Source organism: Natator depressus, chromosome 1 (genome assembly GCF_965152275.1).
Source record: "Natator depressus isolate rNatDep1 chromosome 1, rNatDep2.hap1, whole genome shotgun sequence".
Taxonomy (NCBI): Eukaryota; Metazoa; Chordata; order Testudines; family Cheloniidae; genus Natator; species Natator depressus.
In genome coordinates, this window is record NC_134234.1 from 118,690,556 (window position 1) to 118,963,973 (window position 273,418).

Genomic DNA, 273,418 nt, shown 5'->3' on the forward strand with positions numbered 1-273,418 from the left:
ACTAAAAATGAGCCCCAGGAGGTTACGGGATGGGTTGCAGAGGATTGCAAGAGACAATAGGAATCGAGAGGACTTGCAGCCAGAGGGAACAGGGGATAGACTGGAGAATCACACCATCACCAGGAAAAGGCAGGTCTACATGATTGGGGATTCCTTACTGAGAAGAATAGACAGGCCTGTAACAAGAGCTGATCCAGAGAACAGAAGGGTGTGCTGTCTGCCGGGTGCTAAGATATGGGATGTGGAGGCTGAAGAGGATCCTAATGGGAGCAGGAAAGAATCCACTGATTGCTCTTCATGTGGGAACAAATGATATGGCTAGATTCTCGCTGAAACGTATCAAGGGAGACTATGCAAGGCTGGGGAAGATGATTAAGGAAATTGAGGCTCAGGTGATCTTCAGTGGGATTCTGACAAGATTATGATGCTGAACAGATGGCTCAGGCACTGGTGCTATAAGGAGGGCTTTGGGATGTATGGCCACTGGGAAGCATTCATGGACAGAGGACTGTTCTCTCGGGGTGGACTTCACCTGAGTAGGGAGGGAAATAGACTTCTAGGATGGAGGCTGGCACAACTGATCAAGAGAGCTTTAAACTAGGAATTTGGGGGAGCTGGTTGGGAGATGTCCAGGTAATCTCCACACCAGATTTTAACATTGAGAGGGAAGAAAATGAAGTAAGAAAGGATACACCCGTGGGTAGGAGCAGGGCCGGCTCCAAGCACCAGCGTTCCAAGCAGGTGCTTGGGGCAGCAGTTAGAAAGGGGCAGCAGCGTTTCCGCTGCGGCGGCAAATCGGCGGCAGCTTCTTCCTTTTGCTGTCTGTGGCGGCAGTTTTTTTTCATTGCTTGGGGCGGCAAAAACTGTAGAGCCGGCCCTGGGTAGGAGAATGGACATAAGGAGGAAGGGCAGTGTGGATACCAGTCTGATAGGTGATACTGGCGGTAGAACGTCTGGGCCTAATCGAGTGAAGAATGTGAGCGAGGCCAAACAGCAAAAATTAAGATGTTTGTAGACCAATGCGAGGAGCCTAGGTAACAAAATGGAGGAACTAGAGCTACTGGTGCAGGAAGTGAAACCAGATATTACAGGGATAACAGAAACATGGTGGAATAGTAGTCATGACTGGACTACAGGTATTGAAGGGCATGTGCTGTTTAGGAAAGACCAAAATAAAGGCAATGGTGGTGGAGTAGCATTGTATATCAATGATGAGGTAGACTGTAAAGAAATAAGAAGTGATGGAATGGATTAGACAGAGTCTGTCTGGGCAAAAATCACACTGGGGAAGAAAGCTACTAGAGCCTCCCCTGGGATAGTGCTTGGAGTGTGCTACAGACCGCTGGGATCCGATATGGATAGAGACCTCTTTAATGTTTTTAATGAAGTAAATATTAATGGAAATTGTGTGATCATGGGAGACTTTAACTTCCCAGATATAGACTGGAGGCCAAGTGCTAGTAATAATAATAGGACTCAGATTTTCCTGGATGCGATAGCTGATGGATTCCTTCACGAAGTAGTTGCTGAATCAACAAGAGGCCATTTTAGATTTGGTTTTGGTGAGTAGTGAGGACCTCATAGAAGAAATAGTTGTAGGGGACAACCTTGGTTCGAGTGATCCTGAGCTAATTCAGTTCAAATTAAATGGAAGGATAAACAAAAATAGATCTGTGAGTAGGTTTTTTATTTCAAAAGGGCTAACTTTAAAAAAAATTAAGGAAATTAGTTAGTGAAGTGGATTGGACTGAAGAACTTGTGGGATTTAAAGGCGGAGAAGGCCTGGAATTACTTCAAGTCAAGGTTGCAGAAACTGTCAGAAACCTGCATCCCAAGAAAGGGGAAAAAAACCTCATAGGCAGGAGTTGTAGACAAAGCTGGATGAGCAAGCATCTCAGAGGTGATTAAGAAAAAGCAGAAAGCCTACAAGGAGTGGAAGATGGGAGGGATCAGCAAGGAAAGCTACCTTATTGAGGTCAGAACATGTAGGGATGAAGTGAGAAAGGCCAAAAACCATATAGAGTTGGACCTTGCAAAGGGAATTAAAACCAATAGTAAAAGGTTCTATTCAGTGATGAGCTGCCAAAATCTTAACAACCAGTTCCCTCCTCACCCCAGGAGGGGGTGGTGCCCCACCCCCGCCCCAGGGACTCCTGCCCCATCTAACCCCCTGCGTTCCTTGATGCCCCCCTCCCGGGACCCCTGCCCCATCCAGCCCCCTCCCCTGTCCCCTGATTACCCCCAGAAACGTGAAGGAGGGTTTCGTGGGCCACTATAGTGGGTACCCACCCCGCCCTGCCCCTAAGAGCCAGAGGGACCTGCTGGGGGGCGAGGTGGAGAGTCCCAGTGGTGCTTACCTGGGGCAGCTCCCAGGAAGCATCCAGCAGGTCCCTCTGGCTCCTAGGGGTGGGGTAGCGTAGCTGGGGGGGGAGCAGCCGCTCCCCCACTGATCACATCAAAAGTGGCGCCTTAGGCACTGACTCAGTGGGTGCTCCGGGGCTGGAGCACCCAAGGGGAGAATTTGGTGGGTGCAGAGCCCCCACCGGCAGCTCCCTGCCCCGCGCCAGGCCCCAGATCACCTCCACTCCGCCTCTGCCGCCTCTCCTGAACGCGCCACCCCGCTCTGCTTCTCCGCCCCCCCGCCCCGGTTTCCCGCAAATCAGCTGTTCGCGTGGGAAGCCTGGGAGGGCTGAGTAGCAGGCGGCAGCTTCGCACTCAGGCCCAGGGAGGCGGAGGTGAGCTGGGGCGGGGAGCGGTTCCCCTGCACGCTCCCCCCCAGGTTACCTGCTGTGGTGTGGGCGGCCCTCCTTGCACGCCCCCCCCTCCCGCCCCAGCTCACCTGTGCCTCCCTGGGCCTGAGCACGAAGTCGGCGTTTGCTTCTCAGCCCTCCAAATTCTCCCCGTGGGTGCTCCAGCTCCAGAGCACCCATGGAGTTGGTGCCTAAGGTGCCACTTTTGGCCGGTTGTTAAATTTAGAAGCCCTTTTAGAACCGGTTGTCCCTCAGGACAACCGGTTCTAAAAGGGCTTCTAAATTTAACAACCAGTTCCAGCTCACCACTGGTTCTATAGCCATATAAATAAGAAGAAAACAAAGAAAGAAGAAGCGGGACCGCTTAACACTGAGGATGGAGTGGAGGTTAAGGATAATCTAGGCATGGTCCGATATCTAAACACATACTTTGCCTCGGTCTTTAACGAGGCTAATGAGGGGATTAGGGATAATGGTAGGACGACAAATGGGAATGAGGATATGGAGGCAGATATTACCACATCTGAGGTAGAAGCCAAACTCGAACAGCTTAATGGGACTAAACCGCGGGGCCCAGATAATCTTCATCCAAGAATATTAAAGGAACTGGCACATGAAATTGCAAGCTCATTAGCAAAAAATTTTAATGAATCTGTAAGTTCAGGGGTTGTACCATATGACTGGAGAATTGCTAACATAGTTCCTATTTTTAAGAAGGGGGGGGGAGAGAAAGTGATCCAGGTAACTACAGGCCTGTTAGTTTGACATCTGTAGTATGCAAGGTCTTGGAAAAAATTTTGAAGGAGAAAGTAGTTAAGGAAATTGAGGTCAATGGTAATTGGGACAAAACACAACATGGTTTTACAAAAGGTAGATCATGTCAAACTAACCTGATCTCCTTCTTTGAGAAGCTATCAGATTTTTTAGACAAAGGAAACGCAGTGGATCTAATTTACATCGTCTTCAGTAAGGCATTTGATACTGTTCCACATGAGGAATTATTAGCTAAATTGGAAAAGATGGGGATCAATATGAAAACTGAAAGGTGGATAAGGAACTGGTTAAAGGGGAGACTACAAAAAGTCACACTGAAAGGTGAACTGTCAGGCTGGAAGGAGGTTACTAGTGGAGTTCCTCAGGGATTGGTTTTGGGACCAGTCTTATTTAATCTTTTTATTACTGACCTTGGCACAAAAAGCGGGAATGTGCTAATACAGAGAAGGACCGGGATATTGTTCAGGAAGATCTGGATGACCTTGTAAACTGGAGTAATAGTAGTAGGATGAAACTTAATAGTGAAAAGTGCAAGGTCATGCATTTAGGGATTAATAACAGGAATTTTTGTTATAAACTGGGGACGCATCACTTGGAAGTAACAGAGGAGGAGAAGGACCTTGGAGTATTGGTTGATCACAGGATGACTATGAGCCTCCAATGTGATATGGCCATGAAAAAAGCTAATGCAGTCTTGGGATGCATCAGGCGAGGTATTTCTAGGAGGTGTTAGTACCATTATACGAGGCACTGGTGAGACCTCAGGCAAGGTTAGTACCATTATACAAGGCACTGGTGAGACCTCATCTGGCATAGTGTGTGCAGTTCTGGTCTCCCATGTTTAAGAAGGATGAATTCAAACTGGAACAGGTACAGAGAATGGCTACTAGGATGATCCGAGGAATAGAAAAACTGTCTTATGAAAGGAGACTCAAAGAGCTTGGCTTGTTTAGCCTAACCAAAAGAAGGCTGACAGGAGACATGATTGCTCTCTATAAATACCATGGAGGGAGAAGAATTATTTAAACTCAGTACCACTGTGGACACAAGAACAAATGGATATAAATTAGCCATCAGGAAGTTTAGACTTGAAATTAGACGAAGGTTTCTAACCATCAGAGGAGTGAAGTTCTGGAATAGCCTTCCAAGGGAAGCAGTGGGGGCAAAAGACATATCTGGCTTCAAGACTAAGCTTGATAAGTTTATGGAAGGGATGATATGATGGGATAGCCTAATTTTGGCAATTAATTGATCTTCAACTATTAGTGGTAGATACGCCCAATGCCCTGTGATGGGATATTAGATGGGGTGGGATATGAGTTACTACAGAGAATTCTTTCCTGGGTGTCTGGCTGGTGAGTCTTGCCCACACGCTCAGGGTTTAGCTGATTGCCATATTTGGGGTTGGGAAGGAATTTTCCTCCTGGGCAGATTGGCAGAGGCCCTGGGGATTTTTCGCCTTCCTCTGCAGTGTGGGGTACGGGTCGCTTGCTGGAGGATTCTCTGCACCTTGAAGTCCTTAAACCACAATTTGAGGACTTAAATAGCTCAGACATAGGTAAGGGGTTTGTTACAGGAGTGGGTAGGTGAGATTCTCTGGTCTGCGTTGTGCAGGAGGTCAGACTAGACTATCATAATGGTCCCTTCTGACCTTAAAGTCTATGATTCTATGATTTTACTCTAATCCTTTGGACTATATATGGGTAAATTGCTCCAGTTTAATTTAAATCATTTTAAAGATTATCTCATTAAATTAAAAAGAAAAGGAGTACTTGTGGCACCTTAGAGACTAACCAATTTATTTGAGCATAAGCTTTCGTGAGCTACAGCTCACTTCATCTGATGAAGTGAGCTGTAGCTCACGAAAGCTTATGCTCAGATAAATTGGTTAGTCTCTAAGGTGCCACAAGTACTCCTTTTCTTTTTGCGAATACAGACTAACACGGCTGTTACTCTGAAACCTCTCATTAAATTGTGCAAATCCCTGTGTGGATGCTGTTATTTTGGTCTAAGAGCTGATTATTTCAGTTTAATAAACCTGTTCCCAATCATCTTAAGCTATACAGTACTGTAAAAGGCTGTTCTTATTATTAGGAATAAGAGTGTCCACAGAGGGATTTGCACTTGTTTAACGCTATGAGTTTAAAGTCGCACCTCAGGGTATGCTGGTGTTATTTTCCAGTGTGGACAAGGCAGAGATTGTCTTTAGTTTGTGTATTGTATAGTGCTGAATATATTTTTAGTCTTGGAGAAATAATACATACATGAAGTTATGTAACAACGTGCAAAAAATCGATCTAGTGTATATATACAGAGAGAGAGAGAGGGAGAGATCCCATGCTTCAGTATAATTTTCTATCATAGAAAAGTTCCTCTGTGGTCTACTACACAATATTATAGAGAATTTGTATTATTCACCCTTATCAGTCAGTAGTCTACTCTCCAGCATCCACTACTCACACAGAATCAGTTACCACAACCTGGGTTTTTAGTTTAAATATAATTATAAAAATAAATCAAAGATGGCAGAAAAATATGTAACACAAAGGTAAATACTTGAGAAAATAAAATGTAATGATATAATTCCTCATGGCTGGAAAAGGCATTTAATCTACATGTGAATAACAATATTATGGCCTGGCTAAGGTATAATGGAAATGCAGAGTAGCTCCAAGTGTTTAAAAATCATGGAAATGTAGGGCTCGAAGAGGTAATCTTAGCACAGTGGGCTGGACAATAGCTGTTTGTCTAAAGTGTACTTGAAAACTTCCAATGATGGGGATTCCACAAGTTCCCTTAGAAGCCTGTTCCAGTGCTTAACTATCCTACTGTCTAACCTAAATCTCCTTTGCTGCAGACTAAGCTGATTACTTCTTGTCCTACCTTCAGTGGACATGGAGAACAATTCATCACTGTCCTCCGTATAACAGCCCTTAATGAAATCTTTTTCATGTGCCCCCTCAGTCGTCTTTTCTCAAGACTAAACATACCTAGTTTTTTTCACTTTTCTTCAGGTCGGTTTTTTTTAAACTGCCTATCATTTTTGTTGCCCTCCTCTGGACTGTCTCCAGTTTCTCCACATCTTTCTTAAAGTGTGGTGCCCAGAACCAATAGGCCTCTGCTGAAGTATTGTGTCCAGTTCTGAATAGAGCAGAACAATTACCTCCCATGTCTTAGATACAACACTCCTGTTAATACACCCCAGAATGATACTTTCTCACAACTTTCAGAGTAGCAGCCGTGTTAGTCTGTATTCGCAAAAAGAAAAGGAGGACTTGTGGCACCTTAGAGACTAACAAATTTATTTGAGCATAAGCTTTCATGAGCTACAGCTCACTTCATCGGATGCATTCAGTGGAAAATACAGTGGGGAGATTTATATACACAGAGAACATGAAACAATGGGTGTTTACCATACACACTGTAACAAGAGAGTGATCACTTAAGGTGAGCTATTACCAGCAGGAGAGCGGGGGTGTGGGAAGGGAGAAAACCTTTTGTAGTGATAATCAAGGTGGGCCATTTCCAGCAGTTGACAAGAACGTCTGATGAACAGTGGGAGGTGGAGGGGGGGAATAAACATAGGGAAATAGTTTTACTCTTTGTAATGACCCATCCACTCCCAGTCTTTATTTAAGCCTAAGTTAATTGTATCCAGTTTGCAAATTAATTCCAATTCAGCAGTCTCTCGTTGGAGTCTGTTTCTGAAGTTTTATTGTTGAAGAATTGCAACTTTTAGGTCTGTAATTGAGTGACCAAAGAGATTGAAGTGTTCTGCAACTGGTTTTTGAATGTTATAATTCTTGACGTCTGATTTGTGTCCATTTATTCTTTTACGTAGAGACTGTCCAGTTTGACCAATGTACATGGCAGAGGGGCATTGCTGGCACATGATGGCATATATCACATTGGTAGATGTGCAGGTGAACAAGCCTCTGATAGTGTGGCTGATGTGACTAGGCCCTATGATGGTGTCCCCTGAATAGATATGTGGACACAGTTGGCAACGGGCTTTGTTGCAAGGATAGGTTCCTGAGTTAGTGGTTCTGTTGTGTGGTGTGTGGTTGCTGGTGAGTATTTGCTTCAGGTTGGGGGGCTGTCTGTAAGCAAGGACTGGCCTATCTCCCAAGATCTGTGAGAGTGATGGGTCGTCCTTCAGGATAGGCTGTAGATCCTTGATGATGCGTTGGAGAGGTTTTAGTTGGGGGCTGAAGGTGACGGCTAGTGGCGTTCTGTTATTTTCTTTGTTGGGCCTGTCCTGTAGTAGTTGACTTCTGGGTACTCTTCTGGCTCTATCAATCTGTTTCTTCACTTCAGCAGGTGGGTACTGTAGTTGTAAGAATGCTTGATAGAGATCTTGTAGGTGTTTGTCTCTGTCTGAGGGGCTGGAGCAAATGCAGTTGTATCGTAGAGCTTGGCTGTAGACAATGGATCGTGTAGTGTGGTCTGGATGAAAGCTGGAGGCATGTAGGTAGGAATAGCGGTTAGTAGGTTTCTGGTAGAGGGTGGTGTTTATGTGACCGTCGCTTATTAGCACCATAGTGTCCAGGAAGTGGATCTCTTGTGTGGACTGGTCCAGGCTGAGGTTGATGGTGGGATGGAAATTGTTGAAATCACGGTAGAATTCCTCAAGGTCTTCTTTTCCATGGGTCCAGAGGATGAAGATGTCATCAATGTAGCGCAAGTAGAGTAGGGGCATTAGGGGACGAGAGCTGAGGAAGCGTTGTTCTAAGTCAGCCATAAAAATGTTGGCATTCTGTGGGGCCATGCGGGTACCCATAGCAGTGCCGCTGATTTGAAGGTATACATTGTCCCCAAATGTGAAATAGTTATGGGTGAGGACAAAGTCACAAAGTTCAGTCACCAGGTTTCCTGTGACATTATCGGGGATACTGTTCCTGGCGGCTTGTAGTCCATCTTTGTGTGGAATGTTGGTGTAGAGGGCTTCTACATCCATAGTGGCCAGGATAGTGTTTTCAGGAAGATCACCGATGGATTGTAGTTTCCTCAGGAAGTCAGTGGTGTCTCGAAGATAGCTGGGAGTGCTGGTAGCATAGGGCCTGAGGAGGGAGTCTACATAGCCAGACAATCCTGCTGTCAGGGTGCCAATGCCTGAGATGATGTACCAGCAATGTCCCTCAGCCATGTACATTGGTCAAACTGGACAGTCTCTACGTAAAAGAATAAATGGATACAAATCAGACGTCAAGAATTATAACATTCAAAAACCAGTTGCAGAACACTTCAATCTCTTTGGTCACTCGATTACAGACCTAAAAGTTGCAATTCTTCAACAAAAAAAACTTCAAAAACAGACTCCAACGAGAGACTGCTGACTTGGAATTAATTTGCAAACTGGATACAATTAACTTAGGCTTGAATAGGGACTGGGAGTGGATGGGTCATTACACAAAGTAAAACTATTTCCCCATGTTTATTCCCCCCCTCCACCTCCCACTGTTCCTCAGACTTTCTTGTCAACTGCTGGAAATGGCCCACCTTGATTATCACTACAAAAGGTTCCCCCCCCCCCCACTCTTCTGCTGGTAATAGCTCACCTTAAGTGATCACTCTCTTGTTACAGTGTGTATGGTAAACACCCATTGTTTCATGTTCTCTGTGTATATGAATCTCCCCACTGTATTTTCCACTGAATGCATCCGATGAAGTGAGCTGTAGCTCACGAAAGCTTATGCTCAAATAAATTTGTTAGTCTCTAAGGTGCCACAAGTCCTCCTTTTCTTTCTCACAACTGTATCACATTGTTGACTCATATTCAGTTTGTGATCCACTATAAAGCCCAGATCCTTTTCTTCAATAGTACTGACTAGCTAGTCATTTCCCATTTTTTGTAGTTGTGCGTTTGATTTTTTCATTCTTAAGAGTAGTTCTTTGAACTTGTCTTTCCTGAATTTCATATTGTTGAATTCAGACATTTCTCCAATTAGTCAAGCTTATTTTGAATTCTAATCTAGCAACCCCTCCCATCTTAGTGTCATCCATGAATTTCATAAACTTGCTCTCCACTCTATTATCCTAGTCATTAATGAAAATATTGAATAGTACTGGACCCATGACAGACCACTGCAGGACCCCACGCTAGATACAACCCCCCAGTTTGACAGCAAACCATTAATAACTGCTCTTTGAGTCTGGTCTTTCAATCAGTTTTGCACCCATTTTATCGTAATTTCATCTAGACCACATTTCCCTAGTTCGCTTATGAGAATGTCATGCGGGACTGTGTCAAAAGCCATACTAAAATCAAGATCTATCACATCTACAGCTACAGGAAATTAGGTTGGTTTAACCTATTCTTTCCCTATTTTGGTTTGCATTCCTTGCCCCTTGTTGTCAATATTAATTGTGTTAAGCATCTGGTTACAAATCAGCATTTTAGTGAAGACTGAAGTAAAATAGGGATTAAACACCTCAGCCTTCTCAATGTTCACTGTTATTAGCTCTTCTTCCCCCCTAAGTAGTGGACCTACACTTTCTTTCATGTATCAGAGGGGTAGCCGTGTTAGTCTGGATCTCTAAAAGCGGCAAAGAGTCCTGTGGCATCTGACGAAGTGGGTATTCACTCATGAAAGCTTATGCTCCAATATGTCTATTAGTCTATAAGGTGCCACAGGACTCTGCCACTTTCCTTCGTCTGTCTCTTGCGCCTAATGTATGTATAGAACCTTTCTTATTGCCTTTTAAGTTTTAAATAAAACAACCTGATTGCTAATCTCCCATAAAGGCTTCTTTCATTACCAATGAATGTCTTTTGGATGAGATTCTGCCTCTAGTTGTTTTCAGAAATTTATCACCTCCATCCTGGCTGGCATGCCAGGAGCACTGGCATATTTTGATGACATTGTCATACACAGCTTCTCTGTATCCATTTACAAGCAATGCTGCCAGTGTGTATTTCAATGTGCTTGACAACACTGTCTCAACCTGCAGAATTGTAGCTTTATTGGTTCCCCAAAATGAATCAGTTCACTTCCATGTTTCAGATTGTGGACTACAGCTCTTGTTTCCCAGTGCCTAGGATGTTCTGAATCTTTGCATCCCAGAGAACACAGTTCAATTCCTTTGTTTCCTTGGAATGATGAAACATTAACTTTATTTTATTCTGTTTTACTATCTGTTAACATACCCAGTAACTTGTGACCATCACTGAAGCACATTCTTTAAGTCTCGGGCCCTTTCTGACACACAAACAATCCAAACCCTTCGAACTGTCACTACCTATTATCATTTATGCCATGGATACCCCTACTTGAATCCAATGTTCCATCTATTTATTTGCGTATGGGTGTGGAATGAGTGACCGTCAGAGCTTAACATTTAAAACTTACTAAATATGCTCAATTTATCTCACTCCCATTCTCTCCCCCTCATTTTCTACTCCCATTGTAATTCATCTACATGCTCCTTCCTTCCTTCCCTCTCCCTCCTTCCTCTCCATTGACTAAGTCTCCTTCCTCATTTGTTCTATATCTCGCATTCATTATGGTCTCATCTTCATCACTTGCTCTCTCTTTCACTGTCTCATTACCTTTCCCTCCATCGCTCACCCCCCATTCTAGTACTATTGATTTGCTTATGGTAGTACCTACAATGTGCTAAGCATCTTCTAGACCTTCAAGCAGGGACATTCCTTGCTCTGGGTTGCTCCCAGCCTAAGGGCAGATAGATAGGTAGACACAGGCTAGGGGAAGGGGAAAAACAAGTAGGGAATTTTTATAACAGTCAACTAGGCTCACCCTGTGTGTGAGATACAGAGATAGACAGAATAGACACAAGGGGAGAGAGAGAGATGATAATGAGAGAGATGACTCATTACTTTGACTCTCCTCAGTGAAGGGATGGGGAGCCCAATGCCTCTTCCCTCCTTCCCCAGTTGAGAACCAAAAGCACCAGGAGTGGTTGGGGGAAGGAAGAGTCCAAGAGACCTCCCATCCACTCCAAGAACTGGTTGTGGCTGGAGTGATTAAGTGAAGGGGAGAGGCGGAAGAACATAATGTTGGACCCCCTTCTCTGTTTGATCAGGTGGCCAGGAAGAGTCTCTATACACCTCTCAACTCAGATGTCTCCTGCTGAGTGATGGGACTGTCTCCAATGCAGCCAGCCTTTATCTGTGTGTGATGTCCACCAGCAAGGTGCATGGTTGTGCAAGCATGTAGCTTAGAAGGAACAGTGCCTGGCTCATCTGCAATATATTCTTCCTGAGTAGAGCTGAACTAATACTTGCTTGTTAAGTTTGTGCCAAAACAAAATATCTGAAGAAAAAAAATTGGGTTCAATTTGAACTGATATCATTTTTATTTTTTTTGTTGAACTAAAAATTTGAAAAATATTAATTTTGAATTGACCGAAATGTTTTGGGTTGATTCAAAACAATTTTTTTCAAACTTTTCATTTTGTTCCAGCCCTTTTTGGGTGCTTTTCACCCTTTTTGAGAGGTTTTTTTAAAATTTGCCAAATTTGAAAACAAAATACATTTTTGAAATGAAAAAGTGTAAATGAAATGTTTCAAAGTGGAAAAGTTGAAACAAAATGTTTTTAAAAAGTAAAGAAACATTTTGAGTTAAAAAGCCAGGGTTATATTTGGCCCAAACTCTTTGTCAAGTTTGACCCAAATTTGTGAATAGTTTCTTGAGTTTTGAAAAATTGTATTTTTCAGCAAAAAACTCTGTTTTCTGAAATAATTGAATAATTTTGCCCAGCTCTAGTTCTGAGGCCAATCACATCATGGGAAAATGGGGAAAAAATATTCAGAAAGTAGAAGAAAATGGCACATCTATTATAGCACAGGGGTTCTCAAACTGGGGGTCAGGACCCCTGAGGAGGTCCCGAGGTTATTACATGGGGGGTCGTGAGCTGTCAGCCTCCATACCAAACCCTGTTTTGCCTCCAGCATTTATAATGGTGTTAAATATATTAAAAAGTGTTTTTAATTTATAAGGGGGGGTCGCACTCAGAGGCTTGCTATGTGAAAGGGGTCACCAGTACAAAAGTTTGAGAACCACTGTATATGGCAGACCCTTTCATAATAGGGGGAGATGGATCTCTGCCTGCCATTTTCCTTGTGGTACCATGTATGTTACAACAGAACACTTCCCAATAAAGGGTAGTATAGTATCATTATGTATATGTTAATGCCTGGAAATTTAGAACTCTTTTTTTTCAGGAAGTTCTTGATGAGAGAGGACTGTCTATGTGAGGAAGGAATAAAGCCTGACTACTGCATTCTTTTGGTTCTCTCTTGATGCTCACACACTGAAAAATGTATTATTTTGGTGCTAAGACAGGCGTTAGGATGGTATTTTTAAACTATCACTAGAAATAACTTATAAAGTAAACACAGAATGGATGCTGCTGTAATGTAACCTGGCTTCTTTCTCAGTCTTACTGAATGCAATCTGTTCTTGTGAGTGTATGTGTCTGAGTCAACAGGAAGTGTGACACTGGACAGTGCCTTGCAGGATGTGTCAACATTAAACTTCCTGTTGAAACTCACCTCTTCATAGCATACTAATTAGTAGACAGTGTCTGAAGTTTTATTATACAAAAATCTGTATCTTTAATTCATCAAATAGTAATGGCCTGATATTTGTGCCATGTGCCATGCTTGGCATACATAAAGCACTATACTATATGCTAAGTCCTGTTTTCTTTACTTGAAATATTGGCAGAGAAATTGCTAAAGAACAAAACAAGAAATTTTTGAAATTTTGGGAGCAGGGAAGAAAGTGGAGTGTCCTTTCACTGTGGTTAAAAAATGTTCTTCCCTAAAAAAGAAAAAAGCAAACAGCTACAGGAAAAAAGCAGTCTATGACCAGCTTTAGCTACACAGAAATATGCTAAAAAATTTGGGTTGCAAAGTAAAACATTCAAAAATCAGGACAAACTAAAGTTATGGTTGCTATTGCAGCCTTAACTCTGCCCCTTAGGTGAATGCATTATAATATATTTTTGAATTATAAGATAAATGATTTTGCCATTGATATTATAAACTCTTTTTCTACAGGACTCCTGCCTTGTTCAGTGCACAGGTCGGATGAGTCAGTTGTTCAATATTTATTTTTATTCTCTGTTCAATGAGTAAACCCCTGTTTCACTCACTGCCCACCATTTTGAGCTTTGCTTCATTCACTAGACAGCATCTGGGGAACCTTTTCCTTGAGAGGAGACTGGAAGAGCTTGGCTTGTTTAGTCTCCCAAATGGAGGCTGAGAGGGGATATTGATTGCTTTCTATAAATGCATTGTGGGGTAAATACCAGGGATGGTGAAGAGTTATTTAAGCTAAAGGACAATGTTGGCACAAGAACAAATGGATATAAACTAACCAGGAACAAAGTCAGGCTGCTGGATGTTAGATTTCTAACCATCAGAGGGGTGAGGTTCTGGAACAGTCTCCCACTAAGAGTTGTGGAGGCAAATACTTAATTAGTGTCAAGAGAGAGCTGGACAAATTTATGACAATTATATGACAGGGTTGCTTGTGATAGTAGGGGGAAAGGCCCAGCAACCCTGGGGCTTACTTCCAGTTTATGTTTTATGTTCCTAAACACTTATGCTTCAGGGTTGCAGCTGGCCACCTGCAGGGGTGAGGAAGGGATTTTTTTTATCTCCTTCCTCTGAAGCATCAGGTATGGCCACAGCTGGAGATGGGACATTGGATGGGGAGACCCAGGGCTCTGAGGTGGCCCCGAGCATTCTTTCTTTCAGGTGCTGAACTGACTGGCTGAACTAACTGATTGCCGTTTGTAGGGTCAAAAAGGAATTTCTCCCCAAGTCAGATTGCAAGTGACCTTTGTTTTTTCACCTTCTTCTGCAGTGTTTGGGTATGGGTCATTTGCCAGGATTATCTGGGTATATCTCACATCATCATGTTGCTGCCTCTGTGGAGTCCTCAGGCATTAGTGCACCTCAGTCCTTCCTGTTTTCTGCCTCTGACATATAATAGTTTCGTCTCCTGTGGCTGTAATACTTTGGTCTAATTTTGGTTGTTGGTTTAGTGTGTGAGTGCTGGATGGTGTTAGTGGCCTGTAATATACAGGAGGTTGCGAGATGATTTGGTGATACCTTCTGGCCTTAGATTTTATGACACTATGACTCATTCTCTGCACAAGTTCAATGGTGTACTGTGAATGAAGCAGGGATGTATAGTGAAGTAGGACATGTTCATGTTTGCCTGGTGTGCAGTAGGGTGACCAGATGTCCTGATTTTATAGGGACAGTCCCGATATTTGGGGCTTTTTCTTATATAGGCTCCTATTACCCCCCACCCCCCTCCCAATTTTTCACATTTGCTGTCTGGTCACCCTAGTGTGCAGTGAATGTCTTATTTGCTGGTCTTAGAGAGTTTTACCTAGGAATTGACAGCCAGAATCTCCCAGTTGATCTTAACTGTCGCCACAGAACATAGGGTGAGCTCAAGTTAGCATCTCACCAGGAGGTACCCCAGTCCTCTTTCACTGAATTGGAAAAGTCTTGCAAGTTCAAGGTAGGTGAGGTAATATCTTTTATTCAACCAACTTCTGTAGGTGGAGAGTACAAACTTCCACCAAGAGAAGGTGGTCCAATGAAAGGGATTACCTCACCTACCTTTTCTCTCTCATACCCTGACTACAACAACAGTGCAAACTCAAATCATGCTAAGAAATATTTTCTTTTTTGTTTAGTGTAGCCATGTCCAAAATTTAGGGGTTTTGACAGTCTACAAGTATGGAAAATTAAAGCACATTTAAATGCTTACTTAAACTTTTTTCTATCCTGCAATCACTGTATGTATAGCTATGTAGGTGTAACCCACAACCTCCTGGGTGTGGTGTTCTGTCCCATCTAATGGCACTGAGACCACTTAGAGAGAGAGATGAATGAGTCTGCTCCACAACCTTAGCTGGGGGAGGGATAGCTCAGTGGTTTAAGCATTGGCCTGCTAAACCCAGGATTGTGAGTTCAATCCTTGAGGGGGCCATTTAGGGATCTGGGGCAAAAATTGGGGATTGGTCCTGCTTTGAGCAGGGGATTGGACTAGGTGACCTCCTGAGGTCCCTTCCAACCCTGATATTCTATGATTCTAACAGCCAGTTGGCTTTTAGCTCATGCACTAAGCTCCAAAGGCCCCAGGTTTGACCCTGCCAGCAGACGACTGGGGTTTGTCAGCCTTTCCGGGGGGGCTCATCCAGGATATCAACTGTGAAGTCTCTGACGCTCTGGGTGCGTTTCCTCAGCTAGGGAAAGTATGCAATCCCCACACCTCCTTGGTGTGGTGTTCTGTCCCATCTAGTGGCACAGAGACTGCTTAGAGAGAGAGATTAATGAGTCTGCTCTACAGCCTTAGCTAATAGCCATATGGTTTTTAGCTCATACAGTAGAAGCTCATGTCTTTAGCTCCAGAGATCAAAGGTTTGATCCCGCCAGCTGATGACTGGGGTGTCTCGGAGTTACATAGGTATGATTGTAGTTTTGACTACTTTTTGGTACAGTGCAGAGAAAATGACCTCAATAAACTTTCATTTTAGATCTTTGAAGAGAGACTTCCATTACTGAAGGCTGCAAAAGCAAAGCAGAAGAATGGGCAGAATGTGTTTTTGAGCCTCTAGATCAGCGGTGGGCAACCTGCGGCCCGCATGCGGCCCATCAGGGTAATCTGTTTGCCGGCCACGAGACATTTTGTTGACATTGACCATCCACAGGCACGGACCCCCACAGCTCCCAGTGGCTGTGGTTTGCGGTTCCAGCATGTCCCTGCAGCCCGCCACTTCCCACAGCTCCCACTGGCCGGGAACAGCAAACCGTGGCCACTGGGAGCTGCGGGAGGCCGTGCCTGCAGATGGTCAATGTCAGCAAAATGTCTTGTGGCCTGCAATCAGATTACCCTGCTGGGCCCCAGGTTGCCCACCACTGCTCTAGATCACAGGTTGCACTTTCAAGAATGATAAAGAATGGCTGAAACAGAAACAACATTTTTTCCCACTGAAAAACCTTATACTGTGGTAATCCCAGTATCTAAAATAATCCACAGAACATTCAGTACTTATTTCTTTTATTGACATAATAGGAAACTTTTTCACGGCTGAGCACCTTTTCTGCCCCCCAGGGAACAGCTGTGTCATCACGAATGACTTAGCATGTTCAGTCTAGTCTTTAAACTCTCAATTCCAAATATATGAAGAAAAATATAAACATAGTTTCCAACTAAGAGACTGGTAGTGTACATATTTGAACTGTACACTTTATAAGGAGATTCTCTTTTCCATCTTTGTTTACTAAGCAACCATGACCAGGGGTAACAAAAGCTACTGTGACTTTGTTGGCTTTTATATTTATATCTATTAAAGTGTCTGTGCTTGTGGCCCTTTTGTTCCCTTTGATGTGTTACTAAGTAAATAAATGCGTTCTAATACTAGCAAGACAAAGTGGGTAAGGTAATATCTTTTATTGGACCTACTTCTGTTGGTGAGAGAGACAAACTTTTGAGCCACACAGAGCTCTTGTTCCTTTCTACGGCTCAAAAGCTTTTCTCTCTCACCAACTGAAGTTGGTCTAATAAAAGATAATATTCACCCACCTTCAGGGATGGCGAGTTATATGGGTCCGTCGTGCCTGGGCTCCACCAAATACAGGACTCAGGGGGCCTGGCTCCACCAATGTTCAGGGCCGAGTCTCTTCCCCCAGCCCCGCCTGCTGCCCCCACACGCCTTCCCTGAACGTCCCTGCCTGTCCTGGGCAGCGGGAGGCTGCCCACTGCAGCTCTGTGCTGTGCTCCCTTGCCATCTGCTGCTGGCTATGAGGGAGGGGTGCCAGGGGCTGGGTGAGGCAGCTGCTGTGCCTGCAGAGGGGAGGAGAAGCATGGCAGCACCCCCTGACAGGCGACTCCGAGGCAGGGGGCTTATCCTGGCTGGACCGCCTAAGCAGCAGCCTGGGGAGAGTGCTTGGATGAGTGTTGTGCTGGGGGGGCAGAGGAGGGGCCCACCATCCATGGACCTCACTGCTGCCGGTGGGAAAGGGCTAGGCAAAGTCCTCCTCTCTGGACCCCCACCCCAGCACAGCCTGCCTGCTGCACCCCAAACTCCTCATCCCTGGCCCAGCCCCACACCCTGTCCCACACCCCAACCCCCTGTCCCAGCCCAGAGCCCGCACCAGCACCCAAACTCCCTCCCAGAGCCTTAAGCAGGTGTGTGGGGGGTGGGACAGGACTTGGACTCATTCTAGGCACCACAAAAAAATTATACCAACCTTCTGCCCCTGCCCACCTTGTCTCTCTAATATCCTGAGACCGACACTAATACAATCAGTGATGATGACTTGTGCCGGGAGCGTGGAAGGAGGGGTGGGAAGCAAATTCAGTTTAATCTGGAACCCCAATAAAAGAAAGTTCTTCCCAGTTCGGGTGTTAAAGTCCCTGGTGCTTTTCGAACCGTCTAACCAAGAACCACTTGTCTCGCCGGCGACCCGTGAACAAAGAAATAGATCAAACGCGGTGCGTCCTGTAAATTGCCAGCGCTCGTTGGAAGTCGGCTTGAGCAAGCAAAATACATCAGGGCACCCAGCTGGCCATGTAAACGGGCCCCCAGGAGTACACCCGGCCCCACTGCACGGAGAGCGGGTTACACATAGGCACGTTCCGACTGGGTTACCCCGCTACCCGGGCGAGGGGCTGGTCGGTGCCGGGCGCGTGGCGCTAGCCGGGGCCTGCGCAGGCATCAGCCCCGCCCCCGCTCCCCTTGGCCCCGCCTTAGCAACCCAGCTGTCTCCAGCGTCAACACTGGGGCGGCCGCGTCTTAGAACCCGCCGCGTTCGTCACAATGGGATGGAAGCGGCGGCGGAGCGGCCGCAGCCAGGTGAGGGGAGCCTGCAGGGGCCGAGCCAGCGGGGCGCCAGCAGGGGGCGCCGCCGTGGCCGGGATGGAATGTCACGTTTCCACGTGGTGAGCGGAGCGGCCGGGCCAGCGAGCCCTGAGGGGTTAAACCCACATCTCCTTCCCCCCACCCACCCTGCCTGCAGCTGGAGCCCTCTCCCTGACCCCAGGACAGGGGTGCAGCTCCCAGGGGCCCCAGCGAGTTAAATGTTTATTGTCATTATTTTCCCCACCAATACCACTAAAGCCCCAGGCCCCTGAGCGCCATTGCTGGGCAACCCTTAAAACACCCAGGTTCCCGTGGAAGGAGAGAGGTGAGGGTAGGGTAGTGTAGCCCCAGTCATGCCTGGTTTGCAATGGGAGCAGTGGTCGTGGGTGCTCAGAAAATCAAGCCTTGGAACCATAAATTCCCCTACTCCCGAGGGCATGTGTTTTCCTTCCCTCCTGCATTATCTTTGGCTGTATTTCATGATACACTGGTTAGTTCAGTTTTGTGGCTTTCACACTTCTGCATGGCTCTTGACTTCTAAAAATCCCCAAAGTAATTTGCTGTAGATAGGTTTCAGAGTAGCAGCCGTGTTAGTCTGTATTCGCAAAAAGAAAAGGAGTACTTGGCCCACCTTGATAATCACTTCAAAAGGTTTTCTCTCCCCCCATCCCACTCTCCTGCTGTAATAGCTCATCTTAAGTGATCACTCTCCTTACAATGTGTATGGTAAACATCTATTTTTGCATGGTCTGTGTGTATATAAATCTCCTCACTGTATTTTCCACTGAATGCATCCGATGAAGTGAGCTGTAGCTCACGAAAGCTTATGCTCAAATAAATTTGTTAGTCTCTAAGGTGCCACAAGTACTCCTGTTCTTTTTGCTGTAGATAACTCCCCATGGCATGGGTAGGTGTCAAATCTTTGACAACCCTTTCTGTGTTCTCCCTCTCCTCATAATCCTCTGACCCAGAGGTGGGCAAACTATGGCCCGCGGGCTACATCCAGCCTGCGGGACTGTCCTGCCCGGCCCTTGAGCTCCCAGCTGGGGAGGCTAGCCCCTGGCCCCTTTCCTGCTGTTCCCCTTCCCCCGCAGCCTCAGCGCGCCATGCTGCCAGTGCTCTGGGTGGCGGGACTGCGCAGCGGCGTGGCTGGCTCTGGCCGGGCGGCGCAGCTGCCCGTCTTGCTGCTCTGAGCGGCGTGGTAAGGGGGCGGGGAGCGGGTTGGATGGGGGGCGGACAGGGGGTGGTTGGATAGGACGTGGGAGTCCCGGGGGGGCCTGTCAGGGAGCGGGGTGTGGATAGGGATAGGGGCAGTCAGGGGACAGGGAGCGGGGGGTGGGGTCCGGGGGGATGGTTAGGGGCGGGGGTCCCGGCAGGGAGAAGTCAGGGGACAAGGAGCGGGGGGGTGGTTGGATGAGTTGGGGGTTCTGAGGGGGGCAGTCGGGGCAGGAAGTGGGAGGGGTCAGATAGAGGGCAGGGCCAGGCTGTTCGGGGCGGTACAGCCTTTCCTACCGGCCCTCCATACAGTTTTGAAACCCCGATGTGGTCCTCGGGCCAAAAAGTTTGCTCACCCCTGCTCCAAGCCCTTCCAGTCTCTCATCCTCCCCTAACTCCTCCCTCCACATGAAACAGCCTTCTATCTTAGCTCTCTGAATACATGTTCCTTGCCAAGGTTTCACAATTTGTTGGGCTCTCATCAGTTCTATTCCAATCTTGAAATTCCCCAGGCTTTCCCGTGCTGTTCTTGTATTTATCAAATCGTCTAGTTTTCCCGGCGCAGATTAAAAACTCAAGATGCACAGTAAGTGAAGGTGCAGAAAACCTTTCTGTATTGGGCAGAGTGAAAGGATAAAGGTGAACTTTTACTGAATTTATAAAAATCTGTTTTGGTTCAGAATTTGAGCTCAGGGTTAGCTGATTGCCTTTCCTTATATTTGAGGTTAATTTGATATTTATGTTGAAGCTGTTTCATATTCTTGTCAAGGAATGAATATGAGGCCCCCAAATCAAGGAGTCCAGAATGATCAGAAATCTGTGTAAAAGAGTTGCCTGGAGTGACCGTGAGTATCTTAAGAAGTAGACATATTTTGCATGTATTCTTGGATGATTTACAATAGAAAGCTTCTGATGTGCATGTTATGATTGCCTATTATTTCTCCCAGTATTTGGAGTGAAGTCTCTTGTGAGTTCAAAGGGTTGCTTTCTGGCAGACTGGATGTAGCCTTCCCAACGCTTGGGTTTCAAAACAAAGAGCAATTTTTGGTAATAAACCCAATTTACCGAAGTGAATGTGCATGGAGGAGGGAGAGGGACATGATAGCTGGTAAACATATGGAATTGAAGGTGACTTTCCATAGTTAAGCACACTTTTCAGTAGAATGAGAAAAAGGTAGAGAGATAAATATAAAATATGCCTTGCAAAAGGAATGGTGAGACAAGTGATGGTGGGAGGGAATAAACAATTTTTGGTAAGTGTAAACACTCATGTTTTTTTCTCTTTATAGAGGTTACCTTTGATATGAAACACAAAAGAGAGCAAGAAAAGTCAGATTCCGTCATTGCCCACAAGGCGAAGTCAAAAGAGAAGGAAAGGAGACTGAAAAGCACTTTGTGGGACTTGGATGTACAGCCTCTCATCTCATCCTCTCAATGGCTTCAGTGTCATGGACTCAAGAGAAACAAACTGTCCCTCTCTCAGATTTTATCACAAATTGGATTTCAGCACAGGGAAGGTAGGAGGGTAGCCAATGGTAAAAGCTAAAAGTTGAGTTGGAATAGTTCAGAGCTCCATGCTCTTTTTTAGCAGCACAGTATATGGGGTGGAGCCTTTAAAATTGTTTCTTTTTTTTTGGTGCTATCTTAGAAAAGAGAAAGAGAAGTTACATTCTGCATCTTCACTTTAGCTTGGGAATATATCCCACATGGCTTCTCATCTCTCGAGGAGAGGGAGAGAGAGAGAGAGAGACTATTCTTTTTAATCTGCACCATCATGTTCCTCACTTTAATTGTGATCTCAGTCTAGCTACATTTGTGAAATAACTTTAGATACTGAATGTTCCAGAATCCATACGTGCAAACCTTTCCCCTGGAGCCCGAAAATGTAACTGCCACAAGAACCCTGTCCTTCGTGGACTGAAAACACAAAGATCCTCCTGAACTCCATGCCATAAATTATTACTGTATTGTGCTTCCAGTTGAACATTTTGGTAATTTTTAGACAGGTAATTAATATCAGATTTAAACTTGGACTGTTTTTCTTGCAAAATCAAGCTCTGCAATATCAAAGACAAATTTGTAATTCGCAGTTGTGTAGCAGTTGGAGGAGAGAGTTTGTGAGAAATAATAATTATAAACCATTTACATAATAAGGCTTTACAAAGTGCAGTAAGGCATTCCGTGACATGAAGAACTTACAGTTTAAGAAGTAGTAGTTGTAATGTATTAATAATTGTTTTATGCTGTTTAATTTAAGAATGCAGCTGGCTTGGACCCGTGGGTACTTGAGAGTCTAGCACTGCACATCCAGCTATACTGTATTCTCCTCTGCCAGGAGCCTTGCTTTCATTACTAGAAGGCTAGATAGAGGTTGCATACTCACTCCTCTCTGGATTAAGGAGGTAGATGATGCTGAGAGGAGTGAATACTTCTTATAGCACGGTTTTACCAGCAAAAAGCCAGTGGGTAAGCAGAGGAACATGCTGCATAGAATAGCTGCTCCATGGCTCTTAAATATTCCCATGCCCTATGTTTTCCTGTCAGTGGAGTCCCAGCTATGCAGAGCTACTGCCAAGAAACTTTTGTTGTCATCAAGGGAGCAGAGAACATGCTTTTCCTTCTTCAGGGTATGTCTATGCCGCAACTGAAGATGCGATTGGCAGCTCGGGTAGGCATACCTGTGCTAGCTTTAATCTAGCTAGCATGACAAAAACAGCAGCATAAATAGAGTGGCACCAGCCTCACACAGGAAGTACAAGCCCCTCTAGGGACGTACTCGCATTGCTAGCACATGCTGAAGTTTCTGCTGCCGCATCTTTGTTGTTGTTTTTAGTGCACTAGTTAGATAAAAGCTAGTGCTGCAGTTATGTTACCTGTACTGCAAATTGCATATCTTCAGTGGCAGTGTAGACATGCCTTCAGCTAGCTGCATTCACTTTTGCTCCTTTCCATATATGTCACGGGAGGGCATCATCCATCCACAATTTGTTTCTCTTTTGACTGACAAATATTTGCACTTACTTTTAAGATGTAAATGGAAAATACAAAAGTTAAATTGCAGAAATCTAAAGTCCCAAGAAGTTTTCTACCAGTAACCTAGATGGTAGGTTTTTTTTATTCCCCATTAGATATAACTAGACATGGTTCTAGGAGATGAGAGTAATTTCTACAACTCAACATAAAGAGAACCTTTTTAAAGCTCACTAACATCACATGAATAGAACAAATCCTCCCTCCCAGCTGCATGAACCTAAAGTCGGATAGTAACTTTTTTTAGGATCTATCCTGCATCATGTATCACTTGTTGGAAAAATTTCCCCTTTTATCCAAAGAACCTTACTGTCTCCTCCCTAGAGGATTATTGAATTGGGTTTGTAGGTTGCTGTAAAAATGTTATTTGGCTGACCAAAAGAAAAGAGTTTAATGACAGTGCCATTTATCCTCTCTTCTGTTGTATATGATTAGAAAAACAGTTCATAACGAAAATAATCCGTATAACTGGCAACCGTTTATAATTTTGAATGTAGATTATGTGTCCAGCTTGGGGAAATTTGTGGCTTCTCGGTATGCAGATGGTCTGTTTCCTCAATACTTGAAAGCACAAGACGGCAGAGTATATAATGTAAGTGCAACTGACTTGTGGTTCAACAGAGTAATAACTTTCCCCCTATTTAAAAGATAATATCAGTGTAACAAAATGTGACTGAAATGTCTCCTCTTCTAAAGAAATGCTGCAAGGAAACTGTATTTCCAAAATGGGAACTTTATCTTTTGATGATTTTATTTCTGTAGCGCCAAATGATTAATGATCTAGAAGTTGGGTTTCTTTTCTGAGGGCTAGTGATACTCCAAGCTTCATATGGGCTAGTGTAAAGCTTTCAAGAGAAGGCTGAAATTTCTAAGTAACAGATTTACCCTATAATGTAAGGGAGAAGGCTTAAAAAGGAATAGGACTAAACTGAGTTTAATAGAGTGGTTACCAGTAAAACAAATGGCGGTACTCAAATGAAGAGATATAATTTAGTACCAACAGGACACAAAGGATTTAGTATAGTCTGTGAATAGCTTGATGGAACTCTGCCCAGACTTGTGCTCTAAGGAGCATGTTAGTAGTAGCTGCTGTCTGTCCCATTATTTGAAAAGATGGATTCTGATTGAAGAGATCTCTGCATCAGCGAATAAGAAAAAAGCTTATTCATAAGAGTAAAGACTTCAAAAAACAAATAGCATATCATCTGATATCCAGACTCCCTCCCCAGTTCCCAGGCATCCAGAACAGGCATCAGGTTAAACCTGGAGAAAAATACAATTTCAGGGAGTCTTATTCCATCATCTTTTCTGCAATCAGTTCAGTTTCTAACATCTAATCCTGTGTTAGCCCATCTGGCTGCTGTATGTTCCTGAGAAATGGTTTTCAGAACTACTGAGGCAAATCAGATAACATCAATAGATCGTGTAAGATCGGAACCAGACAAAGAAGGTTTGCAGAATGACACTCTAAGGGAGAGCTGAAAGTTTCTACTTCTGATGGAATTTTATTTGGAAAACTTCTAGTCTCCAAGCCTGTATGTTCACTATTGGAGAACTTGTGGGAGATGGGGGAGTAGCATGCAAATGACTGCATAAATTAGCATAGAGTCAAATATAGTAAAAATCTTAAATGAATCAATCTGTAGCACAGAATCTCCCTGGATAGAAATTCCATGCTTGAATAATGAGTAGGAATATACTACCGACCCCCTGACCAGGATGGTGATGGTGACTGTGAAATGCTCAGGGAATTTAGAGAGGCTACAAACACAGAAAATCCAGTAATAATGGGGGATTTCAACTGTCTCCATATTGCCCGGGTACATGTCATCTCAGGATGGGATGCAGAGATAAAATTTTTTAGACCCCATTAAAGACTGCTTCTTGGAGCAGCTAGTCTTGGAACTCATAAGGGGAGAGGCAATTCTTGATTTAGTCTTAAATAGTGCACAGGATCTGGTCCAATAAATCTAGCTGAACTGCTCAGTAATAGCGAGCATAATGTAATCAAATGTAACATCCTTATAGTGGGAAAAATACCAAAGAAACCCATCACAGTAGCATTTAACTTCCAAAAGGGGAACTACACAAAAATGAGGAAGCTAGTTAAATGGAGATTAAAAGGAACAGTCACAAGAGTGAAATGCCTGTAAGCCACATGGAAACTATTTAAAAACACCATAATAGACGCTCAAACTAAATGTATACCCCAAATAAAATAAAAACAGTAAGAGGACCAAAAAAAAAATGCCACTATGGCTAAACAGTAGAGTAAAAAAGGTGATTAGAAACAAAAAGTCATCTTTCAAAAATTGGAAGTCATTTCCTAGTGAGGAAAATAAAAAGGCACATAAACTCTGGCAAGCAAAGTGTAGAATTAGGCAGCCAAAAAAGAATGTGAAAAGCAGCTAGGAAAAGACTCAAAAAAATAAGAGCAAAAATTTTTTTTTAAGTACATCAGAAGCAGGAAGCCTGCCAAACAGTCAGTGGGGACACTGGACAATTGAGATGCCAAAGGAGTACACGAGGAAGGCAAGACCATTGCACAGAAGATGAACAAATTCTTTGCATTGGACTTCTCTGCATAGGATGTGTGGGAGATTCCCAAACCCAAGCCATTCTTTTTTGGTGACAAATCTGAGGAAATGCCCCAGACTGAGGTGTCAATAGAGGAGGTTTTTGGAACAAAGTGATAAATTTAAAGAGAAATAAGCCACCAGGACTAGATGGTATTAACCCCGAAATTCTGAAGGACCTCAAATATGAAATTGCTGAACTCCTAATGTGGTGTGTAACCTATTGCTTAAATTAGCTTCTGTACCAGATGACTGGAGGATAGCTAATGTGATGCCAGTTTTTAAAAGAAGGCTCTAGAGGTGATCCTGGCAATTACAGGCTGGTAAGCCTAACTTCAGTATTAGGCAGATTGGTTGAAAATATAGTAAAGAACAGAATTATCAGACACATAGATGAACATGGTTTTTTGGGGAAGCGTCAACATGGTTTTTTAACGGGAAATTATATCTCACCAATCTGTTGTCCCTCAAAGAATTCTAGTAAATATGTATCCAGTGGATATAGTGAACTTGGATTTTCAGAAAGCCTTTGACGAAGTCCCTCACCAAAGGCTCTTAAGCAGAGTAAGTAGTCATGGGCTAAGAGGGAAGGTCTTCTCATGGATCAGTAATTGGTTAAAAGACATCAAATAAAGGGTAAGAATAAACGGTCAGTTTTAACAATAGAAAGAGGTAAATAGTGGGGTCCACCAAGGATCTGTACTGGAACCAGTGCTGTTCAACATATTCATAAATGATCTGGAAAAGGGGGTAAACAGTTATGTGGGAAAGTTTTGTAGATGATACAAAATTACTCAAGATAGTTAAGTCCAAAGCTGACCGAGAGGAGTTACAAGGGGATCTCACAAAACTGAGTGTCTGGGCAAGAAAATTGGCAGATAAAATTCAATGTGGATTCAAAGTAATGCACATTGAAAAATATAATCCCGACTATACTTACAAAATGATGGGGTCTAAATTAGCTGTTACCACCCAAGAAAGAGATCTTGGAGTAATTGTGGATAGTTCTCTCACAACATCTGCTCTTTATTTACCCCTTCACGTAACACAGGATCCAGGGTAACCCAACTAAATTAAATAGACAGCAGGTTTAAAACAAATAAAAGGAAGTACTTCTTTGCACGATGCACAGTCAACTTGTGGAACTTGTTGCCAGGGGATGTTATGAAGACCAAAAGTGTAACTGGGTTCAAAAAAGAATTAGATAAGTTCATGGAGGATAGGTCCATCAATGGCTATTAGCCAAGATGGTCAGGGATGCCCCATGGTCTGTATATCCCTAAACCTTTGACTGCCAGAAGCTGGGATTTGATGACAGGGGGTGGATCACTTGCTGATTGCCCTGTTCTGTTCATTCCCTCTGAAGCATCTGGCACTGACTGTTGTCGGTAAACAAGGTATTGGGCTAGATGGACCATTGGTCGATACCGTGTGGCCGTTCTTATGTACATGAGTCAGGGTAATGCCTATAACTTTGCCTAGAACCCTGGGGTGAATGTTATACGGTCTAGAGAAGGTCTTAGGTATATTTCTCTTTTGTTTTATAATTATTTTTCTTTCCGGGGGTAGGCCTTGGCTTTGCTTAATTTACTGATGGGGCTGGGGCTTATGGGAAGTTAGGTTTTGTTTTTAATTTGCATTTGTGCCTAACATTTGTACCAAATACCTAAATACAACTATTTAGGCCCAATAGATACTGAATGTTGGGCATCCTGAACAGAAATACAAAGAAACATTTTTAATTTCCTTTCAGCTGCTGCTTAAGGACAAGATTGAGATTACACTGCCCCAGGAAAGAACCGTACATCCCCTTATTGCCTGCACAGCATTTTAAGAGCAAGTCACAATCTTGTTCTAACTTAATAACTAGTTTCCAAGTGCCCCCAATTTATCCATCCATCTGCTCTGCAGTCCTTTCCCACCCCCAACACCCCCATTTCTTTTAAGTCGCTTACATTGCTCTGATCTTGTCACAAGCAAGTCATGCAAACTAGTTGGCACTGCCCTATGCTTGTTTAAATATTGCGGAATGCAATTAGGATAAAGTGCAGTGGCTTTTCCATTATATGTGAGAGACTCAGAGGCATTTGTCAAGTATTTGCTGCTGAAATAGTGGAAGAAAAATGGGTTGTTTCCATTGCTACCTTGGCTGGCATATCTGGCACACGGATCAGTCATTGCAGCTTTGCTGGACTTGGGACTGCTTTGAGTTATTTGTTTCGATCTTCATTTTCATTCTCTCTTGTATTTAAATAAAGCTGACAGCCAAAAAAGAGCTAATTCTTCATTTTGTGGACTGTCTAACTGGAGCTATTGAGCTGTACAAGCAGAGAATGGAATGGGTAACCAGTGAAAGTCGGCAGATATTTGGAGTGATTCTGGAATCGTGCATCACCATTGTTCTGGACTTTGGCACTGTGTGTAGAACTGAATTTGACCTGTGCCGTGATGCGCTTTCTATGGTCCTCTCACAGCAAGTGGCCCAGCTTGCCAAGTTTAACCTCATTCGGTAAGGGAAATGGTGTTTATTTTCTACTTTTTGTTAATGAGATGAAGAGAAGTACTGTAGAGTATAGATCTGTATTCTGATGATATGCTTACTGCAGTAGCAATGGTCATTTTTATTATTTGTATTATGGTAGTGCCTAAAGGCTCCCACCAAGTTCAGTGCCTCATTATGTTAGGCACCGTACGTCCGTACTGTTCCTACCACAAAACAGTACAGATTGGGAGAAAAGAAGTATTGCTAGCTGCATTTTACAGGCGGGCCTCTCATTTTACAGAGAAATAACCTGATTTCCGCAGTGTCACACAGTAAATCACACAGTAGCAGAGGTGGGAAATGAAACCAGATGTCTCGAGTCCCAGTCCAGTGTCTTAACAAAGAGGCTGTATTCCTTTCCGAATATGAGTAAATTAATTCATACTCAGTGACAAATAGGCCCAGGTTTTCAAATTCATGTGCATGTGCAAAGCTTTATTTATCCAAGCATATAGATATTCGCACACATAAATCAGGATTTACATTTACGTAAGGATGGGAGTTTGTGTGCATGCAAGTCATGTGTACGCAAAGGTTTGTGAGCAATTTAATGCATACTGTTTTGAAAACTGGCTTCAGAAAGTCTACTAAAAATTAGAATGTGACTCCTAAAGTCATTTTGCCCATGATTTATGCCACAGATCTGATTCTAGTGCCCTGAAGTGCTTAATTCCCCACCTCCCAATACACTTGAGGTTTGAAGATCAGAAGTGAGCTTACATGACCTTTGAAAAACACACACAACACTTTTTTAAAGGTTTCAGAGTAGCAGCCGTGTTAGTCTGTATTCGCAAAAAGAAAAGGAGTACTTGTGGCACCTTAGAGACTAACAAATTTATTTGAGCATAAGCTTTCGTGAGCTACAGCTCACTTCATCCGATGAAGTGCGCTGTAGCTCACGAAAGCTTAAGCTCAAATAAATTTGTTAGTCTCTAAGGTGCCACAAGTACTCCTTTTCTTTTTACTTTTTTAAAGGTGATCTGCAAAGTTATATCAAAATTGAGGCACAATAAAGTTAAGTATTTGCTGAATTTATCAGGCTGTGGTGGGGGATTTAGCACAAAAATACATTTTATCTTTTTTTAAAATTTGTGTGACAGTACAGTACTACTCTCCCAGATTTGCTAGAAATTCTCCAGAATGATGCTTTCTGGAATGACACAGAGACTAGAGCCACCTGTGTTTTTTTTCTTTTCTTCTTTCTTTGTATACATGCACATGCGCACATGCTTTGCACTTCTGTAATGCCTTCAAGACAAAAACTTCAAAGCTTTTAAAATACTGATGAACTCCACATCCCAACTTTCTGGTTTGGTAGGTAGGTAAGTATTAATCCTATTTTACAGATGACACAGTGGCTAAAAATCACTCATTAGTCACAAAGATGACACAGCAAGTCAGGGGTAAAGGGAGAAATAAAATCTAGGTTTTATGACACTCAGTCATGTGCTTTAAGTACTAGACCATTCTGTCCCCCCAGTTTTTAGAGAACATGGTCATTTGTTTTCGCTTGGCAACAGTGCTAAAATTATTTATTTCTTACTCTTGGAATATTTCTGTTTCCTCCCCACCACATCCCACCAGCCTGTATAGTCAGCTACTTCTAAGATAGGTCTTTTATATTGCTTCTTGCATGTTTAAGGGCAAATATGCTCTAGAAATTGTTCTTAAAGCAGCTATATTGCTTTAGTTATCTTAATTCTGTTTTGGAAACAACTGCCTTAGAAACTAATTTTCAAACTTGTGGTGCCTTCTGAGGGTTTTATTTTACCTCTTTATCTTATTGCTAGTCTGGTTTTAGAAATGTGTATTTCAACTACTGTCCTATTAATGGAATACTACAACCTCAAGAGTTGGTGGTTTATTATTGTTAAAGGTCTAATACAGTAGAAATATTTTGAGCTCTGCTGTAGTGTGTTGCCAGTGGCTCCTCATTACTCGTGAATAATCACTGATATTATTTTCAGCACTGCACGAGATCTTGTGAAGTGGCAACAGAAAGCCGTTCCTGTGTCTGAATATTCTGTAGAGTCTGCTGTTAAATGGCTCTGGAAGTTGGACCATATGCCAGCCATCAGCCACACCAGCTCCACTGAGGCTCTGTTGGAAGCCATACGTGATGAGACAGTAAGTTTATACATCTCTTCCGAAGTCTCCAGTAAACCCAAGAATATCCAGTGGGAGAATTGGATTGCAAGTTTTATCCTAATGAACTGTGGAGGGCTAAAGAGAGAACTTGTGGCTATCTAGAAGGTATTTCTTTCCAGTAGAGTTACAGCCCATATTTACCAATACCATATGTAAATGTATCAGGTTCTGAAAGCAGAAGCTTGTTTTTGTTTTTCCGTGGAGCATGAAAGGTAAATGTGTTCTGAAGTCATGATGGGTAAGATAAATATTTTCCCTCCAGTGTCTTCACCAGATATACTTTTCAAAATAATTTTTAATGCAAATGTTAATATTAAATATTACTCTAGAAAAGGACATAATTTTTATTCTGTATTGCTGATTGAAATATGCAAGAAAATAAAAAAATATATGTGAAGACTGTTTTAACTTAGCACTAGCTGACTCCAGGAATTCTTTAAAGTCTCCCGTGACATCCAAATTGTAGCCTCACCAAGTGATTGAGCAACTCTCTTACAGTAGGAGTGCCCAAAGCATACCAAGTATTTTTGCAGTTAAATTCTGTTTATTTTTAATAGGGCCATATTACTTTACTCATTAAAGGAAAGGCAAGGATATAAAAATATATACCATAATTTTAGCCAGCCACTCCATTCCTGTGGCAGAAAAGACACATTGGGCCAAAGTTATTGCTGGAGAAAATTGGTACAACTCATTTAAAGCTAAATTCAATAGTAAATTTGGCCCTCTGTGTTTGGACTGAGTTATCCATTTACACAGGAGATGTGCAGAGGGCCAGTGCAAGGTTCTACTTAATCCTTTCTTTGAGAAGTTATTTTAAGTGGGTTGTGAGGTGGTGCTTTGGCCTCGTGGTTCTCTACCCAGGGTGGATGTCACCCTGGATGAGTCTTGACTCCTGTGTAATTTGATATTAAAATTAAACTGGGTGAGGAGTTAATTTGTCCAAGGGTGACATTTTCTTATGTGTGATTTTTTAGCAATGTGACAGTCACTGCTTTTTGGGGAAAACATTACCAATTTGCAGTATGGTCTGACTGAAAAAAATCAGGCTTATCAGGCCTTGTAGGTCTGGGTCTGAAGAAAATGTTAAACAATCCAGCCAACTGGTAGAGAGCCTCACACATAAGCCTTATTATTATTTTTGAAGACACTGGTGGGATAGTGCACCATCCAGGAGAGTCCTTCTGGCTGTTGGCCATCATGGAACAGAGTTTAATTACAACCATTACCTTATCAATGAAAATTCATTTAGTGTGTGTTCAGGGACGTGTAGTGTAGCGTAAGCTGGTGGAGTCTCCACGTGGCTCCAGGCAAAAGCCACACCTTCATTGTAGAGTCATAAAGTGACTCACTCCTGGAGGCTGGCTTCGTTAATAAAAAAAAATAATTCCTCATTAAACTTACAGTAGCTAAACTGTTTCCCCAGACTTGGCTGCTCCTGTGATTTCTTTACTTAGCCTAAACCTTCATCAGGGCTGGATTAACCTTTTGTGGGCCCAGCACCAAACATATTTATGGGCCCTCATGGCGGGGTTGGTCCCCAGAGTAGGGCTGCCAACTTTCTAATGGCACAAAACTGAACACCCCTACCCTGCCCCTTCCCGGAGGCCCTGTCCCCTCTCGCTCATCCCCCCCTCTGTCGCTCACTCTCCCCCACCCTTATTCACTTTCACCGGGCTGGAGCAGGGGTTGGAGTGCGGGAGGAGGATGAGGGCTCTGGGGTGGGGGTGTTGGCTCTGGGTGGGGCCAGAAATGAGGGGTTCAACATGTGGGAGAGGGTTCCGGGCTGGGGGTGTGGGCTCTGGGATGGGGCCAGGGATGAGGGGTTTGGGGTGCAGGAGGGGGCTCACGGCTGGAGCAGCTTGCAGCTCCCAATGGTCACAGTTCCCGGCCAATGGGAGCTGCAGAGCCAGCACTGGGGTGGGGGCAGTGTGTGGAGCCTCCCTGGCTGCCCATGCGTCTAGGGGCTGCAGGGACCTGGTGGTCGCTTCTGGGAACCATGTGCAGATTGGGCAGGCAGGGAGCCCCAGACTTTGAATGTGCCGGTTGGCAGTGCCTACTGGAGTTGCCAGGGTACCTTTTTGACTGGGCATTCTCATCGAAAACTGGATGCCTGGCAACCCTACCCCAGAGCGAGGCAGGGGCCAGGGGCAAGAGCATAGCTGGGTGGGGTGGCGTGTTGGTCCCCGAGCGAGGCAGAGGTCAGAGGCAAGGGCACAGTGGGGTGAGGTGAAGGGTTGGTCCCTGGACTGAGGCAGGGGCCAGGGGCAAGCACACCAGGGCAGAGGGGAGGGGCGGGAGTGGACAGGATCCCCCCTTGGGTGGCATGGAGCCGGTACCTACCTCTCTCCGCTAGAGCTGGGTCCTTGGGAGCCAGGTCTCTTTCTCTCCAGCTGAGCTGCAGCTCCTCCAGGCAGCAGCAGCTGCTTTTCCTGTCCTCCTGATGGGGAGGCTGATTGCAGTTACTCCTGCAACCAGACTGCTGACCAGACACTGCCAGGTGTGCTTTTCGACTGGACTTTCCGGTCAAAAACCGAACAGCAGGCAACAGGGGCCCCATAACTTTTAAAAGTGGGAGGGCATAGCCTTTTTTCCTGCCTTAAGAGCGAGTGATGGGGAGGAGGGGGCGGAGAGAAGTGAGTGGCAGGCGGGGCCTGGGGGAAGAGGCTGAGTGGGGCAGGGCCGTGGGGCAGAGCGCAGGTGGGACTAAGGTGGGAGGGGCGGAGTGCAGGCAAGGCCACGGGGTGGGGGGGGGCATGGTCCAGGCACCAGTGCCCCCCCCCTCCTGATTTCCAGGTTGTTTCCAGCGCTCCTGCTTGGCAACCATAATTGGCACCTTCTGCATGTGGGCCCGGAGCAATGGCGCCATTGTAAACCTGGTACGTCCTTCATCTCAGGCATAGTTACTCCCTAACGCTCCTTTCCTCAGGACCTACCTGTCTCAAATCCTAGGTCACTCTCCCAGAGGGCTATTCCTCCCTCCCCTACACTCAGGGTGGAATCTAATGAATCACACCTACCCCAATGGGTCAGCAGTATTTAATCTGCAGTTCCCAACACATACTAACTGCGTGGGGTAGCTGGAGAATCCTGCCTCCTCTGTGCATGCAGTAAAAGTTGGAGTAAAAATGCGCATGTGTTAGTCTATTAGCTCATCTGGGATTCAGGGCACTGAGATGAAGACCCGTTAAGATTGTGTCTATACTTTGAGCTGTAGCTGTAATTCCTAGTTCAAAGAGACAGAGCTGTGCTAACTCTGATTGAGCTAGCGTGCTAAAAGTAGTGTAACGGTGGCAGTGCAACTGGTGGGACAGGCTTGCCACCGAAGTTCAAATAGCGGTCCAAGATGCTAGATATCTACTCAGGGTGGCTAGCCTCCCGTTGCTTTGCTGCTGAGACTACACTCTATTTTTAGTATGCTAGCTCAACCAGAGCTAGCACAGGTATGTCTCCTTGAACTGGGAATTACAGCCCCCCACTCAAAGTGTACCCATACGCTTTAGAAGGCAAAAATTGAAATACTCACTGGGTCTAATGGAGGACTGAATCTGCTTTACTGTAGGACTGTACCTCACAGCAGCATGAAGGCACGGACGTGGTTCCTTAATACCTTCTCAGGCTCAACCAGTTTTATCTTCTCTTATTTTCCTTAGTGGGTGCTCCAGAGCTCCCTACTGTGTACGTGGAGAGTGGCTTCTTTTAAAAGTGATCATTTACCAATACTTACAGTGCCTAAGGTACTGCAGTTATTGCCATATTCTGTCTCAGATACTAGGCTGTGATAGCTGTGGGACTGATTCTCTTATCACTTCAACCAGTTTTATGCTAGTGTAACTCCACTGACTCCAGTGGAATTACCTCTGATTTACATCAGTATAAGTGAGAAGGAGAACCCAGCCTCTATTAGCCTTGTGACCCTTGTAATGAGTCAACTCTACTGGTTTTTCTCTCCTCATGTCAGCACAGTGCATTGCTAGGGTAAATCCAAAGCAGCTACATGCAAAATAAGTCTTCCTATTGTTGTTTTTTGTTTAATAATATGCATAATGTATCTACCATAGGTTGAAGCTGTTTATTACTTTACTGTGGGTGATTTTCCAGAGGACATGAAGCAGCTACTCTTGCAGAAGGTTTCTAACAGCCCATACCCAATCCACACAGTATCTTTTAATGCAAAGGAGGAAGAAACCATTCTTTTCCTAAAGGAGACGAGCCAGCTGACCTCTGGAAGGTATGGGGAATACTACTAGTTCTACTCCCTGATTTCAGTGCTTTTGAAGGACTGTAGAGATAGAAACATGTGAACCCTTGCAACATGCCTGGGAGAGAAGTGAGTATTCCCATTTTACTGATGGTAAACCTGAGACAAAGAGGTTAAGTAATTTTCTCAAGATCACAGAGGAAATCGTTGTAAGAGCTGGGGTTAAAACTCAGGAGTTCCTGTGCTCAGACCAAACCTCCCTCCACAGCCGTGCTCACAGTCTCTCTTTAAGTCAGCTCACTATCTAAATGAGAAAAAAATCTGTCAGCTCCTCCGATTCTTGGCTCTGCAGAAAAAAAAACAGGAGGGAAAAGAGATGGATACAAAAATATGCTGAAACAGATGATTGATTGATTATACTGTCTTGCAGTAACACCTGTGGGAAACAATAGGGAATTCAGAACCCTGTTGTATTAGGTATTGTACAAACGCATAGTAAAAAGACAGCCTCTGTCCCAGATAATTCACAGTTAAAGTTGTGACAAGACACAGCAGGTGGATGAAACAATGAAATGGGTGGAGTGGGGTTGGAGGAAGAGGTAACCATAAAGCAAACATCTTACTAACTTAATTACAATTCATAGCTTTATGCAGAGGCTGCAATGGTCATAGTTAGCAGTTGTGCTAGAGATGTGTCGAAAAATTAATACGGCAAAATACAAAATGTCCAATAAGTTCTTGGAATGTACCAGTGACAATTTCTTGTTTCACAAGGTGGAGGAAGTAACCAGGAGGACAGCCATTGTAAACTTGATTCCAACTAAAAGGGAGGAATTGGTTGCTAATCTGAAGGTTAAAGGCAATTTGGGTGAAAGCGATCATGAAATGATTGATTTCATGATTCTAAGGAAAGGAAGGAGTGAGAGCAGCAGAATAAGGACAATAGACTTTTTTTAAAAAGCAGACTTTAACAAACTCTGGGAATTGGTAGGTAAGGTCCTATGGGAAGAAAATCTAAGGGAAAAAACCATTCAGGAGAGCTCACAGCAATGCTTAAATTACAGGAGAAAAGTTGTGTGTCCCTGAATGTCAAGTGGCTTGCTTTCATTTAAACAGTAGTGAGAAGTAAGGGGCTGTAAGACAGAAGTGAGGTAGCCCCTAAAAGTAGTAAGGGGTCCCATTCTCCCAGGCTACCCTGTAATTCAAGCCTTGGCTGGCAGTTTCTCAAAGAGACAATATTAAATGTGCAACAGCAAACTATCCTGTTGCGAAAGAAAGATAGGAAAAATAGTAAGATGCCAGAATCGCTCCCTGAGGAGCTTTTGAATAACCTGAAAATCAAAAAGGAATCCTCAAAAAGTGGAAAGGTGGACAAATAGCTGAGTACAAAATAATAGCACAGGCATGTAGGGACAAAATCAGAAAGGCTAAAGCGCAAAATGAGCAGAACATTGGCCAGTTGTAATAACATGTTTGTGTCCCATACTGAAAATGTCCAAACCACGAGGTTATACAATATTTGCCTTCTCCAGCCTTTGCAACCTTGGCTTGACCGTGTCCCCATTGCCTCATCTGTAATGTATTATTTTGGATTTCTTCATCCAAGGTGAACCCACATGCTGTACATCACAACAACATAAATAGGTACCATGCCTCTTGGAACAACATGAGGTATCCGGGGCTTTCCAGACTTTCCCACCCTTCCTTACCAGTATCTGAGGATGAGTGACATGTTCCTTTAAGATATAACCTGCCAGGGTAGGTTCCAACAAACCTATGAACTGGATGCTATACACTGTTAATGCTTTACTTAGTCCTGTGGCCACTGGTACTGCTAGTACTATAGGAAGGATCCATGTGCACTTTTTCTCAGCATAATAGATCCTTGAATAGCACCTTATTTGTTATCAACCCAGGCACTTCCCCACCTTGAATTTTCTTTAGTCCTACCTGTAGCTCCTTTGTGAGAAAGCTGCCATACCACAAACAGGTAATCACCTTTGATACATTAGGATGGTTCATGATTTTTTGCATTTCATTGATTGCTGCTTCCACTTCCCTAAACAACTGTCCTGTTATTCTAGCATCCTGAAACTCTTTAAATCCTCCCCTATATCCTCATTCTATTGTTTATTTAACTTTTTAACAGACTTTGTAATTGAGCTCATTTTCTGATTTTCTTCCCACAATACTCTGATATGCATATGATTCCATGCTGATGTTCCCAATGCCTCAACTCCTTGTACTATTCCTGTATCTCTTTTATCTCTTTCCCTCTTCAGGCCACCAAATTTCCTCCAATTCCATCCCATCCATTGATTGTCTGAAATTTTGCACTACGTTTACTACCCTTTGCATATAGAAGCATGCAGATTTTTCATGACAGAGCTGCTGTGGGAATGTACAATTGTTTAAATTCAATACTACAGGTATCGTTTGGTACTGTACATTATTATACATAATCTGATATTCACAACTTATCATTAGTCCATTGTCAGGTCCTGCTTTCATTTCTGGGCATGGTTCATCTTGCTTCAATTCTGGAATAGGAAGCATTGTTACACCAGTATGTTCAGAAGCAGTGGTGGTTCTCTCCCCATTCTTAGTCACATTCAGAGAGAACGTCAAAGCCTCAGTCACTTTCCTGGCATGGTAGGTGGACTCATGGGCAGTAGTTCGTTGGATGATCTGCTAGAGTAACTGTAATATTTCCTGCATGTGTTAACTGCATGTTATAACTGGTTAGGTTAGCCATTACCATCCCATTTAAACACATGGCCCCCTTTGGGTCCCCCAGTCCAAGTCCCTGCTCCTGAGAGTTGCTTGTGCTGCAGGATCTTCCACCTTGGCTTCAGTTCTGTCTGTACCAGAGCTTTGTAGGCTTTCCTTCATGATTACCTGGAAACCATAAGGCTAGGGTGGCTTTCTCCCCCTTGTGCACTGTCACCACCTTGTTCCTCTGCTCTATCACAAATACTACGGACCCCAATGCAGTGCACAATATACCTCCCATCGTGATCAACACCTGAAAGAGAAAGAAATTATTGTCGCTTCCTCTTTTTATATCAATAGATTCCTTCTGTTCTTCCCTCTGTATGGTTTCAGCTGCATAGCATACAACCATTGTTTCACCACCCCTTTTCATCCTTTTCCCTGACCAGGTATATGGATGGACTAGCCTTGTTCATTACATAGCAGGGACTCTCCCAACTGGTTTTTGGAAAGGGCCTTTTATTTGAGACATACTGCACAAGGAACTGATCTCCCACTTCATATGCCTTGCCAGAGACTTGGTCGTCAATTATCGTTTCATTTTTTTGTTGGGCCTCTCTCAGGCTTCTTGCCACCATCTTGTGTACCTCTTGTATGTGCCATACCAATTCCTTAACCTACTGCTCTGTTATACTGTATTATGTCCATCCCTGGGGTAATGAATATCTCATCTCCCTCCTAGTCATAGTCTCAAAGGGGTAACCTTCATAGCCTTCGCCATGCTTTTCCTTATGACCTTTAAAACAAGGTGTAGTTTAACATCCCAGTCTTTCCCTGAGCCGCTTACCACCTCTTCAGCATTGTTTTTATCAGTCTAGTTGGCTCGTTCCACAGTTCCAGACTCTGTGGGTGGCATGGTATATGGAATTTCTGATCACGTTGTAGTATCTCACAAACCTTCCTAGTCACCTTTCCTGTGAATGCTGGACCATTATCACTATCCATAGCCTTAGGAAGACCCCACCTAGAGAATACCTGCTCTGTTAGCACCTGAGCTGTGGTGATGGCTGTACAGTGTTGAGTCAGAAGAGCTTCTGTACACCTAGTAAAAGCATCTACAGTTATTCCCTCTAGCAGTTGTAGATGATTCTCCTGTATAGTCCACCTGTATTCTTTCCAATAGGCCGGCCAGAACTTAGAGCTTTAACAGTCTCCTCCTTTTCCTCCCCACCGGGTTACTTCTGGCACAGGTTAGACATGCTGCCACATACGCCTCTATATCTTTTCCCGCTGTGGGCCTCCATTGCACAGTAAACACTCGCTCTTTAGTGCTAAGTTAATTTAAATGTCCACCTGCTGTGCGTCTATTCTCATGAACTCCTCACTTAATCCAACCGGGACCTCCCCTGAATTTCGAGCCACAAGTAGTCCATCCCTGTGGTTTTAGTTTCCATTCATATAATATACCAGTTCCCCCACCTAATGATTTTAAGGTGTCTTGTATTTCCTCATTTTCCTTTTGTAGAGCCTGTAGATCAAAATCTTTTTTCTGTCTCTGTTTCATGGCTCTAGTTGTCACTGCCTCTGCCACAGTAGTGGCTGTCTTTCCTGGCCATATAACTCCACTTTTGAGTGCTTCCTTTACTGCCCTATCTGCTTCATCATTCCATCTTTTAATTTTTCCACTCTTGGCTTGTGCCTTACCCTTCATTACCCAGACCTCCATCAATCCCTTGTCTTGTGTCACCTGATCCAACCACTTTCACAAGCCTACATGCTTAATGCTCCTGCCATCACTCTTCTTCCACTCATTTTTTTTGCTCTCAAATGGAAGAAAAGCAGTAAGTGCATTACACACAGAACTCAAATCAGAGCATATAATTCCCTGGACACCAGCACTCCCCATCTTCAGGCCTCTTATAACCTAATCCAGTGCAGCAACATCAGCATATTGTGCTGAGGGAGTTTGTCTTGAAAAGAGGTCATGTTGGTCCTCTCCTGCATAAATCAAGGCTAAACCAGTAACTGGCTTTCCTACCACATAGTAGGAGGATGTAAATGGGGAGTAATCCCCAATGTCATCAGGACCCAAAGCAGCAGCAGTCTTTGCTAGAAAAATCCCAGTCAGATTGTTTCCTGTTTCAGGGCTTGGCACACATTCATCACACTCCCTTGTGATTGTAAGCCTTTCTTTGAGCGCGGAGGGGGGGGTGCCTGGATTATGCAGTTGGACTTCCTCTGTGCTGTCCCCCAAGAGGTGGGGACATTCTAGTGCTGGACATTCCTGTCCTTAATCTTTCCTTTTGCTAAAAATACTAGAGGGGCATTAACTGAACACACACTAACCTTGCTTCCAACCATAATATAACAAAATTTCTGGAGAGGCCAACAATAATTCATAGCCAATATGGATTTTTCAAGAATAAATTTTACCAAACCAACCTAATTTCCTTCTTTGATAGGGTTACTGGCCTAGTGGATATGGGGGAAGCAGTAGACATGATATATCTTGATTTTAGGAAGGCTTTTGACTCAGTTGCACCTGGCATTCTCATAAGCAAACTAGGGAAATGTGTTCTGATGAAATTACTATAAAGTGGGTGAAAAACTGGTTGGAAGACCAGACTCAAAGAGTAGCTATCAGTGGTTGGCTGTCAAACTGGGAGGAAATATCTAGAGGGGTGCCAAAGGGGTCTGTCATGAGTCCGGTACTGTTCAGTATTTTAATTAGTGATTTGGATAATGGAGAGGAGAGTATGCTTACAAATTTTTTGGAAGACACCAGGCTGGAAGGGGTTTTTAGCACCTTGGAAGACAGGATTAGAATTCAAAACGACCTTGATAAAGTGGAGAAATGGTCTGAAATCAACAAGATAAAATCCATTAAAGACAAATGCAAAGTACTGCACTTAAAAAGGAAAAATCAAATGCGGAACTACAAAATGGGGAATAATTGGCTAGGTAGTAGTACTGCAGAAAAGGATCTGGGGATTATAGTGGATCACAAATTGCATATGAGCCAACAATATGATGCAGTGGCAAAAAAGGCTGATATTCTGGGTTTTATTAACAGGAGTGTCATATGTAAGATACGGGAGGGAGGTAATTGTCCCACTCTGTTCAGCACAGGTGAGGCCTCAGCTCGAATACTGTGTCTGGTTCTGGGCATTGCACTTCAAGAAAGATGTGGACAAACTGGAGAGAGTCCAGAGGAGATTAACAAAAATGATAAAAGGTTTAGAAAACCTGACTTGTGAGAAAAGGTTGAAAAAATGGGCATGTTTAGTCTTGAGGAAAGAAGACTGAGGAGGGACCTGATAATGGTCTTCAAATACGTTAAGGGCTGTTTAAAACAGGACAGTGATCAATTGTTCTCCATGTCCCTTGAAGGTAGGGCAAGAAGTAATCTGCTTAATCAGCAGCAAAGGAGATTGAGGTTAGATACTAGGAAAAACTTTCTAACTGTAAAGATAGTCAAGTATTGGATTAGGCTTCCGAAGAACGTTGTGGAGTCCCCATCACTGGACATTTTTAAGAACACGTTGGACAAACACCTGTCAGGGATAGTCTAGGTATACGTGGTCCTGCCTCAGTGCAGAGGGCTGGCTAGATGGCTTGTAACACACAAAAGGAAGTGTCAGAACTGTTGCAATGTTACCTAATTTAAGGCAGGTCTTGGGACAACAAGAAGCAGAGGTGATGTTGTCCATCAGCTCTTATAGAGGGGAGCTTCTGCACTGTACCATGCCTCCCCAGAGTCTGCTTTGCCCCTGCTGGACATATGGGAGTGGGGCAACCTGCCCCATCCTTCTGGGGAGCAGTTAGGTGACCAGCTCCACACGGAGAAGAGGCAGGTATCAGCCTTCAGATACTGGGCAGGGTTTTTCCCCCAGCTGACTGAGGTTGAATGTATTCCCTTGGGGTGGAGAGGGTGGAAAGAGGGCCCATTGGGTGGGGAGTGGCAGTGACATGCAGATTGGCTGTGTCCTGAACAGTGGCTGTAGGGTTGGATCAGCATGCAGCATCAGTTAAGAGCTAGTAGTATGCTTGATGCATTGAAATAGGTAACGAAATGATTCAGAACATTTCTGCTAGTGTCTTCATATTGAAGAATGGTATGCCCTCTTCTGAAGTACCCCAATTTCTGGCCTCTTCACCGTATGGATATACAGTAACAGAAATCAATGAGTTCTACAGAAGGGCAACAAATATGCTCAGAGGTACATAATGAAGGGATAAACTAGGGATGTATTTACATAATTTACTTAGCGATGAAAACCCTTTTTATATTACAGATTCCATGCATTTGCTGAGAGAACTGACCACATAGATATCATTGGACCTATACCAAAGAGTGAAGAGGATGGAGAAAGTCTAGCCACCCAGAATTCAAGAAAATTGAAGGGAAAGGTGCCTTTAGGTAAAAATAATAAAAGGATGTTCTTTCTTAAAACCTTCAGAATAACGTTGTAATTAAGGAAATATAGCCAAGTGTTAATAAAAATAAGCATGAGCAGTGCTCCCACTTCACCATCTGGGAGAGGGGGCAGTTCAAATGGCTGGCCTCTGGGTGGGAAAGGGTGGATACCATGTACGTGGTCAGAGGGGGAAGGAAGAAGGGAGAAATGGACAGAGCTTTGTGTGTATGAGAGAGATACAGAGAAAAGAACAAAATTGTTTTGTTTGGAAAGAGGGAAGGGTGTTTCTGTATGTATGCTCGGGGTGTGGTGGGAGCATTTCAGTAGATGTTGCATATCTGAAATTACTTCTATGCTACTGTTTCTAAAGATGAATGATGAGTAGCTTTAATCACCCAAAAGTGCAGTAATCTCTTTGAAATGCATTGTGTGGTATGTCTTATTGCTATTATGGACTAGAATTTACAAGTTAAAAAGGAAGGCAATTAGCCTTATGCAATTACTAAGCATTATAGCCATGGTTATGACATCACTGACAACCAATCAGAAAACTCCAGTTGTGTTTAGATTCTAAATCCTTTCAGAGCAGAAAATATATTGCTGTGATTACTCTTTTCTTCCATGTCTGATGTCTCTTGTTTCATGGTGCCTTCTTGAGTGATGCAGAGGGCAATAATAATAAAAATGCTGATTAGCCTCTAATGTGTTTTGAAAGTGTTTCTTGCATATGTGGAATAAACTACAAAAGCAAATAATTGGAAACTGAGGCCATGTCTACACCAGCGAGCTTACAGTGGCACAGCTGTACTGATGCAGCTGCACTGCTGTAAGATAGCTTGAGTAGCTGCTCTGTGTCGATGGGAGCGAGCTCTCCTGTTGACATAACAAAACCACCTCCACGTACGGCAGTAGCTATATTGATAGGAGAAGCTGTCCCACCTGGCCATGCCTCCGCCTAGGAGCCAGAGGGGCATGTCGCCACTCCTCCGACACCCTAACTGCCTCCCGGAGCCCGCACCCCAACCCCCTGCCTTAGCCCTGAGTCCCCTCCCACACCCAAACTCCCTCCCAGAGCCGCACCCCCTCCTGCGCCCCAACCCCCAGTCCTGAGCCCCCTCCTGCACTCCAAACCAACTGACCCCAGCCTGGAGCCCCCTCCTGCACCCCAAACCCCTCATCCTCAGCTCCACCCCAGAGCCTGCACCCCCAGCCAGAGCCCTCACCCCCTCGCACACCCTAACCCCCACCTCAGTTTGAAGCCCCCTCCTGCACCCTGAACTCCTCATTTCTGGCCCCACCCTGGAGCCCACACCCCCAGCCAGAGCCCATACCCCCTCCCACAGCGCAACCCCCTGTCTCAGCTTGGAGCCCCCTCCCACACCCTGAACCCCTCATTTCTGGCCCCACCCTGGAGCCTGCACCCCCAGCCAGAGCCCTCACCTCTTTCCCCACTCCAGGCCCCTGGCCCAGCCCAGTGAAAGTGAGTGAGTGAGGGTGCGGGAGAGCGAGCGACGGGGGGGGGGGTGGAGTGAGTAGGGGCGGGGCCTCAGAGAAGGGACAGGGCCGGGATGGGGCCTTGGGGAAGGGGTGGGGCAGGGAGTGGGGAAAGGGTGTTCAGTTTTGTGCGATTAGAAAGTTGGAAACCCTGTCCAAACCCCACTTCCTATGCTATGGAGAGAACCCCCATGGAGCCCTGCTCCATGGTAGCGGCATCAGCTGCAGAATTCACCTGCATAGCATCCCACTGGCCTTCCCCCCCAGTGGAAAGGAGATCAGGGTTTGCTTCTCTGTTATCTAACGTTCCAGGTATGTAGGCAAAGGCATCTCCAGTACTACCCTGTGTACCAGGTTAATTTTTGAAGGGCTGCCTTTAAACAGCAGCACTTTAAAGAATGCTACTGTGTTCTTCTGCCACACAGTGGCGGAGGCAGGGATCTGCAGGAAGAAGTTAAATTCCCCATCTTGGCTTGTATGCAAAATAAGTTTGAGCAACTTAAAATGCCTAATTTTCTTGCATTTGTCTATTCTCCCTTTGTAAAGTCTGATCTGAGTCAAGTGATCACAGAATTAATTACTATTCCAGTCTCTTCTGTGACTTAATTTTCTTTCTTGGACTTTTAGAAATGTTGGTGCTGGTTTGCCAGTTTTTTGTTTTTGTTTAGTTTTGCTGGTGGTTGTAAGCTAGTTTGGTATCTTGGTTGTGAAATCAGGTGGGTTTGGAGTAGCTTTTGAAACAGGCTACAGGATGGGTGTAGCTGCTGGGAGGTAAGACTGGAACAGAATGATTTTTTTTTTTGAGTGTGTGTGAGGATGTTCAGCGACTGGGAGGTGGAAAGGGGTGCTTGTTGCGGTGTTGTATGTTAGTTGTAGTTTGGTTATATGTGTAACACACACACACACGGTTTGATTCTGTACAGCAAAGTGGGTATGCATTCTACCAAGTTAAAATGCTCCATTCGCAATTTAAATTTTTAGTTTTTATTTCTTGCTCTTTTTCAGACTTTTAGCTATTACTACTTCAGATTGTAAGCCCTCTGGGCAGGAAATCCATCTTTATTTGTATTATGAAGTACATATCTGGTACTATAATAGGTAGTACATAATTAGTAACAGGTTTTAAATGTCTGGAACCCAATTCTAAAATTCTGTTAATAATTTTGAAACATTACTTATTGTAAGGGTTTGAACACAGTTAAATAACTATTTTACCCTTCTAACATTGAGTCAGTCATACAATTTTAAATGTTAGCTAGGCACAAAATAGAAGCTTATTGTGTAAAGGAAATAAGGGGTTTGATTTACCGCTGTGTTACTTTTCCTTAATGCTGGTGTAATTCTGCTGAAATCAGTGGAGTTACATAGGCACAAAATTAGTGCAACACAGTGCTGAATCAGGCAGAAGAAAACAAACTTTAAGCTCAACTTTCATTCTTGCTGCTAGTGGAGAGTAAATATAAAAGCTGTAAGCATATTTATCCAGCATGTTGCCTGTTTCCATTGTAACCCCATGGACGTCACTGAGTTCTTTTCCCTTTATGAAATGGAACTGTTGAGTTCTTCAGGTAGATCCAAGGAGACAGTTAAACTGACAAGCAGTTCAGCTGGAGTGGGTCAGTGCTTGATTTCCCCCCAAGTAGATATACTACTTCCATGCTTGAAAATTGGGTAATTGCAATAAAAGTAGGCACCAGCAGCAGTGCTGTTGAGGGCTGTTAATATTTAGTGGAAAAACGAATATTAAGACGAGGTCAACAGGAGAGCCGGCATCGGAGAGGAGGGCAGGAGAAAGGAAGGATGAGGAAAAGGACAGTATGATTTGAGATCACTTGGGACACTGTACATATAAAGGATATTGATGTTTATTTTATTATATTTGTGTGTGTGCGCGTGTCGGGGGGAAGAGGGAGAGGGAGAAGGGATTCTCTGGAGCCTCAAGGAGCAGTTTTTCTCTCCTGTGGCTTCTCAGGTGGAGGAAGATGACTGTGGGTGTGAGGATGTACCAGATGTGGTGGGTGGGGCAGAAAAAAGGGAGAGATGATCCTGTCAGTTGGAGAAAAAGGGGTTGCTGTGGATGATGCTGGAGCAATCTCTGGAGAGGTTGGGCTGCTGTGGGGGACTAGACCCGGGTAGGACCTCCTTTGACATCTTGGTTTTGTAAATCTGGGTTGTTGCCTGGGTAAAAAAATATTGTGTTGCTTGACTGTGGTAAAATGCATTTATCATCTAAAGGATTTGTCACCAAATCCATCGGCTATCAAACAGGTATGTGATTTGGTTTCACAATGCTGTGGCGTAAATGAAAGTGAAACACGTCAATAAATGTTTTATTGTGTAATATTGAATTCAATACATGTCCCATACTGGATACATTTTCAGTACATACAGTAAGTTTTCAAAACATTTAAATTAGAAAGACCTGGAGAAACCAGCAGAACATTTAAAATGCTTCTATTTTTCAACTTTTCAGCAGAAACATTTAAAACCTTCACAAAATTAAACCTGGATCCCTTTTAGTAGGAGATGATGATTTGGGAAGGAAATATTTTTTTCTGAATTGCATTTGTCAGCACAACCTTTTGTTCAATACCTCGATAACACATATATGATTGATTTATATTTGGTGGTTTTACTTCCACATCACTGTAGCTGGTACATGTTTAATGGCATGGTAGTTGTAGTTGATTGCAAATTTATAGTGCATTTATGTTCTTATGTAACTCTGCTACAGTTTTGCCAACTGTCGTGTTTTAAGTGTGGTGTTTTTTAAAAAATAAAATAAAACTGAATCAAGTGTTTTGGTCAGAATATTTTTCTTGATCTTCTAAGGTCAATGAGAAACTTTTGACTTTATTCTTCCTTTTCAGTTTTATGCTGTGGAATGTGCCATTTTGCTTGAACTTTTTATGATTTTGGAGAGATTGATTTTCATATTAACTTGTAAAAAGAAAAGGAGTACTTGTGGCACCTTAGAGACTAACCAATTTATTTGAGCATAAGCTTTCGTGAGCTACAGCTCGCTTCATCGGATTGGCTAAAACAGAGCTCTTGAAATACAAGAGGATACCAGGAGATGGCAGTGTACAGTAACACATTATAAAAGATTATGTGGAAAATTAACTGCATTTCACATTTAAAACTGTGTTGCTGTATTTACAAAATATATATGTATTGTTCATTTAAGGCAATTCTACAATGTTTATTGAACAGGCAAAATGAGCGGGTTTTGTTTGGTGTAGGTTAACTGATGGTTTATTTTAGTAGAGATGGGCTTGAGTATATTATCAAGTATGGCATATCCTGTAATTGCTTTGGGTACATACACTGTATTGGATCAGCAGATGTTAAGATATAGTTGGACTAATTCAGTGTTGTAATATGTAATTCAGCATTAGGCTACTAATCTGGTTTTACAGAAAGGAGCACTTATGATTCAATCCTTTTACATCTTATTATTCTAGTATGCCATTCTTCCAGCTGATCCATATTACAGTATTAAGTTCTCAGAGACTACGCTACCTAATTTATTCACAGCATTGTGTAGACTTTTTAAAACAGAAGTACATGCTGTCTCCATTTTCCATCTTTGAACTTGCAGCTTTTGTATACTTTAATTCTATTAAAGACCAATTTTAAACTTTTAATCAAGGGCAGAGTATCTCTTGAATTTTTTAAATGGTCTTAGATATACTCTAACTTTGGGGTTTGTACTGAATAATCTATTTCATTGACACCTGTCTCCCTAATTGAAACCAATTTTACAAATTACTTAGGTGTCATTAGTGTCCTCTTAATTAAGGTTTTGGTTAGTTATAGCGGGAACGCAAATGTATATTGCTAAAATCACATCACTTACTCTTAGGGGACTGTTAAAGTTGTAAGTACATCTGCTCAGTAGTTTTAGGAATTTGAAGCAACTGAAAATGTCAGCTTTTCTACATTTCGGGCTTGGGCTTTCTCATGCAAAGGCTGGTTTTAATTAAAAAAAAAAAGAAAAGAAAAAGAAAGAACAGATGGCTGGATTTCCCCCTTCTGCATTAAAATCCATAGGGGAATTCTATGAGAATTTCCTTGTGGAGTTTCCCCATGCTGGGAAGGAGGATTTGCCCCTCACCATGGGATAGGCTATAACCAAAACCCACCACCCCAAACCCAGAAGGCTGTGTACCTCTGTTTTAGGGCCCAGAGGCCTAACCCCAGGCAGCGCATCTCAAGTGAAGCTTTGTCGCTGGTGCCTCTCTGCTCATGTATATTCCTTGAACCCCTTTTAAAGAGAGGAGTTCCCACTGCAAAGGGACCCTATTTACAAGGTAATAAAATGGTACCTACACAGGCAACCCCATTGACTTTAGGATTGTTGAGCAGGTGTAGCGGTGAAAGAAGAATTTGTCTGAAAGCATTAAGGTCTGTGCATTATTCCTCCCACAGTAGCTGGTGTCAGAGAAGATGTCTTCATGATCTGGAAGGAGTCAGAGGAGGCCAGAAATGCGCTGATACAACTTCAGAATATTTTATCCGAGTCTCACCAGCCTATATCTGGCAAAGGTATTGTTTATAGTTCTTTCTAGAAAGATATCATTGTGCTCATGCTTAATTTGTTTCATTTGTGGGCAATTTTGATAAACTGCCAATTTAGGGATGATGTTTCTTTTTAAGACCATTTATTATATGCAGAGCCATAATCTATCATTACGGTTGCATACGCTTATCTTTATAAGCCTCTATTTACAGTTGCTTTTAATTTCATTAAACTTTAACAGTTCTGGGTGAATTTTTCCATGCTTGCTTTTTGCCTTTTGGAAAGTTTCAGCAAAAACTATTCAGTTGTCTCTGAGAACAAGACTAGCAAAAACAGGTAGTTTTACTAATGTTAATTTTTTCAGCTGTTTTTCTGAGGAGCTCAATCAGCTCTACAGCTTGAGGGTGGGACTTGAAACTTGGCAGGGGATAACTGTGCAGTTCAGATGCCCCACAAAAATTCATCCACATTTGACCAAATTATAAACCTCTGAAAATTGTAATTTGCTTAGGCCTTGTCTTCACTGCAGAATTAACTTGAGTTGTAACTCGAGAGATGCTCCTTACTCAGGCCTCATCCACACACTAAAACCCTTCCCTGGAATGTGGTTGTGACCCAGGAACCTCTTAGTGTCAATTGGCAAAGGACATAGTGTGTGTGGGGGGGAGAGGGGCACAGGACTCGCCTGAGTCTGGTCTGTACACTGTACTTCACCAAGGAATGTCATGTGCGGTCTCAAATAAAAGCCAATGTCAGACTGGAAATCAATATTGTTGTGAAATATGTATGCAGATACTGTGTAAAGAGTTCTGAATATATATACTGAAAACATGTTCTTAGTCTGTGTCGCTAGCAAAAGTGAAAAACAGGCTTTCTGTCTGACATATGAAGAAACATCTCTTATCTGTTTACATGTAAGTTGAGTATTGTCTTGTTCATAGTGGGTCTGCTATCACCAGTCTGAACTGAATGAAAATGAAGGAGTGTGGGAACTAAGAGGAAGAGAAAAACAGCAGGTTTTGGTGGTGGGGAAGAACCTTATCCTGAGGTGCACTTCAAAAGTTAGCTCCATTATATATGGAGGGGTACGGGCTGGTTAAACAAGACCCCTTGGCACCCTTCACTGAGAAGGTAAGCAAACAGTGAGTTTGCTTTATTTTAAAAAGGAGGTTTCAACCAGGCTTGGTTAAAAACGCCAGAGAGAACTTTGGGTGAGAAGAGCTTCTTTAGCAAAGAGAGTAACTTGTTAGTTAACGTTTTGTCCCTAGAAAGTGTGTATGATTTTGTTTTATATGTAACCATTCATTTCCAGTATTCTGACTCGCTATCACTTGAATCTCTAGTCTTTGATAATAAATGTATTCGTGTTTTCACTATGAATATATCTAAGTGCTGTGGTGTTAAGCAAAGTGGTGATTCTGAGGTGAATCTTACCAGCGGGTGTGCACTGTTCCTTTGGGAACAGTGGGTCTGATAATCCGATGAGTGTTCAGTGGATCGGGGGCTGGACACAGCAGGGAATGCTCAGAGGATTCAGGGGTTGGTGTGTGCCTATTACTACCTGCACAGAGAGGGAGTGAGGCCTGGAATGTAGTGCTTGTGTTGCCAAAGACTGTTGGTTTCAGGGAGCTGATCTGCAACAGGCACAGACAAGACTGTTTCAACCTAAGGAGCATCACAGCAGTGGTGATTTTAACTCAAGTTGGCTGGCCCATCGGAGGTATAGGCTATAGCTCAAGTTAGCACAACGTGTCAGCTGCTAACACAGTCACTCTGTGCTGCTCATAAAATCACTCTGTGTAAGTCGAGTGTTAGCAGTGTGGCCATAGTCAGGTGAGCTAGGGTAACTTGAGTGGAGTTAACTCAAATTAACTCTGCAGTGAAGACAAAGCCTTGGGGCTTGTCTACGCTACAGATGTGCTGCTGTAGCACTATTGTGTAGACACTTGCTACAGTGGTGCAAGCGGGTTTCAGTCACTGTAGTTAACCCACCCCTTCTGAGAGATTGATGGAAGAATTCTTCCATCGACCTAGTGGTGCCTACACTGGGGTGTAGGTTGGCTTAACTATGTCTTTCAGGAGTGTGAATTTTTCACACCCCTGGGTGACATAGCTAGGTCAACCTACATTTTAGGTGTAGAGGTTTGTTGTTAAAATCTCTGAATATTCTGTCTGCCCTGATCATGATTCCAGGCCTGATTGGGCTTCTGCATGGCAACCACACATTCCCTGGCTTCCCTACTTGACTCTGTAGGGGAGTTAGGCAAAGAAACAGCTGCAAAGCATGTTTTGACTTAGGGGAAAGTGTTCTGGGTTGTAAGCCAAGAGTTCTGATCTCAGCTGTTCAACTATTGAGGTGTTAATCCTGAGCACTTCATAGTTATTACTTCTGGACAAGGCCTCCGACCCTAGATTCACCCCTCTCCTGCCCCCATTTCTACAGAAGGGGTAACTAAGAGGTCATACAAGATTGCTTCTGACAGAGCTGTGCAGAGAACCCAGGCCTCCAATATGGAAGACCCTAGTCTGATCTACTTAGCCACTCTGCCTTTAAGAATAGTTGTGCCATATCTATATGCTTGGCTGTGCTGTTTGTAACCATTGGATTACACTACCTTCTAGAGCCAGGAATAGAACCCAGAATTCTTAGTTCCCAACATTTCACTGCTCTCTTACAAATACTGTAGTGTGTAAGCCACTGGCAAAGTAAGTGTCACCTTCCCCATCTCGTGGCTGGACCTTATAGAGAGAATAGCCTACTACTGCTACCAGTTAATACTTTAGCTCAAGTTGCAGATCTGTACAGTGGATTTAAAAGTCCTAAATTCAAACCCTGCTGATGATCCATGGGAGGGGGGTGGGTCAGTATTATTCCATTATTTTTTCAATTTTCTTGTTTAAAAATAACTAGGAAATCACATTAATACAGGTTAAAAATATTAAGGTTGCAAAATTAAGCATTCAGAATTAAGAAATGCCAGAAATAAGGCTTCCTGTGCAACCTTAATTTGATTCCCTTGTGTGTAACCATTATGGTACAGTCTATAATTACACAATCACATACTATTTGTTCTACAGAACTTCTGCTTCATTCAGTACACAGGTTGGGCAATGAATGAGACAGAGGGATGCAGGGAGAGAAAGAACATTCTCTGGAGTAGTACTGGAGAACTGAGTTCCATTCCTGGGTTTGCCACATACTTCCTATATGATGTTGGGCAAGACTTTCATAATAAATATGTCCAGACGGCCTGAATTAAGGTTACATGGGCAACTTTAATTCTGACATTTCCTAATTTATAAGTGCTTGACTTTGCAACCTTAGTGTTGTGTTAATGTATTTTTTCATATATAATCACTGTATAAAATGTTAAAATATTCTGATCATACACTAGATTGAGTTAAAGAAAACATTAAATTCCAGTGTGATTTATAGCTGAACTCAGGCAGCCCACCTATTTTGTCTCTCAGTGATTCAGATAACTGGAGTTGTCCTGTCTGTCTATATTTCTTTCTTTGTCTTCCCGATCTCTTTAAAACTCTTGTATCCTAAAATGTACTCTGTGCTGTTCTAGTGAAATGAAAAAGAGGCTGTCTACTTTCCATTTCAGATAATACATTATGTATACACACTAAGCCATGGCCTTTATATAAAGTATATGCAAAGGAGAAAAGTGCAAACACGTTTGTTTTAAAAATATGCAAACTGACTTGTTCTAAAACATGATTTAGCAGAGTTTGTGAAAGGCCTCTGATCAGAAGTCAAAAGGCAATTCCTTTCATATGATAAGGCCCTGTTCTTGCAACTTCATGCATGCAGTCAGATCCCTATAGCTATAATTACTCAGTGATTCCACTCAGAATTCTGGTCAGCATTCTCAAAAATAGTTGCCTACAGTTAGCCTCCTAAATCCATACTTAGGCAATGAAATTGCTGGCCTCATTTGTAAAGTGCTGGGCATCCCGCAGCTCCAGCTGGCTTTAGTAGGGTTTGTTGGATGGTCTACACTTTTGAAAATCAGACTCTTTTATTTAGGTATCTAAATGGGGAGTTAGGAGTCCGAGGTTGGCCTTAGGTTTGTAAATTTTGGCCCACCTATCCTTCTATCAGTCTTCTTTTGTAATAGCTTACAGAAACTCTTTGGTGAATTATGTTAAGTACAACTAGTTATGTATATTTTCAAATCAGCAACCAAAACTGATCCTCCAGTGCCTGAGCCAAAACCTGACGATTATATAAATTCTAAGGAGTGGTTGCAGAAGAATGGCTTGAAAGCTCAGAAGCTGACGTTGTATGAAGCACTTGCTGACTGTACTTTTCGGCACGCTGACGGGGTGGTTGACATAAAAGCCAAGCCAGAGGATGAATCTTTACAAACTGATGCTGTAAGTACTGCTAAGATTCCCTCGAATGCTGTGTCCTTTTCAGCTTCTTTCTGCTTTTCAGACTTACAATGAAACTTTATAGATGAGCCTTTTATACAGCATGTGGTCTGTTTGTAACCCCATTCTTATTTGGAGGATTATAATAAAAGCTTGTTAATGGAACAGGATGAAGAGGTTCATAAGTGAAATGGAGTGGAAGTGACCCTCTCTTTGCCCTGAAAGGACAGCTTTGCCTATCCTCCCCATTCATCATGTAATCTGCTGCGAAGGATGGAGGGATGGTTTCAGCAACAACTTGTTTTTCCTCATCTTTCTGACTCCGTGGAATGGGCCAAAGGAATGTTTGTCAGTTTCTTCTCTGTTCCACATGGTCTAGGAGATGTAGAGGCCCCAGGTGCTCTAATAGTACTGGGTTTTAAAGCAAAGTGTGAAGGGTTGGATTATTCTGTGTTTTGCTTGCTCTTCCCAAGCTCCACTAGAGCACTTTTCTCTATACTTCTTCTCCTGTTCTTTCTAGCTAAGAGCAGGCCAAGGAGGACAGGGAAACAGTTTCTACTGATTTCATATAAGGAGCTAATGTCCTCAGCAGGTTTATAAACTGCAGCTATGCAGTTGCAGCAGGCGTAGATCCCTGCCTTTTAAGTGTATTTTCCAAATGTTGTTACAGCATATTGCAAAGATCACATTTTAAAACATATCATTCATAATTCCTTGCTCCTGTAGGAGACGAATAAGAAAATAATCCATGCAAAATACTGTGATAAATTTGTGCACACTTACTGGAAAGATGGGTCTGTGGTTCATGTGTATGTCTCTACTGAGAAGTACAGGCAGTATGAAGAGAGAATGAAGAATGCTCTTGGACTAATGGAAAGAAGGTTAGTTTGGTTTCAAATGAAATCTGTTCAGATCTGTGCTCTAATGCAGAAATGTTTAAAGTTTACAGCCATGGGAGACAGAAGCAGCTGGTAAACACGCAATAAAAATTATAAAGAAGTTGGACCTTTATGGGTAGGACCTCTTAGTATTCATTTACTAGGAAAGACTGATGGACGGAGTGAATACAGTTTTGTAACCTTGCATTCTTCTGTTCGAGTGGAAGGAAAAATAGTCCATTTTCTGCAACCAGGAGTATATGAATGCCTGATATTGATCACTGAGGAGCATTGATGTAGGAAGTTGAAAAATTGCCTTTTAGTAAAAGGTACCAAGGTACTTTTAGAATTTACAATGAAACTAGATAGGCATTTACTCCATTTATCTATGACCTGGAAGTTTCTTGTTCAAATCAGATGCTACAATAATAAATATTAAGTAAGATAGATCATAATTCAAATTGTTTGCACATGTATAGCACCTTCCATCTGAGAATGACAAGTATCTCCTTGTAGAGGAGCCAGCAACAGTTGCAATCCCTGTGCACTTCCGAGCACAGATTGCTCCCAGTTAGTACCCACCCCAAAAAAGGGTAGAGAGGGGGTTAGGCTATGGCCCTCTGGGACATTTTGGGAATCACTTAATTAGTAATGGATTCTGTCCAACACCTGCCCTGTAATCTTGAATGCCTTAATAGTATGCAGCTATGACTCAGAGCCTGGTTATTCTTTGCAGCGTGCCCCCAACAGTGCGTCTAGTCCCAACTGTCCCCAAATCCATCTCCCTGAGTTCTTAACTACCAGACACTTGGACTTTTCCCCTCTGGTATGTCACCCCTGAAGGAGTGAAAACTGACCCCTGTTATCAGTTCACTTTGACACACACACTCCAGGCAGTTTGCACAACAGAGACCTGCTTGGAGTAGAATGAAACAGAAGGTTTATTTAATAGAAAAATCAGAGATTCAAAGACAAAATTGTGAAGAAAAGCAAACACATACAAGTCACACAGAAAATAAACATAAAGGTCAATCTCAGGCTTTCTACTTCTATATTAGCTAAATTCCCTTTTCTAGTATAAGTTACCTACTGACTCTGAACAGTTTCACAGTGTGCCCCTGTCATAGAGAGGGATCCAGTGTTCCATGGACAGCACCCTGCGTAGATGCTGGCTCTCAGTTTTTGGATGTCCTTCACTTCAAACCCCCTCTCTTTTGAGGATTTGCAGATTTTTTTTTTCTTTCTCTCAGACTCTGGTGATACATGATGGACGAAATTCCCTTCTCTCTTAGTTTTCCAAGACTGGGGTTTTCATTTCAATTTCAAGTTGTTTCAATGTTTCCCAATTAATTCCACTATTTTCTTTTGCTGGCTGGGCAATGCAAGGGTACTTGAAGTTAGTTTTGTGTGAACAACTAGTATGGACAGCGTCCTTCCTGCCTGATTGCTTCATCCCTCTGTTGTGATATGTTCATAGAATCATAGAATATCAGGGTTGGAAGGGACCTCAGGAGGTCATCTAGTCCAACCCCCTGCTCAAAGCAAGACCAATCCCCAACTAAATCATCCCAGCCAGGGCTTTGTTGTGTTGCTGTGGTTGTACCACAGTTACAATGTTCTAAACATATATACGTACTTATATTCATAGCCATAACTTGTAAACACCTCTCCTAATGACCATCAGTGTCAGAACACTACAAGCTTTCATAAAAGACCTTTTTTTGACATATATTTATACTTATACACAATATTTATTTATACACAATACACAATATTTATTTATACTTTATACACAACAACATTGTATACAACCATTTGATTCAATTGCTTATTATTTGGTGTTCAGATCCTTTATACCCCCATTGGGGTGTCTGGACCCTGATTGTCACACCCTCCTCTCCACCCTAACTAGATCTGCTGGCTGGCCATCGAGAGGAGAACATGGTGCTCAATCCTAGGGATGGCTCAGCAGTGGAGCTCCCCAGGAGCTCCAAGAGGCCTTCCCAGAGCGTCTGCTGATGCAGTGCGGCTCTGCCCCACCCAGAGCTCAGGCATGCAATTAATAGGCATAACCTGGCTCTTATAATATTTGTCTGTTAGGAACGGCTCTCATTGTAACAGAAACAATTATGTTCAAGCATTTCTCTTTATAGTTTTTTATGTTTCTTCCCACCAACGGTATCAGTGCCTGAATATATTTAGCAACATCCAGGGTTTTGTTATTTTTCCTTGGTTTATCCTATCTTCTTCTTCTTCTGGTTTAAATTCACATGCCAGTGAAAGCAGGAAAGATTTGAGAGTCCAGGATTTTATATTTCAAATCCGAGAACATCAGCATAAATTTTCTATTTTAAATGGCTTGTCCATTTGTCGTGAAACCTTGGTAGAGTACATCACATGCTTTTGTGAAATACTTCATGAGAAAATGTCATTCAGCTGCAAATGTGACATGATTCTTTTATTTTTTTATGGCATCATTCTCTTTTAACTTGTATAGAGGTGAGTAATCTTTATCGCAGAGCCACTGCACTGTTCGTTAATATCCCACACTGCAATATGTGCAGGTAGTTACAGCTCTTCAGAGGAACCTAAAGTGAAGCTGGTTAGAGGTGAGCTGTAGCTCACAAAAGCTTATGCTCAAATAAATTGGTTAGTCTCTAAGGTGCCACTAGTACTCCTTTTTCTTTTTGCGAATACAGATTAAAACGGCTGCTACTCTGAAACCTGAATCAGGACAATAATTCTGTTCAGGAAAGCACTCAAGCACACATTTAACTTTTAAGCCTGTGCTTAAATCCAGTTAATTAAAAATTAAGCATGTGGTTAAGGCTCCTTTTCAGTAAGGAATTTAAACATGAGCCTAACATTAAAGTTGTTTTAAGCGCTTAGGTTTCTTACTAAATCAGGGCCCTAAGTGTTTCCCTGAATGGGGATGGATTTTATCACGTGTTTAAGTGCTTTCCTGAATTGGGTCTGGAGTAAAGTCACTGAGCAGTAGGAACAGCTTGGTCGCTCACAGGGACAGATGGTTCAATCTAGCAGATTATTTAGGCTTTAATGTTACCATATTGCTTTTTGCTGCCTGCCTGTCTCCAAAAGATTATTGAAATGTTGCCTTTCACACCATGTCCAGGTGACTTTTTTTTCCCCCCCCCAGGGTTAAATGGCTCCAGCGAGGGAGCAGAGGACTCTTTGGGAATGTGCTTGAAGATCACATCTATATTCTCATTGATACATCTCAGTCTATGAGGGACAAACTTCCACTTGTGAAGGAGAAAATATTTCAGCTCATTCAGGTTAGATAAAATGGGGATTCCCGAAACTTGATATGTGTAGCAGTACTAGCATTTAGAGCTGGTTGAAGCTTTTTTTCCCTCCATATTGTTTTCAGTTAAAATTAGTAGCCATTTTTAAAGAAATGGAACATTTTGCAAAAACATGTGATTTTCCTAAAAATGCTGTCAGTTCAGGTGCCCAATCTCGGTCAGCAGCAGCAGAGAGTAGCAGTTGTAGAGAAGTCCTGCTTAGCCCTAGGCTGGAGCATGCCCTCTGCGGATGGAATCTTTGGAGATTTTAGCAAGGCTCTAGCAACTCTCTACTGAGCATGTGTGAATTGTGATTTTTCCAAAGGCTTGTAACTAGAGCTGGGTGACATTTTTGGGACAAATAATTTATTCACCAAAAAATGCATTTTTGGGTTAACCAGAGTAGTTTGTGAATTTGTGTTGAGTTCACTGAATAGTTTTGACCGAACTGAAAGAAAAAAACATTTTGGTAATGTTGAAATGAAACATTTCATTTAAACCTGTAAAATTTCTTTTGGACTTTCAAGGCATTTTGACAAAAGCAAAATTTTTTAGTAAAAGTCACAAGCAGGACGTGGGCAATAAACAATAAATCGCAGAAGTCTGAGCCCCATGGTGTGAGGCTGCAGTTGTGGAGGTCACGTAAAATCACGGAATCCATGACTGACTTGTCATTTCACTTTACCCATGTTTAATTCCCCCCTATGCCTGATGAGAAAAGGGATTAGAACTTGGGTCTCCCACACCCTAGGTAAATGCCCTAAATACCAGACTATAGAGTCATTCTCACTCTCTTTCCCTGGCCCAGTGGCTATTTATTGTCATTCAAAGTGGCAATTCATAGTCATTCATGACAAAATTATAAGCACCTGAAGGATCTTATAATGGGAAATGTCAGGGAAACTTAATAATAGGTGATGCTACTATCTCCCACCTAACATATATGTATAAAGAATACTTGTCATTATTTATTGGGATTATACTACCAATTATACATGAATGAAAACTACTCTTGTTGATGTTTCTCTCCCAACGTAACATGGGTTAGTCTTTTTTTTTCTTTTTTTTTAATATTGAGAAAAATGCAACTGACTATCTCTTACAGGAACAACTGAGACACAAAAGCAGATTTAACTTTGTGAAATTTGATGCTCAAGCAGTAGCTTGGCAAGAGAAACTTGCTGAAGTTAATGAAGAGAATTTGCAAGATGCTTGGCTTTGGATAAAAGAACTGGAGGTAAAATAGAGAGAAACATATCAAGAAGCATGTATGAGCTAAGTTACATTTACATCCCCTATTTGTATAATATTATTCAGTTAATTGAGTTAATTTAACTAGTAATGTGGCAAGTGTGACCATGAGGAGTTCTAGAAGGCACTCATATTCAGTAGTTATATTGAGTTTGTATTTGATTTTAGTGGAGCTGAGAGACAGAGTGTTGGAGCCTGCGATCAGGGATAGTCTTTTAACAGTGTTTTATATTGGTTATTTATTATATAACAGGAAAAGCATGTGTTTATGATACTAAAATTCTTTATATCTCCTAGTCCAGTGATTTATTTGTGGAGTTCCTGGGAGTGAGGGGTGGGCAAGGTGAAGAAGCCACATAAGGATTTTGAAGCTGTGAACTAATATAAAGAGAATGTCTTAATATATTTTGTAAATGGCAAGAAATCACAGAATAATATAGAGGGGAGGGGGAACATTGCTAAGCTCTGGGTAGGGAGTTACTGAATGTTTAGAATCAGGGAACAGATAGTTTAATGAGTATGAAATCGAATTTTCTGGGCTTCCTCCAGTCCCTGCAAATAAAGCATTGCTTTACTTAAGCCAGGTATGCAATACAATATCATGCAAGACCGGGAATACCTTGAAAAGGCATCCATTTGGTATAATTTCAGCCAGTCAATGAGGAACATCCATTTTCTTTGTTATTCAGTAGGGCTGGCTAAGTGGGTGTCTTTATGAATTTCCTGTCATGCACTCAGCTCTAGATCTTTTTGTTCTTGTGCAATTCCCTGTGCTTTTCAAACTACTGCCAAGCATGACATCTGTTGCTGACCTGCAGTATATTTAAAAGAGCATGTGTGTAAGTCTTAAGATCAGAAGGTGGCTTTAAGAAGAAAGTTAAAGAGAACAGCAAATCACTAGGAATATTAATCAAAACAAATTCTTTGATATCATGTAATGCACTTGGATACCCTTGAGGGGGTGTTTAAAAGGAGACAGGCCTGTAAAACAGTAACAGTTCTTGGAAAATTCCCTTACAAGTGGCAACACTTATATCATATGGGATGATAACGGTATCATATACGAGGTATGTCAAATTTGCTAAAACTAACAGATAAAAATATCAGTGATGTGTTGAATACAGTACTGCTTCAGAGTTCTTGAGATGATGGAAAACTAGATGGGACAACTTCAAGTGTTTTCTTCACATCACTTGGATTACCAAGCAAATCTGTTTTTCCATGATGTGCTAGAGCATATTTTGTTTGTTTCAAATTAGGTCAAAAACAAAAGAACCAAAAGATGAACAATTTAAACATGATGTATTTAGGATTGACATGCCCCTAATATTAGTGGCTATGTATACTGCTCCCAAAAAAACTACGTATACATATACTGGAGCACTACATATACTCCAGTGGGAGCTGCGGCAAGTGGTGAGCTGCAGGGACACGGTGGGTGCTGCTTCCCGCAGCTCCCACTGGCTGGGAACGGCGAACCGCGGCCACTGGGAGCTGCGGGGAGCTGTGCCTGCAGATGGTCAACGTCAGCAAAATGTCTCGCTGCCCGCAATCAGATTACCCTGATGGGCTGCATGCGGCCCGCAGGCCACAGGTTGGCCACCACTGACCTGCGCGTTGGTGGGATCCTCTGGTTCCGCAGGTACTGCGAAAGCCAAAGACCCTAAGTGGGCCATTTCTGAGAGGAGTGGCAATGGGGTACCGACTGAGCCAGTTAAACATCCTGCACTGAGCAGCTCAGCACATAGCACAGCCACATCGGTACCGGCAACTACAGCGGCACCACCAAAAACGTCCTCTTCGGTACCGATGCTCACAGTCTCGCAAGAATTCCTTTTCCATAAAGACTTGATAGTCTTTGCAACACCGACATCTCCCCTTCTAGGTACCGATGTTATTCCGGCATATTCGGTACTGTGTCAGTTTTCACCACCATCCAGATTGGTCCCACCCTTTTCCAGTGAGGAGGGTGATGATGAGGAAGGGGACATTTACTCCTCACACCACTCTTCACCCATTTTGGCAACCACAAGACCCGGTCCACCAGAACAACCCGGATATCATCCTGATGCAATGGCCTTATTGGGATCCACGGGCTGTGTACCGGCAACAATGTTCTAGGTCTCCTAGCACTCACAGGGAGAGACTGAGATGCTCCCCATCAGCCTTGGTAGGTGGTCCCTCTGAGCCTTTGGAGAAGACTTTTGAAGAGCATGAGGAGACTTTGGATTAGGAAGTTGTTGGGCTGGTGCCAAATTATGTTGAATTGCTGTGACTGATACGAATGAATGTGGCAAGCATGAGTGGTATGGCTTGGTATGTCTCAACTTGCTAGAGGATTCTGGGAGCAGGATTCTCTTAGCATTAGATAAATGATGTAAAATCACTGAAGGTGCTGGAACTGCACTGAAATGGTTAATAATGGCTCAATCTGTATGTATATTTCTACACCGAACTTTGGAATAGCAGCAGAGACAAGCTCACAAAGTAAAGAAAACGTAATATCCTGTGATCAGTGGGCTTGGCACAAGCTGACCTGGGTCAAAGTGACTACTTTTGATGGCATCACTCTGAGAGCTTAAGTGAACGATTGATGAGAAGGTAAATAATGATTGAGCTTTGGTCTGTGTTGGTGTCTGCTTCACAGTCCTTTCCAAAATATTAATTAGAGTATACCAGTAATAAACGCTCACAAGGCATATTTCTGGGACGTGTGACTCTTTTGAGAGCAAAAGATATAAATGCTAAGCAAAGTAAATTAATTAGATTAGTTCCCCAATTAATATCTGAAGAGGTTCGAGACTGTGAGACAAAGTCCCCAGGGTAACCTAGACTCCACTTTGAGGGACCTTTGCGGAATTCTAGAACCAGAAGGGCTCAGGGTGACCTAGGCCCTGCTTTGGGAAGTTTGACAGACCAAGTACCTGAGAGGGAAAAGAAGAGAAGAGAAGAAGTCTCCATCTAGAATTGGTAGATATATCTGCTTTGTTTGACAATTAGGATACCGTGCAGAGATAATATAGTTACTGAGGATGTATGCGTGGGGAGCTGAGGCTTATAGGAAAAGATGTGTACTGTGTAACCTTAACTGCTTGTGTGATTCTTCCTCAAATAAATTACTGTGCATGAAGCATATTGGTTTCCGAATTCTCACTGGTACCGGTAACATTCGCCCAGCCATGGGCAATTAAAAGATGTGTTTCAACAGAAGTCACCCCACCAACCAATATCTCTTCATCTTCTCCAGACAAAGCCATCATGCCTCCACTACCTACAACAGCTAATAACTTTAAACCATTCTAGGAGCTATTTAAAAGGATTGCTGACTCGCTCAGGACACCCTTGGAAGAAGTTGCAGAGTCTCAACACAAGCTGTTGGACACTTTGCAAACATCAACCTCATCAAAGATTGCGCTCCCCATAAATGAGGCACTCACAGATCCAGCAAAAACCATCTGGCAGACTACCCAACGATACCGCCCATTTATAAGAGAGCGGAGAAGAATTACTAAGTTCCCTCTAATGATCTGGATTTTTTGTTTTCACATGCCTCAATGAATTTCTTTGTGGTAGAGGCCATGAATGAATGGCGCAGACAACACCACTCCAGAACCACCCCGTATGATTAATACTGGAAGTGGTTAGACCTCTTTGGGCACAAGGCCTATTCGTCAGTGACTCTGCAATTCAGAATCGCCAGTTACGATGCACTAATGGCCAAATACAATCACACAAATTATTTTAAGATGTCTGAGTTTATTGATTGCATCCTTGATGACAAAAAAAAAAAAAACCAAAACAATTCAAAGCAGTCATCTTGGAGGGTCACCTTCTTGCATGGATAGCCTTTCAAGCTTTGTTGCATGCATCAGACACAGTGGCATGATCCATTGCTATAGCCAGAGTAATGCAACAGGCTTCTTGTCTCCACCTCTCTGGGTTTCTGAAAAGTATAATCTACGGTTGATCTTCCCTTTGAGGGCTTGAAATTGTTCGCAGCCGAGACTGATGAATCCCTCCACACCCTAAAAAATACTAGGAGAACTCTTCGTCTTTAGGCATTCACACATCTGCACCAAGAAGGAAGCCAGGGAAATACCACTCAGCACAACGAACAGGGCCTGCACCATACGTCCAACCACAGAGACAATATGACCCACAAAAATGCAGATTGGGGTAGGCAAACTTTTTGGCCCGAGGGCCATATCTGGGTAGGGAAATTGCATGCAGGGCCATGAATGTAGGGCTGGGGAAGGGAGTTGGGGTGTGGGAGGGAGTGCAGGGTGTGGGAGGGGGTGGGATGGGCAAACGTTTTGGCCCGAGGGCAGGGGGTTAGGGTGCAGGAGGGGTGCTGGGTGCAGGGAGGCTCGGAGAGGTGCGGGGTGCAGGAGGGGGCTCAGGGCAGGTGGTTGGGGTGCAGGAGGGGTGCTGCAGGGAGTTGGGGTGCAGGGTGCAGAAGGGGTGCGGGGTGCGGCAGGGGGTTGGGGTGCGGGCCCACGGGACATAGTTTGCCCACCCCTGATGTAGACAGAGGCCTACATAGACGCAGACCACACCCAACTCAGCCATCAACATCCCAACAACCCTCCTGGAAACTGCAATTTTGAGTGTTTGGTCGAGGGCCTGAGATGCCTCCCCCATTTCCAAGTGCTGAAACCATCAACAACCGTCCATCCTTTCAGTGGCCGTCAGTCCCCATTCCACCCAGTATGACAGACCATCACCTCGGACAAATTGGGTATTAGAAATTTTCAACACTGGTTACTCAATTCAGTTTACCTCCTTCCCTCCTCACTGCTCTCCCTCCCTGTTCCTCAGGGACCCTTCTCACGAGCACCTTCTACAACAGGAAATAGAATCAGTATCGACACAATATAAAGGGAAGGGCTTTTATTCCCATTACTTCTTAACCCAGAAAAAGACTTGGGGATGGAGGCCCATTCTCGACCTAAGGAAACTCAACAAGTTCGTGAAGGTTCAGTGGTTCAGGATGGTCATGCTAGCAGTGATAATCCCAGAACTGTAACAGGAGGACTGGTTCTCAGCCCTTGACCTCCTAGATGTATATTTTCATATCACCATACACCCAGCACACAGGAGATTCCTCGTATTTGTTCTGGGACAAGATCACTACCAGTACAAAGTACTGCCTTTTGGCATCTCTACAGCTCCCTGGGTGTTCTCCAAGGTTCTCGTATTGGTGGCAGCCCACCTCTGCAAGCAAGAGGTCACGATATTCCCCTTCTTGGACGACTGTCTACTCAAAGTCCTCTCCTGGGAAGACACCTTTGAAACTACTCAAAAGATGATGGCTCTCTTCTCACAGCTAGAACTACAAATAAACATGCAAAAATCAATGTTGGCACCTGAACAAAAACTAGAATTCATTGGGGCCCACCTTGATGCACTGAAGCCCAAAGCCTCATTACCACTACACAGATTTGTCACCCAAGTTAATCTGTTTGTCACGTACAAAACAGCCTACAGATATCAGCCAGGACTTGCCTGCAATTATTAGATCATATGGCAGCAACCACGTTTGTTGTAAGGTGTGTCAGGCTACATATGCATTGTCAGTGCTGGCTCAGGACGGTATACGTTCTGCACAGACATAGCCTGAACAAGTGTCTTACGATGTCACTCACAGTCAAAAACTCTACACTGGTGGACTCAACCCCACAACGAGTTCCCTTCACACAACCCCCTCCGTCAATGATACTTACAACAGATGCTTCTCTGTTAGTTTGGGTAGCACACTTGCACAACCACATAATCCCGGGCCGGTGGTCCCCCTTGGAGTAAACATTACGCATCACCCTACAGGAACTACAAGCAGTCTGCAATGCATGCTCACGCTTTTTACCGCTGATCAGGAACAAGACCATAAAGGTACTGATGGACAACATTGCTTGCATGTTTTATATAAACCTTCAAGAGGAAGCAAAATCACCAAAGCACTGAGATTATGGAGCTGGTGCATCCATCACAATATCCACATATCAGCTACTTATCTACTAGGATGTCAGAACACCAGAATGGATACGCTAAGCAGAAAATTCTCTCAGGACCATGAGTGGGAAATAAACACCACGGTCCGACAAAATATATTCAGACACTGGGGTTTCCTGACTATAGACCTTTTTGTGACAGCCCAGAATGCCAAGTGTCCACAATTTTGCTCAAGAACAGGATTGGGGCCCTGATCTTGGGGCAGTGCTTTCCTCATCAAAAAGGATGTGCCTCTGCTGTATGTGTTTTCCCTTAGCTCCCCCTATCCAGGGTGATATACAAGATAAAGACAGAACAATCCAGAATCATCTTGATAGCTCCCATGTGGCCCAGACAAACTTGGTTCCCTTACCAGATGAAGATGGTGGTATGCCCACCACTCACTGTTTGCCCTCTTTCACGTCTTCTATCTCAGGATGCAGGTCAGGTTCACCACCCAAACTTGGAGATCCTCCACCTGAAGGCATGGCTCTTCGATGGTTCCAGGACAATGAAATGACCTGTTCGGAAGATGTAAGGGACATACAATTAAACAGGAGAAGGTAGACTACACATTATACTTACCTGCACAAATGGAAGAGATTCCACATATGGTGTCAGAACAAGCAAACCATGGATATTACCTTCCCCTTACCATTGGTACTAGATTACATACTGGAGCTAAAGAAATCAGGTCTATCCTCGAGCTCACTAGAGTACACCTTGCAGCCATCATGGCTTTCTGTCATGAAGTTGACAGGTACTCAGTCTTCATCCATCCTATTACTAAATGATTCCTCAGGAGTATTCGGAACCTCTATCCTGAAATATAAGCCCCCACCCAACCCTGGGACCTTAACCTAGTACTACGCTGTCTTACTGGTCCCCCGTTTGAACCCTTGGTGACATGTTCTCTTGTGCACCTATCGATGAAGGTGGCCTTTCTTGTCGCCATCACAACCTTCCGACGAGTAGGAGAACTAGGGGCTCTCATGGCATACCCCCCATATACAATCCTTTTCAAAGACAAGGTTACTTTAAGACCACATCCTAAATTTCTACCTAAAATGCTTTCCTCATTCCACTTGAACCAACCTGTCTACCGTCCATCATTCTTCCCTAAACCTCATGAGAACAAACTAGGCAATGGTCCATACTCTAGATGTTAGACGGGCATCAGCATTCTATCTTGAAAGGACAAAACCCTTCAGAAAGTCACCAGAGCTATTCCTTTCCATTATGGAAAGACTGAAGGACCTGCCATTTCCAAGCAGAGGCTCTCAAAATGGATTTTTGGGTGCATTCACCTTTGCTACTGCCAACATGATCTGCAACCCACCCACCCCCCAGGCAATCGCACACTCCACCAGATCGCTCTCCAATTCAATAGCCTTCCTAAACAATGTACCCATCATAGACATCTGTAAAGCAGCCACTAGGGCGTCAGCCCACACATTCATGGAGCACTACCCAACTGAACAAGTTGACCTCGAATGCTCTGTTAGGACTCTGTCTTATCCTCTTTTGCAAAGCTACTTCCTTCCACCAAGGGACACTGCTGTATAGTCACTAAAGTGGAGCATCCACAGGGATAGCACTCGAAGAAGAAGAAGAGACGGTTACTCACCTTGTGCAGTAACTGAGATTCTTCAAGATGGGTGTCCCTGTGGGTGATCCACTACTTACCCTCCTCCCCTCTACTTTGGAGTTCAGAGATGAACTCTATGGCGGAGAAGAAACTGAGGGCGGTTTGGTTGCACAGTGCTATGTAGCTGCCAGGAGTGGCTTAAGACTGGGAGAGAGCATGTGCGGCCCAAACGGGCATTGCTACTGAAAGTCTCTGATCGCAGGCATAGGGACGCAGATTCACCTAAAGTGGAGCACCCATAGGGACACCCGTTTTGAAGAACCTCAGTTACTGCACAAGGTAAGAAACCCTCTCTTCCAGTCCCTTGATATCTAAGTTATACTTATTTGCACAGCCATTGAATACTGAATTAGTGCAAATTTTACTATTACCACTTCCATCAAATTTCTGATCAGCTGACACTCAACATGTAATTTACACCGTGTCACTGCTTTATCATGAATTTGCTCCTGTAATTGCTAGAAAAGAGCTGATGGTCTATTTTTAGCAGTGTAACAGTATTTTGTGTATGCCCCCCCCCTCTTATTTGGGTTTTTAGGTTGGCAGTTCCACAAATACGCTCAAAGCACTTCAAATTGCGCTTGCTGATAGTGACATTCAAGCCATTTATCTTCTGACTGATGGGAGACCTGACCAGGTATTTGTGAAACAAGAAAACAGAGATGGGGTAGTGTGATGATTCGGTGGTAGTGGTAGGATGCCGAAGCACAGCTTTAGGGATGAATAAAATATCCAGGAGGCTCAAGCTTGTGAGGTTGTGTGTTGCAAAATTGATACAATTAATCTCTAAACTAGTGGTAGTGGGGTTTATATCCTTTACTCTCTTACGGCAACCCTGTTTTATCTGATTTATGGCATCTAATTTAATTCTATAGGAAACTTTTTTAATCAGCTGGTGGTTGGCTAAAAGGCTGAAGAGATAGCTTAAAATCTAAGATTAAATAGTAAAACTTGTATATAAGGTAATATTAAGAGAAAAATTCTCATGAATTAAAAAAATGCAGAAAAATTGCAAATCCAACAGTATATTTGGATTTAAAGATTCCCCTTCAGTATTACAGCTGAAACATTGCAGTCTTGTGCGCTGCATGAGAACCAGAAAGTGAAAGACTAATAAGAAGATAAAGAGATGGCCCTCCAACTACAATACTTCTTTCCACCCCCAAATAACACATACAAGTTATTCTGGGGGAGCAGGTGCAAAAAAGTAGGCATGTAGATCCTCTCCCATCCATTTGCTGGAAGTACATAAGGGCTATCCCATCTCTGGCAAATTGATGTTGTGTTAAATATTGTAGGCAGAAAATTAGCTGTTGACTTAAATTTATCATAGATTTTTTTTCAAGTATCTCTTCTATTGTAAACTGCTGTTTGTATAATGTAAAACATCTCGTATTGATAACATTGGGTCAGATTCTCATTTCACAAGGTATAGTTCTGGAATAACTTCAAACTCTTGGTTTATATAAGTGGAAGTAAGATCAAAATTTGTGCCAATATGTTCATGGCAGATGAAGTTGTGTTATTTTAGCACAAAATGGCTTGAGGTTTGAGAAGATATAATGCAGCAAACAAAAACTGAAAGGAAAGCATCTCTAGTTCAGCTACAAGTGCTATAAAAGAGACAAAAATGAAAATTTAAGTTATAGTTCATGGTGAAAACTGGCCAATATGCTGATAGGGGCATTTTAAAAATAATTCATTTACCGGGGAAAATTCAGCTCAGTTGCAACATCTGGCATTCAGCAAAGTCTAGATATTACTTAGATTAAAAGCTGAGTTGAATGATACCTGAAGTGTATTGCTCAAGCTCACATGATAAATCAGTGATTCAGGTAGTGTTATAAACCAGGATCCTCTTGGATCTTTAGGGAAAAGTGCAAATATTTTTCTTTTTCTTTGTGCCTTGAACAGAAGGGATTGGTCCTACAAGCAATGCCATGGCTAGTGAAATTCTGTACAGTGTTTGTTAAATAGTTGTTTATCTGCAGCATATTTAACACTATTTATTATATTTTATTTTTTTATTTTTGCAGCCACCAAAAACAATACTGACCCAAATCCTACTTCATCATAAAGTTCCTATTCATACCATATCTTTCAACTGTGATGATACAGAGGCCAATAAATTTTTGCATGAACTGTCAACTGAAACAGGAGGACGATTTCATTACTATAATATTTATACGACGGATCCTGAAGCTCCAGAGCCTATTCTGGTGACTATTTCAAACTAAATATGAGAGTATAAATCTTCATGGCATGTTACGGCACAACAGAGCTTACATATATGCAATTTGATAAGTATGTGACTTAGGAAAGAGGCTAATCACTTAATCACAGTCAGGCTGAAGTGATCTTAAAGCTCCAGGCCTGCCATTGCTCATAGGCCGTAACAAACCTAAATCACAAATATCATTTAATGTATATGTGATGTTCCCCTCTGGTGTTTTCTGGACCGGTGATCTGCTAGACTCCCTAATCCTTGACTCTGGGAGCCAGTCTTACCCTGCTCTGCTGTGAGAGCCCCCACTCCTGGGCTGTTCACGCACAGCCTCTGGCATGTAAGCTGCTCTCAGCTACCTGCAAGCGAATGACACTAGCCAATATCTCTGGTCCCAGACACAACCCTAGGAACCTCCGTCTTGCAGTGTCCAGTAATGCCTGCTGGATGCTGCAAGTTTATATAAGTTAGTCAATTTAACAAAGAAATTGATATGTACCAGGCTTGTTCTCCCAAGGGGAGTCTCTGCAAAGCAAACACACTGCTTCAGGTAGAATAAACAAACAGATTTATTAAATATAAAGATAGATTTTAAGTGATTATAAGTCAAAGCATAACAAGTCAGAGTGGTTACCAAAATAAAATAAAATATAAGTACGCAGTCTGAACTCTCAACCCTGTTAGACTGGGCAGCAACTAGATTAAGCAGTTTTTCTCACCCCACTGAATAGTGCAGCCCTTAATCTACAGGTTTGTTCCTTAAACCTGGGCCAGTCTCCTCTGTTGGAGTCTTGTCTTCTCAGTGTCCTGGTTGTTTGCAGCATAGGTGGGGCAGGAGAAGGGCCCAGTATGTGTCCACTCTGCCTGTTTTATACTCTCAGTCCATGTGCTTGTAGAACACAAGTCCAGGCATGTCTGTGTGGCATTGCTGAGTCTCTTCAGGCAAGGTTGAGCAATTGCCCTGTTGGGGCCTTCTGCAGGTGAGTCATTGCATTGTAGCTCCCATGCTGGACAATGGCTGTTGATGGGTTATTTGACACCCTTCCCGGGCGTTGGTTTCTTTCCTTGCTGTTGCCTCTGGGGAGCTAATATCTGGCTGATTCCCCAATTTACAGCATGCTTTAGTGACCACCATACAACACAGTTCTCATAACTTCATATGCATTAATGATACACATATATGGATAGAGAAATGTTTTTCAGCAGATCATAATCTTTCCCCTGATACCTTACAAGGCATGCTTTATATGAGAGATCACGATTATATGAAAATGAAGAATATGGGGCTTACAATATGTTCCCCCAAGGTACAGAATGTTACAGTATATTTATATGGGTATTGTTAGTTTAAAAACACATGGAGGTCAAATTCTGCCTGGAAAAAGCAGGTATGATTCCTGGTGTCGCAAATGGGAGTTATGCTTACACCTGAACTGAAATTGATCTATGATTTTTACTTCAACAATAAATGTCCTGTTAATTAATGCAAGCATATATAGCTAAAGAGAGTTTCATGCCTAACGTTATGACATACAGTTGCCACTGGAGGGAGAGGGTACAGGAGGGAATAAAACCATATCCATAAGCACTAAATTTACAAAAACAGCACAGACCTACCAAGTGTAATTAATAAGCTCAATCTAAAAATCCCCAGTAGTAAATTTCTTCATGGACTTCCAGAAATAATCATGTTTTTTTTTAAATATTCTTGTTTTGAATTAAAGCATACAACCAATTAATTAGTTCCCCAAACACAAGGAAAAGTGGAATAAGAACTAGCATAATTAGGAACAAGAGAGTAGTATGAAATTTTGAACATCACAAACCATAATTCAGAGAAGCAAGACTAGAAATAATGCAGTTTAAAATATTCCATAGGCTGTACTAGATGCCCTTATAGCTCAGCTGGTGTGGATTATGTGAATCCAGAATGTGTTGGAAAGGTTGGAAGGATGAAGCTTGTATCATTCGCATGCTGTGCTCTTGCACTAGTGGGGCAATATTGGAGCCATCTTTGGAATTCACTCTGTATCCCATCTCTGGTCCAAAAGAGCCCAAATCTATTCACCTTACAGGCATGCTTTGAGGTGCAGCTCTTTATCCCAAGTTTTGGAGATGCAGGGACATGATAAAGATGGGATTTTGGGTGCGGTGGGTATAGGGTGACCAGACAGCAAGTGTGAAAAATCGGGACAGGGGATGGGGGGTAATAGGAGCCTATATAAGAAAAAGCCCCAAATATTGGGACTGTCCCTATAAAATCGGGACATCTGATCAGCCTAGGTGGGTATTACTTCGGTTTCATTTTAATCTCCTGTAGGTTATTTACTTATTTTCTTTGTCTTAAAGTTGAGGAAAACTGCTGGTTTTGTCTCTTATATTACTGTACTTGTAATTAAATCAAAGGCACCTTAAGATCAGTATGAGTGCTTTTCCCCCCATGTACATTAGTTATAAACATAAACAATAATAATATTAAGGACCGTCTAATAATACTAATGACTGGTTAAGAGAATATATGCATAGTACAACCAATTTTTTTTTAAAGGCTGTCAATAGAGCTGATGCAAAATGTTTCTGAAGAAATGGAACAATGTACTATTGCCATCAGTAAATAATGGGCATATGACTATAGCAGCACTTTTCTCCAGTGATCATTTAGGGTAGATTCTCCACTGCTTTGTACCTGTTGTAGTTACTTACCCCTGTGTAAAGTCGGTGTAAAATGCTACCATTCTGCACTGGTAATGTTTTACATCCAGTTTCCACTTACTCTGCACAGGTGAGATTACTACAATAGGCACAACACATTGTGGAATTAGGCCCTTAATATGTTAGGGTATTTGGGGCATTTAAAAATATCGTCAGACATGAACCTGATGTTTAGATGCAGGTGCAAAGTGTCAGGATGGGCATGAACGAGGTCAATAAAGTACAGGTTTTCTACTTTTCCCTGTACCTCTTTTTGTTATCTTGTGGGTGCAGTATATGGTTTTCCTGACATGTTTAATGCTGATACAATCTCTTCATTTAAGTTCAAAGCCTTATTTATACTGAAAAAAGAAAAGGAGGACTTGTGGCACCTTAGAGACTAACAGATTTATTTGGGCATAAGCTTTCGTGAGCTACAGCTCACTTCATTGGATTTATACTGCTAGTCCTTACTCTCAGTCGTAGGTGTAACGCTGGCGTGAGATCAGAATCAGGCCTGTTTGATTGATATGCTGCTGTAATTGTTTGAAAAATAAAAAAATGTATCTTTAATGTGTAACAGTAAAAGGGAAACCATGTCAGTTACTGGAGCTTAGCTGTAATATAATACCACCACTAAACATGGACAAGGGAAGCAAAAGGTATGTAACTAAAAACTTGGAGCAACAGGGCTATTCATGTCTTTTTTTGGAGTACGTAAAATTTTTCAAAGAGATAACTGGTTTGTTAGGTAATTGCAGTCATCTTCTTAAGAAAATTACAAAGCTTACATTGTCTTGCCAAATACACTTTAGTGCTATTTTTTGCCATCAGCGTGCTTCTCCTTTGCTAAAGGATATTTCTCTGTGGGAACATGAAATTACTGCCATCATCATTTCCCTCCCTTTTAATTTTATGCTAATAGTCAATCTATGTCTGGTGTGGGACCAAAGCAAACTTTGTTTTAGAAATGAGGGAAACTCTGAGGAAAAAATCCAAATAATCCAAAATGTTATTCCCTTTTTCTACACCAAAAACTTATTTATTGAATTGTTTCTGTAAATGAACGAAGCATGTTTTAAGTGTAATTATAGTAACACATTTGATTTTCATTTTGGCAGAGTGAAGATATATACCTTTTAAAAAGAGAAATTGAACGGGGGGAAAGAGATCTTGAGAAAGTGCAAACCTTTCACACTGAATGTCTGATGATGAACTGGTATAATGGAGAAAAAGATTGTGAAAATAAGTATGTTCTCAAACTGCCTTTATGTCTCAGAGTGCTCTATAGGTTACTCAAGCTACCCGATAAATTTCTTGTCTTGTCTTCATTTTGCATTTTTCACCTCTGACATTCTCCTTAAGATATTTTCCTTTTGCAAAGAAAGGTTGAAAAATCTTTAATTAATACTATTGTAAGAATCTTTATGAAAAAAAGAAGTCTGGAAGAAAAAGATGTTAAAATGTATTGCTTGGAATTGGAACAAAATGGTGTGTGAGCCAAGGTGGCAGCAGTAACACGGACTAGTTCAGGTAGTGTGCGTATTCTTCTGCCTCCTCCAGACAGTACATGCTTGAAAAAAGCAGTTTGTCCCTTCAGTTTGTGATCCCACAGAACAAGTTTGTACATTCATTCCATATTGATCCTTATGGTCTCAGTCCAGTTCCCACCCCTCTACCCCCCGCAAAAATACCACCACATTCAGCACCAATTAACAAGCTCATTGGAAGTCTAATTGGACAAAGAGCAAATGTGCATGAAGAATGAATGTCCCTAGAGATGTCCTTTAGGTCATGGTGGATGGAGGCAGATTCCTAGGGCACTGGGGGAAAGTTTTTTCACTGCTACTAATTACACAGTTTCCATTTTATAGAAATTCAGAGGCCTTAGATCTCCAGGTATATCAAACCTTATATGAGCACTAAATAAAAAAAAGGAGGAAGTTATTTCACCTAATGCCTACTTCATTTGTGTACAAGAAATAAAAAAACAAAAAAAAATACATCTCAAAAAAGGATTTAAACAATTAATGAAAACAATCTCCTGCCTTCAAAAAATGATCTGAATTCAAGCAAAAGTTCATGATTTATTGTTATAGAGGATGTGCAGAATGATTTAAGACGCATGGTAGGAGCATGGTAGGTCAGCAGCTCGGTATAAAAAATATGTAAAGTGTTTATTTCAGGGCTTGTTGTTGTTGTTGTTAACATTAGTAGAGACATTTATATCACTTATTATTTATAGGGTGGCTCACTCTCCTCCCTCCACCCTTGAGAATTCAAAGCAGCTATACTAGAATAGTCTGGTCTCAGTAAAGGATAGAGTATTTACATGTGTATCAGGGTTTTTTACATGAACCTGTGAAAGTAAAACTAACAATTTTTAACCTATTTGTGAAATCAAGACCGTGGTAAAATAATGTGAATCATTTTGCAGTCTTGCAGAGCATTTGAAATCGGTATTTAAGTGCCACATGCATTTAAACTTAACGTTTGAAAAGTGGTTCCTTACGAATGCATTTATACTCTTGAAGGTTATTCACTTGCTTGTTTCTTGTCTTTATCACTCATAAACAGGCATCACAAGCAGACTCTTACTGCATCCTCTGTAACCACACACATTCAGGAGCTGAACACCTCTCCTACCAGTAGGCCATACTGTGCCTCAGAAGAACCATTGCTGACTTCACACCAGCGTACAGTAGATGTATGGCAAACTCGTTGTGACAGTCCAGTCAGAAGGAAGTCAGCACTGTATGCAGGTAACTATCTAAAATGAAGTGTGGATATTATTCAACAGAATTTATTCATCCACTGTGAAGTGATTCTGTCAATGATAAAATAAAAATTCCTCATCTCTGTTGCAAATAAAACATTTGATTATTTAAACAAAACATTATATTAAAACTCTAATTTATCTTCCATCGTTTTTGCATTTTGTTCATCTTGGACATTTACCCTAGACAGGTCAATGTCCAGTCATTTGCACTTTCTGGTACAGTGCTTTGACGGTTGGCTTACATACCCTGCAGGGGAATGCCTAATTTAAACTATTTTGATTTAAATTTTAAAAATACAGTGTAAGCAGTTCAGTTGATAGTAGGCATTTAACCCCTCTCTCTTCTTCATGCAAATAAGTGAATCATGGTTTGTGGTTATTGTGAAGAGCTCATCTGTGTGTTTTATTAGCTACAGCATTAATTTTAAAAAAACCAAACCCTTGGGAAAGTACAGAGAAACAATTAGTGCTGAAGTATTGTTAGCTGTGAAGGCTTGTCTAAGACGGTTTGTTTAAGAACATGGGATGAAAACCAAAGAAGTGTTTTCAAGAATTGCAGGCAGCCATTTGATTTGTAGATTAGTTGTCCTTTTCTCTCTGTCTGAATACCTGCAGAGCAAACAAAGACTAGTCTGCTCAGGACCCTGGGTCATCGAGTGAGGTCCTATGAAGAAAGACCAGACGAGAGGCTGTCTCCTGAAAGAAAGGGTTGTTTGCTCAGAAATAGCCTTAAATCTGCCACTATTTTTAAAGGCAAGTTATCACAACTGGGGGAATTGCAGTCACTTATTCTAATTTGTTTAGATCTGGTGGTACCACATTTGAGACAGAGCTGAATTGTTGATGAGCTTGTAAACTGCAGTAAAAAGAATTCTGACTGGGTTTCACTGACCTGGTCAAGGAAGCATTTTCAGCAGGATGGTAAATTTGAGATATTAAAATATGATGGATACTGATTGAAAAATTGAATAAAATTTCACACATCTGTAAATAGCATTCAGTTTAGCATCATCTGCAAGGGAAAGAATGGTCTGTTTTTTTGGACGGACCTCAAGATCCTTGCACGCTGTCGATATGCTGTCTCTTTGGCAGGGTCATTTTCCGTGAAGGTGGTGCAGAATACTTTCATTGAAGACTGCTGAAGGCACATCTGAATCACAGATCTGAACAGGGTGCACATCTAAGATATGCTCACTGTAATCAAAGAAACATGAAAATTGTATATTAGCTTAATGAGATGCCAGTGACACTAAGTTATTTTACTTGCGGCCTGAGTTGAGGAATAAGCTTGGTGAATCTTCCTTCTTGGGTTAAAGGCTATAAATCTAAACAAAGGTTAAAATAATTTTGAAATGATAAAATTAGGGTTTGTCTACATTGGCACTTTTGTAGCTAAAACTTGTTGCTTGAGGGTGTGAAACACCCCGTGAATGACAAAAGTTGTAGCGACGAAAAGCGCTGGTGTGGACAGCGCTTCATTGGTGGGAGCTGTGCTCCCGGCGATGAAGCTACTGGCCCCTCGTTGGAGGTGATTTTATTTTGCCACCGGGAGAAATAGTGGCCACACAGTGCACCTTACAATGGCGTGGCTGCAGTGACACAGCCGTGCCCTTGTAAGGTGCACAGTGTAGACACCTGGCACAGTGTAGACATAGCCCTAGTGCTTATCTACCTTTACATTTTTTGTTTTTATTAGTTCTTGTGAAGTGTGAGTGGTCAAGCACCACGACTGAAACACAAGAGAGATTAATTCTCATGAATAAATTTAGTAGCTGGAATAAGCATTATTATACAGCCTTAGTAGCACTTCTAATAGGCTCAGATAGAGCTTATGCTAATTACTTCATGGGGTGTGTGTGTGTTTGTGCAAAACCATTACATGATGCCTTTGTAAGTTTGTAAATGTTTTTCCACAGAGCTGAATACACAAAAGGTGGCAAAAAGAACATCTAAAGAGTACGTACATGGGTCACACACAAGTGGTAGTGGTTTATATTTATTTTCCGTAACTGCTATATTACCAAATATGTTTCTGTCTGATATTACCTCTCACAATCTCTTATTTTTAGTTCTCTAGATACGTCTTCAGCTCATTGGCTAAAGACTCATGGTTTGGTTGCTAGACGACTCACCATAATGGATGCCTTAGCCCCTACAGCTGTTCCTCACAGTACTAAATACATCCCGGTTTTAGACAAACATGTTGTTTCTAAAGTATTTGATGAGGTAAAACTCTTATGCTGTTTCAGGGGAAGCTTAAAATTTACCATTGTTTTTATTTTTTTATTTATTATTCATCTAGATAAATATTGAATAATTATGTCCTCAAGTGTCCACGGCAGAGTGTGGGTTATTCACAGTAAATGTACTGTATACATTTGGAAATATTTATTAACAACAGATATTGATAAAATAAAATTATTAATTCTGTTTCCTGCAGGGTGACAAGATAATAGAGCTTAATGCTATTTGCATTTGCATTTCTTGCCTATATACCAGTTGGTGACAGTGTGCAGCCACCAGGGGTTCAAAAATTGTTCATAGGCCATAGTCATTAATGATATTTGTTAAATCACTGGAGTTCTGAATTTTGGGCTCAGTTAGTCAGCTAGTAAACTGGTGAAGCTTTCCTGGATCACTGAGTTCTCAGAGCTACACATGTTCTCTAGAGTGCTTTTATAAAAGAACAGAATGAAATGACCTAGGGTCCCATCTTGAGAGGTGCTGAGTCCCTCTTGTGAGGTTCTGAGGGTTAACAATTCCCACTGAATTATTTGTCATGAAATATGAACCTGTGCCCTCCTCAAAGGGCAATCCATGTTGCGGAAGATTACCCCTGGAGGAATTCTTGTATTGGTATATTCTCTATACATGCTGAGAATTTGTGCAGATCATTCTAAATAACATGTTTTTCAAAAATAACACAGCAGTGGAAAAGCTGGAGAGCATGAGTAATGAATAATGATTAATGAATAATGAAGAGGTAAAGGCTTTGTGAATGGGATATGATGTAGACCTGAGTGAGATATTCATAACAAAATGTGAACCTGCACACAATTTCAGAGTTTTTTTAAATTTCAGTTTTAAATTCCCACTTGGGTGCATTTTTAAAATAATTTTTGCTGTGATATTCAGATTTTTAAAGCAAAAATAGGCTCACTATTTTAGTGAAAATAGCCAAAAATATCAAGCTTGTTTCTGATAGTAAAAAAAAAAAGGGGGGGAAGGGACAGTTTTTTAAAAGAAAGATGTCTTTTTGCATGAAAACCTTGCATAAATGTACACATTTTCATATTTCATACGTGAAAATAGCCTGTTTGCCAAAACCGAATAAAGAAAAACTTGTGTGAACCTGCACAAAACAGTGAATTTGGGTATGAAATGTCACATAACAGAAACTGTGAATTTACACAATTCTAATGGGCTATTTCCTGGCAATTGTCACTACTCCCTATGCCCTTTTCTGGAGAGCCCTACCAGCTGTTCTCTTCAGGTCTCCCCATGGAGAGTCTCCGAAGCACTCCCTTCATCTTTCCAGGATAGTCTTGAAAATTTGTTGTAACTACTGCTTGCAAGAAGCACCTTGTAAAAACTAAAAGTCTTCTAGAATAGTTTGAGCCACCTCTCTGCAAATGCTATTTTAGAGAAGTATTTTATCTAGATATTATTGGGCCAAATTAATCCATAGGGATGAATTTAAGCCATTTAGGCCATTATATTTGAAATGAATATAGTGGTATAGCTGTTAGCAAGCAATGCAATATTTTGTAGGCATTTTTGGGTTCAAGGACATAATTACAGATAGAGCTGGGCAAATTTGTTTCTTATGAGAAAAAAATAGTTTATTTGCTGAAAAATGCATTTTTGGTCAACACAAAACTATTCGAGAATCTGACCTGACAGTTTTGTTTGGGGGAAGGTTTTTCAGGGTCAGTTTGAGGGAAGTAAGAGTGAGTTTGTTCCACTTTGTATATATACTTAAATATTTACTGAGCCAAAGTGAGAGTGACTCTATAGCTGGTGATTAAAGTACTCACTTGGGGAAACAGGGGTATGAGATGTGGATTCAAATTCCTCCTTTTAGTCAGGTAAAGGGAAGATTTGAATCCACATCTCCTAGGTCAGTGCCTTAATCACCAGACTATAGAGTCACTCTCACTTTGGCCCACTGAATATTTAAAGTAGTAAAATAAAGTGGAACAGCTTCAACAGGAGAGATTGAGAGCAACCTACCCAGAGTAAAAAGAAAAGGAGTACTTGTGGCACCTTAGAGACTAACCAATTTATTTGAGCATAAGCTTTCGTGAGCTACAGCTCACTTCATCGGCTGCATACTGTGGAAAGTTTAGAAGATCTTATTATATACACACAAAGCATGAAAAAATACCTCCTCCCACCCCACTCTCCTGCTGGTAATAGCTTATCTAAAGTGATCACTCTCCTTACAATGTGTATGATAATCAAGTTGGGCCATTTCCAGCACAAATCCAGGTTTTAGGAGAGTGAGTTTGTGTGTGTGTGTGTGGGGAGGGGGGTGAGAAAACCTGGATTTGTGCTGGAAATGGCCCAACTTGATTATCATACACATTGTAAGGAGAGTGATCACTTTAGATAAGCTATTACCAGCAGGAGAGTGGGGTGGGAGGAAGTATTTTTTCATACTTTGTGTGTATATAATAAGATCTTCTAAACTTTCCACAGTATGCAGCCGATGAAGTGAGCTGTAGCTCACGAAAGCTTATGCTCAAATAAATTGGTTAGTCTCTAAGGTGCCACAAGTACTCCTTTTCTTTTTGCAAATACAGACTAACACTGCTGTTACTCTGAAACCTACCCAGAGTAGTCTATAGCCTGGAAGTAGATGCTTACCTGGAAGGCTGTGATTTGAATTCAAGTCCCTGCTCCAGATTTGGGATTTGAAACTGGCTCTCCCACATACCATTTTCCTAACCACCGTACTAAAGGTTATAAAGGGAAACATATATACCCGACCTGAAACAGGCTTTTCCAATTTGTTGACAAATTCCAAACCTTTTTGGAAATGAACTGATTTTCCCTGATCTTTCAGTTTGCTGGCAGAACCAAAAATATGCATTATTTGCCCAGCTCTAGTTAGAAGCAGTTATAAATTAACACTCCTGTCCTGCCAACTATTTTTACAGAGAACTTCCCCACTGATTTCATTAAGACATCCAATGAATAGCTCAATGGTAGGTTATGGCCTGAAATGCTGGAACCTGCGTTATTGCAGGTCACAAATATGCTGTATGTAAAGGAAGGAAAGGAATTGGAACTACTAATAAGTGGAGTCAACAGAATTACCTTTATCAGCCCTGGAACCCATTCTCCTTTGGAACCCATGCTAACACTTGAAGGAAAAGCTGAGAATAGGGTGTGACTTTAATTATAAATAGGGTCCTACCAAATTCACAGCCTTGAAAAATGCATCATGGACCATAAAATCTGATCTCCCCATGAAATCTGGCTATTGTAGGGGAGAGTGAGCTCCAGCTGCTAGTCCCAGCTGGGCTGGGGAGGGGCAAGACTTCCTATTCCCCTGCAGGGGCCGCTCCCAGGGCCAGGTCAGACTCACAGCTGGGAACCTCCCCTGGCTGGAGGAAGCTGTGAGGCTGCTAGCTTGGGAGCCCAGCTCTGAAGGCAGTGCTGAGGTAAGGGTGGCAATCCCGCGACCCTCCACTGCTCTTTTCGGTCGGGACTCCATGGTTACAACATTGTCAAATTTCAGATGTAAACATCTGAAACCATTAAATTGACTATTTAAAAAATCCTATAATTGTGATGTTGACCCAAATGGACCATGAATTTGGTAGGGCCCTAATTATAAAGCTTGAGCAGGAATTGTGAGGTTGCGTTAAGAATCTTTGTTGCTCCTATACTTTGAAAGGCTCCATTCAGAATCATAAATATGTACACAATTGTTGGTATTCTGTCTCCTCAGATCTTGGTTTTGTTGGGGTAGAATGCTCCTTTGGTTTCTTAGAGGACAACATTATTTTTATTTTCATCCTCTACAAACATTAATGCACTAACATCAGATTTATTGTTTTGGAAATAGAGAAACAAGCAAAAAGGTTACCATGGCAATTCTTCATTAACATCATGCTCATGTGCTCTTTCATTTTTGTGTGCCCTGGCAGTTTCACCTGAGCTATTTCAAAGAGATTAATTCATTACACAATCCATCAGTTTCATATCCAGAATAAAAGGTGTTCTGGCTGTTTAGCATAATGTACAGTCCCCCTCTAGTAGTTCTGGAGGAATACTTCTCTGTAGATTCTTTTGTGTATCTGCTCTGAAGATTGTGGTGTCTTTAAGAACTTTAATGCCATAATAATGTATGTATTTTTGCCTATCCTTTGAGTGCCACTCAGACTATTATACCCATTCTTTGAGAAGTTATATTGAATTTTAATGTATTGTACTGTTGGGATAAAGGGTGGTGCTGGGGGGACGCATTTCATTGAAAAGGGAGCCTATGTGGAGAAAATCCTGCCAGCCTCTTACCCCTTTTATGTAAAGGGGACTGCAGCTTGAGCAAAACTGCTGATCTCAACTATGGCAGTATGGGATTGGAAAACAGGTGATGTCTCAAGTAAGCAGGTCCCAGGTTGTTTAGGGCTTGAACTCCATCTGGAAATCCAGAGGCAGGCATTGCTCGTTGAGTATTTCCCCCTGTGCAAAGACTGATCTCATCTGTTTGGACAAAATACTCCATTTATGAACAACTGAGTGCCACTTTCTCACTAGCTTTATCTTCTGAATGGATTTAAGGTGTACTCCATTGTGAAGTGCTTTGCTGTAGTCTATTAATGAGGTGACACAAATACATAAATCTTAGTGGAGAGGTCGTTCTCAGAAAGAAAAGGTTGGAACCTTGCAACCAGCCGCAGATGGAGAAAAAGCCACCTGACTACTGCTCAAAGATGATCATCAACAATAACTGGGAATCCAGCCAGACTCCCATGATACAGACACAAGTAACACATGGCAGAGACATACTTTCAGTTAGAGGCACTTTTTTTTTAATTGCATCTTCTGATCATTTTCTCTAACCCATCAACAGTACGTCAGTTTCATCAGGATTGAACTTCGGCCAGCTCTCTGTCATCCATGCTCCAAACTCAGCCGGACATTGGGAAAGTGATTTAAATGCACCATTTGAGACAAAAGACGTTTTGCAGAATCTGTGTTGGTACATTGAACACAGTAGTACCTTCCTCCTGTACCCCATGTTTCCTTGTGGTACTGTGCACTGGAGTTTTTCCAGAATTACCCTGGAATAGTTTAGTTGTTTGAAGGGTTGTGGGAAGATGGGTTGGGTAATGTTTTTGTTTGGGGGTTGGGAAGTTGTGGGAGGTCTCACTCCCTTCTTTTCTTTAATATCCCTTATTAGGGTGTCTGGCTGTGCTGTTTTTGTAATGAAATGTGCTTCTGTAGATCCTGTCATACACCTAGAGCCAAATTTTCAAAGATATTTAGACACCTAAAAATGTAGATAGACACCTTGTGCAATTTTCAAAAGTGCATATGCAGGTGAGGCGCCTAGCTCCCATTGAAATCAATGACATTGGTTTCAGTGGGGGGTTAAGCATCTAACCTACTTTGATTTTTTGAAATCACAATGGGTACCTATCTGCATCTTTAGGAAGCTAACTATTTTGGGGAATCTGCCCCTAGAGTATAAGATATGACATTTAAAATGTTTAAATAAGTAAATTCCCTATTTGCATGTTATGTGTAGAAATAGATGGCAATAAGCTGGTGTTGTATACAGACGTATAATACAATGATGTATTAAAACAATACAATATATAATATGTTCATGTTGTAGATCCTGTTTGCATCCTTTCTGTGCTACCCTTTATCTATTAGATTAAGACTAGAGAGAGTGCTGCTCATTCCATTTAGAAGTTAAATAGCGAGTTAGCTAGCTTAATTTCCCTTGCCTCATAAGAATTCATTTGTAGGGTTCCAACATTTATTTAAAGGGGTCACAGTAGCTATAAGATTTGTGTACACATAGTACAAGAAAATGATATCTTAATTCAGAAACAAATGTTATGTTTCAACCTCATTATCTTTGATCAGTATCAGTCTCGTGGGTCTCCAAACACTTGGTCACTCACATGAAGTGCTTGGCTTTTTCTTTATGAAATCCTTTGAGATTTGCCTTGTATACATAAGGTTGGGGTATTCCAATATTCTGGTTGATAAAGAATAACACAATAAATGAAGTCTTTGCCCTTTTTTGTGTTGTAGGTGTTACCCCTGGCCCATGTTAGCAATGACAAGAAGCGGATCACACTAATTAATCCTCAGGCAGTGAATCTTGATGCCTATAAAGAGAAACTGGAACAAGCAATTAAATCCTATGAAAGGCAAGTCTGCTCTTCAGATTTTCTCCATGCTGACAGACTAATTCCATTTTTTCATATGATGAATTGGGTTCATTTTACATCTCTGACTGCCTTACCTATGCTTTGCTCACTAATCCATCTCCTCAAAGATGTATTTTAACATTCTGTACAACTGAGCATTTTCAAACAACCACCATTGTCTAAAAATGTATCCTGCCAGAGAAATGTTTTCTTCTTTTCAAAAGTGAGGCATTAAAAGTAAATGAGCAGTCAGGGACACCATAAATATTACACTGCACACATAATACATTATTCTTTTTAAGTAACAAAACTTCATTTTAATCTCAGCTATATTCTCAAAATGTTAAATGTAAAACAAAATGCTTTCTGAAATAGAAACAACATACAAATATAGCCAAGGTAATAAACAACAGGTGCCTAACATTAAGCTCCTAGATCCATATTTAGGTGCCTAAATAATTGTCCTGAGTTTTGCTATTGACTGCTTGGCACTTTTGAAAATCAGACCACTTATTTAGGCTGACTATGGGTTTAGGAGCATAACTTTAGGCATTTGTGTTATAAGATATTGGCCCTTATTTTATGGGGTTTTTTCCCCCCAGAAGAGTTGTGTTATGCTTATTGTTTTCAGGATCAGATAGGAAGTAAACATTGAAAGGATATTATAAATCTTAACTATTTCTTTCTTGGCTTTTAAGTTTGTGGTTTTTGAAAATTATGTGATGATTAGTAATCTTAGCAGGGTTTTATGGACAAAAATCTTTAATAAACTATATGTCTAGTCAAATTTTATTCTAATAAAATGTACAGATTTAATGACTAATACATTTATAACAGCTGAGTCTTCCTTTCTTGACTAATTGCTGTGTTGGCTTCCCAAGTTTTAGGACTTGTCTACGCTACAGAGTTTTGCCAACAATAGGCAGCTTTTGTCGACAAAATAGTAGATGCTTGTACACTACGATGTGACTCTTGGCAGCAAAAATGCCCTGCTTTGGCAACACAATAAAACCACCCTGACAAGAGGCATAAGGCTTTTTGAGCAAAAGTTTTGTCGATAAAGTGCCAGTGTTGACACCACGCTAGATTTTATTGCTTTAATGGCCTCCAGGAGGTGTCCCACAATGTCCATCCTGACTGCTGTGGTAAGCAGTTTGAACTCCGCTGACCTGCAGCCAGGTAAACAACCATCTGCCCCTCCCCCTTTAAAGCCCCAGGAATTTTTGCAATTCCATTTCCTGTTCGTTCGGCGTGGAGAGGTCTCATTGCATCTTATCAGGTGACCATGGCAGCAAACGTTCTCCCACTTGGACCACTGCGGAGCTGTTGGATCTGCTCAGTATTTGGGGAGAGGAGGCTGTGCAGTCCCAGCTGTACTTCAGCTGTAGGAATTTTGATATCTATGGGTAGATTTCTGAGGCTTGTGTGAAAAGGTCTATGATCGGGACATGGTGCAATGCAGAGAGAAGATAAAGGAGCTGAGGCAGGTGTACCATAAGGCGAGGGAGGCAAAATGTCACTCTGGTGCTGCACCCAAGACCTGCCGGTTCTATAAGGAGCTGGATGCTATCCTTGGCGGCGACCCTACCTCCACTGCCAAGAGCCCCATGAATACTTCGGCGGGCCTGGAGGCAGCAGAAAGAAGACCTAACCCAGAGGATGAAGTTATTGATGAAGAGGTGGAGTTAGACGATGATGAGGAGCTCCCGGCAGGGTCGCCTGGTGGGGCAGGCAGCCAGGAACTGTTTACCACTCCAGAGGTTTCTAGCCAGTCTAAGCAGTTGCTCTCCAGTGAGCAAGAAGCAGGAGAGGAGACGCCTGGTAAGTGGATGTCGTTTGTGTAATGCAGAGGTGGGTTCAGGGTATAGAAATGCATAAGGCTTGCTGTGTTTCTGTGTGCTAGACATTTCCCTTGTAATATAGTGGAACAGGGTGTTGATGCACGCGGAGATCTCATGGGAATCCTCCAGAGAGATCTCTAGGAGTTACTCGGCAATCCTCTGCTAAAGGTTTCTTGGCAGAGCAGTTTTGTTCCTTCCCCCATTGTAGGAAACTTTCCTGCTCCATTCAGCAATCACTTGTGCAGGTACCAAAGTGGCACATGGGCGAGCAGCATAGGGACCAGGGTAGAATCCACAAGTGTGTAGTAGATGTGCCCTCGCTTCCCTGTTTACCCTGGTACCTCCTTTCCCACCATGCATATTGTGTGTGTGTGCATGCATGTGTGCTGTTTTTTCTGAAATAATCTTTATTTGTGTCCTACAAATTGAGATAGCAGGCACTATCAAGCCACACATAGGTAGTTTAATCATTTGCTTACTGGAATTTAAGGCCCAAATTTCACAATTGCTTCCTCTGAAAACTAGATGTAATGTAACGTTGCAGTATCAATCACAGAGATGTACATTACTGGTTTTCATTTTCAAAGTGTTGCCTCAAAGCCTCCCTGATTTGACTGGCCCCCCTACCCGGGCCCCTCTGATAACCCTGGTATCTGGCTGCTCAAAATCAGCAGTGAGGTGGTCTGCCTCAGCACGACACCCCTGAGCAAACCTTTCACCGTTAGCTACACAAATATTATGCAACGTACAACACGGGGCAATGATCATTGGTATAATACCCTCACTGACGTCTAACCTGCCATAAAGGCCTTGCCAGCGCGCCTTTAGTCTGCCAAAGGCACATTCCACGGTCATCCGGCACCTACTCAGCCTGTTGTTGCACCGCTTCTTACTGCTATCCAGGTCTCCTGAGTGAGGTTTCATGAGCCGTGGTTGTAAGGAGTGTGCTGGGTCTCCCAGGATCACTATGGGCATTTAAACATCCCCCATTGTAATCTTCTGGTCTGGAAAGGAAGTCCCCGCTTGCAGCTTTCTGTACAGGCCGGTGTTCCTGACGATGTGTGTGTCATGCACTTTCCTGGACCACTCTGCACTGATGTCAGTGAAACACCAATAGTCATCCACAAGCACCTGCAACACCATGGAGGAGTATCCCTTCCTATTGATGTACTCCGTCGCAAGGTGGTCTGGTGCCAAAATCGGAATGTGTGTGCCATCTATCGCCCCTCCAGTTAGGGAAACCCATTTCTGCAAAGCCATCCACTATTTCACACGCATTTCCCAGAGTCATGGTCCTTCGTAGCAGGATGCAATTAATTGCCCTGCACACTTGCATTAACACAGCCCCAGTGGTCGATTTTCCAACTCGAGTCTGATTCGCGACCCATCAATAGCAGTCTGGAGTTGCAAGCTTCCACACTGCGATTGACACATGCTTCTCTACCGATAGGGCAGCTCTTATTCTGGTATCCTTGCGCCGCAGTGCTGGGGCGAGCGCCGCACACAGTTCCAGGAAGGTGGCTTTCTGCATCTGCAAGTTCCGTAGCCACTGCTCATCATCCCAGACCTGCATGACAATACAATCCCACCATTCAGTGCTTCTTTCCCAAGACCAAAAACAACAGTCCACCTTGTGCAGCTGTTCTGTGAATGTCAAAATAAATTTAAAGTTCCTCCTATCCATATCACACAGCACGTCAGGCAACTGGGAGTCTTGTTCAGTTAGGAACTTCGTGGTTAACAACACTGCCCTCCACGGTGTGTTAATGACAGTTATCAGAGCATAGGAGAGCAGTCCAGGATCAATCCCTTCACTCGAAGATGCTGGGATGCACAGCAAACAAGGGCCGTTGAAAAATGCCACAAAAGATGAAGTGAGCTGTAGCTCACGAAAGCTTGTGCTCAAATAAATTGGTTAGTCTCTAAGGTGCCTTTTCTTTTTGCGAATACAGACCTACACGGCTGCTACTCTGAAAGAAAGCTGGAAGCCCATGGAATGCTGGGATGGAAAACAATGCATCATGGGACACTGAGCTTCTCCTGGCAGCACAGCTACCGCCTCTCAGGGAGGTGGACTTATTAAGCTGACGGGAGAGCTCTCTTTCGTTGGTTTAAAGTGTCTTCACCAGACGCGCTACAGTGGCGCAGCTGCATCAGTGCAGCTGCATCGATGTAAATTTGTAGGGTAGACCTGCCCTGTCTTTCATGGTCTTAAAATAAAAACTGATTTGGAAACTGTTTAACTTGTATAATATTTATGGAAATCAATTAAGATATATTTGTTTTTATTTTGCACTCACTAGATTGAATGTTAATAGGTCTAGGGGGCCTGATCCAATGTTCATTGAAGTCAATGGGAATTTTGTCCTTGTTTTTTAATGATGGAAAAACTATTTCCATCTTGTTCAGTACTGTGGAATGTTGTTGGAAAATAACCCTGGTTGATTTTAGTGGAGTTCTAAGGGGGAGAAAAATGTCTTCTGATAAAATATTGTGTGTTTTACTGAAGAGCTAGAACACAGGACTGACTTTTAAAGTTCTATGCCTGGTCCCTATGAAACTTATTGACATACGTGATCTTTACTGATGCTAGTCCCATTGACTGAAGTGAGTCAGGATTACTAGCATCAATAAGGGCTTGTAGGGCTGGGTCCAATGTTTTTACAAATATGTGTAAAAAATAAAACCGCTTGAAGGCATTAGTTGTTATGAGCATTAATTCTAATGAAAATTTCAAAATGAACGTTTTAGCTGTTTTTCCTTTAGAAGCGAGTGAAAAATTATTCAAAAACCAAACATATTGTTTCTTCTGAGTTCATGAGACAAACTAACATGGCTACCACTCTGAAACCTTTGAACAAAACATTATGGTTGTTCTTTCAAAAGTTTACGGCTGAACATTGATTTAATATAGCTTTGAAACTTTACTATGCAGAAGAAAAATACTGCTTTCCTTTTTTTTTTTTTTTTTTTTTAGTACTTTATGTTTAACACAGTATGGTACTCTATTTACTTTTTTTGGGGGGGGGGGGGGGTGTCTCTGCTGCCTGATTGCATACTTCCAGTTCCAAATGAGATGTGTGGTTGGTCAGTTCATAACTCTGGTGTTCGTAACTCTGAGGTTCTACTGAATATGCCTTTCCATGGTGAACTCCATGGTGCAAAATTCCATAAGCAATTTTGTAGATCCTTTATGATGTGCTGGAGAGGTTTTAGTTGGGGGTTGTAGGTGATGGCTAGTAGCGTTCTGTTACTTTCTTTGTTGGGCCTGTCCTGTAGTAGGGGACAAGAGCTGAGGAAGTGTTGTTCTAAGTCAGCCATAAAAATGTTGGCATACTGTGGGGCCACGTGGGTACCCCTAGCACCCCTACTCTTCTTGAGCTACATTGATGACCTCTTCATTGTCTGGACCCAGGGGAAGGAGGCCCTTGAGGAATTCCACCAAGATTTCAACAATTTCCGCCCCCACCATCAACCTCAGCCTGGACCAGTCCACACAAGAGATCCATTTCCTGGACACTACAGTGCAAATAAGTGATGGTCACATAAACACCACTCTATACTGGAAGCCTACTGACCGCTATACTTACCAACATGCCTCCAGCTTTCATCCAGACCACACCACACGATCCATTGTCTACAGCCAAGCTCTAAGATACAACCACATTTGCTCCAATTCCTCAGTCAGAGACAAACACCTACAGGATCTCTAGCAAGCATTCTTAAAACTACAATACCCACATGTTGAAGTGAAGAAACAGATTGACAGAGCCAGAAGGGTACCCAGAAGTCACCTACTACAGGACAGGCCCAACAAAGAAAGTAGCAGAATGCCACTAGCTGTCACCTACAGCCCCCAACTAAAACCTCTCCAACGCATCATCAAGGATCTACAACCTATCTTGAAGGGTGACCCCTCACTCTCACAGACCTTGGGAGACAGGCCAGTCCTCAATTACAGACAGCCCCCCAACCTGAAGCAAATACTCACCAGCAACTACACACAACATAATAAAAACACTAACCCAGGAAGCAATCCTGCAACAAACCCTGGTGCCAACTCTGTCCGCATATCTATTCAAGGGACACCATCATAGGACCACATTAGCCACGCCATGAGGGGCTCGTTCACCTGCACATCTACCAATGTGATATATGCCATCATGTGCCAGCAATGCCCCTCTGCCATGTACATTGGCCAAACCGGACAGTCTCTACGTAAAAGAACAAATGGATACAAATCAGATGTTAAGAACTGTAACATTCAAAAACCAGTAGGAGAGCACTTAAATCTCCCTGGACACTCAATAACAGACTTAAAAGTGGCAATTCTTCAACAAAAAAACTTCAAAAATAGACTTCAATGAGAAACTGCAGAACTGGAATTAATTTGAAAACTGGACACCATCAAATTAGGCCTGAATAAAGACTAGGGGTGACTGGGTCACTACAAAAAGTAATTTTCCCTCTGCTGATACTCACACCTTCTTGTCAACTGTTGGAAATGGCCGACGTCCACCTTGATTGCATTAGTCTCGTTAGCACTGAAAAAGAAATTTTCCCTCTCTTGATATTCACCCCTTCTTGTCAACTGTTGAGAATAGGTCACTTCCACCTTAATTGAATTGGTTTCATTAGCACTGACCCCTCACTTGGTAAGGCAACTCCCATCTTTTCATGTGCTGTATATATATATACTGCTTACTGTATTTTTCATTGCATGCATCTGATGAAGTGGGTTTTAGCCTATGAAAGCTTATGCCCAAATAAATTTGTTAGTCTCTAAGGTGCTGTAGCCAGACAGCCAAGCCCCCCCCCCCTCAGACCAGCATGGCTGGGAACACAGGGGAGCCAAAACAACAGGGCACTTAACATAAATTCCAGCACAGCCTTTGAAGCTGTGAGAAGCACAGGTGTGCTGCTACAATGTGCCTCTGGGAACATATACAACGATTAGGCTCACAGCAGACAGAGAAGCTGTGACAGACCTGGCTCTTAGCCCCTACTAAATAGCGTGATGCACACACCCCAGCATCCTAGGTGGGAAAATATTTACCCTAATAAAAGGAATGTCCAGTAGTCGAAACTTATTGTTTCTCTCCCTTGCAAGTGTAAACTACTCTTGCGAGAGCTGGCGTCGCCCAGACAGACCAGCCCCAATTTGGCATAAGAAAGGAGAAAGGGAATAAAGGAGTACAGAGGTATAAGCAAGGGACCTACAGCACCATGATTTTTGAGTGCTTTTCACTATCTATCTGCTGGTCAGATAAGTGACAGCCTCCCAAGGCTTCTGCAGCTAAGAGGGTCCCTAAGCCTTGTCCCTTATTCGTCTTTCCGCGGAATTGAGTGACCGATCCTGGCTTGGCACCGCTGGAATCGAGAGATGCAAGGAGGGTAAGAAGCACCCACACCTGATCTCCTATCTTTAGTGTACACATATTTTGAAATAGAGCTCTATACTTTGTTTTCTTTCTTTGAGATTGTGGCTTCAGTTTTGTAACTTGTTTGTGTGTGTAACATCTCTACATTTAAATAAGTAGGCACTAGCAATTTTGTAACCACATGATTAGAATCTAGTTTAATAAATTTTGGTAACCATTTGTGCATAAGCCTGACTTGTTTCTCTGGTTTACTGTAAAGCAGCCAACACAATTAAAGAACCTCAGCCGTTTTGGCTATAAAGCCTGGCCATGAGGTGAGAGTACTAAGAGCCTAGCGTTGAGTTGTGCCGCCTCCACGGGGCAAACTCTTGGGGCGCCTTTCAGTCAATCCTGACTGCCCGCTGCGAAGGAGCTCTGAGCTCTAGCAGTTAAAGTCACGGGTGTTTAGGACCTTGGGGCATCTGTCAGCCTAGCCCGGGCTGCCCGCCGCGAAGGGACAGTGCGTCCTAGCAGTTAAAGTCACGGATGGTATAAAACGGGCATAGCTGGCACCTCACCAAACATCCTTGGCCATCGGCTAACAGGTGCCACAGGGACTCCTCGTTGCTTTGTTCAAAGTTACTAGAGTTACAAAGATTTCAGAGTTATGAACAATCTCCATTCCCGAGGTGTTCGTAACTCAGAGGTTCTACTGTATGTACCAATTTTTAGTAAAAGCAGTTTTCTAAACTCCCAAATTCTCAAACTATAAGTCCTTGAAACTAAGATTATAAAATAGAAACACTGGTATAATTAAACTATAGCGTTGCAGTTGCAAGGCTGCAATGAAGATTTTAACAGTTTCAGCAAATGTCATTGAGAATGGGGGTGGGGTATGTGTGAAAGGTGAAATCATTCCTTGCCTAGATGCCAAGTTTCGACCTGTAGTGGATGTAAGTGACAAATTATAACTCCACATTTCCATCTGAAACACCAATTTAACCATGTCTTTTTTGCTATGAATACAGTATTACATTTCTGATAATTGAATCTGCAAGGTTTGCTAGGGTTCAGCTTACTGAATAGTCGCAAATTTGTTTTGATATCTATAAATTAGACAATATGTTAGTACATGCCAGTTTCAAGAATAGAAGAAACCATGACAATAACCTCACCATACATAGATTTACTATTAGCATAAAATTGAGAGGTAGGAAAGTGATGGCAATAATTTAATGTTCCCACAGAGAAATATACTTCAGCAAAGGAGAAAAAAGCTGGGATCTACAAAGCATGTGTGGTCTTGAATAGTTACAAACATTTGCAAATTAGCTAGTTATGAATGTGCAGCGTTTAGAAGTGTGAAATAGACAGCTGAGCATGCCAAGAATGCAGAATATGAATGTACTAGTAATTTACATTCTGAAGGAGCTGGTTCTTGTTTTCCTTGGCAGATGAAACTGAATCAGTCGGAAACCCATGTTCAGAATCTAATTTTGTATAGGCTGTTGGGGATTTTTTTAAGTGCAACAGTTAATTCACCAAGATTGGAAAAGGACACGTGTTTGGAAAGGTTTGAGTCGTCTCTGGAATGAACTGATGCCAGCTCAGACATTTGTAAACAATAATATAGCAGAGTTCACTTTTCTATATGATGGCACCTAGGACCCCCCAGAGATTTGCTTCTGCATTGTGAAATAAAAGAGAGAGTTATGTGATGCCTTACTTGTTGGGATGTTGACATTTAGGGATAAAATTGGCTAGTAGAAACTTGTAATCTATGTCTTTAAAAAAAAAAAAAGAAAGAAAGAAAGACAAATCATCTGCAACAAAGGAAAAAAACCTGTAGTGTTTTTAAAATGACAGCACTTGAGTGCTTTTGGGTAGGCAGTTCTGTTTTCACCACAGCAGCTTTCCTTAATGGGCAGAGTGGAATGAAGTAGAAATTTAAATGGTGTGATTGCCTTTGATTTTTAAGTGGGGAAAAAAAATCATTAACATTGCTTCTCAAGTGCCTTCATGCTGAAGCTGTTAACTTGTCGGGGGCAACTCTTGGCTGACATTAAATCAGCACTATTGCTTAGTTTAGATTACTGGGTGCTGGACAGAACTCTCCACTGAAATTCCTGCAGGAAACAGTAGTGATTGCCACTAATTTCTCAGTGACCCTGAAATAATCATGTTGCTACCAGATGGAAGATGCTGTTTTCTTATATCCTTTTGCAGATGATAAATTCATAGTGGAATGATAAGAACACTGTTTGTGCTTTCAGAATACAAATCATGGTAGATATCTTTTAGAACTGTGTGTTCTGGTTTATTTATTGATATTGTGATAATCAGACACACACTGACCGCATTCCCTCAGGAATTGTTTTCTTTTATTTAATAGGCGCCTAAATCTAATTGTGTGGAGAGCACTATCTCAAGAGGAAAGAGACAAGTAAGTTTTCACCTTCTTCCTGTCTCAATAATTTAATTTTTGAAACATTTATTAATGGAATGGGAGCTACAGTGCTCAGCACCTTTTGAGAATCAGGTCATAAATATTTTACACACTTTTTTGGCTGCTCTTGTCATGGCCAGTTTATTTTATTTTCAAGTATTTTCTGTCTACACCTTACTGGTAAATAATTTTATGTGTGACACAGGGTAACATGTAAGCCTCAGGTTTTGGTTTGCCACCCACTGAGTTACAAAGTGAGAGGATTCCTTTCCCCCCTTGCTGTTCACTTTTGTAAAAGAGAATAGGCACTTCCCCTTAACAGTGTTACTCTATGCTCAGTGTGAGTGGCATGGGTTTGGGAGGGCTGGGACATCATCTTCTTTGGCATCAGCATAAACCCTTCTCTACTTAGCCAGTGAGTAGCAGTCCAAGGATTGGTTTGTGAGGGAATAAGCTATACTAATTATGAGTACCTTTACACTGGTATGACTGCACCTACAATGGGGTTTGTAGCACTTCAATCAGATCGGGTTTTAAACTGATATAGTTAGAATGGTACAAAAATTGTATGTAGAACAGCACTAAGAGCAGTGAAGTTAGCACCTATTTACTTCACAGGGGCAGTGTGCTCCTTAATTACTTAACATCTGTAAAGTGAAAATGAAAAACATTACAACATATAATTGTAAATGGTTGTAATTTTTTTAAAGGTTTGAGCAGGAGGAGCCAGTCTCGTACATGGAACACAAAGAAGCTTTGCTACAGGCCTTAGAAAATCTGGGTTGGCCTGTTTCTTATGATGATGTGACACTTTTGGAAGATGAGATTCTGGCAGGGTTAACATACATTCAACAAGCCTCTGATCTTCAGGAAGCTGCCAAAAAGGAAATTCAGAGAACCTCTGTATCACACATCAACCACAGTAAAATGGTAGGTTGTACTAGCAGGGCAATCAAACATTTTCTTTCAAATATTCTTCAGTGTGTGCTCCTAGGATAATTTCACCTGTCACTTAGCTACGTGATAGGTTGGCACTAACCATAACTCTGTACAAACTGGGGAAGAACATGCAGACTGAGTTGCTAATCATGCTTCTGAAAAGAGATGAAGCTGTAGTGATCTCCTGCTATTTTGTAGAAAAGTTTGTTTCCCTATTGTAACTAGATCAGTAAGGGGTTGTGTCACCGCCTGCCCTGCAACTCCGGGATCTTAAATGCTATGCTGCTTTGGCTCACAGTCCAGACACCAACAGCCAACAGACAAGCATACAGGCTACACCCTGGCTTCCACTGCCCAATTACTTTTTGCAGAGTGACCCCAATCCCTCCCCAGTCCCGAATTTTCCCCAAACTGTCTGCCCTGTAGTGCCCAACCCTCTTGCTGAACATTCACAGAAGTTAAGTTCGCTGCTCCTTAAAGAGACAGTACCCAGCAGTTTACTAGCTTAACTTGGGTTAAGGTGATCACTCTATTTGAATCAAAGCACTAAATTGGTTTATAGTAAAAGTAAAAAAGTTTATTAACCAAAAAGGTTTAAGTGATACCAAGTATAAGAAATAAAGTTAGAAAGGATTACACGCTACAAACTTGAAAATACACTTTTAAGACTAAAACCTGATATAACAGACTAGTCTCTCTTGTTCAAAGAAGTGTTTCTCATCAAGTCTCTTTTCCAGCATGGCTGACCAGGCATTCTGGCCAGGACCTTTCACAGAGCTCAGAATGCTTGTTTCCGTTGTCTCTTCAGGTGAAGGATAACTTAAGGTTTTTCTTCCTCTCTCTTTATATTCCATTAAATCTTTGAAATGTATACTTTGAAGGATATCCCCAGATAAAGTTCCTTTGCCCTGCTGGGTGTAGATGGTAGGCTGGGTGTAGACTCCATGCTGGTTCCTTCCCCACTGGTGATTTTGACAAAGCAAATGATCTCTTCCTGCAACCTCCAATACAATAGACTAGTCTGTTGAATTTGTCCACACCTGGTTTGAGGTGTTGGCCTCTTTCCTTTGTCTAGAGCCGGCGTGGGCAAACTTTTTGGCCCGAGGGCCACATCGGGGTATGGAAATTGTATGGTGGCCCATGAATGCTCACGAAATTGGGGGTAGGGGTGCAGGAGGGGGTGCGGGCTCCGGCTGGGGGTGCGGGCTCTGGGGTGGGGCCAGAAATGGAGAGTTCAGGGTGTGTGAGGGGGCTCTGCGTTGGGATGCGGGGGCGGGGGTGAGGGCTCTGGGGTGGGGCTGGGGATGAGGAGTTTGGGGTGTAGGAGGCTGCTCTGGGCTGGGACCAAGGGGTTCAGAGGGCAGGAGGGGGATCAGGGCTGGGGTCATGGGGAGGGGCTCAGGGGTGCAGGCTCCAGGCGTGCTTACCGCAAATGGCTTCCAGGAGCCGTGTGGTGCGGTCCCCAACCCTGCTCCCTGGCTGCAGCTCTCCAGCGGGAGCTTGAGGGCCGGCTTAAAACAGCCTGTGGGACGGATCTGGCCTGAGGGCCATAGTTTGCCCACTCGTGGTCTAGAGAAAACCCATTTGTCAACTCCACCGACACGCTTGATCTAAACACATTTTAGTCACATATTTCCAGCACACCTGTAAAGTTCTTTGTGGGTTAAACATACATATATCACATGAAAATTTTAATGATCATTGAGTTATTAGTTTTCCAGTGATATATTACATGCTACCTTTTGGGTAAATATAATAACTGTGTGCCATCTGGCATTGGGGAGCTCTTAGAGTCATATCTATACATGCAAATATATGCAAACACACATACCTCATGTTTCTTTTAATTAACAAAAGGTAGATTTGTTTCCTCTGAAAAAGAATACTTAAATGTAATCATTTAGTGTGAAATTCATGTCCCTGCATCATACTAAGCCTGAGTAGTTAGATTTTGTGCAAGGAACTCCATAGGGGTTGGACTGGATAGACTCCACCACCAGCCCAATCTGTTGGCTATCTGCCACCGTTATTCCAATCTATGAGGCTGCAATAGTGGCCATTGCACCTCCACATTTCCATTCGGGGTGCTTTTGGGCTAACACGTCCATTCTGCACTACACAGTCCTTCTGGCTCAGGCCTGCACCTTGCACTGCGTCCACATTGTAAAATGAAAGGGATTGGACCTGAGTCTCAGAGTGATTTAGGCCCTGACCCATCTCCCTAGCAGGGCTGTAGGACCTGGTCCTGAGTGCTTGCTGACCTGAGTGAGACTGCTTTGTGAGTAAATGGAAGCAGGGCTTCGGCTTAAACCTGAGTCAGAGCCTAGGCTTAGTATTCAGTGTAAACATATCCTCTTTGTCCCCTGGCAGTTTCTCTGCCTGTGATCCTCCTAAACACAAGGCTAATAGAGAGCTTAAGTGGTTAAGTGGGCTTTGTGCAGGCCCTCCAGTCTTTGGTGAGTTTCATTATTGCATACTAATGAGATTCCTGTAGGACATTTCTATATCTGTATGTACATATAACATATTCTTTACATGTTTTTTCGGTAAGCTAAAACTTCCATTGCTTTGTAGATTGTTGCCATTGCAATAACTTTATGGTCACCACTTCTCTATTCCAGCTCTTTAGAGGGCAGTTTGTAGAAGGCAAGTTCTGGGCTTGCAACTATTCTGAAGAGTTGAGTGTGTGTGGGGGGCATGGTTTTGGTGTGGTATGCAGGTGAAATACTAGCTGGCAAACTTGGTATATCACTTCCTTATAAGTACCTGTGGGTGGCTGCAGCTCCAGTATAGAATACAAGTATCCAAACTTGTGCTGTAGGAAGAGTCCAACCTTAAGGTTCATGATTTTACTCTTTCACTATCCCAACCCATGCTGAGGCACAGCGCCAGCCCTCACAAAAGAGGCACAGTGTCAAGCCTTCAGCTCTCCAACAGTTTTACAGTGGTAGAGGGAAGTAGATTTGGACTCCAAATCAATACTCCCTCCCTGTACAAATTAATCAGTCCCAAATGCAGGTCACATACATACAAAAGTTTACCATAAATCAATGAACATTTATTTCCAAGAAACAGCAATTATGAGTAACTTGCCAACAGATTCCATTTTGGTTTGACAATATTATTAACAGATAATATTTGCCACTTAACAGTATCCCTAAAAAAGAATGCTGAAATTGAGATAACAAAAGTACAAAACTACCTATGGGTCAGAGTTAAGGACGTAGTGGCATGTTACATTTCTTTAGGCTTAACAAGAACAGTTTGTTTATTTGTTTGAGTGTAATATTTATGATATGCTTACATATTCTCTTTCTTGTTTTTGTTTTGTAAGTTATGTGATAGGTAAATACATTTTTGGCCTTAGTCTTAAATATTCGTTGTTGGGGGGTTTTGTTTGTTTCTTTGTTTTGTTTTTGGAATATGGAAATGTTTTTTTAGTATTTTCTTACAAAATGTCTTGAAGTAAATATGTGCATGTGTGTGTGTCTGTGTGTATGGTGGGTTTTCTTTTTGTTTTTTGTTTTGTTTTAATTTAGAATTTCTTTACAAATATAAATATTTTTTAATTTTTATAAAAATGCATAAACAGCTTTTTAAAATAATTGTCAAGGCTAAACTGATTATCATTCTGAGTACTTCTTGGAAAAGAATTTTCCTTCTCTAATTAAGATTTTTAAATGGATTACAATTTTAATTGATCTAATGCTTTAGATTCAAAATAACTTGTGTGATGAAATATTTATTGATCCAAGACAGCTACTTAATTTAGCAACAATTACATAGTATGAAATCTAAGGATAAACTTAAGGATGTGGCTGAACATCGAGAGACACTAGTGATCACAATTTTTAGAATGGCTACAGAAAACATTTTCCTAAGTTTCTCTCATTTTCATAGTAACTACAGTGCAAGGGCTTGGTGCTGCAAGGTGCTTAGTCCCAGATTGGAAATTAGGAACCTAAATACCTTTGAAGATCTGGTCCTTAGTGTTTTCACTTCCCTTTGGATTCAGTGCTCAACACCTCACAGTATCAGTATAAATCAGTATAATTCTACCGCTGCATAGTTTGGTTTCTAACATAACCAATATGTGGTTCACATTAGTATTCTGTTAATAAAGAAGCAGCACTATTTCCTGTGCTGGAGAGCTGATAGTTTTCAGATATGCAAATCCGGACAGTTGGGTTGTACAGTTTCACCCAGCAGCACATCAAGAATCTCATCTAGAATCTTAGGAACAGGTATTGCCCAATCTCTCTCTGTCTCTAGCAGATAAAACAGTTCAGCTTTTCACCTCCAAAAGTTTTCTGAATGCAGTTATGAGGGAGATTTTCAAAGATATGAAGGTAGTTAAGCACCTATTTCCTATTGAAAGTCCATGGGAGTTGGACACCTAACTGCAATTTGTGGCTTCAAAAATCAAATTGCTTTTAGCAAGTGGAGGATGACAAGGGAGAAGAAGTTTGTATTTGTTGGGTTTGTCGTGGCTCCCACTTCCAAAGAAAATGGTGATTTTTTTTTTTACTTTATTTTCCTGTCCAAAGATATAAGGAATAGCTGATGAGGCAAATTCTGCCCTTGGATGTGCACATGTGGTTCTCTTTGATTTCAGTGGGAGCCATGTTGGTGTATCCACAGGTACAGTATGACTTCTTTAAATACTGCTTTTTAAATAAAAAACTCAGAGATTGACTTTAGCCTCACTGGTTGTGATGTTTCTGCTCTCTTTGACAATCACAATGCCTGTTGAAAGTGGCAGGTGAAAGATATTGAGATGAATGACAATCTTGATTGCCTGACAGAGAATGCTCAGTGTGTCAAATGCTGTTTGAAACTTGACAGCTCAAAGATTCGATGTGTTGCCAGTGCTGTGAGCAACCCATTCAGAAAGAAACATAAAGTGCACTGAAATATCTCTAAATGACTCAGTCCTCTGCAAAGGTTCATGCTTACCTCAGATTTCCACTTCAAAAGGATCCTTGTGCAGTGCATTCGAACACAATTAAAGGTATAACAACAAGGTGCACGACATGTCAGCCTCAGAATAGAATTTTGCTCTCTCCCAGTAGGAACATAAATATACTTACTACCATTAGTGCCAGCATGAATACAAAAAAGTCCTCAAAGAGCAATAACTTGTCCTTAATGAGAGGTTGTAATCGGGATTCTCAAGCCGCATCTTCTTACAGTGTGCTTCTGTGTTCGTAGCTTTTGACAGTCCAAGAGCATTTACTTACTTACCTTTTCAGTGTATTGAAATTCATTTATCAAAAACTCTTCATGTTTTTCTTAAAACCACACACATAAAAACATAACTAAATTTGATAGAATTTTGATTAAAAGAAAATGCCCCAAGCCGAAGAAGAAAGACAGATCAATCTACCTTCTTGGGCAAGAGCCTGAAGGTGAAATTCACTCATGTGCAGAGGGCCCACAAAAGGCCCTGTACACCACTTAAACTCTTAACACAGGACTTCAGTGGAGCTTAAGTAATGAATAGGACATTGGATGTGCCTTATGCATTGGGGTACATTTTATCCTAAATTAATAGATAGACCTTGTAATGTGCCTGCATGGAGCTGTTGCTGGCATGCAGGATGGCATGGGTACCTCTAGCCCTTCCCCAGGACCTAGTAGAGATGTTAGAAACCCTGGTTCTGGCCTCCGGGCGTGTGTTGAGTCTGGTGCCAATGAGAGAGTTGCCGGTGCTGACTCTTTCCACTTTGGTGGCATACCAGGCAGCGACAGACCTCCTTTGCCTTTCGGTCCCAATCTCTCCCTTGGCCCAGGACTTTGCCCAGGCTGCGTCAACTATAGCCCCTTTGACTGATTGAGCCATGGAACTCTCGGGTCTGTTGGCACTGCACCCCATTGTTTTCTTCCACAGATTGTGGAAGTGGGATTGGTACTGGGATCAGTACAGGGGACTTTGGTACCAGGAACCTCCTCGGCACGACTGCAGTTGGCACCACAAATGCTTCTTGTGGCAGCTTTCACCGCCCTTGACATTGGTACCATCAGACACTCTGGTACCGCTGGTCACTTCAGGACTGATACCTTTTCCAACACCAGCATACTTTGCACCAATGGTACTGCTTCCATCAGCAATGTCGTTTCCGACCTCATTCTGGGCAACGGACAAGTCAGACTGCCTGCTTGCTGCCTCTGGTCTCGCTCTGCCCTTGTCTCCAGGATCCAAAGGCTTCTCTGCATCTGAGTCAGTGTCATCCTCCTGCTCTCCATCGCCTGACCAGCGTCAAGGGCCATTGATGGACCATTATGGGTACCAGGATTGGTGCACATCTCATGATTGCAACAGAGGTCCCTGGCCTGGTGCCTCCTGGCTGCCAATGCCTAATCTGTATCGTGGAGGTCTCACTCAAAGGCAAGATCACCAGCCAAGTCTGTGATAGTGACGGTCCATTTGCTGCAGGCCCAGGCACCGGTGGTCCTTCTCCCTGCAGAGCCTCCAGAGTCATCCTGCCTGGGTCTGTCAGCCATGGAACAGGATCTGGCTTCGAATCAGTTAAGGGCCTTGTCTTCATCCCCGAACAATGCTGTGCTTGACTGGCTTATCCTCCCCTTTCTTACTGGAGGATTTTAAGGCGTATCTAGACTTTTTGTGGCATGTAGCTGCTTCCCTTGGAACCAAAGCAGAGTTCTTGCAAGAGAACACCCACAAATTTATGGATATTTTAGAGCCATCTACTGCCCCTGGGAGAGTCACCCTCCCTATAAAATATGCACGCCTTGAACTGGCTAAAGCCCTCAGGAGCATGGCAGCTTCAGTACTGCCTGTAGCTAAGAACTTGGAAAAGTGCTCTTTCATTCCCATGTAGGGATTTGCGGGGTTTTACTTCCATCCATCCCCAAATTCCCTAGTCATAACTGTGGTGAGCAACTGAGTCAGGCAGGGCAGGTTTAAGTCCACCCCCAAGGATAGGGACTTCAAATGATTGGACCCCAGGGATGGGAAGGTTTATATCTCCTCTTCCTTACAGATGTGAATTGCTAACTAGCAAATCTTGATGTCCATGTATAACTTTAACTGGACAGCTGTGTCAAGGTTTGCAGACCAGCTGACCAAGGCCTCGCGGGAGGAATTTTGAGTGTTTGTTATTGAGGGCTGCTTGGTGGCTACAGTGTCCTTAAAGTCCACACTCAATGTCACAGACACGGTGATGGCTTCTGTGGTCACTACTAGAAGGGGTTCCTGGCTGCAGAATACAGGTATTGCTTCTGATGTCCAGCAAGCCATTGAGGATTTGCCCTTCAACGGCCACACACTGTTCTCCGACAAAACTGATGAGACACTGCACCCCTTCAAGGACCCAAGGGCTACCCTTGGAGGTGTACATGCTGCCAGTGGAGAGGCGCCACTCTGCTGTCTAACAGCATCAGCAGTACCCACAGCACATATTTGGCCAGCCTTTCCCTCCTCTGATGCAACGAGACTACCCCAGAAAGAGGGACAGGTCCCACAGGAGAAAGCAGTTGGGCTCAGGGTTCGGCCAGCCTACGTTCCCTCCTGCAACGCCTTCCAAGCGCCTGTTTGACTCCTTGGTCCAGAGCACTGTTCCAGGCATTGCGCCTCACTTGTCATCCCCCACTTTGGGGACAGGCTGGCCTGCTTTCACAATGCTTGAGGCTCAATCACTACCGACAACTGGGTCCTAAGCACCATCAGATCAGGTTATGCCATCCAGTTCCTCTCCAGGCCTCCTTCTTACCGTCCCTCCCTGTCCCTCTTCAGGGACCCCTCTCACGAGACACTGCTTCTTGAACAGGTCTGCTCTTTTCTGGCTTTGGGAATAGTGGAGAAGGTTCTGCAGGAACATTAGGGTCACAGTTTCTAATCCTGGTACTTCCTGGTACCCAGATCCAAGGGAGGGATAAGACCCATCCTCAACCTTTGCGACCTCAACAAATATATCGGGTACATGAGGTTCCAAATGGTCACTCTATACACTGTCCTCACCACGTTGTCTCAGAATAATTGGTTTGCTGCTGTGGACCTACAGGAAGCCTACTTTCATGTGGCGATTTTACTGAGCCACAGAAAGTTACTGTCATGGCTGAATGCCAGTGTCAGTACACGGTGCTTTCATTCAGCCTCTCTTCTGCCTCTGGGGTTTTTACCAAATGCATGTTTCGGAAATTTACTAAGGTTGAAAGTACTGAAGTGTGGTAAACGTTGATTTTTTTTAAGCACACCTATACTGTTGGTGTATGTTGACACATCAAGGGGAAATTGATAAAGATACCTGACTTTTGTACATAGCTAGGCAATTGTTAACCAATGAGACTAATTCAGTTTCCATAGCAGACTCAGGTTTAAAATCAGACTGAGGGGGATAAAGGAAATCTGATGACTTTAGGTGAAGTCAGAATAGACTCTCACTATAACCTTCCTGGTAACCTTCCTTCTACAAGGAAGGATATAGACTGGTTGACAATTGATGAAACTCTTGCTGTCAAGAGATAGTTTCTTGATTATGGGTCGAATGGTCTCTCTCATTTAAAGGATGCAAGAACTATATACTTTGAGACATTGTGATGCAGGGGTAGAACCAAATGAACATTGAAGTGTAAGACTTTAAAACGTGTTTACGGAGTAAGACATCTACAAGTTTCAGAATCGCATAAGCTTTAGTTCAGTCTTGTTTAGTTCTGCTTTTCTTGTATTTACTTTGATTCCCCCCCTCTATTTTCTGTATTTAAATAAGCCTTCTTTTGTTTATGCAAATTGGAATTGTGGACTGCTGCGTGTTCTCAGAGGAAGGAAATCCATTTCTGCTCTCAGAAGAGGCAGATGGGAGTCTGAGGTACCAGACTGAGTGCTCTAGCAAGGGCACTGGCACTAATCGGTGGTGGTGGAAGAGGGGTATGCCAGAGAGATTTGGAGAAGCCACTAGCTATGAGTATAGAAACAGCCTAAAGACCAGGGGTAGTGTTGCATGCCAGGGATGTTGACACAATATGATTCACTTTAAATGGTTGTAGGCTGGAATGAATCTAAAGCTGTTGTGTATTCTATTTTTTTTTTATGTTCAGCAGTACATTCAATTAGCAGTATCTTTGCATACACCCCTGAAAACAGGGTCTGGTTTGTTGACAGTGGAGACTAAGGATAAAATTTGAAGTTAAAAATGCTCTAGTGCAGTAATGCACAAACTTTTCCAGTCATGCCCCCCTTTATCATTCACGGAACTTGTCCCTCCCTTACTTTTGTGCTGCTTCAGGTGGTGGCGCTGCTTTCAGAGCTGGGCAGCTGGAGAGCGGTAGCTACTGGCTGGGATGTTCATGTTGTTTGCGGGGCAAGAGGACTATTTTTTTTAATCCTGCTCCCATCCCGCCCCGCAATACCCATTCTATTTTTATCCTGCCTCTGCTATTATGGCAGCGGGTCCTGTGGGACCCAGGTTTTTTGCACTCCTTGAGTACCTCTTGTGCGTCCCCCAGTTTGTGCACCACTGCTCTAGTGCAATAGTCTTGAGAGGCATCATGCTATGTTGTCAACATTTTTTTGTTTATACCTCAAGTTCCTCAAAGCTTTATTTGTGCTCATAAACTCGCAGAGCTTTGCTAAGACAACTTGCAGCATTATGAGCCAGATTGTCCACTCATGTAAAATTACACAATTTTATTGACCTCAGTGAAGCTATGCTGATTTACACCATCTTAAAATCTGGCCCTATGATTTTAACCTTAATGGTAAGCTGTCAGTAAGACAAAGAAATATCTCATGAGAATATAGAAAGTTACAGCTTTCTGAAATGTCATTGAACGTACAAATACAGTGTACATACCAGCTTTAGATTCACTGCAGTGTAACAGACATCTTCACTGAATCATAACATACCTCCTGTATGTAGAACTCTAGAGATACAGGAGCTCTGTGAATGGGCATAGGATGATTGCCACTTGGGAGCAGAAACTGAATGCTTGTGCAGCTGTAAGAAAAATTCTCACTGGGAGTCTGCTGAGAATCACTTCACTGGTCTCTATGACCTTCTAAAATAAGCAGCATATATATGCTTTTAGTATCTTGATCAATCATAATCAGCATATGCTGGCATGTTTTTGGGAAGATTTGGATTGACAGCCAGTATAAACTATTTGCCAAGCCACACTGGGTAGTTCTACACAGAGGTAAGAGAGTCCAAGCCCCACCAGCCTGAGTAATCTGACCCAAGCCAGTTGCAGGTTTTTTATCCCTATGAAGATGAACCCATTATGACATTGTTCTTTTATAATGTGGATAATTTGTAATGGCTGTATTGTTCATGTTCTTAAATTTGCATGGATTAATTAAGCATTCTCTTAGAGTAAGCAAAGAGCTTTTGACTCTGACTACCCACACAAACCCCTCTTCCTAGTGCGTACCTCCAAGGGGGGACAGGGCTGGGTCTGTGCCTTCCTCCTCCCACAGGTCCCCTGTAGTGACAGCTCCCATTCCCTGCCTTCTTTCCTTCTTGACTCCAGGCCTGACTCTCCTGCTCCATATTCCCTCTCCACTCCTAGCTCACTGGATCCCTGATTTCCCCATCTCCCCAACTTGCCCAGCCTTCTACCTGCCCCCATCTCTTCCTTGCCACCAATCCCCTTTGCTGTCTCTCTCTCTAGCGTATTGTTGGGGCCTGCTGCTGGGCTCAGCACTTCACATGCAGATGCCAGGCTCCAATGCCCCAATCTGGAGAAACCCCTTCATTCCCAGTGGGAAGTGAGAGGAGCTGCCCAGTGCACTGGCCAGCTGCTTGGTGGAGATCCGCTCAAGCCTGCCACATCCCATTGCAACCAGCCCTCCTCCAGCAGTGGGCTGGGGAGAGAGATGGGAAAGGGGGTTGAGGATCGGGGAGCTGGCGGTGAAAGAGGGGTCAGGGATTGAGGGAGCCAGGGAGAGGGGGTCGTGGATCTAGTGAGTTGGGAGTAGAGTGGGGTGGGTATGTATGTTGAGGACTGGGGGACCTACAACACAGACAAAAGGTAGAGAATGAGCGCTGTCACCCCTGGGGACTTGGGGCATGAGAGTTGCAAAGATCCAGACCTGCCACTTTTAGGAGCTCTGCACTGGGGAGAGAGGTCTGTGGGGTGGGGTCAGAGTGGAAGTGGGGACAAATGGGGGCAAGGGCAGGCTCCCACAAGCCCCCCGGCGCAGATTAACAGTTAGTTGGCTTTGTTCTAATCCCAGTGCAAAGAGGACTACACAAAGTGAACTAACGAATTAATATTGCGTGGCAGGAGGGTCCACAAGGTTGCTGAAATTACCAGTCTTCTACCATGACTGTGCTGTGAATTATACCTAATCTTACTATGACAAAATCACATTCCCTGCTGACAGCTTAGTCTATGAGAATGGTGCGTCTGAAACAGGCAAAGCCCATTAGGTGAAATTCACAGTGCAGGGGGTTCTTATAAGGCTCTATTGGTATATCCACACAGAAATAAAAGCCCTGCAGCCTGGCCATGTCTGGCCCAGGTCAGATGACTCAGATTTGCAGAGCTTAGGCTGCAGGACTAGAAATTGCTGTGTAGACATTTGAGATCAGGCTGGAGCCCGAGGTCTGGGACCCTCCACCCTCGCAGGATTTCAGATCTCGGGCTCCAGCTCAAGCCTGAATGTCTGCACCATGATATTTCATCCCTGGAGCCCAAGCCCTGCAATCCTGAGTCAGCTGACCTGGGCGAGTCACAGGTTTTTTATCCCTGTGTAGACATACTCTATGAACCATTTAGGTTCTTTAACATAGGTTTCAGTAGAGCATAGGACATTATGCAGGCCTCACAGTAGAGTACTTGAGAGATTTCCTAGAGAGATCAAGAATGTTTTTTAAAAGTGCTTTAATATTTTTCCTATGAAAGATGTTTCCATGCTCATTGCTGAGGTTAGAACCGCTGTTTTAAAATTCAAAATGAGAACTTTTTAAAATGCAAACAATTTCTCCTACGTGAGTTATCTACTTTTTCCTGTAAAATCCACATCAGCTTCAAAAAGTGCTTTACTATTTGATGGAGCTGCTGACATTGGAAGATCAGCAGCAGACTTCTAAATTTTAATAGCTCCTTAAATTCTTTAGGCTGAGCTGTACTGTTAATATTCGATTAAATTCAACTGTAAATGAATAGGAAATCCTGACTGAGAGCCTTTAGGCACAACAAGAATAAATGCTTAAAAAAAAAGAGGAGAAATCATCTTCAAGTTCATACTTTTATTTTTCTGCTTTTTCATTGCTTTATTTTTATGAGTGAGGGAAGTTTACGTTTTAAATGAAACATTGATATAATGTGATTGGGCTGGATGCAGGAGTCACTGGAAGAGGTCCTGTTGCCTGAGTTATACAGGAGGTCAGGCTTGATGATCATAATGGTCCCTTCCGGTTTTAGTAATCTATATGATGAAGTAACCTGGTTCCAACCAATGTGGGTGTTGTGAGGGTACCTGCACAGCTGTGAATTATCGGCATTTTCATAGTTGAAATGTCTTTTCCTTGTAAAGTATTTCAGGTAGTAGCACACTCTTCCTGATGCATAGTGAATGTATGAATAATGCCATTTTCTTGGTTAAAACTACAGGTTTACATTAACAAATAGCCCTCTGTTCAGAGATATATGGAACATAAGCCTCCTTCTCCCATTGAAGTCAGTGGGAGTTTTGCCTTTGACTTCAGTAGGAGCAGCAGCTGGCATATTATCACTATTCTGTGGAGATTAGAAAATACAGTACAAGGTAATCCCCATATGTTTCATGTTGAGTTGTTGGCTTTTTTCACAGTATGACTTTAAGATACAAAGAGCTCTTTGTATTAATTATGTTTAAATTGAATTGGCTATATATAATAACATAGGCCAATAACTTAATGAAAGAATGGTGCAGTATGAATCTCAAAGCTATTTCAGAGAGCAGTTTTTCCATAATTCAGAATTAATTTGGTAAAATGTATTGTGTCCTCATTTGTCTCTCACTCTTCATTTTTGCCTTGGATGATAATCCTGGCATAGGAGAGATTTATGATTTGTAAAATAGCTATCAAAATTGTTATAATTTTTTAATGGACTGCCCAGAAGTAGGCTAGAGCTTTTTCTTGAAACAAGTTGTTTTGGCCTCACTCATTGGGGGCACATCAGCTCAAGGCACTGAGATTTTAAAATGTGATAGATTATTGTGTTTTATAGAACATTTCTATGCTGTATGAGCTCCCAAAATCCTGTTCCACCATACATAACGCTTAGCTTAAAAACTGAGCTGGACTTGATGGGGGCAGTTTCTTCTTTGGGTATTCTGAAGGCCTGGTCAGGAGTGTGGATGTGATTTCCTCAGGATGTTACAAAAGAACTGTTAATAGCAATAGCACTGTCAGCAGCATGCAAATGTGTAGCGGCAATAAGCTGCAATAATACATGCCTCACTTCATATTTTCACATTTGTGTTAAGTGTTTGGGAGGTTAGGAACAAGAAGTTTCTACCTTACCTCTTTTGCGTTAGTGCTCATGATGATAGTGACACTTGGGTTTGAACAGATATTTATATCTCAGAAGACATAAGCTTGGCTTTAAGGAATAAGGAATATATATTACTCTAATAGGAGGATCACAATCCGTTTCCTACAAATGTTGTTTTGAGAATGTAACATAGTTATCAGACTCTTGGATCTTGTTTTAAAAAACTTTCAGATCTTCAAAAACAGACTTAGATTTATGTATTTTATTTTTATCTGGAAATATTAAACTGATAACGTAGCTGTTTGGATTATTATTTCATCTCCTTCCACATGAATGCATAGTTGACCAGTAGCAGAAACATGTTCATGTTTCATTTGCTCATTCTGAGTAATGTTTCTGCTGTTTTGAAGTATCAGTGTACGTTGCTAACCATGATATGATTAACATTGTGCAATCACTTATCCTGAGTCAACCTGCTTTAGGGGCCTAATGAGAGCACCATCTTCAGTAATTGCTAATCTGCAACTGAAAAGCTTTACGAGTGAGCGGCAGAAATGCAGATGTAATCAGAATTCCATTTATGCAATGCAAAGAAGTATAAAGCCTCTAGTCTTTAAACTGTTCAAAGGGTTGCTGTTTTTTTCCTAATTGTGACTTCAGTCCACTAAATGGATGTAAATAATTTTAACTGCCAGTTGAAATATATGATGGTAACTATCAACAGTTCTTAAATAGCTTGTGTAGTACAGAATGAAAATTGCCATAGTAGGAAGTACTGAGAATGATGGACAATCAAAACATTCTTTAAAGTCTGTTCAGCAAATAGACAAATAGTCTGATGCTTTCTTGCTAAAATTTAAAATAAAAACCTTTATTTTTAAGCATGGCTAAGTACCTTGACAGCTACTTAAAAGTAGTAAAAAGAAAAGGAATACTTGTGGCACCTTAGAGACTAACCAATTTATTTGAGCATGAGCTTTCGTGAGCTACAGCTCACTTCATCGGATGTAGTAGTAATCCTTTTTGGATGTCCTTGGTACAGCAGCTTTCTGTGTAAGCCTGCAACTGAATTAATGGTGTGGGTTTTCCCCACTCTATGCTTTGACCTTCTGTTGGTGTTGTATTCATGCTGCTGCTGTGTTGGTATCTGTGAAAGTATGCCTTATTTAAAGGGGATGAATTAGACGTCTGCATAGAACTATAGGAATATTGAAAACCTCTAGCTATGTCGGCTGTAGGTCATTTGGGGAAATGAGCAGACACATTTTATTACTTTAGTTTACAAGGCAAAAATGAATAAACCGTACTAAAGAAGATTACAGAGTACGAGCTCTATTGCAAGTTAGGTGAATTGTAGGGCTGGTGGCCATTTTTTGGGCCAAATGCATTGAAAAGAAAGTTGATCCGTTTAAATTTATCTTGGTTACATGGTGTAACGATTTGGGGGAATCTGTCTATGTACAATTTACTAAGTCTGTTTGAGATGATGAACCCCCTGTATGCGCCACGGGTGGGACTTGGGCAGTCAGACCTAGTGGTTGGAGCAGGAGTTAGGGTTGGGAGTCGAGTCAGGGTCAGAGCCAAAATCAGGAGTCAGGAGTTGAGCTGGTAGTGAGAGCTGAAATTGGGTCAGAGCTAAAGTCAGAGTTGAAGGCTATATGCTAGAGCCAAGGGTTGGAGCCAGAGTTGGAGACCAGGCGCAGGGATCATGAACGAGGCAGGAACCAGCAGCAGGTGAGATCACATAGTGGAGGCAGGGTCTGTAGCAGCATCAAGCCAGGGTCCACCTTGTTGTACAGACAACTTCCTGTGTCTTTCTGGTTTAATTAGTGTACCCAGCCTAATCAGGGACTCCGGAGCGCCACTAATCGTGTCCTTGTGGGCGGTACCTTTACTGGAGCGTAAGGCCTTAAGGTTCCCAATTCTCCAGTTACCAGTAGAGCTGTTGGATGGTGTTTGCGGATGCTGCAGTGGCCTTTGAGCCCATGGGCCTGGTTCAGGACCAGCAAATCCTTACAGTATGCTTAAACCATTATGTTTATTTGTAGTGTGCTCTTGCCTTACACTATTTGTGCTAAGGAGACAGGGAAATGGCCCTTTCATGACTGTCTATGAATAGGTTAATTGTTAGAGTATTGGCACCTGAATAAATTTAAAACACACAAGTAACTGCATCCTAGATTAAAAAAAAGTTTTTTCCAACTTCTCTGTGTGTGGGTGGGTGGGGGCGGGGAGGTGCTGAGATTTGAGAGAATGGAATTTTTCCAGAAGCAGGAGGAAGAAACTATATAAAAACTAGCATATAAAAACTCAGAGGGACTCAGAGAGGCAAAGGAAACTTGGGAGCAGGAGAGGGGAACAAAGAGACATACTTTCTGGAGGAGATAAAGAGCAGACTCCATGTTCCAGAGGAGAAGCCATGAGGAGAAGGGTGCAGAAGAGGAGACTTGGAATCTTGGAAGGACACTAACCCAAATCCTGAAGAAGACTTGAGTGGTGAAAAAGCAGACAGAGAATGGCATATAGGTATTTAGTGAGGGGGCGTGGCCTCCCTCCAGGCCTGAGAGGGAGGAACTAACACCCCTCCCAGTGCATGGAGCCTGGCCAGCCACACTGCCCCATTGGAAGCAGAGGGGCAGGACAGGAAGTATAACAGGCAACTCCTGTGGCTCAATTGGCTGGAGCTGGCGAAGGAGATAGATGCCTCCTACCCGTGGGGGACCTCTGCAGCACTGAGGACCTGAAGGGACTGCCAGAGCTGCCAAGGACACCAAAGAGCTGCTGGGACTGCTGCTAACTGGGTACCCCGGGGAGACACAGGACACCCACGAAGTGAAGGTATCCAATGAGAGGATCATAGGAACTAGCCCAGTGCTGTGGCCAGAATACTGGTCGATGTGTTGCGGTGGGATCCCTGCCAACCCAGTGATGGAGCCCTCTGCCACTGTTAGGGCCCTGGGCTGAGACCCAATGGAGTAGGGTGGGCCTGGGTCTCCCTACTCCCTGCTGCCAACTGCACCACCGGGGTGGCAGACTCCTCACCTTAGGCCAAGAGGCCTGCGTTGTCGGCTGTCTGCCTGAGTTAGGACATCAGGCGAAAGATTTTTTGGTGCTCCGCCTCCCTGAGGGCCTGAGCCCCTAGACTGGTTGGTGTTAGGCCCTGCCTAGAGGGCTAGGGCCTCTGAGGCTGTTAATTCTCCTTTTAGCCAGTCTTTGCAGAGACGCAACAGCAAGGGGGCATGGCCTCCCTCCGGCCCTGATGGGGAGGGATGGACATGACCTTCTACAATGTGTTTTATCATTTTGTCTAGATCTGTTTATTTCTAGTGATGTCTAAAGTAAAGACTGATTGGTTTTTGGAACTTTCTGCAAAGTCTATTATGTACTTCAACTATTGCATGTCCCTGGAGAGAGAAACTGTGAAGCAGAGAGCCCACTAGGTTGAAGCTCTGGGAAAAGGTTGTATTTAAGCTACTGGGGAGTTTGGAGGAGCCAACACAAGTCTCAGGGCCCAGGCAGTTGGACAGCAGAGTCTCAGCTCTCGCAAGGGGCTGCTAGACAGAGAATATGCACCCTCAGTGTGTGCCTGGAAACCCAGAGACAGTGCCCTGTTAGTCTCCTCAAACTCAAGAAGCGTAAAGCACATGGGTCCAGCATGTTGGTGAGTGTCTAGAAGGTGGCACTAACACATGAAACATGGAAAACAAAGGTTTCAGAGTAGCAGCCATGTTAGTCTGTATCTGCAAAAAGAAAAGGAGGACTTGTGGGCACCTTAGAGACTAACAAATTTATTTGAGCATAAGCTTTTGTGAGCTACAGCTCACTTCATCGGATGCATTCCGATGAAGTGAGCTGTAGCTCACGAAAGCTTATGCTCAAATAAATTTGTTAGTCTCTAGGGTGCCACAAGTCCTCCTTTTCTTTTTATGGAAAACAAAGTGTTAGCACAGGTGCTAGCTCATCAATACAGCAAACATATTTTACTTAGTGGTAAAAATCTTGCTCTCATCTAATGTTATGCATGCAAGAATGAATATGAAAAAACAACACAAGCATTGTAGAGACAAAATGAGAAAGGCCAAGGCACAAAACAGGATCAAACTAACAAGAGATATAAAGGGTAATAAGAAAACATTTTGCAAATACCTTAGAAGCAAGAGGAAGACCACGGACAGGGTAGGCTCATTACTCAATGAGGAGCTAAAGACACTAACAGAAGTTGCAACAGTGGCCAAAGTATTAAATGCCTCATTTAATTTTTCACCAAAAACATTAGCAGTGATTGGATGACTAACATAGTGAACATCAGTGTAAATTCGGTAGGATCTGAGGCTGAAATAGGGAAACAACAAGTTAAGAATTACTTAGACGAGTTAGATGTCTTCAAGTTGGCAGGATCTGACGAAATACATCCTAGAATACTTAAGGAACTAGCTGAATAGATCACTGAGCCATTCACGATCACCTCTCTGAGAGCTCTTTGAGGACAGGTGAGATCCTAGAGGAAAAAGGCAGATATAGTACTGAACTGTAAAAAGGGGAATAAGGACAACCCAGGGAATTATAGTCCGTCATCTTAATTTCAGTATCTGGAAAGATAGTGGAGCAAATAATCAAACAATCGATTTGTAAGCACCTAGATGATAATAAGGTGATAAGTAACATGGATTTGTCAAGAACAAATCATGTCAAACCAACCAAATATCGCTCTGTGATAACAAGGTAACAAGCCTTGTGGATGGGGGGAAGTAGTAGATGTGATATATCTTGGCTTTTGATACTATCTCACATGATATTCTCATAAACAAACTAGGGATATATAGCTTAGATGATACAGGGCATATCAAGTGGGGTCCTACAGGCAGGGCTGTCCTTAGGCATACGGAGCATAGGCGGCTGCGTAGGTAACCTGAAAATTTGGGGCACCCGTGGGTCTTAGTGTCCACCCTCCCGCCTCTTCCTCTTCCTGTTCTGACCCTTCCTGCAGGCTCCCACCACAGCTGGCTGCTGCAGCCTGGTGAGTCTTCCTCCAGAGGGGATCTAGTATTTAAAAGTGAAAAAGCCTTCCAGCCTGCCAGACCTATTAGCACAACACTGAAACTGGTAAAGAGCCATTCAAGTGGTAATGAAACCATTTAACAGGCATTTACCAACCCCCAGGTATATACTGACAGTTTCTGAATTTTCTGACAAAAATAGTTGTGCATTACTGTAATATTTACTCAGAACATGTTAGTCTACAGGCCCTTAGTTTAAAATTTGCTTTAAAAATATTTCATTAGTGTGTTGCTGAAGATTATAAAATCACATCTCTAAAAAGTCCATGCATAGATTTTTAGATGCACAATATGAGTATTCATCTTTAGCCTTAAATGCTTGGATCATCAGACATATAGTTTTTTAAATAAATCCTTCAAAAGACCACCTTTATCTAAAATACACCTGTGAGCCCGGGCAACCATCAGGCATAGGGGCACCAGTTTAATAATGCTGCATAGGGCCCCATAAATCCTAAGAACGGCCCTGTCCACAGGGATCTGTCCTGGGTCCAGTTCTGTTCAATGTCTTCATAAATGATTTGGATAATGGCATAGGGGGTACACTTATAAAGTCTGGGAGGTGTTGGAAGCGCTTTAGAGGACTGGATTAGAACTCAAAATGATCTTGAGAAACTGGAGAAATAGTGTAAAATAAATAGGATGAAATTCAGTAACGACAAATCCAAAGTATTATACTTAGGAAGGAATAATCAATTGCACAAATACAAAATGAGAAGTGACCACTTAGGAAGGAGTACTACAGAAAATGATCCAGGGATTATAGTGGATCACAACTTTAAATAATCAACAATGTACTACTGGTGCAAAAAAAAAAAAAAAAAAAAAAGTGAACATCATTCTGGGATGTATTAGCAGGAATGTTGTAAGTAAGGTGACCAGATAGAAAGTGTGAAAAATTGGGAGTGATAACCCCTCTCCTCTGTCTTCTAAACTAGCCTTTGTTATCGTATTTTGCAGGCAGACAATTAAGGTAAGTTCTTTTGTGGTAGACTATATCTGAAAAATAAAAATGTTTATAAAGCTCATTTTGTATTGTGTTTCTGACTGCTCTCTAGTAACAGGGTAAAATTAGAAAGCAGGCTTTTAATGAAAAGCGTGCCTGTTTGGTTTTTTTTCAGCATTACTTTATGAAAGAATTGAGTGGGGAAGTGTTAATAACAATTACAGGAAAACCCTCAGCTAGCAATTCAACAAAAAATCATGCCTGTCTTCTGCACCACCACTGTTTTCCAGGGCACTGTTGGCATTAATGCCAAATGTACTGCTATAAGGGGAGGGACGGAAACTAATCAGGTCATGCGATGGAGGAGGAAGCTAATGGTCTCCCTTCTCAGCAGTATTTTGTAGAAATGTGTGTATTATATTTCTGTGCATAAATACAGTGTATAAAAACAGTGTAAATCTGTGGGAACCTACATAGAAGCATGCTGATTTCAAACAGTATATTTTTGTGACTTTTGAAAAGGGAACTTGCATATTATTATTTGCCAGATATGCTGATGAATAAGTGCTTTAAGAATTATTAGGCAGGAGAGATTTTGATTTATATTTTATAATCTCTCACTTCCTCATGATTAGTGTTCAGATGCATTAGCTTTAGAAGTATGGAGAGAAGTATACAGTGCAATTCAAGAGAGACTTCCCTAGTGTAGTAAATGTAGATGAATTTTTATTGCCAATTATTAAAATTTACCTGTAAAATAATTGATTTGGATTACATGATTTCCAATATCCGAGAGAACTGTTTTTTTCTGTTGCCTGTAAATATTGTTTTCCTAACTTCTTTAGGAGACAAAAAACTGAATGCTTGATTTGAATGCTAGCAGATAGGAGAACACTAGTGATCCCTCATGGCAGTAGTGGGGATATGCAGGAGCAAACAGACCGATTGCTGAGCCTGCGGGAAAGGGAGAACTGCTCCAGGCAGATGGTGAGGTTTTGGGGTGACTGGATCAAGCATTGACACTCCCAAAGTCCTTAAGAACAAGGACCAGAGATCCCCAGGTTTTTTCATAGATGCCATTCCTCGTAACATCTTTCCCCCAAATCTGTCTGTCTTGGGGGAGAGAGACCTTGGTGTGAGGAAACTGAGAAACTAACTCCCCATCTTCTCTCCAGGAAACAGCTGCCTTAAAGGGGGTGACTCCTAAACCTCACAAAATGATCTATAATTGCATAAAAACCCTAATCTCAAAAGAAGATTAATATTGTAAAATTGAGAACTCAGAATTCAGGAAATGCCATCTTAGCGAGAGTTTGATCAATAATTCTTTTTATCCTCCTCATTCAGTGTAGGGCCCGAGACCTTATTTACAGTACACCATTCAAACCCTGCACTGCATCCAGAATAATTTCATTCCCTATGAGCTTTTTATGGTGCTGCTCATCATAGCCTATTAGTGCTTCACAAGCATATTCACAATCCCTGTGACATAAGATGATGGTATTAGCCTCATTTTACAAATAGGGAACTGAGGCACAAATTGATTGAGAACAAAATTGTTAAGTGTCCACTAATTTTGGGAGCCAAATTTGAGATGCCAAAGGTCTTTAATTTTTCAGAGTACTTTGCATTTTATAGATGTTTATATATTCAAAGCACAGCTCCCATTGAATTCAATTGCAGCTGCATTTATCAGACAGAAATTTATCAGACAGAAATTTCTGTGTTCCCATTAATTTGTTCCTAACACCGCCTAAAGTAAAACAGTTAAGTTACCACTGTTTTGGGTTCTGAAAACCCCGGGTAACAGATTTGGTGAGCCATTGCCAGGAGTGGTAGAGAGGAAGGGAATGATTAATACAAGTGGTTGGTTTGTTTGTTTTACAATGGGGGTGGGGGGACAGTGGAACAGGGTCGCAGCCTGTGAGTTGATTTATGGTCACATTCTGTTATTGATTTAGGGTTCAGGCTGAAATGTCTGGTTGTGTAAAAGGATATGTCAGAAAGACAGGGAACATCTGGAAAGAAATAAAAGCTGGAAATGGATTTGGATAACAGCTTGGCAGATTTCATGCAGGAGCATGATAATGTTTTTTTTGGAAGCCTGGGAGCTCTACCAGTCCTGGAGTGTTCTTGCAGTTCTGTAATCAGATGGAAGTGATAAAGCAATTAAAGGCAGAAATAAAAAGTTAAAAAAATAAAATTAAGAAAGACAAAGAAATATCCAGCCTGAGGGCAGCTTAGATAGTGGCACTGCAGAAGCAGTGAGCGAGAGGGTAACAGGCTGGAGCAGAAAGCATCTGGATTAAAACAACAAAAAATTGAGAGTGAATCTGCTGTTTGAGCCTTACTAAAGGATTCCCAGGATAAGACCCAGGCAGATCATGGGGAAAGTAAGAGACAAAGTTGTGCTCTCAGAGCCATGTTGAGAGAACAGAAAGGAATAGTGGTTGTGATTCGTGGGAGTCATCGCCTAAGAAGGAGGGGTGAGCCAGAGGTGGATCTCTGCTTGTATCCCTCTCATTATGAGGATGAGAAGGATGGTACCTGTGAGCTTCCTTTTCCCTTGGACTCTTCTGGGCAGTCCCCGTATGGTCCCTTGCTTGAAACACTAGAAGAGCTGCAGGTGCCCATAGCCCCCACGGTAAGGAAGATTGATCCCCAAGAGGGTAACCAAGGAGGAGAAGAATGGGTAGAGGTTAGGCCCTTCACCCCTGAGCTGGGTAGAGTGGCAGGAAAATTGGTTGGTCTGTTAACCCAGAGCACAGCCTTGGGATGGCCGGCAAGTAATCCACTGAACTTGTGTATGTGTGTGTGCAGATCTTAATATTAAAAATATACAATCTGCAAGGAGGGGAGTGTTGCCCCTGAATTTGACATTTCTGCATGTACCCCAGAACTTGACAGTACTGCAGTCAGCCATTTTGTATGTGCAGCCATTGCTAGATAAAAACCAAACATCACATAGCTAGAAATAAACTTCAGCCTTCTTAAAACAAGGTCAAATAGCTGCATATTTGCAGTTTATTAAAATCAAAAATATATATATATAAAAAATCTTAATTTTAAACATCCCGAATGTATTATAACTAAAAGTACTGAAAATATTTTAAAATAATAATTTATAAAAATAATAACCGAATAAAATTATTATATTGACCCACTAAATCACTATAAATTATATATTTTATTAAAATTAACTATAAAAATTAAATAAAAATAAATATCTCAAAGCAGTCCACAAAACCTTTTCTTAAAAAAACACCTATCATCTAAACTCCCCATTGGCTAAACAAACAAAAGCCCCTAAAAATCCAGCTAGCAATTACTCAAAACCATCTTAAACTAAGTAACTATATCTAAAATATCTTAAACCTATACATACTTAATATCTAATAAATTATAGTTTTAAATAAAAGCACGCTTATTTGTATTAATCATTTATCAAACAAAAATTGCTGTATTCCTATTAATTTGTTCCTAACACCTCCTAAATAAAACGGTTAAATTACCACTGTTTTGGGTTCTAAAAACCCCAGGTAAAAGGCTCATCTCAACCTCGGTTACAGGGGAATAACCGTCATTTTTCCCTAACTTTATTCTTGGAAATAAATGAACTGTTTTTTGTTGAGATTTGCCAGAATACTTCATCTGGAGGCAGACAAGCAGCATGGAAAGTTTCAGCTGGATAATTAAAGATAAGCAGTATTGTGAGCAGCTGAAAACAGAATCTTACAATACAAAGTGCTAGTTAGGCTTAATGATGGGCATTGTTGCCAGCTCTTTCTGTCATATAGTTCACCATATTCACTGAAGCCTCCCAGTAGTTACAATCATCCAGTTTATTGTTGATTAGCAACAGTATTAATACTGTACATCTATTCCATAGCATGAAATTACATGAATGCTTAATTCATTCAAAACGATAGACCTATGCTGATTGGGTTATCATTATCTTCCCAATTACAGAAACTTACAGAAGAGAATGTAAAGGCACAGTCTAAGAAAAGACAGAAAGGAAAAGTGTTTGAGACTCTCAAAGGTCAAAAGGTGATTGCAAGATCTGACATCACAGGATTTTATTTTCCAGGTAAGTTGTTTTTGTGTGTATTTCAAATGTTTTTTTTAAATCTTTAGAAAGATTGCTGAATAAAGAGTAAAATTTACCTAATCTTTTTCACCTGGTTTAGTTTTAATTTGTTTTACTGTATATATTGTTGGATTTTTCATCTTTTCTCACCATAATGCTTCTAGTAAGGTACAGAAAACTCTGCAGGCATCCTACTGATAGGTCTGTTTATTTAAGAAGAAAGTGGTGGGAAATGTTTTGGAATAAAATGGTGTATTTTTTTAATTGGAAGACAGTGTCAATCTATTCCTTTTTCTTTCTAGGCTGGCTTATTTCCATTTAGGATTTAGCAAAGGCTGAGCCATTCGCTATATTCAGAATATTCACTAGATGTTTCTGTTGTTTTGTTGAGTTCAAAGTCAGAATATTTGTAGTATGAATTTGTATCCAATGATATGGTATAGGGGGAAAAAAATCCAACTAATCCACATGCCTTTTTTGTATGATTAACAAAGTATTCTAGGACAAAAAGAAGAGGAGTACTTGTGGCACCGTAGAGACTAACACATTTATTTGAGCATGAGCTTTCGTGAGCTACAGCTCACTTCATCAGATGCATAGAATAGAACATATAGTAAGAAGATATATATATATACAGAGAACATGAAAAGGTGGAAGTTGCCATACCAACTCTGAGGCTAATTAATTAAGATGAGCTATTATCAGCAGGAAGAAAAAAAACTTTTGTAGTGATAATCAAGATGGTCCATTTCAGACAGTTGACAAGAAGGTGTGAGGTTACTTAATATGGGGAAATAGATTCAATTTGTGTTATGACCCAGCCACTCCCAGTCTCTATTCAAGCCCAAGTTAATGGTATCTAGTTTGCAAATTAATTCCAGTTCAGCAGTTTCTTGTTGGAGTCTGTTTTTGAAGCTTTTCTGTTGCAAAATTGCCACCTTTAAGTGACCAGAGAGGTTGAAGTGTTCTCCTACTGGTTTTTGAATGTTATGATTCCTGATGTCAGATTTGTGTCCATTTATTCTTTTGCGTAGAGACTGGCCGGTTTGGTCAATGTACATGGCAGAGGGGCATTGCTGGCACATGATGGCATATATCACATTGGTAGATTTGCAGGTGAACGAATCCCTGATGGTGTGGCTGATGTGATTAGGTCCTATGATGGTGTCACTTGAATAGATGTGTGGACAGAGTTGGCATCGGGCTCTGTTGCAAGGATAGGTTCATGGGTTAGCGTTTTTGGTGTGTGGTTGCTGGTGAGTATTTGCTCCAGGTTATGGGGCTGTCTGAAAGTGAGGACTGGTCTTCCTCTCAAGGTCTGTGAGAGTGAGGGATCATCTTTCAGGATAGGTTGTAGATCTTTGATGATGTGCTGGAGAGGTTTTAGTTGGGGGCTGAAGGTGTTTCTGACATCAGAGAACATCTCACAGGTAATTTGACATCATTGGCAGTCTGCTCTCAGGAGAGGCATGAGAACTGAACAGCTGGGGTGTTGAGGATCGAAGTGCATTGGCAAAACCTTTTGGGGACGTTTGCTCTGTGCCTCTTTACACTACATCTGGCTTGTCAGCCAGTGCTGTTAGTTCCTCACATTCATGAACACTGAATCAATTAAAACTAAAACAAATTAAGGATATTCCCACAAAGACACTTATTGTTAGGACTGTTTCATGTACAGATAAAATATGGAGAAAAGTTCATTGCTTCTGTTAGCTTGGCTTATTTTTTCTGTACTTTGATTGCCTGATAAGTTTTCAATTTAACAATCACAGGCTGAATTCTTTAATTTTACAGTTGGATCAGAAAATCATTTTGCGATTTATCTAGCTTTGTAACGTTAGTCAGTGTTGAGAATGGTCTGATGCTGCTGTGTATTCTTTGTCTAGTCACATAGTTGAAAGTTTCTCTGTCCTATACCCAAATGCTAATTCAGTAAAACATCAAATGAGTGAAAGATAAGTGGCCTAAAAGGGGGAGAGAATTTTTTCCTACCCTAACATGAATAAGACTGTACAGTATAAATTTACTGAGATATTCATTTACTTTTTTTTCTCAGAGTGCTATAATTCAAAACGTAGGATAGATATTGCAGTTCGTACAGTAATAACAGTGTACTGAATCTCTTTAGAATTTGGTATGCTACTTTTCACATATTGGACCAGATTTTCAGGGACGAGTACAATGGATGTGTTTGCAAAAGTGTTCTTAGAAAATCCTGCCATAGCTTGAACCACACAGCTGTTGTGCGCACAGTTTGGGTAACTGCCTGCCTAGCTGCTCATTGCACACTCTTTTGAATATTTGACCCTTTCATTAAATGAAATAATAAATGCATGAGGGTCTCTTGCATCATGTGCCAGACCCCAAATGACAGACGCTATACCCAGTGAGAAGACTGTTGCATCATTTTACCCACATGCAGATAATTTATAATAGTTATAGGATCTCAAAGTGGGTATTATAATCACCATTTTATAAGTGAGCCTTTCTGTGTTTATTTCCTAAGTGTTGCTGTCAAGGTCACATGGGAAGTCAGCACCTTTATGAGTAGAACTTAGTTCTAACTTCCAGTCACCTATTCTAATCTTTAGGCAATTCTGCTTCTCTAAAAATAATTATATTTACCTTTTCAGTAAAATTAATAATAATTTTAGTATCTCTGAACCAGCCACACAAAAAGGCAAACTTTATTTGTAATGGGAATGAACTATTTGCACATTCATCAAGGCTCCGATTCAGCAAGGTATTTAAGCATGCACCTAACTTTAAGCATGTGAGTAGTCCCATTGAAATCATTTGTGCTTCTCACGGTGTTGATGTTAGGCTTATAGTTAAGTATTTTGCTGAATCAGAGTCCAAAATAAAAGGGTTCTTATGGCTTCTACTAAGTTTAGAATCTTTCTTTTCTTAGTAGTTATTCTGTACTTGCATTGTTTTAAAATAGTAATAATGTTGTTGTTGTTTTTTAAATGCATCTTCTAAGCTTTTCCTTTCTGTGGGTCACCCAGTGTATGTTGTCTTCTCTATTTCTGCCTCTGACCCTTGTCCTCCAAACACCAGTCTGTAGGGAGCTTTCTTCTGATGATGAGTTTTGTGAGATTGGGGGTTTGTTTGAAGTCCAGAAGAGGGGGTTTGTGAAAGATTTCTTTAAGGATGTGGTCCCCATTGAGTATGGGTTGTAACTGTTGCATGATATCCTGTACGGATTCCAGTGTGGGGTGGTAAGTGTCAACAAGGAGTATGTGGTTAGAGGTTGTTTTTTTTGTATTGAAGCTGGTGGAGTGTCCTTGTTTGGTGAAGGTGGTTTTAAGTGTGTTAAGTGTGTATCCAAGACGTTTTCCTTGGCGCATATTCTGTGATATTTGAGGGCCTGACTATAGATAACAGATCTTTTGGTGTGTTTGGGGTGGTTATTGGACCTGTGAAGGTAGGTATGGCGATCCATGGGTTTCTTGTATATAGTAGTCTGTAGGGTTCTGTTGTTGAAGGTGATCATGGTGTCCATGAAGTTGATGCTGGTACGGGAGTGTTCTAGAGAGAGATTGATGGGTGGGTGGTAGTTGTTGAAGTTGTGATGGAAATCTGTGAGGAAGTTTAGGTCGTCTGTCCAGAAGATGAAAATATCATAGATGTGTATCAGATAGATCATTGATTTAGTGGTGCATTTGTTCAGAAACTCTTCATCAAGGTGTCCTGTGAAGATGTTGGAATATTGGGGAACTATCCTAATACCCATGGCTGTACCAATGGTTTGGACAAAGTGTTTGTTGCTGAATGTAAAATTGCTATGGCTGAGGAGGATGAAATAGATGAGTGTAGCAATGTGTTTGGGATGGATATCTGAGTGTTGTCCATTATCTTGTAAATATTTGAGGCAGGCATCAGTGCCATCATTGTGAAGGATGTTGGTGTATAGGGAGGTGACATCTAAGGTGGCAAGGGTGGTGTTCTGAGGGAGGTGGTTAATGTTACAGAGTTTCTGGAGGAAGTTGTTGTGTCCTGGAGGAAGCTGGCACTTTGTGGGTGAGTCATTTGAGGATGGTTTCTATGAGTCCTGATATTCCTTCAGTAAGAGTGCTATGGCCTGATATGATAGGTCTGCCCGGGTTCACTTGTTTGTATGTTTTGGGAAGCAGGTAGAAGGTCCTGAAGTGGCGGGAAGAGGAGTTGTGGGGGATGAGGTTGTAGAGTTTCTTTTGGAGTTATTTGGGCAAAGATTTGATGATATCCTTAATTCCTAGGTGAATTGAGGTGTGGGATCTTCTTTGAGTTATTTATAGTAAGTGGTGTCGGTTGGTTTTGTTGATGTAGTCATCACAGTTGAGAACTACAGTGACACCACTCTGTCTGCTGGTTTGATCCCTATCTGGTGGTTGGATTTCAGGGACTGTACAGCTGTCATCTTGGTGGTGGAGCGACTGTAGTGGATTTCAGAGTCAGTTTTTTTTCCCCAAAGCAATCAATGTAATGATCAAGTGTGTTGTTTCGTCTATTGTGGGGTGTCCAGTCAGATTATTCTTTTTTCTTATGACTTGGTGGGGAGGCGGTGGTTGTGGGTGGTGGAGTCAGTGAAAGAATTCTTTAAGTTCTCCATGTGTTAGTATTGTATCAGATTCTGTGGTGGGGCAGAAGTTTAGTTCCTTGGAGAGTAGAGATAATTCAGCTCTGGTAAAAGGTACTCTGGATATATTGATGATGTTGGGGTGTCATGGTTTATCCTGGAGTTTAAGTTCAGTGGGTTGTGAAGTTGTTGTAGCTGGTTCCACTTTTTCTTTTTGTGTTGAATGGCTGTCAAAGGTTTTGATAGTTGCTTTGTGTTTCTTACATGACCTCCAGGTCGTTTTCCTGATTTTTTTTCTTTTTTGCATAATTATTTTGCAGAACTCAAGCTTTATATTATAAATTCTTTGAGGGCAGTGACTTTCTTTTTGTTGTATCTTGTAAGGTACAATGTACACTGTCAGTGCCTAGTGCAAATATTATAGATTCTGCTGCAGAAAATATGGGGACATGTTACAGCCTACAGGATTTTTAGCATTCTTGCATATTGGCAAACATACTAAATATAATTTTAATATTGTATTTTTCATGTTTTTATCTTAGGAACTGTGATAAAGAGTATCAGTTCCTCCGAGGCTCTTGTTGACTTCAGCCATGGAGAGACACAGATTGTACCAATAAAGTTCATTATACCTGTTGGGGGTGCTATACCTTGTCCATCACTGCAGGTGAAAAACTATTACTTTTGAAGGCAGCATATGTGCATCACTAACTTTGTTCTGCAGTTCACATATGAGCACGATGATAAGTTATAGTTTGGTCATTTCTGTATTTTGGATAAATTTGTAAATGTTAAAGAAGATTCTGCATTCATAGTGAAATTTCCTTTGGTTCCATGCTATTTCCAGTATTTCTTATGTTTGTCACTTGTTATTACATGATATGTGATAAGAGTTTAGAATCTTTGCTCTTTCCCTCTAAAATAGTATTTTTTGGCAGTTCACTCTGCATAAGTGGTCTTACTGTTTCCCAACAATACACATAATTAATTTAAACGCACAGCATAGGAACCTAACAGAGCCTTTTACTCACACTATAACATACAGCAGGCTCTAGCCATTCATTTTTCATAGTATGTGCTTAATCCAACAAAAAAACCACAACCTTTTACCACCCCCCAAAGAACAATAATGAAAAAAAAATCATATTCCATTTCTGTATTTGTTAGCTAGCTAATTGTCTATTATCACAATTCTTCTTTCAAATCGGGCTTATTTTAGCAGAGACAGGGATGATGGGTACAAAAGCAATGGTCTGCCTTGCCTTGGTTACAATTAAAACCAGGGACTTGAATCTTTCCTGTATAATGTAAGGAACTACTGCTGATATTAACAGTATGTCCCTGTCTTCTGTGTGGAGAGTCCAATTCTGGAAGTGTCCTGTAAGATTTAATAGAAAATTATAATCTTTCTATAGGGTTTAAAAAATCAATTATATATTATAATTAAATTAATATCCCTGTTATAGAATTCCATATGGTGTTTCAAAAATGTAAACAAAATATAATTCTCTATTAAATTCTAAGGAATAAAAGGTTGGAATAATTTCTTTAGCAGCCTGTTAACTTGATCCCTCTGAAATTCTGTAGGACATTTCCATAGGATGCTGATGTGAGGTGCTAATCCAGTGGGAGTTGAGGGTAGTCAGCACATGGCATGATTGGTACCTTTATATTTTCCTCTAGAGTTCCATTTTAAGCCATTGGAATGGATTAGCATGTTGTTTTGTACAGTAAAACCATCATTTAAAACTGGTGTGCTATGAAGCTCTTGCAACCTAACTCTTTTCTGGTGCACAGGTTGGAGACTATGTATTCGCCAGAACTGGGACACACACAGGAAATGGTTATTATATGCCTGCTGTTGTCATAGCAACACCAAAAAGAGTTGAAGCAGATGATAAACTCTACACAGTTTTGAAGTACAACAATAGGAAAGTAAGTATCCTGTGAAAAGATATGAAGTTTGCCATGGCATTATTATTATTCTGTTTTTGATGAGGCAGAAATAACTGGCCTGGCTAAAGAGCACATTGTTCCATTCACCCTCCCAGCTGACCAAAATCAAATCAAATTTTAGAGCCAGGTAATGGGCCAACATAATGGACAAACTGATAAAGCATGTAGAATAATTAATCCTTAAATCAAACATTACTCTACTCTCCATAATCTATTTATTGGCTTTCACAAGCTCCTTACTGCAAATGTGGAGAATAAGGATTGTTTTTGATGGGATAAAATAAAACTATTTTTAGTGTGTTTTGTTACCTTTGTTTGTTGGAGATTATTATGGTAATTTTATCTTTTTTCTCATTGTGTATTATAAAGAAATTGTACTTACCATTAGGAAATTGTCATCTTGGTTTTTCAGATGCTGCTTATGGTTGCACCAAAATGTCTGTTTTCTGTATGTGTTCCTTTATTCTTAACTGCTGCTTCTGAGGTTTAGAAGTCACTGATCTAAGCTGGATGAATTTGATTGTGTTATTGCAGACACACTGTATACGAAGTGGGCTTATTAAAATCAGCCAAACAAAGTATGTCTGTTCCTGCCGTTATATAAGAATGGCCCATATGGTGGATTGCCTGCTGTGAGTATGCTTGAGCTGATATATGTAAACTTTTGGTTATGTGCATTCTAAAATATAGGGGGGCAGAGAAGCATATTTTGTATTCACTATTGCTTTAGATTTTCCATATCTAGTACAATTACAAGTAGCTTTTAAAACTAGATCAGGGTTCATTCAGGTCAGGTGGTCCTGGACACATCACCAAGTGTGTCTGAGCCACTAAGTGTTTGGATGTGAAAGTTGTTAACTGTCTACTTCATGCTTTTGTTCACTGGCATGGAGCTACACTGTATCAGTCTTGGAAGGACTGGTGGGAGGTGCTAGTTTGGTTCTTTTTAACAGGAAGTTCTAAGCGAGGAAATGCTGGAAGTTGGATTGGAGATAGTGCTAGTGATGGGGCTGATTTTTATTTTAAGATGTGTTTTGTGATATAAACTTGTGCTTCAAATTATGAAATGTATTTAGAGTACTCAGTGTCTTACTGGACTTAAGTCTGGGGAATGGCTTGGAGAGGGTGAACTTATGTAGACCTCGACTGATGTTTGCTGGTTTGAAAAGAACATGAACTTATATTGGTTTCCAGGTAAATCCGATGAAGTGAGCTGTAGCTCATGAAAGCTTATGCTCAAATAAATTTGTTAGTCTCTAAGGTGCCACAAGTACTCCTTTTCTTTTAGGTAAATTTGGGTTTCTGTTTGGCCTTTACATAGCTTGAGCCATGAACCCATTTGAAGTATCCCTGAGAAGTGATAGATTTCAGAGTTCATTAGCAGCCTGTGTGTTGTGTGGTAGAAACCCTGTTCTGGGCTTTAAGCATTGAGCAGTGGCTCCTACTCTCCCCTCTCCAAAGAAGAGGGAACATGAAATCCCTATGGAATATAATAAACCTGATCAATGAAGCAGGAGAGATTCATTCTTTTTTATGGTTTCAGATATGTTTGGGGGAAAGTGGTGACCCCCAACAAAATCCAGCCAGAGAAAGAGGAGAAACCAGATAAATCAAAGCGTTAATACTTCCCACCCAAAACCAGAACAGACTTTGTCATCCCCCTTCGTTTCTCCTTTGAAGAAGTTATTTAGGGTGGAGTGGGAAACACCCAAAGAAAAGACTCACTTAGCAATCCCTCATATTATATAGGGTTCTAGAACCCAAAGATTCCATCTTTATCTCCTCTCTGGTCAAAGCCACTGTGACGTTGCTGATAAAGAACATGGTACAGTAAAAGCTGTGTTTTCTAGCACTGTATAAACCGGAAAACCCTAGAAACCGGCATTTCGTGGTGCCGAATCTGAGCGGTGCTCACCTTGGTGGCTCCCCACAAGAAGCGACATATTCCTGCTGCTCCTAGGCTGAGGCATGGCTAGGTGGCTCTGCACACTGCCTCCGCCCACAGGCGCTGCCCCTGCAGCTCCCATTGGCCACAGTCAATGGTTATAGTAATCAATAACACTTAACTCTTGTATAGCATTTTTCATTCATAGATGTCAAAGCACTTTACAGAAGAGGTTAATATAATTATCCCCATTTACAGATGGGGAAACTGGTACAGAAAGGTGAAGTGACTTTCTAAAAGTCATCCAGCTGGCCAATGACAGAGCCAAGAATAGAATCTAGGTCTTCTGAGTTCCAGTCCAATGTCCTAACTACTAAGCCACACTGCCTCCCTTAAGGCTGGTTGTTTGTCATGGATAAAATGAAGAAGATCATGGATTCCACTCAAGATTCTTATGGAATTCTGTTTTGTCTTTCCCCATAAACACCATTAATTCCATCCTTCTCTCCTTCACATCCACTCAGTCATTCACTCTGAGTTGGCTGGTCTCAGTCATCAAGCCAGCCAGCCACAACCACTCTTAAGCACCTCCATATTTTTGCTACTCACCACTCCTGTTTGCTTTGCTGTATTGAATTTTGCTTTTTAGATGAGGATGGGAAGAGAAGAGAAAATTATGTGCTGGCAATAATATTTGTTGTAGTCTTTCCTCTTCTTTCATGCTACCCATCTGTCCATCCCTCCTAAATAATCTATATTTTTATATACATATTCATAATTCTGCTGCATTTTTAGTCTGTTTTATGAACAGGTTGGAGCCTGGCTAGATCTGTCTCTTGTGGTTGTGTTTTTTCCTCCTTTTTCTTGGTAATGTAATACCTAGCTCTTAATACAGCGCTTTTCATCAGTAGATCTCAAAGAGATTTACAAAAGAGAGCAGTATCATAATCCCAATTTTACAGATGTGGAAAATGAGGCATATAGCAGTGAGGAAACTTGTCCAGGTCACCCAGCAGATGAATAGCAGAACAGGGCATTGAACCCAGGTTTTCTGAGCCCTAGTCCCTAGTGCTCTATCCACTAGGAAACACTGCCTCTTTGATAGCTGGAGCTTGACATCTCCATAGAATTGTGTTTTCTAGGATGGGAGACGGTGGCCTCAGAAGAACACAGTTATTAGTGCAGAATTTTCCCCTTTTGTGAGTAACACTCTCAGCTACAGTATTTTATTGTTTTCCATTAAGATATTTGTAAATGGAATAATGTTCTCATGGACGTGTAACAGTTTCTCCCATCTTATTTAACACTTTACTTTTATGTCATGTAGATATGCATCCTGTCCTCTGCCAGGCATTGACTAACTTGATTCAATGATTGAATCATAAAGATTCAACACTGTCCATGACATTACTTTATGTTCATCGCTTTTTGTAGTCTAGCACACAGTATCTAATGAGTGTTTTCCTCTTTTATGAAAAACTGAGCATTAAAAATCATTAGACAGTTGTGTTTCATTATCTGCACATTAATCAGTACTAATGCTGGCTGTGCCATTTTCACTGCTTGAATAAAGATTGTGTCAGCGTTTCTATTATAGCCCCTGGCATCAAGGTGGACAATGCAGTGCATGTGTTCAACGGCCATTCAAGTATTGTATTGTATCATTTGTATCATCATCTTAGATTTTGGGCTGTCTGGGGCAGGGACTGTCTTTGTGTTGTTTGCTTGTACAGCATATAGTACACTGAGGTCCTCATCAATGTATAATCTATTCAGGTACTTATCTGACCCTCATCCTTGTAGTATCTGAACACTAGTATCCGATTCCTGTTTGAACTCCTTAGGCACTATCACAATGGAAATACATAATAAAATAATTGTGATAAGACAATCCTACCCAAAGTGTAATTATCCATATCAAAACTAAAGCGCCGGGAGCACTGAGTTTAGTTAAAGGAGTTTTTTCCTTTATATTGCTTGATTGCGTTGGCCAACTTTAGGAGCCTCTTTGATAGGTTGTAAAGAGAGTATCTACAGCATGATGTGAATTCCTGGTGGAAATTTTTTAGAATTGAGATTCTCAGAGACCAGAGGATCTTTCTTGGAAGAATACTCTCATATGATAGGCATGTGACAGCTACTGTACGGCATAGTTGCAAAATCTATAGGAAGCTTCCATGGCTCTGGTGTGGGCTGGCCTTTATTAATTCTTTTGTTACTTCTGATAAGTTAGGTTGAGTCAGAAAACATTTGAACTCTGGCCACTTCATAAGACTACTGTCAGCACAATGAGTCTTTTTCTTATCAACACTGTGACAGGTAGGAGGTGGGGAAAGATGACGTACAAAGTGTTAAAATAAAGATGAATGTTTTGAAATAGCATGATATACCACATTTACACACACAGATGTATATCAGTGAATCTTCTCTTCTGATTTCTAGCCCAAATGTACAGGCTGAGAAATCCATCCAGAACTCATCTCCAGAAGAAGAAGAAGAAAAGGGGAAAAAATTGAAAGAAGATGGGGGAAAAAAGAAAAAAAAAGGGAAAGTAGAGAGCAAAACGCATCCCAGGGAGAAGACTTCAGACTCTGATGATCTTTTATTTACCTCCAGGAAGGAAGTAAAAAACAAAGAAAAGAATTCACTGCCTAGTGACAAAGAGGAAATTGAAGGTAAAGAAGTGGGGAACAAATTATTTGATTCAAGTCATAAAATCATAAAGATTAGAGATGGATCTGACCTGTTGGGTCATTTAGTCCATTCCCCTGCCACTACAGAAAGGTCCCTGCAGTATATTTTCTGGAGGTTTGTCCAGTCTAGTTTCAAATGTTGCAATGTTCCACCATTTTCATTGGGAGACTATTCCACAAACTAGCTAATCTCAGCATCAGGATGAGATTGTTTTCTTGATTTTTATCTATTTATACTAGTTATGTCCCTTGATATCAGTCTTAAGCAAATTTCTCTACATCCTGGGTGTTTGCTTAGACCCTCCCGATATTTATTATGTTTACTCCTCAGTCATCATTAAGTCAAGCTATTTGTATGTTGCTCTTCTAATCTTTTCTCATAAATCAGTACTCATCTTTTGTTGCTCTTGTGTCAATTCCATCCAGTTTGTCTACATCTGGCTGGTACTGAAGTAGCATGATACTGCAGTACTGCCCAGGTTTCTCAACATCCTTGTAGAAGCACAGCTCCTTCAGAAGCCACGTCATGATTGGCTCCCTGCCGTTATATGTCTCTGAACTCCCCAGTATTCCAATTTGCAGAGGGTAAATGAACATGAGATCCCATTAGCCTCTTCTGTTACTAATTCCCTGCAGGTTGAAAGAAGGATGAATCTGAGGAGAGTGGCTATCACCTTGGCCCGTCCTGGCCATGCCTTACCCAGATCTGCAGAGCTTTGGCCACCTGAGTCCCACAAAGGAGATTCTTCTAGGTGGCATGAGGTGGAACATGCTGCAGAGTCCCCTTTTTATGGCACCATTGGCTTTACCATTTATTTATTTTTTGCAAACCTCTTTGTGTCTCAGAATGGATGGAAGCGTAGGAGAACCTCTGATATTCATACAGTTAATAAAGATGTTATATAAAACTGGTCCTTACACTGATACCTACAGGATTTCTTTGGGTGCATTCCCACAACTTGACACATCGTTGAGTATTGTTACTCTTTGTTTGCAGGTGTTCAGTCAGTTTTCAGTGTATATGATAGTGCTTATCATAGCCAAGAAAATTTGAATTAATTTTGCAAATAAAAATTTGTGAGCCAGTGTCAAATATGTTACTAAATGCCAGACATACTGCATGTAGTTTATTCCATACATCCTCTATTTATTTTAACTCTATTTAAATAATTAAATAAATAATAAAAACCCAAGTTTGCCGGTTATCATTGTTTTTCTCATGGGCCAGATCCTTGTCTGGTGTAATCTGGCATTTTACAGTAGTTGATAGTCTGGTGCTATATGTGCTGCTTATTCAGATCTCATCTTTGCAACCCTCACTCATACTGATGAGCACTTAGACAAATGCTCCTGTTTAAACCAGTGGGATTACTTGCATGAGTAAGTACTCATCAACAGGAGTGAGGATTGCAGAGCTGTGTCCTATGAATGCATTGTTCCATTAATCTCTAGAGACTAGATTTTAAAGGCCTAAGCTCCTGTTGATTTCCTAGGCACCTAGTGGGATTTTTAAAAGTGCTTATCTGCATCTTTAGGTGCCTGTATACCTTTGAAAATCTGGCCCTAGATATTTACATTTTTTCCTAACCCTTTCATTCTGGAATTGTTTGCTACCTCATGAAGAATGGATCACATGTGTCTCTTATGTGTTAGGGGGTTAATATTTGTTCCATTATTTTACTAATGTTTGAAGTTAGACTTACCTAATACTAGTTCCCAGGATTACTCTGTTTTCCTTTTTTGAAGTTCAGTACCACGTTTGCTTTATTAGTTAGGCACCCAGTCTGCTTAGGTACTTTTGAACATCCCACTAGGTGCCTATCTATATCTTTAGACACATAAATGTCTTTTTAAATCTGGCCCTTAGCACCTTAAAATGGTGGTCATAAAAGCCTTTGATTTATGTGTTCAAACTTTCCAAGCGTGCTCTTCATTGCTCTTCACCATTATTTTTCAAAGTCTTCAGTACTTCTTAATTGTTCTTGTTCAAGGCAGATTTTAAAAGACGTTCAACATCTCAGCAACTCAAAAGAAATTTTTTGAATAGTTGTAAATTCCATTAATAGTTAAAAACAGACGAATAACTTATAATAGCCTGAATACATCCTACTGTAATGAGGTTACACTTACTGCTTGATTGCTTGATTTCTGAAGGCGGTCTGTTGAATTGGTTTATTTAAAAGGTTTATAGTCCTCCCACATAGTTTCTAATACCTGAGTGCTTTGAATGTCTTTTCATTTGCATAAAAACAAATTACTCGATACTCCTGATTGTTTGCCTGTAGTATGAGAACTTCCTGTTCATAATTGTGCAGCGTATTTTCTCTAGCCCATTCACGTTTGTGTAATACGGGAGAAATATGTAACACCATGAAAAAGTGCCTCCTTTTAAAAACCATGCCAGCCTCATCATCACTGGTGATCCCTCGATTCAAGGATGATCTCTACCACAGATTTACATCTACGTCCTGAGATGACTCAGGAGTCCAATTCTGGAACCACAGATCCACCCGCAATAGGTGCAGACATTTCCTGGTGCGTCAGCTGCCCGCTGGGAGAAAGTTCTTTCTTTTTTCCTTCCTTTTCTCTCTCTTTTCAGCTTCAAGGGCAATGCGTTTCTCCTCGAAGCAGGCCACTGCCTGATGCCTCCTGTGGCACCACTGGGGTCGGTTAGTGCTTGCTTCTCCCAGCTTGTGATGTCCACATCATTTTTCTTGAGATACACTTTGTGTGTCTTTGTTGCTAGCCTACCCAGTCCTCAGATGTGTGGCTTTGGTTGATCACTTCATATGCTTTCTCCAAAAGCTTGTTAATATCATAGAGCCAGAATGTGCAACGCTTGCTTGTGTTGGTGAACACTTGCTCACATAAGCAGTCCCATTGATTTCATACATACATTTCAACATTTCATAGATTTCAGTGGGATTACTAGAGGGAGTAGGAGCTCCCTAGCATGAGGAAGAATTGCACAATATAGTTCTTAATTTCTTTAGCTAGTAAGGTAAATTTATTCAACTGGCAAATCTACTTGATGAAGCCTAATATATTCACTGCTTTTGGGTCCTGTATGAATGTACTAAAGCAAACTTGTTAGAGGATTTTGAAATGTCTACAAGCCAGCATACTTTCAGCTAAAATATTCTGGAATGTTACCTGATTGCATGTAATCAGTGGCCCAGGCCTGTTCTTACTCATGAAAAACATCCATTGACTTGAATGAATATGTACTGCATGATTGGGCCTTGTGATGGGGCATCTGCCCCACACTGGCCCATAAGGAGTTAGTAGAACCCTAGGGAGGCTGTGCAGCAGGCAGCCAATTAGAAAGGACCCTAGGGAGTCTGTGCAGGAGACAGCCAATTAGAGAGGGACTGTCAGGAGCAGCCAGTCAGGGCCTGGTAGACCCATATAAGAAGAGCTGCAGGGCATAGCAAGGTCAGTAGCTGCCTGGAGCTTGAGGAGGGAAGGTCAGGCTCCTAGCAGGAGGAAGGAGTGCCAGCACCCTGGGCAGAGCAGTGCTGCTAGCAGCAACTGAGGGATGGGGAAGCTAAAGACGGCTTCTTGTTGGCTGCAGGGATTTGCAGGCTGGGGTCCTGAGGCAAGGGAGAAGAGGGTGCTGGGGGCCATGGGGAAATGGCCCAGGGAAATGAACTGAGGAGTTGGAGGGCATGCAGTAAGCCGCATCCATCTACAGGGTTTCTGGGCCAGGACCCAGAGTAGTGGGCAGGCCTGGGTCTCCACCTACCCCCTGCCCGCCACTGAGGAAGTGGCCAGACAATTGGCTGCAGTTGCCATTTAGGGAGTGGCTGGACAGTGGACTGCAGTTCTGCCAGAAGGGGAGAGAATAGAGTGTGATGTGGCTGAAGGGCTGTGCCCTGCAGAGGACGCCATCGTCCTTGGAACGATACGGGTCCAGGAGCAGAAGTGATGGTGGGTGAGATAGCACCAGAAGAGGGCGTACTGGCTAGCAGAGCTAATCCCTGGGACAGCCAGCAGGAGGCACTGTAGTGGTGAGTGAACCCCATCACCAGAGTCCTACCAAATTCAGGGTCCATTTTGGTCAATTTCATGGCCATGGGATTTTAAAATTGTAAATTTCATGATTTCAGCTATTTAAATCTGAAATTTCAATGTGTTATAATTTTAGGGGTCCTGACCCAAAAAGGAGTTGGGGGGTGGGGGTCACAAGGTTATTATAGGGGGCGGTTGTGGTACTGCTACCCTTACCGCTGCTGGCGGCGGCGCTGCCTTCAGAGCTGGGCAGCTGGAGAGTGGCGGCCACTGGCCGGGAGCCCAGCTCTGAAGGCAGAGCCACCTCCTGTAGCAGCACAGATGTAAGGCTGGCATGGGATTGCCACCCTTAGTTCTGTGCTGCTGCCTGCAGAGCTGGGCACTCAGTCAGCAGCTTCCACTGTCCAGCTGCCAAGCTCTGAAGGCAGCTGTGCAGAAGTAAGGGTGGCAAGGTATGAGCTCCTGGCCAACAGTCGATGCTCTCTGGCCACCTAGCTCTGAAATCAGTGCAGAAGTAAAGGAGGAAATACCCATGCCACCCTAAAATAATCTTGTGACCCGCCCTGCTTGTAACTCCCTTTTGGGTCAGGACCCCCTATATGAGAAAAGCTGGTTTCGCCCATGAAATCTATAGAGTATAGGCTAAAAGCACACAAAAGACCAGAGTCACGGGGGGAGATCAGATGTCATGGTCCGTGATGTGTTTTTCATGGCCATTAATTTGATAGGTCCCTACCCATCACAGTCGTGTATAAGTTAGAGTATAATATTATGCACCACTGTTATTGCAACCTCTGTCTTGAACTGCACTGTGCCTCTTGTTCCTATTTATACCAAAACTGTATTCAGTACATTCATATTTTAATATATGCTCCTCTCATTCCTCTTCCTTAGTTTCTCTTGTTATGTTTATATAGTATGGGTGGAATCCTGGCATTGAAGCCAATGGTAAAACACCCATCAACCTTCAATGGCGCCATGATTTCACTCCGTATGACCAATAAAACCCAAGTTTTATTAAACTATTTAATAAATAAAATAATATAAATAATAAAACAAGATTCACAAATATATAATAATACACTTACTATTACTGTGATTGCTTCTATAAACACTTTTAAAATAACATGCAGCTATTCACATGCATTTGTTTCCACAGGAAAATGCTTCTCTCTGTCTTCCCACTACCTTTTTTCTCTCCTTCCCACCCCCAAAAATGCCTAGAATTATTTATCAATTTCATGTGGTAGTCATGTGAATTAACCCAAATGGTGTCCTGGTAAGTCACTTATAGGAAAGAAGAAAATAGAAACTTTCTAGAGAAGTATAGATATGATACATTTCAATGCAATTATATGATGCAATAGGTGACGTGTTAGTGAATTGTAGACAAAAATGCTCCTTTTTATTTTGTAATGGGGTGGGATTTAATGTAATGTAGCAAAGCTATTTGAAGTACTTGGGAGACCTTTGAAAAGGTTAATTGTATTTCCCCTTCCACAACAAATCCAGCTGATTGAAGTATATAAGAAACTGTTCAAGAGGGAAGCTGTGACAATTGGCAAGTTAGTGGATGGGCTTGTTTCCCTACTATTAGTTATTCATATTTCCAGGGACACGCTTGTTTCCCTTTCTCATTTCCCATAGCTCATTTAGCATTTGGATAATGTCATTGTAATAAAGCAGAGTGCTCCCATCTGTTGGTCACGGCTTGTTTAATTAGCAGTTGATGTCAGTTCATCTCAGCTTGAATCTGTCATTTAGTGCAGCTGTGTATAGTAAAGGGCTATTGAGAGGCCTCTGGATTGAGATTTTGTTTATAGGCTAATGGCTCAAAAATATTCTCACCCCTGTCATGGCTCTCTATTCATCTGAAAAAGAAGTGTTTTAAACCAGTAGTCAGCTGTTTTGCCATAGAGAGTGGAAAAGGCAGATATGCCATGGAACAAAGTGTAGATCAGTTGATATAGTAATGTGATTTTTTTATCCAGTCTCCTTTCTGCCCAGATTCAGGTAGCAAGAGACAAATGGCTTGTTTATAACTTTTTGAGAAGGTTTCTGGAAGGTCTGTGCACCGAGTAAAGAAAATAATATGATGTCTGTGAATAATACATCGTAGGGAATATAGATTTGACAGCATGTCTTCAGTTTGTTCAAGATAACAGCATATTTGCCATAGCTTTCACTAATTTACCAACAAACTTTGTTCCTTAGACAGCACTATATGATCAAATGCCTTGAACTTTCCAGGGTACAGTTATTTCTCTCACTTGACTGATATTTGCATGGCAACACACAGTGGAGCTTCAGATTCCTGACTCTTAGCTTTCACAAAAAGAATCAAAATGGCTATTTTGTGTATCTAGATGGTGACTGGTGTATATATATATTGGCATGGTTTTCAGAAGTGCTGAGCTCCCGCAGGTTCGGTTCCAGTGTCTTTAGTGGCAGCTACAGAAGCTCAGCACTTTTGAAAATAGGGCCATATACTATATGTCGTATATTCTCCTCTTCGCCATGAACTCAGTCTGCATGTTGACAGTCCCAGGTTTACTGTGGCGCCATGGCACCGGGCCCATGCTCAAAAGCGGCCGCAGCCTGGCACACTCCACTTGCACTGAGCCCCGAGCTGTTGACTCCTCTCGTCCATTCAGCCAGCTCAGAGTTTCTTTCCACCCCCGGCCCCTGCCACCAGCTCCTCCACACCCTGTGTCCCCTCCTCTCACCCAGTGGCAGAGAGGAGCCCACAGCTGCTGCCACTCCAGTGACTGTCTGCTGTGGGCCCCCTGGGGCCTGTTTCTCCCTGCTGCTCTGCAGAAGCGGCAGGCTGGGAAAGTCAGTGGCTCCCTCCCCCTCTGCTTCTGGAAGGAAACGCCTCCTCCACCTCAGGCACCAACGCCAGGCAGGTAGGGCTGGGTGGGGCTGCTCTGTGCTCTGGAGCTTCAGCTGTCTTGCCCCTAGTACTGTGCTGGGAGGGAGGATGCTCTGCGGTGGCTCATCAGGGCCAGTGAGTGCACCTGGGGGTCGGGGAGTGGGTCTGTGGGGGGGGTGCTGGACTGTGAGGAGTGGGGGTGCTGGGCAGTGCGGGAGGTTTGTGTGTTTTGGAGTGCTAGGTAGTGGGAGGTCTGTTGTGGGGGCACTGGGCGGGGGGGTCTGTATGGGGCAGTGTGTAATTGTGGTGGTGGGACTGTGGGGAAGGACACTGGGCTGTGATGGGTGGGAGAGATCTGTGTACGTTGGGGTGCTACGGAGTGGGGGTACTGTGTGGAGTGCTGGGCAGCGGGGCGCTGGGCCAGAGTGGTGGTGTGCAGGGCACTGTGCATTTGTGGTGGTGGGTTTCTGGGGGTAGTGGCACTGGGCATAGCAGGTCCGGGGGGGGCACTGGGCATAGGGAGTCGGGGGGTGTTGGGCACGGGAGCTGTGTGGCGTGGCACGGACCCGCCCCCAAGGGGAAGTTGGAATGCTGGCAACTTAGGGCCGGGCAGGCCAGTGTCTGCCAATTTGTAAAAGTGCTTTGCACTGGGCTGGGCAGAGTGGGGCCATCCCCTATTTCCCCTGGCTGGCTCCTAGCTCCAGGGACCAACCTCCCCACGCCATGCTCCACTGCTCCCATAGGGGCCCACAAATACGTGTGGCACTGGGTCCACAAAAGGTTAATCTGGCCCTGCATGTTGATGTCCTCTCTTTCCCTCCCCTGGAACTCCCTATCTCCAAGCTACTATGCTTTCTCTTTTCCATTTTTACCTTCATATTTTTTTAGCCTACAATTAACCCTAATCCACAGTCACTTTTTCCTTTCTTTCCCCGTTAGCGTGTGTGTCCATGTCCTGTATTTACTCATCACTTCAATTTGTTGGCAAGTATACCTGCATGTTGAGGTGCTCAGAAACTTTAGTGTTGGGCATCATTATTTAGATTGTAAGCTCTTTGGGGCAAGAACTGTCTATGATTCTGTATTTGTAAAGAGCTTAGCATAGTGGCAATTAGGCACTACTTTAATAAAATTAACTAATAAGTCACTAAGGAGCTTCTGTATCCAACTCTAAATAATATATCTATGGTGTGGCTCGCTGTGATATATTTTGTGATATTTTTTGAAGAATGCTGTTGTAGCTCAAAATAAATTATATACAGAGAAATGTATCTGTGGAAACCTTCCTATCGAGGACAACATGCTTCATGGAGAAAGTAAACTGTAAGCTACTGGGAAAAGGAAGGTTTTTACAGGGAGATTTACAGAGATGGAGTGTCTACAGGTCTGATCCACTTCCTACTGAAATCAGTTGGACTCTCCCATTGGCTTTACTGGGACCTGCAATGGAGCTACTCCGAAAATGGATTGGGGGGAGGGGAGAGATTCTGTGGAAAAGGTTGATGAAAATGAAAAAAAATCTTTTCATCTAAATTTTGCATGGAATTTTTTTAAATTTTTCAGTAAAAATTCAAAACCAAAAAATTTCAGCTCAGAAATGCTACTGTGGTTCCTCAAGGGAGTTGTAGTTCAGATACCTCTTGCTCCGATGCTCTTCTATAGGCTGGGATCCCTGATCGGATTACATCTCCTCTCTTACCTCTAGCAGCTCCCATTGCTATGAAAGAAAGAAAAGTCTTCGTGGGAACTAGGGGGTGCTGGCCATATTTGAAAATATGGCCACTATATTTAGGTGCTTAAATGGGAATGGAGCTTTTTTTTTTTTTTTTTTTTTTAAAAGTAGGCCCCATTTGTGGGTACTAAGCATTTTTAAAAATCTGGCCTAACGTGTAAACCCTATGGCATACAAAAATTGTCTACAAATGAGTTTTGCACACACATTTTGTCATAAATAGTTGAGTGATACTGTGTAAAATAACTGCACATACAAACACTTGCATGTGCAAAGTTGTATACCAACCAAAAGCTGAAGCCCCTTTGAAAACTTGGCCCAGGGAGAAACTGCAATTTTCTACTGCATGTAATCCTAATGTGTGAGAAATATTAAATCAAAATGACAGGTTTCAGAGTAGCAGCTGTGTTAGTCTGTATCCACAAAAAGAAAAGGAGGACTTGTGGCACCTTAGAGACTAACAATTTTGTTAGTCTCTAAGGTGCCACAAGTCCTCCTTTTCTTTTTATAAACCATGCTGGAGTCTTAGAACTGGAAGTGTAATCAATGTGTTTGGGGGATGATAGGTCATAAAGGGCTGCTCATAGATCTTTGTTGGCACTTTAGACAGAAGCTAGTTTTTAAGAATGGATTTATTGTAGAGACATGGAAAGTGATAGATGATCTTCCCTGTTTTTGTCTTAAGGGTCCACATTGTTGTTCCTTTCTGGGTCTGTAGTTTGACCCCTCAGATCCTCTCATGGGGTAACATTTATTTATTCTACCTATTGCGATCCCTGAAAGATTTTCTGTCAATTTAGTTAAACTTTTTTGTTTCATTATTTCTCATTAAGTCTAGAAACTGTCTACATGATTTATACTGTTTTATTGTTCTGGCCAATTTAATCTGCATGTTTTGAGTTCTGAATTGGGATTCACACAGCACTGAACATGTACAAGAGGATATGTTTTCATTTGTCACCTTCTTTCTACTGATCTGTGATAAGAAGGCAAGTGTTAATATGGTGCCCTTTCAGTAAGATGTTTCTCAATCTCCCTTGTGTAATTCCCTGCTGACCATCAGGATGTTATTCACTGTGTATGTTCCTTCCTCCCTTGCTGTTTCCCTCTGATAAGAAAAAAGAATCTGAGAAAGAAACTGTCACATTAACCTACCTGCCTGGAACATACTATAGGATTTGTCATTCTGGATCAGGTCTTTGATCCTTCAAGTCAGAGATACTGCTACTGGCATTGGGCACTCTCCATCTACTGATGCTTCAAAAGAAGGAGGGAAAAATAAGATTACACCAGGCTACTTCGTAGAACCACAGAGGCATGGAAGAAAAATGCTTACCGGTAACCTAGCATTCAGTTTGCAGAATTGTGATTTCAAATGAGTATTTTTCCCTTCATGAAAAAGTGGCAGCTCCATGAAAGAGGGATCTGCAGGAAACTTTGACCCAGTCCCTGAAGATATACAGAGGGTCTTTCCCTCCACACTCCATTCAGTTCCCTATCCCCAGCAAATGGCAAACTGGCACCTTGTTTGCTAAGCTCTAACTGGCTTGGTGACTGTGACTGAACTCCAATTAGTTACCTGACCCTTCTAATGGGAGTCACGTAGCATAGAAAGTGATGTGATATTGCTCCGAGCAGTTAAACTAAACCTGTTCTTTATATGGACACTGGGCCACCTACAATATGCTGCCACCTGGATAATGTGACTGGATTGTCTCTGGGTGCATCAGGGCATGACTCACTCAGCTGCAGCTCTCCATTAATAGGTCACTGTTTCATGCAAAGTCTGAGGGAGCAGTGTGTTGGCCCTCCAGCCAAGACAATTTTCAGCCCTACCCCTTTCAGGGTGGTCTGGTCCACAATAAATCAGGAATAGAAAATTACAATTCAAAACCAGGTTTCCGAGTAGCAGCCGTGTTAGTCTGTATCCGCAAAAAGAAAAGGAGTACTTGTGGCACCTTAGAGACTAACAAATACATTTGTTAGTCTCTAAGGTGCCACAAGTACTCCTTTTCTTTAATTCAAAACCAGATCATCTGATGAGACTTCAAAGGGACCCCACCCTTCTATTTACGGCTTGCTTCAAGCCGTCTGTGCTGCAGCTGATCCCCCCAGGATCTGGTGAGCCCTTCTAGCAGGCTCATCCAGCCAGCAAACTACCTCAGGGTACATCTATACTGCAGAAAAACACCCATGGCAGCAAGTCTCAGAGCCTAGGTCTACAGACTTGGGTTTAGACATTCCTGCTCGAGCTGGAGCCTGGGCTGTGAGACCCCTCACCGTTTCTGGATTTTACAGCATCTAAGACTTGCTGCTATGTGTTGTGGGTTCCCCCCCCCCCCCAATGTAGATGTATCCTATGTCTCTGCTTCAACCAGGCTAGTCTCATATCAGGAGAAGCAGAGCTCTCCTCTCCCCCTGGGTAGGCCTGAACTGGGCTAGATCTCCGACTTCTAACTCCCCTCTTTCTCTATGCCTGACACTGGCTGCAGGTGTAGTCGGGTGGGGCCGGGCGGGTCCATAGGCTTTCATTAGGCCCCACACTGCAAACAAGAAGGTTATCTGCCCCATCACGCTGCCTTATGTGGGTGTGTTGAGACTGAAGTCTTAAATATGTGTGAGGTGTTATTGCAGTGATGAGCGCCATGGAAATACCTATAGATAAATACAAATAGGTGCTTAGTCCCTACCTCTTTATCCCTGTTGTCTGTCACTCCCCTATTTCCCACATGATCTGTTAGCTCTGAGGGGCTGCTGCGGAGAGGACAGTGGTTGCTAGGGACACCTCCCACATATGTTATGTCTGCTCTATGGAGACCTTTGAATAGCAAAACACCTACCTTAACACACAGTTAAAGTTGTGTGGTGATATGTCATCCCTTTGCAGAATACTGAGTTGAGCAAAACTCAAACTTCTGAAAACTAGGAAATGCTCAGTTAAAGTTCTCTGTGCAAGCTTAACTCTGCCCTCTTTCAGCAATGCCCCAATCTGCCCTGTTAACACACATACCTTTACTCTCCCAACCCCACCCTTGATTAAATGTACAAGCTCTTCACCTCCTCTTACAAGCCATTCACTCTCACGCACAGGATTCCATCAAACACTATTAAAAGGACGAAAAGAAAGGTGGTCCATGTCACCTTCCCCATGTTCCCTGGGAGCTGAAAGTAGCCAATGGGAATTATTTGCATACACTGCATTAGGTGTACCTACACTACATAGTGGAGGCTGTATTGGGCCTGCTTGGTAAAGTGTGTTTGTGATATAAGGATGTGTGGATTACTTTGAGGTATGTGACAGAGCTGTGATTGATATGAGGACGATATGTTTTGCACCCTCTGTGTGATGAGGAAAGGGAAGAGGTGCATGTATACCCTCAGGATCCAACAAGCATCATTTCAACACAGAATTGTGCAGGTTATGTCAGTAGCAGGGGATTGGCATTTATTACAAAGGATATTGTCAGCAGTGAGATGGAATAACAACAGAGGATTCTAGTGCTTTAATGATGCCTTAAAGTGTAGGCAGTGGCGGATTACCACAGGGGCCAATGGGGCCTGTGCCCAGGGGGCCTGGCCAATTTGGGACCCTCAGAAAAACCTCCCCCCATTGAGGTCCCAGGGCTGGAAGAACTCTCACTCCCTGCTGCAGCCCTGGGGGCAGGGCCATGGGTGGGGCCACAGAGGAAGGGACAGAACAGGGTGGGGCTGTGGGTGGGTTGCAAGCACAAGGGGTGGAATGGGGTGGAGCCACAAGCAGAAGGGGTGGGGCAGGGCCCTGGTTCCAGAGGCAAGGGCCCCTCACTTGCTTTGAGTGTAGGTTGAGATGATATCCTGGGCATAAGTGGAAAGGGAGTTGTAAATGGCTGCGAAGTGATTCTTAAATTGTACATGCTACTCTTTCTGAATAATTGGCTAATTAGTGGGTGAATGTGTGCGGATGTCCGGAATCTTACAGTGCCAAGGACCAGTGATTGAGACATTGCTCAGAGAGGATAGAGGGAAGTATGCGAGTGAGAGTGTATGGTTTGTAAAAGGAGGTGAAGAGCTTGTACATTTCAGCAACTGCGTTTGTCAGAGTAAAGGTATGTTTATTAATGGAGTGTACTGAGGCATTGCTGAAAGAGGGGTAGAGTTAAGATTGACTATTAACTTAACTGTGCTGTTCCTGGTTTTCAGAAGTTTGAGTTTTGCTCAACTCAATGCTCTGTGAGGGGATGACATGCCACCCTATGTAGTTTGTTGTGATTGAATTTCCTATCGTGTGTGTTTTGGTTTTTTTTTTTTAAACACCATAGGAAATGCGATCACAAAAAACTTTAAAAAAAATTTTTTTAAACGAAAAGATTTTTTTAACAGGAAAAGATATGTTATTGGTAGGAGTTAGTAGTCATTTAGGCAGCTGTATATATCATGTCCTGCAGTTTGCATTCCAAGCCAACTCAGCCTGTAGTCAGCAATCCCTATGTCATGGTGTGATGCTGTATAATTGAAATATGACCATTTATATCAAGGGTTCTCAAACTGGGGGTTGGGACCCCTCAAGGGGTCATGAGGTTATTATGTGGGGAGTCACAAGCTGTCAGCCTCCACCCCAAACCCCACTTTGCCTCCAGCATTTATAATGGTGTTAAATATATAAACAAGTGTCTTTAATTTATATGGGAGGGTTGCACTCAGAGGCTTGCTATGTGAAAGGGGTCACCATTACCAAAGTTTGAGAATCACTGATTTATATCAATGATATTGCCACAATTGCAACAAATCTTGTACAAAGTATGTCATGTAAGGTATCAATGGAAAAGTTATGATTATCCTGTTTATATGCATGTGTCATTTTTGTATCTGCAGTTATGAATGTTGGCTATATAACCATATCACCATTGTGTTTGTTTCTGGGATAACACCCACAAGGTAGTTTACATCCAGAATAGCCAGCACATTGTGAATGGACTATTCAAGTTGATAGCCCATCAAGATGTTTAACTCTCACAGTGGGCCCACAGAAGAAACGCATTCTGCCCAGATAACTCTTCCTGCAGCCTCTTTAGCCTCCAAGGAGCCAATGGCTATCCACTGTGAGTCATCAAGCTTTGTAAGGACATGTGACATGCTCATGTCTCCCTGGACTCCATCTTGTGCCAGTAACTTTCCACAGATAGGGGCTGTGGGCTTTGTTTGGGACAGTAAAATTCCAAGCACATGGCAGAGGGTATAAAAGATCTTTGAGACATCTCCATGGTGCCTCTTTCCTGTTCTGATGTACAACTAAAATGAGCATGTGGACTGAAGAACTTCCAATCTTTTGGAAGTTACCAGCGACTTTACAAGCCATCGGTCTATAACATCACTGCTACAAACCTGATATAAGAACATTGCCATTATTGTATGTATATGATCTATTAACCATTTGTAACTCTCCGTCTTTTCTTTATTAATAACCTTTCGATTTTAGTTACTAAAGGATTGGCAGCAGTGTGACTGTTGGGTAAGATCTGAGTTATATATTGACCTGGCTCTATGGCTGATCTCTTGAGATCAGAAGAACCCTTTGTTTGATGAAACTGGTTTTCAGTAACCGCTCATCATAAAGTCTAGTGCCTGGTGGGTGAAATAGGGGCTGAGATGCCTTAGGAGACTGCATTTTTGACTTCTTGCTAACCAGTGTGGTGAGACAGAAGTTTACTTCTGTTACTGGTTTGGTATGATAGAATAACCACCAGTCCAGGGTGAGTCTGCCCTATTTCTTAGCAGTTTTGTTCTGAATCTGGCATTCTCAGCTGTGACCCACTGAGATACAGTGACAAATGATGTACTCCTTGCTGTCCTGAAAATTCGTGCAAGCCTTCTGATTCAGGAAAAGCCTAGAATCCACATGTTGTCAACCCTTGGCAAGACACACATTTCTTTTCCCTCTGTGGTCAAGGTTCTATCAGTTCCAAACCTCCATGGTGCGTCTTTGGAAACAACACATTAATCTGCCCTGAGACCAGGAAGTAGTCACTTGTCCCCCACTTCCCTTCCCCTGTGCCCCTCATCAGGCTACTAAAATGAAGATTTTTCTCAAACAACCAATCCAAGGCTAGCCATGCTCGTTTCCTAATCCCTCCTGTCCATTTGCAACCCCTGTCCATGTGCCCCCAGCCCTGCCACCATAAAGTCCTCTGTCTTCGGCTCCTCCCTACCTGAAATAATAAAGAGTTTGGTTAAACCAGCTGCTGACTGTTCTGCTACATTCACAGTAAACCTCCCCATAAAATAAAAACACATTCTTCTTCGAGTGCTTGTTCGTGTCAATTCCAATCAGGTGTGTGTGCGTGCACCTGCACGGCAACTGGAAGCTTTTCACCATAGCAGCATCCATTGGGTTGGCCTGGGCTCCCCTTGGGGTCGCACCTCCATGGTGCTCAATATAGAGCCCTGCCGACCTGCCACCCCTTCAGTTCCTTCTTACACCAGTGACGGTTAGCTGGAAGGTCCTATAGCTCTTGTTTTAGCAAGCGCCTCCATCCTTTGAGTTTGTTTATAGTTCTTCTGAAGTTAGCAGTTTAGAGTTAGAGCGTGTGGGGGTTCTCTCCCCACCCCCACCCCCCCGCACTCCCCAGAGCCGTGGTAGGCCGCAGTCCGCAGAGTTCAAAATGTGTGAGGTCTGCGCTAAGTGCATGCCAAAAAGTGACCCACACACCGCATGCTTAAGCTGCCTCGGTGAGGGTCACCGAAAGGAGCATTGAAGAATCTGCCGTGAGTTTTGCCCCAGAACTTGGAAAGAGAGGGAGCAGTGGCTTAAATTTCTGCTCATGGAGGCAGCTCTGCAGCCCCACTCAGGCCCAGGATCGGGGGACCCCGCGCCCAGCACCTCCTCCTAGGTGCGGAGCGCCCTGCCGCCGTCATCCCAGTGCTGAGAGAGGATTTGGCACCGCACGGTAGAGAGGGGATACTCCATCCAATTCTGTCCATCTCCCCCCCCCCGCCCCCGTCCATCCCCCCTTTCCTGTCCCTCTTCAGGGACCCCTCTAACAAGCAACTCCTCGTATGGGAGGTGCACTCACTCTTATCACTAGGGGCAGTGGAAGAGGTTCCTCAAGAGCAGAAGGGCAAGGGCTTCTAGTCCCGATATTTCCTAATACTGAAAGCCAAAGGCAGGCTCAGGCCCATCCTAGACCTGTGGGAACTCAACAAGTTCATAAAGAAACTCAGGTTCTGCATGGTTTCTTTGGCCTCCATCATCCATTCATTGGATCCAGGAGACTGGATGCCACCCTTGATTTGATGGATCCGTATTTTCATATTGCAATCATTCTGTCCCACAGAAGGTATCTCAGCTTTGTGGTGAACAACACCCACTATCAGTTCACAGTCCTCCCCTTCAGCCTCTCAGTGGCTCCTCGAGTGTTCACCAAGTGCATGGCAGTCGTGACCTCATTCCTGCGCAGGCAGAAGGTACAGGTGCTCCCATACCTTGACGATTGGCTTGTCAAGGGCCACTCCAAGGCTCAAGTGGAGGTACAAGTTGACTTCATAAGAATGATGTTCGATGAACTGGGCCTTCTCCTGAACGTGGGGAAATCTACACTGTCCCCATTCAGTGGATAGAATTTATAGGGGTGGTACTGGACTATACACAGGCCAGGGCATACCTCCTGGAAATGAGGTTCCGGGCCCTTGGCGACATCATTCAAGGTCTTGGGCAGTTCACCACTGCCACAGCAGGGAATTGCCTGAAACTTCTAGGACACATGGCCACTTGTACCTGTGTGGTGTAGCATGCCAGACTCAGACTTTGACCTCTTCAGTTGTGCTAATGTCTGTGTATTGATCAGTCTGGGACAGGTTGGACAGGATTGTAACCCAGCCTCGCCAGGTCCTTGACTCCCTCCGGTGGTGTCTCGACCCTCATGTAGTATGTGCAGGGGTCCCCTTCACAAGCCCTGAGCCAACTCTCTCCCGCTAGTGATGAATGTGTCAGCACTGGGCTGGGGAGCACATCTGGGAGACCTCAGGACTCAAGGCCTCTGGTCTCGAGTGGAGCTCGCTCAATGTCAGAGAGCTGAGAACAGGGCATCTGGCATGCCAGAATTTCCGAACCCACTTATCAGGGAAATGTGTATCAGTAATGACAGACAACACCACAGTGATGTTCTATATCAACAAACGGGGGGTGCACACTCCTCTCCCCTGTGCCAGGAAGCCCTCACATTGTCATTTCTGCATAGAGCATTCAATACACATGCAAGCATCATACCTCCACGGGGTACAGAACGAGTTGGTGGACTATCTCAGCAGGTGTTTCCATGGCCACAAGTGGTCCTTATGCCTGGATGTCATGAACTCAATCCACCAACGGTGGGGCTTTCCCCAGATAGACCTGTTCGCCACATGACACAACAGGAAGTGTCAGCACTTTTGCTCCTTCCTGAATCACAGCCCGGTCTCCATTGCAGATGCGTTCCTCCTCCCATGGGGAGGCCATCTCCTTTACGCGTTTCTGCCCATGGTGCTCATTCACAAGGTACTCCTCAAAATACGGAGGGAACAAGCTTTGGTGATATTGATAGCTCCAGCGTGGCCTCGCCAGCACTGGTACACATCATTCCTGGAAATGTCTGTGGAAGCCCCAGTCACCTTGCCGCTCTTCCCAGACTTATTAACCCAGGATCACAGTCGTCTCCAGCACTCGAACCTCGAGTAGCTACACCTCACATCATGGAAGCTCCATGGCTGAACATGATGGAGCTTTCCTGTTTGGACCGGTCAGACAAGTCGTCCTTGGCAGTAGAAAGCCCTCCACCAGGGCTACCTGCCTGGCCAAGTGGAAGAGATTCTCAATCTGGTTGACGCAACATGGTTAGTCACCCACGCTCACCTCTATTCCGTGTATATTGGACTACCTTCTCCACCTCAAGCAGCAGGGGGTGTCCATGTCATCAATAAGTGTTCACTTGGCTGCTATCTTGGCCTTCCATCCAGGTCCTGAGAGCCGGTCAGTCTTTGCCAACCCTATGGTTAGCTTTTTCCACAAAGGTCTTAACAGACTATATCCACATGTCCGAGAGCCAGTCCCAGCCTGGGACCTCAATCTGGCCCTTTCCAGACTGATGGGGCCACCCTTTGAACCACTGGCGACTTTCTCCCTGCTTTGTCTCTCGTACAAGGTGGTGTTTCTGGTAGCGATAACCTCAGTCAGGAGGGTGTCTGAGCTCAAGGCCCTGACATCACAACCTCCTTACACCGTGTTCTACAAGGACAAGGTTCAGCTCAGGCCATATCCAGCTTTCCTCCTGAAGGTTGTCGCCCAGTTTCACATCACTCAAGACATCTTCCTCCCAGTGTTCTATCCTAAGCTGCACTCGAGCAGCAAGGACTTCTTGATATAGAAGGCTTCACTCTTTGGATGTCTGCAGAGTGTTAGCCTTCTATAGCAAGAGAATGAAGCCATTCCGAAAGTCCACTCAACTGTTTGTGGCCATGGCAAACAGGATGAAAGGTCTTCCAGTCGCCTCCCAATGAATTTCATCATGGATCACGTCCTGCATCCAGGAGTGCTACAACCTGGCAGGGTTACCTGCCCCTCCTCTCACAGCACACTCCACCAGGGCGCACGCTTCTTCAGCAGCGTTCCTGGTACAGGTTCCCACTCAAGAAATATGCAGAGCGGCAACATGGTCCTCCATACATAGTTTTGCTGCGCATTATGCAATTACCCAGCAGGCCAGAGATGATGCGGCCTTTGGAAGAGCAGAGCTCCAATCAGTGAACAACTCCGACCCCACCTCCAGAACTTGGGCTTGGTAATCACCTGATTGGAATTGACATGAACAAACACTCGAAGAAGAAAAAACGGTTACTCACCTTCTCGTAACCGTTGTTCTTCGAGATGTGTGGTTCATGTCCATTCCAATACCCACCCTCCTACCCCTCTGTCGGAGTAGCCAGCATGAAAGAACTAAACCTCCCGCACTGCAACTTGAGACCATTACTGCTTGTTCTATCATCTGGTACCACCGAGAACAGTCTAGATCCATCCTCTTTGGAACCCCCCTCCAGGTATTTGAAAGCAGCTATCAAATCCCCCCCACCCCCCATTCTTCTCTTCTGCAGACTAAACAATCCCAGTTCCCTCAGCCTCTCCTCATACGTCATGTGCTCCAGCCCCCTAATCATTTTTGTTGCCCTTCGCTGGACTCTCTCCAATTTATCCACATCCTTCTTGTAGTGTGGGTAGAAGTAGTCCACTCAGTCCTACTTCTTGTTCAGCAAACCGCTAAGACAAACAAGTTTGTTTACATTTACAAGAAATAATGCTGCCCACTTCTTATTTACAATGTCACCAGAAAGTGAGAACAGGTATTTGTGTGGCACTTTTGTAGCCGGCATTGCAAGGTATTTACGTGCCAGATATGCTAAACGTTCGTATGCCCCTTCATGCTTTGGCCATCATTCCAGAGGACATTCTTCCATGCAGATGACGCTCATTAAAAAAGTGTTAATTAAATTTGTGACTGAACTCCTTGGGGGAGAATTGTATGACCCCTGCTTTGTTTTACCCACATTCTGCCATATATTTCATGTTATAGCAGTCTCCAATGATGACCCAGCACATGTTCATTTTAAGAACACTTTCACTGCAGATTTGACAAAACACAAAGAAGGTACCAGTGTGAGATTTCTAAAGATAGCTACAGCACTTGACCCAAGGTTTAAGAATCCGAAGTTCCTTCCAAAATCTGATTGGGACGAGGTGTGGAGCATGCTTTCAGAAAAGAGCAACACTCTGATGCAGAAACTACAGAACTTGAACCACTAAAAAAAGAAAAAGAACCTTCTGCTGGTGGCATCTGACTCAGATAATGAAAATGAACATGCGTCGCTCCACGCTGCTTTGGACTGTTATCGTGCAGAACCCATTTTCAGTATGGACGCAGTTACTCTGGAATGGTGGTTGAAGCATGAAGGGACATATAAATCTTTAGCTCATCTGGCACGTAAATATCTTGCAACACTGGTTGTAACAGTGCCATGAGAACGCCTGTTCTCACTTTCAGCTGACATAAAGAAGCAGTGGGCAGCATTATCTCCTGCAAATGTAAACAAACTTGTTTGTCTGAGCGATTGGCTGAACAAGAAGTAGGACTGAGTGAATTGCAGGCTATAAAATTTTACATTGTTCTATTTTTGAATGCAGTTTTTTTTGTACATAATTCTATGTTTGTAAGTTTAACTTTCATGATAAAGAGATTGCACTACAGTACTTGTATTAGGTGAATTGAAAAATATTATTTCTTTTGGTTTTTTACAATGCAAATACTTGTAATCAAAAATAAATATAAAGTAAGCCCTGTACACTTTGTATTCTGTGTTGTAATTGAAATCAATGTATTTGAAAATGTAGAAAACATCCAAAAATATTTAAATAAATGGTATTCTATTATTGTTTAACAGTGTGATTAATCATGCGATTAATCATGATTAATTTTTTTAATCGTGATTAATTTTTTTAATCTCTGGACAGCCCTATCCAAAACATTCACAAACTTTGGCAAAATTTTCTGTATCTTGGGATGAAGTTTGTGTTCATAATTAAACATGACTCCAGATGAATGTGAGTTGTTTCAAGTTTTGTAGTGTCTAAGGTGAGTAAACACTATCAGACTCCCACTTGTCAAGCTCAGCCGTCTCCCCAGACTAGATTGTTACAATCTGCTCTATTTGGAGTTACGCCTGAGGAACACTTTGAAATTTCAGTTGATGCAGAACGTGGCTGGGTACTTCTCACAAGGGGCCTGTTCTACCTGCGCTCCAGAGACTGCATGGCCTCTTGGGGCAATTGCAAGTGGTGGTTTTGATCTACAAAACCCTTCATGGTTTGGGTTCCTGTGTATTTTAGAGACAGCCTCTCTCCCTGTGTTCTTGTCCAGTAGTCGAGATTAACTAGGACACTTGAGCAGTTCCCAGATGTGTTTGGTGGGATCTCGCAGAAGGATGTTCTCATTGGTGGCCTGCCACTCCCGAATTTACTACCCTCCAGGATGCAATAAAGCAGAAGTCTGGTGTTAAGTTTCATTGTTTACCAAGGCTTTTACAAATGGTGTGGCGTGAGTTCAGGCTACTTATGTCACGTCGCCTAAAACGATTCTGTTTTCTGTATACCGCACCTTCAATTTTTGAGATCTCTGCCTCTCTGCAGAGATAGCCGCTATTTGTTCTCTGAAGCCTACTGAAGATGTGGTGCATGCAGTGCCGTCTCACTCGGGGGTACTCTTTTTATTCTTTCTTGTTTTCCTTGGTCTAAAATAAGTCTGTTCAGATAAATGTGACATTTGGAGCTTCACCCAGGCCAGTAAGAGGTTCAGTCAGTGTCTACCTTGTGACCCTGGGTGTCTTGTGACTATGCAGCTTTGGTTCAGAGCTCTGACCTCAGTAGCCTGCCAGCAGCCAACAAGCCTCACCCTGGCTTTGCCCAACTTGGATACTTCTTGCAGGCTGATGTTAGTACCCTTCCAGCCCTGAATCTGCCGCCCCGTAATCCTCCTGCAGGGTCCAGTTCTTCTCACTGGATCCTCACAGAAAAGGTATTAGGTTTGCTGCCTCGACAGAGACAGTACAGCATTCCAACCTGCTTAGTAGAAGCACACACTTTATTGTCCTTACCTAGCACTGATGATTTATGATGAAAGCAAAACAAGTTATTAACAAAAGAGCATGGATTAAGTGATACCAAGCTTTAAAAAAAACCACAGGCAGAGATGGCCGGGACCCACCACAGAGATCAGATTGCTTGATATGTGTGTTTCCTTAAACTGAAAGTTCAAGATGGAATCTCTGTCCCTTATATTCCTAAAGTAATTGTCTTTGTCCTGTAACCCTTCTGCCTGTCAGAGTTGGCAGCAACAAGGGCCGGGTTCAGTATCTAGGGGTTCTATTCCAATAATACAGTGCAAAACTGGCTCGAGCCCCCACCTAGTGACCTGGGACAAATATATATCACTCCCGCTGGGCGCCTCCAAGAGGCAATACTTCCCCTTTTGCAAGCACATAGTCTGAGTGTAGCAAAAAGCCTTTTAATAACAGAGAGAAACAATGTGGCATTATGTTGGGGAAACACCACCAACAGGATTCATAACACAACCCATGAGCAAAAAAACCCACCCCAAGCAAATTGGGGCATGTCCTTTCCCTTTGGCTCTTGAGTCCAGTAACCCAAAATCACCCAAAGCCCAAAAGTCTCTGTCCCTGGTCAGGGCAGCCCCAGAGTTCAAAAGTTTATCTGCAGAGTTTTACCTCCCAACCTGGGTGGAGATGGGGCGGAGGGGGTTTTAAGGGGCACCTTACATGGTCCAAAGCTGATGGCTCCACCTCTCCATGGGGCTGCACTCTGCCAGCCGCCCCATGAGCTGCTCTAGGCATCCAACAAACTGCTCTGCTCCACCAGCCGCTCTGCTCCACAAGCCACGCTGCTCGCCATCCCGCAAACTGCTCTGCTCCACCAGCCGCTCGGCTCGCCATCCCGCAAACTGCTCCACCATATATCTTCAGGCTCCCCCACTACTTAACGCAACACTCAATACTTTCAGCTCTTAGTAAGTTTAGCTCTTTTGTGATTTCAGCTTGTAGTAGGGGAGCCTCAGTGCTGCTGCACCATTAGCCCAAAGTGAATTCAGCTCATTAGCCTGTAACTAGACTCCTAATAGAATCAAAATTAGCTCTGACATTCCACAGTGGAGAGAGGCAGAAATGCAATTCCACCAAGTATTAATACCTGTCCCCAGCCTCTCTCAACTCAGAGAGTTTTGGAACCCATGTCCCTTGCCTAGCAAGTGCTACTTAGTTGATGGCGAGTCCCTCCATCATAACAAAAGGCCAAGTACAGTTCCACTGTCCTTGATTCCCATAATCAGGGTAATAATTTATTCTTCCTGCCCCAATAACAGAGACACTGGGGATCCCACAGCAGCCAAAGTGACCATTTGGGCAGCTATGGCCTCATTCTAGGCGGGGTGGGTGTGCCTATGCAAATGAGATCAGCCCCTGAAGTTCTTCTCCACAACCTGCCACACCTCACCACCAGATGTCAGGGTGGAGCTCATCCTGACTCTGCTTACAGTCCTAAAAGTCAGGAAGGCCTCCTGGGGATTCAGTCTCCTCTGTCTCTGGGGTGGGATGAGGAACCATGTTATTTCTCTGTCTCTCAAGTTCAGTCTCAGGATAACCCCCACTGGTTTAACTTGAGGGCTTTGTTTACTGCTAATATGTAAATTGAGGTAAACGGAACCCACATTCTTTTGTCTAGGACAAATCTGTTGGTCACCTTTATCTAGGCTAGGCTATCTGGTCTTAAACATTGTCCATTAACATTATACAGAGAGTACTTAACTTCTCATATAACGTAACAGATATTTCACAGTGATATTATTGACCAGTGTGGTGTTAGTTTTCAAATGATACCTCACAAAGCATATTTTGTACAGTTGGTATTGCAGTAGTGTGAATATAGGGATACCAAGGGTCACAAAGAGTTTGGCCTTCTGTGTGCAGACATAAAAGTTGGAGAAGCTTAGTGTGCTTTTGTAACAATCGCCATTGTGGGATGTTACTGAGACTGAGACCTCCAGTCCCAAAAGTATGAGCTGCTTCTCTCTGAGCCATAGATGGTGGATATAATAGTTCAGGGAAAGCTAAGCCTTCCCTGGTGCAGCTGCTGCCGACCCACCACTGGACACCTGGGCTGCGGTGGCCCTGTCCCTTTCCCTTCCCTGAGCCGCCAACCATCTGCTGTTGCCTGCCTGCCGCTGCTCTCCATGTCCCTCCTCCTCCGGGGCGGTGGGCTGAGTCGCCTCCAGGACACAGAGCTGACTGTAAAAGCTGGGACATGCAAGGTGGGGATGGCAGAGGTGTCGTACCTGGGCCACAAGGTGGGGAGCGGCTGCCTAAAGCCAGAACCAGCCAAGGTGGGGGCTATCAGAGACTGGCCAGCTCCCCAGACTAAGAAGCAGGCCCAGGCCTTTTTTGGGGATGGTGGGGCACTACCAGAGCTCTGTGTCCCACTTTAGCTCTGTGTCAGCTCCCAACACTGAGCTATGCAAGAAGGGTAAGCCAGACAAGCTGTTCTGGACTGGGCAGTGCCAGAGGGCTCTCTGCACACTGAAGGAGGATCTGATCAAGGGCCTGGTGCTGGGAAGCCCAAACTTTGAAAAGACATTTATGGTGTTCACCGATGCCCCACACACAGGGCTGGGCTCTTAAAAGGCTGCAGCCAGCTCTATTTGGGTGGCACTTCACTGTGTCCCCTGACCACTCGCCCTGCCGTGGCTGCACCAGATGAGAGGGGCCAATGCCAAGCTCCTGAGGTGAAGCCTGTCCTTCCAGGATTATGAGATGGAGGTGGTCCACATTAAGGGGAGTGCAAATGTTACAGCTGATGCTTTGTCCTGGAGAGGGGGGGCCTGAATGTCCCCAGTCACTGGCTAAAGTGACCCCACTCACTTTGGTCTCAAAGGGGGGGGGGTGGAGATGTGATGTAGAGGGGATTTTCCCTTGTTATGTTGTATGTGAGCCTATGTGAAGCTTACTGTTTTGCATGAATGCTGTGTGTGCCTCAGTTTCCCGCTGTATTGCATCAGTGTCTAGGTGGTGGGAATAAGGTGGTGTGACTTTTGTGGAGTCTGCTCCAGCTGCCTGCACTGATGCTATAGCTGCCCCTTCGTAACCTGAGACCCAGGAAGAGGATGCGACCAGGTGACTCTTGGCCTAGGAAGCAAGACAAAGACTGGAGGAGGAGCAACGAGCAGGGCAGGGGCCAGACAGCTGGAAGCGGGTCAGTCTCGGCGGGCTTGGTGCTCAGGGGGAGAACCAGAGCCCTGGCTCTGGGCTCCCTTCCCCCAAGATGGTCTTAGTACAGAAATCAGTGACTTTCAGCCAACAAATTCTGTCCTACGTTGTGTTCCTGTTGACTAATAAACCTGTTTTACTGGCTGGCTGAGAGTCATGTCTGACTGCGGAGTTGGGGTGCAGGACCCTCTGGCTTCCCCAGGAGCCCCGCCCAGGTGGACTCGCTGCAGGAAGCGCATGATGTGGAAGGGGATGCTGAATGCTCCAAGGTCGGACCCAGGAAGGTCGAAGCTGTGTAAGCTTCTTGCCCTAGAGACAGTCTGCTCAGAGAGAGGAGGCATGGTCCCCCAGAGTCCTGACTGGCTTCGTATGGAGTAGTTACAGAGCACTGACCCAGTAGGAGGGAATGCAGCGAGCCAGCAGTGGGTAGAGGGTCTGGCGGGGGAGGCTCGCTCAGCCATGTGCTGGGCTGGCCAGGCATGGGGGGGAGGGCGGTGGCTTGGCGGGGCTGTGGCCAGTGGCTTGGCCCGGCGCTCAGCCCATCTGGGGTGCAGCTCAGCCTGGCATCTCGGCGTGGGGGGCCAGCAGCTCGGCCCAGTGGTCGGCCCCTGCAGGAGGCAGCTCGGCCCAGGCACCAGCATGGCTGGGGCTGGCCCGGCAGCTCAGGGGGAGGGGCAACAGTTTGGCCTGATGCTCAGCCTGTCCAGGGGGGCTGGTGGCTCGGGGCAGGGGCGGTGACTCAGTCCAGCATGGCTGGGACTGGACTGACGCTTGGGGGGTGAGGAAGCCCAGCATGGCTAGGGTAGGCAGGCCACAGGCCTCCTCGAAGTGCAGGTTCATCTGCTACGCATGCTCTGAGCTAAAGGAATAACCGTACTACCTATACCAGCTAGAAAAGTTATGGACCAACCACCCAGGTAGGGTGTCTAACACATTTCAGTGCTTATATTTGTTATGTACACTGCATAAACACAAAGGAATTAAATGAACATATAAATTATCTTGCTGAACGGCTGCAAAGTATCACTACTTTATTTCTTAGAATTCAGAATGATAATGTAAAAGAATCCCAAAACAGACAGAGACAAAGCAGACTGCTCCCTAAGGCATGTTGGGATTCCCTCCGAGACCTCTTTCCATTTGGCTTCCCAAGAACTCAGTTCAACTCCAGAGTTTGTCACTCGAGTATCTTCATTTGGCATACAGCAAAGCTATGCTGACTTGGTCAAATTCCAGAGTAGGGGGTGGGTGTAGGGTATACCACACATTCAACGTTACACAGCAAATCTCTTCCTTTATATACATTTATACATTACATTGCAGTTACATAGCATTACACATTTTTGGATTTGCTTGGTTACATTATAGGAACCAATCCCTGTACAGCATGCTCTGTCCATGCATAATCTGACCTCTACCTTATCTTACATTTAGGCTTATTTACTAATACCAGGCTGCTCCCGCTGATCTTAGCTAGCCATCCTGACTCCGGCACACTGCTTGTTATGGCAACTCAGCCTTCCATTCACCTTCCCAGTTATGCCACTGTCAAGGCTGATTCCCCACTCTGGCCCTTTGAGTGCAGAAGCTGGGGGCCCACAAGGATTCTAAAAATTAATACTGCCACTCCAGGCCTGTAGTACACTCCCAAGGCTACAGCTTTTCTCTGACCTTGGATGGGTAGATGCTGCCACCACCCAAGTACAAAACCCCTTTGAGAACCCAGGAAGGCGCACTGGGGAATTCCTTCCTGTGGGGTACCCTCAAGCCCTTTCACACCCCCCCTCTGGGGAAGAGCTGAGAAAGAAAAACAAAGGAAATCAGATGTTGCCATGAGCTAATTAAACAACATGTGCACAAACCTCTTAGGACACAGAACTCCAATCCTGTTCTTAAAAAAGGTGAATTTTATTTAAAAAGAAAGAAAGAAAAAATACATCTGAAAACTCAGGCTATTGCTAGATTTAAAAAGAGCAAATACAAGAATTAAGCATTAAAAATAGCTCTTTTGAGGTCTAGCTTAAAGGTTACAAGCAAAACAAAAGCATTTGGGGTTAGCACAGAGAAGTCCACAAGCCATAAAGAAATAAAAGGAGATTAACCTGATTGCATCTTCCTAGACATTTCCTGATCTACTTACATATCTGGGGTTTCTAGGTATGATACTGATGATTTTTCATACCTGGCCCCAACCTTCTTACAGCCTAGTTGCAGCCCTGTCTGCCTCTCCCCAAGAACTACAACAGACAGGCAAAAGGGGAGTCTTGTTTCCATTTTAAAAAGTTCTAGCCTTCTCATTGGCTCTTTTGGCCAGGTGTCCACTCACTTCCTTTTACCTATGCATAGCAGTGAGACTTTTAACCCTTTACAGGTACAGCAAGTAGAGAACAGCTGCTAAGTGGGATTTTATAGCTAACTGGCTGCGTGGGTCCATAAAAGGGAGCTACCCTCCTCCCCCTTCATTTATCACAGCCACTAAGAAATGAGTCAAGTTATTTATTTCAAATTACTTAAGTCAAGCCAGGCCTACAAGAAAGAGAGGCACAGCTCAACCCACTTTGTTCAAGCCAGGTTTTTCCAGACTCACTCTGATTGCACACTTCCCTAAAGAGCCTTGTAGCCTGCAAGCAGGAGCAGGAAACCCCATGAATCTTAAAGTGATAATTTACAATTCCAACACAGTCCTCATTACATTGCAGACAGTACTGTAGCTCTTTTGTTGAGCATAGCAGATTTTATGACCTCTCAGGTCAGTTTCTCATTTGAGGTTGAAAAATTGGTGTCTTGGAGTCAGGCTATTTTCTTGGTGTAATTTGTACACGTCCTACTTCCAAGAACTGAAGTTCAAGCAACACAGATAATAGCTTTTTGCAGAAACTTGAGGTAAAGCACTGCTGCCTTGTCCTAAAAAGCAGCTGCCTTGAGATTCTCTTGCAGGTCTCACACACAACCAATTGCTTAATATACAGTTTTCACTTCCTGCTCCAGTTCCTGAGCTTTAAACCTAGGAAACCCCTTTAGCTCAAAAATTCTCCCCTGGGATCACATGGTCTTCAAGGATAGAGCTTGGGCATCAACCCTCCTTTTGTTTAGGAAACTCAGGGCTTGGCTACACTTGCGAGTTAGAGCGCATTAAAGCAGCCCCGGGTGCACTAGCTCACTACCTGTCCACACTAGCAAGGCACGTTGAGCGGTCTGACTCCACGGCGAGAGCACTCCTGGTACTCTACCTCCGTGAGTGGAATAACATTTGCTGCGTCTTGGCTGAAACACCCGGGCGTCAGTGTGAATGAGGTGTTGCATTACTGCACTCTGATCAGTCGCCGGAAATGTCCCATAATCCCCTTAAGTCAAGAGGCCATTCTTGTAATTGTTTTGGAATTGCTGCAGGAATGCGGATATGCCCTTTGAAAGCTCCGTTTCTGACATCCAGCTGCTTATCTGCTCTGAGACAAAGCAACCATTAGTGTGGAATGCTGTGTGTGTGAGAGAGAGGGCGGGGGAGGGAGGGTCGGGGGTCTGCTGCTGTCTGAATTTACAAGACAGCATGCTGACATACTCTCAGCCCCCCACAAACCCACTCTCTTTCTCCCCACATACACACAACACACTCCCTGTCACACTCCACCCCACCCCCCCCCACATTTGTAAAGCACGTTGCAGCCATTTGCATGCTGGGATAGCTACTACAATGCACAACTCTCTGTGGCCATTGCAAGAGCTGCTAATGTGGCCATGCCAGTGCGCTGGTAGCTGTCAGTGTGGACAGATTGCAACGCTTTCCCTACTGCGCTCTACGAAGGCTGGTTTAACTCAAAGCGCTCTACATCTGCAAGTGTAGCCATGCCCTCAGACCTTTAACTACCAGATAAAGGAAAGTGTTTAATCCACACAATCTTCTTAACAAGGGTCTGGGTGCTTATAAGTCTTTTGGCATAAGTTTTTTTTGTATGTATGTATTTACAGACAATTCAATTGTGAATACGACTGTAGCACCAGTGTGTGTGTTTAAAAAAATGTATTAAATAAATGTCTAAATGTTGCATATTGGCTGATGTGAGTGGCTGAGTCCCTGGTGTTTTCTGTCAGTCCACATGGTCTAAATGGCAAATCTATGGTTACACACCAGTTTCCCATATAATCCATCACTACATTTCTGTAGCCGGGTACTGCCGCCGCTGCCTTCTCCCCCTCCTCTCCCTTGTTCATGGCATTGATCCTCTGCCGAATTGAACATATATGAGCAGCAGAACAACAGGGAAGAGATCATGCACCTTACAGCAACAGGGCAATGGGTTACGCTTCCGAGACTACAAGGTGAAATGGTTGTTTTTAGCAAGGAATGAAAAGCCCTGCCATCCCTTGCAGTTTGATGGCTCTCTAGTCTCTCCCACGTTGGACTCCCAGTGTTTTACACAGGATGGAATCCGTTTAGTTTCTTTCTCAGTAATGAGTTTTGTGGGTAACAAATAAGCAGAGCTTTTTCTGCCCAACAAAAATGTATTTTTTTAAAACTGAAGAAATCAATGGTTTAAAAATTGTGTTTTGACCAGTTTAAATCATAAATAATCCTTGTGCCATTTACCTGTGAAGCTTTTAAATTCATAACATGCAGAGACACTGAACAGAATTCCTAATTTTTTTCCCCCACAGACTACACCTTCCCCAAACTTCTCTGCTCCCAACCTGTATGTGAACCTGTCTGTATTTGTGTTTTACACGCTCAGGCAAGCTGCAGCGCTGTAGCTTCTAACAATTCAGAGAAATGAAAAGAGGTCAGACATATTTAGTTACAGAAGCTGGCATAGCCACTTCTGAGAACAGTTAGGTAACGGCTAATACAGGACAGGAAATAAGTGTGTAGCTCAAAAGGAATAGACATTAGGAATTATCTTCAATTATACACTGTATAACTGTCTGCATGTTTGTCTATAGCTGTTTGTGTCTTTTGTCAGTTTATAGCGTGAATTCTTTAGGACAGGGACTGTCATCTTATGTGTTAGGTCTCAGAGTAGCAGCCATGTTAGTCTGTATTCGCAAAAAGAACAGGAGGACTTGTGGAACCTTAGAGACTAACAAATTTATTTGAGCATAAGCTTTCGTGAGCTACAGCCCACTTCATCGGAGGCATGCAGTACAGTATCTAGCTCAAAGGTGTTCCAATCTTGAGCTCTTCATTGCCACAGCGACCACAAATAATTATTTAGGGATACATTTGAAAAGTAGTGGAAAGGAATTTATCCAGGTTCATGACTCCCATTAGCATCCATAATATTCCCGTGATTTTAGCCCTGCCACTGATTCGAAAATGTATCTTATTTGTGATGTAAATGCCACTTGTGATCTAAAATGCATGAGAACAGTTAATACTGTATTAGCTACTCTGGGAAGCGTGTGTGTGTGTGTGTGTGTGTGTTTATATCCACAAACATGCATGACTTGTAGCGGATGAATGCCTGTGTATCTAGGATCCAACTTAGCCTCTAATTCTAGTTAAAGGGAAACTTCAGTGACTAATTATAGTACCATAGAAATATGGTATTATATATATTACAGAATTTTTAAAACAGCTTTTCTTTTCAGAGCTACAGAATTAAAATCAAGACAGCCATTTCCCTCCACTGAATGAGGCAGGTGTATCTCAGGGGGAGATTGTTAATATTATGAGAAGAGAGCCTGTATGACTATGCAAGAATTGAGAAGAATCAGCTTTGCCTTTAAATTTGAAAATTAGGGGGAGGGTTTTTACTAGCACGTGGGTGTCTTAGAGAACATCTACACTGCAAAAAAAAAAAAAAAAAAAAAAAAAAAAAACCATCGCAGCAGTGAGTCTGAGAGCCCCAACTTGGGCTTGCAGGGCTCTTGCTACAAAGCTAAAAATAGCAAGCAGATGTTCCTGCTTGGGGAGGAGCTAGGGCTCTGAGGCTCATCCCTTTCGCCAAATTTCAGAGCCAGAGCAGGAACTTCTATGCTGCCAGTTTTAGCTTCATCGTATGAGCCCTGTGAGCCCAATTCACTTGACCTGGGCTCTGAGACTCACTGCTATAGGGTGTGGATTTTTTTTTTTTGTTGGTTTGTTTTTGCAGTGTAGATGTACCCTCAGAAGCACAAGTCTCTCACTGAAAGTTACTAGGCCTCTTGCTTCAAGGCCCAAATCCTCAAAGGTATTTAGACCCAGGCATTAAAATAAATGGAAGTTAGGCACCTAAATACGTTTGAGAATCTGGGCCCAAAGTCACTTAAATGCTTTTGAAAATCCCACTCCAGAAAGTTACTGAGCTGCTGTAGGGAAAGTTCTTTATTTACACATTCCTGAGGGATTAATGTAATAGTCAATTTAATTCAAGCCTAGAAATGGTTTTAAATTATGGAACGTATCGTAGAATAACTACTTTGAAACTTTGTGATGCCAAAGCCAGTTCTTTCAGTTTTACGTTAAATTGCTGAATTATAAAGACAGTACTTGTGGCCCCCAAGAGACTAACCAATTTATGCATCCGATGAAGTGAGCTGTAGCTCACAAAAGCTTATGCTCAAATAAATTGGTTAGTCTCTAAGGTGCCACAAGTCCTCCTTTTCTTTTTGCGAATACAGACTAACACGGCTGCTACTCTGAAACCTATAAAGACAGTGGCTTCTTTCTTGCTGTTTACAGCACTTACTCTCTTCAGTCTATATTGCCTACTCCTACTGCTGACATCTGCAGGGCATTGAGAATCAGGCTCTTCAATGCAATTTTACTTTGAAAATACACTATGTAAAATATTTTCTTACTCAGCAGATATGCTTGTTGTGTGATTTCCAAATCGTATTTGCTTATGTTAGTGACAGAAATAGGTCTTTACTGCATTTTGCTTCTATTAATGCAGCAAAGCCAATGCAGTTAAGAGAGTGAGCTGGATTCTGTCTGCTTAGGGCTCAGTCCTACAAGGTGATGAGCGCTCCTGTGATGTGCTCAGTGCGCCAAAGTTATGTAGGCACCTAAAGATGCAGATAGGTGCATTTAGGTGCCTAGCTCCCAATAAATGTTAGGTGGTAGGTTCTTTTGAAATCCGACTAGGTGACTAGCTGCATCTTTAGGTGCCTAAATCCCTTTTAAAAATCTGTGTGTGGGAGTGTTAATCTCCCACTGGAGCCTTGGGAGTTGAGGGTGTTAAGAACTTTTTTAGGAGAGCGCTGTACTTTGCAGGATCAAGTTCTAGTCAGACCCATCTGTGCAAACCCACTGAAGGCAAAAAGACTGCACAGTTGTCACTGAGAGCCTAGGTATAACTGAAGACATGATTTGCACTGAAGAAGCTTTACTATGGATGAAGAACCATGAGAAAGAAAGAACCCAGTCTGACTCTCTCAGAGGTACGGTGAGTTTGTAGGGTTAGCAGTTAGGAATTTTTTTTTTAAGCTGGAGCACGTCTATCCATGAACTGAGAAAAAATAGACCTTTTACTCCACAGTGTCGTTTTTACTGATCCACTTCTGAGTAAAATTGTACTTCAGAATTTTTTATAATGATTTACTCTTTGTAATTAGTCATAGTGACTAGAATATGTTCTCTAGTACACTGGAGTTTTCCTTTAAGCTAACACCCTCTACTGTTCATTCCTGTATGTTATGCATAAATAAAATCTAGTCACAATGGAAAAGGCTCAGTGACTTGCATGAAGTGCTGTTGTCCCCTGAATTGTTATTGCCCTGCAAGGGGACTTCACTTTTTTTTTTTTTTTTTGGACTGAACTCTCATAATTAATCTTTTGAAGGCTAATAGCCCTCCTGTAGGGCAGTGATCAGTGAGCTGAGCAGCTCGATGTGAATTCTTTAGGGAAAGTAGCATGAAATGGCATTGTTTTTAAGTAGTTCTAGTTTAGAGTACAATCTTAGGGCTTGTTCCTGAGAGGTGCTGACCATTCACAGCTCACAGTGAAGTCCAGTTAAAAAGGAGTTTGCTTTATTTGAAATTCTTAGTAAGGGTTGGATCCAACTCCCATTTTAGTCAGTGGAAAGACTCCATGTGCCTACAATCCTACCACCTCCTTTGATTTTATTCCTCCTGCAATATGTATTCAAGCACTTAACTTCTGCCTGCTGAAGATTAGAAGCACCCACTCTTGAAACCATAGGGCCAGATCCTTGGCTGGCATGAATCAACATAACTCCATTGACTTTTGTGTAGCAATCAGCCTCTTATGAAGCTGAGGATCTGGCTCACAGTTTCCTTTTATCAAAGCAGTTGATAGTTACATGGATTCTATTTGTGAATGATGATTGTTTGTGTAAATTATAGAGATCCCAGCCCATTTTAAAAGATTTTGTGAGAATTTTTCCTCCTCCTCCTTCATCCGCAGTGAATTTAAATGATCCAGATGGATGAGTTATGGATAAGAATCTGTATTGGCATATAGCATAGGCTTGTGGGCTTTAAGTGATTAGGTACTCCTGAACTGCAGAAGCCTGCATACAAATCTCTCTCTCTTTCTCTCTCTCTCTCAAAGTGCTTATACAGTGCTACAGCCACATCTATCTGTCTGCACCATTCACACTGAGAGTGAAGTTGTGGAGAAGATGGGGAAGATGGAATTTCCTGAAAACCAAAACTTTGTTTTTTAACTGGTGTGGGATGAGGGAATGGGCACTGAAAACTACGGAACTGTTAGTTTGTGAGGTTCTTTGGGTATATATCTCCCCTGGAGAGTTAGCTTAGAGCAAAGGCAGCAGGAGAAAGGTGTTTCCAGTGGACTGAATAGGGGACTGGGCAGCAAGACCCATGAGTTTTAATCTCACTTCTGATAGTGGTTCACAGTGCAGCCCATGACCAGTAAACTTTCAGTGTAAGTACCTATATCGTTGCCTCATTCTTTCCATCTGTGGAGAAAAACAAGTAGAATACTACTTCCTACCTACTGCCTGTCAGGGTGTCGTGAGGGTCCATCAATTATTGTATGAAAAGCACAATATAAATGCTAAGTGTTGCTGAAGAGGGAACTGCACAATATTAGTACTGTGGCCTCCTGGCCTGAAGCTTTCAGTTTTGAGACAAACCCCCTCTCCCTTGGAACAGAGATCTGAAGGTTTTAGGGTTGCCCCTGCTGAGTTTTTCTAGGAAAATGAAAACTTTGCTCTAGGCAATGTGTGGGGAACTAATGACCTTGCCATAGAAAGAATTTTCCCCTAGAACCATGCTCATCATTAAACTAAAGCCAGAGTCAAGATTAGCCAACTTGCCCAGTAAATCTAGGAGGCAGTGTTTTTTTTTCTTCCTAGCATAGGTAGGTGCAGTTGGGGTTAATCCTTATCAGCTAACCATGTTTTTGGTGGGACTAGCCCTTTGTGTTCTTTCATGTCACTACCACCCTCCGCATCAGGCTCTTTTCAAACTCACTAGATTTACATGTGGTTCTTTCTTTTGTTTACTGTCCAACATACCTTTGTTAACTGGGGTTCCTCTCTGTTTAAAGCACAGCACTGCCCTGAGAAATCTCTCGCCCCAGAAGTAGCTGCACTGCCATTTCTCTTTGACTTACCAAAGGTATCAGAAGATTAGTAGCAATCTCATTGCAAGCTGCTAATCCAGAGATCTGTACCACAACACTACCGTGGCTTATTCTGTCCCCACATCTGAATGTGATAATACCAGGAATAGAGAGAGAATAAGCAAAATGAGTGCATTTGCTGGGGAAGTAATCCAATTGACAGAAAGACAGGTAAAAGTATGAAGTAAGGAGTTGAAGCAATTTTTTTTAAAGGCAGCAGATGGCTTTTTGTACAGTAGTTGATCACTACTGTAATGTAATACAGTGGGACATTTGAGGCAGCCTCTTATTTCAGTACATGCAGTACATTTTAAAAAGGCAATCTAGCACCTTTAGTATGTCAAGTTCGCATCATCCAGTTTCTGTTACTTTTGTGGGGCGGGGGGGGTTGGTCATTTCATATAGTGGTTATATTCCAAGTACTCTGTGTGTTTAAATGGACTGTATGACAGCACAGTCAGATTGTTGCTGTCACAGACTATAAAGCCAGAAGGGATTGTTTTTGTACTTCATGCTTTGTTTGTGGGAATCAAATAAATGTAAGTATTGTCATGTAATCAAAGAATTAGTAGGGAGTTTTAGGCACTAGGGTAAGATTGTGCTTTTTATTTAGGTGTTGAGTGCTCTGTATCTGTTATTTTTAAATTTAACTTAAACTTTCTGATGGCTCTGATCTAAATCAGTTTAATTTCTTATTAGTGACAAATAATCTCCACCCTGAGCTTCACACATTTACCGTTTGAAATAAAATGGCATTGGCTAAAACAAAACAAAATGGAAGGGTCCTGTCCACTTTCTATTTCCTCTTTGCTCAGTGTGTGGCGTACATCACAGCTTCCTGTTTTATTGCTGAGATGGGTTACCGTAATGTTTGCTAATGAGGTGAATACAGCAGGTGACTACTTGGATTTATTAACCCGCTTTAGCTTTCAGATATACCTTCTTATTTGAGTTCCTCCCAGATTTAGTGCAGTATTTATAGGAAGCAGCTAGGGACCTGCGATTCATATGTGCAGATATTTCTGTCAGGGTACTAACCAACTAGTAGTCTGTTGTTGTTACTGTTAGAGCCAAGGAAAGGAATTTACGAGTTCATGAAGGAGATGACTTTAATCTGTGATTAGCAACATTTGACTACGGATTGTCAACTGGATTTTCCAAGACTCATTAGTGCGGCTTGGTGCTGACAGTGACTGTCTTCATAAAACATGATGGATTGGAGCCTTAGGGAAAAAGCTTTTATCCTTGCTCTGTTTCTTTCTTCTTCTGCTTGTGTGGTAATGGACCACCCATTACGTGGCTTAAATTAAATGCTGATTTATGCTGTTTGGAGCAGTCCTACTCTGTACCTCTTCACACACCTCAGACCTGACTGGCATGTTGCTGAAAACCTCCTAGATAGACTATCAGGATGGGTGTCTTTGCAGAGAGAGAGGCAGGTTTGTCATGAATGGCAAGTTATGAAATAAACATGCTCCTGGGGTGCTGTAGTAACAGCAGAGGCTCTTTTTGTGTTGAGAGGAGAGGTACAGTAGTCATAAACTGTATTGTTGCCAGAAATCGCCATTGTTAACCCATCGGGGTGATATCTGTTTGTCACTGCTGACACCTCCAGAGACTATGTTTTCCTCCTTCCCCTTCTGAAAACTCCACAAGTTAAAGCCTCATTTTCCTCTGTGGGGAACTGTTGGGGGTCAAATTGCCTTCAAATTGTGAAGTCTGAGGATCCACAGGGAAATCTCTGCAGTTCTGTGGGCATCTGCAAGGACTCACACCACCTCTGTATGGTTCACTGGGCCTCCTGCCCCCTGGCTCTCTGAGTGACTCAGGAGATTGGAAGGCATAGGCTAATCACTACCTGCTCTTTGTGGGGAGGGGTCAACAGCTGTGGATTAGGATGAGCAACATTAAGTCCTGTACAGATCTTTGCTTGGGAATGTGCCAAACTGGGAGACGAATATGCAGTGCAGAGTGGATGCGCCCAGTATTCACTCACTGCTCCCAGTATTCTCCCCTTCAAAATCCACACACACACACACTGCCAGGAGGCACCCCCAGGCTGTGAGGGTAGGAGTGTATGTCATGTTGGTCTGCAGATTCAGGTCCCTATGTGCCCTTCTGCTTGTACTGTACTTTGCATCCCTTTGGACTGAGTAACGGAGGGAAGCACAGAACCACAAAGAAACAAGAAAACTCCTCTTTACTTCCCTCCTGCTCCCCGCAAGGGAGGGCCTGAGGGGAAGCTATTCCAAGACACTCTCCTCCTAGTCACTGAGCACCCCGAAAAGCCATAGAATGAAAGCCTGACACAAGGAAGAGTACTCGTGTTTACAGCATAGCAGCGCAGACCATTCCATTAGGCCACAGGACAGACGCCTTTCTCTGTCCTTAGTGGAATGTGTCTGGAAGACTCCCAGCAGAACCCACCCGTAAAACCAGCCTGTGGACTATGGTTGGAGGAATTCATTGTGCAGTCGCATTGCCCTGAACACCACGCTGACGTGGCTTACAAAAGCCAAACTGAACACAAAGGAGGCAGCGTAGGAGCCCCGTTCCCAGCTCTGCCACCCACCTGCTGTGTGCTCCTGGGCAAGTCACTTCACCTTCATTTCCCCATCTGTAAGAGGGGATAATAAAACCTACCTTCTATTGTAATGTGCTGTGAGATGTACAGATGAGAAGTGCTATGTCAGGAATTAGGGCTTGCAGTTGAACGGGGACCAGCTAGCTCCACCTCCCTAGTGAGCAACAGAGGGCTCACAGCTGAATCACCTGACTGGCCAGACCATCTGATAGGATGGAGGAACCAATGTGGGCTTAAGCCCAACAGCACTGCAGCCTTAGGCTGAGGGTTTTTCTAGCTCTGCCCACATCCTGGTCTGTGAGCGCTTCTTTTTTCTTATTTACTGCCTTGAAAAGATTCCAGAAGGCTTGATTGTGATATGCTACTATTTGAAAATGGGACTTTGAAATTTTAAAAAGCACCTTTAAAGGTTTTTAAAAGTAAAGTTTAAAAACTATGCAACCATTTTTTCCCACTCCCTCTCAGCCCTCAAGCCACCCATTCCTTAACTAGGTGCTGTGTGTTCCTCATGCAGAAACAAGCATAGGTTTTGCATTCTTAAATACCAACATTTGAGTAGCATAAAACTAATAAGCAAAATATTACTGTTTCTGTCAGCCTTTAGGGAAAAAATGAGATTTTCTTTCACCAGTCAACTAGATCTCCATTTCATCTGACATCTCACCTGAAAATCTATCTTCACTCTGTAACTGTCTTATTCATCCCCTCAACATTTGTGGGGTATTTTTATGGTATTTTTTTCCTGAATAAAAAGGAAGAATTAGATTTTCTGCTGTGTAGTGGCTGAAGTTTTCCCTCTATTATTGTGAGACAGTACCTGTCAAGGTTCCTTCCCCACTCTGAACGCCAGAGTACAGATGTGGGGACCTGCATGAAAATCTCCTAAGCTTAATTTTACCAGCTTAGGTTAAAACTTCCCCAAGGTACAAACTATTTTACCCTTTGCCCTTGGACTTTCGCTGCCACCACCAAACGTCTAACCGGTATTATTATTATTAGGAAAGAGCCCGTTTGGAAACGTCTTTCCCCCCAAAATCCTCCCTTACCTTTACATCCTCTTTCCTGGGGAAGGCTTGATAAAAATCCTCACCAATTTTCATAGGTGACCACAGACTCAAACCCTTGGGTCTTAAGAACAATGAAAAAGCATTCAGTTTCTTAAAAGAAGAATTTCAATAGAAGAAAAAGTAAAAAGAATCACCTCTGTAAAATCAGGATGGTAAATACCTTACAGGGTAATTAGATTCAAAACATAGACAATCCCTCTAGGCAAAACCTTAAGTTACAAAAAGACACAAAAACAGGAATATCCATTCCATTCAGCACAGCTTATTTTCTCAGCCATTTAAAGAAATCAGAATCTAATGCATCTCTAGCTAGATTACTTACTAAGTTCTAAGACTCCATTCCTGTTCTGTCCATGGCAAAAGCATCACACAGACAGACCCAGACCCTTTGTTTCTCCCCCCCTCCAGCTTTGAAAGTATCTTGTCTCCTCATTGGTCATTTTGGTCAGGTGCCAGCGAGGTTATCCTAGCTTTTTAACCCTTTACAGGTGAAAGGGTTTTTCCTCTGGCCAGGAGGGATTTTAAAGGTGTTTACCCTTCCCTTTATATTTATGACAGTACCAAAAATACTACTTAAAAAAAATCAGCATCGCTGAAACTTTCTCTGAAAAAAACAAACCTGTTGATGCATTAAAGGAATCCACATTTTGGTTCTTGCATCAGTAATGACCACAATATTTCCTGCAATTGTCAATTTGATCGGGGCCGGCCCTAGAACAAATATTGCCCTAGGTGAGGTGCATCTTCAGTGCTTCCTCCCCTTTGTTAAACTTTTGAATACTTCGTGTGTCAGTTCTCAAAAAGCATTGACCAGTGTATAATTTATGAGCATAAAAACCATTTTTGTTAATTTTTTTTAATGGCACACTTTTTTTGTTTAATATTTTGCACCTTCCCACCCTGAGCACCTCCCATATCCCTTCGCACTCCTCTGGGCTCTTTCACAGCTCCCTTTTTCTCCCTCACCCAACAAAGACTTCATTCTTTCTGCCACCCTCATGTTCACAAAGGCCTCCTAATCAATATTCTTCAAGCTCCTTTCCCGCCCCTCCCTTCAAAAACTCACCCCCCTCCCTCACTTATTCTATGAATTATTCTTTGTACAATAACTATGCATCACTTGGTGTTTGCTCTCCGTTCCATTGAATACTGCTTTGTCATCCTCAGGTTGCAAACTCCTTGAAGCAGAAACTTCTTATTTGCTTTGCTGTACATTACTCTGCAAACTGGTGGTGCTATAGAAATAATATGATAATATATCTGAGCGCTCACTTGAAAGTTCCTGATCTATGACTGCATGAGGTTGTTCTTATGCAAATATATTTTTGTGTTGGCAGTATGTGTCAGCAATAGCACCACACAGCATTAGATGCTTAAAATACATTTTCTGAAAACGTAGCCCACAGTGGCTTGTATTGTTTGACTTTACTTTTAAAATGAATGACTTCAAGAGTTACTAAAAGATTTTAAATTATACATTATAGGCCCAATCCTGTGCCCACTCAAATCAATAGAATATTTTTCATTGATTTCAATGGGAACAGGATTGAGCTGCTGTTCATTTGCTATTTTTTTGGAAAGCTTTGTAAACTCACATTTTCCTTTGAAATTACACAGTATTTCCATATGCCTTTTGTAAACAGAAACTGCATATTGTCCTGCTCCCTAAAGGTTTAATCTTGTGAAAAGCCAAGTACTTTCAGCTCCCACTGCAGTTGAGGGTGTTTAAAACCTCATAGGATCAGGCTGTAGTGGAGCTGTGCAAAAACTCTGTCCTTTAGGTTCCTGGGAATCTTTTTCCTTTGCATTTCTGTGTTTGAACAAACCCACAACCTCAACACAAAATTCAGCCGAACCCACTAAGTGACACTTGGCTTCCAAACTATAACGCTGCTGTCCAGGTTCACTGAAAGGAGTGTGAATGTTGGCGGCCCTTTAGGAAAATCTGGCCAGGTTTGAGACTTGATAATGCAACCAGATGAGCTTCCCTGGCTTTGGATTTTAGTTCAATTATTTTAGGGAGCTGTGCATGTTCATGGTAAGCAACCTAACTGGGGCAATCAGAAGAAAAAGGTCAAAGCGCCAGTGGAAACGTTGAAAAGAACTGCAACTATTAACAAGCTACATTCTCCCTACAACAGAGCTTGTTTGTTTTGTAGCCACAGCAGATCTGCCAGAGCAATTTGCATGATTTAAATGTTCCTTACTGCAGATGTGTGTGGGCAAATCCTCAGCTTGTTGATTTCTCTGGAACTACATCAGTTTACACCAGGTGAGGATTTGGAATTCAGTGTAATAAACAAGAAGGCCTTCTTAAAAGCGTAAATTATTACTTCTGGGACATATTGCAGATTATTTCTTTAATCACCTAAAAGATATAGGGGAGGACTTTAAAGGGCACAAATTACAGGTAAGCAGCTAACTCCCATTGGAAGTCGATGGTAGTTAAATTCCTAACTTCCATTTATGTCCTTGAAAATTTTCCCTATAGAGCCTGATTCTGTTCTCACATTGATTTTACACTGTGTAACACTACTGACTTCAATGACATTACTTGTGATTCACACCACTGCCAGTGGGAGAAGGATCAGTTCACTGTACACAGATGTCTAACATTAAAAATTGGTCCTAAAACCCATCTGGTGTGGAAGCACACTTTCTCAGTTTAGATTTGATGTCCATTTCCCACCTGTGGCCTGATCAGCACCCAATAAAATTAATGTGAGCCGTTGGAGGAAGTGCTCTTTTGTAATAGTTCAACGGGCACTGAATTTTCTTCGTCTTTATCATAGAAGAATTGTACAATCAAACCAACCCCAAACTGAATCAATGGACCAAATTAATCTCCAGGAAGTCATTTAAGATTTTATTGGATTAATTTAGCTTTAAGAAGTTTATCTATTTTCTCCTCAGAGATAACTACATGAACAAGTCACATCACATGTTTCAAGAAGGCTCAAATGTAATTCTTGGTATCCTTGTACAATTCACTGAAATACAATCTTTTCTTTGGTGAGGTATTTACAGAGAGAAAATGTATTTGAGTTGGAGTCATTCTTTGTCCTTTCAGCAAGTCATGGAAGCTTACTGTTCAGTGTGTTACTCCTTTTAGTTTCAGATTAATCTTTTCAGACAAGTTGTTGCTATAGTTGCAATTGTTTCTCCTTAAATCAATCAAATTTGAAAACTTATTTTCATTACTCTTCCACAAAACACTGGTGTTGATCAGTAATTACCTCTTGTTGCTAACTATGTTTTATAGAGTATAATGAAGCGACCTGGATTCACAAACAAGTAGTGCCCTCTGATTGGCTGTCATTAAACAGCATACTGAGATTGTATGGAAAGAGAACTCAATGCCAAATTGCAATTTACCAACCTCAGCCATCTTATCTGTAGCCATCGTAACAAAATTATGATTTTATATGCACAGTATATTGGCAAAAGTATTTTATTTCACATTTTCAGTCCAAAATACAATGCTGATTTTGCTCAATTAAAAATCAAATGACCACGGGACAGAGATCAAGCTTTGAAAATTTCAACCTAAAGGGTGACTGTGAAACACCTGAGCATCTATAAATAGAAGGTTATAATGGAAACTGTTTTGGAAACTTAACTATCATGGTCACTACCCAAGTGCCAATGTATTGCCGTTTATTATCACTGGTGTTATGAAGTTCCAATAGCATCTCCTCCCATCAGCAAGTTATCAGCCAGGGTGACCAGACATCCCAGTATTAGGGGCTTTGTCTTACATATGCCCCTCCCCTGAAAAAAGTGTCCCGATTTTTCACACTTGCTACCTGGTCACCCTGTTAGCAACAGAACTGATACAAATGTCCCTCTGTGAATCAGGGTTATATAATAAAATGTGGGCCTCTCCTTTGTGATTATGAGCACATCACTTTTATTACTCTGATTTGCAGCCATGCCTCCTTATCCTGTGATTGTATCAGTTCTCACTGCGCCAGGCCAAGCACCAAGGAGTGGGAGTGGGATTCAGTAGGTGGCACTCTTCCTTTTAAGTCAGTGAAGAACCAGTGCCCTGACATGGAATTAGGAGGTGCTTTGCTGCTGGAGCAGCTGCCTTTCAGCTGAGCTGTAAAACCAAATACTGGACAGTTTGTGGTCCTCAGTCCCATCACACTTTTCATAAACATGGGGATTAACCTCTGTTTTCTGGCCAAATTCTAACTCGGATATTAACACTTTACCTCCCTGCAGTTTCAGTTGGATCCAATATTTGATCAAATTTTCTTTACTAAACTATTGTGTAGTTTGTGTTTTCTGTGTGGTATTATATAGCTCCCTCTTGTCTCTCTGGAGTTGGCCTGGTTTCAGTTGTTGGTGAAGTGATGACTATATTTTCCTTTGCCTTTCCTCCTTTGGAGTAATGTTTTTACAGCACTGTCAGATCATTGAAGAAGAAGTTGGGCAGACGGGGCCAAGTATTAAGATTATTATTAGGGTAAAGGCTCAAGTGGAATCCTAAAGCTTGTCCTTGAACCCAGGTGCTCCAATTAGTAACTTTAGGACTTGCTATTTGGATCTATAAGTCACCACTGAAGTCAAATGTAAATCATGTGATTGAAATTAGAAGAAGCAGCAGCCATGTTTCAGTTCTGGGGCATATCTGTGTTTACAAGTATTTTTTGTATGGCTCACTGCAGCAGCAAATAGATCAATTCCAACATCATCATCTTTTAACTAGTTAATTTTTCAGATCTCTAAAAGGGGACAAGCTCTCTTGCCCACAGATCTATGCTGCAGAGCCCAGGTTCCATTGCTTGGAAGGACAGCAACTGACCCAGATGGGGTAAGTAATGCAGGTGGGCTGTGTGTATTGGGGGCACTCCCTTTCTGAGGTTTTGAGAATTTCTGTTTGGTAAAAGTATCCAAAAGAATTTAGGCCCACCAAAGTGCAATAGGATATACCATTATTTCTTATTTGTATTACTGTAGTGCGTACGAGCCCCATTCTTGGACTAGGACCCCATTGTCCTAGGCACTGTATGAACACTGAACAAAAAGACAGTTCCTGCCTCATAAAGCTTGCAATCTAAGTATAAGACTATCTTAAGAGACAACAGATAGATAGAGACAGACTAATGGGACAGGATTGGGCCCTTATTCCTAAACCACTAAAACAGTCTTTGGTAAGTGTCATATTTTGGAATGCAGTCCAGACCAGTAAGGAGTTGTCACCACCTCCCCAGTAACTCTGGGTGCCTTAAATGCTCCGCTGCTGTGGCTCATAGCTGAGACACCAACAGCCAGCAGACAAGCATGCAGTTCCATGAGTATCTGTGGTGTCCAGCCTGGTTCAGCTCTCTGACCCCAGCAGACTGCCTACAACACAACAGTCCCACCCTGGTTTTCACCAGCCTTGGTAATTGCTTGACCCTAACACACTCCTAGTTCTGAATTTCCCCAAAACTGTCTGTCCTGATGTATCCAGCCCTCTCCTGGACCACTCAAAGAAATAATAAGGTTTGTTTGGACCTTTAAAGAGACATTATGCAGTGGCTTGCCACATTAATTGGAGTTAACAATTACTTCAGTTCAAACACAGCACTGGGTTGGGTTAGATTAAAATAAAATGAGTCTAACAACAACAGGACATAAGTTAAGTAATGCAAACTAAAACAAATAAAGGTAGAGATGGTTACAAGCAAATAAAAGTGAAAAACACGTCTAAAACTTATCTAGCAAGGCACAGTCTTTGTCTAAGATGGTTTTGCTCACCAATTACTCTTTGTCCAGCATTGCTGACTGTCCCTCAGTGAGCACTTTCCACAGAAGTACAAGGGATGCTGGTTTCCCTTGTCATCTTAGGTGTTCCTTATTTTCCCAGATAATTGTCTTTGTTCTCAAACTTAGTAAGCCCCCACCTCCCCATGGGATTCAGTCTCCTGTGTGTCTCTGGGGTACAGGACCCATGTTAATTCTCTGTCGCTCAAGTTCAGGCATAAGACATCCCCCACTGGTTTGCTTGATAGCTTTATTTATGGCTAATATGTAAATTGAGGTAAATGCACATTCCTTTATCTAGGACAGACTTGCTTATCACCTTTACCTACGCTAGGCTATCTTCTTACAATTAGTCTGTCTTTATCCATCTGTTGTCTCTTAAGATAGTCTTATACTTAGATTGCAAGCTTTATAAGGCAGGGACTGTCTTTTTGTTCTGTGTTCATACAGTGCCTAGGACAGCAGAGTTGGGGCTATCCAGCTTATTTCACTGAATGCAGCATGTACGATTACCGGCCTTGTGGGTATGTGGCATGTGTGGATGCAGTACAAGCAGTTCATGGCCTGCAGAGACACAGTACTTGCTCTTGATACCCGAATGGTTGAACTGGAGGATCTAAAGGAGACTGTGAGGTACTGAGATGAGACTTTTAGGGACACAATAGAATGGTCCCACCCCTAGTCTGACAGCCTGTATACTGTTAACTCTTGGGGAAGGAGAATAGCAAGCTGAAGGGGAGGGAAACAATCAGATAGTTGGGACCCTCCTTCCAGTTCATGTCATGGTATCCTCCTGCATGGGGAGGCTATCCCAGTCATTAGGAAGAGGCAGGTAATAGTAATGGGGGATTGCATTATTAGAAATATAGATAGTTGGGTTTGTGATGATTGGGAGAACAGCATGGTAAATACCCAAGACCTTTGCACCTTGCAGGATCTCACAAGAGAGCTAGACAGACTTACGTGCAGTGCTGGGGAAGAGCTGATGGTCGTGGTACATGTAGGTATCAGTGACATAGGGAAAGGTAGGATAGAGGTCCTGGAGGCCAAATTAGGGTTGCTAGGAAAAAGATTAAAGCCCGGGACCCGCATGGTAGCATTATCTGAAATGCTTCCAGTTCCATGCACAGGGTCAAGAAGACAGGCAGACTTGCAAGATATTGATGCAGAGATGAGACCATGGTATAGGGAGGAGGGTTTAGGGTTATTGGGAACTGGGGAACCTTTTGGGAAAGGAGGAGCCTAGACAGGAAGGATGGACTCCACCTAAACCAAAATGGAACCAAACTGCTGGGATGTAAAATTAAAAAGGTTGCAGAGGATTTGTTAAACTAAGGGCTGGGGGAAAGCTAACCGATGTGGAGGAGCACACTGTTCAGGAGACATCATTTAGGGATGAAATTATTAAAGGGGCAACTCTATATCCTGATAAAGAGGGTAGGAAAGAAGTTGGTAAAGTACAGTGCTCTGGCTCTGAAATGATTAGGGGCATGGAACAGCTTCCATACGAGGAGACTGGGATTGTTCAACTTGGGAAAAAGAGATGACTAAGGGGGATAAGATAGAGGTCAATAAAATCATGAATGGTATGGAGAAAGTGAATAAGGAAGTACTATTTAACCCTTCATGTAACAGAAGAAACAGAGGGTGAAATTAATAGGCAGCAGGTTTAAAACAAACAAAAAGAAGTATTTCTTCACACAGCGCACAGTCAAACTGTAGAACTTGTTGCCATGGGATGTTGTGAAGGTCAAAAGAACAACTGGATTCAAAAAAGAATTAGATAAGTACCTGGAGGATAGGTCCATCAATGGCTATTAGCCAAGATGGTTAAGGATGCAACCCCATGCTCCTGGTGTCCCTAAGCCTCTGACTGCCAGAAGCTGGACCTGGATGACGGGGGATGGATCACTCAATAATTGCCCTGTTCTGTTCATTCTCTCTGAAGCACCTGGCATTGGCCACTGTTGAAAGAATGGATACTAGGCTAGATGGACCATTGGTATGACCCAATATGACCATTCTTATGTTCTTATAGAAGAGTAGCCCTTTCTGTTCATGTACTCTGTAGCAAGGTGGTCTGGTGCCAAAATAGGGATGTGCGTGCCATCTTTCACCCCAGAGCAGTTTGGGAACCCCATTACTGCAAATCCATCCACTACGTCCTGCACATTGCTGAGAGTCACAGTCCTGCATAGCAGGAAATGACTAATGGACCTGCACACTTGCATGATAATGGCTCTTCTGTGGATTTTCCAACTCCAAAATGATTTCCTACTGATTGGTACCAATCCAGTGTTGCAAATTTCTGGAGTGTGATCACCACTCGATTCTCCACTGTCTGTGCAGATCTTATTCTGTTGTCCAGGCACTGGAAGGCTGGGATGAGCGCTGCACACATATCCAGGAATGTGGCATTTTACATCTGAAAGTTCTGCGGCCACTGCTTGTCATCCCAAGCCTGCATTATGATTCAATCCCACGAGGCAGTGCTAGTTTTTCAGGCCCAGAAGTGTGGCTCCACTTTTTGCAGCTGCTCCATGAACACCACCAACAAACCTGAATTGTTTTTCACTATGTCCCTTTTTAAACTGTCCTCAAAGAAACCATCATGCCCCCCATTGCTGCAGTACTTCCTGCAGGTCTGCAAATACAGAAGAATTGTGCATCCTGTATTTGTAACATTCATGAGAATAGTGCAGAGCTCTGTGGACTCTATGCTTCCGTCAGAGATGGTGGAGCTGGAAAAGTGCTGTGTGGGTTTGTAGGATTTTATGGTGTGGAAATTATGGGATATGGATGCCATTAGGGGATGGAGAAAGTTGCATGCTGGGAACCTGATCTCTGCTCTCAGAGATCCCTGGGTGAGTCACTTCTATCTCACAATGCATTGCAAAATCTCCCAAAGGGCATTGTGCCGGATGGTAGCTCATGGCACACTGGGATACCTACCTGTAGTGCACCGCACTTTGCATTGACACAAGCAATCCTGATGGGTACATGCGGTGCCAATGCTCAGCACGCACCTGAGCGATATACAAACATGAAAGTGCTCCCATATTGTAAGTCTAGCTTGCATTCTTTGTTCCAAGATGTGTTACCTTGAATTTGGTGTATTAAAATCCATTTTTGTTGGAATGTGAGCATTTAACCAGGAGATTCAGATCCCTTTGTAATAGTAGCCTGTCATCCTCACTATTTACTACTCCATCAATCTTTTTGTCATCTGTAAAATTTACAAGTGAAGATTTTGTATCATCTACATCTTTGAAAGAAATGTTGAATAATGTTGGACCAAGAACCAATCCCCATGGAAACCCACTAGAAATGGCCCATTGGTGTCTCTCCATTAACAACTACATTTTGAAATCTGTCAGCGAGTCTGTTAATTCCATGTGATGCAAATTTTTTTAATCAAGATGGCATGTAATGCTAAGTGAAATATCTTCGCGAAACCCAAGTATGCTTCAGCAATACAGGTTCCAGAGTAGCAGCCGAGTTAGTCTGTATTTGCAAACAGAAAAGGAGGACTTGTGGCACCTTAGAGACTAACCAATTTATTTGAGCATAAGCTTTCATGAGCTACAACTTATGCTCAAATAAATTTGTTAGTCTCTAAGGTGCCACAAGTCCTCCTTTTCTTTTTACAGCAATACAGTTGCCTTTATCAACCAGACCTGTGATCTTGTCAAAAAAGATAACAGGTTTGGTTGACAAAGCCTAGTTTCCATGAAACCATCCTGACTTGCATTAATTATATTTTTAGCCTCTAATTCCTTCTTGTTCCGAATTAACCATTTCATTATTTTGCTCAGTTTTGACAAACTAACCTCTTTGCAGTTTACTGGATCATCCCTTTTTAACCTTGTGAAATATTGGTATTACAGTGGTAGTCCGCCCATCCTTTGGAACTTCCCCAGTTTTCTAAGATTTATTAAAAATTAACCTTAGTGGTTCAGAGAACTCCTCACCTACTTCCTTTAAGATTCTTGGGAGTAAGTTATCTGGGCCTGTTGATCTCACAATGTTTAACTTTCTATTTCATCCACATCTTCATATGGGATGAACACATCTTCCGGTTTTGTTCCAAATATAGAACAGTATACTTATTTATACTACAAATAAATGCACATGATTTAGACTGAGCTGTGTAATCTTATACATGCTATACATTTTTATAGAGCTATGTCTGGGAGAAGGGGCAACCGAGTATTTTCTGCTTGAGTTTTAGCGATTGCTCTCTAAGGGTATGTCTGCACTACAATTAAAACCTGTGGCTGGCCTGTGCCAGCTGACTTGGGTTCATGTGGCTCAGGCGAAGGGGCTGTTTATTTGCGGTGTAGACATTCAGGCTTGGGCTACAGCCTGGGTTCTAGGATCCTGTGAGGAAGGAGGGTCCCAGAGCTTGGGCTGCATCCCAAGCCCGAAAATCTACATCACAGTTCAATAGCCCTGGAGCCCGAGCTTCGTGAGCCTAAGGGCATGTCTACACTACAATCTTAAGTCGACCTGTGTAATTACTGCGGTGGCTGATGTCCATGGTACCCTCCTTCTGTCAGTGGTGCGTGTCCTCACCAGAAAAGAAAGTAATGTGGAAATTTTAAAAATGTTGGAAAGTATGAAGATTCAGTATCTGAGGCTGATAATTTGTCCACTTATGTTTAGCAGTTCAGAAAATGGAAAGCAACAGCAATTCTTCTCTTTGCTGTGTAACCTTTTATACCTAAGCACATCAGCATAACTCTTAGTTAACAGCTGTGAATAAATACCACCTGTATTAGAGTTGAAAAGTGGTGCAGAGTTTAACCAGAATACTCAAGGTGACTTTCTACTTATTAATACATAGTACTTTGATCACTGATATTCTCAAAACTGCCACTAAATATTTTTGTACAATATTCTGTGTTCACCTTACTACAAGATCCAGTATAGTCAATTACGCCCAAATCCTGAGAGCAATGAAAGTTACAGGTTCTCAGCACATCTATGAATTTTGGCTTTGGTCTTTTTAAATAAAATTTAAGACTGTGTGTGAGTGTGTGTCTGTGTACACAGACACACACAAACAGACCAACACCCACACACATATACACAAAATCTTAAATTTTAGTTTATTTATTCCTAGCTAATACCATTTGTGCAATGAAAGGTTAACAGAATGTTAAGAACTATTAGGAAAAGGATAGATAATAAAATAGAAAATATTGTAATGCTGCTGTATAAATCCATAGTACGCCCACACTATGGATGAAGGGCTGGTGCAAGATATGAGAAACACTTCACGCCATAGTGAAGTTGTACTGGGAGAAATTGGTGGAGTGACTGTTGTAACCTTAGATTTATGTGTTCCCAATTAGTAATTTAAAAATAAGGAATAAAAGCAAACTGAATTATTTAAGATAATTTAATTCAGTGAATGACAATGAGTGATAAAATTAAAAACTTTAATATAAATACGGCTAAGAGTCCTGTGGCATCTTATAGACTAACAGACGTATCGGAGCATAAGCTTTCGTGGGTGAATACGCACTTCGTCAAGGACTTTTTGCCGCTTTTACAGATCCAGACCAACACGGCTACACCTCTGATACTTAATATAAATAGTTAGTGAAGCAAACAAGCATTACAATATAACCAAACATTGCATCTGTATTCACGTTCTAAAATGAAATGATGCACTTAGGGATGATCAGTCCCTAAATCGGGAGAATGGGCATAATCCTTTTTCTAACAGTACCTTGACAGGGGATGGATGTGCCTATCTAAAATCAGCATATTTCCCTTTTTATAACCACTTATAGCACCACCCCTTAATTTAATTAATATTAAATCTACCTTTTTTACCATAACTAAATATTTTTTTACTTTCTCATTGGCTATTTAACATTAACATTAAGCTCATCTTTAATTAACATCTGTGTAAATGCCATACCAATAACTGTCAATATAGATACCATTTTCCAAAACATTAACATTTTATCTAAAACTCTTGTAAAAACCAGCTGGGACCAAAACATGTTTTCAACCTGGGGTTATGCCCTAACTTGTCTCCAATTTGCTTCTGAATTGTCTCACTTCACTTTACTCCTATTTTACCAGGCCTCACTTGACCATTGTCAAGCCTGTTTGTAGGAATAGATTTTGGGCTTACTTACATTTCAACACATTTCTACAGAAACATAAGCAAGCACAATTTATATAAGCTACACTGCTCAGAAAGGTACCCTGTACCACCTGTATATTGTATGGGTGGCTCCCTGTGCTAGATCCACATAGGTAAGCATGTAAGGGGCTTTACAGTGAGGTATGTGGGTGGGTCACTGAATCTAATTTGTGCTGGCTATCAAGGGTTGTCTAGGGATTGCCAGAGCACAATCTGCTCCATTTATTTCCCTTCCACCCTTTGCACATCCTCAGCACACACCCTTGAAGCATGGTGGAAAGGAACTGTACTGGGACTGAGGATCCCGCCCATACACTTTCAGTTCAATTCACTGCCATTTAATCAGCCTCTTTCTAATATCTGAGAAAGGATCTGATTCTACCATCTTTATTCATATAGAGTATCACCTTATTCCTGGAGTATCCCCATTGAAATCATACCCCATGTGAGCAAGGATAGTAGAATTCTGTCATAAAGTTGTGTGCTAAAGCATTGTGCAATAATGGGGATGCAACATATTTTGTATTCATATGGTAAAGAGGAGGACAAATGATCTTGTAGTTAAACCAAAGGCCTATGAGTGGATGTTTGGGGTAGTAGTATAGTATTACTTAGAGGCCCCAACTGAATTCAAGGCCTCATTGTCCTGGGCACAGAATAAGAGACAGTCCCTGCTGCAAAGAGCTTACAGTCTACAGAGACAGGACAGAAAAAGGACGAACAGAAGCACAGAGAAGTGAAGTGATTTGCCCAAGATCACACACCAGATCAGTGGCAGAGAGAGATTCTGTAGCCTGGTGGTTAGGCCATCCACCAGGGTCCAGTCCCTCTGCTTTAGTGACTCTTTTATTATTTATCCAGAGTGCAACAGCTTCAACAGGAGAGATGGAGGGAGCCCTGCATCAGAATATCCCAAAGCCCATTGGTTAGAGTCTTCTCCTGAGATGTGGCAGAACCTGGTTCAAATCCCTTCTCCCTCTCAGGCAGAGGGGAGAATTGAACCTGAGCCTGCCACATCCCAGGTGAGTGCTGTGGGTGAGGCAGGTGTCTAACTCATCTTCATAAAAAACAATTTAGGTGCCTAAGCCGCCCGACTCCAGGTGGTGGGTTCCCATTTTTGTGGAATGCGAGCAGAGATAGGTGTCTCCCTGCAGCCCAGACTTAGGTGCCTATCTCCATGAGAGGGATGGGGCTTAGAAAACGCCCCCCACCCCTCCGCATCAGCATCTCCCATTGGCTAGCTTAGGCACCCCTGCCTGGTGTGCTGACTTTTGGAGTGGATTTTGGACTTGTGGATCTCTAATGTATTCCTTTATCTTCAATTATACTGGAAGAACATTGTCTTACCAGTAAGAGTGAGTGATACCGTAGTTACTGACTGACAACTGTACAGTTATGTCTCATTTACCTGCACCCTGGTTGAATATTGCCCTCAGAACTCCACATCCGTGTGTCTATAACAAACATGGCATCCTCAGCTTTTTACATGCTCATGTTCTCCTCACCCCCTACTCAGAACAGCTCTTACTCTACCTCAGCTTCCTTAGCAGCAGCACTGATGAAAGGAGAATCCAATACCTTCCTCCAATTCCTTTTTTTTTAATAATTTCAAATGGGATAAATACTCATTTTCGGCAAGGTGGAAGAGGAAGGTGAGAAGAAAATGTGGAACTTTTAAAATAAATATAATATAGAAAATATACTCATGTTGGCACTGGGAGTCAATCTTCCCAATGCAGCAGGAGGGTTGTGAAGTATAGAGGTGGGAGCCTTTATAGTAGGGCTGTAGATTAATAACAGTTAACTCATGTGATTAACTCAAAAAAATTAATTGGGGTTAAAAAAATTAATTGCAATTAATTGCAGTTTTAATTGCACTGTTAAACAATAGGATACCAATTGGAATTTATTAAATATTTTGGATGTTTTTGTACATTTTCATATATATTGTATTCTGTATTGTAATTGAAATCGAAGTGTATATTATTTTTATTACAAATATTTGCTCTGTAAAAATGATAAACAAAAGAAATAGTATTTTTCAATTCACCTCATACAAGTATTATAGTGCAATCTCTTTATCATGAAAGTGCAACTTAAAAATGTAGATTTTTTTTTTGTTACATAACTGCACTCAAAAACAAAACGATGTAAAACTCCACAGCCTACAGGTCCACTCAGTCCTACTTCTTGTTCAGCCAGTCGCTAAGACCAACAAGTTTGTTTACATTGACGGGAGATAATTGCTGCCCACGTCTTATTTACAGTGTCACCAGAAAGTGAGAACAGATATTTACATGGCATTTTTGTAGCCAGCATTGCAAGGTATTTACATACCAAATATGCTAAACGTTCGTAGGCCCCTCCATGCTTTGGCCACCATTCCAGAGGACATGCTTCCATGCTGATGACGCTCGTTAAAAAAATAACATGTTAATTAAATTTGTGACTGAACTCCTTGGGGGAGAATTGATATGTGGACACAGTTGACAACGGGCTTTGTTGCAAGGATAGGTTCCTGGGTTAGTGGTTCTGTTGTATCCTTGCAACAAAGCCCGTTGCCAACTGTGTCCACATATCTATTCAGGGTACACCATCATAGGGCCTAATCACATCAGCCACACTATCAGAGGCTCCTTCACCTGCACATCTACCAATATGATATATGCCATCAAGTGCCAGCAATGCCCCTCTGCCATGTACATTGGCCAAACTGGACAGTCTCTACATAAAAGAATAAATGGACACAAATCAGACGTCAAGAGTTATAACATTCAAAAACCAGTCGGAGACCACTTCAATCTCTTTGGTCACTCGATTACAGACTTAAAAGTGGCAATTCTTCAACAAAAAAACTTCAAAACCAGACTCCAACGAGAGACTGCTGAATTGGAATTAATTCGCAAACTGGATACAATTAACTTTAGGCTTGAATAAAGACTGGGAGCGGATGGGTCATTACACAAAGTAAAACTATTTCCCCATGTTTATTCCCCTCCCCCGCCACCCCTGCTGTTCCTCAGACGTTCTTGTCAACTGCTGGAAATGGCCCACCTTGATTATCACTACAAAAAGGTTTTTTTTCCTCTCCTGCTGGTAATAGCTCACCTTAAGTGATTACTCTCCTTACAGTGTGTATGGTAACACCCATTGTTTCATGTTCTCTGTGTATATAAATCTCCCCACTGTATTTTCCACTGAATGCATCCAAGGAAGTGAGCTGTAGGTCACAAAAGCTTATGCTCAAATAAATTCGTTAGTCTCTAAGTTGCCACAAGTCCTCCTTTTGTTTTTGCGGATACAGACTAACACGGCTGCTACTCTGAAACCTCTTTTAATTCTGTAATAATGATATGATATGATAATCACCTCATCCTTCTGTTTTGAAATGTATGTAGCTAAGGTACAGATATTACCTCATAGATTGTTTGAGGCCAGAAGGCACCATTATGACAATCTTGTTTGACCTCCTGTGTAACACAGGCCATACAATTTCACCCAGTGATCTCTGCATCAAGCCCATATGTTTTGGCTGAGGTACAGCATCTTTTAGACATCCAATTTTGACTTCAAAATTATGGAGAATCCACTATTTCCCTGTGGATGTTGCTCCAATAGTTATTACCCTCACTGTGAAAAATGCTAGTAATTTCTAGCCTGAATTTTGATCTTGGTATTCTCTTTAAAGAACCATATTGTTATTGCCTTTAAAGAACCACCTACTGTGAAAATAAAAAGGAAGCACTTTGCACCTCTTGTCTATTGATCTAAGCACTTGTGCCATATACATCACCCTGATATCTGAACATCCGAATCCCCTCAAATTATCATCTAATTAGATGTTGTGACTTCATTTGATCATTATTCTATTCACTATGTTACATGTTATATCATAACCATAAAACATTTCCACTCTGTTTTTGGTCCCTTCTGGTACGGGACCCTTCATAGATTAAAGTGTAATATCTGCTTTCAATAATGATAATTGTGTTTTAAGGTCACAGTTTCCTGCATATAATTAAAAACTTGTATTGGAAAGCACCTCTGCATAGTTAAACTTTTTTTATCAGGAAAATAAGGATGATCTCTATACTTTATTTGCCTGGTTTTCAAAGTTGTTGTGGCCCTGTTTTTCTTATTGACTTCATTGGGACCTGAGATTATTAAGCACCTATGATGGGGTGCCTATCCCACACAGGCATAAAAAGGGCCATGCCGTGCCCCAGAAGGTGCAATAGAGGTGAGTCGTCCGAGCAGCCCAGAGAGGCTGTATGAATCACAGCCAATCAGGAAGGAGTTGCAGGGAGCAACCAATCCAGGCCTGGCAGGCTCAGATAAAAGGGAGCTGCAGGGCAGAGTAGGTGAGTTACTGCTGGGAGCAAGGAGTCTGTCTGTGGAGGGCTGAGAGAACTGTAAGCACTTTGGGCAGAGTAGTGGCTGGTTCTTAGGACTGAGCAGCTGAGTGCCCTGAGGAGAGGGCAAAGAAGGTTCTGGGGCCATGGGGAAGTGGCCCAGGGAAATAGAGCAACATTGACAGAGGTTACAGAGGAGCAGCAGGAGGATTCTATTTATCAGGGTCCCTGGATTGGGGCCCAGAGTAGTGGGTCCCCCCACACTTGCCACTGGAGAAGTGGCTGGACTGTTTCCAGAAGGGGGAAACAGAGATGATGAATTATCCAGAAGGCTGAATCACAAAGAGGATGCTGTGGTTCTGGGAAGTGAGAGAGGAGCCATAGGTGGGACCAAAGACAGAGTGCCAGTGTGCAGACTGTGGATGTGGGCATCAGCCTTGAACTAATCCCTAGTACTATCAGGAGGAGGTGCCCAGTCTGGCAGTGAGGGCTGCACCCTGTGACAAGGCCATAGTATTGAAAACTACTGACAAAACCTCGTAAATAGATAAATATTGTTAAGGCATACTGGATGTGTACATATGGATATTTAGTATTTCAGCCATTTTTTAAAAAGGCAAACTTTGGAAAGAAAAAATATGAATTCATGTAACTTAATAACAAATGTTGTACAGTGAATGAAATGAATAATGTTAAAATCTATGTATGTGTAAATGTCATAGAGTCCAATTATTCTAACAACAGAAGAAGCATTACTAACTTTTACAAAGTGAGAATACTTGAGACACAGGACCCAGTCTTACATCCCTTACTCAGGGCTGCAAGATCAGGCTGAGAATTTGGGTTAGAAATATAACTTGGCATCTGGATATATTTTTAGTGATGACTTATTATTGGCCCAGATTTTCATAATTTTGGATTTCTCCATTCTTGGGTACCCAAGCTGAGGTAGTTTTTAAATGGTGGTTGTTCAGAACTGTAAAAATATTCCCCTTTAAAGTGTCTTAAGCAGGGCAGCCAAGAATGGAGGGATCCAAAATGAACAGTCTCCTTTCAATATCTTGTTCATTATTATTGTAGAGTCTAGGATCAGGGTCTCATTATATTAGGTGCTGTGCGGACAAATAACAAAGAAGACCGTCCCTGTCCCAAAGAGCCTACAATCTCATATCAGAAAGAATGCAACAGGTAGATGAACTAAGCAAATGGGTGGAGGTAGGAGGACAAGGTAATGAAAGAACAGAGTTTAGCAGAAAACAAGAAGTCTCAAAATACATTATTCTATGCTTTACAGTATTTTTTTTAATCACTTCATTTTAACTAGGCTTTCATATTTAATTCTTTTTTCTTTTTTTGGTCCAGAGAGCACAAGCAGAACAGACTTAGTATTCATCCCCTGAAGCTACTGCCCTGTTCCTATAGACAGACATTTCACTCTAAAGCTGTATGGTTATATCAGCAAAGGAACACATAATTCCCTCAGAATGAGGTACTCATATGAACCACTGAGTCAGAGGACAATGTCCAGATTAACCAGGATGTTAACACCTGAAACAAATCTGCTAGCTGAGATTTTATGAAGATTTTGGTTGAGGTAAAGAAACCTGTTCGCCTCCCACACAGGCAGAATATAAAATCTTTTAACAAAAATCACTGACAGACTATACAAGAGATTTCTACGGGCCCACTAGCATCTACCTGCTCACTTCACCTGTTGCAGATTCCGCATGAACCAAGATGCTTTGGGGTCTCACTGTTGAAGATTAAAGGCCAAAGATCTTTATAAAATCCTACCAATCCATTAATAGTATCTGTCAGAGAAATCATAATCTCCTTCAGAACCCTCTAGAAACACTTGGAATCCAATAACCTCTTAATGTGGACTATCCAAACAGTAGGAGTAGGTGGAACCCAACCTCAAACCACAGGAGGCAATGGCCATTTTCTGACATGGGCAGAATTTACTCTTGCCCACCTCTAAATCAAGTTCAAACAACCAGCCTGGATCCAGTTTTGGGTTGGGCAATCTCCTTTATTACAGGTAGGATGCAAACCGAACAGCCATGGTACTACTTCAGCTATTCCTCTTAACTTCATGCTTTACCAAATTTCCTAAATCAGTCTAAATCAGTGCAGCAGTGTTATCCTATGAATCATCAGTAATACACCTAATATCAGGCCTTGTTCTTTATTAAATCATGGATGATTTTTCCACTTACTCTGCATTCACCAGCATTAATTTTTGAATAGTACCTTTGTCTACCAAGTTTCAGAGTAGCAGTTGTGTTAGTCTGTATTAGCAAAAAGAAAAGGAGTACTTGTGGCACCTCAGAGACTAACAAATTTATTTGAGCATAAGCTTTCGTGAGCTACAGCTCACTTCATCGGCTGTAGCTCACGAAAGCTTATGCTGAAATAAATTTGTTAGTCTCTAACGTGCCACAAGTACTCCTTTTCTTTTTGTCTACCAACACTCCCAAGCTCCTGAGAGCAAACTGTAGGCTAACAATGAAGCCTTAACTCCAGTAATGTGGGTTACAATACCAGTCACTTACAAGATACTACAATGAGGAGTGGTATGGAAAGAAAAGATGCTCTTTGTATGTTTTATGCCCCATGCTTCTGGAACTGCCCTCATATTAATCTAGAATAGCCTGAGTCTGCTGACCTTGGCTTGACATGCTGCAACAACCATCTGTTTGCTAGAGCTTTTGGAAAGGGCTGAAGGGTTTAAGTGAGGTATCATTTAGGATGTGGGAGGCATTTTTGTTTTTGCTACTTAAATTACTGGATGTTAATCTTATTGTGCGTTGGGGCTTTGTTATGATGCTGGGCAGTTAGTCTTTGTTATTTAAAATAAGTGTCAGGGTACCTAGAGCTGTGGGTAGCTGTCTCATTTTATTTAAATAATAATAAACAAATGGGGTCCCTAGTGCACCTGGCACATCCTTATGTTCAGTTCATTTGAATTAAGATTCTCTAGGAAGTTGCAGCTGAGACCCATGCAGCTGTGCCTAAGCCTCTTTCAGTGTTGAATTGAGTGGCTTTTGTCAGCTCCTTTTCCATTCTGAACGTTAGTTGTATGGAGTTTTTGTACCTAATGTTATGATCGTTTGTTAGCGGCTTTCAAAGTAGTTTTGAATGTCTCTGACGGGGTTAAAAGCCTTGCAGAATCAGCGAGTATAAGATAACGTTCAGAGGAGCATGAAAGCCTGCCGACCACTCAAGTATGAAACCCACAAAAACTTGCAAAATCAAGGCAGCAAGAGTGGCAGGTCCTCAAGGAAGCCCGTTCTCAGCTCCGGGGCTGAACTCTCCTCCGCAGACAGAGCGTGGAGGTCGCTTCAGCGCACGGGCTTTCCTGTCGCGTTAGACGGTCCCAGAAACTTTGCACCGGGGGGGCGCGGGGGGTGTGTGTGCGCGGACACCGCGCTGCAGCCTCCCCGTGAGCTGGGGGCGAGACGCCCTCTCCAAGCAGCCCCAGCCCTCAGGGCCGCTGCCGGCATCGCAGAAGGGGAGGCTCAGCCAGAGCGTGGTTCACTTAATTTCTGACCCCTCCCCCCGCAGACGCCCGCTCCGCTCCCACCTCAGAGGCCCCCTCCCGCGCCCCAGCTAAGCCGCGCGCGGGCGGGGCGGGGGACTCACTTGTCCCGGCCCAGGGGAGTTGCTGCTGGCGGAGAGCAGCGCGCAGCAGCCCCGGCGGGTTGGCTGGGCTCGGGCAGCGCGCCCCGGCTCCTCTTGCTCTGAGCGCCTGCGGCCCATTCAGGAGCAGCGACGTGAGCGCCGAGCCGGGATTGGCGGGGCGAGAGGCTGGGCGCCGGGTTTCTCCCGCCCCCCACCCCCGGTGCCGACCCGGAGCCGGGCGCCGCGGAGCTTGAGGGCAGCGCGGCGAGCCCCGCGCCCCGGCATGGGCTGTTGTGGCGAGGCTGCGAGCCTCCCGCCGACCGGGCTCCGCGGCGGGGCTGTGATGGGAGCAGCGCGGCGGCGGGCACTGTGAGCCGGGACCGCGCGGCGGCGGGGCTCGCTCAGCGCGGGCGCGGCGGAGGCTCTGCTGCCCGGGCTGCCGCGCCTCTCTCCGCCCCGCCGCGCGCCGGGAGATGGTGACCCGCGGAGCCCCGGCCGGCCACCCCCAGGTAGGAGCTCCCCGCAGACACCCCGCGGAGTGGGGTGAGTGTGGGCGTGCGAGAGAGCGCTGGGCGTGGGTATGTGGGTGTGCGAGAGAGCGCTGGGCGTGGGTATGTGGGTGTGTGAGAGAGCGCTGGGCGTGGGTATGTGGGTGTGTGAGAGAGCGCTGGGTGTGGGTACAAGTTGCCCCCGGCTTTCCTAAGCGGCAAGGGCGTGACAGCGGCTCCCCGGCTGAGCACGCTCCCGCTGCCACGCACTGGACAGCGCCGGGCACGGCTGGTGCTGTGGCGAGGGGCTCGCTTCCCCGGGGCACTGCGATCGTGACGAGGTGCTAACCCCTGGGGTTGGTTCACCCTCTCCTCGGGGTGGCCAGACCTGTGCCTCGCACAGACCAATTGCTTGACAGTTTGATCCTTGGAAAGAACTTAACAGGATGTAAAACCCTAGAGCTCCTTGGTCGTTTAGCCGGGTTTACGCCTGGGCTTTCTCTGTAATCTTAATGCGCCAAGCCCTGGGGCTGCCACGCGGGGCTCTTCCTCGGCCTCCTCTCGGAGCAGCGAGCTCCCTGCCCCAGCAGCCGCCAGCTCCGCGCCTGCCTCTCTGCGGCCCAAGGTTTGCATAGCCCGCGCGGGATCTTGCAGCGCCTTGCGCTTGCCCCTGCGCGTCTAACTTTCCGTGGGACTCCTAGGCTACATGTAAAGTACGGTATTTGGATAATCGCGCGCGTGTGTAAATGAATCAGAGTTGATCCAAGTGGTTTCCAGGTCCTCCTTCAGCTTTCCCATCCCTGTATAGCTATTGAGTGCTAGCCAAACGTGCCCTGAGGGGAACCAGGATGCATGCTTCGGATGGCAGCCTGCAAGGTGCAAAGTACATGGAGCATTTGGGTGGGATTCTGGTCTCATCACCCCTTTCTCAGGATGAGTAGTAGTTTACTTTGCAGATAGTCCTATTGAAATGAAGGGGTCTGTTGCTTTCCATGGGAGGTGAGGGCACTGAGCACCCTACAGGGTACGCCCTGTTTTTTGTTTGTTTGTTTGTTTGTTTTTTTTAATGAAATGGACTATTTTTCCTAGGGAGTGCAGTTTTATCCCCATGCAATTCTGGCTTTCATTATGCTCAACAATAGTGTCTTAAAAGCAAATGAGACCTAATGAAAAAGACTCCAAACTCAAACCCTTGCCCTGCAAAATGAACACTCTCTCTCTCTCTCTCTCTCTCAAAATAAACTGTGGAAGAGGTTTTGAAAGTTTTGTCATTGACTTTAGTGGGAGCAGGAACACCTTAAAATGTAACATAATAGTAAATGTAAAACAAACACTCCCACCCAAATAAAAACAAACAAAAAACACATACCCCTCTAACTTTTATTTTTAAGGACCTAAAACTGGATTTGAATTCTTCACCCCATTACCCAAATTGACAGTACATGGCATCCAGAAATGCCACAAATAATGTATGGGCACACTCACACTACACATAAACCTTGTCTATCAAATTTTGGAAAAAATTTCCCAACTACTGCCAAATCCAATTCAGCTTCACCATCATTAGCAATGTTAGGAGCCTTAGTCTAGATCAGGGCTGGGCACATCGGGGAATAGAAATTGTATGGCGGGCCATGAATGCTCACAAAATTGGGGTTGAGGTGCAGGAGGGGGTGAGGGCTCTGGGGTGGGGCTGAGGATGAGTTTGGGATGTAGGAGGGTGCTCTGGGTTGGGAACGAGGGGATTGGAGGGATCAGGGCTGGGGCAGAGGATTGGGGCGTGGGGAGAGGCTCGGGGTGCAGGCTCCGAGCAGCGCTTACCTCAGGGGCTCCTCGAAGCAGTGGCATGTCCCTTCTCCAGCTCCTACCTGGAGGTGCGGCCAGGCGGCTCCGCATGCTGCCCCATCTGCAGGCACCATCCCTGCAGCTCCCATTGGCGCGCTTAGGAGCCAGAGCGGGGCCATGCCACATCTTTTGGGAGCTGCGTGGAGTGGTGCTGGAGCAGGGCCCAGCTGGGTTGTGCTGCCCTGATCCTGCGCCCCGGAGCAGGGCCGAGCTGCTTGGTGTGGACCCCAACCCAGCGCCCTGGCTGGAGTGGGGCAAGCCCTAGACCCCACTCCCTAGCAGGAGCTCGCAGCCAGTTTAAAACGGCTTACAGGTTAGATCTGGCCCTCCGGCCGTCCACCCCGGTCTAGATAGCCTCCTGGCAATTGCCAGTGTTTTAAGTACTGCATTATCAAACCATGCTCAGAACAGCTCTAATCAACATGGTCCTTAAAACAGTGATGTTATCCAGTGGCCCCTTTACGCTAGAGTTCCAGTGTTGCAGTGAAACTGCTGTGCGTGTTAACTGATATATTAACAATGATGAAATATTTTTGCAAAACTTCCCTAGTGTAGAGAAGGTTAAGATACATCTGACAATATGCACTATACAATAATTATTATAATTAGTGCATTTATTTAATATACAATACACTCATTTTTAAAGGCAAAAGCCAAAGGAAACTTGGGGCCAGTTTATTTGAACATTCATTTTGTAACTGCTGAAGAAATAAAAATACTAAAAATAAATGTCAATATTTTCTAGTAGCTAACAGTTGTTTTTATTCTTTCCTTTCTATTTCAGAGAGTTTACACTCAAAATAAATAGTAATAGGGATACTGTATTTAGAGCTCTGTTATTTTCATGGCTACAGTTGAGTAAATTGTGATTTCAAATATTATAGTCTTTGAAACAAGTCAAAGATAACTTTGACTTCTATTGGCATGCTTTCATTATTTCCCTTCTTGATGTTTTTGTGTCATCTTCATTGAGGACTGAGGGTAAAATCACCCTTTATATATCTCCTGTCTCTCTTCACAAGCTGATTAGGAAAATGAATCTTTCATGTAGTAGTGGGATTGTCATGGTGACCAATGAAGTATAGTAATCATGGTAAACAAGCAGTACACAATTTGTGAGAGGGAGCTCATCAGCTTTGAAAAATTGAACATCATGCACATTTGCCATGGCTGGAACATCCTCCCTTGTATGACCCCAGATTATGTCATCCAATTTGCACCTTGGCTCTGTCATTTCAGGTCAACACATTATCTTGTACCATTCTCTGATACGGTTATCTCTTTTCACTAATGTCTTTTTAAATCCTCTTCTACTGAACACCTTGCTACTACATGTAAAATGTGATACAAATGAGCACTTATGTTTTTCCTTCCTAATCAAGATGCACTTGTGTGGCAGTCTAAATAAAGTATGCTAAAAGCAAATTTGAATGAATAATTTAAAAAATCCTATAAATATTCACTCAAATAAAATATGAGTTTGCTTTAGCTGAGTTCATGCCCCTTTTGTGTTCACTTTTCACAAATATTCTAGCAAATAAATGTATTGTCAAAAATGTTTGCAGAAACAGCAATTTTTAGGCAAATGTTAGAGAATCTTTGCCGAAAATTAATTTTGAACAAGTAAACATGAGAAATCTGCTTTTAAGTGTTATGCTAATCCAGTCATGTAACAGAAACAATCCCATGTGGTCTGGGTATCCAATCAAACTGAACACATCTTTGAATTTGAATTTACAGTATTGTGTTGACTATTTATAACTGACTGCTCCTGAAAAATCTACTATCCAATAATTATTCATAGAAATTATCTAGCAAAATGTCAAATGGTGAATAAATCTTGAATAAAACTGAAATTTGATCAGAGGCAATTCAGGAACAGAAAAAATCAACCCGATTCAATTTATCTAGCAAATTATTTGCTAAGGACTATTCACTCAGCTCTAGCTAAAAGTTAGCAAAAATCCAACAAAGGTAATGGTTCAAGGACAATCCTGTGATGTTCAATCCAGTAGCTCTGCTTTACATTAAAACTGTATGTGTACATACATACAAACATATATAAATACAATAGTGTATATACATATATTTTCAAGTACTATTGATATTACATATATGGGTTTTGTTTAGAGGCATATTGCTACCACGGTTAATAAGAGATGCACATATAAATTCTTTGGATCTTAATGGGATAATGACCCCAGCGATGATAGAAAATGTCATACTTGGCTAATACTAAAAAGAGTTTAAATAAAACATTTATTTAAAAAATCTTCAAAGGAATAGTTCAAATTACAGTTTTAAACTATTACCTTAATAATTCAAAAGGATAGCACCAGAGCTCTAAGTGAGACAACCTATTTATTACTCTTTTCATCTTGCTGGGCTTGATCCAGTAGCCTTTACACAAACAAACCTGAAGTCCATGAGAGTTTGCAGAGTTGGGACCATAAGTTTTTGCACAAGTCCCCAACTCAGCAAAGTATTTAAGCATGTACTTAAACGCTTAAATGGTCCCATTGACTTTAGAGCTTAAAGTTGCTTCAAGTTAAAAGGCCAGATTTTCAAAGGTATTTAGGTGCCTAAAAATGTAGATAGATGCCTAGTGAGGTTTGGAGTTAGGCACCTACTTGCTTTTGGAAATCTCACTTGGAACCTATCTTTAGGTGCCTTAAAGCCTTTGAGAATTTGGCCCAATGTGACTTCAAATATATAAGGGTAGGCACATGCTTTGCTGATGCAGGGACAAAGTGTTAGGGGGTAAAATATAGTTTAGGTCACGATTGAAATGGATATTTTTAGTCTCTTCCTATATATATATATATATATATATATATATATATATAATAGAGAGAGAGAGAGTTCATCAACACCACAAAAATCAATGTTCTCTTAGGCAAGGACCCTCAACATAGCAGAGATGTTGCATGTCAGGGTTAAAGCAAATTGTCAAAGCTGCTTGAAAAAATAAACAGGCAGCCCATCTTTGTTGTTTTTTCTGATAGCATGTACAATCAGACCAATCTTTCCATGAACACTAATGTTCCCTCAAATTTTAACAAGGTAAAGTATATTATTTTTATTCTTTTTATTACTTAATTTAGTACAGAAGAATCGAGCAGATATAATACCAAATCAGTAGCTAAGAATGTAAGATTAAATTGCCTTAGAATTGACTGGAAATAACATATTTGTTATTAATTTATTTAGTTATTTTTCTTATAGTTGAAGCCCTGATCCTGCAGTGAGATACCCATTGACTTTAATGGAGCTCCACATGGGCACAAAGGACTGCCCTCATGGTTTTCACTTCAGGATTGGGGCCTAAATTAGTGTTTTCTAAAGAACACAACACAGGATACTTTCATTCTTCTCTAGTTCACTTCCTCCATTCTAATTCCACTCCCGAGAGCCAAGCATTTTGAATGCTCTAATAATATGCTGAATATTATAATATTTTAAATTTCTGAAAGCCCATTGCCCAAATAGCCTTTATGCATGAAATTTAAAAAAATCCAACTGATTATGAAAAACAAGCAGCATACTATAATATTCCAGTAAAAGCAAAGATGAGCAAAACCACTAATAAACTCCTACCATGCCTGCACTATAACAACAATCAAAGCCAGAACAACAACAACAAACCAAAATTAAAGTGAAAATAAAAAATCTCTTGAGTTAGGGAGAGAGAATTCCAGAATCATGGAGCTTGATGGAAAAGGTTCATCCTTTTGCTGCTCTGAGGGCACAGTTTTACAGTTCTTTTCAAAGTTGGAATATGTATATGAGAGAGAGAAACTCCACACTTTACACACTCAAGCCAGTGCAAATGTTGTTAAAGTAAGGGCTAAGATTAGTTCAGACACAGCTGCCAAATCTGAGGCTGCAGGTGGCTCAGGCCAGTAACTGCTAGGGTGCTCTTTATTGCTCAGCATACATTTCAGTGCTGTGAAATAGGAGCTGTTTTGTGCTGACGGAGAGTTCTGTGGGGTAATAACTTGAGCCCCTGTGGGGGGGGAAACAGGGACCTGGTCTTCACTGTCTTTACCTTGTGTGGTTGTTTACCCTTGTGCAAAGTATAATTAAATCAAATTTTTCCCTTTATATACAGAGACATTAGTTTCCACAACCATGACTTGGACGCATTGCAGGTTCCCTTCCCCTTCCCCTTTAACAGGGAACTTTCATCCATTATTTCCCTTACATACCAGTTTTAGGTTTCAGAGTTCGACACAGCAGGCTAGGTTGATTCACCAGTCCATTACTGTTATAACAGTTGTTATACTGGTATAAACCCACTGTAAGAGAGAGTGCTGACTCAGGCCCATTATCCATCCTTCCTCTGAGGAACCAAACTTCCTTGACTCTGTCCCTCATGAATGGCATGGCATAGGCATTTAGGTCAGGTCACTTAGTGGATTCTGGGTTTTGCAGCTTGGGGAGGGTGAGCATCTTTGCTTGAATCAGACCCAATAAGGCCAAGGAAATCAGGCCTTCAGCTGTATTTTTGGATAATCAACTGTTCCAATCCAGCTATTATGATGCTGTAACAAGGATAATTACATGGAGGTCAAATGCCAAGGTATAAAAGACTTATCAGAGAGATAGCGGATTGGAGCCTGTCTTATGTAAACGATGTAGGTAAACCTGTGCACAGCGTAACTGCTGCTGGGAATCGGGATAATAAGTCAAATATTTACAAAATCTCTTATGTTGTTTATTATTTATCATAATGTTTATAAGGGGTAGGAATTAGTAGGCTTGCATTTGTGTGGTTGGTAAAACTGCCTTCTTTTGACAGTGATAAATACTCCACCTTGAAAAGTTGAATTTGAATTGTGCAGTTTTTCTGCAAACAGTTCTGATCATCTAAATACAACAGCTTTTGGAATATTAAATCCTCACTCTGGTAGAACTCCTGTTGACATAAGATGCATGTATTGAAACTATAGTGCTACAACAATTTTTTGTTCTTCTAGAATTTTTAGAAGTACACAGTTCAAAACAAGCTCTCTCCAGGGTGAAGTATTTCTCACAGTTACAAAAGGAGAAAGTTTCAAATATTCATTGGGTAATTGTAAACCGTATTATTCCTACCCTTTTTCAGCTGTATTAATGGTAATGGTACGTCAGTGTACTCAACTTTCAGTTGTTTCTAAGTACAGTAATACATTTTATTTCCAACAGCAATATCATTGTCACTTTGAGTAATTAGGAGTTTTACCTGAAACAACCAAAGGATTGGACTTTTTTGGTGAAACTATGAGCCAAATTCTGATCTAATTTATTCTGATGTAAATCTGAACAACAGAGTTTCTCCAGATTAACACTACTGAAGCTGAGAACTGAATTGGTATTAGGTTTTTATCATTTAAGCAGAAACAACAATTTTCAATTAAAACTATTTATTACAATTATATATTAGTTAAAAACTTCATAATGATTTATATGACCATGTGTACTTTTCAGTAAAATGAGGAACACTGTTTAAAAATAGAGGGCCTGATCTCATCTACACTAAGCCTACCTTGTGCTACTTTAGACCTGTAGAAAGGTCTTAAAGTGGATATAAATATATTTTTCTTCTGTTCTAAGTTTGCACTGCCAGAGTGGTGTAAAATGGCACTTGTGTGAATGAGAATCAGGCCTAGAGGTCAATAAGGAGGCAGATTTTTATTTAACATAAAATACTGTGAAATTTTAATTTTTGTTCATTTAGCATGTTTTTTGAATTTTACCTGTCTGAGTTTTGACTATATTTGAATTTGGGACATATCAAAACTGTATGGGCCTGATTAAGCGCTACCTTAATCCTTGGATTTCAATAGAGATACACTTGTGTAACTATTATTTATTTGTACTGCATTAGTGCTTAGGAGTCCCGCTCATGGACAAGGACCCCATTTTTCGAGGCATTATATAAACACAAACCAAAAGGTGATCCTGTAAAACAGTAGTGAATGAGACCCCAAGTCTTCAGTGGTCACATTTGTACAGACAGATGAGCAAAACCTTTTCTTCCAAATTAGCAAATGCTTATCTGAATCTGAAATTGTCAGATCTCACCTGAATCCGTATTTGTTGTCAAACACTTGACTCAGTCCTACATAAAATGTATCTTTTATTATGTTCATTAATGTCAAACAACACATTAGTTGCTGTTCAAATCCAAAAGCAAGAAGGATGAAAAAGTACTTGAATTATTTGCATATGAAATAAGCATCACTATCTTAAATATATAATTCATTGTATTTTTAGTAGGATGATATAAATTTCTCATTTAGCTCAAGTTTTTATTTAATGATTAATGTATGTGGAAGCAACGCTCTAGGATATGCAATTATTATTCAACCCTTTCAGATTGCCATAACTGACTTTGAATGTTAAATTAGTGTCCAAAACAAAGTAAAAATACGGCTTAAATTGATGTTAAAGATGCCAGACTTACAAGAGCCAGAGTTGTTTTCAGCTAGAACAGGGTTTCTCAAACTGGGGTCTGCTAACCCTTGGGGGTCTGTGAGGGTACTCCAGGGGATCTGCGAGTCATGTCCCGGGACGCCAACCCTGCTGATCAACTCCTCCCCCTCCCTCCCAGTGCCTCCTGCAAGCCATGGAACAGCTGTTCAGTGGCCTGCAGGAGGCGCTGGGAGGGAGGAGGAGGAATGGGGACAGGGCGAGCTCGGGGGAGGGGGTGGAAAGAGGTGGGGAAGAGGAGGGGTGGAGTGGGGACAGGAAGAGGTGGAGCTGGAGTGGGGTCTAGGGCTGAGTGGGGACTTGGAGGTCTGCAAAAATTTTTAATCAAAATGGGGGTCCTCAGGTTGCTAAAGTTTGAGAACTGCTGAGCTAGAAGATTTTGTTTTTTTTGTTTGACACTGGGAAATGCTTTGCTTCTATTGAAAAGTATTTAAGCCTGAGACACAGTCATGTTTTCCATGCGTGAGTCCTTGACATACTGTGCTTAAAGACAAATCCCAGACTTCTGAAAATTTGAAAATTGCAGCAATAAATTGAGGGCCCAAATTCTAAACTTGGGTGCCTAATTTAGGCAACTAGATTCAGATTTAAGGGACTAAATACACATTTAGTGATTTTAACTGCCTACTGGCTAAATACCTGTTTTAAGTATCTAAATATGGATTTATCATAGTTGCCCAAGTTTAGATACTCAAGTTTGATGACTTGGCAGTACTTTTCTAGCTCTCAGTACTCAAAGTGGAAAGGGTCCTGAGGAGACAGGATATTTCAGTGACTAAACCTGCACACAGCGCTTAAAATATTAGATACTGGTGTCGGATGTCTACAAAGATCTAAGACAGAGGGACAGACAGACAGATAGAGGCCAAAATCTGGTCCCATTAAAGTCACTGTGAGTTTTCCCACTGATTTCAGTAGGACTAGGCTTTGTCCCTATAGGTGTACAACTCTTTGTCTTATAAAGAATGAGAATACTGCGGGCTTGATTCTCCCCTGCTCTGTATCTTGTGTAGTCATTTACATCTCAACAAAGTGGGTGTAAAGTGCTACCATTCTAATCTGAAAGTGGTTTATCTCCATTAAGCACCCACTTTGCCCAACTGTAAATGACTACACATGGTGCAAGGGAGTGGACAATCAGCCTACAGGGAGTAGAAAGGGGCCAGGGTCCTAATCTTTGCCATTGAAACCAGTGGCAAAACGTCTAATGACTTTAGTGGAAGCAGGATTTGGCCCCAAGGTTTTCCTTCTTCTCTTTCAGTGGTATACAGGGTAGGGAGGTGGGAAGGTAGGAATGTATTTAGTCCTAACACAGGGTAAACAGCATGAGTAAGTCCATCACTAATTACTTTATATGAGGGTCATATTCTATCCTTTTCCCTTGCATGATGGGACTTTCATTCTGTACAGCTGAGAGTAAATTACATTTACATTTTCAATTTTTTAAAGGTTTTAGAACTCTAAAATACTGACCAAATCTCAAGAGAGAGAATGAAATATGGAAAACAGTCTCCTAAGTGTCACATAAGAATTTTGTATGTGTATCATTAAACACATGAACCTTACATGTTTAAGAGCAAAAATATCTCCTTGAAATAGTAGGATGATCAGTAATGTATCAAGATTTTTATGTACTTTATACTAGATATAAATGACTGAAATAATAGGGTTTCTGATCAAATAATCTTCCTTCTTCTTACTAATTCAGTCATTAAGATAAACATTTCCAATTATAATAACAAGTTTATTTTAAAAAATGGGGCCAGATCATCAGCTGGTATAAATGGGCTTACCTCTATTGACTTCAATGGAGCTATGCTATTTACCACTGACCCTTAATATTATTTAACTTAAAGTAGTACAGTCATCCCCACAGGCCTAATCTTATATAGCTGTGTTCATGTGATTAGTCCCATTGATTTAAATGAGCCTATTCATGGGAATAAGAATTACTTAAGGGAGTAATGACTGCATGTCAGGAAGTTGTCTTTCATTTTGCTAATGCATAAGCATCATTATATACCTTTGCTGTAGTAAAGTGCATTTTGTAATAACTTGTGGCACAATCCTACATCCCTTACTAATCTGAGTCTCTCTCGCCACACTGTCATTGGAATATTTTCATGAATAATTGCTCATCAGAAGAAATAAGGGTTTGCAGGATCAATCCCTGTAAATAAGTTACTGGATATCTGATCATAGACTATTACAATTTTATTTTCTGTTATTTATTTATTTGCTCTAGACTTTAACAAGGTTGCTAGGTATTATGATTTTTCCACATTAGTTTTCTATGTGGTATACCTTTTTCATATATTTTCTATTTTAATATCCCTTCATAATAGGTATTAGCAGTTGTCATTGATTCTGTGCGATGATGAATGCCCTCAATTTTGATTGGGCCCAGAGCTATTTTATAATATAGGGTGGAATTTTCAGAAACAGCTAAGGGACTTAGACGCACCAATTGATTTAGGTGCTTTTGAAAATCTCATGCTCAGTGTTGAGGATTGTTAATTAAATTAAAGGTGCAGTGACCTGTCGAATGTGATACTGTACAGATACACAATGTGATTTTGCTGTCTGGTCAAAGTGTGTGTGTGTGTGTGTGTGTGTGTGTGGCTGGCGCACATGCATATACATACATAGAGCTGGAGGACTGGAGACTTTTTCAGGGAATTGTTACTACGTTATGGAGCTTTCCAACTCAGTGTCTCTGGTTTACATGTAGCTATTGGGCTTGGTTCACCACTCCGTTAGTCCAGTTGTATGCCAGCATGACTGTTGATTTCAGTGGAGTCACACCAGTCTAAACCCTAGTGATATAGTGATGAATCAGTGAAGCTCCAGGCAGGTACTGGCAGGAAGTTGTTTCCATCTGATAGCTGTTCAGTGGGCTTTATGAAATTAATTGGTTTCAGTCCAGTGTCTAGAGGACAGATATTCACATAATCAAAATTATCGTTACATTACACTACATTATCACTACACTAATTGTTATCCCTGCTGGCTATTTAGGTTGGTAGTCACCGGAACATAGGAACGGCCTTACTGGATCAGACCAATGGTCCATCTAGCTCTGTATCCTGTCTTCCAGCAGTGGCCAATGCCAGGTGCTTCAGAGGGAATGAGCAGAACAGGTAGTCATCAAGTGATCCATCCCCGGTCGCCCATGGAACACAAAACCTAGGGATGCGTCAGAGCATGGTTTTGCATCTCTGTCCATCCTGGCTAATAGGTCCATCAATGGCTATCTTTCATGAACTTATCTAGTTCTTTTTTTGAACCCTGTTATAGTTTTGACCTTCACAACATCCTCTGGCAAAGAGCTCCACAGGTTGACTGTGCATTGTGTGAAGAAATGCTTCCTTTTGTTTGTTTTAAACCCGCTGCCTATTAAGATGTTGCCATCTGATGGCTGCTCAGTCATATATGTTCAATACTCAGTGAGATAGGTGTCTTTATCACAATTGTCACAAATTGGCTATCTCAACAGAGAGGCCAGGGACTGAATGGACAGCTGAACAGACTTATTTCCTTACTTTTAGAGGTGTTCCTGGCCACCTTCTGGCATTGTGGAGATTGTGGGAAATTTCTGTATTATTTTTAGGAAAAATAGTGATTACTTGTTTTCCTTGCTCACTTTTGTTTGTTACCAGCTGGGATTGGAGGGGTTAATTTCTTGCCTGGGACAGGGGACTGGGTAGGATGTAGGCAGGAGGTATATTGGTCGGTCTGAATGAACTATTAAGCACTATTAACATATTTGTAGTCCCCCCCTCCACCTGGTTACCTCCTTTAATGCCAATCTGTTTACAGTTTTGATGCACAGGCCTGGGTTCTTCTGGGTCCTGCCATCCACTTGGCAGGGTGTACTTGCTTTATTTTTTTCCCATATGAATGTATGTGGCAGTGCCTCCACCCCTCTCGCTCCTTCCTGGCAAGGTTACCAGGGCAGCTTGGGAGGAAAATTCTAACCACAGGGTAACCCAACTTACTTGTTAAATAGTTGGATACTCCCAAGAAATAACACAAATACATACAATATATTAAACACAGTAATTTTATTAAACAGGAGATCTATATAACAAGGTAAAGCACTATTCTCGTGATCACTGGTGCCCATGCTGATAATATCCATGAATTTCCCCAGTCGCATGACCTGGTATATGGTATAGCAAATGGAAAATTAGTGAACTGTTGGTACATGTACTTTGTTGGGGCCCTTGATGACCTATGACCATTATCTGTGCAGCAGTTAGCAATGTGGCTGACTGGGTTCAGTACAGCCCAAAGGACTCACAAGTGGGATAAGGTGTTAAGTCCCTCCTCAGGTTTCATAGGCAGGAGGTAATAAAATCCCCAAATCCTGACCCCCCTGGCTTGAGGATACAGTTCAGGGAGTAAGGGGTCTCCCAAACAATTTCCCTGACTAATTAACTAAAAGATAGTGCACTCACAAACTCCGTGAAGGATCCTCCGGTTCAGAGATGGCTCTGGACTCCTCAGTCAGTTCAGAGGGGTTGATGGTCCCTGCTGGCAGGCATCCCTTCATGGAGGAGTCAGGCTGCTTCTGCTCCCAGGATTTCCCCTCACCACCTAGGGGTGCAGGACTCAAGGTGCAGATTACAAAACTATACTAAACTCTTAACTTTAGTCTCCCACCACAGTGCTCAGATACACTCACAGCAGGCAGCAGCCCTGGACTAGCAGCCAGTGCAGAACTGGCCATGTGGTGACTGATCTCCGTAGGGAGCTGGAAGGCTAACTTAGCCTGGCTGGGAGAAGTTTTCCCAGGAAAATTCTACAGACCGGGAGTCACCTAGAAGAAGGAAAGGGCCAACCTCAGGGACCTTGCTTTCAGGTCCCCAGAGGCCAGTTCTTAGTGGAAATCCTGCATCCTGGGAGTGTGGACAGGGGTATGGGGGCTGGGGCTGCAGCGGGGGGTGGGGCTGGGGCTAGGAGCGAGGCCAGGAATGGAGCCTCAGGACCAATGACCAGACATTAACTTCATGATTGTCAGCCAAGGGAGGCAGAACATATGAAAACAGCATGACTATAACTTGAAACAAGACCAGAAGCATGAGCAGACTGGGTTAAGTAGACTGCTGCCCAATGCAGTGAAAGAGATTTGAATCCTGGAAGTTTGGTCAAGTGGGGTTGGTTGGGCTTCCATCATGGACATATATATAAGCTTTGCTTTTCCATTCTAAGCTAAAGACCCTACTTGACTAATAAATTCTGGCTTGTTTTGAAAAGGCTGTCCTGTGTCACTGTAAACATCTGCTGGCTGTATGACTCCCATGGCTTAGCTACACTGGGAGTTGTTCTCGAATTGCTATTTCTGATTGACTATTCCTGATTAACTCCATGTGTGGATGTCCCTATTCCGGAATAAGAGTGCCTTATTCCAAATTAGTTTTTTCTGCTTTGGCAATGGTTTAAGCTTTTGAAGTAAGGTAGTCTTATCCAGAATAAGAGTGTCCACACATGCAATTAATCAGGAAGAATTAATTCACTTTAAATTCACACTCCCCCTTATTCCAGATTAATTTTAATGTGTAGACAGCCCTAAATCTTTGACAGAGGTCTACACTCATTTTGGCCTGCTGGAGGAACCGCAATGAGAGACAGCAGTGCTGAAGCCAGGGGGACCAATCTTGGAGTAGTGGAGTTGTGGGTCTCCCTTTTGTGAAAAATTGTAGGCCCAGGGATGGCACTAATGGAGTACACTCATAGAGAGAATGCATAAAAATCAAAGGCACATTGTGCCCTGTGGATCTGTGCAAGGCATGTTGGCAAGACAATGTGGGGATCAATGCACTCATTTTAGTTGTTCTGTGGATAAATATAAAATTTTGATCTAAGGTCCTGAGATAACATTTTTGTTGTCACAGGCACTAAATTCAGTCCCTAAGTATCTTCTAGGGCTATTCTACTTTATCCACAGAGATATGGTTACAATAAATCTTTTTTTAAAAAAGCATATAAGGTACATGAATAATGCATTTTCTGTTTTGCACTTTCTTTGTTTGATTTTTTTCATTATCTGCTGGGCTCTAATGGATTGAACACAAAACTAGGAAACAAGAAATCATGAGTTCTAGTCTCACATTTTAAGTGCTGTGTAGTCTTGGTCAAGTTACTTAACTTCTTTTGGTCTCAGTTTCCCTATCTGTAAAATATGGATAGTAATATGTATTTGTGCACCGTATAGAGATGTTGTGAAGATTGATTAACGTTTGTATAGCAATTTTAAGATATGGGCCAGATCCTTATTGATGTTTCTTGGTATAAACATATTTATTTCAGTGGAACCTTACCAATTTACACTAGCTGAGATTCTGGGCCATAAATGTTAATTATAAATAATATTGCTGTGTTGTCTGTTTGGGGCAAGTGCTACTGGCACTTCCTTTTGCATTTTGGTATGGGAGGAGATTTCATACTATTACCAGAAAACCTAATGAATATTATTAAACACATGCCATTATTTTCTGGTAAAGAAAAAATAGCAAATATAGGCTCTGATCCAGCACCATTAGAGTCAATGTGATCTTTGTCATTGACTTCAACGTAAACAGGATTAATCCCACAAATAGCATTTAATTACACCCCCTAATAATTTAGGCAAATAAATAACAGCTTAGCAACAGTATTAAATCGTGATGAGTTGGAGAGCCTCTTCTTTATTAAATGGTATTGGAAAAAGCCATAAAAGAATAATGCCACAGCATGCTGATGTGCTGAAATATTTGCATCGTGAAGTTGTATTCCCCACAATTCATGGAGTGTATTGTCACAATGCAAATATAGGATAGCAGTCTCAGGATTTCATACCATGCAGGATGCTGCCAGGAGATGCTGCCAAATCTGTAGCTGTATGGAGCCTCTAGGACCTGGCCTCCTACCAAGCTATTGAGTTATTTGTTACTCACACTCCAGTGCCTTGTCCCTCTGGGACAGAGCACACTGCTTAACAATTAACTTCCATCTACTATTCATCTAACTCCCTCCAAAAACACATACATCATTTCACATTATTTATCTCCCCTTAGTGGGACTGGACCTCCCTACTATCCTGCCCCGCTGAGGCTAGCACAAACTGGAGTTTGGGACAGGTTATATACTGAATATTGAGTTCTGCAGCTGGGTTTAATGGGTTCTGAAATGGGCTCCAACTTTACTTTTATTATGTCCCCACCTTTCTAAGGTGAACAGTCTCCATCTTTTCAATCTCTCTCCATATTTTTTCATGCCCTGGATCATTCTTGTGACTCTTTTGTGAACCCCTTTCTAGTTCCGAAATATCCTTTTTAAAGATGCCGTGACCAGGATAGCACACGGTTTTCCAGATGAGGCTGCACAGCTGATTAACACGCTTTGATTTCTAGTCAGTTTTTGATTCATAACAATGCTTTGCCTCTGACCCTGTGACTACTTAGCTTCTTTAGTAGCCTCTTGTGTGGGATAAGGCCTTCTGGAAGTTCTAAATAAACTATGTCAACTGATGCTTCTTTATCTATTGCTTTATTGACAAGTTCAAAGATTCCTAAGAGATTAGTAAGAAATAATTTTCTGTTGCAGAAGCCATGCTAATTTCAGGTGTTTGTTGTTCTGTTTTTAATTGCTGTTTCAACCAATTTACCAGGTACAGATGTACAGCTTACAGGTCCTGGATCACAGCCCAGTTTAAAATACAACATTTTGCTACCTTCCAATTTTTGGGTGGCTTTTCTTAATGAGATATTGTTAGCAGCTCAGGTGCTTCATACTTATGCTCCATGGGCACTCTTGGATGTATACCCTCTTAGGTTGTTGACTTATTGAATTTTAAATTATGGTGACCATGACTTTGCAGCCAGTGTAGATGGACGAATCATATTTGTCATTATGCCAACTGGGTGGTGGTAAATATCAACTGCAAAGGTGTGGTCAGTGCCATGTTAGTTAATATAACTCCTCAAGAGTTTATCCTAACTTGCTGTAATTTTCTAGTGAAGAGATCCTTAGAGATATGTGCATCAATTCATTACTAATCCTGTTAGTCATGGACAGGACAGGACAAGGAGTAATGGTCTCAAGTTGCAGCGGGGGAGGTTTCGGTTGGATATTAGGAAAAACTTTTTCACTAGGAGGGTGGTGAAACAGTGGAATGCGTTACCTAGGGAGGTGGTGGAATCCCCTTCCTTAGAAGTTTTTAAGGTCAGGCTTGACAAAGCCCTGGCTGGGATGATTTAGTTGGGATTGGTCCTGCTCTGGGCAAGGGTTTGGACTAGATGGCCTCCAGAGGTCCCTTCCAACTCTGTTATTCTATGATTCATTCTGTTTCCCCATCACCTATTTTAAAAAAAAAAATTAAACTAGAGCAAAATTAAAAATAGGTTGGGGTGCTGGAGGATGGTAGGTGCTACTGGATGAAAGGGTGTCAACTTAGCTTACTTCTCTCCCCTGCAGTTTGCTCTGCTCTTGTAAAGCTGCTTAAAGAAAGTGGCTTAGCACTAAGAGCAGGGGGGCCATAGACAGCAGCAGAATCCAGGCAGCTGGCCACACTATGAAAGATGCCTTTCCTAGAGCCTAGTACAGTGCAAGGAGATGGAAATGAATAACAGGTGCTAGAGAGGCTGCAGGAGCAGATCATTAGCAGGAAGAAGCAATTTTTTCCTTCTCTCCCTTACTCTCCCTCTTTGTCCAACAATTTGCCAGCAAACAGGCATGTTGTTTTGTTTTTAAATGGAGAGATTTTGGCTGTGACACCATGGCCTCTTCCTTGTTGCCCATCTGGGGCTCATGACCCCACAGATGAAAATCATCAGAGTGTGGCAGAGCATAAGTCACAGAATAGATTTGCAGATTTTAGTAAACTGAACTGTGAAGCAATCATTGAAGACAACAAGAGGGTTCCAAATGAGGATGACATTTTCTCACCACCTGAAATTAACCACAAATTAACATTTTGAGAAATGACTGTTCCCAGAACTCTTGCAATTGAGACTAATTAATTAATGTAACAAACAAAAATAATCACAATTATGTCTTCATATGTCTATCCATGGTTCTGTGCATGATTGTGTATGTATGCATACTTATGCATGTGTGTATATGCTAGAAGTGGTCAAATAATCCAGAAATTGATTTATGAATATTTTCATAATGGTGAATTATTTGTGGGGTCATATTTTGGGCGGGGTTTGTGAGTATTCAGCTCACTAGTTAATTTATGAAAATGTTTGAATCCTGAAGGTTTGATAATTTTAGCATAACCTCTTCTGAAAATTCATACTGAGAATGCATTATTTGTTGTTCTCTGTTATTTGCTGTTCATTAGTGATTAATGTTTCCGGAAGCAGAAGCAATACAGTATGACTTAGGTGACCAAACACACATCAGGGATAATATAAAGTGAAGAGAAGAGTTGAGGTGAGCATTAGTAAGTAACTGATTGTCTGAAATGCTTTGAACAAAACATTTGGTTACTTTTTATGAATAACTAATAGATTCATAGAAGTCAGGTTGACAAATGGTTTGTGAACAGATAAAAGGGATACATTTGTCAGATAATTTATTCTCAGTTAAAATTTATACTAGTGTTTACATGTATATTGGCATAAAATTATCTCATCTGCACTCTGTGAATGAATTAATCTCTGTTATTGGAACTTCTAAAATTTCAAATCTCTGAGTAGATTCAAAGAGCCCCCACATTGTTTTTTTTTCTGTGTTTTAAAGCAATCAGCAGATTTTTTTCCCTGCAAAAATTACATTGGCCAAGTGTTCCAGGATGTTCAAGATTCAGACTGAAATGGGGGAGAGGGGATGGCCAGGAGGCCATGGCCCTGCCACTTTTTACTGGCCATAAGGGCAAGCGACCAGGGGAGAGGGAGCAGAATGGAGCAAGCAGGGGCAGGGTCTTGGGGAAAAGAGGCAGCATGGGACCGGGGCCTTAGGGGAAGAGGCGGTGCGGGGGCAGGGTGTCAGTGGGAAAGGGCACGGTGGGACCGGGACCATGGTTTGGGTGCCTGTGGGGCCCCCCCCACTTTTAGGGCACTTCTGCCACTCCTGATAGAGTTAGAAATGGGATGTTTACATGAGCAGAGGGGAGAATTGCCAGGTTTCCAATAAGAGACACAGGAGTTATTTCTAGACCTGCAAGAGCCTGTGGTGTCAACATTTAAATATGTGGCAATTTTACATTTAGAGGTATGTTAGGTCATTTTTGAAGTTCTACATGATTCCCTTCAAGGGTAACTAAGGCATCTGACTTTACAAAAAGAGGCATACATAAGTAGCCCCAAACATGGTTTTTGAAACTCTTTAAAACATTTGTAAAATAGCAATACTGTAAAATCTGTGGCACATACATAATACGTTAAGGAGAGGTGTAATATAGAGATACTACTGGTGCTCATTCACTTTGCCACTGGTGAACAATGTAGCAATTCTTGAGTCCTGCCAGTTAAAACTTTATACCACACCACCATGTGTTGCCTGATTATAGGCAGCTCAGGTAGTGCTTCCTGTAGTTAAAGTTGTCAAACATGTTCCATTATAAGACCCTATTTTCTGGGGCTTATAACTTTGCCAAACTGTTTGGGCATGCTGGGTGTCTGCCTAAGGCTGATTTTTTTGGGGGAAGTTCCTGCTGAATTGGTTCAGCTGTTTCTGAGAACAAGAAAAATAGTGTTTTGCCCACATTAAAAAACATGACACGTTTAATTGAGAAACTATAGAGCCTCTATGCTTTGGAGCAAGGGCTTGAAATTGGGCAGTGGGGCAATCTGTGTCAGGGATATGCCTCTTGCCGTTCCTGTTATAATTTTGCCAAATTATAGGGCCTCCAAAAAATCTCAGTTGCCCATGCTCAGTACAGATGTGACAGTTTGGCAGCTAAATTCTCCAAAGATTCTGTCCGCACTGAGCATGCTCCGTCTCCTCACCACCCCTACAAACCAACCAGACTGTGCATGTGCTATATCCACAGAGTGACAGAGGATGTTTCTTCTGAAGGCTACAGAAGCTGAGTACACCTTTCCCTGCAATTGCTCTTCCTGGCTGCCAGAGGCTATTTTGGCACCAGGCACTGGTACTGAGAGCAGGGAGACTGTTCCTCCTGTGCTTCCAGAGAGTGGTGGGGAAGGAGGAAGCAGAATGCAGAGAGATGGTGAATGGGGCAGGGGAGGAGAGGGAAGGTTGTGGGACAGAGTCAGGAGCTCACTGGAAGGAGGGGAGCAGGAGCCAGGATCTGGAACAGAGGGAGTGAAATTGTACTAGGCACTGAGGACAGGAGCAGGAGGCTGGAATGGGGTAGGATGGGACTGTGTCTCTATGTGTGTGGAGGTGGGCAAGAGACTGGGACATGTGTTGAGGAAATAGAAGCAGGAGACAGGGGTAGGAGCTGGGGAGGGACCAAGGTATAGGAGCCGAAAGGCATACAGAAAGGTTGGGGAGGGTAGGGGAGGGGGTGCAGAAAAGTCTGTAACCATTATGGTATACTCTCATTCAGAATCTGGAATTGAACACAGGAGTCCTGAGTCTCAACATTCCTTTGCTGTCTAGCAAATATCTATGAAACCCACCACCCAAGTGTGTGCCTCCATCCCCAAAGGTATTTAGGTACCTAACTCCCATTGATTTTCAATTGGAATTAGGTGCCTAACTACCTTTGAGGATTGGGGTCTAAGACACTACAGTGAGAGCACCATGGAAAGGCCCATGAGGAAATGAATAATTTTTCATTCAGTGCTGGGTTTGGATTGTGAACAGTAAATAATGCATAGCGCCACATGTTGAATGATGAGGATAAAAAGAAATATTGACTAGCTACCCATCAGTGAGCACTGTCCATCCTGTGCACTGAATGAGATGGGGGTCTTGTGGAAAAAATGATATGTGAGCATGTAATTAAAGACTGTGTCATAATGAACAAAGGGGCCAAATTCAGATTGCACAAGTAACCTTAATTCAGACATTACCTGACTTTTTTGCTTGATTTTGCAACCTAAATGTTTCTTTAACAGGATTTTTTGAATGTAATTTTATTATATAAAATATGTATGTCAGTGAGTATTTGTAGAAGCTAGAGGCTGGAAAGGTCTATTAAATCATCTAGTCCTTTTCTCTGCCAATGCAGAATTATTCTTTGTTGACATTCACTAATGTTTTGCCCTGTCTAGTTTAAATGTACCAAGTTACCACATTACATTTATAAATATCACTGGCCATTTTACAAACTACTAATAGAGGGTGGTTGTTTTTTTAATAAATCACTTTTTAAATATTTACACATTTTATCTCTATTGCAGTCTTTACAATATGTTGTTTTTGTATTTTAGCTGTCATTTGGATGCTGATATGTAAGCAAAATGGCTAAAATCAACACCCAGCACTCCTACCCTGCTATGCACAGGCTGTCTGTTAGGACCATTGATGAAGAAATTGAAAGAATTGAAAATGGCTTTAGCAGGTAATATGTTCCTTTCCTCACAGTCAAGAGGACAGAAATTACTGTATATGTTGAGGCACACCTGTAGTGCTATGCATTACGGGAGTGCTTGCCCCACACAGTCTTTGACCCAGTGCAGTTAACTGAGTTTCAACTCTTAGTAGCTGTGATGAGCACAAGGCACAACAGTTGGAAAGCTACTATCACTTTTGCTTCTGGAGCTAAATCCTGCATTCCTTGGGTAACAACACTATTGACTTCAGTGGGAAGTATAAGTGCTCAAGGAAAACCAAATCTCATTCACAGAATACTCCTCACATTTTTGGGCTCTGTACTGGGATGAGTTGGAAGGGTTAGAGGAGACGGGATCCTCTCCCTATGCCATGCTACTGCTTCCCCAGGGGAAAAGGCTGTTGAATCTGCATAGTTGCAAATCCACTGGCTCTAATTATAGGTCATCTCTCAATCCTCCCTGCAGTCTGGGGCAAAAGGAGCCCCTTACAGGACTGTGGGCTCATAGGAGTGGTGAGTTGCTTTGCAGGCTCCTCATATCTTTCTCTCGTACAGTGTAATTGTACCAGCTACCTTTGCACTCGGGGCTCTCTGTGGCATGGGTAGACTTGGAGAATGTGTGGTGTATATAACGTATAAGCAAATGAGTTAATGTATTATAAAACACCACTCATTTTCCCAGTTTAGATGAGCCCCATGCCTGTAGGGAGGGGAGGAAGAGTAGGATTTACTCTGAATGTTCTGCAGTGCATTTACAGCAGCGAAAATATGGCTTGGTTTGTTCTCGCTAATGCACACCATCTCAGTCAAGCTTGCCTCTTTTTAGGGGCAACCACTGGGGTTGTTTTTATCTGTGCTCTAGGACTGGAGAAACATGTTAGCTTGACTGGATTTGGTTGTGTGAATAATGGGTGTGGGATGTTGAGTAACCAGAAGGGAGCCTGGAAACACCCACTTCCCCCTTTTGGGTCCATTGACTTTTCCTTCTGTATAGAGTGGGCATCTTCTTCCTGCACTGGGCTATATATGGCTGCTCATAGCTGCATAATGAAAGTGGAGTTGCCTTTATTCCCTTCAGAAGGGCCTGTTTGGGGAGATCTGCAGCCACCATGACTGCAGATCTTAGCACGGGTTTGCATCAGTGCTCAGTGACACCACTGGAAAAGAGAGAAAATGTGTCTGAAAGCAAGGATCAGTCTTTCCTTCTTTCCTCTATGTCCTTTTACTAAAGGATAGCAGTGATTGACAGTTTGCAGAACAAAATTACTGATGCAGCTGTGAGTGCATTTTTGTAAAGGTTTAAATGTATACCCGAGTCACTGCATTCAGTGACAATATCTGAAGCAAAGACTTAATTATGACAGCTAATGGGGCTTAAATATACATGTATACCACATGAATTACACTCTCTCAGCATGAGGGTAATCCTGGAAAAGCATTTGTTTCAAACATTCTGTTTGCTGTGGCCAATACTAACTACAAGAATTTACAGATGAGTAAAAAAGATGTAATCTCCCTTTAAAAGAGATGACATATTAAAGGTAATTGGATTAGATATTCGTGTGTGTGTGTGTAAGACAGAGAGAGAAATGTTGTAAGATGATTGCTAGAAAATATAAAATGCCCTTGGAACATCAAGTAGCAGTCTGAAACGATATACAATCATTGAGATATATTTATCAAGAGACAACGTAGTTTGGCTTAGTCAGGCTGTGAGTAAGAATGTAATTCTAAGCAACAATGAGACAAACTTGTGAATTTTTTGTTAATACTGAAACACTCTATGAAGCTCATGCAATTGTTTGCAAAAATGTTACGAATGTGATTGAAATGAAAACAGGAAATATAACTTATAACCTATGTGTTTGTAAAAAATTTCAGGAAGTTTGGAATTGTGGCAAAGAGAGTAGGTGTATGGAGAACTTCAGGAGTTCATATGTTGTGATGCATTGTTTCATATGTTGTCTTTCACAAATCGCAAAAGGTGGTTCTTATCCCCAAACCCACATTAAGGCTTTTGTTATAAACGGTGAGTCGTCATTATAGATAAGTGGAAATCCACATCTCCGGTTCCCTTATGTCTCTCGTTATCCAGTTTGAGGAGATAGGAGGGGAGTTAGAATCCCGGCAGCATACTGGAGAGATGGAGGATTAAGAGGACTAAAAGAATTCTTTTTAAGAAATTGAAAAATGAGATTCTCATGGAATAACAGGTCTCCAAGAGCTAGGGCTTTAAGTTAAACATCAGATGTAGTGAGAATTGTCAATACTGGCAAGAGAGGTAGTCTCTGCCCCACACAACATACATTGGAAGCTTTTTCTCTGTAACTCACGGGTGTGATTGAGAGCGAAAGTGTGCTACCAACCTAGTCCACTGTACCAAAAAACTCTAGCTCTGATTTTTAAAATCCAGCTTCCCATCATGTATGGGTGCGGTTGACATAACAGGGATATCAAACTAGTTGATATGGAGGCACAATCGAGTAGTTAGATGTCTAACTGGCATCAGTCGCTCAAAAGAGGACATTAAAAGTTGGGTCAGATCCTTGAAGTGTTTCCATTAAATCAAACTGTCTTTTGCAGGTGAAAATGATTTTGTTTCATTTTGCTCAAAGGCCAAATAAGTGCAAAAACAAATTTAGGGCCAGATTAGGGTAGGCCTTCCATGAATGCATTAAGAGGGCAAGATGAAGCCTCCACACCTGCACCTCCTATGCATGGACCAGGGTAAGCATTGTCCAGACTAGCTCTGCCAGATACCCAGAAGGGATGGGAGGAGGTTAGAGCTAGATATGGACAACTGCAGGTGGGCTTGCAGACTTCACCCCCCTGAAGGGTGGAGCAGCAGCTGATTTACCATTGATTCTCTCAGAGGCCTGGTCTATGCTGATGGAAGAGGGCATCCATCAACACAGCTAAATTTGTTCAGGGCAGTGGTGTTCCTACACTGACAGAAAAACCCCTTCTGTAAGTGCTTCTACTCTAAGGGGCTATGCCAGCATAGTTATGCCAACACATAGTCTCCATAGTGTAGACATACCCTGAGGCACAGTGCCGTAGTTCCCACTGTGCTAGTATGGCTCTTTACCGTGTCTAACATGGTTTGGGCCTAAAAGGCACAATTGAGCTAATAAGAGTTTTTGTTTTTTAACCTATTGTCTTTTGTTCAGTGGCTCCATAGTCTTCTCTCATATTGATTTTTACACCAGTGTAACTCACTGGCTCAACAATAACAATAATAATAATTATTTTAATATTACAGTGGCAACTGGAGGCCCTTATCAGGATTGTGCCTGGCACTGTATAAAACATTGAAGAGTTTGCAACTGGAACACCGAACCTGCGACTGGCTCCTGTAAGCTGACCTTTGTGCCTGGATAAAGCCAGTTGCAGGATCTGGGCCTAAGAGGACAAGCAGCATGCATAGGGCATGGGAGAGAAAATCAGGAAAATACTAATTTATATACATCTTTGTGTTTTTATAGGCAATGGAGTTCATTTTAGATTTACTCTTGATTTGAACTTTTATAAGTGAGTGGAATCAGGTTTAATTTCTTTGCAATTACTTCTCCGATGTTGGAATGACACTTTCAGAAACAAAGATATCTGATAGATTCTTAAGGTTTTTTTTTTTTTTTTTTTTAATCCAGTTGCAAATGTATAGAACCCATTTCTGTGAGTGTGGAATGTCATCACTTCAGTACAGCCTTCTCACAAGGGTTTTATTTTTCCTAAGCTACAAATCCACATCATACATGCCTATGGAGCATATATTTATTGATAAAATAAGCTCAACTGCAAAAAGTTTCAGGGCATGTGTACACAGCTTAATATGGTTCATGACCTTTTTAGAACAAAAGAACCAAGAACAAGAACAAAGCACCAAGCACCAAGAACAAAACACAAGACCTCCCAAAATATAGTGACACAAAGCACCAAGCACCAAGAACAAAACACAAGACCTCCCAAAATATAGTGACACAGCAATTTACCCACCCAGCACCAGTCCCTTAGCCAAAGCCTGAGGAAAGAGCTGGGCCTTGTTCCTTTTCCTGAAATTAAGCAGATTCTGGCTCTGATGCAGCAGCTGTGGAGGTAAATTCCGGAGTCAAGGACCCTACACTAAGAATACCTGATCATGGGGAGAGTGGGGGGGCAGAAGGGGGTATAACTCAATGTCCCCTGAGTCAATGGAAGTCTTTCCACTGATTTCAGTGAGCACTGGGTTGGATTTTAGGTGATTAAATCTGGTGACTGTTAGCTTGAGTGTTCCATCTGATCTCAACTAGGTTGAAAGTTGATCATTCAAATAGCGGGACTCAAACTATTTAGCTTTATAGATCAAAATCAACACCCAGACTTAAATACAAAGCTCATGCAGCTGATGAAGAGCTGGTTAATATGTTCCCTGTAGCTAACACTAGCAACTGGATGGGTAGTTGCATGCTCCCCAGCTGAATCTGCAGAGTCTCAAGGGCTCTACTGAAGTGCAAAGTGTGATTATATTATACATGTTTAAGCCATTTCAAGCACGTGGGGGGAGGGGGACAATAGACTGCGGATTTCCAGTTTCTGAGTGGGCTACAGTGTACTGAAGAGGCAACCATGGACCAGAAGGCCTCGCACAATAGATCTATGTCTTACAGATTTCAGAGTCGTAGCCGTGTTGGTCTGTATCAGCAAAAACAATGAGGAGTCCTTGTGGCACCTTAGAGACTAACACATGTATTGGGCATGAGCTTTCGTGGGCTAAAACCCGCTTCATCAGATGCATGGAGTGGAAAATACAGTAGAGAGGTATAAATACACAGCATATGAAAAGATGGGAGTTGCCTTACCAAGTGGGGGGTCAGTGCTAACAAGCCAACTCAATTAAGGTGGAAGTGGGCTATTCTCAACAGTTGACAAAAAGGGGTGGAAATCACTTTTGTAGTGCTAATGAGGCCAATGTAATCAAGGTGGCCCATTTCACACAGTTAACAAGAAGGTGTGAGTATCAGGAGGGGAAATTAGTTTTTGTAGTGACCCATCCAGCGATGGGTCTTACAGAGTGGGACTTTGTCAGCTGCTTACTTAACTCCTTATCTAACACCAGCAAATATTAAGATTAGGGCTGTCAAGTGATTAAAAAAATGAATCATGATTAATCGTGTGATTAGTCACGCTGTTAAACAATAATAGAATACCATTTATTTAAATATTTTGGTTGTTTTCTACATTTTCAAATATATTGATTTCAATTACAACACGGAATACAAAGTGTACAGTGCTCACTTTATATTTATTTTGATTACAAATATTTGCACTGTTAAAAAAAAAAGAAATAGTATTTTTCAATTCACCTAATACAAGTACTGTAGTGCAATCTCTTTATCATGAAAATTGAACGTACAAATGTAAAATTATGTACAACCTCCCCCCTGCATTCTAAAATAAAACAGTGGAAAACTTTAGAGCCTATTAGTCCACTCAGTCCTACTTCTTGCACTTTCACGATAAAGAGATTGTACTACAGTACTTGTCTGAGGTGAATTGAAAAATACCATTTCTTTTGTTTATCATTTTTACAGTGCAAATATTTGTAATAAAAATAATATAAAGTAAGGATTGTACACTTTGTATCCTGTGTTGTAATTGAAATCAATATATTTGAAAATGAAAAAAAATCCAAAAATATTTAATAAATTTCAATTGGTATTCTATTGTTTAACAGTGTGATTAGAACTGCGATTAATCATGATGAATTTTTTTAATAGCGGTTGATTTTTTTGTATGTTAATTGTGTGAGTTAACAGCAATTAATTGGCAGCCCTAATTAAGATATAGCTGTGCTGGCACCAAAACCCAGGGAGTTGGCATTAGAGAGTTTTCATAGAAATCATAGAAACGTAGGGCTGGGAGGAACCACGAAAGATTGTCTAGTCCAACCCTCTGCACTGAGGCAGGACTAAGTATACCTAAACCAACAGGTGTTTGTCTGACTTGTTCTTAAAAACCTCCCATGATGGGGATTCCACAGTCTCCCTTAGAAGCCTGTTCCAGAGCTTAACTACCCTGATATGTAGTTAGAACTTTTTCCCTAGTATCTCTTTTGCTGCAGATTAAGTCAATTACTTCTTGTCCTACCTTTAGTGGACATGGAGAACAACTGATCACCGTCCTCTTCATAACAGCCCTTAACATACCTGAAGATTGTTATCAGGTGTCCCCTCAGTCTTCTTTTCTCAAGACTAAGCATGTCCATTTTGCTTAACCTTTTCTCATCCATAGGTCAGGTTTTCTAAACCTTTTATCATTTTTGTTGATCTTCTCTGGACTCACTCCAGTTTGTCCACATATTTCTTAAAGTATCTAGAACTGGACTCAGCATGCCACCTGAGGCCTCACCAGTTCTGAGTAGAGCAGGACAATTACCTTCCATGTCTTATATATGACACTCCTATTAATATAGCACAGACTATTCGCCTTTTTTCACAGCTGCATCACATTGTTGACTCATATTCAATTTGAGATTCACTATAACCCCCAGATCTTTTCCTGCAGTACTACTGCCTAGCCAGTTATCCCCCATTTTGTAGTTGTGCATTTGATTCTTTTCCCCCTAAGTGTAGGATTTTGCCCTTGTCTTTACAGAATTTCATCTTGTTGATTTCAGACCAATTCTCCAGTTTTTAAGGTTGTTTTTAATTCTAATCCTGTCCTTCAGAGTGCTAGCAATCCCATCCATAGATTTTGTAAGCAAACTGTCCATGCCATTATCCAAGTCATTAATGAAAATACTGAATAGTACTGGACCCAGGACAGACCCCTGCAGGACCCCACTAGATACATCCCCCCAGTTTGACAGCGAACTATTGATAACTACTTTTTGAGTTTGGCCTTTCAACAAGTTTTGCAGCCACTTTATAGTAATTTCATCCAGATCACGTTTCCCTCGTTTTGCTTATGTGTCATGTGGGATTGTGTAAAAAGCTTTACTAAAATCAAGATATATCATGTCTACAGCTTCTCCCCTATCCACTAAATCAGTAAACCTGTTGAAGAAGGAAAGTGGGTTGGTTTTAATGAAAAACAAGTGAAGCAGGCTTGGAAATAAGGTTTTTCTGGTAGTGTCTCTTTACCTCCTGCCTGGCTTATGTTCCTAGTAATAAACCAGCACAGTTATATTAGTTTCAGTGTTAATTTTGTGTCAGTGTGTTCCTAGAGTCTAATACAATTGAAATTAAAATCTCTCTGAGATTTGTGCCTGACTGCAGCAAGATCTGATTTGTCAAAACTGCTGTTTAAAACCTCTGCCAAGGAGGTTTGTAGGTGACTTATAAAGGCAGAACGCAGGGTTTTATTTCTAGTTGTCTTCAGGAAAACAAGGACAACATATTTTAATCATTGTTCACTTTGATTCTTGTATAATTGCTAACTTTTCTTCTGGGATTCCTTATATTAAGTTTCCAGGTACGTTAAGGGCACGTCTATTCCAAAACTTACACAGGTTTGCCCTCATTTAAATAAATTGCTTTAGTTCAGTGGCTCTCAACCTTTCCAGACTACTGTACCCCTTTCAGGAGTCTGATTTGTCTTGCATACCCCCAAGTTTCACCTCACTTAAAAACTGCTTGCTTACAAAATCAGACATAAAAATACAAAAGTGTCACAGCACACTATTACTGAAATAGTGGTGGCAAGAGAAGGCCTCTGAGATCCAGGGTTTTGTAGACCAGGATGACATGAGAAGCTTCTTTCAAGCAACAAAAGCTATATATGGGCCAAACTCCAAAGGCCCAACCCCCTTATGCTCTCAGCCTCCTCAAGGATAATGCAGTCATTAAACAATGCTGGAAGGAGCACTTCGAGAGCGTACTAAACTGCAAATCCAAGGTCTCTGAAGACACCATCGAGTTTATTCCACAGCGCTCAGCAATGGAACACTTTTTGCTGATCCCTCAACTTCTGAGGAAGTCCGGCATGCCGTCACTCAGTCAAAAAATCATAAGGTACCAGGCCCAGACGGCATCCCAGCTGAGGTTTTTAAAACTGGTGGAACAATGGTCCAGCACAAACTTTGCCAACTCCTCGACAAAATCTGGACCTGTGAAGAAATTCCACCTGACGTTAAGAACATCAACATTGTTACAATGTTCAAGAAAGGGGACAAATCTTTGTGCGGGAACTACAGAAGTATTGCCGTCCTCTCCATCGCAGGGAAGATTCTTGCCCGGATCCTACCAAACTGCCTCCTCCCCCTTGCCGAGGAACTTCTCCCTGAATCACAGTGTGGCTTCAGGCCATCCCGAGGCACAACCGACATGATCTTTGTGGCACGACAGATTCAGGAGAAGTGCAGAGAGCAACACCAGGAACTGTTCATGGCATCCATCAACTTAACCAAGGCCTTTGACTCTATCAATCGTGATGCCCTATGGAGGGTTCTGGGTAGGTTTGGCTGTCCGCAGAAATTCATTTCCATCATCAGACTACTCCATGGTGGAATAACTACCACCATTTTGTGTAACAGTGCAGAGACAGAACTATTCATCAGTTGCATTGGTGTCAAGCAGGACTGTGTCATTGCTCCAGCACTCTTCTCCATTTACCTTGCCGTGATCCTGATTCTCATTCGCGACCGCCTTCCTGACAGAATCGGGACTGAGTATCGTATGGATGGCCAACTCCTCAATCTTTGACATCTCCAAACAAAATCTAAGATCACGAGAACTGGCATCACTGACCTTCAGTATGCAGATGACTGTGTCATTCTTGCACATACAGAGGCCGACCTGCAAAGCACCCTAAATCTTTTTGCAGATGCCTATCACAGCCTGGGTCTCTTTCTCAACATCGGGAAAACCAAGGTATCCTGCCAGCCCTCACCTGCACAAACTACTCTTTGTATTCTAGAAATCACCATCAGTGGAGAACCCCTGCAAAATGTGGACCATTTTCTTTACCTTGGCAGCCACTTCTTCCAAACAGCTAGAATTGACACAGAAGTTGAATACAGGATCCCCTGTGCAGCACATCCTTTGGAAGACTGTTCAAAGGAGTCTTCAATGATAGGAATCTGCAAACAGGTACGAAGATTTTGATTTACAGGGCAGTTGTCATTCCCACCCTTCTCCATGGGTGTGAGACCTGAGTAACCTACAGACGACATCTCAAGCAGCTGGAGTGGTTCCAACAGCGCTGCCTCAGGAGGATTCTCAGGATCAGCAGTCAAGACAGCGCAGAAGTAAGGGTGGCAATACCACAACCCCCCACAATAGCCTTGCAACCCCCTTTTGGGTCAGGAACTCCAGTTTGAGAAACACTGACTTAAGGGCTTTGCATGTTTATATTTTTAAATACATATTATTCATTTGTGACAACATCGTGAAATTTAAGATTTAAATATCTGAAACTGTGAAATTTAAGATTTTTAAAATGCTATGACCGTGAAATTTACCAAAGTGGACCATGAATGTGGTAGGGCCCTACTTATATTGATGTAGCTTACATTAATTCCTTCCAATTTAACTTCACCATTACAAGTTTGTGTATAGACAAGGCCTTACAACCCACTGACCTTTCTCTACTCTTGGTTTGACTGTAGTTAGGAAACAACTCTCTCTGTGCTCTTTCATTCAGTTACATTTCCACATCTCCCTTTCATTCTACAATCAGATATCTTTCTCAGGTAGAACCAATATTTGCAAAACTTTTCTTTGCCCTTTTCTCCCACCATGGGAAAGGGCTTCACATACTGTTGTTGACTTGCTTGGTTATACTGTTTCATCTGCTTGCCAGCAGCTAGGGTGTATTCATACAACTGGGCTCTGGTAGACCAACTATCTTTGTGGGATAGTTGGTCATCACTGCTGTTGGCTGTGGTCATAGTTACCAAGATGGTATAGATTTAGCCAAAGGCAAATACTCAAATATGTCACAGGCTGAGGTCTATCAGGCACCCAGCTGTTGGGTGGCTGTTCTTGTGTATACATCCTTGTGAATTTTAGGCTATTTCCTTCTTAAAAGGACGAAAGAAAAAGGGCACAGGAAAACAATATGAAGTTCAACAGAATGCACATATAACCCTTCAGCAGTCACTAAACCCTTCTCCCCACACCACCTTATTGGAAAAATTGTCCCTTTGAAAAATGTTCTTTGTCCCCATATTTTCCATGGCTCTCCCTACTTTACCCGAGTCCTAATGATCTTTTCTGTCTCTCTGCTTCTTTTTTTTTTTTTTTTTTTTTTTTTGCTGCTATGCTCCTCCCCCTACCCTTGTTCTCTCACCCATACTATCTTCCTTCCTGAACCTTTGGTTGATGTTCTCCTTCTGCTCCTCATGATTTCCTATTTTTCTGTTCCCTGCCCCATCCCAGTTCCTTTCTCAACTTCCCCACTTTTCCTCTTCCCCACATGAAGCTTCCCTTATTTGTTCTGTTTTTCTAATTGCTACCTCCTCTTTCTCCTCCCTGTGGCTGCCTGCTCTCCCCTCTGTCCTATATCTCTTCACCTGTGGATGCTTCCCTTCTCTCCCAAGAGTATCCTCTGGCTCTTTCACCACCTTCTTTCCACCCATGGTTGCCTGTCCCACAAAGATTGACCTGTGTCCAGTGCAGGCTCTTTTCCTAGCAACAGTTCAGTAGCCTTTTTCTTGCTCTCCCCAGCTACCCTTTTCCTCTCTCTCGGAGCAGCCACTTCTACCTCCTGGCTGCTGAAAGGATGTATAATCACAGAAAAGGGATTCTCTTTGTAATGAGATCAGAATTAGGCCCTATGGATGTGCATCCAATATTAATGGCCCAGTCCCTAACCCAAACTTTCCAAACATATGTTCCTTCTGAGATCACATGCCCATCACTGAGGAGATGTGCCATTCTGAGGTATGTCTACACTAGAGCTGGAAGATATAAGTTCTACTTCGAGTTGACGTACCCGCATTAGCTCTGATCAAGTTAGCAAGCTAAAAACGGAAGTGTAGCCGCAGTGGCACAAGTGATAGGACAAGTTAGCCACCTAGGGTCTCTGATGGGATGATAATCAGGGCAGCTAGCGCCTCACACTGTTCGTGCTGCTGTGGCTACATTTCTATTTTTAGTATGCTAGCTTGATCGGAGCTAGCGAGGGTTTGTTTATCTGAGCTGGAAATTATACCTTCCAGCTCCAGTGTAGACATACCCTTAGTCCTACTTTTCAGGAACAAAAAGCTGTGGTGGTTGTACAAGATGAACAATATGCCCTTTGATTCTGGAATGAGAAATCTTCTGTCTGGAATCATTTGTCCTTCTACCCTCAGTATATACAGGTCTGACTTTCTTGGACATCTGTAGGATCTGTTTCTCTAGAAGACATTCTTTTCTCACTCTGCATTTCTGAATCTTAGAGTTATTTCTATAAGAACTCCCATTCCACTCTCTCCTTAAAATTATTTGTAAGACTCATAAGAAAAAAATGTGAACAGTACTTGCAATAACATTATAGTACTAATGGTACCTAAGATCGCTGTGTATATATAAAATACTAAACCAATAACAGGAGGTCTGAGTCAGATTTATACAGCCTTTCCAACATCAAGCAGAATGTATGTTATCTCTTTGTATCAGGAAGAGAATAAGAAGAAAACACTCAGCATGGGGAGAATCCCAGTAGTTTCTGGAACAATTTGGTAAAAGAGTTCTTTTCAGACTGGGTGATGAAGAGATGCTATATTAGTTGTAAGCGTGACTGCTGGTGCGAGTCAGTTTCTCCACTGAAAATACACCCAATTTAGTTAACTAATTTCCTCTGTTGGGGTGTTGCCAACTCTTGCAATGTTATTGCAAGTCACATGATATTTGGTGTTTTCCATAAAGCCCCAGGTTCTAGAGTCATGTGATAATGTGAGAATCTCAGCTTTCATTAAAAAAAAAAAAGTTTCTAGCCCTCTTGGTTGCAGAGAAGAGTTTGAAAATGTGAATCCTAAGGAACCAGGAGGTAATGAAAAAGAACCCAGTACTTATTGGATGAGATGCAATTCTGGCCAATTGAAATCAATTTTAAAACTTCCATTGTCTTCAATAAGAACAGGGTTTCACCACTATTTTTAAAATCTCATGATCTTAAAGCCAATCTCATGATTTTTTGGGGTGGGGGCTGACTCATAAATTTTGAGCTCATGTAATTGGCAACACTGAACCCTATTCTGTTGAAGTAACTTCTGTATTATCTTTGAACCATGTATTTATCAATAAAAAGTCCACTTTTCTGTCTGCTTTCATCAATAGCAGAACTTCCGTTGACTTCAGCGGGTGCAAGACTGCGACAGAAAATTAGTAAACTAGTCTTGTCATGTGTTTAGTTTGTACCTGGCTACAGTAGCCTTTGTGATGGAGAGAAGAGTATTGCTCCCCTCTCCCCCTTATTACATGAGTGGAAGAATTGAATGAGTGGCAAATTAATTGTAGGCTGAATAAAAGCCTTCTTTTTTAAAACTGATTTTGCAGGACCCATTCACTGTGTGAGGACACTTCTTCAGAATTGCAGAGAGACATTTCCATGGAGACAAGAGGCCTGTCTGAATCCCGCAGGAGCTCGTTCACAGGCACTGGAGCAATGGCTAGGTAACTGGCTAACTAGCTTAACTTCGAATATTAAAGGATCGCTTGTCTGCAAAAGATTGTTGAATGTGGGAGGACAGGGATGGTGGTCATAGATTTACTAGAAAATGAGTTCAATCCATCTAAAAACATGAAAAGCCTATAATGAACATAAAATGGAACAAAAGATGCTTTGGTTTTAATTTTGTACTTATAGCTCAGTTTTTAGTATGCTGGAGTTGGCGAGTGGGCTCAGACAGAAAAGCACATTCGAATTCAAATAGGAAAAAGGTTTAATCAACACTGAAAATGGAGGAAAAATAAGTAGTAAAGTCAGACAGTAAGGGAAGGGACAAATAAGAAGTTCCTTTTCAGACTGTTAACTGGATATAATCTTATGTAATAAGAGTATAATAACTGTTCCCTCCCAGTCTTGATGATGGATGGCTCTGACGAGAAAGCAGACAGTAGACTTTGAGAATACAGGGATTGCTGGGTATTTTTAGGATTAAATTATGTCTGTGATGCACTTGGAGCCTCAGTCAACAAAGGTTGGAGGTGCTGACTTTGGCCCAGATTTAGGAAAGCACCTCTCTCCAGGACAGCACTTAAGCACGTGCTTATATTTAGGAATGAGCTTAAGTCCTATTTAGTGCATTGGAAATTAAGCGCATGTCTGAAGTGGAGCCTGGATTTAAGTGCATTCCTGAATAGGGGCCTCTGTGCCTGACCTAAAGAATTTCAACTGAATTCAGAGCTCCGTTTGTCTTCTGATATAATCATTAATTATAAATTATTAATTATAAAAAGAAAAGGAGTACTTGTGGCACCTTAGAGACTAACAAATTTATTTGAGCTCACGAAAGCTTATGTTCAAATAAATTTGTTAGTCTCTACGGTGCCACGAGTACTCCTTTTCTTTTTGTGAATACAGACTCACACGGCTGCTACTCTGAAACCAGTCATTAATTATGTGAGGGACACTTTCAAGTTAAATGTCACATGTTTAAAAGAAACAATGATTATTAAAACTGAAGTCATTTTACAAATGTTGTTTATTATTCTCCATTTCTTTCACCATGGACAATGGAAAATAAACTACTCAGTTCCCTTTTTGCTTCTAGTTACTTCTATTTTCAGGTTCTCATGCAATAACACAGTGCTGCAATGTGTGGGGTGCAAATTCTGTTGGTGAATGGTTTTCAGTGGAATTAAAATATATATTAGGAACTTCTTGACTGACCTTAGGTTTGTAAAACTGGTGCCTAAAAGAGTTGACTATGCCCCTTTAAAATGTTCTGCTTTCTAGTGTAGTTAAGACCAACCAAATGAATCATTTTCATTATCTGTGCAAACCACAAACTGTAGCCTACTAGACAGGCACAAGGATACTGGACCTTAATTTCATATTTTGTCAGTGAGGTGAAGGCTGTATCATTTATTCTGTGGCCTTGGTGAGGTTTTTGTTTTGTAGTCTTAGAATTACATTCTATCCCGTAATTAATGTAGGCTTTAGATTATATGTATGATACTGACCCAATGTGGAAACTAATAAAGAAACAGGAATGTGAAAAACTCTCCTCTGATTTCTGTGTTCCTTCCTTTTTTTATCCTTTGCAACTCAAAGGTAAGATATTCTGAGGAAAGTCTGTCAGAAGCTAGGTTTCAGAGTAGCTATTGTCTTAGGCCCTTGAGAATTTGCAATCAAGTGGCATATGTACTGTACAGTAGCATTTAAATTGCTAAAGTACAAGTGTTTTCATCACTGTGTTATCCACCTTGTAGATTCTGGACAGATGTAATGCAAGCTTATCTGGAGAAGTCTAAAGAACTTTCCTTGAATATTGCTGGGCCTATCAAAGAAGTTCTTCTCTGTTCAGCATTTCAGCACGTTGTTTGCTCAGAGCAGGTCTAGGAAGCATGGAAGTGCACAGCACCTGTCCGACTGGGCTGCCATTAGAGGAAAATAGTCTCCTCTGTGGAATATTATATTGATAAACTGTTATCACTGCTGGGGATTTCAGTCTCAAATATTGTCATTTGGACACATTTTAGAAGCAAAATACTCACTTTGCCACTTTTACAAGAACAATTATTGTCCTTTAAGAACATGTAACTTGGGGTGGGAAGAACATAAAGAGAAACCATGCAGCAATGATAAAACTTATTCAGGTATCATGAGTGTTTGTTTATGTTATTCTGGTGCTCCATTAGGATTTTAGGATGAGGAAATGCTAGGTTACATGCAACAGGCAATTAGTGGCTTTCATATTAGGGGCTAGTCCAGTTATCATAATTAGTTATTCATAATGTACACAGTATGCTAGACACCTTAGAGAACATACATATAGATTTATTGTCTGCCCTGAAGTGTTTACAATCTAATAATTGATATGACGCAACAGGCCAAAACTACAAACAGTAGGAAGTGAAATAGGAAGGTAGTTAGATGATGTCACACTGTCTGGAGTGGCTCACGATTATGGGTGCCTACCTCAGGGCAGACTGGGAAAAACAGGGCAGACACCCCAAACCCATGGTATGTTCTATAAATAGATTTTACCAAGCCAGTAACAAATGTGAACTCAGTGATCACTGTAACAATCTTAACACAGAGTCACAGACAGTCCCCTTATATTCTCCAGCCTATTGTCACTCAGACAAACTGGGCTTAGTGATAAATGGTCACTTACACTAAAAAATCACACCACGTTCAGGTTGCTTCCAATCTCAAGAGACTAGTCACTTATCTCAGATCAGTGGATTCCCTCGATCGTACACCTAAGACAAGGCCCGTAGCCAATCCTGTAATAAACTATGTAAAGGGTTATTAACTGAGGGGGGGGGAAGAGTTATTTACAGGTTAAAGCAAGCAAACACACAAGTGAGTTACCATCTAAATCCTAAGAATGACAGAGCTGGAGAGAGATCTGTCAATTCAAAACGTCTTTTAGGGTGGACCAAGGAAATAACCTACATTTCCTCTAAGCTGCGCGGCTGCATGGTCACGCAGATGCCTATTAAGCCCCATGCAGGGGCTCAGAACTGCAATAAGGAGAGGCACCTCTCCCCCACCATGGACCTGCCATAACGGGGAGAGGTGCCCCTCCCTGCCGGGTCCAGTACTGACCTGCACTGGCGGGGAGAGGTGTCCCTCTCCAGCACAGACCTGTCCTGGACTTGCCGCAGCTGGGGGAGAGGAGCCCCTCCCTCGGCCTGGCTCAGGCCCGCTGGAGCTGCCGTGGCCAGGGAGAGGCACCTTTTCCCCAGCCCCAAGCTGCTGCGGCGAGAGAGGGCTGGAGGGAGTCCTCTCTCCTCACTGCAGCCCTGGGGCAGCCTGTACCCCAAATTCCTCATCCCCAGCCCCACCCCAGAGCCCACACCCCCAGCCAGAGCCCTCACACTCCCCACACCTCAAGCCTCTGCCACAGCCCTGAGCCCCCTCTCACACTCCGAAACCCTCGCCAACCCACACCACATGAATTCTGTTATGTGCACCCATATGAAGGTGATGTGTGACACATCACCTCCATATTGGTGCACATAACAAAATTCATTCCGCACATGGACGTAAAAAATTAGAAGGAACACTGGAAATAACCCTTGGGGATCTCTGGCTTCAGTTTGGTTTCCCTGGCCCTGTGAGAGAGCAAACAGCAAAGAGATGAAAAATCTTCACATCAACTATCTTTATTTCCCTCTTCCAGCATTCAGAGCGATGGGATGAGGTCTTCTGTGTGTGTTTCCCCATGGGTGGATGAGGCAATTAACAAAGCTTTTGTCTTGTAATGGACCATTTAAATTTTGATGGTGCTCCTGGAGGGGTGAGGAGAGGGAAGGGAGGATTCCGTGCCTGGGTTCACAAATTCAGAGCAAACATTTTCAAAGTTAAAAAGCAAAATGTACATGGTTTCTGACAGCATGGAATACAGACATTACAAGTGAGATTCATACACACAGCAACTTACAAGCATTTCCTAGAGTCTAAACACAACACATTCTTATAAGACTAATACCTATTTTGAGCAAATCCAGCACACACGTGAACTCTCTGGTCTCCAGCTGTGAGTTTCTCAGTTCTTAGCTAATACCTGCAGTCTTGGCAAGAACTGGTACCTGGTTTGCCAGTGTCACAGATGAGATTTACAAAATAAGGTTGCACAGTTACTGATAAAATTCATCCACATTCTCAACCCACTAAAATATGGTTAAAGGGAAAGTGTCCCCTTAATCTGAATCTCCAGCCTCCATCACTTTCCAGCAATCTCTTCACAACCCATCCTCCTTCACCTTCCAATCACCCTTTTCCTTACTTCACATGGCATCCTTTGGGTAAGTCATCATGCAAGGATTCAACATCTCCCCCCTTTCCTCAGCACAGGATCTCTCACCTCTTTACATTACTCCTAATGTCAGAAGCTTCCAGAGCTCTAGATGATTTCCAGTCCCTCCCCCCTTGGCAAGCTGCCTGCTGATCATACAGCTAGGGAGGTCTATCTGGCTCCTGTCCCATGTGGTGCTGGTGCGGGACACTGAGGCCTGGTGTATAAGGTATCTTCCTGGTTCCTTTACCATGTCAGAGGATGGGGAGCCCATGATGTGGAAGTTGTTGCAGGTGCCTAGTATTATATAGCAAAATGTCAGACTCCAGTGGTGTGACAGGGATCCAGAGGCTGTGAAAACCCCATCTGGGATACTCTCCACTCAATCCCATTGATGGAGAAGTTCTAGCTGCTACTGGGTGTGGCTCTAGCCCTGCGGGAAGCCTTGAGCCATCTGGGATTCTTGTCTCTTCAGACAGCATTGTGTGTCTCTTCCTTGCAGGTTATCCCGTTTCGTCTTATCTCTGAGATCATGGGTGACCCGACATTTGCATCATGAAGACCAAAGGCCAGATTCTTTCCTTGAGCGTATCCGAGGGCCAGAACTGAAAGAGGTGTCCATTAGGGAAAGTAACACTCACTCCAATTTGAGTAACTATGAGCAGCCAGGCAAAGTGAAAAGGTATGTTGATCTGATTGCCCTTTAGTGGGAGAAGAGTGGTCTTGGGGTAATCATGTTCTTTCTGTGAATGGGATGTGAGCATGCTTGGTTTTATTTGAGGATAGGAAATGAGTAGGGTAGCTAATACTCTCCAGAAACTTCCCTGAAAGTAATTTAAGTCCTCCAACTTCCAAGAAAACTGGAGAAAGCAACAGTGAGTATAGTCCAAGCTTAGGCTTCCCTAATTCTCCGGAAATCAGCATATCCAATTACATGAGTTTCAATAGAGTAGAGCTTAGCCAACAATGGAACAGAAATAAGATAGAGCTGCTTAATAAATTTAATTTCTCTAGGGATTGTCATGCCAGGGTTTTTATACATAATTAGCTGAAGGTAACCATTGCTTTGGCAGGTCTCCCTAGATAAGCAGTGGAGGAGGGCATGATTCAGTTTGAAATTGTAGCTCTGTGGTCTTTGGCCTCACAGATGGAGGCACAAGCTCTCAGTTGCAGGTAGCTTGCAGAAGCACTTAGGTAAATAATACATTTTCCCAGCAGCTGATATAATATGGGGTGCAACATGCAGATGATGTTGATACTTCTGCTACAACTAATGCATTCCAGCTGCTTTTGTTGGCAGTCGTTGTGCTTGCTAGCAAATGTGCAACCACAGCTTAGAAAAGCTATTTCTGTATTTGTTCATCAGGTAAGAGTAACAAACCCAGTTCCTGAATGGAGAAAATAAATGCTTTGTCCCCTGAACTACTGGTATGCCCCAGTTTCCTCACTTTTTCCCACTCTGCAGTGAGAAGCAGGTTATAGTGTAAACACCTATACCACGCAATCCTATTCAAGCACTGAACAAACCAATGGCGTGAGCCTCACATGAATGATGATGATGATGAACACTATTTCCTTAAAATGTTTTCTTCCTCAAAAGCATGTTGGCAAGGGTTTCAGTAGTGATGTTTTTAGCTTACATTGCTTATGATATAACAGTCCCTTACACCTGGACTTTATTCTGAACTACTTGGAAGGAAAATACTTCCCAAAAGAGCACGTTGACATATGGTCAGCTTACCTGCTCTCACTCTGCTGCCCTATACTGGGGATGAAAGCAGTTCCCAGTGCAAAGACATTTAGAATCTGGATGTTAGCCTCTAGTGCAGGGGTGGGCAAACTTTTGGCCTGAGGGCCACATCTAGGTGGGGAAATTGCAGGTAGGAGCATGGGGTTGGGGTGCAGGAGGGAGGGAGTGTGGTGTGTGGGAAGGGGCTCAGGGCAACGAGTTGGGGTGCAGGAGGGAGTGTGGAGTGCGGGAGGGGGCTCAGGGTAGGGGGTTGAGGTGCACAAGGGTTGTGGGGTGCACGAGGGGTCTCAGGGCAGGGGGTTGGGGTCTCAGGGCTGGGGGTTGGGGTGCAGGATGCAGGAGGGGTTTGGGGTGCAGGTTCTGGCCCGTGCTGCTTACCTTGAGCGGCTCCGGGGTGGCAGCAGTGTGCAGCGGGGCTAAGGCCGGCTCCCTGGCTGCCCTGGCCCCGCGCTGTGCTGCTTCCAGAAGTGGCCGGCACCATGTCCCCATGGCCCCTGGGGGAGGGAGAGCAAAGGGCTCCACGTGCTGCCCTTGCTTGGGGGTGCCTCCCCCGAAGCTCCCATTGGCCGCAGTTCCCTGTGCGGAGCCCTCTGTCCTGACCCCCACAGGGGCTGCAGGGACGTGGTTCTGGCCACTTCCAGGAGTGGTGCGGGGCCCACGGTGCCACGGGGGTGGCAGTCCCGCCGGCCGGATCCAAAGCCCTGACGAGCTGGATCCGGCCCGCGGACCATAGTTTGCCCACCCTTGCTCTAGTGCTTGGAAACTCCACTACAAGTATTTGTGTAAAATGCAGTAACACTTAATCATACCCACTCAAATATACCCTATCAAATCACTGATAGGCTTCTGGTCCAGAAATCAGAATTTTTTTTTAGCTGAGTTGAGTCGTTAGAAGATGTTCGCTTATCAATGCCACAAGCAGGTTTAGTCTTAGCTAAAATCTTTTTTTAAATAAATGAACGAATGCCTTCAAGCGAGCCCTTCTTGTGTTTCCAAGCTTTCTACTTTGCAAATGAACATAATACATAACTTAATTTTGTAGTGTAGACATGCAGTAAGTCGACCTAACTTAAGTCAGCATACAGCCACTGCAGTAATTACATCATTTGTGTGCATCTACACTTTACTCCTTCTGTCGGCGGTGTGTGTCCTCACCAGGAGCACTTGCACCGATTGTACTGTCAGTGTGGGTCATTGTGGAATGGCTGCTGAAAGCCAGTAACAGTCGATGTAAGCAATACAGCGTCTACAACCTTTCCAGACTACTGTACCCCTTTCAGGACTCTAAGTTGTCTTGCGCACCCACAAGTTTCACCTCACTTAAAAACTACCTGCTGACAAAATCAGACATAACAATACAGAAGTGTCATAGCACACTATTACTGAAAAATTGCTTACTTTCTCATTTTTATCATATCATTATAAAATAAATCAATTGGAATATAAATATTGTACTTATATTTCAGTGTATAGTTGGTAGAGCAGTATAAACAAGTCATTGTCTGTATGAAATTTTAGTTTCTATCGACTTTGCTCGTGCTTTTTATGTAGCCTGTTGTAAAATTAGGCAAATATCTAGATGAGTTGTTGTATCCCTTGGAAGACCTCTGCGTACCCCCAGGGTACGTGTACCCTGGTTAAGAACCACTGATCTACACTGACACTGCATTGACCTAACTACATCAACATTGACTATGCCTCTTGTGGGGGTGGAGTTATTAAGTCGATGTAGTGGGGCAGTTACATCAGCAGGAGTGAAATTTTAGTGTAGAAACTTACATTGGTCAACGTAAGCTGCCTTGCATCGACTTAACTCTGTAGTGTAGACCAGGCCTTATTGGCCTAAATTACCCCACACAGCTGGCTAAAAAAAATGTTTCGGTTTGTTAAAACACAGTGATGGAACTTAACTTTTTGGCAGGCTCATTACTTTGAAGCTCAGGCTCACCTAGTTTGTGGCACAGTCTGAGATGGGTAAGGATTTTAGTTTGAATTTGCAGCTGGTAATTCATATTATAGTGAACATCACACAGATTTGCAGCAGATCGATACAGTTCCATCTTTACTGAAACTGCTTCTCAATAATTCAAGCTTGGAAACCATGTATTTCTTTGCATGTCTAATATATTTTGTCTGATTAGTCATGCTACTATCTTCTAGTCACTCCAGTCAACAGCCAAGAGATTTTCTGATTTCTGCATCAGGAGCCCATTAGTGTTCTGATTCAAAGCCATTAGAGTGAAGAAAACTGGTCTTGTGCCAACAATGTTATTTCTTTAGATAACCAAATTCTGAGATACCCAGTCTCCCCATCTCAGATTACACTGCTGTTACCATTTGACAGCAGCTCCGAATTGTTGTGACATTATGGAGAGTTAATTTTGCAGCAACAGTAGGCATTTCTGCTATCTGTCCAGGATTCTTGGCACTGCTTCTGTAAAGAAGACTTGAAAGGCTTGAGAAACACATATAAGAGCAGCCAAATGGGAACGCTGCTCTAAATAGCGAGATTCATGTTGTCAAGCATTAATACGCATGAGAGTAGGCTAAAGTGCTTCACACATCTGACATGGTCACAAACGTGTATGTTCTGCACGTGATCAAGGGCAATTGGTGCCCTGAATAGTTATGCAAAGGGGCTTACAGCGGCGATCAAAGTTGACCCTCTTAATCTTTTCAGAATGTGTGTAGGAATAGCAGTTCAGTCTGTCATGTTGGTAAACCCGTGCACAAAATGTCCAAGGCTTTCATATTGTTCCTTTACTGTGTTCTGTTTAACTTGCTACAGTCACTGGTCCCTGGCCAGATTTAATGTCAACAACAGCAACAACACCAATGAAGAGTAAGTACATCACTGCTTGCTTCATAGCACCTACTTGCTTGTGATGTATCAGCTTCTTACCACCTTCTCTGTTCAAAACATGTTAGTGACAATTGTAGCTATAGACTCCTGCTTATCTTTTTCCAAGCACCTTCCTGATATATGGCTTTATTGTAGAGAAAGATCTAGTTTTGTAGGTCATGGAAATATCCCTGTGTTTCCAGGAGAATTCTTTGTGTGCTAACTTGAAGGGCAGCTTCCCTCCTTTTCCTCCACCCAGTCTGAGCAAACAGCTACCTAGCCCCCTCCTCTTCAAATTCAGGCTGGCTGATTTTACAGCTTTGCTAATGGGTTTGTTAACATTTAAACTTATGAATGAGAGAACTGTATATTCTTTTTTAACAGTGTATATTAACACTGTTTAACAGTGTATATTTAACTGTATATTCTTTTTTAATTCTTTTTTATTGACACACGGGGCTTTGCTTCCAAATCAAATGTTCAAATACCTTCAGGTTGTCACCTTCAGGTTGTCATCTGGTTGTCATCTGGTCATCTGGTTAAAAGTTGATATTGAGCAGGTTATGCGGAAGTTCTGGATGCACTCAGTGTAAATCAGGATGGGATGTCTTTCTAAAAGATATGCTTTAGCTAAACCAAAAGTCGTTGGGTAGGTGCAGGAATTGCTTGGTGAAATTCTATGGCCTTTGTCATTCAGAAGGTCTTACAGAAATGATCACAACATTTCCTTCTGGCCTTGAAATCTGTGGAAGTGATAGGGAATAATAACACTTTAGATTTCAGAGGCTATTTAATTCCTTCAAAGGAAGAGAGCTCTAGAAAATGTGTAATTTGGAATCGCTCCACCCTGCTGTTGATAATGGCTCTTGCCCTCTAGCTCTGGGAATGGCACAGCATCCAGCAGCAGTTTTGTTCCTGCCATGACGCTAGTCTAGTTTTTCATTTCCTCCCTGGGTAAAAACAAAATAAAAAGTCCCCAGGACCAAAAGGGAATTCTTCTGATCATTTTAGGCCATATTAGAAACAGAGGAAATTGCTCCTATTCCGCCAAACAATTAATTGTTGAGCAATACACTGTGAATTTAAAATGATAAATTCTCTGAAAACTTCTTTCCATTTCAAAACCCCGTACTTACACTTGGGAGAAATTCTTACTTCTCTTTCATTGATTTTTTTTGTTTTTGTTTCTGTGTGCTCGATTTAAAAATAAGTGTCGTGTGCTACAACAATGCCCCCAATACTAAGGATTTGGGGCTATTACTGTAGAGCAGTAATCGTAGAACTAAAAGTGCAAAGCACGGTTAAGTGGTCAGGGCACAGGACCGAGAGACACAAATTCTGAATTCTGATCCCATTTCTGGCCGTGACTCATGTTGTGGCCTTGCGCCTGTCACTCAACTATTGGTGCTACAGGTTCTCCAAATGGAGACAATGCTTACTTACCTTACGGGGGTGTTGTGAGGAAGAGTTAGTTGATATGTAGAGCAGTTTAAAGGTGAAAAACATTTATGTAAGCATTGCATTTTATTGATTACTATAGTAATATGATTATAATGGTATAGGCTGGCAAGTCTTTCCCAGACTGCAGGGACGTCTGTTCCCTCTATATTCAGGAGAAACTGGCCAAAAGACCTTTCCATTTCCTTTAGTCAAAGGGAATAGACATGAATATCCTTTCAAATGATTACCTGAATGCTGCTTACTCAATAATACTTCAGAGGAAATAAACTGCAGGTGTTGTTAACGCTCCATGTTTGTCAAGATGGAAGGGGCAGCAGAGTGCCCGCTCTTGGGGCAGTGGAGATGAGGCCTTCAAATCTGCAGGTGTCCTGCAGGGGCTGTGCTTGCTCTCAGGATAGAGGAAAGGAGTGGCCTGTCCTTTCCTTTGACTCAAGTGGCAAGCCTTTAGAGTGCTTTTGCATTGTGCTAACATTGCTGTAGCAATAGCTGCTGTGTTTTAGAGCAGGGAGATAGATAGAGCAGTGTCTGAACAAAGAGGTGAGTGAATCCAGCCCCCAGTGAATACCTGTAGTAAATGGACAGGGTCAGGGGAAATTCCATCCCCAAATACAATAAAAACAGCCATCTGCTGATGAGTGGGTTAACTACTGATTTTCGTCAAAGCACACTCTCCATGGTTCAACGGCGCGGATACATTTTGATTGCTTAGCCATGTCAAATGAATCTTCCTTGCATAATCAGGCTCATAAATGTGCAGCAGCACAGCTCTTTTAAAAAGAAACGTTCTGCCCTCGTTATACAACCACCCCTGGGAGCCAAACACGTGGAGTGTCGTGGACCTGTGCGTTGATACGAGTAGTGGTTATGAATGGCGTTCATGTCATACACAAAAGCATAGTAGCTTGCTGTCGGAATGGATAATGTGATACCCAAGAGTGTTTCTGAATGGCATAGAGCTTTGTGGGGATGGCATTATTTCAATTTAAAATGCAATCACACAAGATCAGGAGGCTAATGGTAAGGAAAATGAACTTGTGAATAGCACCCTCTGCTGTTGTGCTAGCCCTGCTAAGGTGGGTTGATATGCAACATCTTATTTGATTGGCCTTATGTTTAGGAGCCCTTTCAATTAATCAGACAATCAACACAAAGACTAGTTTTGCCCTATAGTTGTGCTCCCTGGATTTTCATGGGCATCAGTGAAGTTTCACTGTGTGTGTTGACTATGCTTAAGCCTGGTTTGGCGAACATTTAAAATAACCTCTTGGAGAATGCAAACAGGGATGGTTTTAGGATTTTCAATCCCCCCAGCAGCATAAGGCAGGGGTCTTCCAAATAACACTGCTCTGCTGCATCACAATGGGAGTGTGGTGGTAGCAGTATCAGGGCTCATGTTTATTACCATTGGGTAAGGCGTATGTCCAAGTCAATTGCGCTTATCTTAAAATTAGTGAATATATTTTCACACTGTCGTCCTGTTCTTTAAAATACTGTAATCTCACTAAAATTGGTGTGTTCTTAGGTAACCCTACAAACTGCAGCATAAGCTTTCTCTGCTGTGAGAGGCATGTACAAGAACGTGGTGAATAAACGTGATGTGAGCTCATGGCATTTTTCCCTGCTGTGCCCATTGGCTAAGATCCTGCAAGTAGGATTTTTCTACATGCCTCTCTGTTAGGTGATTCTGCTCTCGTATACTCTAGCTTCACACTGGAGTGATTCAGTTCACTTGAATAAATTTACTCCTGATTTACACTGGTGAGAGCAGAATCAGAACTAGGGCTTGTCTACACTGGCAATTTACAGCTCTGCAACTTTCTCACTCAGGGATGTGAAAAAACACCCCCCTGAGCGCAGCAAGTTTTGGCGCTGTAAAGCACCAGTGTAGACAGTGCCCAGCGATGGGAGCCGCACTCCTAGCGCTGGTAGCTATGCCCCTCTTGGAGGTGGGTTTTTTTTTTTTTTAGAGCACTGGGCGAGCTCTCTCCCAGTGCTCTGACGTGACCACACAAGCCACATAAAAGCACTGCCGTGGCAGCGCTGCCAGTGTAGACTAGTTCCTAGTGTGTGCAGATCAGAGTGGAACAGACAGCTACCCTGGGAGGAAAATGTTATGTCTACCACCCAAGCCACAGCTTGTATATAGAGTTTTAGACTTGCAAGGGGCCCATTTACATTGAACTGTCAGGGATATTGATGCTTTCCTAACTGAAGCATGGGGACACTGTCTACTTCAGGGGGCGGGGAGGGGGGGGAATCTTAAATACAACATTGTATGTGGAAATTTTGGGGGGCAAATTCTTTGGTATAAATTGATACAGTTCCATTAACTTCAATGGAGTTTCACCATTTACACACAAAGAATTTGGCCCCAAATTTAAAGATCGATCAAGTAGTGGCAAAATTCTAGCAAATAATTTCCATCCAATCTGAAAAAGGTTTCTTTGTCTCTGTGGTAAATGGAGACATACCACCACAACCTGGATTTGAACAACCCCAGACTTTGGTTGCTTCCTCTATACTGGGCTGAAGCAGAGCCCCAGATCTGAACTGTACAACAGTTTGTATCTGGACCAGAACCTTGCAGCTTGGGTCTACCTCTTATGCTGTTGAATGTCAGGAAATAACAATGTGAAGAGATAGCAGTGGTAGAATGTCATTTGTTTATTTACGTTTATTGTCTACGGAACAATTAATAAATGTGAGGTGAAAACCTGGCCCATTGAAGTAAATGACAAAATTCCTGTTACTTCTAGCGGGTCAGAATTTCACCTTTCATGTTCAGATTTTAAATAACGTTGCTGTGCTGAATAGACAGCACAAACTTGTTTCCACATTTTGGTTGGCTTTATTCAAACATTGGCTATGGCTCTCCTCTTGCACTGGTGTCAGTCAGGAGTAATTTTAATTGAAGCTACACAGGCGCAAAACAAGTGTGAGAGGAGGATCTGACCCTTTTTACTTAATCACCATCACAGCTTTAAACAGGCAGTCGCTGCTGTTGGGGTTAGAGTATGTCAAAGGACCAAGCAAATCTTGAGACTGTCAAACCATTTCAAGTTCTAATGCCATGAAATAGAAGTTTTTGACTGCCTGAATTTTAAAGAGGGAAACGGGAAACATTTCACTATAAACAAAGCAAACACTGTTGTATTTACTTGCTTGATAAAGCATGGGTTAATCTCTCACAAAATCAGCCAAGATGATTTAGTACCACGCTACTGTTAATTCTGGAGCGTAGATCATATAATACACGTCCCATTTATACCAAATGGGTGGATGGCCTACTTGAGAACCCCTGCCCGCTCCTCTTCTGTAGGAGCAAAACCCAGCTCTGTAGCCTCCTTTATCCCACCTCAACTTCCATCGTCTAGCCTAGCCTAGCCTGGTAAACTGGGAACATTGCTAAATAATACACTATGTTACACAGCAAGAATAAAGAAAAGAAAGAGGCTAAGGAGGAGAAAAAAGAAGAAAAAAAGGAGGAAAAGAAAGAGGAGAAAAAAGACGACAAAAAAGACGATAAAAAAAAAGAGGAGTAAGTATTACTAGTGAAAATGTGGTTGTAACACACCTCCTGCACCATAGAGCCTTACATGGAGTAGTTAAGTCTTCAGAGCAAGGCTCCTGCTACAGTCAGTGTTTCCCCACGCTGCAGGGGTGTTCTTGTGTCAAAGCTATAATAAATTTCCAAATTTTGAAACTGTGCAACTGCTCAAGGAACCTGCAGCATCTTTCCACGCATTCAGTCCTGTCCTTGGCACCTTCCTAAATGCTTTGTTGCACTAACTTCAGACCAGGAGTGGTGGAAGCTCCCTAAAAGGGGGAAGGGGCCACCAGTACCCGAACCATGGCCCCTCCCCCACACTGCCCCCTTTTCCCAAGGCCCTGCATCCACACCGCCTTTCTCACCAAGCCCCCGCCTTTGCGCTGCCCCTTCCCTCCAAGGCCACGCCCCCATCCTGCCTCTTCCCCCAAGACCTGCCCCCTGCTCGCTCCTCTCCACCCCATCGCTCATCCTTACATCCAGTAAAGTGATGGGGCCATGGCCCTCTGCGCCCCCCCTCCCCCGCCCCCCATTCTGGCACTCCTGCTTCACACTCAACAGTAAAGGGAATTCAAATGATCTCTGATCACCTGAGAAGGCAAGAAATTGCCTTCTCTATCAGGCAATATTAGTTAACAGCAGTCTCCTTTGTAAGTCTGTACAGGCTTGGTCATGGTTCATAATATCTGTAGAGTCAAGTTGGGGCACAGAACAAAAACATTATATTTATACAACTACAGATTCAATTCTTCAGTTATATTTTCCATTATTTACCCTACTGTGAGCAGGAGCAACTCTATTGACTTCAATGTGGTTGTGATTTCTTACATCAAGCAGTGCATTTGGAACGTAGTGTTAAGTAAATAGACAATTGTTCCCTAATTAGCAATTTATAAACTCTGTTCCCATTGATCAGGGTTGGCTTTAGTTCAATGCCATGTAAAGAAGAAAAGATGGAAAGAGAATGAGTGTTATATGTTCAGAATGAACGCTGGTTTTGAGGGGTGTGTTATAATGAATACATCACAGATGTGTGTAGAGTATGCTGTAGGTACCGTTATACTGTAGTATCCCTAGTGAAGAATGCCACTTCTGGCTGGATTCTTTCTGATCCCAGGACATAGATTCTTCTCTCTTAACCAAAACTTTGTTCTAGAGGAAGCTCTGTCAACCTCCCACGGTGGGGTGCAGTGGGGTCTGTCCTTTCACACAAGTCTAAGGTTCTTTGAAACAAACCAGAAGAGAAAAAAATGGGATTGACTTATATGAGAAAGGGTTATTCTTTTGAGAGTGCAAAGTAGGCAATGACCTCTTTGACTCAAGGAACAGGGTTATCACAATTTTGTTGTGGCTTTTAGAAGAAATTGGTAAAAATTCATGGCTGGTGGGAAAGGTAAATAGGTTGATTTTCAGTTTTAAAAGAAGGGCGCCTATACTATGAATGTGCAGAATTGGGGTTTTTAATGATAGCAAGGGTTTCAGATATGTTATTTTGACATCTGTGTGCATTTTTCTAGTTCCTTTTGATTTCCATGGAATTTGGGCATGGAGGAATAGACTGATTCAAATGAGAAAAGCTTCAGCTGCTGTACTGAGCAATATCTGGGATGTCGGCAAGGATGGCACATCCTTTGGTGCTATGCCTTTGTCATTAACTGAGCTGCAACCATTACGATCTACTAGAAGGGTGTTCAGCCTTGGAGATCAAAAACGTGACCTCCTTATGGAAATAATTTCCCCCAGTGTACCTCTGCTTGTTTTACTTTTCAGGAAGAAAAAGGAGATCTTTGTGGTTGATCCTTCAAGCAACCTGTACTATAGGTGGCTGACCATAATCGCAACCCCAGTATTCTATAACTGGTGTATGCTAGTGTGCAGGTATGGATTTTACATTTAATGGTTCTTTTAGGTTGCAGAAGGGGTGCCTGGCTTGTCTGAAACTGGAAAAGCCCACCTGATTCTTTTCTTTTAATATAGTGCCCAGACTTTTTCTTCCCCATTACTGCTGCTGCATTGCTCATTCCCTAATTAGTTTTCTTGAGGATATGTGCTGTTTTTTTAATTGTTTAGGATTATGTGTCAGACATCTGTTCCAAATCGTTTATTCTGGTTTCTGTTCTTCTAAAGTACGTGTATATAATATACATACACACCTACATATGCACACCATCTATGTGGAAATATCTATGGGATAAAATTAAGAATCCCGTATATATATCATGTACTGTACTTTGGACTGCCTGCACTCCGCTCACTAATCTGTCCCCCCTGAACAGATTAAAACAGCTGCCATTACCGTCCACCTTCCACAAATAGCCCAAAAAGCCAGATAAAAGTTCTACTCCTCGCTCTCGGGGCGCAGAACAAGTGAGCACTGCATCACTGACCAGATTATGCTAGGAGAATCTTGCCACCAATGATGGCTATAAACAGGAGCTCTATACTGTTGATGAGAGGAAATTCCAGAAAGATAGAAATTTTTGCTGTGCCTTTAGCCTAAAAGGCCCCAAATTCCCTGGGCCTTAAAATCCTGATATTCTGTATAAAAATGCTATTTTAGGTGATTTTTGAAGAGTATTTTTCTCCCTCCACGTCTGTATATTTGGACTCATGATCCTAACAAAGCCTGTTGTTCCAGGCAGAGGGAGCTGAAAATATTAGCAATAACATTTAATGTATTTTCTTAAAATAGTTTTTCTGTGTTTAAAAAAAAAAAAAAGTGCCCCTCCACACACTGGATGGGGCACTATCAAGATTTTCTCAGCATTCATTTGGAATTACTGGCAGAACTTACTGCTAAACTCATGCTGTTAAAACCTTTATACCATATCACACCATTATGCATTTTCTTTCTTCCTCTTTCATTTTGTACAAAAAGCTTAGCATTCTTGTTAAAAGCTGTTTCTTCGTTACGCAGTGTAGTTGTAGCCTTGTCAGTCCCAGGATATTAGAGAGACAAGGTAAATAAAGTATTATCTTTTGGTGATATCAACTTCTGTTGGTGAGAGAAATAAGCTTTTGAGCCCCACACAGCTCTTCTTCTTGTCTCTTTCACCAACAGGAGTCAGTGCAATAAAAGATATTACCTCACCCTCCCTGTGTCCCTTTTTTGAGGCAGCTTTAAAAGACTAACAATCCTGATACTATATTAGATTGCTTAATGTGGAATTTAATTCCTTCATAAGAGACAAGGCTGGGGACAGGCATGACTTGGAAAATACTGAACCATTAATGGTCTTAGCATCTGTGAGGGATGGTCTAGGTTTACTTGGTCCTGTCTTAGGCCAGGGGGCTGGACATGCCCTCTCAAAGACCCTTCCAGCCCTACATTTCTACGATTCTGTGATAGGTTGAGAAGACCCCTCCATTCTCTTTTTTTCAATTCTAAATCTCTGCTTTTGTGAAACAAAAGCTGAGAATGTGCATTTCATGCTTTATGCATTTTCATCGGAGCCCAGAGTGCCTGTCATTGAAATGTTCTCTTCCTTCCTGGGACAGAAGTTTGATGACCACTTGCTAGGTGCCATGAGGGGCAGTTATAGCAGAAGATGCAGTTTTACTCTTACAGATGAGGGGTTGGCTGGTAATTACTGGACTTTATTTCAGTTTTATTTTCTCATTAAAGGTAGCATTTAGAAGTGTACAATTTTGATTAATTCCCCATCGGATCATTCTATTTCCCAATAAAATTTCTTGGGTAACTTTGCATAGAACCCCTTTGTATAGTTCATTCATGCATCTTCTATATGAGATAAGATTTGTGGCCTGATGATTTTTGTGTCTCTGCCTAAAAAGTCTTTGACTTGCAGCAAGCATTCCCAAATCTGTGCCTGCAGTGGCAGCTGTGTGCCATCTAGTGGCTACAGTACAAGGTGACACTAAGCCAATGCATTTCTCTAGGCACTGTTACCATTTATGAAGACACTTATGGTAGTCAATGCAGGGATAGATAGGCTGGGGGGTGGCAAGCAAGATGTGGGAGTAGGCAGAGAAGAGTCATTTAAAATTAGTATGAGAAATTTCGACATAGCTTTTCCTCTAATGGCAGGAAGATATTACTGGAGTACGTGAAATGGACAACGGGACTCAATGTGTCAGATCACTTAGCCTCTGGGAGGCATGTGAGATGGTGTGCCCTGTGTCACTCAGGAGTAAACCTTCTTCCAGTTGATCCAGGAATTAACTTGATGGGATCCGAATGAATTCTGTACAGTCCTCCTCTGCTTGCAGATTTGATGCTGTGATGTGGGATCTTGAGGATCTGTGCTGAGAGGACTGATGCAGAGTAACGTGTGTGGGATATGTGTATATATGTGAAATTTGTCCTTGCCGTGAAAGACCTTTGGTTTCAGAAATATCCCATTATGTTAAATCATGACATTTAAGTTCACAGCAAATACTCCAGTGCAGACATGATGCCCACCGCCTGTGCAGTGCCAGCAACAGTTGCTCAAATGCTTTTAGAATATACATACAGTACTCGCTGTGCCTGCTCGTACCAGAGGAGTGAAATCTTCCATGCTTTTGTGTTTGTGTAGAGCCTGTTTTGATGAGCTACAAACTAAGCATATTATATTATGGCTGGTCTTGGACTATAGCTCAGATATCCTCTACATACTGGACACACTCGTCAGATTCAGGACAGGTGAGTCCTCTTAGAGTTTTACATTGTTTTCAGACCTAACATGGGTTATGCCCTACTGGATCAGTATGCCGGTGGCCCATATAGTTCAGCATCCTGTCTCCAACCGCATCCAAAACTCGATGCTTCTGAAGAAAACACAGGAAACTCTGAAGTGGGAAATTATGGAATAACCTGTGTTTAGGGAAAGCTTTTCCTAACGCTCCTCAATTAGAGATTGGTTTATATCCTGTCTTATATCCCTTCCAAATTTAAAACAAAAACAAAACAACCCTATATACTATAATAGTGGATTTTTTTAAATCTATATAAATGTTGAGTACTGTCTTTTAATCCTGCTAATGTCTTGGCATTAATGATAGTTTGTGGCAATGAATTCTACAGGCTAATTATTCTCTGTGTAAAAAAGAGTATCCTATGAGGCGACGGAGCCAGTTTGCCTGCAAAGGTGCTGTGACAGCCTCTGCTCAGAACTTTCCTCTTGAAGTGGGTTGGAACCAGAACGTTGTGTGCAACCAAGCAAATGACATCAGTAAAATGGTGACCACCGTTGCAGGAGGGAGGTAAAATCTGCTGTTGCCTTGGAAGACATTTTAAACAAGTCACAGCAGAAAGTAAACTCTTAGCCTCCTTATCATTTAAATTTAGCAAGTAACTTATTTAACAAATCAGTGTATCTCAGATAGATATCTGAGATATCCTTAAGACTTAGATTCATTTGGCTTCACCTTATTTCCACAAGAGGCCAACCATACCCCAAAAGATTCCCTTCTGCAGTGATTTCTAACAATTGAGGAGAAGATGGGAGTTCATTAGTACTGCACAAGGGATACAAATGCAGTCCTAGACTTTGCATGGGACTATTCTGATTAGGATTGTAAGGCTATCAAACCACAGCTAAAATGCTGACTCAACAGTCCTGGGTTGGGGTTGCAGAAATGCTATTGTGAGTCATTTAGTCACTTCAGAGCAGGCATCTGCAGTGGTTTCTGTGAAGTGGTGGAATGTGGAAGTGTTCTTTTAAGTGCTGTCATTCACAAAGGCCATTCTAGGAGCGCAGGGCCATGGAAGGAGGAACATACTTTAGAGAGCACTGGAGTGGTTAATTCAAAGTACAGCTGACAAGGAGAGGACAACAGGGTGGTCTGGAGGAATCAACGTGAGACTGGAAGCCATTCATCTCTCTGCCTTATTTCAGCAGTCTGTGAGATAAGGGAAATAATGCTTAACCACTTACCCCAGATGGGTGTTGGGAGTATTAGTCAGTCAACATCTGTACAGTTCTTTGACGGTACTATATAAGTGATAAATATTATTTAAAATAACTTTGACTTCCGGCAGATTGAACCTGAACTACTCAGACTTAATATGTTACTTTGTGTTGCTTTATAATGGATAGACAGACTCCCCATCGCTCAACCCAAGCCCCGTTTTTGAAATATAAATGGTACTAACAATAACAACCTTTTAGCTCAAATACTTCAGCGGCTGCTTTACAGATCACTGTAGTGGCAGATTCCTAACAGACAGGAATTACCCTTCTATGAAAAGGGCTGAAAAAATGCTGCTGTGTGCACCACTAATTTACTGCAAGGGGACTCAAGCAATATTTTTATTAGGTGTATAAGACTGTCCTATCTGATCAGATCACTGGCACATGTACTCCTGTCTCCCACTGCACCCGGTATCTGATCATTCATAATGCACGTAGCCAATTGTGCAATGTAGTAGAAGAGGAGATCCCCTGATCCTCGCACGTGATCCTCTTTGTACATTTCTAAAACCTTCCAAAAGCTGCTATACAGGAAAGGTGTAGCAGTACTATCAATAGAATTTTCCCCCTGCAGGGGCTAGTTGAGAATCATCTGGATGTGTATTCTCCTTGCATCTTCAGTAACCACTACGCAACTCAACTGTGTTTCTTAGATTCTGATTGTGTGTAGTGCCCCTTGGAACACTGTTGCAATCTAGGTCTTTCAGAAGTGACAAATAGCCCTGCAGCTGTACTGCTCAGGAATCCTATTATTGTCAGAGTAGAGCTGGCTTTTCGGGTTCTCCCATTCCCCAGTACACAACTGCACTGATTTTAAAGTTGGTTGCATTTCTCATATTTCTTAAAAATTTAAATGTTGCTGTAATCTTTGGTATAAAGAAAAGTCAGTATTTGTATATATAAATGATCTGATCAAAAGATGAACCAAGAGCAAGAAGCCAATAAAGGGGAATATTACAAGGGTTGAGTCTTGTCAAATATTTATTAGTATCTGCAAAATACAGGTTTTGCATGAAGAAAATCAATAAAGTAAGATAATTACCTTAAGACACCTTATAGCATGGCCACTGATTGTATCTAAACACTGAGGCCCAGCTCACCAAAGGTATTTAGGCACCTAACTCCTATTGTTTGGGAGTGAGGCAGCTACGTACCTTTGATGATCTGGGCCTGACTTCTCGTTGGCTGGTTGGGTATTTGGAGGAAGGGGGGATATAATTGTGTTTAAACCCACAACTGAATCACATTTATGTACTACATTTATGCACATTTACGCACAATAAATATCTACATGGGGAACAAATATTTAATAATGGGCTGTTCAATTGAGCAGAGAAAGGTATAACACAATCCAATGGCTGGATATTGGAGATAAGGTGTAAATTTTTAACCATAAGAGTAATTAATCACTGGAACAATTTACCAAGGGTTGTGGTGGATTCGCCATCACTGTCTATTCTTAAATCAGGGTTGGATATTTTTCTAAAAGATCTGCTGTAGGAATTATTGTGAGGAAGTTCTATGGCCTGTGTTAGACAGGAGGTCAAACTAGATGATCACAGTGGTCCCTTCTGGCCTTAGACTGTGTGAATCTATAAGTGTTTATTTTTGGTAGAAAATGCTCAGTGAATCATTGTAATAGTCTAGTTGGCACTGGTTGTTCAGAGAGTAATAATAATACATAACTCTTATATAACACTTTTCATCAGTAGATTTCACAGAACTTTACAAAGGTCAGTATCATTTATCTCCATTTTACAGATGGGAAACTGAGACAATGAAAGGCAAAGTGACCTAACTGAGGTCACGCAGCAGGCCAGTGGCAGGTCTCCTGAGTCCCAGACCAGTGCTCTATAAGGTCTGTAGGAAATAAATAAACCTTCCCTGACTGGTTAGAGCATTAATTAATTAATTTTAATTAAGATTTCATTTAAAAAGTTACATAAAGCCATCTTCAAATGATGTCACTCAAATTACCAACATCAAGACTATCTCACATATACTTTAATGGACCAAATGTCAACCCAGTAGTTTCCATGACTGGCTCTTTTTTTCACTCATAATTTTTTTGAGAGATTGTAAATGTCTCACTGAAACACAAACAAAAAAAAAAGTCATCTCCCCAAAAGGAAAAACACTACCCCAGCTTAATCTTTGGACAAGAAGAAAATCACGGATAATTTAAAAAAAAAAATCTATGCTGTTATGTTAGGGTCTCACTAAATATTGGTTGCATTCTACTATATGCTGCTTATTCTAAGATTTCATTTGACAACCTTAAAGCCCTGATCCTACAGACAATTACACGTGTGAGTAGTCCCACTGAAGTCAGTGGAATTAGTCACATGAATAAAGTTAAGCATGTGTTTGCAGGATCAGTTTCCATCCTTTTTTATTGCAAAGATACAGCCATCACAGCATAAAGGGGACATGCTGCTGCTCTGTAACCCAGCCATGCAGAAAACTGCCCAACAATAAGAGGGTTAACCCCCTACCATGCCTCTTCACCTCAATTATCGTGAGCTTCAAAAACTAACTGGGGTTGATTAAAACAGGGTCAATGTCTTTCTCTTTTCTTCAAACAAAACTGTGAAAATTAAACGCAAAAACTACATTCAAGCCACATTCAGTTAGAGCAGTTAAAATCATAAGAAGTCAGAAAATACAAAAGTTGAGGTTACCAGAGGAATGTGAGCTTAGCCATGTTACACATACATAGTACTGTCTAGTTCCTTATTTTCCTGCTTAAATGTTTAGCTTAATATCTTATTGTTTATGTTGTATACCATAAAACAAACTGGATGCACGTCTGAAGCATTACTTCAGACGGAACATAACGGTTGTCTGGCTTTTTGTGATCTTTAACTGTGCAGCCACACCTTAATATTGATGTAGCTTTGTACATTTAGTATTGAAAACAAGTGGGAAGCGCCTGCTGACGTCAATAAGGGAGGCCTTTGTGTATCCAAGGAGCAGAATTTGATCAGCTATTTCATATTGTATATTTAAGTACTATAAATATATTTAAAATATAGATTATTTTTTCATATTGTGTCACGTATTTGTCTGCATCACTAAGCCCAAGTTATTCACTTAAATCGGGAGAGGAGTATTGGTCGTGTGGTTAAGGCTAACGCTAGATTGCAGCTTTCTAGAGTGCAGTTCCCAGTTGTGCCGCAGACTTGCTGTGTGACCTGGAGCAGGTTGCTTAGGGTGCGTCCACCCTGCTATTAAAAACCTGTGACTGGCCTATGCCAGCTGACTCAGGCTCATGGGGCTTGTCCTCATGGGGCTGTTTATTTGCAGTGTAGATGTTCAGGGTCAGGCTGGATCATGGGCTATCGGGTCCTGCGAGGGGTGAGGGTCCCAGAACTTGGGCTCCAGCTCAGTCCAAGCCCTAATGTTTACACTGCAATTAAACAGCCCCCTAGCATGAGCCCTGCAAGTCCAGCCATGGGTGTCTAATTGTCTAATTGTAGTGTAGACATACCTTTAGAGACTGATTTTGCTATCCTTACGCTGAAGAGCATCTTAATCCATAGACTTCAGTGGGACTAATCATGGAATAAAGTGCTACTCAACGTGAGGAAGAGTATCAGAATCTGGCCCTTTATCTCTGTTAACATCGGGGGGTAATAATGCTCCCATTCGTGGTGTGGCTTATCTATTTGGACCTTGATCCTGCAATGAGATCTGCACAGATAGAACCAACACCCACATGGAGCTATACTGACTTCATTAGGGCTCCATGTTTCAGTGGTCCAAAGGATTGTCTTTGTGAGTTTGGGGCCTTTATACTGTAAGCTCTTTGGGGCATGTACTGTCTCTTAGTGTATATCGAATGCTTATCACAATGGAGCCCCAGTCGTGGTTGAGGACTCTGTGCTATTGTAATTCTACTACTACTAAATATAAAGCTTATACAATATCGTTATGAAATATACCAGAAACCTATGGAAAGTACATTAATGTCCATATGTATTATGATAAGTTTCAAATGTAATAATGTCTTCAGTATTTGCAAGCAAATAAGAATCCTTCAGTCATATGCTGCTGGCTGTTTCTGACTAATTGTAGGTTTGTGGCCCAACTTTGTAATGTATTCTAACAAAAAACTCTTGTTTTTTTATTCTTTTAAGGCTTTCTTGAACAAGGTTTACTAGTCCAAGATGAAAAGAAATTAAGACAACATTACACTACAACTGCACAATTCAGATTGGATATGCTCTCTCTGTTACCAACAGACCTGGCATATTTAAAACTAGGGTTTAATTACCCTGAACTACGGTTTAACCGCTTGCTGAGGTTTGCCAGGCTATTTGAGTTTTTTGACCGCACAGAAACCAGGACAAACTATCCAAATATGTTTCGGATTGGAAATCTTGTCTTGTACATTCTTATCATCATCCACTGGAATGCATGTATATATTTTGCAATTTCAAAGCTTATTGGGTTTGGAACGGACTCCTGGGTCTATCCCAATGTGACCCATCCAGAATATGGACGTCTGTCCAGAAAGTATATTTACTGTTTGTATTGGTCAACACTGACACTGACGACAATTGGAGAAACTCCGCCTCCGGTGAAAGATGAAGAGTATCTCTTTGTGGTCATTGACTTCTTGGTGGGTGTGCTGATCTTTGCTACCATTGTCGGTAACGTAGGATCTATGATTTCAAACATGAATGCCTCCAGGGCAGAGTTCCAGGCCAAAGTTGATTCCATAAAACAGTATATGCATTTCCGAAAGGTGACAAAGGATTTGGAGGCCAGGGTCATTAAATGGTTTGATTACCTCTGGACCAACAAGAAAACAGTAGATGAGAAGGAAGTTCTTAAAAGCCTGCCTGACAAACTTAAGGCTGAAATTGCTATCAACGTCCATCTGGACACACTAAAGAAAGTGCGTATCTTCCAGGATTGTGAAGCTGGGCTTCTTATTGAGCTGGTGCTGAAGCTGAGACCTACAGTCTTTAGTCCTGGAGATTATATATGCAAAAAGGGGGATATTGGGAGAGAAATGTACATCATTAAGGAGGGGAAGTTGGCTGTGGTGGCAGATGATGGCATAACACAGTTTGTTGTCCTAAGTGATGGCAGCTACTTTGGTGAAATCAGCATCTTAAACATCAAAGGTAGCAAATCTGGTAACAGGAGGACAGCCAACATCAGGAGCATTGGTTATTCCGATCTGTTCTGTTTGTCCAAAGATGATTTGATGGAAGCCCTCACTGAATATCCTGATGCCAAAAAGGCATTGGAAGAGAAAGGGCGGCAAATTCTGATGAAAGACAATTTAATAGATGAGGAGGCAGCAAAAGCAGGAGCTGACCCTAAAGACTTGGAAGAAAAAGTGGAAAGACTTGAAAGCGCTCTGGACAATCTACAGACTAGGTTTGCTAGGCTCATGGCAGAATACAACTCAACCCAACTGAGAGTAAAGCAGAGACTCACTAGAGTGGAAAACAAAGTGAAGAAATATGGAAGTGATTCCTTATCTGATGGAGGGGAAGAGTCTGTAAAAACCTGAGGAAGTGGAGAAAAAGAATTAATAGCTCATTTATATTTCTCATTTAATCTAGAATATTTCAGCATGTAAAGCCATAAATATATATAAAAACATATTATATATGTGAAAACACTCACACACATGATTATTTTTATATGGACTCCAAGAGAATGGCTTTTAGAGTTTTTAATTAAAGGAATATTTTCTTGTAAATAGGAAATTGTTACCTTTTATCTTGTTTTTAGGAAGAGACTTTGGATTGTTATTTGGGTCTTTTTTTGTACTGATGACATGTTACTTACGAGTTGTGCTCAGATTATCTTTAATGTGGTATGTATAGATCTTGACACATTTAAATTGTTGTTTATCTCTTTCCATGCTCTTGTTGAAGGAGTCATGTATAAAGTAATGGACTCTTCCAGAAAGAGGAGACAGATCTGTATTAATAATTAACTATGCTATGTCTACACCCTCTACCTTGGTAGTCTAGTAACCTACTAAATACATGTAGTAAATCCAGACTACCCAAAATCTATATTCTTTCACAGCAATGTGAAGGAACCTATAGGAAAGGCCTGTCTTGGCTATATAATCTGTTACATGATATGAAATACCCAGGTACCTGAATGCCGCAAATCTCGAAATGATTCCTTTCTCCTGTGCTGTGGTCATTGGAAAGTCCGTATAGAGCAATCAGTGGTGCTTAATTTGCTGTCAGTGCAGTTCTACTATGGTTTCTCCACTCCACAACTGTTATATTAACTGTACTGCATTAACTCGTTCCTAACCCCTTGCATGCTGGGATAATCCTTGCATGAAGGAAACCCCTATGGGGTAGTCAGTCCTGGCAACAGGGCTCCTTTAAAGCTGAGAAGAGTCATAGCACCCTCCCCCGCAAAGCCTTCTGCTTTTAGATAGAGAGCCTGTTCTCCATCCCCTGGGATTTCATCTGGCTTTTGGGGCAGAACTGCTACCTATAATGCCTGGGGCCAACCCCTATTGAATCATTTGAGGAAAATTTTGTGAGGGGGAAGCAGATTTTTCTGCTCTGATCCTCCACCCAGATCTCCATCTGCAAGTATTTCTGCAGGGGAGGAAGATGCTGGCTCCTGTTAGGAGGCCTTTCCTGATATTAAGCCTAAGTTTTCTTTCTCTTCATTTTATTTTATTACTCCTGTTATAACACCTCCCACTCCCCCCCGTGCCAGCCTAAAGAATTCCTCTGCCTTCTCCGAATCTACAGCTTTCGGATATGTTACCATGGCACCACGTCATCATTATTGAGCTAAGATAGACAAAATTTACTCTTAATTTTCCTCAAGACAGCCCCTTCAGGCCCCTAGCCATTCTGGTTGCTCTTCTCTGAACTTGCTCCAGGTTGTCACTTATCATTCTAGTAAATTTCTGCCCTGAATTGAATGCAGCATCCCAGGTGCAATCACATTAGCAGGCAAAATTATATTGAGGATTTTTACTGCCATATCACTAGGGCCCTACCAAATTCATGGCCGTGAAAAAATGCCTCATGGATCATGAAATCTGGCTATTGTAGGGATAGGGCGCTCCTACTGTGTGCTGACCTCCAGCTGCTAGCACCTGTGGGGCTGGGGAGGGATGGGACTTCCTCTTCCCCTGCAGCGGCCACTCCCAGGACCAGATCAGACCCACCTCCAGGAACATTCCCTGGCTGCAGGAAGCTCTGTGGCTCCTGGCTGGAAGCCCAGCTCTGAAGGCAGCGCAGACATGGAGCTTCCTGCAGCCAAGGGACAGTGGTGGATTAGCCACTGGGTCTATGGAGCCCATGCCCAGGGACCCCAGAAAAAATCTGCTGCCAGGATTTGGAAGCCCGGAGTCCTGAATGCCGAGCGGGGGAAGCCCTCGTGCCCCAACCCTGCTCTGTGGCAGTAGCACCAGGGCAGGGCAGTGGAAGGCCCCCACAGTGGCCCTCGACCCCGTCAGAAGCCGTGGGACAGGGTAGGCTCCCTCCACCCTAGCAGTCCCCAACCCCATCCCCAGCAGAATCTGCAGGATGAGGGAAGCCCCCCACCCGACCCCCAGCAACAGTGTTCCCTCTAATTTATCCCACCCATGTGTGGAATGAATTTTGTTATGTGCACCAATATGGAGGTGATGTGTCACACATCACCTCCATATCGCTGCACATAACAAAATTCATGTGGTGGGGTAGGGGCCAAGGGATTTGAAGTGTGGGAGGGGCTCAGGGCTGGGGCTGAAGGTTGGGGTGCAGGGGAGTGAGGACTCTGGCTGAGGGTGCGGGTTCAGGGGTGGGGCTGGGAATGAGGGGTTTGGGGTGCCATGGGGCTCTCCCGGGCTGTGGTGGGGAGAGAGGACTCCCCCCTGCCCAGCTCACTCTCCCCACAGCAGCACCTGGGCTGGAGAGGCACCCCTCCCCCATCCCTGGCTGGGCTGGGTCGGGGAGGGGCGCCTCTCCCCCAGCTGTGGCAGGTCCAGGCTGGGCCAAGGGAGGGACTCCTTTTCCCTGGCCACAGCAGGTCCGGGGCTGGGCTGGGTCTGAGCCATCTCTCCCCACTGCAGCCCTGAGCGCCTGCACAGCGCTTAATCCTGGCCGCACAGCTTAGAGGGAACTTAGTCCAGTAGCTCCCAACCCCATCCCTGGCAGAAGCCGCAGGGTGCCAGGGGAAGCCCCCATGCCTAATCCCACTCTCCAGCCGAAGCACCGTGTGGGTGGGTGGGGTGAAGCCCCAGCAGCCTCACCCTGGTCCCTCGCAGAAGCACAGGAGTGGCAGGGAAAGCCCTAGCACCAGAACCCCCTCTGCGGCCCTGGGACTGGAGGCGGTCTCACTCCCCGCTGCGGGCCATGACGAGGACAGAGCTTCTCCGGACTTGGGGCCACGGTGGGGCGGGGAGCAGAAAGGAGCAAACAGGTTGCAGGGCTGCAGTGGGGAGGGCGGAATGGGGGGGACCCTGGGTGGAACAGGGGCACCCTGGGGAAGGGGCAGAAAGGGGTGGGGCTGTGGATGGGACCACAGGTGGAAGGGGCAGAACAGGGGTGGGGTCACAGCCAGAAGGGGTGGACGGTCCCTCAGTCCAGAGGTTGGAATGCTCCTTAAAGTTGTAAGTCCATAGTCTAGAGAATCGGAGCAGGAAAAAGGCACCATGGAGATGATTCAGGGGTCTTTTATATCCTCTGCATGTGGATGGAATTTTACTGTCCCAAACAAACCCCCAGCATAGTTCATGGAAAAGTACAGGCACAAGATGGAATCCAGGATCACATGAGCATGTCATATTAGCAGGCCACGTGCCCTTACATTGCTTGCTGGCTCACAGGGGCAGCCACTGGCCACTTGGAGGCTAAAGTGTCCACAGGACAACATGATGGGCGGGACAGTTCTTCTATGGCCCACTGTGAGAGAGATAATTGTCTTTGGGGGGCCATCAACACAAAGCTGTTGGATTTCAATGTGGATTCTACCTGATAGATGTTACCCTAGGAACAAACGCTTTTGGGATATAGATATATAGCCACTATTCATAACTTCAGGTACAGTGGTGATACATGGATAATCATCTTTAGTGAATCATCACTTTTCCATTGACACCTTACCTGATATGTTTTGTTACAATTGTCTAACAGTGGCAATATTAATGCTATAAATGGTCATATTTCCATCATACAGCATCACCCTGATCAATTCCAATATTCCAAGAAAAGTTCTAGCCATCAGTGGGCAGAACCGTATTGATTTTGGTGGAAAATCAGAAGGGGGAAATGGGGGACCCATAGGGGCCCCCCCATACCTGGTTAGTAAACCCATCAAATTCAACCAACTCTGTAATCGTCTATAGATCAAAACAACAAAAACGGCTGATAGCACTCATGAACAGTCATGAACACCTTCCAGAATGACAGCCCCTAGGTCAGATCTGCCCATCAGCCACATGGTGTACAAAATGTTGACATTCTGGATGATTTATCTTCCACACAGGAAGAAAAGAAATAAAAATGGGGGGAAGGAGAGATGGGGTGGGGGCAGGAAAATCAGCATGTGTAGGCCCACTCCTAAAAATTAAGAAATCTAGGCAGCCACTCTAACAGGAGTCCTGGCTCGCACTGGTATAACAGAGGTAGGGTTGCCAAGCGTCTGGTTTTCAACTGGAATGCCTGGTCAAAAAGGGACCCTGGTGGCTCCGGTCAGCACTGCTGACTGGACCATTAAAAGGCCAGTCAGCAGCATAGTGGGGCTAAGGCAGGCTCCCTGCCTGCCATGGCTCCTGAAAGAAGTGTCATGTCCTCCCTACAGCTCTACGTGAAGGGGCAGCCAGGGGATTCTGCATGCTGCCCCCCCACCCTCAAGCGCTAGCTCTGCAGCGCCCATTGGTTGGGAACCGTGGCCAATGGGAGCTGCAGGGGCGGCACCTGTGGACAGGACAGCACGCAGAACAACCTGGCTGCACCTCCACATAGGAGCCAGAGGGGGGATATGCTGCTGCTTCAGGGAGCTGCTTGAGGTAAGCACCGCTCAGAGCCTGCACCCCTGAACCCCTCCATGCCCCAACCCTCTGCCCCAGCCCTGATCCCTCTCCCACCTGCTGAACCTCTCAGTCCCAGCCCAAAGCACTCTCCTACATCCAAACCCTTCATCCCCAGCCCCACTCCAGACTCTGCACCCCGCAGCTGGAGCCCACCCCCCGAGCCAGCCTGTTGAAAATGAGAGGGTGGAGAGACAGCGAGCAATAGAGGGAGGGGGGGAATGGAGTGAGACGGGGTCAGGGCCTCAGAGGAGGGCGTGGGCAGGGCAAGAGTGTTCGGTTTTGTGCAAGTAGAAAGTTGGCAACCTAAACAGAGGGCAGGCTGTGGACTGGTCTATTTCTGTTAATGATCTAGCACACTGGAAGGGGGGTGGGGGGGGGCAACCATGGAGCAATGTCTTTGTACCTGATGAGCCAAAGCAATAAATTACTAAGTGCAAAACAATGGTAGTGAGCTATAAATGGATGTGTGTGGGGGAACGGGGAAGGGGGGGGGGCAGGTTTGTAACTCAAAGAAGCATGGGATGGCCACACAATGTTGACTTAATCCCAGGTTGAACCTCCCCCCCCAACTCCCCCCTTCTTTGACAACAGTTTCCCTGCTGTGTGATCTCGCTCCCCCCCCCTCCACCCCGCTCCTGCCCCTCACCCTCAAACACCACTGACAGCAGCAATCATCAAAAGGCAGCGAGCCTGTGGGCCATTTTAGAGGGTAAACCTTGGTCCCAGGTTTATGCCCAGATTAGGGAGGACGCAGGTTGCTTTAAGCCAGCCTTGTTCTGAGGCCGTCGTGTCCGTCTGCGCTGCCCCCCACCTAAGAGGTGTTTGGTTTCCCTCTTGCATCTAAATCATTTTGTCATGGCTTCATGCTTGTGCTGCTGTGTTAAGGCCTCAGTTTGTTTCCACATGACCAAGCTATTAAAATAAGCAAATACGTTTGTATTACAGAGGGGCCGGGCAGGCACGGCGTTGGCTTTCTGCCGCTAACGCAGGCATGTCATAGCACTAGCGCTTGCTTTCAAGCCAGCTGCAAGAAAGACAACTGTGATTAAGCAAACAGCACCCCCCACCCCCCGGGGGGGGGGATACTGCTGTTCATCCCAAACCCTTACAGCCTTAACTTCAAACCCTTGCGCTTTGTGGCCGTGCTGCGTGCACCGTGCCGGGAGGCCTGTTGCTGTGTTTTTATGTTTCCCTCAGTGACATCAGGCAGCGCCGTGCCAGGCACGCCTCCCTGAGTACAGGGGTGCGAGCACTGTATGGCAGAGGACCTGCCCCTCCCCTGCCGGCTGTTGGTGTTGCTACATAGCAACAAAACATTCGCTTTCCATCCTTTCGGTGTTACCCAAAGCACTTCCCGAGCTGGCCTCCTGTGTCAGGAGGAAATGTTATTTCACAGTGCTCTGTGGCACACTGCCAGGATCACACTTTCTGTCTGCACCCGACGGAGATAGACCTGACTGCACCCTCGAGAGGCTTATGAAATAAATTAGATCTAATAAGGGGGAATAACAAGAGAGTAGGGAGCAGTGTGTGGACAGATGGATGTTTATGGGTAGAGCCCTACCTAATTCAAGGTCCATTCTGGTCAATTCCACAGCTGTAGGATTTGAAAATTAGTCAGTTTCATGTATTCAGATGTTTATATCTGAAATTTCAGGTGCTGTGACCATGAGGGTTCTAACCCAAAAGATGGTCGGGGGGATTGCAAAGCTGTTCTAGGGGGGTTGTGGGATTGCCACCCTCACTTCAGCACTCTACCTCCAGCAACCTCCTGCAAGTAGATACCCAGAGGTGGGACTGATCTTCCCTCGAGCATGGCCGTGCAGGGGAAAAGGAAGTCCTGTTCCTCCCCAGCCCAGCCAGGACTAACAGCTAGGAGCCCCAGAACCTCCACCTCTGCGAATCTGCCGCAGCTGCAGGAAGCTCTGGCGCTACTGCCCAGCCCTGGCAATTCCTACAGCCAGGATAGGGACCTGGAGGTGGGGCTGACGTCCGCCCCAGAGCAACTGTGCAGGGGACGAGTAAGTCCTGACCCTCCCCAGCCCAGAGGGGACTAGAAACTGGCGCCAGGGGCATGGTAGGAGCCCGCAGCTAGGGCCCGCCCCCCAGCCCTGTCCCTCCCCTCCAATAGCTCAGTTTTACAGGAGGTCTGATTTCATGGTCCATGACACATTTTTCACGGCCATGATTTTGGTAGGGACTTACTTATGGGATTGCTCTCAAGGGCTAGGGCACACCATCATGTTGTGAAGAGGGTGAGTTTTTGTTAGTTGCCTGATATTTTGCATACCTGTTGCGGCAAAAGCAAGTCTTAAGTAGAAAACACCCAAAATTCCTTCAGCCCAGTTCCTGTCCTTGGAGGTCTGCTGTGAGGCAGTTTCCATGAATACCAGCCATTCATTATTCTAGGAGGAGAAAGGCCTTTACTTAATATAGCATCCCCTCCCTCCAGGGCCATCCTTAGGATTTATGGGGCCCTACACAGCATTATTAAACTGGTGCCCCTATGCCCAACAGCAGCCCGGGCTCGCAGCCCCGGGGCAGAGAGGGGGTGAGGGGAGGGACGAGGCAGCAAAGGATACTGAGCCGCCCGGCCTGCCTCATGGTGGCGGAGGGTCATAGTTCCCCACAGAGACCCCCCCCCGTAACCTCTCCCTCACACAGAATGCGCAGCGCTGGCGCATTCGGCTCTGCGAATACGGCCCCTGCCTAAGGAGACAGCAGTGCATGCTGGGTATGGAGGATCCGACCCGCTTTTACCTGCTGTCATGGGCAGTGGGTGAAGCTGCTGCTTGGGGAGGCCAGCTCCTCAGCCCACCTCTTCTGCCTGTGGCCCCACCCATACTCCATCCCTGCTCCGCCCCAGGCCCTGCCCCCTCCCCGTACAGGCCCCACCCCTCCCCACTGTCTCCTCCTCTCTTCCCGCCCCCTCCCTGCTCACCCCCTTCCAGCCAAATCCCTGAACCCAAATGAAGCAAATTACATTAGAAAGAAATTGCAGAAGAGTGGTTTTTTTCAAAAGAAAATGGAGCATGTTTTCCATGGCATGAAGACTGGACATGCAGAAGGTGAAGGTGAAGACTGGACATGCAGAAGGTGCCGAATTAAAAGCACTAAATTTAGGAATAAAAAGTGTCAGTCACTGGTATTTTGATATCCTCTGAAGTTTGCCAGAGCTTTATTTGCACAAACTTTGTAGTCAGGGTGAGTCAGCTGCCCTGCTGAATAAAACATGAAATGTTATGGAATACATCACCCCGCTCGTCTCTGTTTTACAGTTTCTTCATCAGTATTTCTAAACCGATTTTATATTTTAAATGGACTCTTAAGCCTTCATAAAGTAACCATTCTAGATGACTACATATTTAACTCACTGAAACAAAGACATTATTTTAAATTAATCAGTCACAGAGGTTTAGTGTGTTCATAACAATGTTCATTGCTTTTAGAGAAAGGGAACGCTAATTCACTTTGTGTGCTTTCTGTAACAACAGACATGTTTATGAAATTTCACCAGCTTTAAAAAAGATGTTTCCAAATATTTTAGGCATAACAAAGGATTTTATATCTTACTAAGGTACTGATTTTGCTGGAGGGTTCTCTTAAAACTAGTTCATCAAATAGTCAGAAGTAAAGGAAGGGACACTCGTTTGTCCAGCTTATCTGGAAGGAAAGGGATGTTGTCCCTTTAAGGGCTAACCTCTCTTCAACAGGCGGGTGAAGGGAGAAAAGGGTGGACAGAAAGGAGAGGAAGACTTCGGAAGCAAGTTTTTCTGTAGTATAGTCATTAAAATAAAATATGTATTTTAGATAAAAGTGGTCTTTTGAAGGATTTATTTTAAAAACTGTATGTCTGATGCTCCAAGCACTACAGTAATGCCCAACTGTTTTTGTCAGTAAATTCAGAAACTAACAGCATATACCTGTTAAATGGCTTCATTACCACTTTAGAAAAGAACGAGGAGTCCTTGTGGCACCTTAGAGACTAACACATTTATTTGAGCATAAGCTTTCGTGGGCTAAAACCCACTTCATCGGATGCATGCAGTGGAAAATACGGTAGGAAGATATATATATATATATACATTTATACACAGAGAACAAGAAACAATGGGTGTTGCCATACACACTATAACGAGCGTGATCAATTAAGGTGAGTTATTATCAGCAGGAGAAAAAAACCTTTTGTAGTGATAATCAGGATGGCCCATTTCCAGCAGTTGACAAGAAGGTGAGAGTAACAGTGTGGGAGAGGGGGAATAAACATGGGGAAATAGTTTTACTCTGTGTAATGACCCATCCACTCCCAGTCTCTATTCAAGCCTAAGTTAATTGTATCCAGTTTGCAAATTAATTCCAATTCAGCAGTCTCTCATTGGAGTCTGGTTTTGAAGTTTTGTTGTTGTAATATTGCCACTTTTAGGTCTGTAATCGAGTGACCAGGGAGGTTGAAGTGTTCTCCGACTGGTTTTTGAATGTTATAATTCTTGACATCTGATTTGTGTCCATTTTGGTTATAGTGTGTATGGCAACACCCACTGTTTCATGTTCTCTGTGTATATATATCTCCCTACTGTATTTTCCACTCCATGCATCTGATGAAGTGGGTTTTAGCCCACAAAAGCTAAATAAAGGCCCAAATTAATTTGTTAGTCTCTAAGGTGCCACAAGGACTCCTCGTTCTTTTTGCTGATACAGACTAACACAGAGGCTACCACTCTGAAACCTATTACCACTTGAATGGCTCTTTCAATGTTGTGCTAATAGGTCTGGCAGGCTGGAAGGCTTTTTCTCTTTTAAGTTACTAGATCCCCTCCGGAGTAAGAGTCACCAGGCTGCAGCAGCCAGCTGAGGTGGGAGCCTGCAGGAAGGGTCAGAACAGGGCTAGGAAGAGGAGGAAGGGTGGGCACTCAGACCCAGGGGTGCCCCATATTTTCAGGTGCCCTACGCAGCCACGTACGCTGCGTATGTCTGAGGATGGCCCTGCCTCCCTCTCTCCCACATCACCAAACAAAAGTCTATATGCTTTTTCTGAGCTTGCCTGGCTGTTGCAGGGTTTGGAAAATTGTATCGTTTTATTATTCTTGACTTCATGGTTAGAGTGACAACAGGCTGCGTCAGCCCCATCCCATTCAGTTGGCCGTGGGCGGCCGTGCTGTGGGTGTGTCCCAGCTCGAGAGTCTGCCTCATCCCACTGCATTTAAGCTTAGCAGCGTTTGGGTTTGACTTTTTTGAGAATTTTGACAGACAATGCTAATTTTTTTGTTATCAATTTCAGTGTTGAATGTAGTGGGTAGCTATAGGAGGGAGGTCAGACAATAGTTAGTTAATGACAGGAGACACTGAGAGTCAAAATATTGAAGCTTTATAACTGTTAAAACACAAACTGACAACCTCACATTTATCCTTAAATCAAACTTTAATATGTCCCCAAACTGATATTTCCTGAGAAAAATCTAACCCTTCCACACCTGAATACGTTCAGCAGAGTAATGGGACAGAAATTTGTATTTTTTTGTTGAGTGGATCAAAATCATCCCTAATGCAACTGTTCTTGCTATGCTCTTAGTGGTTCCATCTTGGAACAGACAAAAGGACTCTAGCCCTTTAAAGGTATCAGTGCCTGTATAACTCAGGGTGCATAGAAACACGTATGTCCTCCTTTGGCTACCTTTACAGGACGGCAGCTACGGTGGCAGAGCTACGTGCTGCAGCTATGGCGCTGTAGTGTCCTAGCCTAGATGTTTCCTACATTGATGGAAGAGTTTTCCACTGCTGCAGGTAATCCACCTCCCCAGGCAGTGGTGGTTAGGGTAACAGAAGCATTTTTCCATCGACCTAACTGCATCTACACTGGGGGTTAGGTTGGCTTAACTACAGCACCCAGGGAGGTGAATTTTTCATGTCCCTGAGCCCCTGAGCTAAGTGCAGACCAGGCCTGAGAGTAATAAGAATCACTCACTCAATGGAAAACCCACTCCTTCTCCTATCTCTTCCATGGCAAGCTAAACCACAGACATTTCAGCTATTCCAGCCTTCTTGAGGACAGCAAGCAGTTTTAATTCACTGGGATGGCGGGGGGGGGAGGTCCATTGAGGTCTCTCTTGCTAGCCTTCCTGGAATATCGTGCTGCATTGCTGGAATGGAGGGCAAAATCCCCCAGGCAGACTCCATAATTGAGGGTGCTTGTAACACTTCTCCCTCCATTCTGCTTTACACAAGCAGAACTGATAGAGACCTAGGTAAGCAAATAAATACATAAATAAAGGGGGTAGGGGTGGGGGATGGGAGCAGGTGAGAGCCCTAAAGGACAAGGGTGGCTAGTAACTAAAAATGGTCTGGTTTGCTTCTGTAGTTATGACTTTGCACTTGCTTCCATAGCAAATTTACTCAGTTCACAAATCCAGACATGGATTCTTGTAAGTGCCAGCGCAGCAACCAATAATCGCACTGCCTCTCCTGCAACATGAGATGCTTCGTTCGAACCAGTAGTTCTCAGGTTTAATATTTTAACCAGCTAAACAGACTGAAATTCCCTTGAATCCAGGAAAGGGTGGGTTTAATAGACAGGAGGGCTAGTCTAGTCTGACCTCCTGCATAACACAGGCCATAGACCCTCACCCAGTAATTTCTGCACCAAGCCCAAAACTGCCGTTTGACGGAGAGCGTCTCTTCTAGAAGACATACGGCATTGAGTTAATGACTTCAAGTGCCTTGATTTCGCAATCCAAGCTTCTAATGAAAAGCACCTGGGAAAGAAGTCAAAAGAAATGGCCAAGGGACGACTGGAGAAGGGTGAAGACACAGGCATCTGCTAGAAGGCTCCAGGGTGCAAATCGTCTAACCATGTCGGACGGCAAGTTAAGGTGGCTCATTCTGCACAAACTGCCAAGCTTTAACAAGACAAAGGGGGTATGTAGCTGCACCCTAATGCACACCCGGAGGCTAGTGGACGCAGTTAGTGCACGGACAGCAGCAGGACAATTGTAGAAAGCCGTGCCAGTGGATACAGTGTCCGGCCACACATCCTTTTATCATCAGGCCTCATCCCGGTTTTCTCTCACAGTAGTTAGGATCACGCCAGTCAGTTCGAGCAGCTAAACTGTGTTTATACTGTAGATAGTTTACTGGCTGTGGATAGGAAACTGAGTAGTGAAACAAAGCCTTTTAATGCTGGAATATGCGTTAATGGCTGCCACCAAGCAGGTCTCTGAGGTACTGGCAATCACAGACCTTGTGACAGCTAACGGCTGTGCTAGCCACATAATTCTATGGCCTGTATTATACAGGAGGCCAGGCTACAATAGATGATCACAGTGGTTCCTTCTGGCCTTGGAATCTACAAAGCCAATGGAAGACGCAATTAAGCCCCTTTTAGGTAGTGATAAGTGGAAACAAGGCCCTAGGCTGCATAAAAAAGCCTGAGAAAAAACTCACTCAGACAGACGCAGAGGGGTTTCCTGGCCCTGGCCCCAAACAGAGGCAATGGAATGGTTTGACAAGCATTGTGTGTGAGAGAGGCAGCAGGCAACGAGAGTACCAGTTGTGAGCGCGGTCCCAAAGGGAGCAGTCACAGAGCTCCATGGGGCACAGGACTGGCTGGGGAAGCAGGCTTGGAAATTGTGAGCAAGGAAACTGCTTGACGCTGTTTGAGTCCTACTGTATTCAAGGAAACAGGACTTTGTGTACATTCTTTGCACCAAAGAATATACCTGACTCCATCATCAATTTCACCTCCGAATGAAAACAACTTGGCTTGGCCTTGACTGTTGGCTAACTGCTTGGGCTGAAGGGACAACATTATAATCAAAAACATGGGCGCACCATCTTCCTTTTCAAAAGTGTTGAGGACACACTTCCAGAACTCGAGATTCTATGCCTCTGCCTGCTGTCAGAAGGCAGCTCAACCCCCATTTTTACACCTCCAATCAGTCCCATCACCACGCACAATCAAAAATCCTCTTTTCGGAGTCGGGCTGAGTTAGCGGCATTTTTGCTGACGTCTCTCCTTCTCTTTCAACACTTTTAGCAGCTGGTGCCAGTCTAGCTGCAATATTGGACAATATTTGGTCAGTAAAAAACACACACTAATACTTGAGCATGAGAGCTCCATTCAGAAGGTGAGGCGGCATGTTCTGGGATGACCCTGGCTCATACAACTCTCCAAAGAACGGTTTTATATCTTATATGTGTATACATAAAATGGTCTGAGTCAAGATCAGCCCAGAACGTGACTCCGTATTTTTTGAGTAGAGCTAATATATCAGCTTCCTCAATGCTTGTCTATTTTAACACATTATATTTAACTCGTATTAACAATTAAATCGTCCTGCAGAGCAAAAACTCCCCATCTTTCATAATTAATGTTCATTGTAGTGCCACCCACAAACAAACATTTTTCGTTTCAGCAAAGCAATCAGCCCACCGAACTAACTCCCCTATGTATTGAGTGGTTTACTGCAGCTGGTTAACAGTAGGCTAGTTGGTTATTAACAGCCTCTTCGAAAAGGGATGATTACTGTTCTAAATGGTGTTACATGAGTTACAACAGCACTGGCTTCTTAAAAACACTGTGGGGCTGATGAAGGAGGAGAGAGTGTGCTGCAAAATCATGCATTCGTTATTGGAAACTCACAGCCAGGCTCTCAACAGTTTTAGTACTCAGTGTTTTTTAATCCAGCCTAAATTAAGGTCCAGGTCTGGAAACATGTATGCATGTGAATAATGACACAGATGAGTATTGTCTTAGACTCACAGACTTTAAAGCCAGAAGGGACCACCATGGTCATCTCATTAACTTCAATGGGACTCTAATAGGTGCAAATTACAAAGCAAGCTCTTACAGAGCAGGCCCTGTGTGTTTGTTGGGTATTTGGACAGTGCCTAGCACAATAGGGCCTCAATTACAGTTAGCACCCTTAGGCACTCCCACAAGCTAAATAAAGGAAAGGAGCCAGAAGAACATAAGAACGGCCATACTGGGTCAGACCAAAGGTCCATCCAACCCAGTATCCTGTCTGCCAACAGTGGCCAATGCCCGGTGCCCCAGAGGAATGAACAGAACAGGTAATCATGGAGTGATCCATCCCATGTCGCCACTGTTCCCTCTAAGCTGTGCGCGTGTGCGCACACACACAGATGTTAAACCCCACACACACGGTGAAACACCGCGCGCACTCCGGCTTTTTTTTTTGCTTCAGCAGTGGTGCAGAAGAAATTTTTTGTGCACGCAGCCTGTTAAAAATTAGAGGGAACAGTGCATGTCGCCCATTCCCAGGTTCTTGCAAACAGAGGCTGGGAACACCATCCCTTAAAAATGTCTCTTGACTCTATTTAAAATACGCACAATCTGCACCCTGTCTCTTACTACTACTTTAGTTGCCTGAAGGGTGTATGTGTGAAGATTAAATAGCTTGAAAACAAACTGCTACATAAAGTGCCCTAGGATTTCCATTAAGATGGTTACTGACAACAAGGTGCATTTACTTTTCATCTTCTTCTTTCTGCTTGTTTCCCAATGCACTGTTTGTAGACACTGTGCGACTCCCTGCTGCAAAATAAATTTACTCAGCTGGAGGTGGGCCTGTTCCTGGGACTACCCAAAGCATCAAACCTATCATTTAAAGGTACAGCACACACCTCCTCTCTCCGCCCTTGGAATAAAAGGCTTCTGTCTTTCTTTGACAACATATAATGGACCAAGTCATGTCAACAAACTCAGGGTCCCTGGTGTAGAATTTCAGGACTGACAGATTTAAAAGCCTTTATGCTAATACTTAACTCCAGCAGCAGTGCATACAGAAAACTAAATGTGAGCGAGTGTGGAAAGGGAGGACAGCAGAAAAACCGAAGCGCTTGCTAGTAGCAGTTTTAAACTGCTCTTTCATAATGGGGGAGAAAATTCAGTTCAAGGGAGCGACATCCCACTTAGCTTTGTCTTTCAACTGCAAAGAAGAGACCCTATTAAAGAGGAAACTCACCATCTTGGAGTCCATGAAAAGGCAGGCAGCAAACTCCCTAATGCTTGATCAGAAAATCTTGTACAATCGATTCACCACCAAGTTGAGGAGGTCAGAACTGGCTCATGCCAAGCTGCATGGCAACCGGGCCTTTGTCAAACAGCTCACCCGGAGTGCATTTTCCACTTTCCACACCACCGTGACTGACCATAGTGAGAACGCCATGAGAGCCATTTTACCGCAGGGACAGCGCACCAGAGTGACTTCTGCTCCATGCAGACTCCAGTCTCAAGGGGCTCCCATCTCATCTGCTGGGCAGAAAAGAGGTGGAGACTATCAAGATGAGGAAGGAGGGAAATGGCCAAGGGTCTCAGAGAATGAAATAAAGCTAGGCGTGGAGATCTAAGGAAGAACTGGGCAAAAGAGTGTAATCCAGGTACTAAAAGCTTCCCAGCCTCTAGACAGTGGTGGGGAACTGACAAGCGAGTCCATTTTGATCACCCACGACCCCACACTACTAAAGATGAGAAATCTGACAGAAGGCAGTTTGCGGGTGACTGTACCCCAGGCATGTCTTCTGTGTTAATCACCACACAGCACCAGGACCCAGAAGCCAACAACGCTGAGCTTAGTGCCCCGGTGTCCCCCAAAGGAAGAGCAGAGGGCCGGAGACTGAAAGGAGAGTTCCCAAGATGCACCTATAACAGTGGCGGCAGCAGCAGTGGGAACCACACACTGAGACCTAGCTCCCGGAACCCTTTTTTAGGGTTGCGTGAAACACCAGTGGAAATGCCCTCCTTTGTCAAGGCACAGGTGATGGCCAGGGTAGAGACTGGTTTTAATGACAAAGTCAAACTTTTTGTTTAAAAACTCAAAGCTCTGAGGCAGCAGCAGGGCTCTCTTTTAAAAGATTATTATTCGGAACGACTGCTGGACAAGTTAGAGAGGAACCAACCAGGGCTTACTACTGGACACGCAGCAGGAGCAGAGGAAATGGACCCTGGTAGGTGCAGAACCCAACCACCGAAGTATTACTGTCAAGAAGCTGGATAGGAATTTTATCAGAAAGGACGTCCCTGCAGAGCTTTTGATTTGGGACTATGACAATGAGATACTCACCAAAGAGAACCAATTTGAGAGAAACTGGCCAAACAACAATCCTTATCACGATCGCACAGAAGTCTTTGGCTTTTGGTTCAAAAGGATCTTGTTGAGCTGGTAGGTCCAAAACATGACCTCCTTTTTTGGTGGTGTATCTATTTTTAAAATTTCACGTGATTATTCGTATGTGTTTATTAAGCTTCAGTACTCTTATTTAATTTTTTTTAAATATCAAAACTAGTAGCCCACTGATTAAAAGTAACCCTACAGTAATGAACTAGTGCTCTCACCTAATAAAGGAAAGCCAAAATTTGGGTAAGGAAGTTGATTTAAATTTTGAATTTCCACATTTAATTTTTAAAACACTAAGGTTAGTCAATTATTTTAGGAATTATGAAAATACCTCAATTGTATCGCGTTAGATCACTTCCTTCGACATGTAAAAGATCTGTTCTTGATGAGAGTGTTGACATCACTGAATCACTCAGCCTTTCCAGGCGGTCTGACTTGAGTAATGCAAAGAACTGCACAGATTATAGCACAAATGTCTATGTAATAACTTCCTTTTACATCAGTTATTTTTGTGTGTATGTCACATTGTAATGATATCTGATATGGAAACAGGAATGGTGTAAAGGAGCAGGGGGAAAATACTGCGCTCAAGAAGAATGTAGCACTACTAGAATTTGACTGTAAAGGAATTTTGAGTGGCACTATACAGAGGCACCACCCTCCCCCCCCCCCTTTTTTTTTTTTTTTTTTTTTTTTTTAGTGCTGGCTGCAATACACAGTGATCCCTTCCAACCACAACCAGGGCATGCTCAGGAAACTCTGGTTGTGGGACCCAGAATTCACCAAACAGGGGTGGATTATTTATCGAATTGCTTGTGGTTTAAGGGCTAGCATTTAAAACTTCCTGTTTCTCCTAGGTGACCTTATGTGATATCACTCTCCTGAGGGTAACAGAGGTGGAAAGGGAGCAGATGCTGCAAGCGTCTGCATACAGACTTGGTCCTTATGCTGAATGCTGTGTGCCGCAATCATGCCAGAAGAGAGTTAATACTGGAGTGCATGGGAAAGTGTCCTACTGCAAAGGATTACAGAGTACCTCCATGACAGCTTCCTAGAGATCTCAAGGGAGGGTACCTGGGCCATCCCCTGTCACATAAACAGTCTTTTTTGGAGAGCATGCTCTGTGTAGCTGGAGTGGCTGCTTATAACTTCTATCCCAATTTTTTAATTCAGATTCAACATTAAAAATAACAGCATGTAACCCCTACGGTTTGGTAATGTGTACTCACCAGAGGTGCCTTCCCTAGCATCACGCGCCGCCAACCATTGATCCTGTGAAGGAATGGGCTCCAGCGTTAAAAAAAAGTTCTTGGCTGTTGGGGAGAATGGATCCTTCCCTTGCCTGCCTCATATTCTCCTCCTCTTCCTTGTCAACAATGTCCTCCTCATTGTTGCCCGAGGTCACCCAGGGCTCCTGGGAGGTATCCATGGAGCGTTTTGGGGTAGTGGTGGGGTTGCCACCTAGAATCGCACGCAGCTCCTCATAGAAGTGGCATGTCTGTGGCTCTGAACCAGAGCCACTATTCACCTCCCTGGTCTTCTGGTACGCTTGCCGAAGCGCATTTATTTTCGCGCAGCACTGCTGCGTGTCCCTGGTGTAGCCCTTCTTCCCCATGCCCTGTGCAATCTTGGCATAGATGTCAGCGTTTCTTTTGCTGGTTTGGAGCTCTTCATGCACAGACTCTTCTCCCCACACAGCAATAAGATCCACCCCCTCCTGTGCACTCCATGCTGGAACCTGTTTGCGGCCTTGAGCATTCATTGTCAGCTGTGCTGACGAGCTCTCCATGTTGATCAAACAGGAAATGAAAATTCAAAAGTTCCTGGGGCTTTACCGTGGGAGCGTGGCGGGAGGAGGAGGCAGCTGTTTCTTGTGTACCTGGCTTAAGTGCAGTGGAATTGAAAGTGCTCTCCAGAGCGGTCACAGCGGAGCACTGTGGGACACCTCCTGGAGGCCATTTATTCGAATTACATAGTGCAGTGGCTCCACTATCCCCATGTCGATATGTGGATGTCACCTGAAGCACTACACTTCTCGTGGAGGTGGAGTACAGCCCTTTACAAGCCCTTTAGGTTGGCGGAAGGGACTCAGTAGTATAGACGTATACATTATTAACTCGGCCTAACACGGCATATGTTGACCTAACTTTGTATTGTAAGACCAGGCCTATGATAACCATTCATGTGAAATCAAAGCTACAACCAGCCAACCAAATGTAAGGGATCCCAGTTACTGTAAATCTGGAAATGACACACCTGTTGGCCCTTCCGTCAAGGTTCCTATCAGCGACAAATTAGTCTGTTCTCTCAGATTTAGAAACAGAGCTTTCCTCTATAATGCAGTCTCAGGAACAATAGAACTTTGCATTTATGAGGTGCAAGCTTGGGGCAGGAAATTTACTGCAATAGTGTTGTGAGCCAGAATAGGATGTTGGAGTGTTTTTTTTAAAGCAGTTCATAACATCTCTGTAGTCAAGAAACACTTTTACTGACTGACTAGGAATCTACTTGTAAAAAAATTCTCCTTCAGTAAACTAAACATGTGTACTATACATCTGACTACATTTCTTATGACTCAGAACTCTACCCAAATGTGTGGGCCTTCTGGTTTACCTCTTCAAGGGGCCATGTGGTAGGCATAGCATATAACACATACAGACTTTGCACAGGAGACAAACAGCACAGCTCTTCAAAAGCATGAGAAATACACAGATCTATACAAAAATAATAAACCCTACACCCATTTCCCTGCCTCCATTTCCTCAGCACTCCAGAGCATTCCTTGGGCTGTGGTCAGAGTCCTTTGGACGATCAAGAGTTCTGCTCCAGTGCATGGTTTGTGTTCTGAAACATGGAGCTTTCTCTCCTCAGCATGCCTTCTGTGACCTTGGGTATCCATCTCCTGCCCAGCTCCTCCCAAACTTCCTGTGTTCTCCTCCTCATGTGTTTCCTTTTTACACCCCTGCTTTGGCTCATCTGTCTCTTTGGGAACTTTCCAGTCTTCTATGCATCACCAGCCACCAGCAGAGGGAAGGTGAAGAGAGCTGGGTTCCCTTAGGATGCAGTTACTCTTGTTTTCTGCACATAAGACCTATTGCATCCGATGAAGTGGGCTGTAGCCCACAAAAGCTTATGCTCAAATAAATTTGTTTGTCTCTAAGGTGCCACAAGTACTCATGGTTTTTTTGAAGACCTATTCAGGTGCTGATAGTCCTTAATCATCAGCTGTTGTCCCTGATTTAGTAACAGTGTGCTTTCAGGCTTGTAAGCCCTGGTGTTGACACAGACCTAGAGGTATTCCATGACACAACTACTTCATAACAACTATCAAACAGAATTCATAAATTGCACAGACAGACACCTAAAGAACCACATGAGATAATTTGGAGTAACAGCAATGCCTGGCAAATGTGTCAACGGGAAAAAAGTTGGGTTTAGGAGAACTCCCAAGACCTTTTAACAGCAAATGGATGGAGAAGTCTCCCCAGATCAGTATGTCCCCCCTCTACTGGAGGAAGAGCTGGTTTGTTGCTTCCTGATCTAGGTCATTCAGGGGGCTCTATCAAACTGATTGCCTATCTGCAGCAACATTCTTCTTCCATGCTAGGTACATGGCATGTAGGAATGTCTTGAGACAGAAGTCAGCCCCCTCACCTGTAAGGCTTTCTGCCATTAGAGGTGTGACTTGTGCCTCATTCCTTGTTCATGTAGAATATGGTGGCTTGATTCATCATGCCAATCAGGACACCCTTTTTGGGATACCTGGTCTCTAAAGGTTATTAGAACATACAGATACATCCTTATTTGCAAAACATCTGCACAACTGCTGCTCTTGGAGAGACCACTCCCACGGAACTTTGAATTCCTGTGTGGTCTCTCCATTCAGTGCTAGGTGGGTCTACAGTCACTAGTATTTGACCATAGAGTGTTTAGACTGGAGTTTGTTCCTGGAATGCCAGCAGGGCAGCGAAGTCCAGAGCTCACTTGTTGCCCAGATATGATGTGGGAATCTATGATGCTGGTTGCCATGAAATCCAATGGGATTGTTGCATGTGAAGAGGGCTCACTTCTAGGCCACAAGACCCAACATTTGTAGCAGAGTCCAAGATATCTTTGTAGCATATGGTTTACCCCTTTCTGACAGAATGGTGATATTGTGGATCCAGTCCAAGGCAAAGAAGTCTGAGCTGAGTAATGTCTAACCATAAAATTTTCAGACGTGCCTAAGTGAAGTGTAGACCAAGCCTTAGGCACTTCTGAAACTTTTACCCTATCTGTATTCCAATTGTCTGCTAGGTACAAATTGGGTCTCTGGGTAATTTATCATGAACCTTAGTGACTCCCATATTCCAGCTTCAACACCCCACAACAGGGATTGATCTTTTGACACATTGCAGAGTGGTGCAATCAGCCAATTTTACAAGTAGGGGAACACATGTACTGCCAGGCCGTGCAGGTAGGACACAGCTACCCCTCCAGCCATTCTGTGAAAACATTTGGCGCCCATGGTATCCCCCAAGGTAACATGAAACTAGTACAGCAACTCTTGCAGTGTTTGGGGAGCACCCCCATGTGCATGAAGGTGTCCACCTAGGGAGACACATGGCCTTCCGCTTTAAAAATAAAAAAACTAAAGCAGTATGATGGCTCAGGGTGACTATCTTGAGCCTTTCTTTGATCAGATATTCATTCACTTCTGGAATAAGACTTCATCTTGTCTGGTAAGAGAGGCTTGATGACTTTTGGTGCCAGGAGTGAATTGCCTGCAGCGTCTGTTCCTGTTACTGAGAAACATGGGAGCATTTTCATGGGTGGGGCAATCTTTTGATCTTGTACCCTCCCGTCCACCTCAAAGAATACTCAGCAGCTGTGTTTGAGGAGACCAGCTGCCCGTGCAGTTTTAAAAAGGTCCCCAGTTCTGCCTCCATCAGACAGGGCACTGGTAATGGCAAGCTGGCGAAGCTATGGAATCCCCAAATACTCTAGATTTGCAAGTACCAACATTAACTGTGTCAGAGGCCTGAGTCTAGAGGCACCAGTGGTGAAGCCAAAGTTTTCTTGTGTTGGAAGTGCTGACTCTAAGAATGTGTAAACTTGCTGCACTGAGATCATAACTCTGCTGACCTCATGGAAGAGGAGTGACTCAAGGTTGACACTAAGGGCTTCATGGCATCCTTGAAAAGGACTAGGAATGACTGCATGTCACTTACCATAGAGTGATACTGGGAACGGATATGTCTCCTCCTTTGTATTCACTGCTTTGAAGCAGTCAGGAAACCTCAATACAAGCTGCTTTGAGTCTGGGGTACCTCAGGGAGCTGCTAGCCCTCTTGGTGCCTGCCTTCTGTATATGTGATGAGTTGAGGTCAGTGTGACACTGCCCCCCATATTCTTCATAGAGATTTTATTATATGATTATGACAATCGTAATTATTTTGTGCAAGATAAGTCATGTGATGTGTCATAGGAAAGGGTATGATTTACTGAATATTGTGACAGGATCAGGCCAGATGGTTACAGGAGAGTGATTTTTTTTTTTGAAGCAGAAAAGAATTTTATTTGTGTAACACTTACAAAGAATCACCAAAAAGGATAAAGCAAAACTATGCAACAAAACAAAAGCAAACACAAGGTATAACACAGCAGCCTTCAGGAGGGAGAAGTGTTCAGGCTAGCCTGGGCCCAGAGTGGGGGGGCTTCCTCGACACTCGTGGTCTTCCACCCTCCTGAATTACCTGGTGGCCTGGGGTGGGGGGACTTCCTCAACACTCATGGCCTTCCACCCCCTCGAGTTACCTAGTGCCACGCCCAGTGTCACCGATTATTCCTCTCCTGAGAGTGCCCGACAAGATGGGCACGGCTGCGGGGTGGGCGGTTTGGGGGTGGGGGGGGGACATACACCACGTGTGATAGGACCCCTCCTAGGTGACAGTGATGATGGTATCCACAGCGGCAACGGCTGGGGCTAGGGTCTCTCACTCTTCCCCTCAATCAAAGGGTCAGATGGAGGGAACCGGATGGGGTCACCAAGCAGAGAACCTCGGACAGCGCCCACCGCTCCTCGAAGGCGTCAAGGGAGTCGGTGGACGCCGCCCAGAGGAACTCCGCCCGGATACGTGAATGTACTGTGGATCGGAAAACGGCCCTACAATTGCAGGACGCCTCATTAGCCAACCTCCCCTCTCTGGTTTTATAAATGGCTGTTTTAGCTAGGGCTAGGAGGAGGTTAACCAGGAGATCTCACGACTTTGTGGGGCCACGGATGGGGAGTGTATAGATAAAAAGGTGAGCGGAGAAGTGTAGCCAAAAGCGTAATAAAATATTCATGAGGAGCCGAAAAAGGGGCTGCAGCCTGGCACACTCTAAATATATGTGCGCCAGGGTTTCCCTCACGTTGCAAAAAGGGCAAGTATCTGGGATGGGGGTGAACTGCGTCAAAAACACGCCCATGCTCACAGCTCTGTGAAGGAGCCGCCAACTAATGTGCCCGACGGGCCTCGGGACCAAGGTGGAGTACAGGCTGGCCCACCGGGGTTGCTCACCCTCTAAAGGTGGCAGGAGGTCCTGCCACTTTGTATCGGGGCGGGACACCAGGGTGTGGGCGTGAAGGGTGTGAAGCGTGAGTGTGTATAGATATTTCCGTGGCGCAATTTGGAAGCTGACCGGCTGCAGTTCATGCAGCCAGCTCGCAGTGAAAGGGTGAGGGGTTTGTTGGGATCTACGGGGTAGGGGCCCAATTGAAAGGTCCGGTGGGCCTGGGGAAGAGGCTGTGCGGGGTGCGCCCTCACGCAGGGCTTGGTTGAGATAAGCCCGAGCAGCGGGCGTCAAGGCGACCTTCACCTCCTGAAGTACGCGCCGGGGGGTACGAGGTCTGGAGAGCCCCATGCACCGCGCAAGCGTCAGGGGATCCAACCAGTCTCCCCGGTCGTAGTCCAGGAGGTCTCCGACTCTCGTGACTTCCGCCAGGACCAAACTCTGGCGCACCGAGCGGGACTCCGCCGCCTGCACACGGAGCTGGGGGTTGTGTAGCAGGGGCTCCGCAAGGAGATCTGCCCCCTCGGTGGCCGCCATGGACCTGGTCATTAAAAACCGTTTCCAGGTCCGGAGGAGGTCCTGGTAGAAGACCGGCAGCCCAGAGAGGTCTCGCGGAAAACCTCTCGGACAGAGATAAAAGAGCTGCCAGTCGTATCGGAGCCCTTGGAAACGGTGCAGGAAGGCGTGCGCCAGTATGCTCCACGTCGAACTACCTGCGCTATAAAGGAGCCTCTGCAGGGCCTGGAGGCGGAAGACACGGACCTGAGTGTGCAGACACTTCAGGCCCTGCCCTCCTTCCTTCAGGGGCAGATGAAGAACCCCAACAGGGGCCCAGTGCATTCCTGACCAAAAGAACTCTAGAATCGATGTCCGGAGGTTGGTCAGGAAACCCAGGGCCGGGACCAGGGTGTTGAGCCGGTACCAGAGCGTGGACAGGACTAGTTGGTGAAGCACCAGTGCTCTCCCTCGGAGGGAGAGACAGACATTGGAGTAGCCTCATCCATTTCCGGAGCCGCTCTATCACCCCGCCTTCTAAATTTTGCCAGTTCTCCGGCGGAGAAGGGTGCATGGCAGAAAGGTAAACACCTAGGTAGAACAGTGGACCCGCGCACCACCGGATGGTCTGAAGTGCGGGTGGGAGGGAGCTCACCTGCCGCCAGTCCCCCACCGCCAAGCCAGAGCTCTTGACCCAGTTGACTCGGGTGGAGGAGGCTGCCGAATAGATGGCCTGGCAAGCCTCCACCCGCGCCAAGTCCCCCGGGTCCTGGACCACGAGGAGCACGTCATCGGCATACACCGACAGGACCAGCTGCAGCTCCGGCTCCCGCAGCACCAACCCTGTCAACCTCCTGCGGAGGAGACAGAGGAAGGGCTCGATCGCCAGAGCGTACAGCTGGCCCGAGAGGGGGCACCCCTGCTGTACTCCTCGCCCGAAGCTGACCGGTTCGGTCAGGGTCCAGTTGAGCCTAACCAGACACTCCGCGGAAGCGTACAGCACCTGGAGAAAACTCACAAACGAAGGTCCAAACCTGAACGCCTGCAGAGTGCCCAGGAGGTACCCATGGTCCACTCTATCGAACGCCTTCTCCTGATCAAGAGACAGGAGGGCGAATGACAGACTGTCTCTACGCCCAAGTTCCAAAACATCTCGGACTAGAAATAGGTTGTCAAAAATGCTGCGACCCGGGACAGTATAGGTCTGGTCTGGGTGGATCACGTCCGCCATCACGGATCCTAGCCGCAGCGAGATTGCTTTCGCTACGATTTTGTAGTCCGTGCTAAGGAGTGAGACGGGACGCCAGTTTCGTAAATCGCGGAGGTCCCCCTTCTTCGGCAACAAGGTGAGCACCGCTCGCCTGCATGACAGAGGGAGGACCCCACTCTGCAAGGACTCAGTCCAGACAGTGACTAGGTCTGGGCCAAGGATGTCCCAGAACGCGCAGTAGAACTCCACGGTCAGCCCGTCCATGCCCAGAGATTTATTGGTGGGCATGCGACAGAGGGCTTCCGAGAACTCGGCCCGGGTGAGAGGCAGCTCTAGCCGGTCTCGGTCGCCCACGCTGACCGTGGGGAGTTCCTCCCAGAGCACCTTGCAAGCGCCAGGATCGGTCGGATCCGGGGAGAAAAGGCTTGTGTAGAAGTCATGGGCCCTCCCACACATCTCCACCGGATCTGTGAGGGGGGCGCCGTCTTCTGCTAGAAGGCAGGTGACGTGTTTCTTGGCCCCCCTCGTTTTCTCCAGGGCGTAGAAGAAATGGGAGCCGTGATCCATCTTCCAAAGGAGGCGGATGCGGGATCGAACAAAGGCACCTCGGGCCTGATGGTCCTCGAGGGCCCAGAGCTCATCCCGCTTCTCCCGGCACGCTCTGCAGAGGAGCGGGTCCTCGGGGCTGTTAATGAGGTTGACCACGAGCCCCTCCATATGGACTCGGAGATGCAGCAGGTGGCCCGGCACGGCCTCAGTGACCCCTAGCACCTCGGGCCGTAGGTTGGGGGAGAACAGGGTCGCCACTCCAGCTTGTCGAATCGTGAAGTGGCTAAAGTAGACCCCGTCCCCCCACTCCAGCTGCCAGCTGTCCTTGGCGGTCGGATCCGTATGGGTCTCCTGCAGGAAAACCACAGAGTACCCCCATTCCCAAAGGTAAGAGAGCACCTGGGACCTGCGGAGAGCCATCCTGCAGCCCCTGGTGTTCAAAGTTGCGATAATGAGAGGTGTCATGCGGAGGGCTGGGGGGATGGGGGTTCCTTGTTGGCGAGGGTGTTCGCGGCCCCCGGCGGGTCACGCAACAATCCGTGACCCATCCCGTAAGTGAGTAAATCATCACGGAAGCTGCGGGCCCGCCCGTAGGCTGCAGCACCATGCCTTCCTTTCCCTCTACCCTCCTTTATAAGGGCCCTTGTGGCCTGGAGGAGTTGATCAAAGTCCCCCCATAGCTGGAGAGCTAGCTGTACCCTGTTGTGGGAGCCATGGATGTCTTCTAAAAACTCCCGCAATGCTTTTTGCAGCTCATGGGGGGGTGGGGTTGCAATTTCCCGGTTATTCCCTAGTGGGGCTCTTGGTGCAGCTTCGTGGTCCGCTGAGGCAGGCAGGCAGGGTGCAGACCACCGATGGGGCATCTGACAGGCTAAAGTTATTAGGTATGTCTCAAGCCTTGGGGTAGAAGGGGATGGCCGAGGGAAAATTGCAGCTTCTAATGGGTCGTGGCAGGAAAATGCAAAGGCTGCTCCTTGGGGGGAATCCACAAAAAACGGGAAAGAAATAACCCCAGGGGCGGCAATAGCATTGCAGGAAGAGGTGGATTGGGCAGGGACAGGGGTGGGGGGCAGGGTCAGAGGTGAGGCTCTGGGCTTCGGGAGGCAAGCAGCTGAGAGGCAGTGCCTCCCGAACAGATTCGAGGGTTAAGATGGTGGGGAGGGGGCTCCCAGTGATGCTAGACCCAGGCTCTGTGGTGGATTTGGCAGCCATGGCATCAGGTGGTGGACCACCTTCTGTAGGGTGCCCACCCGGGAAGGCGGTTAGGGGGAGGGAGCATGGGGAAAGGGGGACTGGGGTAAGGTTGCCCAGATCGAGGCCTGCCGGCAGCAGGTCATTCTCTCCCTGGGTGACCGGAGTCAAACCTAGGGCCTCGATCTCCTCATACATGGAGGAGAGGTCGTCTTCTGCCGCCCCGGGGGTCTCCCCTCTGGGGCCTGCTACGACGGTCGCTTCGGGGTTTGCAGGGGGTTCGGGTGATATTCGGGCAGAAGGGGCTTCCTCAGGGGTCTCGGAGGGGAGATTCTACCTTCCAGTGCTATTTTGTCTTCCCCTCCCGACACCAGCGGATAGATCTCACTCGTGGCCGTAGCGGAAGGCTCAATATCAGTGCCTCCCTTCCTGGTCTTCTGGGGGGCCTCCGCATCGGATGGGTGCAGCGGAGCTCGAGCCTTCCGCTTGCCTCGCTTTCCCTGGACTAGGGTCCAGCCCTCCATAGCATCGTCTGGTGGCTGGTTAGCAGGGCTTGTGTCGGGGGGCAGAGGCGATGGTTCAGGGGCTCGGGGGGGTAACGGTGAGGCAGCATGGAGGGGGGCGGTTCTCCTTGGGGCGGGCCCTCTCCTATGCCCGGTAATATCCTTGCTGCATCCTCCTCCATAGGCTCTGCTGGATTGTTAATAGCAAGGGCGGGGCTCCCTCGCTCATCTGGGCATTGTAGGGAAGGTGTCTCTTGGGCCTGGGCAGGAGCAGCAGTGGATCGAGCAGGAGGAGAGGTGGTTTCAGGTACCGGGCGGCCAGGGGCTTCAGCAACGACGGAGCCGATGTCCTGCCGGGTCTCGGAGGTCTCAGGTGCCCCTCCTCGCCGGGTCAAGGGGAAGTCTCTTCGGACATGCCCCACTGATCGGCAGAGGTAGCACCGGGCCTCTCCTGTGGAATAGTAGACCCGATAGCGGGCTCCCTAGTAGGGGACTAGGAAGGACCCCTCAAGCGCTTCTCCGTCACGCGCCGGCAGCGGCGGTAGAAGCTGCACTTGTCGGCGGAACGAAAGGACATGACAGAGGGTGGGGTCCTTGCAGCCCAACAGGAGAGGGCTGATGACAGAAACGGGTTTCCCCAGGGTGGAGAGAGTGGGTAACAGGGCGGCATTGGGTAGAAAAGGAGGGACGGAGGTCAGGACTAGGCGGACGCCCAGGTCTTCTAGCGGCTCTAGGGGGACAAACACCCCCCCCTAACGCCAGGCCCTTCTCCACTGCCTCCTGGGCGGCAGCCTCCGAAGCTAAGAAAAAAAACGACCTTCCCGTACATTTTGGAGGCTGTCACAATAGCCATGGGTCCTACCACCTTCGCCAACGCCTGCACATATGTCTCCATGTGGGGTGAGGCGCGCACCAGGAGGCAACGGACGCCATGCTTCCTGGTCATGGTGCGGAAGGGGCCCCGGCCGCTATTGATGGTAGCGGAGGCGGTGGGTGGGCGAGATGAAGAGGCGGCAGGTGGTGGGGGGGCTGGTACCGCCCGGGCATACACCCTGGGGGCCGGGGAAGGGACGCTCGCAGAGCTGGTGGGGGCAACAGCGGGGAGAGATGCCATGGTCGATGACGCCACAGCGGTGGGAGCAGCCCCTGCCATGGAGGGCCTGGTGATTGTAGCGGGGCCCTTTTCCTTCTTCACACCCCCTGACCTTTCCGGCCAACTGGGGGGGGGCTCTCCTAGAATCTGGGGGGGCGGTGGGCGTAGCAGCGGCAGTAGTCTCCCTGGTGCCTCCTACTGCCGATGCCCCAGTGGGGGAGGTGGCAGGTGTTTTGGCAGCAGTGGTGGGGGGGAGGTCTGGGGGTTGGGCAGGGGGGTAGGTGGGGGAGGGGCAGCTGAGGTTGTTAGAGGGGCCTCACCCCTCTCATTCCTCGCCATCGTGAGCGGGAAGAGGCGGGGAGACACCAGAAGGAGGAGGGGGGAGGGGGAAGCAGATTAACCACTTCTGCTGGGCTGCAGGCGGGGGGGGGGGGGGGGTGGCCAAATGGGTCAGACTGGACCGGGGAGGAAACAGGAGTTGGGGTTGGGTAATAGGGGCAAACTGTGGGGTGGGCAGTCCGGGGGTGGGGGGGGGAGGGGGGACGTGGACCCAGGTGCGCTTGTCCAAAGAGTCTTGTTTGGTCGGCTGTTGTGTCTGGTCCGGATGACGAAATTCAGAGCAAGCAGCTGAATCCAGAGACAGATGGCAAGTCGCCAGCAGGGACGGACGGTGGGGGGGCCGTGACGGTTGTAGTAGTGTTGGGGGGGGGGCACCGATGGATCGGGAGGCAGCTCCGTGCCACACACCCTATGCCCCTACAAACACAGTTAAGACACAGTCAAACTCCCCCCACCCGAGAGTACAGTTCAAAAGTTACTCAGTCTTACGGCCCCCTCCACGATGATTTGTAGCTTCCCTGGGTTATTTCTTTGTCAGCTGTCTTCTCTCCTGGGCTTTGTGGAGTATTCCAAAAATGCCAAGCAGATAAGAAGAAGAAGAAAAAAAACTTGTCGGTTAATTACGGGTCCACAAACAAACAGCAAAACGGTTGGGTCTGGGGGCATCCACTCCCCTCCTCCAGGGAGCGGGTCGACAGTCCTCCCCCCCTCCTGCGGGGGTTTCAGCTGAAGCAATAGCAGCGTCCGAGGGCAGGCGTGGGGGGGGCTTGGCAGCAAGCTGGCAGCCGACCAGCATTCGAACGGCAGCAAAAAAACAAACAAACAGCAAAAACAAAACAAAACAAAGAAAAAGTGTCTGGCCCGGTCGGGGTGGGGGGGAAAACTGAAGCAGGGTCAAAAAGTACGAAAAGCCCAGGCCAGGGGGCTTTAGGAGAGCATAGAAAGGAAATAGAGTAGCAGCAAGCGAAGGAGGTCCCTTTTCCCTGGGTAAGGGAGCAGGGAAGGTTCTAGAACAATCAGGAACTTTCTGGAAACAATTAAGGCAGACAGGCTGATTAGAACACCTGCAGCCAACCAAGAAGCTGGCAGAATCAATTAAGACAGGCAGGCTAATCAGGGCACCTGGGTTTAAAAAGGACCTCACTTCAGTTTGTGGGGTGCATGTGAGGAGCTGAGAGTGAGAAAGCGTACTGCTGGAGAACTGAGGTGTACAAGCATTATCAGACACCAGGAGGAAGGTCCTATGATGAGAATAAAGAAGGTGTTGGGAGGAGGCCATGGGGAAGTAGCCTAGGAAGTTGTAGCTGTCGCACAGCTGTTCCAGGAGGCACTCTAGACAGCTGCATTCCACAGGGCCCTGGGCTGGAACCCAGAGTAGAGGGCGGGCCCCGGTTCCCCCCAAACCTCCCAACTCCTGATCAGACACCAGAGGAGTTGACCTGGACTGTGGGTTCACAAAAACGGCGAAACTGAAGACTGCTGTGAATCTCCGAGGCGAGCAAATCTGCCAATAAGCGCAAGACCCACCCAGGTAGAGGAGGAACTTTGTCACAATATGATTATCCTGTTTGTATGCATGTATCATTTTTGTATCTGAAGTTGTGAATATTGACTATGTATCTGTTACAAATTTGTTTACACATGGGGAACACCCACTAGACAAAAGACTCTCAGTCTAGAGGGCTGGCTGGGAAGGGCCCATTCAAATTAATGAACCATTAGGAAGAACAATAGCCCATAGATGCAGCTTATTTCCCACCTGGGGGCCTTCCTGAGGATGCTACAAACAGGCTCTGACTCATGTCTGCTGTAACACCACAGGGACATGTGACCAGGTCACCTGGTGCTAGACTCCATCTTGGAATACCAGTGTTGTTTCATTGACTGGTGTGGGAATCAAGCTTTGAGACCAAGGGTTCCTTTCACATGCAAAAGCTATATAGGGCATGGAAATGACATCATCATGGTTCTTCACTGACTCCCTGCCCAAGATGACTCCTGGAAACACCTGAGGAATAAAGATGAACTGGAGGGGGAAGTGCTGGACACAGGCTAAAGTGATTTTTAGCCTGTGAAAGGAACTGGGGTTTCTAAGCTGAAAGCCAGCACAGCTTGCCCCTTAAGAGCCTGAAGCCTGCTTGCATAATCATTTAGGGTGAGAATTTGCTATTCATATCCAATCTCTTTAACATGTTTTGTTCATTTGCTAATCTGCTTTGATTTGTTTGCTACCCTTTATAATCACTTAATTTTTTGTAGTTAATAAACTTGTTTTTACTTTGTCTAAAACCAGTGTGTGGAAATCGTAACTCATGGCAGAAAGCTGTTGTATATTTCCTCTCCACACTGAGAAAGGGGGGTTAATTTCATGAGCTTATACTGTGCAGTGAAAGTTAAGTTTTGGGTTTATAATTATACCCTAGATGGATGAGTGTACCTGAGTAGTTGGGAAGCGCCTTAGCTGAAGCCTTCCCATCCAGAGCTGATCACAGCCTCCACATATAACTGCAGCGAGGTGTGTCCCTCCGTATGTGTGATGGTAAAAGTGCAGGCTGTAGCCTGGGAGAGGGCTTGGCAGGCTGGTCACAGCAGTACAGTGTAAAGGGAGCCCAGGCTGGTGGGCCAGGGAGGCTCAGTGGTACTGCAGTTCCAGGCACCCATCACTGTCAGTAGCACTGCCTTCAAGCTCCATGTTCCCAAATGTTGCGTGCCCACTGAGCAAATGGTTGAAGCACCTGAGCAACCTTCTTTCCTCCCTCAATGCTATGCCTGAAATAAATGGACCATAGATACCTGGGCACTGAAGGAAGTGCTGGATGTTGAACCAAATAATTGATGAGCACTAAACAAGGCATTGAACCAGTCTAGGTGTCTCACTGTAAGGTGTTCAGGTGCCTAAGATATTATGGGGTCAGTGTGCCGAGGACAACAGTAATGGTAGAGCTCTGTGAACCTAGTAAAAACAGCAAGGTGCTGGCAAAAAAAAATAAATTCCAGAATGCCACCCACACCTTTACCTGGGGGGGGGGGGCAGAGGGAAGGTGTGTGCCAAAATGCCTAGAAGCAGGCATTAAGGTGCTGCACAGGTGTACCCAAGTTGCCAAGCTCAGTTTTGTAGGCCTTTGATTGTACCAGGGAGATAAGTAATAGTGAAGGATATTCAGTCAGGGTTCCTAGAACCCTG

General features: G+C 43.3%; 2 protein-coding genes across 5 annotated transcripts; both read left to right on the plus strand.

Annotated features, from left to right (window-relative positions):
• Positions 1-18,255: 18,255 nt before the first annotated feature.
• VWA3B (von Willebrand factor A domain containing 3B) lies at positions 18,256-127,109 on the plus strand. The gene is made up of 29 exons (XM_074965365.1): positions 18,256-18,371; positions 20,362-20,437; positions 20,882-21,109; positions 23,120-23,214; positions 27,457-27,707; positions 29,708-29,867; positions 33,950-34,119; positions 41,097-41,221; positions 47,145-47,261; positions 51,425-51,621; positions 52,345-52,499; positions 55,654-55,792; positions 56,907-57,038; positions 65,227-65,325; positions 66,725-66,907; positions 70,725-70,852; positions 72,181-72,365; positions 72,998-73,135; positions 74,299-74,338; positions 74,452-74,608; positions 80,663-80,781; positions 90,375-90,425; positions 91,139-91,358; positions 114,783-114,903; positions 120,007-120,131; positions 121,262-121,399; positions 121,955-122,052; positions 125,748-125,980; positions 126,635-127,109. Exons 2-29 carry the CDS (start codon positions 20,398-20,400, stop codon positions 126,637-126,639), a joined length of 3,849 nt encoding a protein of 1,282 aa, XP_074821466.1. The 5' UTR covers positions 18,256-18,371; positions 20,362-20,397; the 3' UTR covers positions 126,640-127,109.
• A 56,818-nt stretch (positions 127,110-183,927) lies between these two features.
• CNGA3 (cyclic nucleotide gated channel subunit alpha 3) lies at positions 183,928-244,129 on the plus strand. Of its 4 annotated transcripts, none has more exons than XM_074965397.1 (10): positions 183,928-184,018; positions 201,645-201,746; positions 204,649-204,779; positions 217,232-217,348; positions 222,149-222,328; positions 226,185-226,238; positions 231,130-231,237; positions 233,017-233,124; positions 235,785-235,891; positions 241,301-244,129. In XM_074965397.1, exons 3-10 carry the CDS (start codon positions 204,679-204,681, stop codon positions 242,689-242,691), a joined length of 2,166 nt encoding a protein of 721 aa, XP_074821498.1. In that variant the 5' UTR covers positions 183,928-184,018; positions 201,645-201,746; positions 204,649-204,678; the 3' UTR covers positions 242,692-244,129. The 4 variants fall into 4 exon arrangements, with proteins under 4 accessions (XP_074821498.1, XP_074821492.1, XP_074821507.1 ...); XM_074965391.1 differs by having other exon boundaries at positions 201,645-201,736; XM_074965406.1 differs by lacking the exon at positions 226,185-226,238 and having other exon boundaries at positions 183,929-184,018; positions 201,645-201,736; positions 241,301-244,128.
• Positions 244,130-273,418: the final 29,289 nt, after the last annotated feature.

What these genes read in the sequence shown, in the direction of transcription:
- CNGA3 (XM_074965397.1), top strand. Translation starts at nt 204,679, where the DNA reads ATGGCTAAAATCAACACCCAGCACTCCTACCCTGCTATGCACAGGCTG. An exon ending in GACGATAAAAAAAAAGAGGA is followed by an intron (nt 231,238 to 233,016) that starts GTAAGTATTACT and finishes TTTACTTTTCAG; the next exon opens with GAAGAAAAAGGAGATCTTTG. An exon ending in ACTCGTCAGATTCAGGACAG is followed by an intron (nt 235,892 to 241,300) that starts GTGAGTCCTCTT and finishes TATTCTTTTAAG; the next exon opens with GCTTTCTTGAACAAGGTTTA.
- VWA3B (XM_074965365.1), top strand. Translation starts at nt 20,398, where the DNA reads ATGATCAGAAATCTGTGTAAAAGAGTTGCCTGGAGTGACC. An exon ending in AAATATTTCAGCTCATTCAG is followed by an intron (nt 55,793 to 56,906) that starts GTTAGATAAAAT and finishes TATCTCTTACAG; the next exon opens with GAACAACTGAGACACAAAAG. An exon ending in TGAAGTACAACAATAGGAAA is followed by an intron (nt 121,400 to 121,954) that starts GTAAGTATCCTG and finishes GTGTTATTGCAG; the next exon opens with ACACACTGTATACGAAGTGG.